Source organism: Pungitius pungitius, chromosome 4, assembly GCF_949316345.1.
Source record: "Pungitius pungitius chromosome 4, fPunPun2.1, whole genome shotgun sequence".
In the NCBI taxonomy this organism is placed as follows: Eukaryota; Metazoa; Chordata; class Actinopteri; order Perciformes; family Gasterosteidae; genus Pungitius; species Pungitius pungitius.
This window is the reverse complement of record NC_084903.1, coordinates 1070565-1338318: the sequence shown is the minus strand read 5'-3', so window position 1 is coordinate 1338318 and position 267754 is coordinate 1070565. Positions and strand designations below refer to the sequence as shown.

The following is a 267754-nucleotide window of genomic DNA, read 5'->3' as shown; positions in this document are numbered from 1 at the left end:
CTGCGCTCATGCAGGCGACCGGCTGCATTAAGCCAGGACCGGGGGCTGGAAGGATGGGAGCCATTCACCTCCACCCCAGTCTCCAGTTTTGTGGTGAAAAAGGACATTTTTTACCAAACGATGGCCCTCTCAGATCATTGCGTGCAGCATCTGGCGAGTCGGGTTGGGGAATTCTTCAGTTCACCCCGGAGCGCATTATTCGACTGCAGGCCTCACCGAATTTGGTTCGTTGCCATGGGCTTGAGATCATTTAACGTTGTGCAATAAGAGACTCCATGTACGGCTTCAGTTCAGTTCTGTGTCATTGTGTTGAACGGTAGGGAGGTGAGTCTGTGCTCGGCTGTGTTGGGATATCAGGTCTATGGGGTGTTATTTCGGCAAATCTGGAGAGGCTGTTGGAAGTGAAGTCCAGACGGGCGTGTACCTTGAAGTCGTCTGGGAGCAGCAGCTTGCTGGTCCTGAGGAAGCTGAGGATGTAGCGGAATATCTCTCCGTCCCGGTCTATGAAGTAGTGCTGCTTCAAGCTGTCCAGCACGATGGGCTCGGTGCCGTTGAACAGGCGACTGATTCTGAAAATTGAAAAAACACACGCACACGGAAACAGAGTGAGAGCCGGCTCGCTTCAAATGCATGAAACAATTACCCTCCATTTATTTTTCAATTTTATTAGCACTAAGCTTGAAATGCATTAGCATCCCAGGTTGAAACAAGAGGCTTCAGGCACCGTTTCCTCCATCCCAGACTTGTTTGAAGTGTCCCTTCTGCGGAGAGATTACAACAACACACACGCTCACCGCTTGTACTTACAGAAATTAATAGCATGAATGTGGCATTACAGCTCTATTATTCCATCTGTCACAGAGGGAGGGGGGGAGGGAGGGGGGAGGAGGAGGGGAAACGGAGGTAAAAAATGGTAGAGGTCCGCATGCTTCTGTGAGGAGGAATAATTAATAAAATTAAGGAGGAATAATTGCTAAAAACTTTTAAAAACAAACACATGTTGCGACCTGTGGCGTCCCACGCTTAACCCCTTCCACTCAGGGCTTGGTGGAAGTCGGCCATGGGGGGGGGGGGGGCGGCTCATCAAGGCAGAGAATGGGAGCGGCTGTTATCTTTAAACTTTTATCGCGCCCTGGAGACAGATATTCATTTCCCCCTTCGTCTTTGTGTGGTTTCCTTCCCGCTTACCTGCAGGTCTCTCTGTCTCTCTCTCCGGCTCATTCGCATATGCTAAACCCCCCCCCCCCCCCCCATGCCCCCCCCCCCCCCCCCGACTCAATCATTGAGGGCGCTGTGAGGCCTTTGTTGGTGCTGTGATCACCGAGCCTTCTTCCTTCGACCCGGTGACAGCTTCGGTGTCCCAAAGTTGTGTGACAATGAAATCCAAACAAAGAAATTCAAACGTACGCCCAGACTCGGGAGGACGGGGGGGGTTGGGGGGGGGTCTTCTCTCCGGATTTACAAGAACATGCCCCCACTTTGTCACTGCGCCGGCCAGTCTCTTTCTCTTTGACTTGTGTGAGGAAGCTGAGCAAAGATGGTTCTCTCTCACCCCCCCCCCCCCTTCATCCTTTTCTCCCTTTCTTTCCCTCCTTCCGTCTCCATCCTTCTCCCTTACTCGCTTTTCTCTCTGGAAATCGATGCAAAATGCTTTATAAAAAACCAATACTCATCTCCCTGTTTGGCCCGCGGTGTTCCTTTCTCATATGGTCTTGCAATTCTTCCAGCTAGAATTTCACCATACCCCTGCAGGCTACTCTGTTTTTCATCTCCACTTTTTTAAAAAGCAATTAAAATGCTGCCTGTTTTTCTTTTTCATTCCCTCTCTTCAACCCCCCCTCCCACGCCCCCCCCCCCCCTGTCTTTCTCTCTCTCTTACTCTTTCTCTGTTGGTCTCAGTTTTTTCCCTCTTTCAGTTAAATCCCTGAATTGGAGTGGTGGGACAGGGGTCGGAGGGGGGGGGGGGGTTAACAGGTAGGAGAGAGAAAGGGGCTTGAGTAAATTAAAAGAGGAGACTCACAAACGGACCAGCCGGACAAAGACAAAAACACGGAGGGCAAGAAAGGAGAAGAAAGAGGGGCAGAAAGAGACAAAGCACGAGAGAGGAGGAGACGAGGAGACGAGGAGAGGAGGAGAGGAGGAGAGGAGCAGATTGACCGACCTCCCTAGAAACACACAGCGAAGGGAGTCACGCAGAGGGCGGGAGGATGGTGGGTGTGGGAGGTTATCAAGGACAGCAGCCGCTCAGATCTCCCACCCTAGCGGTGCCAAGTGAGGCAGCGAGGGCAGCATAGGTGGGCAATATCTGGCAGCATCCTTCGCTCGGGGCTGCCGGAGACGTGTTTGCAGGAGGGGGGGGGGCGCACAGAGCAGGTTTCGCTCCCTACGCAGGAGCTGATGCGATCTGGATTCACACTCATCAACGGCCGATGGGTTGCGAGACGCCCCGGCAGCTTCCTGCGCAGCGAAGGCAACCAACGCAGCTGAAGGACCTCGGGTCATCATCACGGGTCGACCGTTCGGAGGGATCCGGGGCGTGGCCAAAGTCCTCTCTTTTTTTCCTAATTTTTTGGGATAATATGACTGATATCCGGTTCTATGAACCTCTGAATAGCTTCCCAAATCTCTGCAAAACAGCAGCAAGTGGTCCTCCGGGGAATCGGCGGCATCGCGTAGGCCCAATATTTGCCTGCGAGGGTCCACGATGCGCATCGACTGGCTCTGACTCTTCAGCTCGCCGCAGCTCGGGAAAACGTTTCTTTCTGCTGTTTTTGGAGCTTCATAACTTTTACTCTTCCTGCGCTACAGCAACAATGAAGTCTCATTATTATTTCATGTGCAGTGATTAGAACTAAAAGTCTTATCAAACAACTAATTGTTTTACTTCAGATCACGGCGCGACGTGTTCGTCTGTTCGGGTGCTCTCAAAAAAGCACCCGAAAAGAGAAAAAAAAACACTCCAGGCCTTACAACAAAATGGAATAGAAATGAAAGCAAATATAGCAAGTGCCAACTGAAAACTACCAGTTTTATTTACCAATAAAACCAAAGGACCTAAAAGCCCGTTTGGATGTGTCGTCCTCAAACGAGGAAAAATAGTCCAGAAGTCTTTTTCAAAATAGATTCCTCGTCTCCGGAACATTCCCCCTTAATCTCCTCAGCTTGTGTTGAAGTGAGTCCTCTGTGAGAGCTGCACAGGGCGTGCATCAATGTTTCATGACCCCTTGTCCCTGAATACGGCCCGCGCAGAGGGAGATGAATAGCCACACATTACTTACTAGACTAACTTTCTCTTGGCACGCTGCATTATTCAGGGGACAATCTATTAAAAGTGATCATCAACTTTAAACTCTTGAACCCCGGCTCTGTCGGACGCCACGTTTCCCAATGTTTTATTTTTTTAGCCCCTCCGGAGATGGGACGTGGCCGAAACCCTGACCTTTATCTCAACACCAGTGTAATTGTTTTTGCTTTCTGCTGTCAGCCATTATCCTAATTCCCCACCCCCCCAACCCTTTCACTGGCTCCAGTGGAAAGTGGAGCCCTGAGGCCAACTGTACACTGAGGAGGCTGAGAGAGAGAGAGAGAGAGAGAGAGAGAGGGGAGGGGGCGGAGGGGGAGAGTGAGGGGGGGGGGTGGCACTCCAACCAGCACTCACACTGGTTTCTGGTCTTTACTCCCACTGTAAAAACATTGTTTGGGGCTCTGACATGACTCTGTGCTCCATTCGCAGGTGCCCTGTGTGTCCCGCCCCCCCTCTAATAACCCTTAGTAACGTGTACCAGAGCACAATGAAAAGTAGAAAGGGGAAATGGAAAAAAAAATAGGGCACAACTACAACTTGAGAAATATATGCATCCATAATATATGGTATAAAAGACCCCTGAATAGCTTGACCAATGCACACAGGCAATATGTGTGTGAGTTTATTCTCATTCGAATGACAGAATGAAATTGGTCGCGGCCATTTGCATTCGCAGCCTTGTTTGTTTGCTTGCCCCCCCCCCCCCTCTTCACGTAAAGACCCGCCTAAATCTGCACTTCCTGCCTTCTTTGCAAGTTATTTACTGATGAACAAAGTTGTCGTGCAGCCAGAGATGTGGCTGGAAATTCTACAGTGCCAGCATTTATATTATTACAATATATTGATAATGGAGGAATTGATTATAGGATTAATTTTTAAATACATTGCTCTGCATGTTACCTACATGGATCAAAAAAAATATGGAGATTCTATTTTTGCCGTGGTGTCATAATTATACCTGCTATTAATACTGATTAACAAAATAACGTTCTGAATGGCACTTTGTCTCAAAAAGGCTTTAAACCAAATGAAACACTCGAGATCACAGCTCTTGCTCCAACAGCTTTAGAACCTTATGGATCCGAATAACCGTCCTGCCTTTGGAGCGCAAACAATCAAAGGCCCCCATCTGGTATGATCTTCATTCTCCATGTCGTCAGTCAGGTACGAAGGGAGACTTCTCTGGGATGATCAAGACTCTATCTCTCCGGGGGGGGGGGGGGGTGGGGGGGGGGGGGATTACGGGGGGATTTGTTTCCCGTGGCCAATTTCGGCAGCTCTCTCCCAACAAGCCGGCGAGTGTTTACCTTGGCCCACATGGGGCTCCGTCAGCTGACGCAGGCTCGCAGGCTGAACGGAGGCTGACGGAGTGCGCAACGCGCCAACGAGGACAGTGGGAAAAAGTACAAAGAAATGCGAGGAGAGAACAGAGATACTTTATCAGCTACTTGTTTGCGCGATGGAGCTAAAAGCGTGAACAAAGTGGGAGGGTGGATTACCGACCACTCTCACGCAATCTGAATCATCGCGAATAAATCCTACAATGGCATCAGAAAAAGAAATAAAAGCCCCGTTTGCCGTGCGAGAGAGAGAGCAGGAGTCCTTTTGTGTTACCGTCCACACAAACACTGCGCTTTTAGCTGTCGACGTCTCACTGCAGTATAAACCATGCTCTGGGTTATTGGAGGAGAAAAATACATTGACTACGTTGTCCCAAGAAACCGAAGGAAAGCATCTGCACATGACAAAATACAACTGCTGTGTGAAAGTAGATTAAAGCCTCAGAGGTATTTATCAAACAATGACAATAATAAAACAGACGTGTTCATTGTGCGGAGAGTTTCGAAATAATGACAGTGTCCCCATGTGGTTTGAAGAGATAACAAACTGTAGCTTCTGACACTGAATGCTATAGAAGTTGTCTCAAAGCCTGTCAGACACACGACTTGTTAACAGCATCCATCCTAACGAGGACGAAATTAAAACCAAATCATAATCAAGTCACTTACTAACAAAGCAAAATAAAGCTGTGACATACAGATAGAAACAAATGATGGAAATGGATGAGAATATTATGAGAGATAATGTTTTTTTCTTTTTTTTCCCCCTCACTGCTTCACACGTCCGATGAAAAGAAGACAAAACAAATCCCAATCCACAGACTCCATCACCACTGACAGCCAAAGGGGAACCCGTCTTACCTGGAGTCCGGGTACTTGGTGAGGGTCGCCAGGCTGCTGGTGTACATGTGTCCCCCGACGTCGATGTGCACCGGGGCGTTGGACTTGGTCAGCTGAGCCGGCAGGGGGATCCCCTGGGAGGCCAGAGGAGAGACCGGGGACCGGGTCAGAGACAGCCGTGACATGCTTCTTCCCTCCTGAAAGCAAGTGTAGAGAAAGCCATGGGAGACGTGGAGGGGGCTGGTGGGTTGGTAGGTTGGTGGTTGAGTTGCGGGGGGAAGAGGAGGGAGTTGGAGGGGGGGCGGGGGGGAGGCAGCAGAGCCAAATCGACAAGCAGCAGCGGCAGCGGCACAGTGATCCCCTTCACGCCGGGGAACTAGATGGGATCCTCTCGCAGCGGCATCAGATCGCTTCCACGTCTGTCTGGTCGCATATTTAGCCGGGAAATTATTGCCAGCGCTCTAATTAAGTATGTTTGCGTCTATTTCATGCGGCACCGGAGGCGAGGATGGGAGGATGCTTATTAGAGAACCGGGGGAGGGAGGGAGAGAGAGAGAGACAGAGCCAGAGAGATTGACAGATAGAGAGGGAGGGAGGGAGGAAGAGGAGGGGAGGAATGCTAGGTGTCAGCCTCCAGGGGAATAAAACAAACTGCTGCAGCAATATTCTAATTAAAGGTCGCCTTATGTGTTAGACGCGATGCGCCCAGACCCACCGACCACCAATCCGAGAGTGAGGAAAGACACAAGGGGGGTGGTTACGAGGGTGGGGTGGGGGGGGGGGGGGGGTTCTCTCCACGGGCACACAACCAAACACCAAAGGATTAAGGTGATGGCTGGTTGTGTGTAGTGGTAACTTCACAACCCAACTTCACACACACCCCCCACCACACACACACTAATGAGCAGGCCGAACCATGAAGTATCAGGTGCAGTGGCTGTCCCCGTGCTCATGATGATAAGATCACGTGTTCGGTACGATTCGGTCAGCAGCTCTGAGTTGGACCGGTCGCTGCAGTGTTGGATTAGACGCCTCGTGTCGTCCCCCCCGCCTCGCGCATACGTTTATTGTAAACCACGTGACTTTAACTTGTAAAGTCTGTCGTTCAGTCATAGAGTAAATCGAGTTAACTTTCATACAGCCCGATGGTTCGAAGCCCACTCGGACGACGTGTTTTCGCGGGCTAAATCAATGGAGCCGCCAGTTGTTTCCACCATCACGCAGGTGCAGTGAGGGCCGCCGGCCCTTGGTTGGGAGCTTTTCTCTCTGTCATGGTGTAGTCAGGATTACAGCAGTGTCATATTCGTTCACTACTGTTACATTTCGAAACCCCACGAAAAGGATAGTAGAGAAAAAAATGACTTGGAAAATACTTGAGAAGTTGTGGTCTCTCTCTCTTCCCCCCTATGTCTCTCCCTCTGTTCCTCCACCAACCAACCAACCAATGCAATTACGAGGTACCGGCTACGCGAGCGTAGAGCCATCAATACAAACATTTTTTAAAAATCGATGGCAATTTCGATAATATCATTCCGTCTCTACTAACCCCCACCTCTCCACACACCACCACAAACACTAATGATAAATTCCTCCACACAAAATAAATCACCAGCCGCTGAAAGTCAACTTTGCGCTCGCGACCCCATCCGAGCGTCGCAGCCACTTTGGTCACCCTTCGTCCTCACTAAATAATCCGCGATACGTGTCCGAGTAACCACGGGACGGAGACGTCGCGATACACACAACCATCTGACACCACATAGCCCACTCCACGCGAAAAGCCTGCTCGCTGCCCTTTAGACATCAACATGGCGTCTTATTCCCTGGCGCTGAAGAAACGAAACGCGTATCACCCCAACACGTGTAATCCTTCACCCGCTTCATCCTCACAGAATAAATACCCACTCGCGTTTAAGTGTCTCGAAGGGGGATGTGTGCACGCTGCCCTTTGGCGCCAGGTCAACGTGCTACTACCCGCAAACTGCGCTGTGCGTAACACACACACACACACACACACACACACACAAACAACCGTTTGGATTCTGTGATCATTTCAAAATGTTCTCAGCCTACCGTTTCAAACATCGTAGGGGGTCCAGAAGGAGATCCGTGCCGGTGGGATCGAACCCTGCACCTGCTGTCCGCGTGCGCAAACGGGACGGTTCAAATATTCGGTTCTCCAGAGAAATCGCGCCCGAGTTTCGTTGGCACAACTACAGCGGCGACATCCGGCTCCGGCACCGACCTATAGATACTGGCCCGCCCGGGAAGAGACGAGTCTCTTGTTGTGTATCTGCACCCCCACCACCCCCACCCTCTCTCACCCCCCCCCCCCCCCCCCACGCCTCCCTCCCCCCTCAAAACAACACACCAAACTGCCCTTTAAAAAGACACTACGGGCTGTGGTCGGGACGGACCGGCTCACCGAGAGTCTCTGTGGCTTTAAAAAAAAAAGAAAAAGAAGAAGAAGAAGGAGACGAAGGGGGGGGGGACTGGTCTCCGACCTGTCCTTTCGCACCGAAGCGCGCGCTGAAGCGTCCTTACCTTGTACATGGATGAGCTGGTCTCCTTCCTCTGCGCCGCTCTTATTTGGATACGCGTGAGATAGGGGAGAGAGGAGGAGGGGGGGGGAGAAAAGAAGAAGATGTGCGCTCTTGTTTGGAATCCTGCTTCGTATTTCAGCGTATTCTCTTCTTCTTCTTTTTTCTTTTTTTTTTGCCTAAACGCAACTGCCCCTGTGGTTTGTTATGAGAAGAATAAAGCCAATAATCCGTCTCTAAATAACAGAGCGAAGCTCGAAAAGAGAAAAATCCTGCTCCGGGGTGCCCGAGCGCCTCTGGGCCATGGGATTAGGCTACAATTAGCTCAACTCCACTCTCTCTTTCTCTCTCTCTCTCTCTCTCTCTCTCTCTCACTCACTCCCTCCTTCTCTCTCGCCCAGGCAATTTTCTCAAGAAAAAAAAAGAAAAGAGAAAAAACGTGATTTATCCACACACCCCCAACCCTTACCACCACTACCCCCTTTGCCCCAAAATTATGACTCCATAGCTATAATAACTTATCTATTTGGTCCCGTCTTCTTCCTCCTCCCTTGCTGAAGTGTACCCGTTCCCCTTAGTGGTGTGAAGTTGTGATTTTCTTTTTCAGGAGGGGGGGGGGGGTGGATCGGAAACAGGCAAACTGTCGCTCAATGGGTTCCGAGCGGCTGAAAGCGGTTTTGCATCATTGTCGTTGCGTGTGATGTAACAGTAACAGATGCCCCGGCGGGTCCAGCTACCGGGCCAACGTCCCCGTCTGCATCCCGAATGGAAAGTTTACCGCCAGGCCGCGCAATAAAAGCACGGTGTAACTTGTTGATAAGGTCCCATTACAAAAAAAAAAACCCTCTACATGTATGTAGATATCAATCTATACATATATGTGGTGAAAATGAAGAGATATCCTCAAACCCATATCTTATTTTATTTCCCCCCTTCTCTTTTCTCCCCCCCCCCCCCCCCCCCCCTCTGGTTCTTTCTCCCTCTGTCTCCCTCTCTTCCCTCAATGTCTGGAGTGGTAACGCCAAATTTCCTGCAGGCCATTAAAAATCAAATGACGTCTGCGGACATGCATGCGCGCCGCTGCGGAGAGAGCGCCCTCACAGCCCGCCTGCAGCCAAATGCGCCATTTCAATTATAGCGCGGGGGCTTAGATGGAGATATCTGCCCCCCCCCCCTCTCTCTTCACTCTGCAATGAAAGCAGGCAGCCTGCAGACTTTTATTTTTATTTGTTGGTGTGTGCCTGTGTGTATGGAGGCGGGAAATGCGACTTTATATGATTATTGCTATTTTCCAAAAACACTAAAAGTCCTGCGCGTGCACCGAGCAAATTTTGTCACCGGTGGGAGGGGTGGGGCGGGGGGGGGGGAGGGGTAGTCAAGCAGGTGCATACGCCAAGGAGACCATTATTTATTTATTTGCATGTTTGTTTATTAGCGGGTAAATAACGGTGAATAATTGATGCAACATCGAGGCCCGGTAATTACTCTGTACCGGCATCCACGCGGAGTGCAGCACTCCTTTTTCTTGATATTTGGCGCCAACCAGTGTAGGAACTTGTTATTGGTCCACAGGAAAAAAGACAATCTCAAACCCTTTTTTTTTCTTTGGTGAATTGTTTGTCAGATGGGAAGCGATTTGTTGTTGATGTGTCTCTGTGGGGGCCACAGCTCAACATGACAGGTATCTGATCAATAACGTAGTCCTGCTGCTGATATGACAGCAGGTCGTGGGCTGGGCTGTCTCTCCTCTTCTTACCTCGCAGCGGGCCAAGTCTTCGTAATTAGACAGCCCTTAGAGCGACACCCCCCCCCCCCCCCCCCCCCCCACCCCCCCTCCCTCTGGCACAGATTTGTTGTTTCCAGAGGTACAAACCGGAGGGGGATTTTGTATTTTTTTGCCTCTCATTAAAGGAAACAAGCCCGGAGTTAGTTCAATTACATGAAGTATGCAGGGATGTTGTAAATTTAAAGATTTAAATAGCTTACAAAGTGGCCCCGGGGCCCCCATTGGTTAATTTCCTTAATTTATGGATTTTAGCGGAGTGTCTATGTCGAAAGGGGAAGAAGTAGGTCATCTTGAAGGATTTGCACAGGGCTCTCTGGGTTACATTGCAGATCCACATATCCCCCCACCGCCCCCCCAGCAGGTAAAGGGCCCCTCCAAATGTAAACGTTACTTTTGTTTTTTTCAGGGTACAAAATCTGACCTTTTGACCTCAGCATTGAGATTATTAAATGTACCCCCCCACACTTCTATCCCACACGCACCAACACGCAGACACTGAAATCAATATAGGTTTGACTTAATTTTAAGTCAAGACGTTTAAGCTACAACGAAACGGATGAAACTGCCAGGAACAAGTGATAATTATTCCTCCTCAGACATCACGTGTTACCGGAGTGTATGAATGAATGCATGACCCATAAGAATATTAACTCTGCCTTGTAGGTCCAAGAGCAGGTGCTCATAGCCGCGTTGCCTCACTGCGCTCGAGGCCATTTTGGAAAGCATTTCTAACATATTTGCTCTTGTGTGTGGCTAAACTCTCCTTCGCATTTCACGGTGCCGTATTATAACTGTAACAATAGCAGTTCATTACACTCACCTAAACCTAAAAGCAGCAACTTGTTGAAGTGAATCAAAGTGTTTCGGAAAACAACTTTTGTTTCGTTTCACTGTGACGAATCCCAGCCTTTCTGCTTTTTGTGTGAGTCGCTGGATCAGGAGGAGATGGGACATAGTACCATCTGCTGGTTAGCACCTACATAAACCATCACACAGAATGGATTCATTGGTTAAAGGTTTAGCTTCCACCTGGGAAATGATGTTCATTAAAACATTTGTTGTAACATATTTAATATTTTAATTATTTCCATAGCGTGCAGTTTTCCTCTTATCTCTCATAAAATAAATGATCAATTATGAGATTCTGGGCTAATTTGACGTCCAACATCTCCAAGAATCACCACACTAAACATTTAGGATTATATAAATGCCTTATTTGTATATTTACACATAACATAAAACAAAGCAAGAGGTCTGCTGAAGTTTCATGTGAAATATATCAGTCACATTTTAATCCCACCATGTGGGTCATTTAGCTAATTTCCTTATGCCTCATATTGAACCTCCAAAGGTTTGCTGGATGTGCAACACTCATCCAGCAAACCTTTCAGTGTCATTCCTCTCTTTGCTTTGAAGGATTCAACCCAAGAGCTTTTTCAGTCATAGCCAGATCTAAACATCCTCTTATTCCTGAAGATCTTCTTAATTCATGGAGGGACACAGAGAGAGATCCAAAATCTACACATCAAAAAACCTCTGACTCTGATATGTAAACAGAATCTGGAAACATAATGATTTAAGTAATACCTTCGGGGGTCATCAGCATCCACCTGTAGCATCTCCCCCTTCGGCCCTCTGGTGATCACACAGGTCACCTGTAACACCGCGCCCTCCCTGAGCGAGTTCCCCCCTCACATCCACCACACTCCCTGCTCTCCCCCCTGCGGCACGGGGGGGGGGGGTTCGAAAAGAACATCGAGAACTCTCTGTCAGTAATGTCGCGGTGCCTCTTGGAGGCCCGGCTGCTGTCAATCGCTCCGCTCTCCCCGCCATCTGACATGCCGCCTGATGTCTGAGCGGCAGCGGGCGACACTTATTGTTCATCATCTCTGAGAGGGAGAGAGAGAGAGAGAGAGAGAGAGAGAGAGAGGTAAGAGGGTGTCAGTTTATTAATAGGCTGCGTTGCACATAAACACCTAACAAGCACACGGCGCAGAATTCCCTCGAGTGCTTCGTGCCGCCAATTAAGTTTTCCCGGGAAAAAGCGAGCGCGCGCTCTCTCTCGCTCTGTGTACTTCTGAGATTTGCAGTTATGAGTCAATTCTCGCACTTCACCTGCGGGTTCGACGGCGGTGACCTCCGGTGCCGTCAAGTTATCAATCTGATTATTCAGGGTTAGCACACATTGAACCCTGACACAGTCAACTGTCTGCTGTAGAGCTTTGCATGCTGCCATGTAGCACAGCTCTGTATGTGGGTATTGTTTGGAGCTTCCATTTGATCCCGACTCATACGTCGACCACGCTACTTGAGTGTAAGGGACATCCGTAGTTATTTTGCAATTCAAACGTAATATGATGCAATATCAGATTGTCTAGCGGCGGGTGAAATAGTTACAATGAGCTCCCCAACTGCACTGGTAAATTCATAAACTAGTACAATCCAGTATTATGACATGTAGTAGAGTCCTGCACAAGATAGTTGTATCCAAAGGAAAAACTGGAGGTGAATGGTTTAAAATGACTAACAGACAACGTACCGTGCTGATTACCTTCATGAAGGTGTCACGGTTTGGGTCCATGTCCTGTTTTATTTTGTAGTGTCATGTCTCTCGTGTCCCTGGGGTAACTTCACTTCCTGCCTTGTCCTGTCTTCCCCTGTGATGGTCTGTAGTGTCCATGATTGTTTCCACCTGTGTCCAATCACCTGCACCCCCCCTGTGTACTTTAGCCCTGTCAGTCTCCTGTCCCTTGTCGCCTCATTGCTTGTTTGCATGTCGTCAGAGAGTCATCGTGGCCTCGGTTTTTTCCCTTGGTGGTTTTTGATTTTTGTATTCTGGATTTTTGTTTTTTTGACTTCTTTTTGTTAGAACTCTGCGTCTGAGTCCTGCCTCCGCCTACCACAGCCCTGACAAAAGGCAATTCTTTTTTGTTTTCTGGAATCTTATGTTGAAATATGCAAATGGTTCCTTATCTAATGACAACCTTTGTTAAATGTAGGAGAAAAATACATCTTTTGTATATGATTGAGCAGAGTTGAGCATAAAAAACAATGTTTTGGCCTGGTCTCCTCTTAACTGCTGATATTTATACATTTTACTGAAGTAAAACCTTCAACGTTTGACTTGTAATTTGAGGGAAAGATATATCTGAAATAATGTGAGAGAAACACCTTTAACCTCATGGGCAGATTCTCAAACCAGAGGTTGGGAACCAGTGGCCTAAGATCTGTAAACAATCAAAGTTTGGCTGAGAGACTTTCTCTACTACGGACTGAAGTGAAACAGATCTACATCATTTCTCTCCTCAAACGCTACGGAGCGACCACAATAGAGAAGATACATCTTGACAACCACATATCTGGTCCTACAGAAAATCAACATCTGGAACAGATTGATTTGGAATTTATTTTGCTGCCATCATGTGGTCCGAACTGCTTATCACAGAATATTTAAAAGCTCTAAGTAATAGTGGCGAATATTGTAGAATAATCGTGCAAATTAGGATACAAGCATGTATAACACAGTTTTATGAAGAAAACGCATTTTTGGAGACCCAATTGGTGGCCATCTTCAAAAGTAGCTGCCATTTAGGGTTTTTGAATGGCCCATCGGGAAGATTTGACCTGATACCTCGAGAGATCAACTCCAACAAATCATAATTTGCTCAATTCTTATTAAAAAATGCTTTCATCTGCCCGATTACAACCGCTTTGTTACTGTGAAGAAAGGCCTTCAGGGCGTAGAGGCCTCTGTGTCATTTTTGGAGGCCACCGCCACCAAATGTCCGTTTCCAGGCAAAGCGTTACACTGAGGAACATTTCGTACTTGTATTTTATTTCTGTCTGAGTGTACCTCTGAACACCTTACTCCATGGGCTGAGGGTTTTGATCCCTTCCCAGTATTTATAGAAGTTGGACCCGTTTTATTTTCAAAATGGGACCTCAAAGCAGTGTCTCTGTTTGCTCGGGGAGGAAGGAGCGATACCCTGTCCATTGTCGTATCTCCCACCAAACTCTCCTAACCCGCCACTTCTGCTAAGTGCAATACTCTCTGAAACTGTCAAAAAAAAGTGTTATTGTGCTTCTGGCTCAAACCAGTCTTACACACATCCAGCATCATGCTTTGAATGTGTGAACAGAGGCAAAAAACAGAAAAATGGTCTCTTGCTTTTTGTTGCCGCTACTATTTGGTTAGCAGTAACAACGAGAGCAGTGTGATGTCTCCAATCACATCTGGTATGCATCACATACCATTCCTCCCGCTCAACGGGCCTTTAGGGGGATGGGGGGGCAGGGGGGGGGCGCCTGGCAGCACGGTCCTCATTAGGGTGCATGTGTCACTGTGGCATCAACCCGCAGCCTCGACTTATGCTTCGTATTCACAATCATCCGTCACAGCGCTGTCTTCGGCACAAAGGAGCGCGAGGCTGGTCTCGGGCGGTGCGAGTCGATCCGGTGGTCGTAGCCCCTGTGAGGCGCTCCGCCGCGTCTCCAGGGGCCCGTTTCTGTCCGTGGTCGTACTGTTGAGCCTCGTAATGGCCCGCGACTGAAACAGGAGTCTCCGTCCTTTTGTTATGCACTGAGCTCACTTACAGCGCAGAGGAGGGAGGGTAGGCGGGAGGGGGGGGGGGGGAGAGGGTTTTTTTTTTCTTTTCTGATGTGTCTTCTGAAGGCCTGCTGCTTTGTCAACACCGAGGCCTCCGCACTGACACTATGGAAGCTGAGCGCCTCGGGGGGGAGAGACGGGGAGGGGAGGGTCACTGCACCCTGGTACGAGAGAGAGAGAGAGAGAGGGAGAGGGAAGGAGGCGAGTGGGAGAGAACGACGGGGAGGGAGTGGGACTGTGGCCAGCGCTGAGGGCTACAGGAGAGTGCTCTCTGCAGCAGACTGCCTGATAGCGACCGAGGCTGCTGGCTGATGACATTTTATGGTCACAACATGCAATCCCACCCCAAAAATCCAGTCTACGTGCCCTTTTTTGTTGTTGTTACAGGCACACAGAGAGTGACGCAGTGTGTGCGTGTCATCATGTCCTCTCAGTTTGACTTCTATTCACAGCAAACAGAACAATGAGTGATTAAATATTCCCTTAACTCACAATAGCTGCCGAATACATCTATACGCTATAGTTTCCTTCAGTGTTTCTTTTTTTAAAAGAGCAGTGGGAAGGATTTAGTGACTACTGGCCGATTGCAACTAACTCATTTCCCTCTGGTCACTATCACCTTCCCAAGCAAGCACTATGGTGGCCTTTATGCAAGCATAAAAACAGCAGAGGTGGTTTTGAGGGTTTGGTTTGTCCTTGATTCCACAAGTATTTAAGTCCATTTTCTGTCCTCCTGAGGGTAAGGCAGGGCCAAGGCCGGGGCTCGCCACTGGCTCCGCGCTCTCCCAGGGTCCAGGGTCCAGGGTCCAGGGTCCAGGGTCCGCCCGACGCCGGCTGAGAAGCCACAGCCCCACGGACATCGCTCTCTTTCACCAACACTTTGTGTTAAGTGGCCATAAGTAAGGCAGGGTTTCCATTGTGCGTGCAACCAAAGAGTTTATTCTCTCACACGTCATTACGGTTCAATTGCGCCTCTGTGTGTGGGTTTGTGTGTGTGTGTGTGTGTGTGTGTGTGTGTGTGCGTTTGTCTCAGTGTTGTTTTCCCCTCTGTTTCAGCTCTGACCTCATCCTGTCAGTTCATACCTCGGATATAAAGCATTACTCCACTCCTGTGAAGCCACTGTGCAGACAAGTGGCAAAGCGCCGTCAGCCACGTCCTTGGTTTGTCTGGGAGTATAAATCCAAGCCTCAAAGGTTTCTTCTGGTTGCCGTCCCCTTTAAACAGATAGAAACACTTCTGAGGTTTACTTGATTTAGCATCCTAAATTAGGAGGAAGTCAGACAACCATTAATTCCTGCAAGATTAAGGTTGATCTCCAAAGCCCAAGGCTAAAAGTCTTGCTCACAGAATCGTATTGCATGTTTGGTGTTGAGATGATATATATTTATAAAAACTTTTTAAATGAAACAATTACAAGTTACGAGAGGAAGTGTCGCCCTTATGGAATGCCGTTTTATTCACAATTAAATAAATTAATAAATACATAAATACATGAAATATGCATTTGAAATACATCGTGAAATAAATAAATGAGGCAATAAATACATAAATATTAAATAAATGTAATTATTTCATGGTACTTTTAGTTCATAAGTCCATATTTATTTATTTCAAGAGACTTTTATTTCATAATGCCACTAGTACCATGAAATAATGAATAAAAATGTGGGAATAAAATATGTTTCTCCAAAACATATGTGCGAAACATATTGGCACTCCTACAAAATCGCACGGTTATAGTCATTTAACTATAGTATAATTCCCGTCATCTTAAATTATCCTGTTTGATTAACATTAGCAACTCTTGAGTGGTCAACCATGACTTTCTGTTTCACTGGGGTGTAAATATGAGGTCCCAATCCCAATCTGCACCCTTGGCACTGTAAACCCCCCAAATATGTTTACCAATGAATTCTGAAAAGCAGAATCCGGGGTTCAGACTCTAAACACTGATTACAAAATGAGTGTCCCAATGAGGCTTCAATATTGTTTGTGTGAGATATGTCAATGTGACAAATGCAAATATTGATCTGCTATCATTGTAAAGAGTACATTCGTCCATTCATCTATTTTTGTGAAGAAATTAATTAATCATTTGTCTGTAATCCTTTATCTGGCAAGTAGCCTGATCAGCTACACTGGGATCGATTGCTTTGGTCTTCATGGTCTGGGAATTCGCGGGTTGTCCTCATTCCAGTAAATACTGAGGAAACACCACTAAGTCACTCCTGTGATTATTTCTCCCGTATTTCTGGTATGTTGATGTTGTTGCACAGTTGTGAAACAATAGGAATGATTGCTTAATGAGTCCATGGTGACAAGAGAATGTATATGTTGTTTTTTTGAATGTGTTGACCTTAATATGGTTTAGCCGCATGTGTGGCGTTAGCTAGTTAGCTAGCTAGCTAGCTAGGTTCAACCTGTGACGTCAATAAGTGACGCAGCGATGTTAGTTATTCACATGTCAATAACGCAGGACGGTGACTGTTCTGTTAAGGTCTGCTGTAAATGTATGTTATAGATTCTAGTAAATACGTTTACTGAGGAAACACCACAAAATCACCCTTGTGATTATCAACACTTCGCACTTAGGTAGACAAATACTTTGCGGTATGCGCCCGTATAACTTGATACCTTCTTTTGACAGATCTGCACAGAGTCCACAACTATTGATGATGGTCTTCAATTTACCATCTAGCACCTCCAGCTGTGGAGGTGGAGCACATGCAGACCAGCTGTACCAGAAGGGCTCTTAAATCATTGAATAGAAGAGAAAAACTGCAACGTCTAACAAGGACTTCAATGACGTCTTGTGCTGGACTTGATGAACAAAACGGTAAGTGGCTCCTTTTTTAAAAATACAATAAAATGAACATACAATTAAATGAAAATACAATAAAATGAACATTCAAACAAACATGCATGCAAACATACCTTAGTACACACACACACACACACACACATATACTGTATATCGTATGGTAAATAAGCTGCTTTCCACTGATGGTCTGCCACCAAGCTTTCCCTTTCCTTTGGATGCTGGTGTGCCGTCATCAGACATTCAGTGTGATGTGCGTGCGCCTTTTGCATATTTTGTTGTGTTGAGTAGGTAAGTACTTTTCTACTGTCGTTGCAACACCAACACTTCTCTTTCCATCTTCTTTATCCTGGTGCGTCATCGCAGACACAGGTGGGAAAAACATCTCAGTTTTCTGTCTTGTTTGGATCTTTTCTGCATTTTGTAGTTGTGAGTGAGTTAATAAGCCATTTTAATGTGTTGCATTTCTGCCTACCTAATGTAGTTAATATATTCTATGCATGTGTAATGCAGACATACCCATACATAGGGTTGGGTACCAAAAACCGTTACCAATATAGCACCGGTTCCTATACGACCGGTGCCTACCGTACCAAAACGCAGATTTCGGTGCTTGATTTCGGTTCCTGGGCCTAGCGCTTGTGTAGCTACAGCGGCTAGCTAGCCATCTACCTTCTATTTCTATTTATTGAAATCAGTGTTTCCCTCTGTTATTAGTTATTAGTCTGCAGTTCTTTCACAGCGCGCTGCACTATCGCCGCGACGGACGCAGGGAGACTATTACGCACACGTACACAGGAGAGCACGCGCCCACCGCTTGTCCCCCCCCCCCCCCCCCCAAAGTATTAAACCGAGGGTGTTGGCGGCGTTCCTTTGGTGTTGTTCGTCATTAAGGCGCATTGAGCTGCAGACACGTGACTCTATTTCCTCACGTGAATGACGGCAAATCGTTTGATAATTGATGAATGATTCTTTTCGTCTTTATTTTTAACTAAATATAGAAATAATAATAAATTATATCGCACGGTAGATAAACAATATTCTGTGTTTCACCGGCTGGATTCATGACGTTGATACATCAGGACACACAAGGAGAGTCCATCCAACATTAATGCTTTTCAAAATGTTACATATCTTTAGTTCTTGCACAATGAGCATGAATCTAAAGTTAAATGATTAATATGCCCCAAATTCCAATGAAATAATGTATACACTTTTAGCTCTTATAGAGGGGAAACACCAAGTCACTAAACAGTAAACCGTTAATATATTGTCCATAGTTTGAAGTTAAAAAGTTCAAAGCCGCAGTGTTTATTTATTTATTTATTTATATTTACAGTACTGTTTAAACAGTTAATCTATTGTTCGATTTGAAGAAAACATTTTGCCTTGGTATTTCAATTTATTGTTTTGTCCTTTTAAAAAAAAAAAAATGCTTAGGTTTAGGCACCGGTATCATTTTACAAGCGGAAAAACAACAACAATACCCATTCTTACACATACACCTCATTCACAAGTCTCTGCCTACCCTAAAAAAGATTTTACTGAAGGCTATTACTGACTTCAGGGATGGATCCCCCACCAAGACAACACTATTAGAGTTGGCACTGGGGGCTTGTGAGTTATGTGGTGTTTCTTTCTTTTTTTCATTGAGTTTGCATCAAGAAATGTTTTAGGAATGCTGCCTAACGCAGTCATCAAGTGAGTAAGGTGTCTGTTATGATTTGCAGTTTGATCATGGTTTAGCATCTCTTTGGCACAATCGTAATACCGCTGCATAATAAGCAGTGTGGATGTATTTTTTTTCTCTCAAGAATATACTTTTTTTTTTCCTTTTATGAAACCATGTTTAAAGTCTTTACCCACTGTGACATTTAAATGACTAATGTAGGGGTGTGAATCACCAGAGGTCCCACAATAAAATACAATCATTATAGTTAAGTCTCCATACAGTATCATTGTGATGCATCACCTCTTTTCAAATGCAAATTATGCAATATATCAACATCTGATGTACTTAATAAGATAAAGTTTTCACTCTGGTCCTCTCATCGCTCTAAAATAGTTATCATTAACTATTTCCCTTATTTTAAGGAATTTGCACCAAAACACATAATTCAAATGATTAGGAAATAAAATAAAAATCCTAGCATTATTCATTTTAATGTATGATACGTTGCTGTGAGCTAGTGATACGAAGTTAAACATAATAATTCTCTCACTAATATCATTACTGTGAAAGATCTCCTTGTGCATTTATTCAAGATTCTTAACAAAACTACATTAATAAGCCAATGAAATTCTTGACTACATGGAGATGAAGAAAAGCGCTGTTGTTAGCTCTCCATTTGCTGATCTCCACACAGATTTGTCTACACATCACTCACTATGAGACTAGTGACTCGGGGCTTTCATGCCGACCTCCAGATCCCATGTTTCTTACAGACAATATGACTTTTGACGCTGTGACGGTTAATCTGTGTGATTTAATCCAGATTTCACGCTGATTGAAGGCACTTTCCCCCTGCATACATACGGACATTAATAATTGCAATGCTAATAGTTTGTATACCAAAGTATTTATACTCTTTGTGTTCTGACTTGTACATTTATTTTGCCATTAAAGCTGAGTTCAGACAGTAAATCCTGGGAAACTGTCTCCTTGGAGACTTATCCGCCAGCAGAGTCCACTGACCTCCACCTCCACCTCCGCTGCGTCCTGCTCCGGAGCAAGTCGGCGTGTGGTGCGCCTGCCTTTTACACCGGGGCGGCCATGGAGCCGCGCCCCCGCCGGCCTACAGGCACTCCTAGATAACTCCTGTCTGATTAGCTCCTTAGGAGGACATTGTTCCAAAAGCAATTCACCCCACTCCCAGTATTAATTTAGTCCCGAGAGAGAGGCCCATCCATCGTGGGTGGGACGGTGGGACGCCCCCCTCCCCCCGTCGCGCTCAGGGCCTCTCCCGCAGCCTGCTAATAGCACGGCACCTCCTGGCCTGTCACTATAAGTGATGGTCCCTGCAAGTTTGTTGCTTCGTTGCGCCTTTTTAACTCCCATCAGGCACTGCGCCTCGCTCCATCCTCGTGCTTTTTTTTCTCGGTTCAGGGCAGGTGTTTCCTCCGTCACTTCCATCGCTCACGCTGCTTGACGAAGGGAAGACGCAGCTCAGCAGGACACGGTGGGAGCAAAAGGGGGGGGGGGGTGATTTATTGAAAAGGAGCTTTGGGGAGAGAGTGGCTGTCTTTTTATTTTCTTCGAGGGCGGGACGTTTGAGTGCTGCCAGCAAATAGGCGAATGATGAAAACGACCCGTTTAATATCGATGACGCTCTGAGAGTCGCGTCAAAGGGAACAGAACTTGAGGGGTGGAAGCGCTCGCTGAGGTGCGCCGAAACCTTTTTCCATTGATGGAGACGCCGAGCCACTGCAAAGCAGGAGGGGGGTCCAAGCACACACGAGTGCTTTGCTGTTCCTGTCCGGGCGGGGGAATAGGTGGAGGAGACTGGCACTGCGTTATTAAAATGAGGAAGACGCTGTAGCCAAATAAATAAAATGTTTGTCACCAGTCGTGGCCACAAAGAGACTCTGAAGCAAACAGCAACACATTCTTATCTTTTTAACATTTTTCACACCTTTTAGTGGGGAGTTTCAAGATCTCCGCTGTGCAAGCTGTAATAATAGCATCAATCATGACTTTCAAAGATCTCAGCGCTTTGACACAGGAAACGTGCCCAGTTTATATTCCCGCTTTTTCCAAATGACGGATGACCTTCAGATGCTTCCGGCATGCCTGTCAATAACAAAACGTATTTAGTTAGCACAATTTCTTAATGCTTCACTGAATCTTGAAGGTTTGTCCTTCTATTGCCTCGTCTGCTCTCAACATCTTTCTCTGTGCGTGTCTTTCCATCGTCCATCAGCATCACCACCCAGATGTTCGCCTCGTGTGTTTTTACATTAAAAACACATCCTCAATATGCTGCCATTAGAGTTCTGGGGGGTTGGAAGTGTAAACAACGGGATGGCGGGAGGGGTGTACGTTTGGATAAAGCAGTTTGTGTCGTCCAGATAGCGATAGAATCCCGAGGCCAAAGCACCGATCTGCCCCCAGCAGCCCATCGGAGCGGCTTCGGTTTTGAGTTCATCAGAGCTGCCCCATAGTTCCTGTTAATATCAACAGGCTTTCACGCGTCCTTTTGGTGTGAAAACACAAGTATGCCAGGCAACGGCACATCGAGGGGAACCATACATACATACATGCGAACTCTTGTGCCCAAAAATAAACCAGTGTCATGTTACACGCGGCACTGCCATCATGTGGTGATGTGCGGTATGTCCGCTGTGTGAGGCCACACGCAGCAGGGCTTTTCCAGCCTCTATGACGCCAACGGTCACTTTTAAAAGTCCCGATGGTCAGCGTGACTTCTGCTGTGGGAGCCTGCACCGCTGGTGGGTCGAGTGTGCGATACGCATGCAAAGCCTGCTCTTCATCCAAGTGAATGCAGAGCTTTACTTTTTCTGTCCTGTCATGGCCTTTTCTCGTCTTAAGCTCTTGTCACTCTGTCGCTGTTTTTCATGGACGTATGGTTTGTTGATGTCACCCTTTATCTATTGTTCTTTGACCTCATTTCATATTTGACTCATGTGATTTGTTTTTGAAAATCCATTCTCTCGGCCAGTACATTTCATTGTGTCGTTGATCCTCTCAGTGTTTCCCATACCATGGATCAAGGAGGGCCCAAAGGTGGAGGATACATGATTTTTACAAGTTGATTGGGATCAAAATGGACTAAAGTGGATTGTGGTGAATATCCATTATCGTGACAATCGTGAATGTTTTCATCTAATCTCATCTCATCTTTTACCGCTTATCCGGGGTCGGGTCGCGGGGGCAACAGCTCCAATGTTGTCATGATTGACATTAAAAAGCCTTCCCCCGCAATGGTGGTGGTCATAGTAGGGAGGTGAAAAATAATCCTGATCTAAAAGATAGAGGAATTACCACGTGGGAAAGAAGAGACTCTGTTTATGCTATTTTATTTTTAGCCTATGAAGACGGGCCGTATGATTTTTTTATTATTGTACTTAAGGTTGTTTGTTTTTCATAAAAAATGAGGTTCTCTAAAAGTAAGTATCCTATCTGATCAAAGACCGACAAATGTACAGGAAAAAGTCATTGATTTTTTAATATTGGGATTGCAATGGTGTGACATACATTTTTCTTAATGTCCCATGCCTGCATGAAGCTTTAGTTACTCATAATATTTTGTTCTTCAAATGCCACAAGTTCCGTTTTAATTCAATTAAATAATGATTGAAACTAGAAAATGCATTTCCTGCTGAAATTGCGTTGGAATGCAGAAAGCTGAAATTAATTTCAGAAAGTTGCTTAAAGTACAGAAATTATTCTAAACATTGCTGAAAGAATAGAAATAGAAGAAGCTGAAATACATTTAAAAATTGCTGAAAATACTGAAATGAAGCTGAAATGAACTTGAAAGAATTGCAAAATAAAATTAAAATGGGAGAAGCTTCTACGAATTTGAAAAAATACAGAATAAAAGCTTAAATTACTTCTAAACATTGCTGAAAGAATAGAAATAGGAAAAGCTGAAATTAATTTTAAAGAATTGCAAAAAATATAGAAATGGTAGAAACTGGTATAAATTTGAAATAATAAAAGCTGAGAATTTAATGTATTTTCGTAGTAATATAAGTAGTAGTACTAGTTATAGTTGTAATTGTTGTGGTAGTAGCAGTAGAAGACATAAATACTAGTATTTGAAAGAGCAGTTTGTATTTTAACAAAACCGCTTCAGTCTGTGCTTTATGGTTGAGGTACAGACAATCATTGAGGCTTTTATTTTGAAATAATGGAATTGGGTGTTTGGGAGACAGAATGTTTGTTATTCAAACTAAATGGACTTAGTAAAATGGATGTGTAAAGCGCTTTTCTAGTCTTCTGACCACTCAAAGCGCTTTAACACTACATGACATCACTCACCCATTCATACACTGATGACAGGACCCATACACAGTGGCACCTGCCCATCAGTAACTAACATTCACACACTGTAGTCACAGCTGGCACCATGCAGGCTTCACCCCAGCTTAGGAATCTGCCCTTGTTTTAAACCAAAGGCCTGGGAGGGACTCGGGGTGGGACAACTACTGACTCTGATCCACATGCAGAAACTGTTCTCTTCATTTTCCAGTACTGCACATTAAACCCAATCACCCATTTATACGCATATGTGGAAATCCTCTTTGATGTATTGTGGGATGTAGGATTGTGATGTGGGATGGTGAGAGCTTCGTGGTGGTCCCATCTGTCCCCATCAAAATCGCCCTCATCACTTTTACAATCGTTCACTCCTCAGTGCGCAGTTTTGCCCACCAGCGATTCTCCCCCCCCCCCCCCTAACCCCGGCCCGTCATTCGGTCCGCCCGATCAGTAATTGTTGGAATGTATAAACCAGAGGATTTCAGTAAGCAACATCCACCATTTGACAATTGCGCCAGTCAGAGAGGTGGGGTGTGAGAGCCTTTTTTGTTCTTAACACAACCCTGTTGTCAGGGAATCAGCGCGGCCACGTTAACGCCGGCTGGAATTGAGGAAACTATAATAGCCGTACTTGAGATATAGAAGAAGTCTCTGTCTTCTTGTTCTTTTGTTTTTTTACGATCCAAGGCGAGGTTGTTTAGCATCCTCTAAGATGTTTGCCTGCCTGCTTTGAACGCCCTTAAGCTGATTGAGCTACACCAGCACGTTCCCTTCAAAGCATGTCAAGATTCTCCACGCACACTAATGAGGTAAATGGATGGCTTTTGTTTCCTTCAGTTTTACCCCCCCCCCCCCCCCCCCCCACACACACACAAATTCTCATGATTTATACAAGAGCTGTTGTGGAGCCCTGAGCGTTCCATCAAATCTGCAACTCTACAGAGTGATCAATTTGCACTGCAATATTCATCTGCTGCACGAGTGTACGCACGTTCACATGCAGCGTTCTCTGTTGTGAAAAAGAAAAAAAACAGCAATTACAAACGCACGCGGGCGCGCACATTAAAAATGTGAGGTGGAAATAATGGTCAAAGTCATTGTGCAGTTTATTAGTGAACTGTGGTTCAGGTCAGTTGCTTTCAATGAGTTCGGACTGTTTTTCAAGTCTGTTACTGGTCCAATCAAAATGCAAAGAATGTGGAAAAAAAAAGGTATACGGAGTAAAAGTTGGGCCTCTACATGCTTTTGCACACCTTTACTCACCCACTCGCACAGCAGATACGCCCACAAGGCCAATCTGCCCGTGCTACCGCCATGGCTATTCGATTAAAAGTTGCTCAGGTGGTCCCCAACTCCAATATACCTGAAGGATTGCCGCTCGTTGTCCCCTGAAGATGTCTCCAGACGTCACCAGCTAATGTGCATTCATACTCCGGATCCAGCATCTCCGCGTCTGGAGCGTCTCGCACTTTGCTGCCTTCATGGTTTATTTCATCCAGTGAGGCTCGCTTTCCTAAGCATGATATTTTACTTTTTAAATGTGAATAAACCTGTGTGTTCATTGGTAATTGGCTGTGAATGAATCTGTGTGTTTCCGACCAGCAGGCATCACCGAGCTGCTGCTGCAGCAGCTGCTGATTTTATTGTCGCACGGTCAGTGGACAAAATAAACAAAAGTATTGACGTTTTGAAATGAGTGATCACAGAGGAGGTTTGAGCCGAAGAAAGCAGGTGGACACTGTGGACAGTGTTTGGTGCATTGACCAATGTCAGCCTTCGGAGGAATGTCAGATCTTTTATGATGCCCTGACTTTTACTTCAGCCCCATCATCAGGTTCAAATTTCATTTTGTCCAATACCGCGGTCTTCTCTATCTACGTGATGAAAGCGCTGAGGCCCCGATGCCTCGCTTTTGTACAACGCCGTTGTTTTTTTTGTTTTTTTGGCATGCCGACTTGGCTCATAACTTAGAGCCTCGCCAGGCCTGTAGACACTTGGTCTTGTTTTTTTTAAATTTATCAAATGAATAACAAATGAAGGCAAAAACATAACAACGTCCAAGCAAAGCCTCGTACGACCTGCTGTTCTACTGGAGCTGGTTAACGCTCTGTTCAACGATCAGAGACCACGCCGGACCAGAGCCAGTCCAACGGCAAGGAAAGACGGTCAAAAATGAGAGCAAACATTTAAAATGCTAAAGACAATTTATTAGTAGACGCTCATCAGTCAGAAACAATAACTTCCTGAAGAATGTCTTCCTGAAATACACCATTTGATTGGCAGTGTAAAATAAGGCAAAGGGCTTAAGATCATATTTTATACACTTTTGCACCAACAATAAACAGTTATACATTCACTTGTTACTGTACTTACGCTTTTGAAAAATCTGTCCGAACACCCACGTACCAAGAAAACTGTATTATTAGCTGGGGTCAGGAGGGGGTAGGGTGTGAGGGGGCAGTAATACTCATCATATTGCGGTAGCCTTTGGCCAGGTGTCGTCTTTACGGACAATCTGACCGCGAGATTAGATTTTGGAATTGCAAAAGCCAACACAGTATACTGACAACAGTTCATACGATCACCATCACCGCGCAAAGGGCACTACCACCAAAAGTGTTAACGCTCTTTAAAAGCTGATTATAGCGTGCATGTGTGGGGCTAGATGATACAAATACCCCTCACTTATCACTGTTAAAGCTTTTTTGTCACAATAACGTTCCCAGGGAGCTGCAAAGCGTGTAGCTGAGTAGTGACTGCTGCTGTAGAGGAGACCAGTAGCCATAGATCGCTTCCTCTCTGCAACCTGCACTCATGATAAAATGAATTCTGCTAGCCACTTTGGTCATGGCCAACAACCGTTACTTTTACTCTGTATTCTGTTTATTCTAGCTATTTCTGCGTCAATGTACTTTACATTCATCATTTTGGTGTTCTAGTCATCAAATGTGGTCACACTACATCACACTCACTGTACAGGAGCCAACCACGAAGATTTCAACTCAACTTCAACATGGAGAAAACCTACGTGAGGTTACACTTCACTCAATAGAATGTTGGGATTTACAGTATATAATCATCAGATAAATGTCGGTTTTATACCAACATATATAATTATTTGTATTTCATCTTGAAAAGGTTGTAACTGAGCCTCATGGGAGTCTTCTTTCTTTTTCTCCTTTTGGATAGTTTCCACTCGTGAACATTTCCATGTGACTTGTGTGCCGGCCCGGCTGGTGTGTTGGAAATAAAGCGTTCTGTTAATGTTACACGGAGACAACTGTACCTTTTTCTATGTTTCTATTACAAGTGTCTTTAGATGTTTCAGAAAGTAGCAAGAGAAAAATCTCTTTCTCTCTCTCACACACACACACAGTGGGGTTGCTAAGGGTAAGAATGTCTTCAGCCGGGATGGGTAACACGGTGGAATGCAGCTCATCTGTACATCGTGGTCTATTCTCATGTTAGGACCAAACAGTTTGGGTGTAATGTCGTTAACAAAATCGTTTCCAAAAATGAATATCCATTTTCCGAAAAATCACAAAAACCTCCTCCGAAGCACAGAGTGGAATGGATTCAGCAGACCGAGATATCTCCTGGCAGCACAAATGTTTGTAGTTGTTTAGTTTCTTGAAAGTTAGTCTTGTACATTTCAGTTGGTGGATATTTATTATATTTTGGAGAGAAATCTTTTGTTACGTGACAACTCCACACTGTTATTTCTAAAGGAACAACAAATGACATCATAAAGGAAAAGAACATACCTTCACCATAAGCACTGGATATATATATATATATATTTTAGAAATACATAGAAAAATATAGTCATCTGAATGGCCATTATACAATTGTACACAGTAGAGTCAGGGGAAATGGCCTATATGGTGGTGTAGAATAGATGTGATGCGTACAGAATGTGCAGTTCCGTATACAGGCCGAGTGGGATAGGTGGATACCTTTTGGACGCTCTCTTTTCTTAAACAAAATAAAAAGGTCCAACTCATACATTTGTACACAAAAAACAAAATCCGAACATCAATTTTTGTCCTTGGCCTAATTTCTGCAGCTTTTGAGCCTAGAAAGCTGACTCGTGTGTGCGGCTGTGACACCAATGGGCATTAAAAGGTGCTGTACCTGGATGTGGTGCATTCAACAGCCAAGTGGGTGAAGTATCTCCTCAGTGATGGGGGGGTTCTACCATAGGTGTGTGTGTGTGTGTGTGTGTGTGTGTGTGTATGTATATACATATATAAGGCTAGGTGTCTCGTCGGGGTTGCCGGCCAACGCAGTTGAACATCCGCTCGCTCAACCATAACATTGTGTGTGTAACATAGTGGTACTTTATAAATAACCATAACTTGCTCAAATTTCAACGGTTTGGTTTGTTATAAAACAAGAGATCAGAGTTGTAGTTATGACACTGCATACATACAATGAATAATTATGTTATGTTCTAAAATAGGAACAATATTTCTCTTTACAAATATACAATGCGGCAAGTTGAAATCCCCACCCTGTACAGAGATGTATTTATGACACTGCATACTTAGGAATAGGGTTTTCATACGAAAATAATATTAAACAGAATATTATCAATAAGTATACAGTGTCATAACTACATCTCTGACGTTTATAACCAAACCGTTTAAAAATCGGTTGAAAATTTTGCAAGTTATTATTATTTTAAATACATGTACCACTAACAACACAATCTTATGGTTGAGCGAGCTGACCGTACCAAGATGGCCGCCACATGCAGACTTTCTGTACTCTGGCGTAAGACATCTAGCCTTTATGTGTATATCTACGGCCTGTGTCTCAGACCAAATCACGAAGCTATCCGACAAAAGTACAAAAGTCTGCTACAATAGATGCACAAGGCTTCTGAAGGGCAGCGCTTGACACATTTGAAAGTTGTGTGCTATTTATAGTGTTTACATGGTGTTACGGTTTGTGTTCAATAAAACCATTTACATTGAATGTCTGTATTAGTGTGCGTTAATACGTAGAGGTATGCCAGTACTGGCTGTGAGTCAAATGGCTGATGCAAATATTTCAAACAAGTCACACATATGTTTTAATTGATACCTTTTGAAATGAAGTCATTGCAGCCCACCGCGGTGATCGTTACTCACATGTTAGTCTGAGTCTTTGTCTGAACCAAAGCAGCTATATTCACGATTTTTTGCTTACCAACATTCCAGAGGGCAAGTCATGGTTGCTCCTAAATCAATTGCGACTTTAGGAATACAAATATAATATATATATATAACATATATTAAATTGCACCTTGTGTTGAATAGATCCATTAAACAAAAATTGCAAATGCTAGTTGACTCACAGTAAGGCCTAATCTAAAGCCTGTTGAACAACAAAACATTTTTTTCTATTTTTTAGAAGCATAACATTTATAATTTTACTCAACATGTGCTTGTAGTGACTAAATAGCATTAATTTAAGGACAATTTAAAACGGTTAATACATGTTCATCACACAGTTTGAAAATGATAAGATATTCTGGTAGAAACGTATGCATATAAAAGCAGCTTTCGTGGACTCTAGAAGGATGTTTTCCTCCGTGCTTAGAGCCAACTATCCGTGTGAGCATGGGACTATAGCCTCTTTCTGTCAAAATGACTGTCATGGTGGTGGCGTGGAATGTGACTTGGGGGTTCAAGTTGATCGGAGTTGTTTAGTATAAATCCTTGAAAGGCTTGGTGTAGTTGAACATCAGGTAGTCCGTGTAGTAGAAATCATACATCCGCTGTCTCTCCAGCGCGCTCACCTGCGAAAAGTACTTTTGTGTGATGTCCGTGGAGGTCCTCTTGTCTGCCGGGTTCCTGTCCTTAAAACTAGGCAGCGTGACGTTGGGCGGCGCTCCGGCCAACCGCAGTAGGAAGTTGGACTCCTCCGCCATGTTCTCAAACTTTCCGATGAAATTGTAGTCTATGAGACAGGGATTGCACAGCTGGTTGGTCTGGTCCCAGTGGATGTCCATTCCCACGGGCCGGTGGACGTCCAGCAGGTACTGGACAAACTCCTTGAACGTGACGCCGTTGCCTGTATTGAGGGCCTCCGGGGACGGGTTGGCTCTGTACTTGGAGATGATGGGCTTCCCGAACAGGTTGTGGTAGTAGTCGTTGGGATTCTCCAACTTGTCCCTGTAGGCCGACACCATTCTCTCCAAGGGCTCGCGGACAAACATGAATTTGGTGTAGGTCTCCAGGCGGTGCATGATCCCCTTCCGGTCGAAGGTGTTTAGCTCCCTGAGGTAGCGCCCCCCGTGGGCCGTGTCGTGTTTAATGCTCTGAGCGTTGGGGGCCAGGCCTGCCAGCACTATCAGGGTCCTCTTCCAGTTGGAGCAACCCGCCTTGGGCACCTGGCAGTACAGCAGCTTGTACTTGTCCTCCACGAAGAGGTTTCTTACGTGATGAGCCGTGATGGTCCTGGAGATGCTGCTTTTGTACTTGGCGCACATCTCCTTCATCAGTTGCCGCCGTGCTATCTGGACTTCAGCAAGCTTTTTCCACTTGTCGGGGGTGAAGAAGCCAGAGGCCAGACTGAAGGAAGTCGAGGAGGAGTTGGTGGATGAAGACAAAGAGGAATTTCCGTTGGTCGCGTGGTGGATCCGAGGACTTGTTTTGAGCAGTTTGCGTTGTCTTTTGGAGACCTGGACAACGGTCATGTCCTGCTCCCTGGAGACGGGGGAGGACGTTCGCCTGCTCTGTTCCCGGGACCCAGGGGTCGCCATCCGTTTGCTCGCCTCAAAGTGCGGGAACTGCATCGGAGGGATCAGACTGGACAAGACGCCCTCGGTTTGGCCCTGATAACCGTCCAACCTGCCCCTCTCTCTCTCCTGCGTAGAAAGAGTCTGTGTGACAGGGAACAAGAAGCATAAGATTACAAACGTGGTGGTGAGTCGGGCTACATCACACCCATCATGCTGTCAGCATTCCAACACGCCACTTGGTGGTGCTGTTTCACCACACCCCAGACATAAGACGACCTTTGTTCCAGGCAAATGTCACACGCACACTTCTCTGGACTGTCTTCCATGACCTATCAATAAACTGGTCTGTAATACCGAATGAATGTCTTCTAAACACCTTGCAGGGAATGTCAATTAGAATCATCTACTGCCTGATTACTGTCAGATGATGCCCACGGCCATTATGCATTTTGACATTTTATTTCAATTAAATGCTATAATGGCGTCATAAAGCCAAGGCACGGGATGTATCATTTTAATTTTACAACAGACAAGGAGATGAGACTATCATGAATCTCAGCCCATCTACTCCCCCCTTCCCCACCCCTCCTTACTTAAATGGGCATATTCTGCAGGGACATCTGGAAGGGAAGGTGGGGTAGAGGAAATTAAAAAAGGAGGGAGAGGCTCCTCCCAGTCTGTTTTTAATGTGCAAGGACGAGCACGAAGCAGCAACCCGGCGCGCCCGACGTCACGAATTGGTGACTCTTATTGGTGCCGCCAGTCTCACACCAGAGATGAGAGCAAGCACGGGGGGGGGGGGGCGCGGTCAGCCAAAAGCAGATTACAATACTGCAAGCGCCATAATAAAAATCCTGTTCATGGGTTGTCTCTGAGTACAACATGATAACGCTCATTCTCCTCTCATCTCGTCCATCTCAACCTCAAAGCTATCCGTGACTTTTAAATGCTAATTAGTGGCAATTGAGGAGACATTTCACCCCTGCTTAATAGACTTTTGCTCTAGCACACAAGAACAACTCTCTCCAAGTGCCAAATCCTGGTCCAAAAACACAGGGCTGGCTTCTAAATACATGTCCAAAGAGGGATTGAGATTCACAGGCAGGGATGTTTTTAAACCCCAATTGGAAAAAATAAGCCTCCTATAAAGCAGAGTGAGTTTTAAATGCTGGTTTGTTATTCTTTTAGAATAGATGGAAACCAACCAAAAAGATGCAGGTTTTTTTTTCTGCTGTGGACCAGGTGTGATCACAGAGGGCTGAACTGAGGCCCAACGCGACTGCGATTGTTTGCACGGTGCAGTCTGCACAGTGTGAGGTCAGCCTCTCTATAAAGACACTTTAAGACACGCTGAGAAGAACAAGGCCGACAATCCCCCTTTTTTTCTTTAGCAACAGATAACTGGATCTGTATTTTTGGAGGAACGGAGTAAACTCGTACCTCTCTGGACTGCCGTGGACTGCTTCTGAGCTTCATGCCTGGGAAGAGGGAGAGAAAAGAGAAATCTTTTTATTTTCTACATATCATTTTTTATTTCTTTCTGTCCTTGTATATGTGAGTTCCATGCATCAAAGCACCCAATAATTGAACGCCTCCTATCACTTAGCGAAGATCTACTTTTGATCCCCGGGAAACCCACCGCTGCTCTGCGAGTCAAAGACAGGTAGCGCTCTCCCTGTAATGAGCTGCCACAGGCATGAAAAGTTGCCAAATGAGTTGCGCTGCGGGTAGCAAGCAGTGAGCAGGGTGATGGAGACATCCGGATTGCGCATGGGGGACAGGTGCCACGCGCACTGGCAGATGTGCGTCAGCCGGACAGACAACGTGTTTAGCGGTGCGTCTCCAGCTGGACATCTCCTTTCCTGAGCCCCCCCCCCCCCCGCACATACACACACACACCCTCCACTCAATCCTCCTGATACATAATCAGGCTGACAGCTCTGAGTGGGGCTGCATGGCTGCTGATGGAGTGGGGGGAGGGGAGATGGAGAAGACACCTCTGCTTGAGTGGCCTGTCACTTCCAATTTGAGGGTGGAAGTGATGGCAACCTGCACAGGGGGGGCCCTGTAGATGTCGGCCATAACCTTACCTAAGTGATGAGATCTGCTAACCCCCGTCACACACTTAAGCACGCCTTGGTTGCGGGGGGACGGAACGTGTTGCCCACAGTGTTGTTTTAGAGCAGCATCCTCTCGGGCCGAGGAGGCGGAGCTTGGCATTTTTGTCATCTGGTCCCCACGCCGCTGTGCTTATTTGATCTTGCGACCTCCTAATGATTGCTCGTGTAGGAAAATGCGTCTTTTGAAATCAGTTTACAGCGTTTAAGGAAAACTAAATGAATATTCATCCAAACACAGAGGGGTGCTATTGCCAGGGAAACACCCCCCCCTCTCTTGCCATGACATGACCGCATCATCAAGCTAGACGCTATTGATCTGGAGAGGCTCATTGAGGCGGTAATTGAAATCTCCAATGGTTTAATTGGTTCCTTCTCAGAGGTGTTTATTCTGGCGGTTGTTACACGTCCTGGTGGTATTTCACACCTCCCAGTCGCACCTCCAGGCGGCATTTGAAACCCGTTATTGTGCAACTGAACAAAAGCGTGTACTTCTTTGGATATCTGACATCCTATTTTGTGCGTTCATTCTGCAGAGGCATTGAGAAACGCGGAAAGAAAAAAAGGCACAAGGACAAAGGGGCATTGAATGGGACACCCAGCTGTCCCGTTCAGCAACTTGCTTAAGACTATGTTACACGTATCGGTTGGACCCCATAAATCTCGCCTTACAAACTGTGGGTGAATCCTGGCTCTCAAAACGCATGGCTCATTCTCAAGTCAGGATCCTAAATGACATTTCAGGAGAGGTATATTTTCCGCTCGATAAGAGCACAACTCAAACGCGTATTCCAACAATGTGAAGGGAGTTTCAGGGGGAATTTGTAAACATAATTTATCTCCGTAGTATCTAGTTGGGCGAGGGTAGTAGTGGCCGTTTGATTGCAATTTCACACTCGGTCAATTCCACTCAGTACAACCATAACGCCATTGATTTTTACTGCTTGACGGAAGCTTCCTCCTGTGAGATGCAGAATATTCATCGTGCTGGTTCCACTTAGAGATGTAGCCACTGCAGAAGAAGCCCGTGACTCTCGGAAAACTCGTTTTTGTAAATAAACTAACGGTGCGTAACAATTTTTCTTGCGAGGTGTAATTTGGTTCTAGAGGCTTCTGGTAAACTCGTATACAAATAAAGCTCACGCTGCACATCGCAGGCCGTCTGATCCGCTTCGCTGTGATTCTCTGGTGTCTCTCGGCCATTCCACTCACAACTGAGGCAGATTTTTCTTCTTCAGAAGCGCCCTCGGTTTGCCCTCTGAAGCAACCCCCGGTTGCCACCTCTCCCTCCGAGACAGAGCCCGTGAATATTCATGGTGACGACCCAGCGTCCCCGCTAAGGTCCATGTAAGCAAGGGCCACCTCATTAGCAGAGCCATTATCATTGTTCCCTGTCAAAGAGCCTCTCTGACAGAGGAACACATCAAACGCCTTCCTCCCCGCCGCCGAGGCGGAGGAGCAAAGGGCCGACACAATGTGAGATAATGAGCTTATTAAGTGAAGGATTGTGGCCTCATGAAATGCCCCGGTTCCAGCGGTAGGGGGCCAGGCGGGGGGGAGACGGAAGCTGGACGAGGCGCGTGCCCCCTCCCAGCCCAGGACGAGTGCTGCACCACCATAAAGCCCCCCATCAGTGATTCAGCACCGCACCACCACCCCCACCTATCAGAGGAGAGGACAGAGGTATTAGTTTTTAAGCTCTGCCTCCATTGATGTTCTAAGTTGTTGTGGAGATAAAACAGCGGTCCAGTCGGTGTTGGAGTCCTCCAGGACTGGGTCAAAGAGGGGAGGCGCTGGGGGAGGAGGAGGAGGAGGAGGGAGGAATTGAGATTGAAGGCGTGCTTGCAGAGGGCTCTCTAAACACCACACATGGACAATCTGAAACTGTGTGTGTGTGTGTGTGTGAGGCTTGTGCTTGAAGCTGTAAGGATTTTCATAATTGTCCACAGGCTCAAAGTTTGGCCCCGAGAATGAATCAGCGGCACATCTTTAGTCCAACCTCCTCTCATGTCCTCTGACTGGAACAGCCAACCAGGCTGCCAAAAGGCGCCTTGCTTCCCACTGTTTCTGCAATAGGAACCGTGGCGCCTTGCCAGAATCAATCAGCGGGATTTAGTATTAGAAGAGATTAATGCCTCTGGGCTTTAGCTCTAATTTGATTAATTCAGGTTTTACATCCTACGTGTGAAACGCTGAATACGACTGCTGTCCAAGCAAGAGTCCCAGGAGGCGGTTCCACGGGGTCGTCACCTCAGAGGAAGTGAGTCCATATTGGACATTGCTCGCGTCACTACAGCCAATGCCCAGTGGACGAAGGTAGCTACGGACAAGGGCTTACATGATTAAGTACTGTACAGAGCCTCTCAGTGAATAAGATGGGTAGTGACATAAACGGTCCAACATTGGGGTTCATGGTTGGCATGTCATACCCTCTGCTACAGGTGTACCCCACAATTTTTAGGTACTTATTCCTCTTACTTATTCCTCCTACGAGGGTCTCCTCAGGCCACATGACAGAGGTGATTCATTGTCGCCGTGTTGTGCGTGGCGATACTTCGCAAATGCATCTGACATTTCTCTTTCCGGCTCTGTGCGCTGTTGATCTCTAATTACTTTGACTGTTTCAGGCACAGGGCCGAAAATGACTGACTTAATGCTTGGGAGGGCAGATTAGGTTTGATTCTTTTTGACTTGTGGCCTGTAAGTGGCTCGTGCTCATCAATAGAGGTCAAAGAGGATTGTGCTCCTTAAAAGCTGTGTTGTAGTTAATGAAGCCACCCGTGAGGATGTGGTACCGTGACTTATCGCACAATGACACGGCAAAAGAGGACACAAGACCTTGACCACAACTCTGTGAGGACCTTATGTTTTATGCTGTGAAGCAGGGAACTAAAAAAAAGAATGGTAGTTTTAATGATAAACCAAATGACCAGAGGTGTGCATCAGCCTGCCTCTATCATGGCCCCCACTCTTAAACCCCATCGTGACATTCTCCTGACCACCCTCGCACGATTTCTTTTTACTGCTCCCACCCGAGGGTGCACACCATAATAGAGCTATTATGGAAATCCATGAATTGCATGACAGTCCACAATGCTGTGTGAGGCTCCCTCCGTCCACTTCCGACCCCCACTTGAGGTCAAGGGCCGGGAAGACTGGTAAGTTGCAGGGATCATGAGTTTGAATTCAAATAATAATAATTACAAAGCACCGCTTCAGCTGGCCGGCCACATCAAATCTATGCGCCATAAATAAATCCTGTCTTTGGCTCGTAATTGACTGTGTCAGAGGTCAGGCATACAAAGACTGGCAGACACTTTTGTACTATTTACAGCTCCTACGCAAGAGGTTGTGAAATGGTTAAGGATGTTACATTGGAAATGTATGTGTGTATACTGTGTGTATGTGTGTGTAAAAATATATATATATATATGCAAGGATAGAATTTAAAAGTATTCTTAAAGATGCTTTGCAGAAAAGACCAATGTTTTTTTCTCCATCTTTGAAAATGGACATGTAGTAATAAAAAGGCTCCAGAGAGAACCCCAAAAGAATAAAAATGGGAAACTGAATTTAATGATGTAGAGGAACCATTTCCGTGGTGCAATAAAATAGGTTGCTGTAATAATCCGCCTCATGTTTTAATTTGCTTCAATCTTGGGCTTCCTTTATTTTTCTTTTTGTGCAATCTTCAAATTCTTTTCCTCACGCTGGGAACAGCGGGCGCTGGACCCAGCGGGGGGTGAAATAATGAACCAAGTCTGGCTGAAACGGGGGGGGTATCAAATGCGCCACTGATTACCGTCATGACAATTCATTTTGACCAGAATATGTTCTCACAGCCGACGCTACCCGGGTCCGTTCGAGGTTAAGAGATGCACAGACTTGCCAGCGCAAATTTCCATGGAAACAGTGAGCCGGAGACGGAGAGAGGGCGGGGGGCAGGCGGCTTGTTTTGATACGACGTCGAGGACGGGGCCTCGGTGGCTCGCATGAGCGGCGTGTAAACAAATGCTACCTGTCAGCTGCGAGCCGGGGGGAGTTAAGGGAATTATCGCCGACGAGGCGCATGAGCCCTTTTAATTGGCTCACGTCTCATTCAGCTGCTCTTGGTGTGTTTGTGTGTGAGAAAAATGCACCCCCGCCCTCTTTGCCGATGACGAGGAGTAAGGCCGACGGGATCAGGGGCGGTGAGCGGCGGGTTTAGTCAAGACACGAGGCCGAAGTTTATAAAGGCGTTCACAGAGCGAAGTGGAGCCCGCTGGCAAGGCAGTGACATCAGAGAGGGGGGGGGGGGCAGGGTCACATTTAGAGAGGAACAGCCTAGCCGGTTGATCAGAGCTATAACAATATAAAAAGGCTTTGAGGTCACAGTTTTGACTTTATACTTAAATTGATTTAACGTCAGCAAGCTCAGTGATTGTATGTTATGTGTTGAAATGCACCATGGGAGATGTAGTTCACCCCTATAACTTAACCTATGGCTTTTGTTTATGTAAGCAAGCTTGCACCTTTTTAAAAAACTTTTTTGTCAACTGTATATCCTCTCCGACAATTATTTACTACTGATGATTTCATCTTGGGAGTTGCATGCCGACTCATTGATCGTTGTACATAATATTCATGCGGCAGTTTAGGGTCACAGGGGATTGAAAAAGTCTCGAGGCAAATTTGCGCCATTGGCCTGTGTAATTACAATTGACTCACAGTGCAATCACTACTGTAAGTCCAAGACAGTGGCAGTAACCACGCAAGACTGCTCTCCATCGATTTCAGCTCCACGCTCCAAGTCAATTATTGAAGGTTTAAGCAACGGACCAGTCAGGCTCAACAACACCCCCCCACCCTCCCTTCCTCCCGCCGCGGGTCTGTGCACACCTGCTGGTGCTGAAATGAGGGGCTGCATTTAGAGGACTGTTGCTGCCCCCCCCCTCGTACTGGAATATGCTAAAGGGACAATATTGTCGTCATCCACCAAATGTCTCTGATTTAAGTTTGACGTCTGGGCTTCTTCTCAAACAAGTGCAAATAATGGCAATAATCTAAAGGCTTTAGGAAGGATTTAATGTAGCAGTTTGATGAACCTCCCTCCTTTTAAAACCAACCCTTCATTTCTGACCGGTCTGTTCACCCCCCCTCTCGAGGCGCCGCTATGACTTCCTTAAGCTCCCCGCGCTCCCCCGGTCACCTCCGTTAGCCGTGAGATGGGGGGTGGGGGGAGCTGGAAATGGGCCTGTCACTGTTTACCCCGTTAGCCTCTCATTTCAGTTAGAGCCCCTCGTTTTCCCCCCGTCGGGGCGCCCGGCGTTCACAGCACCGACTGATGAGTCCACACGTGTGAGCAAAGCACAGGGACCTCGCCTGAATACCAACGCCTCTCCACCGCCCCCCCTGCCCCTGTAATTAATGAATTCCTCCAACCTACCTGTGACTGGTGGGGAGAAGAGAGTTTGCGGTATGTAATGAAACAGAGATTATGGTGCTAAGTCAAGCAGGAAGCCGATTCACACCAATTAAAGCGACGAAGAATCTCTGTCCAATATTGGCTCTTTGTTAACTGTTTATTAAAGCTGGATTACTGTCATTGTGCGTTTTAATGAAGAGAAGTACAGAATTCCAACAGTCGCACAATCGTACCCATCAAATTTTTTGTCTGAATTAGTGAGTTTATTTAAAATGAGCTGTCTGACGACGCAAAGGGCCTGTTTGCACAGTTTTGATGACATTGTGATACTTTTTTTGGCAGTGAGCAGACAGTTTAACAAACAGCACAACCGTCATCTCTGTGACAAAGAGAAGTCTCCTCTGTAGTTTACCAATGACTATTTTTGTTTTTTGTGGCTGCTCTTGTTTAGAGTGAAACCACAAGGCTCCTTAATCCTGTATGAACAATCCTCTCAGATGACACACAAACAAACAGGGCTTCTGAAAATGACATGCAACCCTCAGAGCAGCTCCGAGAAACCGATGATCGCTGAGATTGATGAGCTATCATAAGCAAAAACGCATATCCGCCTATTTCCCAGTTTGTACTTCCTCCTGTCCTTGCTTCCTTTCCTCACGCCTTTGTCACAACCATATTTAATATAATCCATAACTTTTCTTAAAAAATATACATTTGTAGTAAGGCACAACAAGAGTGATGTATTACAAATAGGATTGACTGTTTATTATTAATATTACAGACCATCTGTCTCTGAAAAGTCTTCTTTCTCTTCGAATGACATTTGCCGACTACTTAATTGGCAATTGAGTACTATGTGACAACATGAAATACAGCAGATTAGTGCTGATTGCTAGAGAAGGTTGTCATTTATATAGTCCTTTGATATTTGTGTCTTTTGCCGCTTGGATGCAGCCTCCAATCCAGATAAAGACGTAAGGGATATCAAGGCTAGCAATGCGTTTAGAGCGCTTCATTCGATCATCTTAAGTAACTGCTCCCGCAACACTAATGAGATCCTTCCAGGTGCGTGTCACGCCACTCTCATCCTTCACGGATGCCCATTAGACGCCGTGTCCTCGCTTGAAGCTCTTTCGGGCCAAGCGTCCTCGCTTTTCAAGGTGCTTTTTAAATCCTTCGAGACACAGCCCGGAGATCCTAAGCAGGAGAAGCCCAAGAAGTGCAAAACAGCAAGAAGGAGAAGAGCCCCGTGAGTCGGTAGGACGCGGCGTCATTGGTCCGTCAGCGAATGGCCCCTGACGCCATGCGTCCTCAACACGCCTGCCAGCTCACCTCTGGGCTCCCAGCCGCCCTTCACAGGAGCTCCTCATCACTCCCCTGTTTCCCCCCAGGACTCCCCTGCATTATCATTCCAGAGGTCGGTTCTTTTTTTCCCCCCACCCTCCCCTAAGTGTCTTATCTCATCTCTGTCCCCTCCTCGCTGGTCCTACCCTCTCCAGACCATCACCTCTGGTTTCCAGTTCCTAAACTACCATTCCCGCTTGCCTAATGGGCGCATCGCTCCGCTCCGGGTAACCAGCCAAACAATAACAAAGCAGCTCGCTTACAAAAAAAAACAAATCTTCTGATTACAACGGGTGTCTTCAGCTACAAAAAAAACCCCCAAAAGTTTTCTGTCTCAGCCACACTTTTCTTTCTTTGACTTTACAAAAGCTTCTCATCCCACAGTGCTGTCGGGCTCTGACAGGCAGCAAACACACAGCAGCACTTAGTCAACCGCTCCACAGCTGTGTGCTAATGAGAGAGGCGTGCGTGTGCGCATGCACGTTTGTTTTCTACAAAGGGCTGTCTCACGCTCCCTTATGCCTGAAATAACTTGTACTTATGTCAGGTGGCGGTTGCCCCAAGGTCCCCCGAGCTGAGGTGTCATTTTAGAAACACAGTTTTGTCAACCCAATCAAATTGCACCTTGAATAAGTGCAAAGACACTCACTGTAAATATGTCCCCACACACACACACACACACACACACAGAGGATGTTTGCCTGTCAATGGAACCATCTTTAGCTGCCACATGCTTTGTTTTAAAAAGCAATAAAAAAAACCTAATTTCATTTCCTCCCCCCCACGAGAAACACCTGGTCAGGTATCCGTAAACTAAAGCCTCGCTCGGGAAAATCACGTGTAAGGCTAAAAAGTCCTGGATCCCACAGCGCTCTCCCGGTCTCACCGACTCTGTGTGATTACCTGGCTGCAGCATTTAAAGTGCTCATTGAGCTCCGGGCCCTCCCTCGCTCTGCTATCTGGGGCTCCTTTCTTCTCCCTGTCAGGGGAAATGCCAGAGAGGAGCGGCGAGAGCCGTGCTCCGATCCCAGCGCTGGCAATCTGACAGCAGGCAGGGAAGGTGCAGAATAATTGGAGTAGCATTTACGTGTCAATGTGACACCGACGTGGAGAACATTTAACGCGTCCAATTGGAATGAGGAAGGAGGGGGTAAAAATAGAAATAAAAAATAATGTAAGTCACAGATCGAAGTTGTCTAGCTAGTGAGGAGGAGGATTCATCAGACAAACTAGACACCTGGCCTTTTTACTTTGTGTGTGCCGGAGATGTTTGTGTCTGAGGCTGCGGGAAGAACAGACCGGTTCAGCCAAACCGACCAACCAATGCCGGCCAGAGGCGGGAGCTCGCCACCGACAAATGGGAGAGAACACGGGAGCTTTCACACGGATCGCTTCATTCCGGGCAATGGGGTTTTAGTGCACGTATAGTAAAGTATAGTTATAGTAATGTCACATGACTGGCGACTTCCTTTAACGGAGCCGGCTAGCAGCCTCTAATGCACTGCCCCGTAGCTCTGTGCCACATCGTGCACAGTTCACCTGCACGACTGTGCTGATGAGATGCAGAGACGTATTCGTAGAGGAGCCTGAGTGGCGGTAACCGCTGTTCCCAAGATGACCTGTGGGTATGTACACAGCAGTGGGGGTTTTTTCTACCGCCATGACTTGTATACAATCATTCATTTTGAAACCAGAGGCTATCAGACAGAAGACTAGATTAACGCACCTTCACTGTCTCTTGTCATAACCAAAGTTGCCACCTGGTTTTTGGTCAAATCGAGGTCCCAGTGACAAAATAGTAATGAACCTGGTTTTGGGGGAGCAAGTGAGGGAGACTTTTTGTCCCCAGGTTGTCGATAAGAGAGACGGCTTTACTGATGGAGACTGGCTGCAGTGGTCTGCTATCAAAGGCGCAGGATATTCAGGCGGCCCTGGCCTTCTTTTATTCATCAGCCGCGTGCGCCCACAGTGACTCGGCTCACTCTCCCCGCTGTCGGACCCCGTCATTATCCATCAGCGCGTCTCCTGCCCCGCCGCGGCCCGCCCACCGCTGCGTGCGTGCGTTTCACAGGGGGCGAGAGGTAGGTGGGGGGGCGGGGGGCAGGTGCGCGTGTATGTTTGTGCGTGCTCACGGTTGGAGCACACACTTGTGTTTAGTGTTTGCCCTGCAGGCCTCTGATAACGGGCAGATTTTGTACCGTGATTGTAGCAGCGGTAATGCCTTGTTAAGCACCGAGTTTGATAAGCAGTAACAAGGCCTCCATTAAGACCATTCAAGCTGATAGAAAAACACATCGCTCGCAGGGCATTACATGTCCGGGTGTTCTTCCAGTACCTGGCGGTGAGTGAATGTCATCGCAATTCTGCATAAATGATTTCCTAGTTCAACTTCTGAAACCCAAACAGTATTGCATTTGTATTTCTTGGATGGGGAAATTTGCATTTAAATGCCAGTAAATATTCATTCTGTTTCAATAGTATTCAAGACTTAATCAACCACATCTAATAAAGTGCAAATTGCCCATTTATGCCCCTTTTTGGAGGCCTCTCCAAACAAAGCCAAGTTCCTTGCTGAGAGCAGTCGTAGCATCTCCCAACGCCTTGCTAAACCTGTATGCAGTATAATACTGCATCCTTCTTACAAAAATTAGCAGTGAGGTGCACCTTAAACCTTTTCATGACCCTTTGCTTGGCAACCAGTGAAATCACTGAATTTGCCAAGCAGCACTTCTGTCACAAAATAAAAAAACAAACGCTTTTACAAGCTAGCTATTCACCTTGACATTTCTGCAAGGCCAGTGTGTTGAAATGGCTCCGCTACACTGCAATCAAAAGCTCACATAGTAGAAAAAAATTGCAATTTCAGATACTGAGAAAACTGCGATTCATCGAGAAACACCCCCCTGAGAATTGCAATTTAGTCAAGTTGCAAGAACCCTAGTGCTCATTTATTACTCCATACATTTTGTGTGTGTGTGTGTGTGTGTGTGTACTAAGGCTAAGGAGTCTGGGCTTTAGGCGGCGCTCCTCTTCTCTCTCCGTTCAGCTGGGCTCCCTCGGGCGCAACATGCATCGGGCCAGAAGTGCCGAGCTGGTGGAGAGCCAGATAAGGCGGACAGACAGGGAGAAGGGGATGTGTGCATTGGGGCGTGCGCGTGTCTTTGTGAGAGAATGAGGGTGTAAGGGCAAACGTATGTCTTGTCAGAGACGGAATATAACAATATACGAGTGAAATCAGATGAGGGAAAGAAATAAATAAAGTAAAACTCTCTGAAAAATAGACTAAGGGAGAGAAGAGAGCCAGATGTGCTTTGTGCAGCTGAGAGGAAAGTCTGTGGAGATGTGATCACTTTGTTCAGTAGTGTAACCTCCTACAATGTTCACCAGGCAATTAAACCATCGCTAAAAGTGCCGCCTTTGAACAAAGACTGGCCAATGGTAGTGTAGCTACTTTCTGATGAATCTGCGGCCCACTCGATGATCTTTAACAATAAACATGTGGTAATAGCCATTTTCCTCGCTGACTTCTGCAGGTCAAATAGTGGCATCGGTGTATAATCCTGACCGGTCAAATGTAATTTGACACCAAAATGAAAGCACAAAAGGGGTTTGGGCTTTAGCAAATACGAAGCAGCTCAATTTGAAACTTGTTTCATTTTTTGCGGAGTGAAATTAAAGTCTCAAATTGGCGGGAACAAAATGGAAAAAGAATCCAAATGGCGAATGATTGTAGCGCTTTTCATGCAATTATTTCAAGTGGGAGAGAGAGAGAGAGAGATTGTGTCTGCGCTCAGTTGGCACGTTATAAGAATGCAGCAGTTTTTGGCATCATGCTTTGTTCAAGCCTGAGCCATTCATTGGCTTTTAGTGTAATCTGCGTTAGGGTCAGGTTCCTTAGCCTTATATAAGATCTAACTACAAAACCAGCCTCTTGAATAGCTCGCAAAGTGGAAAGAAGAGGTGGAGGAGTTATGTTCAGAGGAACAATTAGCTCTTAACTTCAGCAGGAGTGGTGACTGTGTGGAACACGTGTAGCTGATGTATGTTTTGCTGTAACTTGACAGCTCAAATGACCCCCCTCTAAAGTATTTAGGATGTTAAACTGATTCAGCGGTTTATGAAGATGATTATTGGTGCTGACGCCTACAGAGTGAAAGTGAACCGCCACATCACCTGGTGATGAAGACAGAAGACCATGAAGAACTCCTGTATAAAGGATCTGTGTGTGTACATAGCTGGTCAAGTGTACTGTCAGTGGCTAGCGTCGCATAGGTTTGCGCTAATTCATTTTTCGCTACCGCACCAATGTGATCATGTTTTTTACGATTTATGTACTTCTCCTTCCAAACTTCAAGGCCCCGAGTGTCACTATCGCGTAACGTTTAATTCATCTTTTAAACAGTAGCAGACTCTGGTCGGAGCTGGCCATGGCGACGTTATGATCAACCAGCCTGCTTTAGAGGGGCAGGACTTAGCAAAGGATCAGACGCACAGGGAGAGAAGTCAGTGCGGTGCCGGTTTGTTTATCAGTGTTGAGGCAGAGCGAGGTTAAGCACAGAGAGACCAATGGCAGCTCTAAATTGCAGCAGTGGACTGTTGTGAGGTCAGGGGTTCCCTTCACTCCTCTCTCTGAGACCCAGCAGTGGACTGTTGTGAGGTCAGGGGTTCCCTTCACTCCTCTCTCTGAGACCCAGCAGTGGACTGTTGTGAGGTCAGGGGTTCCCTTCACTCCTCTCCCTGAGACCCAGCAGTGGACTGTTGTGAGGTCAGGGGTTCCCTTCACTCCTCTCCCTGAGACCCAGCAGTGGACTGTTGTGAGGTCAGGGGTTCCCTTCACTCCTCTCTCTGAGACCCAGCAGTGGACTGTTGTGAGGTCAGGGGTTCCCTTCACTCTTCTCCCTGAGACCCAGCAGTGGACTGTTGTGAGGTCAGGGGTTCCCTTTACTCCTCTCTCTGAGACCCAGCAGTGGACTGTTGTGAGGTCAGGGGTTCCCTTCACTCCTCTCCCTGAGACCCAGCAGTGGACTGTTGTGAGGTCAGGGGTTCCCTTCACTCCTCTCCCTGAGACCCAGCAGTGGACTGTTGTGAGGTCAGGGGTTCCCTTCACTCCTCTCCCTGAGACCCAGCAGTGGACTGTTGTGAGGTCAGGGGTTCCCTTCACTCCTCTCTCTGAGACCCAGCAGTGGACTGTTGTGAGGTCAGGGGTTCCCTTCACTCCTCTCCCTGAGACCCAGCAGTGGACTGTTGTGAGGTCAGGGGTTCCCTTCACTCCTCTCCCTGAGACCCAGCAGTGGACTGTTGTGAGGTCAGGGGTTCCCTTCACTCCTCTCCCTGAGACCCAGCAGTGGACTGTTGTGAGGTCAGGGGTTCCCTTCACTCCTCTCCCTGAGACCCAGCAGTGGACTGTTGTGAGGTCAGGGGTTCCCTTCACTCCTCTCCCTGAGACCCAGCAGTGGACTGTTGTGAGGTCAGGGGTTCCCTTCACTCCTCTCCCTGAGACCCAGCAGTGGACTGTTGTGAGGTCAGGGGTTCCCTTCACTCCTCTCCCTGAGACCCAGCAGTGGACTGTTGTGAGGTCAGGGGTTCCCTTCACTCCTCTCCCTGAGACCCAGCAGTGGACTGTTGTGAGGTCAGGGGTTCCCTTCACTCCTCTCCCTGAGACCCAGCAGTGGACTGTTGTGAGGTCAGGGGTTCCCTTCACTCCTCTGAGAAGCTTATTTGCCGGTGTGCAGGACTGCAGCTCCGCCGGCAGCCGCGCTTCACTTTGCATCACTGTGCTCTGCGTCCTGATAGTGTACACTTCAGCTCCACGCCCAGTCATCTTCGGTTAAAACTGTGTACCCCCCCCCCCCCCCCCCCCTTACCAGCGCCGCTATTGTGCCTGCTGGCTGTTTGATGTTGCTGACCTAAAACTTTAAGCTCATTCTATCATTGCGGCGCACAGCATCAGTGAAATGCCTGCACTTAAAAAAGTGAAAGTAGCTCTTCTTTGCCTCTGCTGTGGCTGCCTGCGTTTCATAAAGTCTACTTGTCTTCGTTTTTTTTAGTATCGTATTGCGGTACACCTCCGATTGACCGACGGCTCTGATGAGGGAGGGCTCCGGCCGCGCGGGAGAAGCTCCGCGGGAGAAGCGGCGTTTTTTTGAAGCGGGCGCCTTGCTCGCTGGGCTAACAACGTGCTTCTGACAAGTGTACCAGTCCTTCAGTTTGTGGGATACGTCAACAGCCGAGAACAGGCCGCCTCGGTGGGCGTCAGGCGTAAAAACCAAAAGAAGAACAACAACAACAAGGATATGGACAGCAGAGCGAGATGGGGGGGTGAAAAGTGACGCCGTGGGACAGACGTACAATAAGAAAAGGGCGGAAGAGAGAAACAAGAAGCACAAGAAACAAACAGAATGCCAGTGGAGCGCAACAGAGCAGTACGTGACCCAAATACTATGCAATGCAACACGAAACCCAAAGAGTCCTGCACAGACCCTAATTTGTTATGGTCTGTTCGTCGAGGTGTGGGATGCCTTCGAGCACCTGCTGATCTGGTATCAGCAGCACCTGTTCCACGACCGGCGGTATAAAATACATCAGCTTTATCGTATTCATCAGAAAATACAGCTGTGACTTTGGAACCGTGTCTTCTAGAAATGCAATTTGCAAACTGACAATTTGCGGGCCGTCCCTTACCACATGGACTTGGGCACCCCCTACCCTGTACCTTTTTATAGACAGAACTGCAATGGATGGACTATTGGTGCAGCAGTCCCGCTCGGCTGTGAGAAAGAACCCAACCAGAATGCACTCCATGCCTGTGCGTGGCGACGGATCTTCTTGCCCTGCTTCCGCCATTAATCCGTCCCGGTCCACAGCCTTTAACAGCGAGGCGTGACCGAGCCATGAGGAAGATAAGCTGTCAGTCAGGTGATCGACAGACTCTCGGGGGGCTTCTAGGCGCTGAAATGGTAACCCCCAATTGTTCCCCCAGTTTACGAGAGCGGAGCGGGAGTAAAGCGCCGAGCCGCCCGCCCGTCCTCGCGACGGCTGCCATCAAACCCACACAGCGGGACAAATTAGCCCCGCGTCATGTCAGCGCGGCGTTGTTAATGCCAGACACTTAAAATCGTATTACCTCCTCGGCCCGGCGGCCCCGGGGGCTCGACCCGGTGGGGACGGGCCGGGGTAATGAAGAGATGACATGTACAACCGTTCCACCAAAATAATATTGAGCTACATTAATGCCAAAAGGGAAGGTTTATAACGGGGAAAGAGCTTCACAGTCCACAGTCTTTGTAATCCCAGGATCCAGATTCCACAGGAAGGACAATGGCTGCCGTTCCAATAATGGGCGGCAGACAGCAGCAATAATGTCATAAAGAAATTACTCACGGCCCTCTTTTATCATTAGAGGAACTGAAATAGCCAAAGTATGACACCGATACAATATCCGTCATTAATCTCCACAATGGTTCCACGAAAACTTATTTTGTCAGCTGTCCAAAGACAGTTTAACAAAGCTCGAGGTGCCGTTTACACGCTGCACCACGAGACCGTATTTTGCATTAAAACAGGACGTAATTAGTATTTGTAAATGACAATCCCACAGTGAGTGCTTACGTTTTTGGACTAATCAAAGATCCTTGTGTCATATCTTGTACAAGAGCCTTTTATATAAAGCACACTAGAGCTTTACAAATCAACCTGATTCATGATCTTTTTTAACCCAACACAGCCTTCTTTCATCCAAATCCCAACCAGTTAACGCCAGACAGGAAATCCAAAGTGCGCTGCCTGAACAGCACGGGACGAGTGGCTTCCCTTTGAGGGTTCCCATCATTTTTCACATCTCGGCACTTTGATGCCACACGCGCTGCCTCGTTTGAATATCTAACGCCACATCCTGCCCTTTCAGGCGGAGAGCGCATGCATTCTTAAACGCTTCCAATGAAAACATGAGCGGGATATAGGGACAATTGGGCTTTGTGAAAGTGTTCAAAGCTGACCTGTAATCAGAAGTGAACGGCTTTTATGCTCGGCAGCAAAGCCCAACCTCTCCCAGTCATGGATTAGAGTGGAGTTATAGATGAGAGGCTTCTCCATATGTGGAAACGCTCCCGTATGTATTTACTTGTCAAGGAAATGCAAATGATCAAAACCGAAGAGGGCACACCCGTTCACAAGCTGATGTCTGCGCCGCACAACCAGACGGCAGCCGTCACACTGCATTCGAGCCCGTCAACATTCCCGTGACTGTCACACACAACACCGACAGCGCACAGAGCGCCCACAGGACCGTGTTGTGACAAATTACAAAGAGCTCGTTGTCGTACTTCTATTTCAGGGCGCCGTCTCTCCGCCCGTGTACGGATGATGGAGATGCCGCAGCATCTCTGATGAGGCGTCGACATAAAAAAAAGAAAAAAGACATGCAGTACCCGAGACGGGAATAGAAGGGTGCGGCAGATATGCTTATTTGGTTTAAAAAAAAAAAAGATTTTACAAGATACCATCCAGAAAAGGTGGTTATCGTGAGATGTTCCCACTGCAGTTCATCCAGAGGGCGTTGGTACCAACCGTGTCACGCAGCGAATGTCGAATAATCATAATCATGCAACTTTTATTGCATGCTGTATATATTTAAAAATAGCTGCAGGTCAGAATTGCATAAATTGAGTTTGAATGCAAAGTTGAGGCTTTTTTTCTATGAGCCCAAACGTGATGTCACTGTATAAAATGATCTGTTATGACCTCGCGGGCCCATGGCAGTCGCACAAAAGCTTCACTCCAGGCAAAAGACACAACAGGCAAACGGCTCCCATGGAAAAATCCACCCGGGGGGAGGGACAGGCCGTCAGACCGAGCCCAGAAGAAGCAGATGGCGATTCCGCGGGGGGGAAACCGCATGGCGGAGAAGACCAAACCGCCCCGGTCGTCAACGTGAACCCAGCCGGCGGGTAAACGTGGGAAAGTCAGGCATAAATACGGAGAAGGACCCTGGAACGGGTGAGCGAGTGACTGGGCGAGTGGGTGCAGCAGAGGGGGCAGGTGAGGGTGATTGAGCTGATGAGGAGGGCGGGGCTGACAGGTGTGAGGTGGGGGAGGCAGAGTGACGGGGAGCGTAGGGGAGCAGAACTGTGACAGCGTGGGTATCCTGAGCCATTTCCAGAACAGACGCTGAACTGATACCAATCGTTGCATGAATTCACCTTCCTCAACGTCTCGGTGTGTAAATGTGGTGTTTTGCAGGAAATCAACCAGAGAAAACCACTCTAGTGAGTGTGGGAATGGCCGTCGTATACTTTCACCATATTGGTGTAACTATTGATCTACAGGTTTCTAGCTTTCAGACGATCTGCTTAACCTCTATGTGGCATCTACTGTTACTTACCTGCCGTTTCCCCCTGAAAGATCCGCCCCCTGAAAACATCGCCCCACAAGAGGGCTTCCATATGGTTCCCTCCAGGCTTAATGGCTGGACAGGACATGCGGGAATATAAGCGGAACCGTGGCGACTGGGCTGTAATAGGACCGTGTAACACTCCCGCCCTGGTCCTCACACTCTGAGTGTTTGACAGTGTGTCAGTGGCGAAGGCACATTGTACATCCTCCCACAGCGAGAGCTGCAGCGGCGTCATCTTAACGAGCCTCAGTGTCTCCCATGGGTGCTTAATGGGAGCCAGAGCCAGGGGCCGAATGACGTGAACCGGTCGGCCTCCCTCTCGGGACCAAACGTAAGCTAATCACCGGCACCGCCTCTCGTCCACCCTCTGTGTGTGTTCCTTGAGTGCCGCTCCGCCGGGTGCCATCCCGTCATACTGGGGGCCCAAAAGAAATCCACAGCAAGCAATTATTAGAATTTACTGTGTGTCTGCTAATTAAGCTGAAGAGCAAATTAAACCTGGGAGGAATCATTTATTACGGCACACACGCAGACGCTGGAGCTGGGTTCCGACGTTCCTGCCTGGGACACGGCGCAGTGGAGAGACGCTCTCCTCGTTTGTCAGCCATCCAGTTCCGATTTTTCATTCGCTCCTAAAAACGTAGCAATCTGGGAGAAAAGTGGCGCGATTGGGTCTCGAGCGGCGGCGTGTCTCCGGCTCTGAGGGATACGGTTGTAATGTGAAGGGAACGAGAGGAGCTAGAACTCCCTCAGCCACTAAAGTGAAGGATTCCAAAGTTGAGATAAAATGGTGAAGGTGTGAGGAATAGGATCATCCGCAGAATCGGGAACGACAACCTCACCTTGACTAAGGACTCGCTGCCGCTTTCTTACTCTACTTTTCTCCGCTTTCTGAGTGACTTCCCCCACAAATCCTGAAGAAGCCAAGTCGCTATCCATCTCCAGTACGTTTGGACTTCTTATCGAGTGCTAATCCCCTGGGGGAGGAGGGTTGGACAGGCTCGATCAAAACACGACATCAGCTTCGTCCTTTTCTCTCTCATCGCTCCGCTGAGCATCGGCGCGACAGATAAGGATATTAACACCGGCGAGCCCGCTCCGATTTGACGGACGGGGTTTTATTATCTGTGGTTTTGAATAAAATGAATCCCTATCTTTCTTTCACTTGGAAGGGTGTGAGGGGGGAACTGCAGCAGCCCATCCGGATGTCTCCAGTGTCACAGTTTCATTACAGTCATTTGTGCTAACGCGCAGCCAATCTCGGCGTGTGCTGCGAGGAAAATCAGCTCCGGCTCCTAAATTGCCAGAATCACGATGGCTGCGTTGGCCAGAAGGAACAGAGTGGGAGGAGTGACACGGAGAGAGAGGAATGATGGGGCTGCAGCTTTTATTTCTCTCTATTGCTTCCTTTTTTCTTCAATCGTGGTTGAAATGGTGGTGAGTGAAAACCTGAAAGCGTTTTGGTGACTGGATGATTATGCGAGAGAATTCTAGACTCTGACATTTCGCCACAGAAAGAGATCCATGCGGTTAAGGAGAAGAGCATAATGTGCTGCAGCAGGATAAATGCCACCCACAAAGGCCACTGTTTCCCTTCCCAAGCCAAGTTGAAAAGGGCCTTAAAATATTCATAAACATGCCCATCGATAAAGGGAAGCTGAATTCATCACCACGCCGAGGGGGCTCTAATGGCCGTGAGGCTGAAAGACCCAAAAATGAAAATGCTGGGCGGCCTGGTGGTGCAGCGCATGAGGCCGCTGCCTCCCCCCTAAATATTCAGCAGCACAGGGCTCCTTCAATTAGCACCGCCAAGGTCCGTTCTCGGATGCAGCGCGTGTACAGGCTTTGGCCAAATGCATCGCACCCCACCTCGGGGGGGGGGGTCGGGGAGGTCTATGCCAGCATCGCTGGGCGAAGGAAATGGGATCAAAAGATTAAAGGCGGCGGTCCGGGCTCAGAGCAGCGCCCCTCGATCGATGGGTCCCATAAGTCGACAGAAGGGAGCCGCTTGTCTTCGGCTGCACAACAATATGTCGCTATGGTGATGTTAAAATGTCATTTTTAGGTCTACCTCTGTGTAGTTATTCTAGAAATGCACGCAGCCAGGAAAGGCAGATTTTTCTTAATATTCTGTTGCAAACTTCCACAACTTTTAAAGTACAGACTCCTAAGCTGGGAAACAACATCTAAAGCAACCCTGTGGGTGAAATCTAATTTTCCAACCACTTTCTTGCCCCCCTCCACATTAAGCGCATCATTACAACCTTAATGCGGACTACAGGCATACAGTTTTAATTACTCATTAGCTAATTGAAGTCATAAATGTTTTCATTTTGAGGCAAAAATGGAATTTCCAAATGAACCCGGTCATGGTGCAGAGAACGAGACATTAATACCAGGATATATTAGGGTGGAATTGAATTTCACATTCAAAGAAAATGCAACGTGTCGCGCTCCTGTTCTCCCTGAGTAGTGCCTGTCAGGCCTTGATGAAAGGCCACAAAGTTGAAAGAGAATCTGGCTTTTGGAGAAATGAACTCGGCGGATCCTCTTTGCGCAGGGACACCACTGAGAGCAGACATTAGCATTAGACTGACGGAGGGAGACGGAGCAGGTCGGTTCTCTCTGACCCGTAACCCGTGACCAAGAGCCCCTCATTTGAAACCTCCTCGACTGATTTAGAGATCGCCGACTCTTGAGCGCCGGCGCTCCCCCTGTAGCGCTAATATGTTTCCAATACCGCGGCTAATCTCAATGCTCCATCTCCTTCTAGTGCGTTATCTCTTATTGGGTCTTGGTGTGTGTCCAGTGAGCGCCACAAAAAACTCGCTACATCGTGTACATGCAAAAAGTCTTTACACAAAAAGAGTGGAGAGTGTGTGTGTGTGTGTGTGTGTGTGTGTGTGTGTGTGTGTGTGGGGCATGTTAGTGATGAATATGCACCCAAATATAGAAACACACATGCATGCAGTGTTAATTAAAAGTAAAAGGCATGGAAATTAGAAATCTAATTGTGGTTAGATTTGTGATTTGATTAATTAAAAGTTAATGTGATTAAAATGTCGTTTTTTTTTTCTCACCGTCCCACGTTCTTAATAATGCTAAACACACATCGCTGTAGGCCAGCACAGGAAGGGGTTGGGGAATCCAAAATTAGGAGATAAATTCGGGGGCGGTGAAAATGCATTTGTATTAAAAAAGGTGGGGTGAAACTTCACACAAACCGAGAGACATTGATGAAGTGTTGGGCTCCCTGATTAATTCAACATCTATCTGATTAAATACTGAAACCACTAATATCGTCCATAAAATAATCTCTAACTCTGCGCAGCTGCTTTGTTTATCATGATTACTTTTTTTGTCTTGTAATACTTCATCACAAATTGAATAGTTTGGATTATTATGAACGTTTTATTTTTTTTTCTCATTTAGTACTAGAATGAACGTAGAATCTGGGCCCTACAGTGCAGGTGAACTATACGCTAAGCAACACGCACTACGCATCGGCTTTAAGTTGTTCATCACAAAACAATCCATTGTGTGGCTCTTCACTCCTCAAAGGCCTGCTCAGCCTCATGGACGAGGCTCCATCAAGACTGTAGAAGCTTCTATCAAGGTTTTTATTGATGAAACGTGAAATGTCCGTCTTCATAATTCATGATGGCATGAGCTTTTATATTAATGCGGGTCCCCTTGGTGTGTAAAAGAGCAAACTGTTTTTGATAAAAGCCATCAAAGAAGTGACATATTTCCAGAGATAAGAACGCTTTACAAATTTAGACTGTTGAGTTGTTGTGTTAAAAATGTTTAAACAGGATGTGTCTCAAAGTTATTAATTATGAGCATTAAAATGTCAAGAAGGGAAACGTTGACTATTTGTTAAACCCTAGTTGTGTTTACGATTTGGTTTTGGGACATTGACAACGAGATAATAATGCTGCTGACGTGGTTGCACCAAGGACAGGTACACAGGCCGTAAAAAGGATGTGTCACTGCAATTCTATTTTCGGTAAACTCCACGAAGGTTGTTCCACTCTGTGTCTGTGCAGCACATCTAGGCTGAGATTGATGTGTTGGCACATCCAAATCTTGTTTCTGTGCTGCCTCATCCTTTGTGATGAAGAGGATGGAGATAAAGGGTTGGATCACCAAATGAAAACCAGTCTGATATTACACAAACATGTGTGTGTGTGTGTGTCTAGTGTGTCCCCACGTTAAAGCAATATGTGGGAGAGTGCTCCTTCGTTATTGTGTGTGTGTGTGTGTGTGTGTGCACATGCACTCCTCCTGCAGGCGTGTGAGGGCGCTGTCTGGGAGGTAAAGCCTGTGTTATTGGGCAGCAGCCCTCCAGCACTCGGGTGTGTGTGTGTGTGTGTGTGTGTGTATATGTACAGTCAGACGGAGCAGTGGGGCTGATGGAGATTGCCACCACCTGCGGCTCAGCTGGGAGCTGCTGCAGGATGAGAGCTCAGGGAAAAGGAACAAAAAAAATCACATGGGGGGGGGGTGGAGAAGCGTTATTGAAGAGGAGGTGAAAGAGGAGTACATAATTACAGAGCAGAAGCTCTTCTCTGGGTTGTCTGAGGACCCCATTCTTCTCTGCAGGACACACACACACACACACACACACACACACACACACACACACCACCTCCTTTATGTCTTCGTTTGTTGTTTGGGGGAATCCAATCCATCAGAAAAAGGTCATTGTACCCTCACCTTCACCCCACCACACACACACACACACACACACACACACACACACACACACGTAGCTGCAACAATGTAAGGAGCAGGAGACACACACGATAACACTTGAAAATGAAAAGCTGATTGTGGCATATTTTTACCAATGTATACTTTACTATAGGCTTTGTTTGGGGGAAAAAGAGGATTAAATAGACTGACACATGCTATTTTTACCACCACTATTACTTAACACACAGCAGGGATATATCACCACTGAGGCTTCTGCATCAGTACACAGGCTTCAGTACCCAAACGCATAGGCTGAATTACCCAGCAGGCAGCTGTGAGCCAAGAGCAGTGGAGCTCATTCTATTAAAACTACTTTGGCACAGACCCGCCTGACCGACCTGTCGGGGCGAAGCCGGATTCGAGTGGACTGAGTGTCTCACGCAGCCGACCAATCGATGGGGGCCGTCCTCCTCGGCAGATAAAAACAAGATCCGACTCGCTTCTCAGTCATAGAAAAAGAAATTGATCCCATTTGTGTGTGATTTCCCGAAGCCGCGAGGCTGCTGTTTATCAAGACATCAGCAGGGCTTTAAGGAGGGAAACCAAACAAAGTTCGAGGGAAACCTTCAAAGCTGCCATGGCAACCGCGTGTCCATGTGGGTCACATGTATTCAGGGACCAGATGAATAGCTGGCAGCTAATGCGGCAGGGGTAGACCTGGATTTTATCAAAACAATGCAGTAACGTTCTATTGCCTGGAGTATATTAGAAAATACAATGCATGTGTATTAGTACCATTAATTATTACTCTTTACACCCCAAAAAAACGCACACAGAGCCAGGTCTGCTCAACAATTCCCAAACTAACATAACAAAGTACCAGACAACACTTCAAATGATACGACTGCATAGTATCATAATTACTGCCCATAGAGGGGGACTGAAGAGTCTCAGGTCGTCTGTTCATTGACAGTCATATATATATATATATATGTACACTACATACAGCATGTGATGTGCAGGTGTTATATAACTATATCCATACGTTGAGGCTCAATTCTAAGTTCTTAAATGACAGACCTTGTGGGCCAAGGGAGCGGCAAATTCCTGTTGGTTCACGCTGCATCCAAAATGCACGGACATTTCTCCAGCGCTTGTTTGGCCATTGTTCTTGACAAATTAATTACGGTGACCTCTTCTGTGTCGTGGTTGTAATGTCCCAGAGGGGTGCCCCGTACTAGTGAGAAACACGGCGCTCGCACAGATTAATATTGGCAAGCTCTCTGGAGCTGGGGAGACGGCCATTCTTCATATGTAAATTGGACGGTTGGATATAGAAGACAAGCTCGGCTTCCAAATGGCAATTCATTGAGCCGCGGTTCGCCCGAAACCAATAAATAATTCTGAAAATGAAAGAAAGTGGAGCCAAAAGATCGTTGCCGTTTTTATTATGAATTTCCACAGCATTAGTTTATTGTTATTAAAATCACCCGGTTCATAGACGCTACCTCATATCCCACAGAAGAGCCGTTTTAATATACTTATAATTTAATATCCTCAGCAGGATGTGTTTTTATCTCTCTGTCTGACACTGCTTCCTGCAACTCACTTTCAGGGAGGCCAACGTAGATGTAGTGCATTAAGTGACACCGCTGAATAATAATTCCATGGAACCAATTTGAGGACATTTCTTGTTCTCCTTTTTTTTCCCTCCATCATCCAAAGGGTGCGTAAGGGCTCATATTTGCATTTGAAACTCTCGTGAACATTACAGGGGGAATAGAAGTGGTTTTGCTTAATAGCTTTGAGAGTTCAACCGCTTGAATGATTCTCCCCACAAGATGGAAGGTCGACAACAACATGTGACCTAATGGGATTTTAATTCCCCATCAACACCATTTGTATTTACATTCCGCTCGGTTTCTCTGGTTGCTACATGCAACCTGTAAAAGCTGTGAGCAGAGTTACGTGGGAAGAAGCGTCTCTGCGTGCTTCGATTTCTAGGTCAGAAGCAAGAAGGATACTTTAGTGGATACCTCCGCCCTCACTATGGATTTCTGAGCCTGGTGGGAGACAGAAAACATCTCGCCACGCTCCTTTCCTGCCGCCACACTGCGTATTGCCGCGGGGTGCCTTATTAAGAGATGTTTTGGAGATGCTTTTCAATAATTGACGGGCTAGCAGCACTAGCTCGGATATAAAGAGCAGGGCTGACAGGGAGCAGTCCTCTGTTCAATGCATTCTTTAGAAACTAAATCCTCACATTGGGTGGCTTACTGGCATATTTATATTAGTTTCATGGAGACAGTGCAGTGTATAAAGTGTTTCTTCCATTGAATCCATTTGTATCTCCGCTAAGCGTTGTGCTGAGGTCCATCCATGCAGGAGACCCATATGTAGGATAAGGTTTGAGGAGAGAAGCTGATGTGGATGACATGCGGCGGTAAAGCATTTTTCCGTTGATTATGCCTTGAATACACAGACGTGGAGGTATCTATCGCATTGAACTCGCCGAGCGTAAGTGGATCAGAGGAGATCCCTTCTCTATTTCATCCCAATTACCGGGCAGCCTCAGTGGTACCGTGCACGGAGCGGGTGGAAGCGTAATGAACTGTTCCATTGTCTGTCACGCCTTTTCTTCTTACATTTGGCAGGCCGTTGCGACGCTACATTGATTGATCCTTTGTCTATTAGTTCGACTGCAAACTATTTTGAGGAATGGGGTTCATTCCAAAATATTTTTAAAGGCAAATTCTCTCATGCCAGCATCTTAAATTGGAATATTTTCACTTCGTAGGGCTTCATGTATAGTTTTGGGTAGTGAAAGCCTACCAGTACCTAGCGGACCGAGAGGCGAAGCAGACTCCGGTGCTTCCTTTCGCTGCCTGAGTCGGGTTGACTGTTTGTAGCTGCAGTAGCCAGCCATCTACCTTAAGTCAGTGTTTCCCATCCGTTATTAAAGTCTTTGCAGCACTGCGCCGGTGGTTCCTCCCCAACGTGTCTGCCTGCGCATGTCTGTGCATGTCAGACAGAGAGCTCCTGTCAGGGCCTCACTTATTGATTTTCTGTTTTATTAATGAAGCCGTCTACTGATAATTCAAAACATTTGTTTTGCAGAAATTGAATATGAAAACTAGTTAGTGATATACTAAATGCTGATTATTGGCGTTTCTAGGATCTACGGCCCCAGGCAACTCTTTTCTTTTTCTTTCTCGTCCCAGAAAAAAAGAGTCTTAGTGAAAAAGTCAGTGTTGTGGTCAGAATTCCATATAGGTTTTGGTTATCTGCATACCAAATTTTAACTGAATTAAATATTTGCTTTGCTTAAGAATCCCCTGGGCATAGCGTTTGTAATTGTGCATTATAAGCTGCTTAGAGGGGACGCTTGGAAGCTAAACACATCATCAACAGTTTGCCAAACAGAACCTTGATGTTTCGCTGACGGAGTCGGTCTAATCTACGCTAACGGGTCCCGGAGAACCAGCCCGCGTCGTCCAGTTGGCCGGTGGCGCTCGTCCCTCTCCTGCCGCGCTCCTCTCGGCGCCAGGAGCAGCTCCGTGACCTCACGCGGCGACCGCCAGGCGGGAGATCTCATTAGATCACACAACACAGCAATAAACGGCCTCCGCGCTGACGGGGGCCAATAAGGTGCTCGGCAGAGCGGCGCCGCCCCCGACTCGCATCCCAGATGCTGCCCAGCGCCGTCGGCCCCGGCAACGGGAGAGACGGCGTGCCGTGAATTAGGAGGGGTAATGGCGAGTGACTACCTCCGGAGAGGTGGCGGAAGACTGCTGACAAAGCTGAATTCAGACGGGAGCGTTACACACAGAGAATTTATCATCCGGACTATGTGCTTTGTGTGTACCCCCCCACATCTCCTTCCTCCTTTCCATGTGAAAATGTACATTCTCTTCCTCGAAACGCGGTTGAAGGGATTAGAGAGAGAGATGGTGATTCATTTCCTGTCTTTTGGCACAGCCACTGTGGATTCTCCGGGGGACTCGGGGTGGGAGGGAGCTGCAAAGCCTGTATTATACTGGGGATGCTCACAGAACCCAGCTGCTAATGAAATGAGAGCTCCTCTGAGCGTGTGCTCACTCCGGATTTCAGGAGCCGGTTTGCAGGCAGAAAGAGGACCAGAGGACCTTCACATCATGCAACTTGACGGGAGCAATTCTCTCCTGGTGATGATCGGATCTTTTGAACATGCACTGGAATCCTTGAGTTGGTGAATTGGTAACAGATATCAATGTTTTCACACAGGTTTAACCAGTAAACACTAATTGTAATGCTTTGTTCAGCATTGGATCGTACTGAGCTCCACCCTCTTGCGTCGCCTCTGGTTGCACATAATCAACGGCTTTTTCTCACGAAAGCCAATCAGCGGTGAGATGCTCCGCTCGTCATCCCCGCCGTCCTGCTGCCACACGCCGCTCACCGGAGACGCAGCTGAGACTGAACGCCTGTACGTTAGTTGGTGTCAAACCGGCTGACGGTCGGCCTGAAGCCGCGCTGGAAACGGCCGTCATCCGGGCGCACCTCCTGGAGGAGTCGGTGAAATTCAAGCTGTGCGACGTCATGAACCCGAACACAAATAGTGGTTATTTATTTACACGCTGGATAGCGGAAATACTAACCGTCTCAACGGAAAAAAGCCCGGGGATAAGCCACGCCCCCTTTCAGGCGAAATAACTACAACTAGTCACGCGGGGAAACTCGCCATCGCTCGCAAAAATGAGCTTCGCTCCTGGTGCGAACGCAGCGCGAGGAGAACGCAGAGCGCCGGCGTGCTGCTGGGCCACACCTCGAGTACAGGGAGGTGTGAGGAAGATGAGCTGTCGAGTCCACCCGCCGTTGTACCTGTTTGTACCCGGCAGCCTTCTCAGTTCCTCCTCGAGCCACCTTGGAACATAGCGGAGTAGAGATGGCGCCTCTGCTCCCGACTTGGTTCAGGCCTCAAGGATCCTCCGGCTCCTGCTTTCAGGAGCTTTTACTCAAAGTGTTGCGGGTTCATAGGACAACAAGGCGCATGCATTTTGTGTCGGTGAGTTCCTCCTCACGTGGGTCTGGAAGGACATAAAGGAGAGGGCCGTCTGGTTTTAACCAGCTCTGAGACGTCACAATAGATCTCGAAATTGCATTAAGTGAATCTGAGCTCAAGAGTATAATTCAATAGAAAAGTGGCAGCAGTGGAACGTTGGGATAAAAGAGAGCTTTCTTTTCAACTCAAACCACAAAGTCAGCTCCACATTTAGAAGCAAAGTCAGATCTGGGGAGAGAGGAAGAGATATTTAAACCCGGGTAACCATTGCCATGGTAAAAGAAAGATGGTTAGTATCAAGATTTAATTAAACTATAACCAACCTTAATCCACACTTTTTCGTCTAACCACGGAAGGTTGAGGATAATTGTAACAAATGTAGGATGTTGAAAAATGGCCATGGGGCTTATGCAAACAATCCCCTTATTTCATCAAATATGAAATGTGTTGTTTTTCCCATTCTAATTTGAGCCCTCACACCGATGCTGCATCAATAAGTATTGTTATTACCCCAAGTGAGACTCCCTGAAATATAAGCTCACGGATTTACGTCCTCCTGTTCCCCTAATCCCTCACACTGTGTGTTTACCCTTTCACAGGCATTGGGATGGGAACAGAATACTGCCGTGTCCTCAGTACTTGTGATACACGTATTATCCAACAAATGTGTTATTTTCAAAAGCAGCCACTCCCAGTGAAACAGGACCCTCGTCTAATGGCGATCATCTACTTTGGGAAACGGCCCAACCCAAAGCCCGCGTGCGCCCGTTTCCTTCTAACGGACCTGTCACGTCATGGCAGACCCGGCAATGACGCGTCCTCCCGCTGTGCAGAGGAGCTACACCCCCATGTGCTCAGTGAGCCTCCATTAGTTCTGATTACCAGCTCCATTATCACGTCTCGGCCCACTTGTCCGCAGTCATATCTTTGCCCAGTTAACATCGAGCGTCTCCATTATGCAATCAGTGTTTCCCCACGATACCCTATGTATAGTATATGGTCCAGCCGTGGGGAAGTCATTCATTATATCCATTATCCAAGCAAAACCAAACCCCCACCTGGTGGGCCGGGGACCTCGGGGCTCTGCAATGGGAAAACTAGGCAGCAGATCTATGAATCGACGTGTTGGCTTTCTCTCCCTGGTCAGTTAAAAACAACTCTGGAGAAGGTTGGGGGACAAATGCAGGGACAGTGCTATTAAAACTGATCCGGTTAACAGAGCAGACGGATCACAGCAGACCCGAGGCCCAGCGTCACTTCGGGCCGTGCTGGTTTGAGCACAAACAGACCAACGTGGACATCATCTGCGTAAAGATTAAACGGAGGACATGCTGTACGGCGCCGAGGCTCGGCCCGTCATTAAGGACACGTACCAACGGGGAGGCAGGACCTCTACTGCACCACGTTACCCCTATTTTCATGATCATTTTTAATTGAGATTTGTAAGGGCAGACACATCCGTATCAAAACTGTTGATTCAAAGGTAAACATGATGGGATGATTTTGGACTTCTCTCCTATCCGCGGGGATTTGGGTCAGTGCCAGTGGTACAGAAGGAAAACCGTGGAAAATTTCACATAATATTTGAGTTTTTCTTTCCGGAGCTGTGCCCCGGGTCTTGGATACCACACCACAGGTTGTGTTTGCTCCGATGCCGAGTTGTCCTCCTCTCTCCGAAGGCCCCCCCCCCCCCTCCCTAGTCCTGCCTTCTGTTCACTGGTGCTGTTTGCTTCCCACCCCAGGCTCCCAAGATGAGCTGCCAACTGCTCGTCTTCCCTCCGTCCCCGTCCCTGCGTCTCCTGCACTGGCTTCCTGTGTTGGACGAGGGCCCGGTGATTCCGAGCCGAAGTAATGTGCATTTTCTCTCTCGAATCTCCGCTTCAGAAAAGTGGAGCAGACTCTTCACCTGGAGACAAAAGAGTCCTTTCAGTCTCCGTGCGGGCCAACGCCAGCGCTGTCTGCTGTTTTATTCACTATCCGCCCGTGAATTATTCAGGACAATTTAACCGTGCTTCAGCCAGTCGGAGAATAAAAATGACAAGTTGTATCAGAAGCTGGTATGCCCTCAAAAACCTGATGAATAATACACTCTAAGAGGAAATAATCCCCCCCAAATAAACACTGGTGTGATTCATTTGGAGCGTCTCACGCCGCAGCAATCAGGTCTCCCAGAAGGAGGCGGGTCCAGAGGAGACGCAGCGATTGGTCCTTGAGGAAGCTAATATCCGTGTGTTAGACAGCGGGCTGAGCTGAAAGCGCTTTTTCTTTCTTTTTTTTTATCGCCCGTATTAAATTCTTTGTGTGGCTCCGATGCCTTTTATTAATATGGCGGTAAAAAGTGTGCTTTCTCATAGATGGGGCTCATTGTCTGTGATTCACAGGCTTTATTTTGCAATCTTGATTCCCGATTTAGTTAAAATATGCACACGTTGGGATTAGATGCATAATTCAACCTTCACCGTTTTATTATTTCAGGTAAAAGATGAATTCTTTATCGCATGCCTTCCAGCGCTGAAACGCAGGTCTCCTCCACCAGATAGCTTAAAATGTACTGCATGTTCCCACTTCCTCAAAAAAAAAAACCACGGCCTCCCAGGGAAGCTGTTAAAGAGGAAGCACTCTCCGTGTGTCACTCAGCGAGCGCAGAGCAGGGGAAACAAATTAAAAAAAAAACTAGAAAAATCCTCTGTGGTGATTGTGCCTGGATAAATATGTCATCAGCTGTCCGTCCCCCCCCTCGCCTCCCATCCAATTTCTTCCTTCTCTTTGCTTGTAATTGATTACTTGCTCTCCTGCACCGTGTGAGTTTCATATTACAGTTTTTTTTTTTTTTTTTGCAGAGCACTCTCGTTCACTTTGCATTATCTCACAGCCGTGACTCACAAACAAACTCTGGCCCATGACCTCATTTCCCCTCACTTTGCCAAGTTTTTTTTTTTTACACCTCGGCCCCCGCCGCCCGCGAGCACTTCACTGACGGGGGGGGGGTCGCGTGGTGGGACGCCATCTCATAAGCCAGTACCACCTGTTCCTCTGACGAGCACGCCCACGGGCTGCTATGAATAGAACTCGGGTCGACCCCCCCCCCCCCCTTGAGCTCCACGGGTCGCTGCCCCTTATCGATCGTCCGAAATTGCAGACGTCGCCTCGTGTCAAAGCCTCGGCGATGAAGTTGACCTTAAACTAATGCCACATGGATGGAGGGGCGGGCAAAAATGGGACAACAGTCGTCCCTCCCGATTTGAAGTCCTGCTCTCGGATTGATTTATTCTGCACTAAAAGCATGTTCTCCCCACGGGCCGCCCACCACCACCCGCCTCCCAGATCTCCTCTGGAGTGGGACTCGATGGTCTGACGGAGGCCAGTCGTGATCAAATTCAAACCATCCAATCAAATGGCACAAGAGGAGGGCCACCTGCGACCCGACCTTGACGACATTGCAAATAACCATAATTTTCCTCAAAGGTGTGGAGCACTGGGCTGGTCAGAAGCACAGAACACTCAGGGGTCCTTTGTGGCGGCGGGTAATTGGATCGGCCGCACTGCACACTGTGTGTCCAAGTAATCTGAGACCAGAATGAAATGTGATTGAGGCAATCTTGCTTGGATCCTTCTGCGGGTGGAGGGAAAAGCTCTTGGCGCCGTGGAGGTGAGCGGAGCTGTTGGTGACTTGGTCTCTTACATTCAGTCCATCGACATGGCAAACTTCCCACCCAGAGTTGCATGTCACAGAATTCCAGAGTTGTTTCTTCTCAGTCCTGCGGTGACACGCGTCATGTACCTTTCATTGCCGTCACTTCAATGTATTGTACTTATTCAGTTTATTTCAAGCTTATGCAGTCGCAATCAACACCGGGGCCTATTGCCATAAACTTAGCAGAATGTTTGTCTGGAACCACAATGTCTCCAAAACAAGCCCAGTGGTTGAAGTAATTGAAGTAATAACTAGAAGAGTGCACTCCGGAGAGCTAAGAGCTCCACTTGCTGTGTCTGCAACATCCACTACTGAGGCATTGTGGGATTGAATGAACAAAGCCCACAATCGGCATAACCCCCCTGAACCCCCCCCCCTCCCCCCTCCCTGGTCTACATGTAAGGTGTCGTAACCCAATAAAAACACTGCAGGCATTTGTTTCAAAATCATAAGATCTGAAATTACCCTCCGTGTGTGTGTGTGTGTGTGTGTGTGTGTGTGTGTGTGTGTGTGTGTGTGTGTGTGTGTGTGTGTGTGTGTGTGTGTGTGTGTGTGTGTGTGTGTGTGTGTGTGTGAGAGTGTGTGTGTGTGTGAAAGACACACACACACACACACACACACACACACACACACACACACACACACACACACACACACACACACACACACACACACACACGCAAACATGCGACGCACGAGTCTCCTGGCGCCGGGGCTGAAGTATTGAGGGGGTGTTAGAGCCATGTGACCGCCCCTCGTCCTTCTTTGTTCTTCCCCATTTCACAAGGTGCAGATGTATGCAACACTGTAAGAGACCATCTGCTTCCAAAAGCAACTCCTTTCTCTCCCTCCCCTCTCAGCAGGTGTCCTTTATCCCTTTTCAGTGAATTAATGCAGCTCTGGGTGCACGCGGTGCTCAGCCGTCAACATCTGCTGGTGGGAGGCTGCCTGGCTAACTGGGTCGAGGAGGAGTGGAGGAAAGGCGAGAGCAAAAAAACATACAAACTTTTATGTAAACTTTGAGGATATTGATGTTTTCGGTTCCAAAGTGTTTACCTGGAAAGTGCCAACAAACACCATATGTTTTGAAAAGCTTTGTTTCCCGAGCTCTGACGAAGCTTTAATAATTGTAAACGAGAAAAACAACGGCGCTAAAGTCAAAGGTCTGCTCCACGGCTGTGTGCGCAATCTAAATCTCTCCCCCTTCCTGCCACAAGCCGTGGTGGAGCTGGACGCCGCTTGTCTGCTGCGTTCTAACACGATGTCACTATTAGCATCACCCAAAGGTCACAGGCCGATCAACGGGAGCTCTGCAGCGGGGTGAAAAGCCCTCGAGTCTGGGATGAAGATGGAAGACGGTGCCGCTGCAGATGAAAGAATCAGGGAAGAAGAAAGCCCCCCCCCCCCCCCCCCCCAATGGCTCATTTTTCACCGAATATAGATGAGAGTTCATCGCTCTACGTTTTGCATCACTTGATGAATTAATAACGCCATACAAGGCATCTGCATGCGTTTGAGCAGAGCGGATCACTAAATATATTTAAAGAATGTAAATAGTTTATAACTCAATTTAGTTTTTGTTTGTGTACAGGCCCAAGGGGGGGGGGGGGGAAGGGCTTGACTCTGTCTGTGTCTCTTTAGAGGCGTGGAACGAAACCCGCCACTTAACTGCAACAAGTGTGCGATGCTTGACTTTTCACTCGATGGGAGCCGTTGAAAAAACAATAATTATGAAGCGGCGCCACTCAATTCCATTTAATGCTCTCGTATAGACATCACATCGGAGCAATTACACCGACGGGCCGGCGAGCGGAGGCGGTTTGTTCTGAGGAGAGCAGAAGATGCGCCCTCCTTCGGCTGAAAGGGGCAAAGAGAGGTGTGTGTGAGTGTGTGTATAGTTGGTTTCTGTTCATAAAAAGCAGCTGTCTTATACAATAACGTTTAAGTGTTCAGAATCCGTGTGGAAGGCCTCTTGCAGTTCTTTCCATATCCCCTGTAAGTGGGTTCAGGTTGTTTCTGCCTGGTGCTGCAGCAGTCAGCTTGTCTTCTTTGTGTGAAGTACGATGACCTCACTATTCCTCGAGTGGGACGCCTTGTTTGTCTGTCTTCCAGACTTGAAACCCCCCCCCCACAAATGGGTGTTAAATATTTTAGCGCATATCTGTCAGAGTGTAAAGGGAAGTTGGAAGCAATGACTGCAGATTAAACCTTGTTTTCGTAATAAGTGCAAGCCAAGCACACGGCGCATAGCAGCGGCTGGGCGGGATGCAGATGAGCTCCTCGGTCCATGGGATCCGATTCGTAACATGGGAACGAACGCTGCCCTCTTTTATTGATGGAAATACCCCAATGGCCTGCAAGCTGAGGCAGAATGCTGAAACGCATCCTTTCTAGTCCCTCATGTGAGCAGTAACTCATCGGGCCGTTTCTACGACTCCCCCGGAAGGGGTTGGGAACTAATAAGAGATAATGTTGTCTGTATTTTTTTTACAGGCAGCCTCTTCGCCTTGAAGTTGATGGCTAACGCAGGCAGCTGCAAAAAAAAAAACTAAAAAACAGAGGAACGTTGCCAGTATTTTCAGAGCGTAGCAGGAAAAGTGATGTCTGCCCCCATGTTTTCATCTCTGAGCTGTGGAAGAAGGGAACAGCCGCTTATTGCATCATGCTCAACGCCGCACGCTCCTCGGAGAATGAGCAAACGGTTGCCCCGGATTGCCCAGGAGTCTGGGGGGGGGGGGGGTCCGATTGTGTAGCGGGGGGGATGAAGTGCTTGAATGTTGCTGTTAAATGCAGTACACTTACTGTTGTACACTTAGAACAAGTCAAGTATTTTGAAATATCCATGATAATCACATCCATCCACTAATTCTCATTTATGAATTGCTCACTATAAATGTTATTAGTGTTATCAGTGACCTATAAACGTTAAAAATAGTCAAAATGATCGGTAACTTAAGCATGTTAGCTCCTGTGTTAGCAGCACTGCAGCAACAAATGGACAAAGTCAGTTTTCCACTTTTAAAATGAATTCAAATAGTTAATAACCAAGATATAATGTATGTGAACGTGCAATACCTCGATTACCCTGTCCTGATGCATGCTGGGTACAGGGTTCCAGTGCCATAATGAACAGAGATAATGGGGGGTTAGGACCTGCAGGTTCCTCTGATTTTTGTGTTTTTCCTCCTTATGTAATTTGTTAATGTCTCATCAGGCCAGAAGCTGCACATTACGTGTTATTTCTTTCTTCTTCTTTATTTGCGCAGCAGCAACCCGTGATCCACCGCTGAGTCACGCGCCCCCCCCCCCCCCCCCGTCTTTCCCAACCGCTCCTCGACGTGTTATATTTTCTCCTCATTAGCACGCGGCGTGATGGCAGGCGGGTGATCAGCAGGCCCGGCCTGAGGGGGTCCGTTGAGGGACCGGGGGGGGGGCGTTGGCACCTGACTATGGTGCTGGGGAAATGGTTGTTTACCTCCCCCCCCCCCCCCCCTAGTTAGATGCTTAGAGACGAGAAATAGAAATAACTCCAATTTATCGGAGGCGGTGTGATGGCCCAGGTGCAGACGTGTCCGTCCTGCTCCCACTGGCCAAATATTGACTGAGGCCGATCGGAGCAGATGGGCTGAGCGGTGGATGCAGCGACATCTGCTCCCTCCCGGCGCCCACTGGACCTGGTTGCTACATCAAGCCGCCTCATTAGGACTAGCTGGGGCTTTAGGAGCATTCTGCCACTCAAGCCACTGTTCTGCTGCAGCAGCGCCCACCCCCACCCCCCCGCCCCCCCCCTCCTCCTCTGCTGCAGCAAATCCCTCATTTGCCGCTGTGCCAAGGTTGAAGGAACGGCACGCCGCAATGTGTTGTCGGCAAGGATTTTGCACAATGCCGCCGCAATTTTTTCAGAGCTCTGCTGGCAGGTGATGGGAGGAGAGGGGAGGGGGGTCAGGGGGGGGGTCACCGTCGTCCTATTCACACTTGAGGACCCTCTAACTTTGAGCCAGGAGACGAACACGATGTGGGCACATTCCAGGATTCCTCCCTGCTCGGTAATGCTCCCGGGCCGGGGGGGGCTGTGCCTGGCACGACCCAAATGACATTGAAAGTAAGAACCCACCCCCCCCCGCCTCCACAGTTAATGGGGTGTTTACCGACGTCCTCCAGTCGGCCCTTCAATGCATCCACAGGGGCCACGGTCACATTAATTACACGGTAACCAATCCTGTGAGACATTTCCAAAACTAGGTATTCCTTGCATTTACAGATAAACAGATCAACACGTGACCCACTGCATTGTCGTAGTGCAGAAGGAGCCGCATTGAGTCAAAGTCTCTGGTGAACGGCCCCCGATCGCAAAGGGCCCCAATTCACTGATTTCCACTTGCAGTAAAGAGTCGTTCATTCCCCTGATGTCTGTGAAGAGCACTCATCCACCCGGGGCTCCGGTTCAGCGGCTCAACCTGCCTCTCCCGCGTGAGGGGGGAGCGGGGGGGGGCGGCGCGGCGCAATCATCTGCAGCAACCATCTCCTCATCACGGAGGGCTGTTTGGAGTACACATTCAATGTCGAGCTGCCACATGATGAATATCGTAATCCACTGCACAAGTAGCGGCCCACACTGCGTGTCTCCTCACAGAGCAATCCCTCGCTCATTTTACCCCCCCCCCCACCTCGGAAAAAAAACTCTCCCTCCATCCCAGCATGCAGTGCAAATTGTCCCGAGGAATATGGGGAAAGAGTAGTGCGAAGCCAAAGGGTGTAGATTGTGTGTCAGTCTTTGCCTCTTTGAAGCTCTGCTGGGTTTCTCTGCATAGTGGCCACAATCCTCCTGGAACCAATCACCAATAACCAGTACATCTCACTGGCCGCGTGCTTCCCATTCATCTGCAGATGGGGGCAGACCGGCCGGAGCGAGGGGGGAGAGGTGCGGCGCTCCTCTTGTGTTTCTCATCTCAGTGCGCAAAGTCCTGGCCTCAATGAGAGTCCCTTCAGGCAATGGAGGGGAGGATGAGATGGGGGGGGGGCACTCAATGCAACACCTGTGCAATACAAGTCGACACAATGGGCCCCAAAATGAATCCCTTTTGTGAGGTTTTTCCAGGCGTGTGAAGGAGAGCTGTTGATTCCGCAGCAGAACGCCAACGACGACTTTTACTGCACTGCTTCTATTGGATTGTCCTATGATTTATTATTTATTTATGTGGCATACAATTGTTTATTTGTAGGATTGATTACTTGGAGCCTGCACGATTATGGATGAATCCGGAAGCTGACATTAAAGATGAAGTGTGGCATTTAGTGTGAGAAGACGTTTATCTTGCAAATCTTCTTTTAGCCAAAGAACAGTTTTTTATTTTCATTTCTTAAAAACAGACCAACTCCCGCAATGTCCCTTTGCTTTAAAAAAAATATTCAACAAGCTCCTTGAAAGCAAAGTGCACTCACGTCTCTGACTCAAATCCAGGTGCTGAATTAAAGGACCTCATTTAGTCATCGTACATGTTTATTTATCTTGTCAATGCTATGAATATTTGTCTTATACATAGAACTATTTTCCAAGACATGCGACATCAGCCATCATTTTACAGTGATGCGTGCGGGGTTGAGTCAATGCTAAGCTAGCTGCAAATGACATGCCCAGTGGCCTCCCATTTAATCCTTGTCCCTGGGGTCAGCTGCTGCCTCAACGCAACCATCTACTGGCGCTGGCGCGCTGCACTAACCGGGGGCACAGAGGCTCCTGCCTGATGGAATATTGATAAAATGTTTTTTTTTTTGCCGCACATTGCTCTGAGAGTTGACGGCTCGCTGCACTAAATCATAAAGCCCGCCAGGGCGTGCCGCGCAGTCAATAACCAGTTCTCTTACTATTCCGGGAACGCACTTTGTCTCGCGTGAGGTCGTCCAATGAAGCATCACTGGTGTTGGGAGACTCACAATAATCCCCCCCCCCCCCCACCCACATTAACCCCCCTCCCTCTCGCTCATAAGCTCCGTGGTGCACTTTGTGCTTTGTTTTCGGAGTCTTCAGGATGCTACGTGCCTGGCCTCAGACATGTCTCCTGCACCACCACCATCAGCACCATCAGCACCATCAGCAGCAGCATTGAGGCTGAGAGCAGGAGGACAGCTGCTGTATTATTACAAAGCCTCTCTTTCACCCAGAAATTATACATTGCATCTCAAAAATCTGTTCTCAAGGCTTTTTTCTTCTTTTTTTTTTTTTACATGTCACCTGAGCGGTTTCACAACGTAAAATGTTTGTGTGGTGTAGTGAAGCTGAAACTGATTCGACCCCCCCCCCCCCCCCCCTCCTAAGGGATTTGTGGCATTGTTTATGACGGCGTTCACTTGGGAAACGCTTTGTTTGGCGGGTGATAAGCACTCGTTAGCCGCACACATTGCATGTTGCAGCGATTGCATCCAGTTTGCGATCTGTGAGCCAGCACGTTTTTTGGGCTATTTTGACCCGTAATATCTGGCCGTGCAGATTTATGAGGAGGAGGGGCACAGATCAAGGTGCCATATCATGACGAAGTAGTGTGTCCCATTGAATGCATTCTGCATGCAAAAGTAGGTACTAAAAGAACAAAGAAAAGGTTTAGCATGGAGGTGAATGTGCCCCAAACCTTTGACTGGTACTGTACCTTTAACGTTAATGCCTCAATAGAAGCTTTACTATTTCATTCAGTGGATCGATGTGGAGTGTTGGCTGAGAGCTGATCGCCCGCCTGTAGCAGAGGAGTCGTCTCATGTAGAGCCGGCCGAGCATGGGGGGGGGGCCAATGAGCCGTAATTGGTAAAATTGCTGTGATGATTGATCCGCCATCGAGTTGGGTGTCGCCTGTCTGGACTCTGCAGCGAGGGATGTCTTCAAATAGCGGGGACGACAGTGAAGAGGAAAGAGGAGACCAACACCCCCCCTCCCCCTGGAGTGCATGATCTCATTAACAGCCCTCGAGAGTTCAACCCACTGTAAGCAATTAGACACATCAAGGTTACGGCCCAGTCTGGCTGTCACCAAGTCTCAATTAAGGGGCCGTACATTTCAATTTTATGTCTTTCTTTTTTTTTTATCACCTTTGTTTTTCATCCATTACTTCATCCAATACTTGATGTCGTAAGGAGACAAAGCAGCAGATGCAGAAACGGTATGAAGTAGAATATAGAAATCAAAATGAAACAAAATGAACCTCACATATATGTTTTACACTCATATAATGGTAGGAGAAACACTGCCTCATGTCTGTTGGTCAAAAACAATCTAATCTACTCTGGACGTGTTCCACCTAACCGGGTTACTCGTCTCCGTGGCTGAGAGCGGCGCCTACACGACGTGGCGGGCCCAAATAAATCACAGTTTTATGCATAACAGTACGGCGCCTGATGCAGAGGACCAGCTCGGGGGCCTATCTGTTTCTCCTGGCTTGGGGTTTGAAATTCAATTACCCGCTGCCCTGGGTAGCCGCTCGCTGAAAGCGAATCGCGGATCTGAGGTGAGGTTTAATGGATTTTAAATATAATTTAGCCGTGGCTTCGGCTCCTTTGAGACAGGTCACCATTACCTGTAACTGCATTAGGGGTAATCAAAGATTCTCCTGAATTTGTTACCTCGGCTTCCAGCGAGCACCCCGAGTGCTTTTTTGTCTGGGCTGCATTTAAAAGGGCGCGCTTTCGACCGACATAAATCATCATTTTGATGTCGATTTATTGTGAGAGACGTGCCACTGGCTTCTTTTTTCTGGCAAGATGAAACACGGTGTCGGCATCCCATGGCCGTATCCATTAAAAGCAAGCCCCTAGTTCTTCTTGGATTTCCTACAATTCTGCCCGTCTCCAACGAGCCGGGCGCGTTTCCCGCCTCGGGTGGGGCTGATGAGACGCGGCACTCCGGCCAACACGACCCGCTGCTCTGCCGCTGTAATTGCAGATTGAGGCTTATTGCTTGGCCTTTCTTCCCCGGGAAACCTTTTGCTTCTTTCTTTTTACTCCAACAGACCGAGCCTCCCCTTCCTCAGACACCTGTTATTAATTCTCTCCTGTTTAATCAGAGGCTTGGGAGGTAGCGGGGGCTCCTCAGGCTGCAGGAATGACAAATGAATTGCCTGGTTGGAAAAATGGACTCGGATTCATCCTCTCTTTAGAATTTGTGTTCGCATCTGTGCATTGTTCCTTTCTCCGCGGGTAATGGATGGCGTTTGGAGGGCTGGGGGGGATTTTTAAAGGTGCAACATAGAATTCCAATCAATAGTTAATGTTGCCACAACCTCTTACTGCCGTCTGGCGCTTTATTAGAAAATGTGCTGTGGTTAATGCGAGTGATCGACTCAGATAAACCAATCCAGAGAAACGCTAATGAAAGTAAGAAATCCAGAGTTTACAGGCAAAATCTCTGACTCCTTTGCATACAAATCAGGCCAATTTGATTTATTGTGGCCTCGCTGTCTTCCCTCCGCCGGTGAAGCCACCTGGAAATGTCACCCTTGCTGTCTTCCCTACAAATAACATCCCTCCGCTTTGGAAGCCCATGGAATCAATGGCGGGACCTTGGATGTCCACAGAACGGGGTAAAAAGTGTCATTGATCGTCACTGAGATCTTGTCACCATCAATGTTTAATTCCATTACTGTGGAAAACCTGTCAGAATTTGTAAATCCTTTATCTGTATCTTCATTCCTCAGAGGTCATTAATATTTCTGATTGCTATAAATCAGGCGTAAGTGACAATGCTTTAAGACCAAAGGTGCAATAGCAGGCTAAATAAGGGCTCCCATGGAAAGAAGGGGCTGCAAAGGTTACTCCCCCCCCCCCACCCTTAGGCCCGTTCGCAACACCTTCAAGACCATTCTGCAAAATATTGTCTTACAGGGTTGTGAGGAAAAACGGTTGGGCACCTCCTTAACTACATGATTTTTGTATAACAAAAAGAAGAAAAGGACTTTTCAGCTTCTCAGACTAAATTAACAGTAATTGACCTACAAAAAAATAATAAGAGCGCTTTTAAGAACTGCCCGATGGCTTGGCACCATGCGCCGCCATGCACAAGGCAGTGAACACATTGTTAGATGAAAACAAGAACAGTGTGTTCTGAATCCTACAAGCATCGCGCCGCCTTAACATCAAAAACAAGCCGCACCCCCCCACCCCGCCCCTGTATCAAGGGAGCCACTCTATCCCGTTTCATCTCCCAGCTTACTTACTGACAACAGAGTCTGATAATGGAACGCAGCCGAGGCACCGCGGTCCCGACACTCCTGTTGCACTCCAGCATTCAAAGTCCTCACTTGTGCAAGTCGTCGCATTGACGCTTCCAGAACAGACTGCCGTCCAGGACTTGTGCACGCGCTGCACAATGTATTAGTGATCATAAAACAGGTGACAGATACATGGAAGCATTTCAGCAACACAAACAAAGACAAAAGGTCACCTTCGTGCAGCGGCCGTACTGCAGCTATGTCTTTTAAAAGGAGAAGAGAACAAAATGCCAAGCGGCCCGACGGTCTGTCGCCTGCTGCTCTTCTGCCACAGTGCTCCTGAGCAATTGGATTGGTCTCAGCCTTTGATGTGACACGGTGACCGTGAGGGCCAGTCACCAGGCGTAAAAACGCCGCTCTCAGACACTGCAAATCAAGAAGGTCTCTGCCGTCTCCTCTTGGCTGGTCCCTCTGTACTTTTACCACGGCAGCCTGCTCAAGGCGTATACCCTTAATACCCTTATCTGTGTAGCCAAAGCTGGGTGAACCCCCCCCTTCCCCCCAAGAAGGTGCTAACTAATTATTCTTTTTTCTTTCTTTTTAATGAGCTCACTTTTAAGCGTCTGACTGAAACATGATAACAGTCCGCAATTGAAAGAATCTCAACGTCCCCCTTTTAATGAGACTAAAGGTCTGGGAGCCACATTTAATGAGCCATATCCCAAAACTCACATATTTGATGGGAGGGAGGATGTGGAAAAAGAAGCGAAGAGCATTGAGTAGGATGATAACGCGTGGGACTGTCAGCAACTTCAAAGCCAACGACTCCATCAGAGCCGTCGCAATTGTGCGTCGGTAACCAGGGCGATGACCACGGGCCGGCGCTGTCGTCTGTCCCACTTGTTCGCTGTAGGAGGACGATGCCGAGGTAGAGCAGGAGAGATGAACCAATGCCGCGGGGCCGCAAAGGAACAATTCCACAGACGTAGAACCTTCTGAGCTTCTCAGATTCGCCGACGGGCGCAAAGAACAACTCTTCAAGAGTTGGGGTCACTAGTTTGCTTGTCGAGTACGAGGTAGAAGTAATTGTCAAAGTCCACATGATCGCTAATACGTCGTTCTAACTGAAAAATTGATTTCTCGTTGTGAACTTGCATGTTTGTTTGGATTTTAATGTTCAATGTGGAGTGATGTCCATCTGAGCAGAGAAGCGTGTTCTCTTCATAGTGTTACGGATTCAAGCGGTAGAGCACACCTAGTGGTCGAAATTGTAATACATGTACAAATGTTTAGTGAAAGACTTGTATATTAGTTTAATAGTTGCTACATTTGCATGTTAGATTAAATAATTCTAAAATGAATCAAACACAATTTATAGTCATTTAAGTCATATCATTTATGTACACATTAACATCCTGTCACGGTGTAATGTTAAGACCTGGAGACGGATGCTAATTGCCGTTTCTCCTAATTTAATCCCCAAAGAGGTTTTTTTTCCTGTCAGGTAGTGAATAAGAAAAGGATGTGCGACAGCCCTGCGAGCCCTGATTTTGGACCATATCAATGGTTAGGATGTGAGGAAATGTGATGTTGTTATGCATGCTATGTTATGTTTACATGATGAAGCTTTAAGCCAAAGGTGTGATGATTGAATGTCCTGCAGTGTTAGGTGAATAGGGATTGGTCAGGTCAGTGAGGGGTTTCAGATTGGCCATCAGATGGAGCCAGGAGGGAGTCATGGGATGCCTTGTAGAAGAAAGGAACTCACGAGGGAGGGGCTGGGCTTGAATGTGAAGCCAATCACAATCGCCTGCAGCACAAGTGACAACCCCCCCCCCCCCCTCCACCCCCCACCTCCCCCCTTCCTGGCAGATTGAAGGAGCTGAGCTGAGAAGGAGCAGGCAGAAGCCTCCTGTGAACTAATATACTCCTATGAGAGGGGGAATACAGGCCGCGAAATAATATTACACTAGTCATACTTGTAACTGTATTTCTTATTACTTCTGTTATTAAATTCGTCATAATTTTTAAACGTACTTTTTACGACCTCTCGTATCAGAACGGCCGAGGGTAACAGTATTGATTCTTGATCAGAAGCTTCAGACATCCAACAATAGCCGGGCCGCCCTTTGTTTCTAGTGCATGTTAGTGCACGTGAGCGTGCCCCACCGGCTGTCACAGGGCCGCACTGCCTTCACATGACCATGGTGAACATGAGCGCTGTGGGCAAACCATAGTGACACACACACACACACACACACACACACACACATATATATTGGACACACTTTGTTATGTATGTGAAGCAGGAAATGTGTCCAACCTTTCGACTTGTATTGTGTGTGTGTGTGTGTGTAATATACACTCACCGGCCACTTTATTAGGTACCCCATGCTAGTAACGGGTTGGACCCCCTTTTGCCTTCAGAACTGCCTCAATTCTTCGTGGCATAGATTCAACAAGGTGCTGGAAGCATTCCTCAGGGAGTTTGGTCCATATTGACATGATGGCATCACACAGTTGCCGCAGATTTGTCGGCTGCACATCCATGATGCGAATCTCCCGTTCCACCACATCCCAAAGATGCTCTATTGGATTGAGATCTGGTGATTGTGGAGGCCATTTGAGTACAGCGAACTCATTGTCATGTTCAAGAAACCAGTCTGAGATGATTCCAGCTTTATGACATGGCGCTTTATCCTGCTGAAAGTAGCCATCAGAAGTTGGGTACATTGTGGTCATAAAGGGATGGACATGGTCAGCAACAATACTCAGGTAGGCTGTGGCGTTGCAACGATGCTCAATTGGTACCAAGGGGCCCAAAGAGTGCCAAGAAAATATTCCCCACACCATGACACCACCACCACCAGCCTGAACCGTTGATACAAGGCAGGATGGATCCATGCTTTCATGTTGTAGACGCCAAATTCTGACCCTACCATCCGAATGTCGCAGCAGAAATCGAGACTCATCAGACCAGGCAACGTTTTTCCAATCTTCTATTGTCCAATTTCGATGAGCTTGTGCAAATTGTAGCCTCAGTTTCCTGTTCTTAGCTGAAAGGAGTGGCACCCGGTGTGGTCTTCTGCTGCTGTAGCCCATCTGCCTCAAAGTTCGACGTACTGTGCGTTCAGAGCTGCTCTTATGCCCACCTTGGTTGTAACGGGTGGTTATTTGAGTCACTGTTGCCCTTCTATCAGCTCGAACCAGTCTGGCCATTCTCCTCTGACCTCTGGCATCAACAAGGCATTTCCGCCCACAGAACTGCCGCTCACTGGATGTTTTTTCTTTTTCGGACCATTCTCTGTAAACCCTAGAGATGGTTGTGCGTGAAAATCCCAGTAGATTAGCAGTTTCTGAAATACTCAGACCAGCCCTTCTGGCACCAACAATCATGCCACGTTCAAAGTCACTCAAATCACCTTTCTTCCCCATACTGATGCTCGGTTTGAACTGCAGGAGATTGTCTTGACAATGTCTACATGCCTAAATGCACCGAGTTGCCGCCATGTGATTGGCTGCTTAGAAATTAAGTGTTAACGAGCAGTTGGACAGGTGTACCTAATAAAGTGGCCGGTGAGTGTATATATATATATATGGCCAGGGGCTGACTCATCTGACAGTAAATCCTGCACTATATTCGGCAGAGAAACAGAACAAAGGAAAGAGGGCTCCTCTGTGGTGCCGTCTAACCGTGGGAACAGACCCGAGGCCAAGCGGCTCTGAGTGACACATTTCAAACACGTAGTTTATAATCCACTGAGCTGTCAGTAGAACACGGCCTTACAGAACTACTTTCCTCCAAATCGCCGTCCTTCTCTGAAGGCGAGCGGAGGCCTGAGATCCAGAAACCTTCCATCCAGTTGGAAAAAAGGCTGGTGCGTAGAAGCAATTTCTCCCAGAGATGTACTGCTTCATGAGGTCACGGCGAGGCCGCGGCTTTTGCTCCACGTCGATGGGGTTTCTGAGACATCACAGCAGCGAGCAGCAAGACCAACATGCAGCTCTGGCCCTTCCCACACATCAACGCAAAATGGTTAAACCTTATTTTATGCATATCATATCAGTTAATAAAATGTGTTTTATTTTGACTTTAGTTATGTTTGCTGCTAGTATAAAAGTGTCTAGAGTCTAACCACTGCACAATTTAAAATAAATGCCAACAAAGATGGCAAAATGGTTTAGAAATTAAACTACGCCCAGCTTCAAATATAGCGGAATGGAATGATATGGGCAATGAATTCAAGGAATTTACTAGTAGCCAGTGGCTAAATGAGTAAAACAACAAAACGCTTCACCTTCACACTCCTGGAAAGTGCTTTGCTTTTGCCATCTAATCACATATAAACACTGATGGAGCGGAGTTTGTCACATCCCGCCTGCGTTTTAATGGCTGTTCTTAAACCAGAAGGTTCTCTGAACGTTTCCCCCGTTTTGCCTGCGACATGCTTTGTTACTTCCTGCAAACTCCCCCACAAGAGAAATAGAACAACACTGTAGCCCATTAAAGTTTAATGCTATATCTTATTGTCTGTCCTCATCAAATCCTTCCATCAGCACGCCGTCTGACGGCATGAAAATCAATTCAAAATATTATCTTTCATTAAAGACCTTATGAAGACACAAGTCTGTCACCAGCGATCGATCCCTCATCACAAAGAGCGTCTGGACTTCCAGTCAGTACTCTAACCCACACATGCCCACAACAAATTGATGCCCCCCCCCCCCCCCCCCCCCCACACACACACACACACACACACACACACACAGTGGCATGAGTTAAGGCTGGCGCATGTTTCTGCGTCTTGTGTCGACGGACTCGTTTCAATTCATGGTTCAAAAAGGCTTGCGTGTGTTGCAAAGCATTTCGCCTGTCTGTGTGTGGATGTCTGGTTTGTTTTTTTATCTATCAGAGACTTTTTTGCCACCGCTGCTTTTCAACGCCTTTTTTTCGCGGACATATTTGTCCCGTATTTTCCTCCACAACTTTATACACCCCTCGACCGGCAAACCGCCGTTTTGATCTCCTTCCATGAATTGACGGGTTTTATCCGTGGTCATATTTACGGATTTCTTCCAACAAAAGCTCTTCAAACTGGTTCATTCTCTCATAAAAAATCCTTGTTTTATTAATGGCCGACTTATGCTATGAAACCGGAAATGTGAGACTCCTGAAAGGATGTAGTTAGCAGACCAATCACAGCCTTGCGGGATGCGTGAGAAAAATTGGTCGACGCACGCAAGAGGGGGTGAAAAGGCGCGCAGGGGGGCTTTTGCGTGTGCGTGTCCTTCCAGAAGCAGGAAGCAGGCTATAGGCCCTGCGTGAGCTTGGTTCATCAACGAGGCGTGGCTGGTATTCAGAGCCGTGGGAGGCCGACCCTGATGGATCTCCACGGACGGCGAGGCGGCGCGGCTGCATCGGCGAAGCGACAAGCTCGCGGTACGCGGGTTCAATTAATACGGGCCGACTGCTCCGGTCGCCCGCCCCCCCGCCCTGTCTTGGCGGTGCGCGGGCAGCCAACGAGCCATCCCGACAATACGCTGGCAGCTGATGTGTCACGGCGATGCCCTGCGAAAAAAATCAAGAGACGCCGCTGCAAATGCAGTAAACAAGCTGTCGGGGGGGGGGGGGGCGAGAGCCTGGAGAAGGGGGTTGAATGGGGGGGGGCAGAGGGGGGTCAGGAGGACAGATGTAGAGGGCCCGTCCCTGCGTAGCATAGGACATATTTCGTCTGAAGGTGTTTTTAGTCGGAGTGAACAGGGTCAACATGTGTAGCACAGCCCCCGAGTGACAATGTACAAATCGGACTTTCACAGCTGGGTGCGCTTTCTCTCCCAAACATTTAAATATCAATACGCTGTAGTTCAGTTCCCTGTCACATCACGCAAATTAATCGCGTCAAGAATCCTCAGCTGTCATAGTTTGTCGACGCGACCGCCGGCGAGAAATGATGGGGTGTAATGAGCTGGGGGAGCGGCGCAGTCCAGGGCTTATTAGAGCGGCCGAGGGTGGGTGGGGGTGTGTGTGTGTGTGTGTGTGTGTGTGTCGCGCTGCTCCAGCACGCAGCCCTCCGGAATGCTGCGGCGTGCATCGCGAGTCCAAGCGAGCGGTACACTGCTCGAATATTTACATCCACGCTCACCCAAAGGGGCGCAGCCATCGCCTATTATCTCTGGTACCGAGCCAACAACGCGCCATTTAAAGCCCCCCCCGCCTTGGGCTGCGGCTTAAAAAAACCCACAATATGTCCCTTCAAACATGGGCTGTAAACGCCAGGGAGCCCGCACTGAGCAAACCGTATTTCCACAGCGGAGATGTGGGACCTCAACGCGGCGGTCAGGAAGTCTTGGCTCAAACCTGCCCTCCAAGGTGGTCAATATTTGGCCTCCTCTGAAGATTGGCTTTGAGAAGTGGCCGCCACCGATAACATCAGGGATTCCAGATGTTATTATTTGGCCTCCTCTGAAGATTGGCTTTGAGAAGTGGCCGCCACCGATAACATCAGGGATTCCAGGTTAGTGAGTGCCGGCGAGCAAAGTGGGTCCGATTACTCTCGGCTAATCCCGATCAATGTGGTCAATAGAAGCGATAAATAACAGGAGACCCTGGTGGTGTCAGATCGGAGGAACAACGATCTACTTCACACAAAGACGCCCTGAGCATTCTTTTAAGTCCCATCGACAATATTCTCCCTCGAAAGGTTCCTTTTATGTAGCTGTTTTAGAACAGATTCATTACACGTCTTGTGCAAGCGCCTCAAAATAGAAGAAAACAATTCATAAGAAATGTCCTCCTGCAGCCAGCCAAATTCCTCCAGGGGCAAAACAAAAGCCTTGATATCTTCAAACAAATGCAAGTATGCAAGCTCTGCTGAAATGTTTTCTGCCATGCTGCACTGTGCATAGGGATGTACTTTGCATATCTATTATGCTCTCTCCCTGTGAACAAGCAACCTTGTGGAACTCATCCGAAATCGGCTTCATTTTTCTTTTGAAATCAGTTTTTCAAAATTTATGGCTGTTTCCAAGTCTGCCAACAACAACCGCCTGCGGGCCCCCGAATCGTAAGGCTCCACTGCGAGGAAGAGCTTCACTAATACTCGCATCACTTAACTTTTTCGTAGAAACAATGAGGGACTCCTCTCGGGCCAACTCGGTTTTACAGGGATACCAAGCGGCGGATGCTTGACTGTGTGGAGGAAGATCTCCAAAGCGCTCGTGTCCTACCAGTAATGCTGATTCAATCACGGCGATGTTTAGTCAAAAGTCAGAGTAAGGATGGCGCTTACCTGGCAGGCGTAAACAGACCATTGGTGGAAGCATGAGAGGAAAGAGAGGGGCAAAAGGTTAGTTACACATAACACATGCCAGTCAAATCACTATTGGTTAGTTTTGCAGGCGATGGTTGCAGAATGGTTTTGGTTGCTGTACGTCTCTGCAAATCCCGAAATACGCTGAATGCTCCTGAGCCACAAAGACGTTGGTGACAAGCCACGGATTCCGCTGTCAGAAGGGCAAGCGCGATGGCGTGGGTTTGGGTAACAAAACGACTTGGCTACGGTTGGAAAAGGGAAAAGTTGCGTAATTTGACAGCCGTTGTATTGTGACTATCATAAATACACAACCACTCTGAAATAACGGGAAGCAACTCATTGAACGGCGGCCTGGTTGGAGAGCAAAATCTTTTTGAAATGGCTCCTGGGTGACGGTTCGGTGTTTGTTTGACCTCCACCAGGCCCACCTGCCCTTTGTGGCCCCTCTGTCTGTTAAACTTGTGTTGGCCACTGAACCCCCCCCCTCCCCTCGCCACGAAACGGAGAAACCTCCTGGGCCCTTTCACGAACAATCTCAAGAGCGTCCCTGCAGACTCTTCCTCTTCCCCTAGAAGTGCTAATTAATGCACGACCCGAGCCCCGTGGCCTCTTTGCTCTGCTCCTGCACACAGTGGGGAGGGGGGCTGGGGCGGGGGGGTGTTTTGCCTCGCCCACACAGTTTCCTCCCAGCACGACCACACGGCTCAGCTGGGAGGCCTCGCTTTGCATTAATGTGTGTGAGAGGGTCCACATGGACGCAGAAGAACCATCGGCTCAGCGATGAAGGGATGAATTCGGGCCTTTGTTTCAGCACAGCTTTCAAGTCATTATCGTGTTCTGTCTCGACAGCCTGTGTTGCTGCGTCATAATGCACTTAATTAATCATACAGCTGTATTAAAGGAAAACATTAAGGAAATTACATTTGATCAAATTAGGTGTTTACCTTGACAATGAATCCACATTTAATATGGCCTGGCTTGTTCAATTCACCAGCGGTGGCTGCGCATTTAGCCTCTTACACATACATATCCTGCCCTGAAACCTTATGCAGATTACAGCAGTCGTCTCTATAATTAGCGTGTGTGAAATAGACTTATCGTGCTGGATGGTGAAGGCCCCGCCCAAGGGTAGCTGCTATATTCAGAATGTTTCAGGCAGTATTGTCTAAAGCTATTAAGGTGATAATGTGGACCCTGTTGCTTATTAGAGTTTCCTTTTAATAACTGATGGCTTAATGGCTGATGAACATCACGTTCCCACAAAGAACAAATAGTTTGTCACTATCATTGCGTTTGTTCAGTTTGGTTCGCTGTCTTGAAGCATTCAGGGTTCCCTCTGAACTTTAAACTCAGCCGGTGGGATTGAAAAGCATATTTTCTTTTAAACCCTCGCCAAAAATATGTTTTTTGTAGCCGCAGGTTCTAGCCATAATTGTACCATTTCCATATTACTTCAATATTGCTGTGAAAATTGAAGACACGAGCAAAAGCGAAGCTCAAAAAGGCTCCGATTTCTGAAGGCTAGTACCTGTGAATTCATGAAAATGCACCTCAACGACGTTGCGTTTGAATTTGTACATTTTGAAATATCGTCATGATAAAAGCAGCTGACTCTCGCTCCCACTGTAAGTCACGGTACGGCTGAAAACGTGATTGTCTCTTGAATTGGTCAACGAAACAAAAGCCGTCCATTCGTCTCTTAATTACCCGGAAGACAGAGGTGGATTTGTGTTAAACATTTAATCTCATAGATATGAGCGCTGCCGTAATGGCCGCCCCGGCTTGTGCAAACTGATAAGATCCGACTCAAATACCACTTGCAGATACTCATTAGTGTTTGCTTTGAACTGCTGGCAGCGGCGCAGGTGGGACTGCTCATCCCGATGGTGTCGGATAGGCTGTCGATCACAGAGCGCTGGACCAAATTGAAAGGCAATCCCGTACTGCGGAGCGGTACTGTGTGTCTGCGAGGCATTCAGATTAAAGCTGTCCATCAAATTGCAAATATTATGCTACACATCAAATTCCCAGCGGGGGGGTGGGAATTAGCATAATAGCTTATAGGGATGTGTTCAGGTTTAATAGAAGGAATGTGCTCTATAATTAAATGATTACCTAACTTCACAGGCTTAAAGGTTTCTGGTTTTATTCATTTTAAATACATCAGGGTGAGTTGTAATCACATTTAACAAGGTAAATGTTCTAAGCCTGAGGTACCATTGATCCTCCAGCTCTCTCACACCATTATCCTTTTGCCAAATACGAACATGTCTTGGGCTGAGGTTCACTGACCATCCCGATTTCCATTATTCATATTGTTCACACACCTTCTACAACCACTGATTCTAACCCACCAATAACGTTTCCACTCATTTGGATATTTTTCCAAGGCAGTGTAGAAGGTATAAATTAGAGCATTCGACTAGCAGTTTATGCTCAACACAACACAAGTTTTTCTCTTTTCCTTTTGAACTGTGCAAAATGAACACAATAATTTCATGTGAAATATATATATATATATATAGTATAAATAAGAACACGTTAGTCTGAATCTATGGCATGTAATGGACACATAACATGCGTGATAATCATGTCATGGCTCATCACAACCTAAGTTCGACCCATTCAACATAAGGTTTTGAAGACTTTCTGGGAAAATTCTTGAGGCGCCGGCTGGAAAAAATGAAGCCGTAACCTGACAATTGACCAGTGTTCAGGTTGAATGGGACATTTTGACAGGTCACAGCAGGAAGGGCACATTTAAACTGGCAAGAACGACATGGCTTCATTTTAGTCCACAGTGGTTTCCACTTAAGTGTTCACGTCCTAAAACCTGAACTGTGAAACAAAATGCACTCTTCCTCCTTCAACGTGTCTATATGTCTGCTTCTATTTGAGAAGTTCCTACAGTCACTCCATGTAGTCAATAATAAAAATAATCATGATATTTGATTCATTATTCCAATTGACTGAATGCTTTGAAGGCAGTTATACTATGTGTAATAATGTAATGCTGCTCCTACATTCATTGCTTTGCTGCTGGTTTTCTCACAGGGTGGATGTCATTTACAGCAGACACCCAAGGAGGAAACTTGCATCATATTTAATGCGGGTCGGTTCTGACCATCTGATCCTCTTAACGCCTCCTGACTGGCAGATATTACCTTTGATAAGTATAATGTAACTTCCTGACGCTGGGTCTTTTGTCCCAATTACATTTTATGTATAATTTTTCGCTCACTATTCTTTACTTCTACTGAAGTAAAATGATGAATGCAGCACTTTTACTTTGTACTGAGTTCTTTTTTATAGTGCGGCATTGGTACTTTTGCTCAAAGCTCACAAAACCTCATCTACCGCTGAATGAGCTGTCCTTTGTACAGTTACCTTTATACGTTTCATAATCCCTAATAATAAAGCTGTGAAAACAGGTCAAATGTGTCCAACCATTTAAAGGCCTTTTGGAGTTTAAGAGCACTGAAAAAAGTCTAGTTTCAATGAATTGAAGGAAAATGGTAGGAGGTAGTTATACACCACTGGGCCACACCGCTTTCATTCAGGCTCCAAGTTCTTGTGTGCAGACGCCTCACCATCCAACCAAAGGGAGGAGGGCAGGAGTTCAGCTCATTACGTGAGTGTTGCCAGCCTCCGGATCAGTCAGCAAAGATAATTATGTGCTATAATGTGAGTGTCGTATCTTGAGCGTGACCGGAGCCGTTCAGTTGGGGATCGATGGCGGTTCACTTTATTCAGGGAAAAAGTAATAAATGCAATTCTGCCTGTTTGTGGTGCATTTCGAATCAAAGTCACACAGTGTGACTGAGCGGGCCCTGTGTGCACGCCGAAGCAGAACGCCTTGCCAATTACCACAGATCACGGTCAGCTGTTTTCCCACTACCTTTAATAGGACTCCAAACTTCCCCGCCTGCCGCTGCTTAGCACCAATGAGCACGGCCCATTCAACACTTCCATCTAATGTCATGCTCATTAAAATGTAAATTGGCTGGTGATTAGTACCTGCGACTCTGCAACCGGACTGACTGATAACCATTTGGCCAGAGGGGGGGGGGGATTAAAGGAGGGGGTGGTTGGTCATTGGCATGTATCATTACAGGGATGCTGTCAGCGCTAGTACAACTATACTTTAATAACACCTCAGATCCTTCTCAATTCATCGTTGACGTACCACGAGCACTAAGAAGAATGAAGAAACACAGTCCAACTCCATCCAGATGTTTGTTTTCAGTCTGCTGTTTCAGTCAATAGAGCCGAGGCATGAGCCTCCAGTTATACAAGGGAGGCCCATGGGGACGTGCCTTAAACCTGCATTTATTTTAATGGCCAACAGGGGGCGACTCTGGCTGCTTGAATAAGTCAGTTTGTATAGAGGTCTATGAAAAAATCACTACTCACTTCATTGACCTCACAAAAATGTGTAAACATGGGTTTATAGTCTCAATCTCTAGTTTCCAGCCATCTTCCATTGAAAATGATGTTTAGTAAAATAAAGCAGATTATCCTTGGGGGCGGGGCTACCTTGTGATTGCCAGGTCGATACAGCTACCAAACATGTATACAGTCTCTAGGCCACGCTCCCGCAGTCAAACTATGGTCACTCCTGTTCACTGGCTGCTAAAATACAAGATGGCGATGGCCAAAACTTTAACCTGGAGGCCACAAAACTGGCAGATTACAAAACTAATGATTACATTGTAAAATGACGCGCAGACTTTGCAGACATGCCAACATTATGGCTTTATTTTGGCTGAGCGACAGAGTTAGGAGACTTTGATTTAAAGTTATGTTTTCACCCCCCCCTCAAAAAATAGAAACAAAAGTTTCGACAGGGAATTCATGCGTTTGTCAGCCCTGGTGCAATAGACCCAATAAAGCTGCCACAAAGGTACATATAAAACCCAGGATTATCCGTCAGTGTCATACCAACAAGTTTATGTCAGATGTGGCAGGATGCTGATCCAAATATACTCTCATCAAGTGTGACAACAGTCAGTGAGGTAGCCACAGAGAATGTCCCTGAGAGGGAGAGGGGGAGAGGGAGAGAGGGGGAGAGGGGGAGAGGGGGAGAGGGGGCTACGTTCCCAATGTCAAACATGTGAACACGCAGCTCCGGATCAGAGCCTTCAGACCCGCTCCCATGAAGGCAGGAACCACCATCCTTGTCACAAGGATCTCGTTATGTAAAAGCATGATTGATTGCAAAAGCCTGCCACACCCCGGAGCTTGACATTTAAATTGAATACAAAATAAGGAAATAAAGAAAAGTAGGACTTTAATTAATTCACATACTCGCTCGGCTTAATAATACACTCTTCAGCACATTGAATTTAATCGTGAATGACTCATTTTAAATGCGAAATGGATGTTTGGTTCATATAAGCGTATTCATTGACAACAATAAATCTGTACTTTAATACAACTGCCAGGCTTCTAATGTTTTGTTTGTGTCGTTGTGCTACACAATAAATCGGTGCAATTATAGAAACACGCAAAGCTCGGCAATGAACAAACACAAAATAGATTCAGAACAATGGCGCTGCAAAAGGTGTTGACCATAATCTAATCCCATGACCAAAAGCAACACTGCAATCAGAATACAGTGGTTTTATGTACTCATGTACAGGTCTGAAATTAAAGCCACTACGACAAACCTTCGTTTTGAGTGGATTTGGAAGGTCCCTGTGGACTAAAGCAGCAGTGGTTCCTGGCACCAGATTCCCTTCATGAAACCGCTAATTCTTTTACAGCAGGTGCCTGACAGTCTGCCGCCTGCAATCCTGGTTCTGGAACTGCTGTCCCATTCCCATCTGGTGTCACTGATATTTCAAATTATGGATAACCATAAAGAAATAAGCAATCTTCTCGCTGATGGTCTCCTTTACTCCTATAAAGGGATCGTCGGCTCCCTGAAGTTTGCATCGCACTGATTCCCTTTATAAAAAGCCAACTGGATTCATCCAATGGATGTTGAAAATAAGCTTTGTGGTACACACAAGTTATTCTCTGATGGATTCTAAATTGTAGAACAAAATGTACTTCAACACGCAATAACCACAAACATTATTTTAGACATTTCACCATAATTCTTTCTAAAAAAATGAATTGAGTGATATTTGCTTTTTTAAATTCATTCCTGCAGAACAGTATGTTTCATAACCAGTTAAAAGTTCCTCATTGTAGTTTTATGTAGGGGAAAATCTACTATAAACAGCAGAGAACTGAATCAAGCTCACATTCTTTTAGCGTGTGCATGTGACTCTTCTCTGGGTTAATAAGGAGACCACATTGATGATCACATAAAATGAAAATAAAAGAGGGATTGGGACTTTGCGAGTTGAAGGTTGGTGCTCGGCTTAAAGAGGAAGCCCACAACTCTTCCGCCGTGGCAGACGCGACACAAAGGGAAACCTTGAGGCTGCCGCCCGCCCAGGCGTTAAATCAAGTTTGTTGCTACGCGAGGAAATAAGACACCTGCACATCTCTGTCCAGTTCATCCTGTCTCTTCATCAAGCCTCTATTACATTTTGGAAGGACAGATACCGCCGCGATGTGTCCGGAGTACAGGGGTTAGGAAATGATGCAAATGTCTCTCAGGAGACACCGTATGAATGTTCAGAAGCATCATCAAAGTAGCTTTGACAGTGTTTTTTCTTTTTACAGCATTAGAAAAAAGCAAAGAAAAAATAGGAGCAACTACAAGAGATGGGACAAATGGGGACGAATTAAAATAATATTGCCTCTCTTATAATCAATTTTGGTGCAGCACGGTACGACAGCTTTCTGTGTTGACATCCAGCGGAACCGACTGGCAGGTGGCACATCAAAAGAAGCCGGGCAGGAAAAATAATGAAACATCAAGAAAAAAAAAAGCAGCAAATAAAGACTTGATACCCACCAGTTGGCTGTAATACACAAGGCTTAAACAGATGTGTATAACTTTTAGTGTTGAAAACACGAAATATTTACCCGCTCCACATGAAAAAACACACAACTACTGACAATCGGAGTAAAAGTAATTAGTGTCTCTCCCTGTTAGCGTTTATTAATACACACCCATGCTCATTTAAAATAGCAGCTCAACTCTTTTTTCCAAAGCATATGGCACACATGCCTTCATGGTGGACGTGCGAGTGGCCAGCGGTGCAGCAACGCTCCAGAGGACCACCAGGAAGTTCACTTGAATTAAATGGGTTGCATCAAATGAGCAACACCCCCCCCCCCCCCCCCCCCCCCCCCGCGCACTGTGCAAACAGCCGCAGTAGACGAGCAAGACAGCGTTTCCCAGCCATGTGGTGGAATTAAAGGATACCGCTGGTTGCGCTTTCTTCTTCTTTCTTTTTTTTTTCATTTGAAATGCCTGTCATAAAATCAACACAGCATCCTGGCTGGGCTTAGTGAAACCTTCCCCCGCTTTGATGGTGGACCCTTTTTGACAGAAAGGCCCAATCAAAGCGGCAATGGGTCAATGTGGAGACGTTGTAGGGGTTGTGAGTTATGGCCGTGTGCAGTGTGTTGTTTTAATGGGCGGCTGTAACGTCTTTTGGCAGCTTGTGGGCCGCTCGTGTTTCAATCTGCGAGGGGTTGCAGACCTTTTATATAAGCTCTGGGGCGTGGAGGGGCTATCGGTGTGACATAGTGTCCCGGAACAGGGGACTTTTTAACGCTAGGAGCTGGATAATGACTTCAAGGGGAGGCAAGCGGTGGGCAGAGCCTTTTCTGTGGCAGCATCAGAGTGGAACTTTACCGAGTCCACCCACGCCGTCATTTCGAAAAGTGCAACGGAAAGGTGCGCAATGCGCCCCAGATAAAACCACACCAGCCACCGTATGAGGAAAGACTCAACTATGACGGCTATATTAGCATAGAACAGATCAATAGCGAAAGGGCCCCTGCATTTCATGAATTCATTGTTTTTACACGACAAATGAGACAAGAAATACACTCCGCAGAGTCCCTCCGCCTCATTTCCCCGTCGCTGGGATAGTGCTTCGCAGGGAGGGCGGCCTTCTGCTTGTTGGGAGCATGACATTAGTATCTAAACGTGGTGGAATGAGCAGCTATGCTAGCGGTTTGAAGCACTGACCCAACCAAACCCACTTCTCTCTCATTTTCTGTAACCAGTTAAAGGCTTGCTGCTAAATTACCTAAATTCTCCCCTCGTATTCCTTAACCAGTTTAGCGTTAGCATGAAAACATGTAACTCTATTGTTAGCTTGCTAAATAGCTAGCTGCTAAATTATTCAAATGGCAAATCGCAGCTCAAAGTTTCTCTCATTTTCTGTAACCAATATGAACACATGGGGGAATTGTAAAAGGGAACTTTAGTTAGCTAACTAGCTGCTAACTAGCTGCTAAATGACAACTGGTTGTTTCATCTACACGCTCTAGCGTGGGTAAGCAAATTGCGCTTCACGATACAGTACCAGTCAAAAGTTGGACACACTTTCTCATTGAATTGTATGAGAAAATGTGTGTGTATGTTGTAATGTGCTGTAGCTTCATTTTCCCAATTCTGTATGAAATGTCGACATCGACAGCTGCAGCTGCATGTTTCATCACAGGACCCAATTTAGTTTAGAGTTTGCATCAAGTCTGCAGTTAGTTTTTAAAGGATTACTGCAAGAAAACATAATACATTTATGATTTTCTGATTTCCAAATCTGAAACTTCTGCGTTGATCTCTTACAGTGAATTTGATCTCATTTTCAACACAAAAAATGACCCAAACTACCGTGAAGCAAGGCTCAAACCACAAATGCTGTGCTGCTTTGTCTGTGATGTAAAAAAGGCACATTGTTTGGAGTTTGATGAGTCAACTCCCTTTCCCAGCGCTCCTCTCCCACCCACCACACACTATAAATTATACCTGACGAGTCTCCCCACATCACTTCTCTCCAGATGGCACTCTGCCCAACATTTTGGAAAAAAACAAATGAGAAAAAGAAGCAAATAAAACGTGCACATATTCTTTTTTAAATTCTTGAGCAGAATTGGAGTTTTGATAATTGTTTTTCCCTGACCCCCCTGAAAAAACAGCTATTATCCTCCCAAAAGTTTCCACCCATGCTGACTCCCCTCGATTTGCAACTTAATCACCAGCTAATGCTTAAAACCCTCCGCTTAAAAAAAAAATGAAGCACTCAGTATTCACGGACAGTCGACCCAACATCTTCACGGTGAGATAATGTGCTTCATGTTTATTCCGCCCGCGCTAAGCCCTGTTTGATGATAAATTCATCACCATCGTGTTCTCGCACTGCTTCTTCCAGAGGCCTCATTTCATCATCCCAAAAGCCGGAGCAAATCGCTCTGCTGGTGTAACGCAGGCGGCGTCTCCCTGACCACACACACGCGGCCCTCTGTACATGCACCGGCTTTCTATGCCCCCAAACATTGACTTTGAAGAAAAAGGGAGAAATAGAAATGTGTCTCCAACAATGGCCACATTTAGTCTCTTATCCACAGATGCTTTAAATTGGTAGGTTTTCTTTATTTGCACCTCGTGTTCTTAAATGTCTTCCTTACAGTACAGAAGGGGTCTTTTTACTGCACACTGAGAGTGTGTCAGTAGACGTCACCACATAGAATAGGAGGTGTCGATCCACTCAATGGCTGCCGAGGGATGGGGCAGACGCTCCTTCATTTGACATGTAAATTAAATACGAAGCAATAGCTGCCGACACTAAATTCACCGGCGATCCCCATCTGCAATTCCACGATGGTAATAGAACCAATATTGAACATATACTCGTAATAGTCTGTGGACAAAACAGTAATTTGATTTAATTTCCCGTGTGGGTCTCCCACTTCTCGTTGAAGAATTTAAATGGGGATTCACTGATAAGGTCATGTATGGGGCGGAACGTCTCCCTGATGGCGTCTGTTTCAGCTGCACATGTAGGCCAATCTGTATTATCAACAGTTACAGAATGATGTTGTTAAATAAATCATATATAAACAAATGAATCATCTATCCATAGCCTCATTGATCACTCTATCATAGACATGAAATACTATGAGGTCTCTCCCTAATGATGTAGAGACACAGATGAGGTTCAGGTACATTTTAATGTAATTTAGTATGAGTATCCTCCTCTTGATGTTTGCGTAATAAGAAGTCAAACGGTAGGTGGAACGTAGCCCTATCCATTCAAATATGAACTGTTTAGTTACTATATTAATACTCCTCTGTACTTTATGTTATAAAAGCATATAATTGCTAATGCAGTGTGATTAAATACAAAAGCCATGATGGCCCTGAACAGCCCTCAGTAACATTTGATGTGTTCATTCCATCCAATAATAAATAAATATTAGATACACCTGTCAGTTGAATCCAGTAAAGTCCAACAGCGCCACAAACTACAGCTGCTCCTCTTCATCTCCTTTAGAAAGATTACTAACTGTAGCATTTCTGATCTGATCCATTGACATATTTTAGTTATTTTTTTTAATGTCTGATATGTCATTTTGCTGACCTTCATTTGTTCATTTACCGTACGAAAATACAAGATATACTATGCAATGAGTTTACTTCGGTGCTTCATAAAATATACAATTCTTTTATATTAATCACACAGAATAAAGACCAGGATTGCCATATGGTTTGACAGTAAAAACAGAAATGTATTTTATGAATTAGCAACACCAGCTGACGTGATGACGTTCGTGGCGTTGTAGATATTGAGAAACGTTGACGGCAAAATGGCGGCAGACAGCACGCCGCGGCGGCGGGACAAACCAGTGAGTCCAGGTAACGGCGTCGTCACTGCAGGATTTCGGATGTTTGGGATCCGTGGCGCCTCCACCCTGCAACACACTAGTGTGCATCTAAAGCTCCTTACCGAAATGTCCAGTGTCGGTTTCACAAAAGTGTCTCGTCTTTACACCTCCGATCCGCGAGCACAGAAAGCGCTCCACATTGGAACATAAAAGAGTCCCGGGTAACCATGGAAACTCTCCCACTGCTGGCAGAGGAGACAAGGAGAGAGCGGAGAAGGCCACGGGCCGATTCGCACAGCATATTAGAAATCAATGATTCATGGACAAATAAATCGCACATTTCTTATTCATAAAGCATGCGTTTATTACAATGCGGGATACTTGTCTTTTGCTCCATGCAGCACAAATAATCCGAATGTGGCATGACTGTCCCGGACACGCCGTGACCTTCGCTCGCCCTCGTGGTTTCAATATGTTTGGAGGCCGGGTCCTACTTACTCCCTCATCCCACGTTGGCAGCTAATGGGACATGAAATTGTGGCGAATAGAGTCACTTAGTCAAACCTGTCCAAAAAACCCCATTTCTCTTTACGTCCAAATGTCTTCTTAACGTATTCATACCCACCACATAACGCACATGGTGGCTGCAATAATCCCCATGTAGTGTGTGGGGGGGGGATCTAAAAACCATGACAATGTGAAAGCCTTTGTGGCACTGCTTGTTTCCACCTGGCATGTGGACATTGATATACCTATAAAAATGATGGGTAATATTATTTATTTCCTTTAAAAGGGCCTGAATGGGATTAAGTCAAATCATGTGGCCTGACTGGCTCCTCTCTGCTCAGACCCTCCCTCAGGCCTCACAGGGGGGCTCTCCCTCTGACGACGCCCTGCATGCCGTCAAGATAAAGTTGGAGACATGAGGATAAAAGAAACACGCTATTTAGGGCCGATATATCGCAGTGTCACTGACGCCTCGGTTTCACCAGATGACGTGACGGTACCCAAAGCAGGGCCAGGTGCTGCAGGGTAAGGTGTCACTTCTGTTCGTGGGGTATTTATGCAAAGTCCTCAGCTGACCAGGTGGAGTAAAAATACAGGTCGTAGGATTAAGTGAGCGCGGCGGCATTGAATCCACAAAGCAATTATTAAATGTGACACTCCTTATAAGTTACCAATCTGAATGTCCAAAGCTAAATCATTTGTGCAGTGTTTAGAAAAGACACTAAACGCACATGTTATAATCTGTCAAAAAAATGCATTCGAAAAAGGGAGCTCAGCCGTAACGGCCCAACTACTGAGGCTACTTTTTATTATTTATTGAATGCACACAGCACGTGTTCCATAAGTATCTTTATACAAGTGTCTGGCAAATGAATGCAGCCGGATCAAAAGCTGCTATGTGTGAAGCCCCCCGGTGGTGGTCACTGCATATGTAAACAGCTGTGGTGCATGTTGACCTGGAGGGGTCATTTACCTGTCTCACACACTGCAGCGCTCTGAAACTTATCTGTATGTGTTGAACTGATATTTATTAGCATACTAACAAGCACCGTTGCTGGGCTGGAGGACAGTCACAAATCGTGAGGCAGGACAAGCTCGTCTTTTACTTCTTTTTTTTCCCCCCGAATCCCGGAGACGATGTTAATGAATTGCGTTCCGCATATGGCACATTGATAAACTCACTTCATGCCATTAATCAGCTGCGGCGAGTCTTGGGACTGCGCTGTGATTGACAGGCCAATTTGGAGCGAGGAGGATCGTTGCCCTGCTCCATGAGCGCAGCTCTGTCTCCGAGCGGCTCATCGGCCCTGCTGCTGGGGGGCGGGGGGGGGGGGGGGGCAGCCCAACATTTATTGCGCCTTCTTCCGGTGGACAAAGGGGCGACAGGAAGAGCCCACGTCCAAAGACGCAGGACGAGCAGGAACAGGTCTTTGCGTAGAGGAGGGACTATTGCGGCCGTGATTGCCGACATGAGAGATTGATGGGGCCATGTGACCATCTCGCTCTCGAGTCCCGCCCTCCTCTCACAGCGGCTGAGCGGAGATGACATTGGACCTTGACCTCGGACTCAAAATATCTTGTGTGCGTAGCCTCCCCTTTGAAATTCTTCCGAGGACAATTCTCCTATTCTATGAGCATCTCATCTGGCCGCACTCATTGGATTGTCTCCCTTCACATTTGGGTGCCAGGCGGCGCTTCCGCTTGAATAGCAGAATAATCCAATCAGCGGGGAGCGCCTCAGACCCGAGACATCTGACCTCTGCTGAGGGATAACAATTATCCCGCTGTGTTTGTAGAGCCCCGGTTGCTGCTGTGTGCTACAAGACAATTTGTTTTTTCATTAGCGATGTGTGACACCGGGAAATGTTCAAGGAATATTCATTGAAAGAGGGGTATTCAAACATGGAGAGGGGGGAGAAGGCACGGGCAACGTCTCTTTGCACACGCCTGTGGTTGCCGTCATGGACTTCCTTCTCTTTGTGATCAGGGTACTAGAGTTTGAGCAGCACTGCCACTGTACGCCCAGTGGGGGGGATACACTATTGTACTGTCTGCCGTCATGCACCAACCGCTAAGTCAAATTCCATATATGTCTGAAATATTATGGCAATAAACGATTCCTGATTCCTGATCCTGATAGCTATCCTGCTCCGATCAATAGAGATAGATAGCATTTGGAGCGATTTGAGGTTAAGTATTGTGTGATGCTGTTAGTTGATAACCAGAGAGGTGGGGATGAACATTTCACTTCTTCGTAAGAACGTGTTGCGCTAACATTCGTAGAGTGTGTTAGCACGGTGTGAACACATTTACCCCATAGTCATTTTTCCAAAAATGTGATATTTACTTTGGGAGTGCTGTTCGTGGCTGTGTGGGCTCTGTGATTGAGTTAGATAGAGAAACCCGTTACGAATACAGTAGATTTAACAAAACTAACCTTTTAAAATGATGCTGTATCTGTATTTAGCTCAATTCTTTACAGATACGTATTTATTTGGGCTCCAGCTAGCATAAATATGTACTTAGTGGAGGCCCTTTACACAAAAAGTTGCAATGAAATTAGGAGATTATCTTATTGCAATTTCCACAAAAGATGACACACCTTCAGAAAACGTTTCTCTACAATCACCTCACCTGTCCACAAGGGGGAGACAAGGGGCTGAATGCACAGCCTGCGTCTACTTTAAAGGTGCCACAGAGTGTTTGCAACCTAGAAAGCTTCAGCAACTTTTGATTGTTAAAATCCCATCACGCTCGTGAATGGTTATCCGTGCAGGGGGGGGGGGACTGTTCATTAGCAAAAACAAACGAACAAATGGAAGATCGGCCCAAGTAATGGCGGATTAGTGATGAGGTGTCATTTTCTTGGACTGCATTAGGGGAACATGATAAGCTGCGGTTTGATGGGGTTTTCCTCCCCAACAGCACTCGCGGTGTAAATCTTATTTACCAACTTTCTCCAGATGCGTGCACATCTTTGGCTTTAAACCCACGGCGTACTTGACATGCCCACAGTGTGCTCAGCCCGCCCCGTCCCATCTGTTTCATGGCGCCGGCCGTTTCGCTGTGTCAATCCGGTATCCCGCCGCCGCCTCGCGATGCGTCTGCAACAAGCGCTTTTCACGTTTTTCTAATGAAAACAATTCAGGTCCCGCCAGGGGAGACAATGTCAAAGAGGTACGACAGAAAGGGGGGGTGGGGGGGATGCTCATGGGGCGCTGCATCACTCCCCCCCGTACGTGGGGATCGTCTGCCATGGCAACATAATCCTCACCGAAGGCCGTCGGGTTTTTGTGAAAGAACACGAAGCCTGAATCTTTCATTAAGCGACGGCTTATTTCATTATTTAGACGGTGTTATTTTCTGCCTCAGTTCACAGGCTGAACGCCAACTAGCAACTCCGAGGCCCATGTAAATGAATCAGATCCTGGTCCCATCTGCCCCGCTGGTTCCGTCACTCACCCCACTAGCGAGTGGGCGGCCAAACTGGTTAAAGGCAGTCGGGTCCGCCGCGTCACCTGCCCTCCCCTGCCCTCCCCTCCCCGCCACGCGTCCCACTCACCTGGGTCACAGCCGTGGTCCCCCCAACGTGCCAACCATCCAGAGTTTAAAATGAAATGGTATTTTGTATATGGGGAAGTGGCTCGATGTGAATAATGAACGAGGGTTTCAGTCAGTCATCTGTTACTAGCAGGTCGGTGTGAAAGGGGCCTGAAATATCACACCTATGAGTAACTTTTCACATTTTTAGGTGGGGATATCTCCGCTCTGAGGAACCTCAAAAGCAAGGAGGCATATCGGTACACCTGCGGGTCGGAATGGTTTACTGTGTTTTTGTAACTATACAAGTATTTAAAACTCGTAGCATATACATCTATAAATATAGCTGCTGGGGTGACATGTTTCCCTGCTGCTTTTCACAGTGTGACACACTGTGATCTGGTTAAAGGTACTAAATGGACTTCCATAAGGAATTCATACAGTTTGGAGATTTTGCCTCTGAATGACAGTTTTAATACACATTTTTCACGAGCCATGCAGCGTCCTGTCCGGGTGCCACGAGAGGCGAGTACAATAATAATAATGATGATCACGTCATACTTGTGTGTACTTGTTTCATAGACTGTCGAATGGAGAGCATCATTACACGCGGCTCCGACTGCCGAGGGATCATTTGAATAATGCTGTTTGTTACATTATTATCTATCCCATTCATTATTGGCTACTGGAGTGGCTCTGTTTCTATTACAGAGGGATAACACCCAACTGTACAGAACTTTTCATTTGCAAAGCCGTGTGTTGTCCTCGAAGTGGAAACCATTATCTGCAGAAAATCCTCTCTCCATAGAAAGTCTTTAGCTTCATAACGAAGAAAAAAAATGCCCTTTTTTCAACTTAATTTACCAAATGACTTTGGTAAATAAATGCCTACTGAGGAACAAATTAGCTTCTGTTTCTAGTTATTCGGTGGGCAGGGGGATGGGGGGGGGATTTGTGTGGCTTTGAGCGCTAAACAGGAAACGAAGCCAAGGGAAATAAAAGCGCAGCCAGTGACATAACATCTGTTGACTTCGGCCCGTCGACTGAAATACGGCATCAGCTTCAATAAAAAATAAATAAAGAAGCAATTTTATAATTTTTTTGTGGTCCAATCTGCTAATTGAAGCAGCCATTTTCATGGCATGATGGGAATCTCTGAATTTAATTAGAAGACTTGGCACCCAGCGGCCTTGTTTCCTCAGCGAGCATCGAGTTCTCTTTTTACGGCAATGCATAAAATAATTCCCCACTTTGCCAGATGTGCTGTTGTCTGGAGGCGCAGGTTTATTGCCCCTCGAGAACATCAGGGGACAGGCCGACAGGAGGATCCTCCGTCATCGCCCCTCCCCGCCGATGACATGTCTGATATTGGAGGAATGTCAAAACGCATGTGTGGAAGTGAAAGATACCTCAGATAAAAAAACATAGGTGAAACCTCATCGATCGCCCCGGCTGCACACGAGTAGCGGGGGGGGGGGGGGTCCGCCACGGGACCAGGGCCCCTGGAGTTGGTATTGTCTTCACTTAATCCCGCTCAAGGTCGGTACTGTATGATATCCTTGCACCACGTGGTCCCCCCCCCCCCCCCCCCCCCCCCTTTATAAATGGTAGTTTTACACAAGGAGCTGTTGGCGGTGAAGTGCGCTTGAAGATTGGTGTCAATATTGTCCTCAATTACGTCCACACACAGCTCCGCAGTGAGGGTCGGAATGGTAAATAAAGTCAGGCGCGGGGGGGGGGGGGGGGGGGTGTAGGGTAATGGAATAAATAAAAGATGTCATGTTGTGTATGCTATCAAAATAAAAGAGAAAAAACCATGGCGACCATCATGCATTATTCATGAGCTGGTGTGTATCATGAAAGGATGGTAACTTTGTTGCAGAGGCCGTGACTTTTAACTTCCTGCAGTTGTCGCTTACCCAAATTCTGGGGCTCCTGTCATTCAGACCGGACTAAGCCCGAGCAGATCAATTGTGACGCCTCACTCAGCACTTTTTCAGAGAGAAATGATTATACGAAAATGAATTACATAATTGAATATGTGGCCTAAACGAAGCAATTTGACACACCATTAACTTCAACACCAACTGTTTGGTTACGAAAGGCAATCAAACATACCGCTAATGTTTTCCCAGACGTGAATTCTTTTAATGTTTGGTTTCAAATGGATTAGAGCGCCAAAAACCGTATAAATCTGTAATTTACTGAGTTGGTATTTTCGGGTTTAAATGTGCATTTGGTCCGTGTCAGCCACTGGGGTTTATGCAACCAGGCTTTACCTCGGCTTTTACTTTCGCAGCTATGCTTAAATCCAGTGTACGTATTAGTTTGTTGCTGGCTTCTTTTTCTCTAGGAGTAATCAGAAGTAACGCCCCAAAGAGAAAAAAATCAGCAGTTTAATTAGAGTAATTAAGAAGGCAGTGTTTTTGGATGCCATGAACCACTAAGCGCAGTCCCCGGGTGGTAATTAGATGTATACACAACCAGGCTGAGCTTTGTTCAAGGTTCTGCTACACTGGCGGCCTTGGATCGCGTGTGACTGCTGTGTGTGTGTGTGTGTGTGTGTGTGTGTGTGTGTGTGTGTGTGTGTGTGCGTGTGCGTGCAGGGAAGACGTAATTGGCTGTAGAAACGAAAACATGATCTCTAACTGAGATAGTTTTGTAATTCAGCGTGTTAGGAAATGAACAGGTATGTAGTGCTCGTGTTCAAGAACCACGCCGACCGCAGCGTGCCTACAACAGAGATCGGGCTTCGATGGTGGAACGGTGTAAAAAGTGGGTCATTTATAAGATCATAATTGTTTGCAAGAAAAAACAACAACTATGGTTTTTGCTTTACTTTGCAAGGTTGAATGCAACGGGTGCCGCCGTTACCGCGGTAACGCAAGCCGCCATTCAGCCGCCCACCCCTTGGTGCAGTCGCCCATCCGTCCATCTGAGCTAAGCAGACCACTCCACAGGTCTCTTTGGGACATAATTCACCAGAATCTGTGGTTCAACACAAGCCGTCATGTCATGAGCTCTTTTATTTTCCCTCACACCGACACAGTGACAGGTGGACGCAGTTTGCCTTTCTGGCACTATGGTAACGCTGAGTGGTCCAAGTAAGGGCGGTTTTTTGGGTAAGAAATTCAGTGAAAGACACAAGAGGTTTTGTATTTTTAGTCTTGCATATTTTTCTTATGAATTATACACTTTAATCTCAGAGAATGGAGCCCCTCTCTTTGCTCCATGTATTATTACTTTTCCTCCTCTAACGGCCCTGATATATTGTTTTGGACCTGGTGTCATTTGTTTTCCAGCATATAACCCCCCCCGACCGACCAACCAGGCACAGCCCCGTCACACAGATCATGTCCAAGGGCGACCTGGATATCATTCTAACGTCATGCGAGTGCTGCCCCCCCCCCTGTCAATTACCCGTGACACTGAAGAGTTTCACAGAGTAAACGCCTGTTATGGTCAAGGTTATACATCAGGGAGGAGGGTGAAAAAGTCCCTTGTTGCTTCTCAATACAATCAGCTGCTGCCTTTTGATTATTTTAATGGATAAAAACCACACTAAATGATGTCGAGTACATTATTCTTTACTGCAACTTTTCACAAACAAAGAGGGAAACGTGTTGCACTTTTATTTCACATTGAAATGACCTGTCTGTCGATGCCAATAATAACTTGTATAATATAGCTTTGATCATTTTATGACTGCAGACCTGGACTCTTGCCTGCACGGGAAACGTTTCATTTTAAGGCTGCACTAATTTCCAAATGGATGTAATTAAATGGTATATTAAAAGCCAAGGCTGGCTAATATGCATCATGCTCATGGCTCACTCATTTTAGGCCCGCCGTCATGTCACGTTTGCTTCACTTTTTTTTTTTTTTAAGAGGAGGAGGAGAAAGAACTGGAGTTACCAAGAGACAATTTTGTGATGAGTATGTAACGCATTCTCTAGCTTGTCCTTGATCAAGGTCAAGTTAATTTGCGCATAACTCAAGGGGTGCTAATCCTTTAATGTTGTTGTGCAAAACAAAACTAATTAGTAGATGTTGCCATGTTACATATAACAAGGATTTTCTATGAAGAAAAAGTGAGGAAACAATGAAAATGTGTCTCCTTTGAGGCTAACGGGCCCCTGTGGCTCTGCAGAACGCTCGAAACCGGACTCTCTTCTCAAATATTACCTTGAGAAATCTCATTAATTCTCACTTAATTATCATCACATTCCGTTCGGAGCCGGACTCTGGGAGGGGGGGGGGGGGGGGGGGCTGTGATACGTGAGACGCTATCCTGCTGCACTTGCGTTGCGTCCGCCCCCCCCGTTTGCTCAACACGGGGCCGGCCCCGATGCATCGCAGAGACACTGTAATTAATCATTTACATACTCCGAGTGGCACCTGATAGGTCAGCCTGCCGTGCTTCTCCAGAGCTCCTCTCATTAAAATGCTAATCCAAACTTCTGACCCAACCCGGCTGCCGAGGGAGCCAATCCACATAATGACTCTCCGCTTCCTGCAACCCCCCCCCCCCCCCCCTAAGAACTCCGATGCCGGCAAACTTTTCCATATTCATTTATTCCTTTGCACGCTCACCGGTGCTGCCGGAAAAAAAGAACACTCATTAACCAAATGTGTGTTTTTTTAAATAGCCTTTTTTTTCCCCCCTCCCTCACCTAGTTTGTATATACGGTTGGTGAATGGTATTAATTGAGAAGGTGAAAGCTAAGTGCTGCAGACTCAATAACAAGCTGCCTGAGGGAGACTCTCCATGACGAAGCCTAACAATCGATCCCCCGTACTGTCTGCCATGTTGTGCTGGCACCGGAACCGTGAATTATATATGATCGCTTCCAAATGACATCTGACTTCCTTGTTTTTGTTTCACCCGCTCGACATGAACGGAACTAAAGGGTTCAGAGCCTCTCAGGACTGGAAGTCCCACCCACAGCGGATGGATGTGAAAGTGCATCGAGATAACGCAGCGCTTGTTGTGACTAAGCGCTGCCAGTGAACAGGGGCACGTGTGAGCGCACATGGGCGAGCGGCACGCCATGCACGGCGCCACCACCAGCCGGAGGCTGCATGGAAACATGCACGTGGGCTCGCGCATGAACTGCGAGCGAATGAAACGGCGTCATGTTGCTGGGATGTGTTTCCTTTCCAAACCTACTCTCATATTCGTCCATTAGTTACAAGGCAGGGTTTCCCCCCAGCGTTGCGTTAGGTCAGGTTAGTTTGGTTGAATTTTATTCTCTTTTTAGTGCCAGATCCCAGCAGAATTACAATTTTCCTTTGCTCTCTGCGTCGCGCACACAGACACTTAAACACGTGTGCGTGAACACAGGTAAGCTCACGCACCCCCCCGATACCCCCCCCCCCCCCCACAGGCTGGAGGCCTAGGGGAAACACTGCAAGCCTACAGTCAACAGATGTTTAGCTTAGCATAAGGTCTCTAAATCTCACCAATCGACACGTCAGCTCTTGTTTGAGTTATTGATCCGCACACCGACATGTGAAACACCTGCTTGCTTTTCCAGTTCCTGGAGCTCCTTCCGGTTGCCTGGCAACTGGTCACTTAACCTTCCTCCCCTATTAAACTGCACTTTTAAGATGAGATATGATGCTTTAATCAGTGTATATGTGAGACACAAAAGGTACTGATTGTAGTCATAAAGTGTACCGTCATGAAGATACCGTCCTGCTATTGGTTTTGTGGGATATAAATGGCCAAATGAGGATAGTGATATCATAGTAACCAATGACTGATGGCCATGATGATGTGCGACGATGAGTGACAGGGTGACGGCTGCCACTGATGACACAGGCTGAAGGGAACTGTTAAATGGTCTGCTAACATCATGTCAGGTTGAATCACGTGTCCGGCCTTTTGTAAACACATCTGGATTTGTGTGCGCTCTAATTGTAGCACCTTAAATATTATAACTGAGAAAAAGGGGTGTGTACATGTGATTATTGCCTTTTCAAGTAGCTGCAATCAGAATTCATTATATTGCAGTGTGTCCCCTATGTTTACAAGTCTGTGGGGGGGGGGGGGGGGGGTATATATAATGGTTGGTTAAACACGGTGTTGGTTTGAATCAGATAATATCGTAGAATTTTCTTTTAGTTATTTGTATAATACTATGCAGCATATGAGCATTTATCAAACATGCTTCACTATTCTCTCTTGCCGCTATTATTATTGACGGTAGGTGTATAAATATTGTATAAAAAACAGAGAAAAACAATCCGTGTATATGGCTCTATAATTACCATATTAACACTATTTATAAATTGTTTCTCTGCAACACAACTGCTGAAGAGAGCGCCGACAGCCCACGAGTCATCGATGCATTTCTTTGTGTTTCCGCCTCATGAAGCCTGTGAAGACTCACCGCCGCGTCGTGGCAGTTGAATAAAACACGTAATTATTCTCCCAGTCATGACTGTGCATGGATGGTTAATGCAGATTACTGTAACAACACACCCGGATGGACACACTGTATCATCACAGATGCAGGGCATAAACGGAAAGTCTCCCCACCGCGCCGAGTCATCAAATGATCAAGCACAAGTTTTTCTCTTATTTCAACCACAAAGCTCAAGCTTTTGGATTTTGCTCACAGAAACGAGAGCTCTGCTTTTGTCCAGGGTTTAAAAATAGACTTTTATCAATACTGTCCGTGGTAATATTATTCACTGTAAACCTACGGCGGCGCCGAGGAGGGAAGCCGCGTGTCGTGTTCCGAAAACACAAGCGTATTCCACTGCAGCGCCTCTGTGATGGAGCCGCTCTCAGGCAAACAAATGGCTGCAATAACTCCAGGCCTCAAACACAACAGCTTCTTTCAGAGGGAGAGGAATCTAATAAATGGGACAAACCGGCTGGAAGTGATATGTCACTACATTAGAAGCCTCTGTGGCAACATTACATGCTCCTCGGCCCACCATGGCCCCCGGGTCAGACAGGTTCTGGGTCACACTGCCATGCGGCTTCGCAGATGCAGCCGCACCAAAAAGGGGAGGGGCATCATCTCAGGCATCATCTCAGGCATCATCTCAGGCATCATCTCAGGCATCATCTCCGGCATCATCTCAGGCATCATCTCAGGTATCATCTCAGGCATCATCTCAGGTATCATCTCAGGCATCATCTCAGGCATCATCTCAGGTATCATCTCAGGCATCATCTCAGGCATCATCTCAGGTATCATCTCAGGCATCATCTCAGGTATCATCTCAGGCATCATCTCAGGCATCATCTCAGGCATCATCTCAGGCATCATCTCAGGTATCATCTCAGGCATCATCTCAGGCATCATCTCAGGTATCATCTCAGGCATCATCTCAGGTATCATCTCAGGCATCATCTCAGGCATCATCTCAGGCGTCCATCAGGCGGCAATAACAAGGAGAAGGGATCCAATTAGAAAACCCGGCCCAAGAGAAAGGATCGATACCGGCCTCTGTGGAGAGGGACGAGTACAGTCATTGCCCTCTGCGGCCCCCTGCATATCGCGCACCTAACTTTAGCAGGACCGGTGGTGCAGCCATGATTTATCACTGGTCAGCAGAGGCTACTGATCCCTAAAAGAGGGTTGTCTTCATGCATTATTCAAAACTTCTTTTTGTGTTTAATCTGCTACTACTACGATTATGAATGTGTGTGTGTGTGTGTGTTTGTCCCCTCAGTGTGACTCTGCGTACGAGTCAAAGCAGCCACGGAGGAGACTCCGGTCAAAACGTGTGTTATCTTCACCGAGCTAAGGGAAGTGTTTGTTTGTAGCATCACATCGGACTCATAATTCACCGCGCAGACGCATCTAACTTAAAGCCGATTCGGGGACTCGGGTCTGGATGTATCCCGAGCTCGCGACCCCCCCCCGCCCCCCCTCCGACTGTCCTCCCCTGATTGCTCCAGAGGTGTTAACATCTGTAACACGAGCGAGGCCAATCGATCAGGACGTGTTATGAGAGGTGTCGGCCGGGTCGCCATCGAGTGATAGGAGCCATGTGTTAATAAAGTGAGTAATTACAGTAGGGAGAGGGGGGGGTTCTGGCCCTGGGCTTCAGGGGGGGGGTGGCGGTCCATGAGGCCGAGTTACGCTGAGACGACCCATTAGATGAGCCCATTCTTCACGCTCCTGGCTGGGATTTGATCCCTTTCCCCCGGACGGCGCTGTGTGTGTTCGGGGGCCAAGACGGAGGCGCCAGGCGGGGCTTATGTAAGCCGGGTCAGCGTGCCCGGCTGGGTCAAAGCAAAGGACGGTGACTAACCGTGGAGGAAGTGAATCACGGAATGGTTCTGTTCCATCGGGTCTGTTTTGGAGAGCCAACGCCGGAATAGAATGTTTGTTCGCATCGCTGCTGCTGTCAACGCGATTGACCCCTGTGACAGCGCCGTGATTCACTAAGAGAGGAGCGGCGCCCGTCACGCGGGTCGCGCCGGGCCCGGTACCCGCGCAGTTGTTTGTTGGCAAAGGTTTTACTAAGCTTAGAGAGGGATGAGCAGCCCCTTTGCATCTCATCAAGCGGCCAGAGGTCCATGATCTGACCTACGATGGAGTTGGAAATAGTCCGTGATGACGTGGCGGGCAGCGGTTCCTTTGTGCACCTGTGAATAAATATGTCACGTGTGTTGTTTTGAAGCGGCGACAGCCAGAAGGGCGGTAATTGTCGTATGAACGGATTCCTTTGGAGGTCACCAGCTAGAGGCTTTCTATACAGACGTGTTTAGTGTTTCTCTGCAGTCCCTCCGGTTGAGAGCAGCGCTGCGCGGTAACTCGTCTGATCACCCAAAGCAGTGAGTCGTCTCCACCCAAGTGTTATCAGGGCCGCTGTGTTCCACAGGCACCGGCTCCTCATATCTGGGACACGATTTTAAACGTGAGCCAACAAAAGCCCTTTTTCCAGGTGTTCAGATTTTGCCGTCAGGCGGAAACAAGAGAAGCGGGAGAACCAAGGGATCAATCCTCCTTTGCAGATAGCTTCGTCTTCCCCATGGACAGTGACAAATAGGCGGAGGGAGGGCTCAATAATATAAAGCGCTTTATTGTCCAGGTGGCACCCGAGCGAGGTGATGAAATACATTTTATATGGTTCGTATTGATTCATTCTTAGCAACGTATTCATCAAGTTACCTTTGAAACACACGAGGAGTTTCTCGTTTGTGTTTTATTTTACTTATTTAAGATGGACTTTTGCCTTATTTGATATGTACTTTGTGGTAAAAACCTTGTTAAATGCCAATGGAATACAGAGCTGGGGATTTTTAAAAGACGCCCTAATGGAGGCCTCTTTGCATATCTCAACCCGTGGCGCTCACCTGTGTTATAGGACGTCCTCTCCGCTTAGAGAGCGAGTAAACAGGAGAGCCTCCCACTCAGCTGCTCAAATTTGAACTTGGTAATCATCTCTGTGATGTGGTGATTGGCTGAAAAGCAGCCAGAAAACACCTATTTGAACCCATTTGCTAAGTCATTGCCATCCAGGAAAAGCTCCTGGCTCTATTGACGGATCCTCTTCAAATATTAGATAGCATCAATTTGGGAATATATAATGGCGACTGCCAGCTCCTCATTTTCTGCAGGTCTTGAATGCGCTGAGCCGTACGATCTGAGTAATCATAAAATGTGTGTGTTTTCGTATTGTGTAGAGTGTGTGCGCCTTAAATCTCTCTCCCAATGTAGTAATGAAGAACGCCTTCAGCCCGTGCTAAAGAAAATTAAATTACCGCAGAGGAAATCTATGAATAACAAAATGTCACATCCTCTCCCATATGTATGGCTCCATAAAAATGCATTAACACCTCTGCTGACACCACAAGCAGTGCAATGCAGTGCAGATTCCACTCCCACCATCACCCACTATTTCTGTTAAAGGTGTAGAACCCACACAATGGACACACAGCTAATTAGAACCAAAAACATGGAGTAAGAACATGTTGTTCCTTGCCCTTGAACTGGCCAATGGTGTTGACCGGGCCGGGATACGCCCGAGCGCTGCTCTACACACTCGTATTCTTCACCTTTACGCTGGATGACGATTTGATGGTATCTCGCTTAACTCTACAAACAAGCTCATCTGACCCTGTGACTACTGAGGTAACCCCAAATACACCATCTACATCTATCCCTCACTCATTGACACACCTGTTACAGTATACCTGTATCTGCAAGTAAAACATCATTGGTGCTGACATTTTTCTTTTCTTTTTTTTAAAAGAAACATACAGTATGTCGATCTTTGAGTATCAATACGTTTTATTTTTGCCAAATGTTCAAGCTACCTACTCAATATGTGTTTTCTGTGAATAAAAAAGGGGACATTTTTCATCGACACTGAACATAACTATTTGTTTAATTCTATTGTATGAAGAAGCTGTCCTTGTATGGATTCAAATCCAAGTCAAAATTGTTGGTAATGATGCCACGTCACCTACACCTCAGGGTCAAAAGCCTGATTTGAAAATATAAAAACCGCAAAAAATATATATAAGTGAAGACTTATTTTTCAAGACCAAAACTTTTCTTTTCAAATGAACAACTTTTGACCTGGATTTGGTTCCGTATCCCTTTATCTGTGAACATAATTGCAATTCTGGGTTATTTCAAAGAAATACCGTGAAGAAACCAACCTAAGAGCTTTTATGAAAGTAGGCGGTTGAAGGTAGATGCCAATTAAATACAAAGGTTTAATGCAATTAAAGTGCAATGCATCAACGCAGCTATATCAGGAATTCAGTTTTGTGTCTAAACCCTTCCCCACACCCGCTCATCACCTGTGACCCACAGGCGTCACATGGAGCTGCACAGAGGGAGCGGACGATGTCTCTGAGCTTCACAGAGTCAACGCATTCCCCTCCGAGTTCCAGCTCTGCACAGTGGCTCTCCATCAGCTCCTGCCTGCCGTCACCAGGGCCTTTCTTTAGAGATGAGAGGGACCGACGGCTCGGGGCGGGGTCCCTCTCCTCAAACACGGCACGCTCGTCTCCGAGCGCCCACGGCCCCCCCGGACTGCCTCATAAATCTCTGCGGCGGCTCGAGAGTCGGCCCGCCCAGGCTAGGTGGCGTGCTCTCCGAAAAACGGAGCACGTGGCGGTGGACACAAGACGGGGGGGGGACAGATGAAAGGCAAACAGGGCATGTATTTGAATAAAACCTGCGTGAGGGCGTTTAGAGAATGAACTGCTTAAGCAGCTCTGGAGCCCCTGTTTACATGGTGACTCTTGCATACCGCAGTGCAGCTTGGGCCCTGCTGTCAGCACGGAGGCGACGCACGCCGCCCGTGGTCGGCTGGACGTTACCTGCACGCCATTTTCGTTGTCTCGCTCCGAAAGATGTTAAACACACACAGGAGGAAGAGGAAACGGAGCAGGTACGATGCCCCAATTCTGTCAAAGCGCTCCCTCGCCGAGTCCTTTCTCTGCAGCGCTTTTGTTGTGCGGATCAATCGGCGCGTTGCGCCCGGGTTGCGATGGCGGCCTCCACTCGCCTCGGTGTGTTATTGTGGCATCGTGATTTAACAAATTCCATCAGAGAAGTGGCGATAATTAGCTCTATAATAATGAATCAAAATGGAATAATTAAGTTCTCAAGCATGGTTTTCACAAATGGAAATGCTCAAATGTCAAAATAGTAATAATTACATAATAGTGCAATTAATGACATGTCGGGCCAACTTTGTCTCTGGTTGAAAATATGAGGCTTAATAAGCTGAATACAAAATAACTATAGCCACATGCCAGCTCAGTTCAGTTTCTCACGTTTTTGATTCAATTTCCCTTTTGCCTTTAAATCAGGGAAAATCTTTCTTGCAATGTGTCTAAAATAAAAGAAGAGCAAAGCAGAGTAGGTTTCTTCCACACGTGTGAGCAGAATTCTAATTCGTAGTCAGGGGGGTCAAGAGCTCTGACCCGGCTGCAGACTTAGTGGCAGATCCAAATGTCTCCAGGAGCCAAATGACAAAGATTAACTGTCCCTCGGAGCTTGAAGGCTCATAATTAATGCTGCCTCACTTCCCTCTGTGCCTCCGCTGCGAGGGAGGATTGACACCCAATTGATAGAGTTGCCATTTAAGGGTCAGCCGTGGCATGATGGGACAGGCGGCGGCGTGCACGTATTTGTCAGCGTTGAGCAGACATCGATCCGTTAGCAGAATCCTTAATTTTCCACGGTGGCACGTGAAGAAAAGGGAGATAAAGACTGGAAAGAGGTATTTTCGCCCCCCCTTGCGTGAATTGCATTTGCTGTTTAAAATGAATGACCAAATAATCTTATGAGTAGAAGGACGGGGGCTTGTGTTGTTTTTTTGTTCACATTAGCACGGAGGAGTAACAAAGGGCACGGCTCGCCTTTGACCGCTAGCCGGGGGCTGAGTGGGACCGGCCGCTGCGTGGAGTACAGTGCGGTGAACTCTCGGAAAAAAGGGGCGGCTTTGGGAGGCCGCCTCCTACCTCCAAGTGGGCTCTGCAAATCCCTCTATTGAAGTGGGCTTATTTCTTAACAGCGCTCCTGCCATTTTTGTACGGATCCTCCGGAATCCTCTTTGCACATAAACACCCACAATGAAGCTGGCAACAAAGAGGAGATGTTCCGTCATGAAACGTGGTCTGATTCATAATCAATAGACGGAGGCGTGAGAGGTGGGGTCCTATTTGCTGTGTCTGGAGATACAGGCCAGTGAGACACGCTAATTTTAGTGGAAACTCCCCCCTATTGTGGTAGAATAGCATTTACAGTTATATGTATATATATAGTCTTTTGGCCTGTGCCTCACCTAAGCCAGTACTCATAAAGTGCCCTTGTGATTCATGGTGGAGGAAGACCAAGTGTCTCAAAGGCTCACGGAGATATTGTGACATAAATATGAGGGTATTTGTGTCCAATCCTCTTCCCAGCCAACTTCTTAGAAAATTGGAAATGGGGAGTGAATAGCTCAATTTGTCTTGAAGTAATTTAATGGCCTGCACCTGTTATAGACTCAATCTAATGCAATAAAATACAATGAGCAAAAAAAGGCCTCTGACTCGAGGAAACAGGCTGCCAAAAACCGCCTGGCAGCTGCCTGAAAGCTTTTCAATTTTCTGTGAAAGGTGTCTTAAAAGGCGCCTGTACAGCAAAAAACAAAAAACAAAAAGAGAAGCAAAAACCCCAGACAAATGTCTCTTCACCTCAAAGACACATCAGACGTGCTTTGACCACGATGACCATTGGAACGGGGGTTCATTCATGTGTCGAGGTCAAACCCAGGAATGCTAAACGGAAACATAAAGCCTCGCCCATGTGGTCATCGTCTGCAGACTGACCAGCCGGGCCTGAGGTGGACGGCCTTCTGATGGGGGTTCGCTGAAGGCCGTGAGCTCACAAACCAGACAAAGGGGATCTGAAGTGAAGGGCCCCACTGGGTGCCCGATGTGTCTATTTCGGAAGCGAATCACACAGTATTGTACTTGATTGCAAAGTCGCACCTGAGTAGCTCGATGGGAGACGCTAATGTCTGCGGCGTGCTCGTCACAGGGGAACGACCAGGAAACATGTGTCCTGATTACAAAGTGATGCAAGTTTAGATCCGTTGAGCTCTTTGGCCCAGTGTTTGTTGAAGGGCCCCCTCATTGTGTCCTATTCAGTAGCTCGGCAAAGAAAAAGCTATTTTAAGTGTGAAATTCCAAACGTCAGTCTTTATTGCGACAAAACACTGTGGCTGCACGCGATTACAGTACAATGATGCGACACATACTTATGAAGTCCGATGCAGTGCATCGGTTGATTCAAGTAAATCACTTTATCATCAATGATTCGTTCCCAGAAGAGACTTGAGAGTTGTCCCCCTCTCAATGAGCCTGAGCAGGGGAGCCGCATAGTGCTGAGTGAAGGCCTCCTTGTCAGTCTACCATCAGGATGCATGTAATCGAACAAGACAAATTACAGGTTCTTGGGTCCACCTCATTTCCTGTGTTAGTCCCTCTGGTTGTACTTACACCAGTCGCTGGCACAGACAAAGTCATTACCAGACTAGTAACCCGGCCACAAGGCAGGAAATGGACTTTTTTTTTGTTTTCACGGCCAAGCTCGCTGATATTTTCCAACCGCTGTCAAAGGAATGTGGAGTACACCTCAAAGGGAGGAGCTCCCCCCGAATCCCTCACACTCCTCCACTAGTTTCCCAATGGATTCAAATGTACTCAATGCAAGGCGAAGGTTCATTACATTCAATACAGTCACGTATCAATTTCAGTTTTGATATTACTCAAATTAGAATTATTTTGCAATAAATTTCTTGATAAAGAGAAAATACTTTTATTTGTCAATTGTCCGCTGTGAGTACGTCTTCAATTATAAAACATATTAATATTCGATGGACTGCGATGAAATTTGACAGTCCCCAGAAGTAAAATGATTTTTGGGTTTTTAGTTAAAGATCTAGAAAACCACTGAATGGACTGCCAACACATTTGGTACAGACACTCCTAAAAACCTTTCGTCTGGCGCTACTAAAAGTTCAACATTCCCATCTGTCCAACGTTTTGTGACCAAATAGCTGCACGATTTGTGAGCTTCTCCTGTAATTTGCATTTAGTTATGATTCGCTGACACAAAGTTAGCTAAAGTTACCATGGCGATCACCTGCTTAGCCTTGTTGTCGGCGTAGTCCTCGTCAGCATGCAAGCGTACACTGTTTCTTTGTGAAAAACACTAAATAATGCATCAAGTGAAACAACTTGTAATTCACACTTCCTGTACAGCCATTTCCTGTTCATTCATTTTGGGAATTTTCCTTGACCGTTATCAATGAGTACTTTGGGCACAGAGGGACTCTGGGATTTCCAAAATAGCAGCTGGTCAAAGTCATTTCTCCCTCACTTGGCTGTACGGACTATAGCTTAGAGTATCTATTTCATGTCCTATGACTGGTGTTTCAGGATCAATGGCCTCCAGTTCACAAGGGAGAAGCCTCTGGCTATGGTCTGAAATCAAATTGTAAACAGCCTGAAATAGCTCCTGTGTGACTTATTCCTTTTCTCTGCCATAACTACTGAAACTGAGAGTGGCTTTTTGTATGGACCAGAAAATTGGATTCTTTACCCCATTAGAGACACCACCTCCACGCTCGTCTTGTCAGTATCAATAGCTAATATGATCAGAAAACGGCTCTGCGTGCTTTAAAGGCCGTCTGGCAGCTCCGCTGGGTGATTTGAAAACAATTTTAGGGTTGTAACATCTGGGAGAAACAAACAGGGTGGGGGGGGGGAGGGCAAAAAAGGACGTAGAGCTACAGGGGGGCGCAGGGGGAATTAGCTATATGGCAATCCCCTTGTTAATGGCCCGGTTGGATTGATTCCTGTAGTTTGGCGACAGCTCCCATACAGCGCCCCCCCCCCCCCCCCCCCGCGCATTAGGAGTCGGCGTGGGCTCCAATGCGGCTTCTTTTTCCTCTCCTCGTGTAGCAACGCGAGCCCGGGACAGCGCGGACGGGCTCGGGGGGGGGGGGGGGGGAGACAGGTTCGACAGAGGGGAAGCCTCCCATCACCTGTCAGCGTTGTCGGGGGCGACGCCTCATTATCTCCAGTCTGTTTGGCTTCCATTCACGTTGTTTATCGCTGCCATCACCTTCTCTTTGTGGGCCGCATCAGAGCGCTCTCTCTCTCTCTCTCTCTCTCTCTCTCTCTCTCTCTCTCTCTCTCTCTCTCTCTATATATATATAGACGTGTATAAATATATCCCAGGATTGGCGCGCGGTATGGATCCCTCTGCTCGCGCCGACCTCTTTGTGTGTCGGCAGGCTGAGGTGGCTTTTGTGTGTCTGCCAGCGGGGCCGCCACTCTCCCCGCCAGCGGCACGCCATTCAGGAGATAAGCATCAGCCCGGGCTGGGCCCCCCCACTCCACTGACACCACCACTTCCTCCCGGAGTCAGCAGATTACATTCTCGAAGTTGACAGCTTGTTATCACTCTGGAGAGCAGGAGGGCTTAATCTTTTGTTCTTTTCTGGTCGGGGTGGGGCCACTGAATTCCATCGACTTCCCTCGGCGTGCCCTCTGCGGTGACACGCACGCCGCCAATAGGCCACTCGCTCCCTCCTGCCCTTTTCATCTCCCTCTAAGAGTGGCCGCACTTTGTAGAGGGATTACAGTGACGGAAGCCTCAGCGGTGCACAATGATATCCACTCAACACGTCTCCCTCTTGCAAAGGGAGGACGGGTTCAGGTCTGATTTGATAATGGCCACGCCGGCTTCTGTCTGGAGAGGCAGCCTGCAGCTCGTAGGGCCCAGGCTCGCCCTCTCTGGAAACAATGACGCAGAATCCCTTTCACAATTATACCCGCGGCAATGTACCGTGCCACCGTGAAAGGATGAGAATCGATGGGTTACCAGAGGCAGGGCTTACGCAAAGGAAACGCATTTCATTTTCTGTGGCATTTCCACCTCGACGCCTTTGGTCCGAGCCGTACTGTGGCAGCCCGTCCACGGCACGGTACTCAGAAAAAAAGAGTTAAAGTGACTTTGTGAGATTCAACTTGAACTCCAAGCTGGTGTTTATATCGCTCCAATCTTGTCAGTGTTAAATCAACACTCAACGAAGTGTTAACAATTTAGCTGGGAATAAGCGTCAAAAATAAATCTCAGTGTTAAATGCATTACATGTCATTTAGCTGACACTTTCATCAAAAGCAGCTTGCATTGCATTTTTTAACCCATGATTTTTACATTTTAGCCCGGAGAGCAATTAGGTTGGGTTTTTTGCTCAGGGACACTTTGACATGGAGCAGCCAGGGTTTGAACTGCCAACCTCTCCAAGCACACAGCACGTAGATTTACACACAACACCAAGTGTGACCTAGATTATAGGTTTGAAATGTAACTGTACAAAGTGTTGCAAATGAATCTGATCTCGACTCTGGATAATGACTCCAACTCTTTTGTACAATTGAGTCTGTAAGGGTTGAATAAACTTTCTGTGTGATTTCAACTCTGCACTTTTGCCTATGACTGGAAAATGAATTTTTCTGTGTACACGGCTTCTTCTTGGCGGTTAAACTCTTTTGCTGCAGAAACCCGAGAGCTGTTAGTCTATGAACAGATAATTCAATAAAGGGGAGCATTCAAAGGGGCAGATAAAACTCATCAGTATTCACAGTGAGGGATTCACAAGACTGTCGAGGCAGGTTATATCTTTTGATGATAGATTCGAGCCTCGGGTGTCTATCAGAGACACTTAATACTCACCTGTATTGAAATAAGCAGTTTTTTGGTGTGGTCACATGAACCCATCTTGCGTAATCTTCCAATCATTGGAGGACGACAGCCTTGGACATGGTCCTTTATTAGCGCTGCTTTCTGCTGTTGAAGCCACAAGATGTCTCCTTGGTGAGAACTGTGGTTATATAACCTCGCTCTGTCGTCCCACTCGCTCTTCAAATGTCTCGTCCTGTCTGTGGCGCCTACTGCAAAAGGCCACAAAGCTCACACTTACTTTTTACTTAGTTGGGGATACTTAGAGTTTACTGACGTGTTTGGGGTGGTGGTGAAGACCATCTTTCTGTTTGATACCAACAGACTCACGCGGAGGCGGCAAAGGATCACAAAGCTTATGTAACATATCAGAACTGCCTGGTGTGATGAGTTCTACACACAAAGTTGTGTCTGGCTGCACACTCTGACCAACTTTCAAGAAAGCTTGTATTGAACCAACCAAAACAATTGAAACAGAGGACAGGTAGAGGGTGTCCTATACCATCGATCTGTCTTCTCCGTCTTCCTACTTGACATAGGGAAGTGTAGGACATCATGTCTTTAGTCATGAGATTAAACTAAACTTAGATTAATTGAATGCACTTTAATTTAGGCTTGGGTGCCTCCAATTTTCAACAGCAAATTAATTCAGCAAATTCATATTTGAAAGTGAAGATTGTAGAAGACTCTAGCCCACAACAAGTATTCCCAAACAATAAAGGAAAACCACCAAATGTATTCCATTTTTAAGACTTCATCCAGCAACAGCCCCAGTACATCAGGCTCCGTTGGGCCTTTTTCCCTCCGAATCATAAAAGAAATGAATCAATCACAACGTTTAGTTTAAGACAAAGGATTTGAACATGAACTCTTTGTTGGACGCAGCAGAGCTGTCAGCTTTTGGCTCCACGTGAGACAAGTCGTGTTGCTGTTCTTAATCAGGGTTTGATAACCGGATTAATTGGTGCCCCCGTGGGGCCCGGGCCCGTCTCGCTGCCTGAGGAATCAGTGTCGCGCTGATAGCGGAGCGACCGGGGACCCTGAAGGACGTCGTCACAGCGAGCAGGAAGTGCAGAATTTAATCAGCACCTGCGGACCGACTGGTGTGTGATAACCAGAGAGGGGCAAAGCAGTCTGAACCCAAACCCGCAACTCATATTCAATTTAAGTTTGAAAGGCACAGAAGCAGAGGTGACATCTTTACAGACGCCTTTTGTGGAGTAGAGGAAGCGGGGGGGAGAGGGATCCCTCCCCAGATCGTTACGGTCAGTCATCCCAAAGCGATCAGATATGGGCAGAGAGTTGGAATCCAGCTCATGAGCTGTGTGAACCCTGCCTTTGTGGTTCTATCTATGATTTGCCAACTGTCTATGTTTATCTCAAGCTGTCATCCTACAGATGACCCCCCCCTTTTGTGCTCACAGCCACACACAGCAGCATCGAGCAATGGCTGTGATTGCAGTCTTCAAAGGCCTTTTTCCCCCCAAAATCTGCCTGGCTGTTGGATCCACCTGCCGCTCTGGCCTTCTTCTGTTTTATTTCCTTTGGAGGTTTTTTTTTGGTTACGATGTTACCCATCGTGGCTTTGTGGATGAAGGCAACTTCAACCCCCACTCCCCCCTCTGCCTTCCCCAGCGGGGCGGCCAGGCTGTGCTCCTCCTGTCGGCGCCTCACGGGAGGCATCGCCGTCTCTGCACAGTTGACAGATACATCAGAGCGATTTTTCTTCTATCTCTTTTTGGGTGGGCGCGTAGAGGGGTTTCAATCAACCTCTCTTCCACTCAGCCTTCCTCTTGTACTGGGTGGTGGCTTTTGGATATGGGTTTCAAATGAGATGGTTTTCTCGGTAGCACGAGAACAGCCGTTTTGAAGTTGGGTTTTTTGAGGAGGTGTGGGGGGGGGGGGGGGGCAGCTGGGGGCAGCTGGGCGCAGCGCTCTGCAGTAATGTGATTTGTGGCTGAACAGCCATTCCAAATTGGACTCTGGTCTCCGACAATATCGAAAAGAAACTGAAAAACAAACCTACCAGTGTGATGTGTTTTTTTTTTTTTTCCACCAACAACTGGTGTAAAAATAACTCTTTTTCCATTTATTTTCCTCGCGGTTCATATATTATTTCACATTGACCTCCGCCGGAGCAGGAACGGCAGAGAATAAAGTCTATTTGTATAGATTAGCACACTGGAGCCACTGGAAAGCGAGGATCAGCTGGCAGGGAAAACAGATCATGTGACACAACCCCGGGCATTCATGCTAATGGGAAACCACATGACCTTGCATCTGCCTCGGAGCGGCTGCGTTTTGAGTCCAATCGACATGGCCCAAGTCTGGAAGATGCCGGAGGGACTCTGATGCAGGCACCCGGTACCCCCCCCCCCCCCCGATACCCCACGCACGGCAGGACGGGCTTCTTTTTGTATTTTGTACCCCCTCAGGGGATCCCACAGGCCACGTGGTGACGTTCCCTCCGTTCCCATATACGAGCACAGGAGAGCGCAGCGGCCACTTTAATACTTGCTGTGATGCCCGTCGCCCCCAAGCCAGATGTCATGTGATCCCCACCACTGAGCAGAATGGCGACGCAAAGCTCGCACTGCTTCAACACGACCGCTCAGGTGTGTTTTGTCGCTGAGAGCGTAAAACCTCTTGTTTCCAGGGAGCAAATTGGACTTAAGGTTGGTTGAAAAGGAAAAAAAAATCACTGTGATGAAGTCGGCTTTGCCAGGAATTGCTTTCCAATGATCATCCTGCTCTGGGAGCAACAGAGACAACCCCAAACCGGCTTTGTTAAAGGAGCTTTGGGCACACAAACAAAAGAATGGAAACGGCAGCCCCCCCCCTCCCTCGCCTCAAAAAAAAAAAAAATCCAGAGGGGGATTTGCATTTGAGACTCTGGTGTAGCTGCAGCGCTCCGAGGGTCATCAGCACAATTTAATTACATTAAGAGACGGCGAAATTGGACTTTGCAAACAGACGAGGCTTAAGGGATTACTGGACCTCTGACGGGGGGGGGGCACATTTTTACCTTTGAGCTTGAAACAATATGCTGGCTTCCTGGGGACAGAGGCGGAAGGGGGGGGGCAGCTGCCTGACACTAGACAGCGTCATGATCCATTTATATAGGACAGACTTGGCTTGATCACAGCCCCCCCCCCAGAGAATTCATTTTAGAAAATCCTGTGGCAATCTATAGATTGCTGTTTATCTCCAGAGCTTTTCTTCCCCACAATCTCACTACAGCTAACCTCTCCGCCATGTGCCATGTTGTGTCTGCATCATTTCTTCTTCGGGGATTTATGGAACGCCGCGCTTCCTCAGCTCATCGTATGGCGCGCTGCCTGAATGTTGCACCACTCAATTTTTCACTCCCCTCCTTCTGTGTCCTAGCAGTGGTGCGTTGATCGGAGCGCATGAAGGGATTGGATGTGACCTGGCATTCGGGAGGGAGGGGTAAGGGTGGTGTACTTCAGTCGGTCAATTACGCCTGAATAGAGATAAAAGGAAATCAAAAGTATTGATCATGCTCTCTCTGCTTTTACCAGAGGCGAAGCACAGAACGTCAAGGAGCTTTGAGTCACGTGATACTTAATGACAGTCATTTGTAGTCACTTGTTTTATGTTGGTTTGGTGAATGGGAGTTTTCTTTAGGAGGGCTGGATCAAATATACATCATACATTAAAGAATAAGGTATGAAATAAGTATTATTGGTTTTAAAAGTAGCTAGAAGATGAGAAAATAAGTAGCACAATATTTTTCATAAAATATCTCAATTTTTGGATTGCGATAATATTTAATGGTTCACCTTTGGTGATTTTACCAAATATCCACAAACTAAAATGTTTCATGCATAACCATCAATAATGCGGATTTAATGACCAAGTTCATTTCTTAAACTTGTGTTTATCGTAATGTAGTCTTTAAAACTAAAACATCAGTGCCTGGATAATGATATCATGTCTATATCTATATCTCCCAATCACGAGGAAACATTGGTCACTTCTAAGAGAACATTTTCTCATCCAACCACATCGAATCTCGCACTGCGAGCTTCAGCTGGATTTAAAAGCTTACTGGGACTCGCAATGACAGAAATTGATTAATGGTTCATTTAAGATTATGAGTAAAAAATAACTAGCAAACAAATTCCATTAATCTTTCATATTTCATCTCCCCTGAGGTCCGTCTCCGAGTCAGAGCGTGTTTAACAGTTTTAACAGTTTCCTATGCTCAAACAACATAGCTCAAGGTTCCTGGAAGATCTCTCTCAGAAGAAAGAGGAAACCTCAACAAAATTGTATTTTCGCTAATTTCAATAAAAAAGTAGATAATTATGTATTTCCTTCTTAGAGCGCGTCTTGTAGTGTGAGCCTGCTTCTAACCACAAGGCCACAGCCAGCGCTGCTACACAGTGTGCACTTAGGATAACGTAGGCTACTTTCGTCTAAGGCACTTAACAAACAGCGCATCATGAGATCTAGACACAACCCAGCCCCCCCCCCCCCCCTTCCTCTGTAGCAAACAGGCAACGAGGACACAACTTTTAACAGCGTTTGAGAGGTGAGACGCGAGGCCGACCTCCCGCTCCCCTTCGCAGTGACGCCTCACCGCCGTCTCTGGTGCAGACAATTTCTCCAAACTGCTTGCTCTTTAACCCGCTGCTCGTCCATTTGTCCTTAAACAATGCCCTCGGGAAGATGTGGGGCGAAGGGGGTAGTGCAGGCCATTTAAACAGAGGGATACAAAGCTCCCGAGCGCACTGCGAGCAGAATAAAGAGCTGCAGAGGGAGGGGGAGGCAGATAAAAGCTGACACCCAATGTATTATAACTCGGCTCAGTTAGATATGAGCTTCGGCTGGGGCGAAGCGCCGTAGCTTAAGGCAAAGTTACTGCTTGCTCATCGCGCTTTAGCGATGGTGGTGGTGGGGGGGGGGGGGCTACTGTATGGCCACTGTGTTCTGTACACAGCATACAGTCTCATGCATGAGCTAGAAAATTAGAATTCTTTCAAGTAGCGATGTGGCAGACAAGATAAAAAGAAAAAGGGGATGTGCTTAGGCTGCAAAAGTTATTCTAAGACACGCTGTGCACAACAGGCTTGAAAAATAGCAAGTGGCCAAAGGAGCGAGAAATCACCAATGGACCATCTGGATCTATTATATTGTCATCAATGTATGTATGTTTATTTATGTAAATATATTTATATACAGACCCAGTCAAAAGTTTAGTCATATTTCCTTATCCAATTCAATGACAAAGTGTGTCCAAAATTTAAATTATTGATATGATTTATAATTGAAGGTATCAGTGACACAAAATAGATAGAAATACAACATGAGTGTGGAAAAGTAGGATTATGAATCCAATGGTGACTTGTTCCAAATGTCACTGGCCCTTGTTTAACAAGTTTAACATATGACTTTAACTTTGTTAGGAGCAAACACCTGCTTTTTTCTAAGTGAAAGCATTCCAGACTGTATGATGGAGGATGATTTAAAAATGTTCTTCTCCTTAGCCACTGAACTTGGGCTGCCCCTCGACTCACTAGAGACCACCAAACAAAAGAGAACGGCTTAAAAACAATCCTTTGTTTTGAAGGCCATCCACCACACGGTGTTTTTAACGAACACAAGTTCATTCAGTGAGCGACTCAAGCGCTGCAGTGAAGTCCTTTCGGGCACAAGTACAGATTTCCTTGAGGATCAAATCAACTCAATCAGGGGTTTGAATGAGTGATGCAGTAAAACGAACCCGACAAGTACTATTTACCGCAATGAAAGCAATAGAGTTGATGTGATGGAGGGACTATTTTGTGACTACCCTCCTCGCTGGGTCAAACTACCACAAGATGTCGCGTGGGGGGGGGGGGGGGCGAATCCAAAGTGTGCGTGTTTGAATGTCAAAGCACTCCTTTCCAATTACTCACTGAGTAAATGATTCCACGTGGTCACTAATGTGCAAACGAGAGGGAGAAAAGTGCCCGCCGTGGCGTTGTGTACGTTTTGTTTCCACACATGATGTCACCTGTCTGGCACACGGCCGAGAGAAAGTCTACTGGCGCCTCGAGTAGAGGGAGCAAAGTCCCCCCCTCTCATTTTCAATAGGTGAGAACGTCTTCCCCATTGCGTTTTATCGTGAGTAATATCGGCGCCCGTCCGTCAGCGTGCGACTAATCCCGGCCCCGGCTCAGGAGGGGCGCCGCAGGTTGAGCCCAAAGAGGCTGGTGAGCGAGCGGCTCATCCCGTGTTCCCGAGACGTGAAGCGGCTTAGTTCTACGCGCTCGGGACCCTCGCGGCTGCTTAAGCCCTGATCTCCTTAATGCCGAGCAGAGGCACGTCACACCCCCCCCCCCCCCCCCCTCATTAGGCCTCCCCTCTTTAACCCTTAGGTAGCGACGGGCCACAGGCCCAGTCACACCTCCGTCAGCCACATCATCTCAACTGGCTCCACCATCACTCACCTCGGATGCAGCAATGAAACACCACCAGAGCCGATGCAGAACAACACAACACGGGAAGTAATGAGGTGGAAATATCACTGATTTTAACAATGAGGATTTAGTGGAGACCGACCTGGGCCTTGCTGCAGGACCATCTCTGACAGGTCCTGCTGGTGGATGAAGAGAACCAGACCTCCAGCAGCGAACAGCAGGAGGAACCAGAGGGAGCAGGGCAGCCTCCTCCTCCGTCCACGCAGGGAGTCCACCACCATCTTCCACTTCATCCCCGGCATGCTGCGGCACCGTCAGCTGCTAATGTAATGAGCCCTAAAGCAAAATCAAAGGAAGGAGGGGAAATGGGAAGAGGGGGGGGGGGGTGGAGTGAGCAAATCAGTGTGATGCAGGTAGCATGTTGGTAGAAATGAACGGTGAATCATTCATTCCACCCATTTCTGTGGGTTTACTTGTTTTTCATCTGCAGCTATTCTTTCAAAATTCCTACTTTTAAGATAATGGCAGCGGAATGAAACTAAAGTCCTTTACTTCAGTACCAACCTAAAAGTAATTCTATTTTATGTTGGACATACTTAAGATGAGACAAGCCAAAGTATATTAAGTAGTTCTACTTTGCTACACCCAAATGTTAACCTCAGCTCATTTGACTTAACTCTACCCAGCAGCCATGTTTGTTTGTCCTGTCGGTGCCTTTTGGAGGTTCTTTCATGCAAATATCAGACAAACAAAGAGGCTTGATGAGTACGATGGGAACTCTTCCTGCATTAATGCTAAAGGTTTGTAAATGGCTGCCCCTCTCTGGTTTCTGTAAATTGCGTCCTTTTGTCCACTTGTATTGATAATGACCGTCCAAAGTCAGTGGTCTCAGACTAGAGCAGAAAAAAACAATGAAGTGAGTCCTATCATTATGGACATGATTATAGTATTTACTTCAGTATTGCCAGCACAAAGTGGCTCAATTTAGGTCTTAGACACACTGGAGGACACGATAAAACACCTCTGTCTGTATAAATCCACGACGTCCGACCAACTAAAGCTGCTGGGAAACGAGTCGGAGAGGAGATGAGCTAACGGCTAATTGTTGGACTGGCATTAGCGCAGGTCGACTCGCCGTCGTGTGCAAACGGCAGAGTGGCATCTGTCTTCAGGTTAACGTGCGAACGTTATCAGGAGACTGGGTCGTCACTGCAGCAAATCAGACAATCAGACGGCGTGTGTCGAGAACTTGACCTTCACATTCAGCCCTCTGCTAAAACCAGCAGCTATAAATAGGCGGCAGACGAGCGTCAAATAGTCGTGTTTCACACCGTGATGCTTTGAATATACAGGGATTTCTGTCAGGGTTTTTACTGTGAACTTGTTCATGCGGATGATCAAATACGGGGACGAGGAAATGCGGCATGAAGAACGGACGGCCACGTGAAACAGAAATCCAGGGGGACTTTTAACAGCAAGCCTTTTCAAAGTAAGACGTCAAAAGGTCAACAGGAAGGAGAGCAGAATGCAGAAATGAGTGTTGATGAACGTTTTTTTTTGTCTTCGAGGTGAAAAAGACAGTCGCAGACACATCAATAGGCCAAAGTTCAACTGGGTTTGCTGATGCATCACAGTCACAAGCAGGTAACCCTAGCCGGTTAACACAGATGCAAACAGTCAACACCGAGCTTCTTTGCATTGACAACATTTCAATTCCAATCCGAGTGTTTTTTTCTTATCACTCTGGAGGGAAACCATCCAGGCTGTTGCATTAATGAGGGTCTTTTCACCTCTGTACTCAATGGAGTTAATAACAAGTGTCGTTTCTTTCATACAGGTTGACAAGCTATTTCACATCTTTTGCTCTTTCTCTCTAATCATCACATCCCGCTACAGCAGAGACGGGGAAAGGTTGATGCAGAGAAACTCAAAAAAGAGGGAGAGAGGAATGCCTATTATGCAAAGCCCATCATTATTTGTTATAGTTATAAGAAACGGCTCCATGGGGATGAATGCATATCATTTCATCTATGTTGATCTAGAGTCTATTGTTCTGCTCGGTGTGTAGATGGTATGTTGCCATGCCAACCTAGGGGGTAACAAGGGGGCTCTGGCCGATATTAAACAACAATGTCTCAGTCGCTACTGCTACAGTTTTACACTCTGTTCTAAGAGATAATTGCCGTTCATATAAAGTTTATGGTTACAAAAAGAAAACATATTTTCACAATTGAAACATCAATCCGACTGAAGACAGATGATATTTCCGTCCAGTTCACTGGCTCCGACAACATCTTTCATGCAAGATGGAAGGCTGAAACCTTTTAAGGCTGTCCTTTCATTCCCTTTTCATATCAGGTTTTGACCTTTTGCATCCTACTATCATTCATTTGAGCCGTGCGATGCCAGGAAATGTAACCTTACTCAAAGAAATGACTCCATGTTTTCACTTCCATTTTCCTTCATATTTTTCAGGTTTCAGCCTCAGTTTTTAACAAGATATTGTTTGTCTTTATGTTGGACGTTTTAATTCCGCCCTTAATGCCAATCAAGTGGATTTCAAATCATGGTTAAGGAAAAATTCAATTAAGGTGTAATCTCATAGATAAGCATGTAAAGTAATAGGTAAAGTGTTCACTGCAGAATTTAAAGACACTGTTTTAACCAATAGGACACAATGTGAAAGTTACAACAACATTCATGAATTATTTTTCTATTCATGAACTTTCGGAGGCCATTGCAGTTTCCCACACCGTACTCAACGTTTTTTGTTACCTAGACATAGCTGTCACTGTCTCACGGTAAGCAGGTACTGACAAGTGACCCACAAAAATCCATATCACAACACAAACCCAATGAAGCAGACCTAGGCCCATAACTGAGATGTGTGAAGCTCAAAAGAAGAGCTGAAATATCCTGCTAGTTACACGCTGATCAGGTTGAGAAGGAAGTGTCGCATTTTGTGAGACGAGCAGATTGGTTAATCTTGCTACTGTTGTTTTAGTTAAGCAAGAATAAAAGTGGTCCTAGTATAGATCCTTGGGGCACTCCGTACTCTACCAGAAGGGTCAGAGACAATCACCATCCAACAACTTTTTTTTATCAAACACTTTTGTAAGCTGCTGTGAAGGTGGAATGTAGTAGCAGCTCTGGAAAAATTGTTTATCTGTTTCTCTGACTACTGTTTCTCAGTAGTAGGGTACTGTCTAAAACCTGACATTTCACATTGGATTTCTGTCAAAAGATTGCAGCAACGCTGGTCTTCCACAGTCAGGCGGCGGGGTTTGTGTACAACCACAGTATTCTCAGTATAAAGCAGGACATGGTCAAAATAGAAGCAGTCTCAGGTTTAATAATGATCGAAAATAGTAAAAGATAAAAGATAGAAACAAAACATGCAACCGTCACAACTTGACACTAACATGTATACGCTGAGAGATGACACAACATGTTGTGTTTTATGCAGGAAGAGAACCCTGCTTTGGACGTTTGTGTATAAAACACATCCAAAAAGAAATGTGGCAAAAAGGAAATGAAAACAATGTTTACAGTACAGGTCTCCACCAACCACCAAAGAAAGGGTTTAACTAAATATTTCCTAAACTTTGCCAAGTAAGAAACACACGTACAAGTATGTTTGAAATTATGCTCAATTAGTACTATTGTTGATCATGTATTACTTACACACACTTATTGGTTATAATAGGGAACTTTCCTTGCTTAAACAATTACCAAATTCCTTTCTGTGAAGTCTTTGATTTTCCATGTCAGTTCATGCACTGACTGATCTGTTTTGTGATATTTTAGATTTCTTATTGTAGCAGGGTTTCAAAAGCCTAACTACTAAGAAAGATGTCCGTTCAACGGGACGTCTGTCCAAGAGGGGATCGTATTGACTTGATCCGGAGGTCAAACGTGGTAAAAACGTCTGTGTGTGTGTGTGTGTGTGTGTGTGTGTGACACTGATTCCTCAGCGTCCAATCGCTCCCCAACGCCCCTCTCTTCACCCTCCTACTGGAGGGTGAAGAGAGGCTTTTGACAGCCTCGTCTCTGTCAGTCACCATACATCGTAACTTGCAACCAGCATGCAGTACAGTAATACAACTATGCATATAATCAGTTATTTCTTTGTGAGCGTCAATGTTCCTATAGCAATCAAAGGGGGGCTCGACAGAAAAATGATTATTTTCAATGTCGATCAATCTGTCAAGTCCACAACTCCAATACCTTCATTCAGCTGGGATAGAGGAGCAGAGACAACAGAAAACATTCACAATTTACAGGCTGGAATCTGAAAATCAAATCTAACAGATTCACCAATTATCTAAATTGTTGCCGATTAATTTAATTGTTGACCACTAAAAGCTTCATTGATTCATTGATGCAGCTCTAGAATAGAAATGAATTCATCCTATGCGAGTCTGTGATGAGGCAGGATGACAAATGCCAGTCTGTAGTGTGAGCTACAACGAATTCAACGGCCCCGACCAAAATGAACCAAACTACAGATGAGGGTTCCAGGCTCCACCTCCACGTACTACAACTACGGTGTAGTGACCACTAGTGACACGTGGTTCAGAACCTTCATTCATCCTTGTTTCCCTCTCTCTGCTTTTCACAGTCCTGTTTCAGATATCAGACCAAAGCAACAGAGAAGCAGCATGTGGGCCGATTGCACAAAGAAAGCAAACTAAGTCCGTGTTTTAATCATCTCACATTTCATTTCCTGCTTCCTACCAAAAGTTTGAGAGCATTTCAGATGTCCTAGAAAATACTTTAAAGAAAAAAAAAAAGAGATTTCATTAATGTCTAATTCCCTCTCGCGTGTCAGTGAAAGTGTTGGCTAGTGAACAAAAGAAAATGGGAGTCGCTGCCAGTTAGGTTCATAAATTAATGATTAAGGGAATGTGAATGGGAGCTGGAAGAGGATATCACGCTCAAAGAGTGCTAATTGTCTTTATTTCCGGATGCCGGTAATCTCTAGGATAATTTAATGGGTTCGCCGCGCTGGCGGGGTGAGCTTCATCCAATCAGCCATCAGCTGCTGAAAGAACAGTAATGCAGGAATCTGAGAAACCAGGTGCTCGCGCACAGGGGAGCGTGCACGCTCACAATACTCATGGCCGCCTTCTCTTTACGGATCTGGTGCCAGGACGCTTAAACGAGTCAAGACGCCACAACTCAAACGCTTTTTTACTACAACCAACTTCCATCCCATGCTGAGTGGAGAACAGTTTCTTTTGTTGGGGGAAAGACAGCTGCTGCTGTAAAGAAAAGTTGTTCATGCTCTAAAAACGTGAACAGCTAAATGATGAAGGGCCGGTACTCCCACTGCTACCAGGAGCGCGGCGACGCCCACCAAAGCCCCTCCTGCCGCGCCAAGAGCGTCGCGCGGCCTCACTGATGCGACCGGGCGTGACGGTGACCCGGCACGCCGGCCTCGGGGTACCCAGCAGCTCAGGCCGAGCAGGCGATGACAGCTCCGACCCCATCGGACACGCTCAAATACAAATACAGCGTCCTGGCCATATCATGTCAGCGCCACACCTGCCACGGGGCACCGCTGCGCTCCGCAACACACCTTTCAGATGAGGCTCGGGATTAGTTTCTATTTTTAAAGCCTCACTGAGCAGCTCCCTGATCGGTGGGAAGAGACGAGGTCCGGTACACGCGAGCCGGTTGGGTAGAACACGGCCCTCAAAGTCAGACAGATAGTGAGTGTGGGGGTGGGGTGGGGGCCACTCGCTGAATAAAAAATCCTACAATGACAATATATCAGTTTGAGGGGCCGCGTCCCAAACCCTCTGCCAGCAACAAGCCTGACCCTGATGCATCATGCACTCATTTAAGCTGCATTGTCTAGTCTAATGCTTTCATTTCCATTTTAAAACATTTATAATTACACTCAATGGGCTCTTCTTAGTAATGGTGCACTGCCTCTCACTAACACCTCAACGCTAATTAAAAGAGCAGAATCTCCCGTGAATGGAATAATCAGCCGATATCCACTGCGACGCGTTGCTTTGTATCTGCAAATGTTGAGTTCACCTCAGTGGTGGAAGAAAGCTTGAAGGGAGGAGACATGGCGGGGAAGCCTTTCAGCGACGCACCGGGAGAACCGTGGTGCAATGTTGGTGCAACACCTGCGGTTCGTTGACGGCCCTTCGCCTTTTTTCGTTGTGAAGCCAGCGGGTCTCGGACTGGAATACAAACAGTTGTGGTTGTCGGGTGCGTGAGGCAACATTCACCACTTAACAGCAGTGGTCCCTTTCTAGATTGAAAGCAAGTTACCCTCAGAGTCCAGAGCCACTGTCAAACATCTGAACAGCAGCCAGCCTTTTATCAGGAGCAGCACCAACATCGCTGTTCAGTAGCAAATGTCCCTGACGTGAAGTGAAATGGTCCAGCAACAAAGACACAGCTTGGATTTTTACTCAGTGAAGTTGTTGTTTGTACTGGATTTGCTTTGCAGAATCTCACACAGAATCCGTGATGCAGGTTACAAATAGATTCTGCAAACTCTCAATCAATCAAGCCATCTGGAAAATATTTGACATTAAGATGTCAATGTAAGAGTGTCTTTTTTTGTTTTTTGGTGTGTGACGCACACAGTACAGCGCTGTTCTTTTATGTACATAACGTGACACGAAACCAGTGACGTCGGCATGTCATTTGCATCAGGAGGATACAGACAGACTTGTTTTTACAGAGGCCGGAGAGGGAGGTGGACCTATTTCATGCAACTGATGTGATACAAGAAGCAGATCTGAAATACACAGTTTAGAAACAGAAGCTCACACCGTAAAAATAAATAAAATAATTCAACAATTACTGGACATGCCCATGAAAATATTCATGAATCTATCTCTATCGAGATGTGCCGTAATACCTGCCAACTGGTCTTAGTGAGAAGCAGACAAGTAATAAATACATGCAATAAATGGGACGCTGTGTTGCATTATGGATAACACAATTATGCAATATTATGGCCTTAATTCAATGCCTGAAAGAGACTAATCACATGAATCTGGGGATTTACATTGGATTATCTGCATTAGAAAGCCTGTAATGTAAATGTAAGCACAGAACAGCTGATAAAACCCATGACAATCTGCAACTGAGAGAGGTGTGTGTGTGTGTGTGTGTGAGTATTTGTGTGAGTGTGTATCACTTTTAGTAACAGCACAATGTTAAAAACTGGATTTAAAAAATGTTACAGTGGGCAACAAATGGTGTCCTTTGTCAGACAGTTGTGCGAGCGTTCCTTTAGAAACGGAGTATTCATGTCAAACGACAGTTTGGATAACGTTCACTAAGCGCACGGTCACCAGAACCAAGAGCACTGACTCAGCGCCTCGGCCTGACACCTGCACCGTCCCTCATTGGGTCGACCGTCCCCATCATGTTGATGCGTTAGCTCGCTCAGAAGCACTGCAGACTTCCCTACACGCCTGATGCCACCGGTCCTAATGATAATAACCAGTGACGGGCCGGTCTTGCGTCTTCATGGCGGAATGTTTCATTGGACCGGAGTGACTGATCCGACGTCGTCCGAAGGCCACGGCCCGCCCAGCCGCTTTCCATCACAATCAAAAGCATCACTGCCTCCCCCCGGGTTACCGGCAGCCTCCAGAAACGCTCAGGATTTACTGCCTGGAGCTCGTGGTGCCGACCGGCTCCTCCGACATATTGTAGACTGCCGGGGGGGGGGGGGGGGGGGGATGGGAGGTCAGGTCATAACTGAGCCTTCATCTCTCAGATGGCCGCGTGCCTTATTAATCCTTCAAAAGTAATATTCCTAGTCTTTGATTCCAGTGCAGTACGAAGGAAAAGCAGATTAAAGCAGTGGCATCCTAACACCTCTGTGATTGGTGTCCACCGAGGAACAGAAAACAAGAAGTAGCCAGTCTGTGAAATAACACATTTCCATTACAATAACCTCCCACTTGTATCCTTGACCATTAATGACATGCAGGTGTGTTTAGGAGGATCCAATGTAAAAGTGACAGCACCTTTCAAAAGCCGCATTTTGTATTAAATGAGAAACCTCGCTGTCAAGGCGGATGAGGTCAACGGATTCATCCTCTCCACGTGTGTCCTTGAATGACGAATCCTCTCAGTGAAATGATTGTACCGCCGTGTACCATATTGCTAATTAGACGGTTGTGAAATGGATAGCTGGTTTTCTCTGACAGATGTTATTGATCAATCGCCATGGGATCAACATGACCGAAACGTGGAGGATCACAGAAAAACTCCACCGTCTGTATTAGTCTCCGGTTTGTAGTCTGAGAACAATGGAACCTTGGAAGTTGTAAGATAAAAGGCATCTAATTATTGATAAAATCCTGAGAAAGAACCACCACAGTCCTGAGATAGTCCTGTTTATTTTGGGGGGTTTTAGTTTGATGTTGTTGCAGATTTGGTCGGTTTATTGGTTGTTAAAGACCAAGTTATTTAAGCGTAATTTGGATTTTACTCAAAAATATAAAGCTGTTAAAAATGTATTCCAACTTTCTGACTCAAACACTTCTCATACCGACACACCTGGCTTTTGACTAAATACAATGTAAAACCATTAAGTCCCAGAAAAGCTGACTGAAAGAGCTCAGACCATTTGTAGTTTGTAGTTGCTCAGGAGAAATCCAATCATACAGAGCCATAGTAAATAAAATTCTTTAATGTATAAACCATACAAGCACCACCCCACCCTATGATTTTAATGGTCTAGCCCAGGATCTGTTATTTTATGTAGTCTTCAATTTGAGACTAGTTTGCACAGAACCACTTGGATAAAGCAAGTTCCAACCTACGTCTTACTCAGTGTCTTATAACTTGCATTCTCTCTACCGACCAGCAAGGGGGGGGGGGGGGGAAATCCCCCGTCTACAAAAAATAAGAACGACTGTATATAACTCTGACAACTGCGATTTTTAAGAAAGCAACGGCAAAATTGCCGAACTCGAGGCCTCAAACCAATGGGCGAAGCCACCGTCACCTACTCCACATCTTATCTACAGTTCATGCGTGCGCCTCCTTGTGGACCGGTCGCCCTTTTATCAAGTCGAGTCTTTTACGTAAACGTGTGTACAACAAGTTTCTGCAGTTCACTTGTGGACGCAATAAACCTCACAGAAACAACCAATCATCCACGGACCCCAGATGCCCACAGCGCTGGGAGCAGTGCGTCGCCTCCTGCTGTGAAGTCACTGCAATGTGCGTGATTGCCCGTTTTTTTTTTTTCTTTTCTTTTTTTTTCCAAGCGGCTTTGCGGTGATGGGAGCTGGCAGCTCCAATGGATCACAATCAAGTCCAATGCAGCGGAATATCCAGTACACGACTTACCAAGGGCTGCGTGGCGACCAGCGTGGGGTTTAGCTCCAAGTCGATAAGCATTAATGAGACGGACAGAGGGCCCGAGGTCCCCCCTCCTCCTTTAAAGGTGCATTAAGGGTGCTTTTAAAATCCCTCCCACCAATAATTCACGAGGCCGGCGACTGCTCGCTTTTCCTGTTTCGTCTCTGATGTAAATGACAAAGTGTAAAGTGTTGTTTTAACAACAGTGATTTTACATCGTTTCCAGTGAACGTCTATCCCCATGTGGCTGAAATATTATAGAGCCCCCAGGGGCTTATATGTGCTCAGCACCGACAGCCAAACAGCCATCCAAAAGATGTGAGGAGTGTTTTCCATGTGAACAAACACCCCCCCCCCCGACTATACGTCACCGGTGAGGGTATCAAACATGTCGTGGGCAAAGATGGACGAGACTGTAGTTTAAAAATAAAAACTTTACCCAAACGCGCCTTTAATCTTGCGCATGATGTTGTTTACTCAAATAAAACAGTTGCCTGAAGCCCACATTTTTGCTCAACTCGGCCGCTTTGTTGCCTCAACCGAAGCCAGTTTTTAGTTTGAAGTTGCAGCGTCAGAAGAGCGTGCTCCTCGGTGCCGAGGACGGAGGCTCGGGTTCAGTTTGATGCCGCCGCTGGTGACGTGTGTTGGAGCCCAGATTCACTGCCAGCGTGACCAAAAAATACTGCCCTCAAATTGCAAATGCCCTTCTGCACAATGCCAAACTGGGGTGTTGACAATGTCTGTCAATATCACTCCAGTTTGCACAGCGCGTCGCGCAGGCCGACGTCCCCCCGGGGGGGCGTCCGGGCTTACGGAGCCCGCTGCAAGACAAGCGCAGCGCGGCCACAGTGATCCTCAAGCCGCCATGATGTTCCACAGATGCAAAGGGAGGAAAAACAGAAAAGTACTTGTGAAGCACAAACCTTGCTCTGTGCTCATGAATTCATAGACAAGCAGCCATTCAGAGATTTCAAGGTCAAAATATATCGCTGCATACGGTGTCAGTTGGGAACCTGCAACGCCGACTTCGCCAACTTAGACGAACGTGGTGTGACCTCAAGAAGTCTTACAGCAGGAGAAGATGTGCATGAGAGATTACCCAACGCCTCATTGTAATGAAAAGAGACAAAATAAATTAATACAATGAATTGTTATCATTATGAATTATTTCCCAAAAAGCTCAGCCCTCTGTAATGGGTGCAAAGCTCTGGACGTCCCACGCTGGAGAGTCAAACCGCCAAAACAGCCGTGCAGTCAAAAACACAGCAGAAAAAACAATCCTTGTCAAAAGGAATATGTGAATCTGAACGATTCCTCCGCAGAGGCTTCGGCAGCCAGCCGTCAGATGGTGGAGGCCTCGGATCCCAAGGTGCCTCAACACAGAGCGGCCCGCTTCCCACTCAGCCAAACGGGAGGAAGTGCGTAGAAACACCCGGTACACTTCCGGCGCTTTGCTATCAACGATGGACGAGCAGAGAGGAAAAGGTGAGTTTCGGTGTCTGAAGGGTTCAGCGGCACCAGAGAGGGAAACAAGCCTGTTGATCTGGAGTAACGGTTCTGTGGTTGAGTATGAAGACATGCCAGTCTCAGTGACTAACCCATATGAGTGCCCTGAGTGGGAAGTAATGTGACGCACATCACCTCGACTTGTGTCCTCACGCAGAAAACGATCCGACGTACGCGTAAAGGAACGTCCCAGCTTTCCAACCTTATGGCTGAATAGAGGAAACAGGACCTTTCTCCACATGTGGAGGCCAGTGGGACACGTGGTTTACGACAGCATTACCCCTGCAGACAAACTGTCTGCATTAGCACACAAACAATTAGATATGGTTTATGGAACGATCCGATTTAGCGTCTGCTTTCGTTCCCTCATTTCTTGGCTGCTTTTGTGGTTCTGTCCCAGCGGTTCGTCTCAGGGTGTGAACACAGGACATGAAAGTGACACGATTAAAGAACGCTGCCACATCCATCTCTCTTATGCAGAGATAGAAAACCAACACTCGTCAGTCGTGTTACAAGTTGAGATGGAGCTCTTCATTTTTCTTTTTGTTGGGACCTTGATGACAATGCTGAATTGAAAATGTAGCGCTAATGCTCACGAAACAGTTTGGGATCCTGACAAGATAGAGGTCATGAGAGAAAGTGTTGCTAAGATACGGCCAGCACGAACACAGATTCCTCCACTGTGCTCCGATGCCAAGGTAACACCAAGGAGCATCGCGATGAGCCACAGCAGCCACATGCACCAAGCCGTAAGGACGCTTTCACCCTCGTGTTGGTAGTAACATGTTGATATGGATATAGTGGTACATTTTGGATACTGTAATATGACACGAGTTTGGTCTTCCTTGGGTTTCACAGGCGGAAATGATGGCAACTTTCCCGTTCATTAGAACTGTTGGTCACATTTCTTTTTCTCCACATCCTGCAGCCTTATGCTGTGATATTACCACTATTACCAATCTGTGTCTTGAGTTGTTTTCTTATTCAACGCCTGCACATAAATGTACTGAAAGAAGTTGTAAACCGGTTGAGAGTAAAATTTAGAACCTTGGTTGCAAACTGATTCATAAGTTATAAGTTGTTCAGTTTCATGCTGCATTTATTATATGAACCATATGAATCTGTGAGAAATTGAATTGTATTACATTTGAAACGTTTTAAAGTCTATATGTTCGACCCGGGAAAAATAACAGATGTTAAAAATGCAGATTCGAAACATTCTTCACCCTGGGAAGCGTCGAGACCCGAAATGCACTTTAAAGAAATATTCTTTTCTGGTATTTCTGTTTTTTAGGCAGTGAGATAACGGACGGAGAGAAAAATGTGGCTTTTGAGTGGGCTTGAAGTATTTGTCCTTCATCAACTAGCCACGACTTCTTCATCGGGTATCAAATCTCAACTGCAGCATTATTTTTTGTATTTTATTGTATTGAAGTAGACAATGGGAGTTAATCACTGCAGACATTTTGAAAAAAATGCTTATTCTGGAAAGGAGGAGCCAGATAACATGAAATATTTGCATGCATAGAGACATTGTCACTTGCCCTGAACGCTTAGATGAAGAAACACGCTTTTCCCACCTTCCTCTCCGGCTCAGCAGCCATAAAAAATGGAAAACAATGGCCACCAATCCTGAAAAATCACATTTTGTAGCATATATTCATTATAATTCCCCTTGCACAAATATCATTCATCTAAAATGCACATTTTATCATCTCTGTTTAATAAAAGGGGGAAAAGCCCGAGGTTAACAAAGCTGAGAGAAGAATTCACGGACCAGCGGGTTCCTGTTACTCTGACTTCCTCCCCTCGGTGCCAGTTGGGCGACTGGGCCTCAGTGGAGAGCAGGGTCGCCCTTCAAGCCGCCGCTCTGCTAGTCCAAGTCGCGGTGTCCTTGTGCAAGATCCTTAACCCTAAAACTGCTGCCGTTGCCGTGACTACGGTATGTAAATGGAGGTTGGATGTTAGTTGGACTTGTGATCGGCAGGTGGGGCCACGTATGGTGTCCTCTCTGTGCATGGATGTGTGAAAGATGACACGCAGTGTTGAAGCGCCATCAGTGGACTGAATACTAGAAAGGTGCGATACAAGTGCAGTCCATTTCCCCCCCCCCCACCCACTGCAGCACAGCAACTACATGGAATAAAAGCAAGCAAAAAGAGGTTTTTAGTATCAATTGTTTGTGCAATTTGGCCCAGTCATCTCCACTCGAATGTGAAGGCTTTCGCGACGTGAACGCATTCTCTTTTTATTGCCTTTTTCTTTCCATTTCACCCGATATTGTAGAGTCCACGGAGCAGGTGGTCGGCATTTTGTGAAAGGTGCGGTTTGACATTACGCGCTGGGATCGATGGGATCTGTCTGTCTGCTGCCGTGCAGATTTCAGGTCAGCATCTTTGGACGAAGACGCGTGCGACCTTTGGATTACATCACAGACGTGGCGTTGAAATGACAACCGACAAGATTGAAGCATCAAAATGTGCCGAAGCACAAAAAAAAAAAAAAAAACCTGCCACGGCTGTGACTGCGGTCCTTTTCTTTTCTTTTCTTTTTGTTTGTTCCTTGTGTCTCCTCCCCTGCTCTGTGTGTGTGTGTGTGTGTGTGTGTGTGTGTGTTCCATCACCTGACACCTGGGCTCGTCTGCACACCTGCCTGCAATCAGACCATCAAGCTCAAGCAGTTGTTGAAGCAGCGGTTAACATTTAGCCTCCGTGCCTCGGTCTCAGCCCGCCCGCCGCCCCTCGGCCCTCGGCCCTCGTGCGGCCTCTCCCCCAGACGTCATGTGACTCCTTGCACCCATTAGAACTCATTCCTTCAACCACTCTACTGCTCCTCGGTCCGGTTCACAACCAAAGCAGGTAATAAAGATGGCATTGACCGTTAAGAGAATCTACTGTAACGTCAAACATTCACAATGTAACAGCTGCTTTATTGATGTCTGATCGCTGGCGGGGAGTTTGAAGACATGCCGGATAAATCACTGCAGAAAAATCAATGCAATTATTTTTATTTCACCGGGTTGCACCTGGTCAGTGTTTTTCATGTAGCTCAGAGGAGCCCAGAGAGAGAGACAAGCGTATTCCAACTATCACAGACTTGTCCTGACCTGCCTCCTTAAGTGGACTCGGGTGCTACGCAGTTCTGCTTCAGCTGGCTTTGCTACTTGGTTTCTGTGGTAGCTCCAGAAAGAAGAAACCCCCCCCCCCCCCCCTCTCCCCCTTCCGCTCTGGTCACCTCAAAGTCGCACTCGTCCCTGCTTTGGCTCACACAAGCCAACATGGCGGGGGTTATGTTGTTCGAAGCAGTAGAGTACAACTTTTCTTTTGTCACGAATTTACACCAAACTGTCGCACAACATCCATCTCAACGTTTGCTGACCAATCGACACGCTACAACCAGAGCAAAGCTCAAGGAACGCAGCCACTGAGGAACCCGATGCAGGACGTGTGTGTGTAGCTGCATTAGTAGTTTAAACCATCGGTTCCAGAAAGTGTTGATCATGAATGAGAGCTGAACGCGATCAATGCAAGACAAGCCAAAAACATCTTTGGGTTACTAGGGGCAGCCTGTTTTCTGGCTGAATTCAGCAAATTCAAAAATGATGCTACAGGCCTGACGGAAAAATAACTTTCCAGTTTCTTCTCTTTGTTTCTAGTATTGAATTAATCGGGTAAATGTATTATTGTCACAGTTGAAGGTGGAAATCTAAACCATCTCATCTTGACACCTCTTTAACTGACTGCAGTCAACGTTGAAAAGGAAGCTGGGTGGAGGCCTCTTAAATGGAGCCATAACGAGACGGCTGCACTCGGCCAACCGGTCGAGACATTTTCCTCAAAGCACTTTGACCTCCTGGTGGCACCTGAGGAGCCGTCCGAGATCCCTCAACGGCTCCTCAGGTGCCACCAGGAGGTCAAAGTAGAACGGCTACTTCATGTAGGCCGGTGAAAGAAGGCATCAGAGAAAGACGTCACCAAACCGTTTTAGCCAATTAGCCGTGTTGTGGGTTTGAGGTCGGCTCTTAACGGCTTCTTATGAATGACTCCATTCATTTGCTCTGAACATGACTCAGCAAAAAGAAAAGGAAGAAGTAAGGCTTAGAAAACCTCCAAGGCACAGTCGACTTTGCTGCAAAAACCTTTTAAAACTGAAGCAGAAAGGGGACATTTAAACTTTCTTATGAAGATTGATTAAATGGAGTTTGTTTGGACACCCAGCATCGCGCGAGGTCAACCTCGTATCCAAAAAACCTTCAGCCAGACATAATAAAATGCTCAAGGTTTGCCTGTTAACTTGAAGGAATACCAGATACTTTCAAAAAGACAATCATTATGTCTAGCAACGCAAGAGCAATGCCCAATTATCTACTAAAATGAATATTAACAATAAAAACATTATTAACAATACTGAATTTGTCTTTAACCAATCTTCATTAAGCCATGAGTAATAAAAACTCATCTGCATATATGATGGGATTTGTCTGTTTTATGTTATAATAATAAAGATTTACATAGTATGATTTTTTTTTAAGTGGCCTCATAATATTCAGAAATAAGCAAACATGTTCCTCCGTCTCCACACCGAGTGGTGAATGCTCAGCTGGACGCATCACAGGAAGACCTTTCCTAACTAGGAGTGCATCCTACTGACCTCTGATGTGTTCTATGACACTAATACACTAATCTCTCTATCTTCTTGTTTAATGAGAGTTTTAACACCGTTTTCACTCAATTTCAGTAAAACAGAGAAAAGGAGACAGCCCCTACATCAGAGTGCAAAACATCGGCCGGGACGTTTGTAGCTCAGGACGACCGGATTCACGGTTTTCTGCTACGTTGTGAAAAGGAAATTTAAAAAAAGTAAAATCACTTTTTGATAGAAAGTAAAAGCAACTACACCAAAGCTTAAGGGCGCCCAGTATGTGTACCTATCATCTGACTATAAAGGACGTGGTTTCACTCTCTGGGTTCTGTTTTATCTTGGCTTCTCCCAAAACAAGTTCCTGTTAACTTGTCTGACGTGTGTGTAGAGCATCAAACGCTGAAGTCCACAGCAGAGCTCCAGCTGACGAGTCGTCACCAGCTCACCGGCGCTCAGAGGTTCAAACGTGAGCGAGGATCACAGAGCATAAAACAGCGGGCAGGTGACAAAAGCACCTTTGTGATCAAGAAGGTGTCGGTTAGATTTCCAGAAGCGGCTGGGAGAGTTTAGCCAGGGAAAGGGAACGAGTAAGTAACTGTTCTCAAGCCGGCAGCTTCAGTGGCACCGGCTGTACAGTACGGCTGAATGAATGAGGAGGCAAGCATGTGCTTAAAGTGAGCCTCCTCTCTCTGCAGGACAACCCCTGTCTCTAAGGAGGGGACATCGCCACCTGCCCCAAACATACTCAAAAAAAATAAATATATATATATATATATATATATATTTATATATATATATATATTGGCTCATCAAACGGTACAAAGAAGCTTTTTCTAATCAAGCTTTACAAGTTAATTCATCTGTGTCTTCATAAACCTATGAAGATGATCTAGCATTGATCTTATGATCTGACAATGCTATGGATAAGAAAATGGGTGTTTCCTTGAGTGGATAAGGCCCGAAGAAATTAGTTTGACTCTATTTCAGTAAAAGTAAGATGAAGAGTTATTTTAAGTGATGATAATTACGTTTCGCCCAAGTGTTACAGAGAAATAAGCATTGCACTGCAGTTCCTCAAATGGCCACTAGAGATAGCACTAAAAAACGAGTCAATCCCTGTAGATTATTGGATCATTTTTTCTATCAAAGAGTTTACAGTTTACTTATCTCAATTATTTTAAAAACATCAACACTGAACTTGGAGTTGGACACTTACACTGGAATCCTTCATCTTGAACATCGCCTTCATTAACATTTTAAGCAAAGGCACTTAGTCGAGTGAGTAGTATTTCACTGGTTAATGCGTTGAGCAGCAGATGTGTATCATAACGACGCGCAATGAATTCATTCCGCTGGCTAAATTCGTTAAGAAACTGCATGGCTGAAAACTAACGGGTCAAACTTCTATTCAGTTTTTTTCCCATTTGCAAGACAAAGTTTTTCAACCTGGCAGCAATCCACTTAGAAAAAACAAATTTGGCCCCAGATACTGTAACAAAATCTGCCAACAGTGGATCCATACTGCCCACTGTTGTGAAAGTCAACGCGAGGTCATTACACAACTGAAGGCAGACTCACTTATTTTTAGCTATGTTGTATGTGGTGGATTCCTTCAGACTTTAATTTTAAAACTTTAAGACGTTTCCATGTGCAGTAGGTTCCTCCACATGACCGCTTTGTGGTCATTGTTTGCGTGCCATTGGTAAGAAGGAGCAATACTTGCAGTTTTGTTTCTGTTTAGCACAACGTTAAGAATAAGAAGTCACGAGGGGGGGGGGGGGGGGGGGCGACTGGCAGATCATTTATTATTCAAATACAGTGTAATGAGCCTAAGTAGACCCACTGCATCCTGTCTATAAATGCAAAGAAAACAGAAGGCAAGGGTTGAGAGATCAAACCATGGTCACCTCCGTAAGAAGAAAGCCTCAATGTGGCGTTGACACATATGAAAGGCTTTATTTTTTTAATCAGAGCACAAGTGAGACTAGAATTACACCCTGCTGTCCCTCCTCCCTCCCAAAAGCTGCCCCCTTACTGTTTGACAGCAGCAGAGACGGATGAATCTACTCTAGTGAGCGAGCCCCGACCTCTAGTGCCTCCTTCCTCCACAGCGGCCAAATGCTCTCCTCCCGCCTGGTCCTCTTGTTTTCTTCGGCCGGTGCAATGTGTGAAATAAAGAATATGATGAAAATAGCAAGATAATATCGGCTAGCTAACTAGCCATCCGCCAAATGAATGAAAATGAACAACTTAGTGCCCCATCTATCAACACTTAATTTCCCTGCTTATGACATCACGTTGCTAACTAGATCAGAATCCGCTGGATTCTCCAGGTATCCTGATGCTTATGCACAGAGGGAAATAGACACTGGTTACATGTTCATTTCCAGTTCACACAATGGAGAGAAGAGGTTTGCGTAGGGCCATGATTCCCTGACAACGTGGTTACTGGAAAACTAAGCAAAAACCAGCTGAGGAAGGTTTAAAGAAACAACACATTTAAGTGTGCATTTACTCTTAAAGTACTCAAAGTTCAGCAGGACAATTATTTTCTGGCTGCCAACAGAGACTCATCTCTTACACGGCATGCGTGCTGCTCCAAAGTACAGACTACAGCTACTCCTCAGAGTGTGTTGCACTTAGAGCTGAATAACAGGTTTTAAAGAAGAACCACTCAAGTGTAATTCAACTCCTGACACCGTGCTGCAGCCTCATGTGACACTGCAAAGTCCCCGATAACGCACGTTCTATTGGAGCATTTCTGTATTGTGATGGTGGATCTCAAGCAAAAACATGGCGTTCTGACATCACGCATCGTGAAGCTTTACAGTGCATCGACTCCACAGACTGCACAGCACGAATCTCTAATCAGAATATTCAAATGATCTTGTCATTTCTCTTCAGCACGGCAGCTTGGGTATGAGAACAAGCTCAATGAAGCAAAATTGAGATTTCTCTGACAACCGTCTGCAAGCTAACCAGAAGCAAGAAAACATGGTGGTAAAATTCATGGCCTTTGCAGTGTTAATTCCACCGTTGGGTTAAAGCGATGCATGCATCAACTTCAGAGAGAACGATAGAGTTGACGGAAAAGGTGGGAGACCTGTTCTGGATGATTTATCAGGTAAAAAGCGTGCGGTAAACTAAAGCCCTGGTAGCCCAGAGCGCTTTTTGGAGCCAACGCCGTGCACGTGCTGTAGGAAGAACTGCGACAACGTGCGGCAACGTGGGCTTTTAGAAGAGCAGCGCGTCTGGGTGGAGTGAACAGCTGGACGCTTCTAAAACCCGTTCCCTGGTACCCCCCCCCCAAAAAAACAGAAAAATCCTCTAATCTTCAGGCCCCACATACATGCTGCCTTCACGTGAGCAGACGATTGGAAATAGATACTGATGTGATTTCCCAGGCAAGGAACTCAGGTAAGTGCACTCATTAGTCAAATGAGGCTCCCTGCAGGGTCAGAGGGGGCAGAGATTGTGGCTAATTAAATGTTGAATACGAAACGCTAATTGAATGAGCGACCCACTGCCTCTGGTTCTGGTTTAATCATATGGTGAAGCAGATTACCAAAAATAGAGAAAAAGAGGGATTCATTTTCTTTCATGAAGGGGGTGGGGGGGCGGGGGGGGGTGTAATTATGGTGATGCGAAAAATTGATCACTTAACAACGAACATTAAATAACAATCACGGTAGATGTGTTTGTGTTAACTGTGCTAAAGAGGAAAAGTCAGACATTGTAGGATTAACGCTTAACGGTAGATTACAGCAGACCTAACATGACAAAGGGCGTCTGTAGCTTCTCTGCTTGTGTTTGTGTGAAACCTCACACAACCATGGAAGTCATGACATTATTGGCTGTAATTGGTTTTGTAACCAGCTCACAGGAGAACACGTCATACTTTCGTTAACGGGAGAAAAGATGATTGGATTTTGATGTATTAAATTTGAAAAGAAAATCATTATAGAACTATGTACATGATTTGACATTTCATATAAAAGGGTTTAAAGGAGGTTTCATATAATCTCGACTTGAATCATTTACCCACATTAATTAAATGGGATTTAACACATACATCACACACAAGACAAGGATTATGACCTAAATCTGTTTTAAGAGACCAAAATGAAATGTCAATTAGAAGAGACTAAATTGAAGAGATGATAAATATAAAATAAATACATCAAATATGCTAAAAAAGTATTGACATCAGTTGAAAAACAAAGAGTTGTTGGCTATTAGACCCCATGGTGGCGTCTGATTTAAAGGGATTGTTGATGCCATCAAATGTACAGGAATGAATAAAAATCCAATTACATCATATCTAAATTTTTCCTTCAATACGTCTCAATTATTGCCATTGTTGCACAGTGAAGAGCGTTGATGAACGAATAGAATACATTTAATCACCACGTGATTAAATGTATTAAGTATTCCTCCTGCATACCAACCACCAGCTCTTTGGATCAGCAGCTCATTGTGTGTGTAAAATATACTTATACATTTTCACTGGGACATTGCAATCTATACTATCAAAGAATTGTACTTTCTGCCAATATATAAAACTACAAACTTTACTTTTAACAAACTTCACTTCCTGCCTTGTCCTGTGATTGCCTGATTGTTTCCACCTGTGTCCAATCACCTGCACCTCCCTGGTGGATTTAAGCCCCGTGAGCCTGTTGTCCCTTGTCGTGTCGTTGCTGGAGCGCGTCTTGGTTTTGTGTCAGAATAAAGAGCATCCGTTTGAGTCCTCCCTGCAACCCGCACCAGCAGCCTCCTGACACTGTCACCTCTATGACATGTTTAATAGCCCTCCCCTGCAGCACGGATGTGCCTTTTTTTGGGCAGCCGAAACCTCTAAACATTATTTAGAAAATCCTTACGCCAGAGCTACTTGGGACTTATCTTAAATAATTGCCTTGTGCCGTCCGTTGCATTTGACGCTGTTGTCCCTGCTTTTGTTGAGAAGCCACCTCAGAAACCTCTTTACTATGCGTGTTGCCGCTCATGTTCCATTGAAAAAAACGTAAGCGAAGTCCCATTAAATGATTCAAATGGAAATGTGGATGTTGCCCACAGCGGGCCCCAGTTGCGCACCCTTTCAGCCAAATGAACAGTGACATAAACGTTATCAGCATTCTTTATTTCACTCTAGTTTCTCAAAGTTAAACACAAACGTAAGCAGAGCTTGTTCTGCCACATCTACACAGCTCACTTCGATGGCATCCTGAAGAAAATAATTCCATTCAAAACAGACAAAGCATAGTACAACTTAATTGACCTCTGCTTCCAGAATGTCCTGTCCTTCAGAGATCTTGGCTCCCTTGTGACCTCCACAGGGGGGGTCGATGGCCAGCGATTCCTCCTCTGTGTCACTGGCTTTCAAGCTGCCGCCCTTCATCGTGCCGTTTGCTGTCACAAGACATGTGAGACACTCGGGAACAAATCCTGTGATCAAATGTCAAATTCAATCAAAAGGGATGGCCTTTCACACCCATTACTCGATTATAAGGTGTGGCCCGGCATAGCTTTGCCTCGGTCCGTACCGCCAGAGTGAAGACTCCCGTATTTTCCATTGGACTGTTTTAGTTTTTTCTCAGGAGGGGCCAGGACTCTGACCCCGAGGAGCAGAGGAGTGAACTTGGCCTGTTTGGGCATGTTTTCAGAATCCCTCTATTTAATTCCAATCTGTTGCAGTTCTTTGATCTGTGACACAACAGCAGTCGAAAAAGGGATCACATTTGGCTTACTGTTGCCAGACCATACCCATGGTATACATGTATCGCCATGGCGATCTCTTGGAGACAGCTCTATAATTTGACACTGAATTGGCTTGAATGTCAGCAGTGATGAAAACTGGAATTGCATCACAATTCCACATGATTGGTATGTCATCAGCCCCCTCTAGTTTGCACATAGTTTTTTTTTTTTTTTTTTTTAACTCTGCCCCGCCCTAATTGTCATTTTTGCTGATTGCTCCATTAGTAAACCATCAACCCACCCACTGTTATAATGAAGACCTTAACCGCTGCATCCATAGAGACCTGAATGCGTTGTGGCCTGAAAGCCTTCACTGACGAGCGTGGGCTCAAATAAATGAAGGTTATTAAAGTGGGCAGCTACGCTCTGGCTTAACCAATCAACTGCGGTGGAGTGAGCGGCAGGCAGCAGGCGCGTTTTTGCGACCTTGGTTCTGAGTTTCCCGGGCATCAAGCTGTCTTTGGACTCACAGAGCACCTGACCCTGAGCCATTCACCTTGTCAGCCTGAAAGCAAAGGGCTGCTACTCCCTCCCCCCCCCCCCCCCCCGCCTGACTCCTGGCCAATCCTCATTTCTTTGTCTTTTTACAGACACGCCGATGAAAAAATATATTTCACTAAATCACTGCTCTGCAAATCGGTCCAAATAAATTCCGGCATCGCAAGTCGAGCCCCTGAGCATCGGCATCGTCACCTTTTCATCCACCCGATTCATCCACCCGATTCATCACCCTCAACTGGACTGAAACCAAGGTGCCAGAAAACAAAGCCAGCTGCTAATGGGAAACTGGCAATATATTTCTTTAACCTGCACTCGATGATTATGATTTATAGTCGTGGTGGTGTCCTCCAAATTGTAACTGTTTTTTAGATGGTCTTCACTTGAATGCTACAGCAACAACAATACAATACAATACTGGCTGCTGCTACGCACATCGAAGACTTGAGTCAAAGTGCCGATGGCCCTTTTTCGTTAAGCCAGGCGGGGCTGTGATACGTTTTCTCTGGTCCCTCTTCTATGACGGTCTAGTGACCCAAAACTGTGAGCCGTTACCCGAGTGTGAAACAAATCGACAACCTAAATTTGAGTAAAGGACTCCTTACATAGTAGTACCTGAATAGTATTTAAAGATCGCAACACTATTTTGAAGTAAGTGTAAGATAATAATTGACCCTTCACCACCCTGCCTAACTGCCTTTGTTACTAACTGCACAACCTGAGTAAATATCATCCAATTTCAACGGGGGAGTCTAATATGTGTCTGCAGGATGTATCCAGGATGTCAAACTCATTCAACGGCTAAACCTGTTAGAAAACATATGGATGGATGTGTAAACATGTAAATGGTGTTCCACAGGTCTTAATTAAGACAGAACATTTTAGAAACATGTATTTCCTTACAAACTTCTCCAGGTAACAAACATCCCCGTTAAGCGACGTTTAACCATGACAGAGCAGACGGCTGTGAGGGGGGGGGCTACAGGAAGACCAGGGTCCTCCCCTTGATTGCTTCTGCAATGACAAACATGCTTTCTTTCTTGATTTCTGCTGATGGGACGCAGACTGTATCCGTGTGTATGCAGCGTCTGTCGTTGCTCATAGATGGCAGAGGGTGCACTAGATGGGTATTTTCTCCCCCCCCCCCCCCCCCGACTCCCTTACACACTTTCTCTGTCTCGTCTTTCCTTCCTGACTCTCGAATAACAAGATTAACATTTCCACTTTCTCTCCTCACTCAGATTTCTGCCTTCTAATCCTTGCTGGGAAGTGACTCACATTACAGCATTCTTCAGTTTAATAGTATTAATATCTGCTTTTGCCTCTTTGGCTGCTGTGAACACCTCCTTTTTTACACCATAACAAAACAGCTTACGTGCCACTGTCATCGCAAGTGCACAAAAACAGAAAAAACCCTCCAGTGAAAAGCTGATTAACCCATTAAAAAGGAGGGATCTGGCACTGTAAACAGACACGGGGGGGGGGGGTCAGAGGAGGAGGAGGCCCTTCCTACACTGTGAACCCAAATGTATTTGAAATTAAACTTTTGAGTGGTTATTACTGATATTGTCATGTCTCGTAAAGCATTGGTGTCATTTCTAAACCTTTGCAGTGGTTCGCAGCATCCAGCTGAAATATGGAACGCACCGATTGTGTTCCTGTACGACCGGGTTAAAGGTCACTGGAGCGATCATCGGTGCGTTGAGCAGCACGCCAAGCGACCAAAGGAGGCCTGACGCAGCTACCTGTAACGTTAGATATTTCACTGTCAACATTTATCGGAACAAGTTAGCTAGATGCTAAAGTCAAGTTATTGTTAACCAGCTAACAATTTAGCTAGCTTCTCAGGGTCTACAGTTTGCCTGTCAAGAAATGACACCGATGTTTTACAGAACATGAAAGTACTCAAAGGTTTGGGTTTATCGTGCAGCAAACTAACCACTCATTTTGGCATGGGAGTGAGGCGTCTCTCTCTGCGTGGAGGGGGGCCTGCAGATAGCGGAGGAACACGAGCCCCCGCCACCTTCTGTGCCACCCATGATGCCGCTGCTGTGACGGCCAAGGTCAGCCAGGAAATGCCAGAGGGCTCCGGCATGGAGATAAGACTCCCACAAACACCTGAACCGCCGCGCCGCCCCCTTGTTTCTTCTCCGAGGAAAGTGAATCCTGAACCCTGAATTATTCAGCAGGTATCCCCCCACCCTGCATAACAGCCGGCAAGCATTGTTTGACATCCAGGATGAATAATTAAGGGCTGACCTTTTGTTCCCATTAGAGGTGATGGGTTGATAGCGCCACACTTTGTGGGCGAGGCTGTGTGGGACGCTGTGTAAAAGCTTGCTGAGCAGAATGGAGCTGGGAATCTTTGTCGTTTCAAAGCGGCCGGACTCGCACAAAGCACAAAGCACAAAGCAGCCACGTTCAGAAAAGGCACCGGCCGGACCCCCGTGAGATGCATTAATATACAAAGATGTTTCTAAAGCACGGCCCGGAGCCACTCTTTGTCACCGCGTCCGTGTTCTCCTCAGAATCGTAACGTGCGTTCGTTTGTGACACATCACAGGCGCTTTTGATTGTCAGGAGTTTGTGGTCAGCTGTGTGAATCAGAGAGGATGCATTAACACAAAGTCGATCCCAGCTCTGATGGCCATGACTTTGATGCTGTTCCAGTGAATTAAGGGTTAGCTCCCCAGTTTTGTATTTTAATACGGTAACGAGTCATAGAACCCTAAAATGTAAAATATTTTATATACAGCAAGAAAAATGCATTATAACCCTATATATTTCCTTTGCTCTCATCTTCTCATCCCATCCATCCTTCAGCACGCACATACCTCACCCTACTACACCCTAAATACTCACAAGCACATTACATGTGTATTAATCCAGAAAAAGAGTGGTTTCAACACTTCTTCCATTGGTAAATAAAAATAGATATATTTGCTGCTGCAAAGATAATGCATGTTTACCAAAAAATAATAATAATAATGTAGACAACCTGTGGCTAATTTTGCATGAATAGTGTCAATGTTACAATTCACAACTTAAATTTATAATTTATACGAACTCAAATCCTGTTCCATGGTCAACATAACACAATTATGTTTGGAATCATTGAGCATCAACTGCTGCTGTTGCTGTTGCTTCTTCCTCCAGAAGCCAGTTATTTACAGTGATGTTTGTCAAAGCGTGGGACGGCCTGGGGGTTGACACATCATCTCACTCCTTCACTCCTCATTAAAACAACCAGGGGCCCACGAAACGGTCTAAATCCACACCTCCAGCATGGTTGGTCATAGCCTCCAACACATGCACTATTCATTTGTGTTTGAGTCATGTTTGCCAAACGCTTAAGTAATCCATTTGTTTAAAAAAAATAAAATGAAGCTAAAAGTGTTCACTCAGCTGTGTGAAGAGTCGTGAGTGAGAACTCAATGGTGGAATAAAACAGGCTATTAAATCTTTTTTTTGGAGAAAGTGTGAGTCGCAGCGTTCACGAGAAGCATGAACACACAACCATGTGATTATTATGAGCCACGGACACACACTCACATGCATGTCTCATATGAATAATACACACACATTTTAAACATTGTATTTGTTTGGAATCTGCAGGTTTTTGAAAACAACATTTTTCAGAAATTAAAACAAATTATATTTACATAAATAATTGTCATGAGAATATATGTAAGTAAACTCTACACAGTTGGAGACTACCTGGTGAACAGGTAGGAGCATTTAGCAGCTTTTTCCTCTCAGGAGTGGGTAAACAGAGGTAAACATTCGGCCAGGTCACATGACTGAAAATGTTGCTCCACGACTTCTGGAAATATAAAGTCGGTCCTTTATTTTTCTACTCACGCCATGAAACTAGACCAAGGATTTGGAAATTGTACTAGAGTAGTATACACAAGTCAAACTACTGTTCCTATGAGCAGTGCATTTCTGGCACTCTGCAGCCAGTGCATCCAAATGATTATAATCAGACAAACAAATCCCACCACGGACCCCACGGCGGGTGGGACAGGCACCGCTACTGCAACGTTGAGTAAGTAACGCGCCACTTCTCAGCGCAGAATGGCCAACACTGACATCATGGAGATGCATTCACAAAATCTCCGGCAGCTGCAGCCAGCAAGTACTCGCATTGTTGTCGTCGTATTCATCTGTCCAGATGATTGTTGCGCACTATGAAGCCCCCCCGCACTCTGCATGCATAATACGACCAGGACACTTCTCCACAATGGCCTCCAAGGACCACTTCTGCATTAGCTGGATCGAACGTTGTCGCCAACCCCCGAAGTGCTGTGCTGTCGTGATGCTTTAACATTTGGATGTTGCAGAGTTCCCCCCTGCGGGACACTTCGACACAACCAATTACTTTTCAGCCATTTGGGAAAAGGTTTAAAATCAAGTTTTTTTTTTTTCACCGCACAGGTCACACATTACACAATGAGTGATAAATGCCACTGGACTCCGGAAACGGATTCATTACAGTGCCATGTTGATCAATACATTATCAACGAAGGCCGTGGATATGTACTGAATCTCCTCTTTTATGGGATTTGTTGTAAATGGTTGAAACTCATTCAAGTCAACAAATCTCTTTTAGTGTTTCTTATTTGGGGGCATTTTTTGCACGCAATAGTTGCTGTAGTATATTTGACAATGTCGTCTTCAGAGGACCTCTTCTACCTCTCAGGCAGGACTCGTGCCGCCTTCACAGAGTGACGAAGCCAACCAGAGGCACGACTGCACCCGCCGTGACGCTCTGAGAATGCAGCTCAGAGCCGAGCACAGATTCCTGCTCTAAGTAGAGCGAGAGGGGAAGAGAGAGATTGGGCGCTGAGGACAGACCGTATTTATAGCCGGGGGTAGCAATAATTTATTGTGATCAAAGTGCAGATCATGCTCCATTCCATCGGAGAGCAGACGTGGCGGAATGAAAAGAGCCCGCTTCGCTATCTGCGGCATCTCTCTGGCGGCCTCCCCTCCGAACGGGAGCATCCGGGCGTCAGTCATCTGCTGGGATGCAGATCGGTTTTCAGGTGGCTTCACTTATTTCGGAGGGGGTGGGGGGGTGGCGTCGTACCCGAGCCCGCGGCGGGAGGCCGTGCGCCCCAAAAGCCATTCGCCATCAAGGCGCGTAGACACACACCGCGGCTCCTGTGCGCCACGTGAGTGCATCAGACCCAGCATTACATTTTAGTTTACACCCCGTCTGACTAGTTTTCTTGTTGCTTGTTCCCTGTACAGCTTTCATTTGCACCATAATGTTATTATTAGGGAATAGTCAGCAATAACACCCCCCGTGTGTGCAACCCGCCCTCTGCGCAAACACACGTGGGCAAGCTTCCCTCATATCACTTCCTTTCATTTCATTTGGTCTCCCATCCATGCCCTTTCCCGGGGAAACACACACACACTGCCTTTTCTCACCCAGTACTGCTTTATCTGCAATCATACATACACACACACACACACACACACACACACACACATGCGCGCGTGTGCAGGTTTCTTCCAGCTTCATTTTCTCTCCCACCCGCCTACCCACACACGGACACACACACAAGTTGTTTGCCTGTTTCTTTCTCTCTTTCATTTTACCGCTTCTCCGAACCCTGTCACTCCTTCAAATGCACACACACACAGACACACACGATGGCACACACACACAGACACACACGATGGCACACACACACAGACACACACGATGGCACACACACACACAGACACACACGATGGCACACACACAGAGGCACCAGCACACAGACTCCTTCATCTTCTCTTTTTATTTCTTCTCCCTCCCACACTTTCCTTTTCACTCCTTCCCTGCACACACACACACACACACATGCACATGAACACACACACACACACACACACACACACACACACGCACACGAACACACACACACACACACAGAGGGGTGCCTGTTTCCTTTGCTCTCATCTTCTCATCCCATCCATCCTTCAGTACGCACATACCTCTTTTCTCTCCTGTTTTCTCCCAACCGCCTCCCTCCCACAATCACGTACACACACACACACACGCACACACACACACACACACACACACACACACACGGCAGTCCAGCTTCCTTCACTCCCAGCTGGGCTTGGCCGGCTCTCTTCCTCTGGCCTCCCAGGGCCATCTGGAGTGCAATGTCCCCCGCGCTCTGCTGGTTCCCCCCCCGCCGGCTCCTTGAGCCTCCTCGGGATGCTGCGCGGCATCTTCGAGGACAATATGTACGCGTCAAAGCTCCGCTGTGTGCACGGCGACCCAGCTGAGGAAGCCCCCCCCCCCCCCCCCGCCCTACCAGCTTACTCCCCCACACCCGTTCTACTTTGATGACACCTGCGTCTCCCACCGCCTCCCTTTTTGGACGGTGGAAGAAGGCTCAGTAAATTGATTAAAAGCGAGTTACTCCTCTTAGCAGCCGAAGCTCTGATCTCATGTAAGGTTTGTTGTTTGCCTGTGGGGGGGGGGGGGGGGAGTGGACGGGGGCGGGTGGGGGGGGGGTTGATAATCTGGCACACGGGTCAAGTACCTCTAACAAGCTTTTGAGGCCAAAAATAAATAAATAAATAAAAATCACACCATTCTGCGTGACTTACAATTTCTGTCTTGGTTAAAGGGAGAAGGTCTTCTCCTCTAGTGCAGGGATGCAAGACTCCTGTGAAATGATGCAATGGACACTGGTAGGATTGTCTCGTATGTCCTTGGGAAGTGTTACAGATTTACACATTTGAACAAAAGAGTGCCCAAAGTTAGATCCCAGACTCTTTATATATATTTATATTATTCAATCCCTTAATATAAGCCGTCTAAGACGTGGATGGATTTGAACCACCAATGTGCAAAGTGCAGGCTCCTCGGGCTCCCACAGAGCTTTGTGCCCTCAAATTCATTCACTGAACTACCACAGTGGTTTCAATACAAAAGATACTCGTGCCTTTTAAAATCAACTCACAGCTACAGCCTTTCAGGCACAAGTGGCCCTTGTTCTGCTGCTTTGATGACACCCACGCGTCCTCTCAGCCCGACGTGTCATTGGAATCGAAGCAATCACACTGTCTCAGATCTGTCTCAGAAGTGGGGTATGTTGCGTTTTCGGCCGCGTCGTAGTCCAGACCAGAGCTCATAGAGACCGCGACAAGGTCGGAAACCTTGAGGTGTGATGCACAGAAAGATGTAGTGACTCACAGTAGTGCTCCAAACCTTCTTAACAGATCCTCATTTAGCTGCACTTTGTTGGATTTGGGCCCGTAGCAGCTTATATTCACATTACTTCAGACAACACTAAAAAAAAAAAAATCCAGTTTTTTCAAGTCACTGCAAAGCTTCAAATATTCAGAAATATAATGTAATTATAAGGTATTAAACACATCGGGGTGGATTGCTGAGATTTGTCTTTAAAGTTTTTAAAACAAAATGTGATTTATATTTTCCCGAGTCACCACAGCGGAGTCACTGTGCCATACGGGACTTATGAGGTACCAGCAGGCGACAAAGTGAGAGACAGAAGCGGCTGGCTCCCTCCGTAGTCACTGCTGGGAGTTCTCGACAGTGCAAAACACAAACAGGCACGCACACGCTCAACGATGGAAACCGGCGATGGTGAAAAACAGTATATCTTGACGTGTGTGTGTGTGTGTGCACGCGCGTGCGTGCGTGCGAAACAGATTTAACAAACCGCAATAACAGTGTACACAGGCAATAACATGCCTCATTGTGTGGCGGCGGCCATGGTCTGATGTTTGAATTCAGGGTAGATGTGATGCTCAGCATGAATGAGTAAAAGACCCACAAGACAAGCAGTGCAGGTATTCCCAAACTGAAATGTGAAAAAGTTTAAAAGCTGGAAGTTAAAAACCAAAATGGTCACCGAAACACAATTTTGCAAAGTCAAATACTTAATAGGGAGAAAGAAATCAACAGGCAGTCTGTAACATCTGTAGTTACTTTATCAATACTTTTTAGATTTATTTTACTTTATTCTAACAGACTGTAGCAATAGTCAATCCATAGGTTCATACTTTCAAAATAAAACACACGCAGGCACACAAAGAAACCCGATCAGAAATTAGAAGGCTGCAAAACTACATCCCAGAGAGACATGGCTGAGATAACGAAGCATCGCGTCGGACTCACCTCGCCGAAGCCGCCGGATAAAACGCAGAAAGCTGCGTGAAGCAGGTGAGCGGAGTGGGAGCGTCTTCCTCTCCCGCACTAGTTGATCAGCTAGTTTCAGCACCGCGGACAGCGCCTCCGCCTCTTTCTCCTCACCTCGTTCCTTTTTTTAGCAGAGGGCGCGGGCGGTGCGAGTCAAAGGTCGGCGCGCCGGTGTGAACGCCTCGCCTCTGTGCCGCCCCGGTGAATAAAACCAAACCACGTACGTCTCCTCCAACTTTGATTCCGTCGCGTCGATGCACCGGCCGGATCAGACTTGCCTCGCCGCGCCAGATCTTCTGCGAGATCGGTCACAATGCCGCTCGCCTTCTTTTTTGTCCCCCCCCCCCCCCCCCCCTCTCCTCTCCTCTCACTCCGTGCGCATCCCCGCGCGGTCTCCCACAGGACCGGACGGTGTCTGTCCGCCTCGGGGGCGTGCGGGCGGGAAACGGGGAGCGGAAACAGCGACTTTAAGACGGGCTTCTGCTGCTATCGGTGCACATCTCCGTGCGCGGCGCGGTCGTCTGTGTCTCAGAGCTGATGAAGAAGATGCGTGCGGGATGTTTCTCCTCTCCCGCGCATCCACTCGGTGCGGGAGCTACGGCGCAGCACCGGGAGCAGGAGGAGTGTCTTCCGAGTTCATTAAAGACTCTTCTATGGATGAGCACTCGCGACCCATCCTTATTATAACCCGACGTCTATCTTCGTTGCGTTTTTTTTTTAGCGGTGCAAAACGTGTCACGTGCAGTGCTGTAATGCATGTGAGCTGGGTATCTGCCTTTTGGGAGAGACATGAGAGGGAGGCACCGCGGATCCATTAAGGTCCAGTGTCATTAATTCATTATGAATTGTTATCAAAGTGTTGGCTTTGATTAAAAAAACTGTGCTAGTGTGCGTTTGACAATGTCTTTGTCCGAGGAAGGACTTCAAGACTTTTGAACACACGTGATTGGCCAAAAGCGTCTCCATTGAGGGTGTCCCATCGGTTTGAGCCGCTCCAGCATTAAAGTAGCATTACTGCTTTCATCAGTAATTTGGGATTAGGCCTTAGACACTCAGTCTTAGTCCCCAATTATGTGTGCATAGACTTATTTTGACAATTGGGTAGTTTTAAATTATTAAAACAAATCCCACAAGTGAATTTGCCAGACCGGCTCAGATCTGAGACGAAGACAGTTGATCTTAGGCAACACATACACTCACCGGCCACTTTATTAGGTACACCTGACCAACTGCTCGTTAACACTTAATTTCTAAGCAGCCAATCACATGGCGGCAACTCAGTGCATTTAGGCATGTAGACATTGTCAAGACAATCTCCTGCAGTTCAAACCGAGCATCAGTATGGGGAAGAAAGGTGATTTGAGTGACTTTGAACGTGGCATGATTGTTGGTGCCAGAAGGGCTGGTCTGAGTATTTCAGAAACTGCTAATCTACTGGGATTATCACGCACAACCATCTCTAGGGTTTACAGAGAATGGTCCGAAAAAGAAAAAACATCCAGTGAGCGGCAGTTCTGTGGGCGGAAATGCCTTGTTGATGCCAGAGGTCAGAGGAGAATGGCCAGACTGGTTCGAGCTGATAGAAGGGCAACAGTGACTCAAATAACCACCCGTTACAACCAAGGTGGGCATAAGAGCATCTCTGAACGCACAGTACGTCGATCTTTGAGGCAGATGGGCTACAGCAGCAGAAGACCACACCGGGTGCCACTCCTTTCAGCTAAGAACAGGAAACTGAGGCTACAATTTGCACAAGCTCATCGAAATTGGACAATAGAAGATTGGAAAAACGTTGCCTGGTCTGATGGGTCTCGATTTCTGCTGCGACATTCGGATGGTAGGGTCAGAATTTGGCGTCTACAACATGAAAGCATGGATCCATCCTGCCTTGTATCAACGGTTCAGGCTGGTGGTGGTGGTGTCATGGTGTGGGGAATATTTTCTTGGCACTCTTTGGGCCCCTTGGTACCAATTGAGCATCGTTGCAACGCCACAGCCTACCTGAGTATTGTTGCTGACCATGTCCATCCCTTTATGACCACAATGTACCCAACTTCTGATGGCTACTTTCAGCAGGATAATGCGCCATGTCATAAAGCTGGAATCATCTCAGACTGTTTTCTTGAACATGACAATGAGTTCGCTGTACTCAAATGGCCTCCACAATCACCAGATCTCAATCCAATAGAGCATCTTTGGGATGTGGTGGAACGGGAGATTCGCATCATGGATGTGCAGCCGACAAATCTGAGGCAACTGTGTGATGCCATCATGTCAATATGGACCAAACTCCCTGAGGAATGCTTCCAGCACCTTGTTGAATCTATGCCACGAAGAATTGAGGCAGTTCTGAAGGCAAAAGGGGGTCCAACCCGTTACTAGCATGGGGTACCTAATAAAGTGGCCGGTGAGTGTAGGTGCATTTGTACTCCCAACTTGTCGAACACTGAAGCCTGGCCCGCGTGACTTCACAGGGAGTTTGTCCCAAATTAAATGTCAACGGACACCAGACACAAACAAGGTTCTCCTGAATGAAGGACCTGTGTTTGTTTTGACAGGCCCGTATGGACTACCTGGCTCTTGATAGTCTGTCAGTATATGACACAGGTGGATTTACTCTAGAGTATGTGATTGCATTGTATTCAAGGTCCCGTCTGCCTTTCTTTAATTGTGATAATATCAAAAGTGGCACTTTAAAACGTTGGCCTAACAAATTAGACTGATGTTTATCCCCGCAGGCTAGTGGACGGCCACCAGCCTCAAAAAATAAAAGCACACACACAATAAGCTGCTTAATCTTGCTCTGATTTGAACTGAGGGATTTTGCCCTGTCATTTTCTCTATAAATACGAACCATAGCTGGAAAAAATAGAAGGTTTAATGAAAAGAGAAAAGGCCCTGTGGGATAGATATCAAAAGCCAGTGGATGTGCATAATTCATCGCAGACTATTTCATAAAGCCCTGCAGAAGGGCTTTCTTAAACCTGTTTTAAGGGAAAGGACTCATTTCAGCCCCGAGCTGCTAGCACCCATATCTCTGTCATCTGGCATGAGGTTTTTAAAACTTATCAGAGCTAATGTCACTCAGTTATCCTTATTATAAACCGCCACACAATGTGACTATTGAGAGGACAGGTATGTGTGTGTTTCTCTGGACTGTAATCAACATCAAAATGTCTTTTGTGCTTTTGTTGGTAAGCAGCCTCTTTCCAGGGTGTGGCTGCTGTGAAGAAAACTCCAGCTGACACACTCTCAGGCTCCTCCTGACTGGAGCACACCTCCCTCTGCTGGCTGTTAGTCGGCAAAAGAAGAAGAAGAAGAAGAAGAAAACCCTCCCGTGTGCTTCTCATGGCTTCGGGGTACGAGTCCAAGAACACAAACTCACACCCAGAGGAAAGGCTTTGCTTCCCACTGCAGCACGGGTTCTCATTGTGGAGCCTTTTGAGATTCACAAAGCTGCTGCGTGTAAAGTGGGGCAAAACATCGCCCAAGTCCTGAAGATCTAAAGAGGATCCAGTAGAGCAGCGGCTCTGACTGCGGGGACCGCTCGCCGTGTGCGGCATCGCCCGACGCACTCAGCAAATCTTGAAGTAATTATTTTTTTGTCACGAAAAAAAAAACATGTGTCATCTGCATGATGTTCATTAAGTAAACTAATTCCACGAGGCCCAGTTCTCAACGTGAAAGCCATTGAGAAGTGTTTAATGACTGCATCGAGTCAACTCTGATTTGAAAGCGCTCGCAGGTGGGATGTGCTTTAACGAAACACCTAGTCCGTTCGGATTGCAAGCCGCTGATGGATTTTGGAGGTTTCGCGAGTCTTGACACCATTCCCAGGCCAAAAGACGAACAACCCCCTCATGGCACACTCATCAGTCCCATCCTCGCGCCCCTCATCGCTCATCCAACTCTGGCATCTGGTGTTACTTGTAATCAATAGTGTAGGGATCCAAAGTCTGCCCAGAGCAAGCGGTTGGCAATTATAAAGCACCCACAGAACCTTGTTTCGATCACGGATAAAAAAAGCATCTCTGTTTTTTTTTTCTGTGTTCAAACTGAAGGGCTTGAATGCGTGTGTGCAAAGAAGATGGCATGTGACCGAAATGTTAAGTGGCTCGAAAAGCATCTTTTTCTGTTTCTTACCAGTAGCTCAAAAATAAACCCTCCATATGTTCTCCACATCTGGCGCTGGATGCTTTGCTACCTCAGAATATGCTCGCGCCAAATTGATTTTCGGCATTCACCTTTCTACTCCCTGCGTAAACCTCTGAATGAGCTTTGTGAGATAAAGGTCTCTGCCGACACAACTTTACCCCGAGGTCCGATCTTGTCTTCCATAATCTTCCTCAAACATATAACCGACTCAGCAGTGGCGTAACTCCACCGTGCTCTAAATAGCTCTTTTGGCCCTGCTGCCTTTTGGTTGATTATGATAAATGGGCATGGGCAACAGTTTAATACATTACACCGGCCAAAATAAATCCGAGCTTCTCTATCTGCCGGGGCTATTTAATTCTTTGGTATTGAACCGGTCACAGCGTGCAAACATCTCCAATCTCAACACAGGCCAGAAACTTAAAGGTCCATTGTGTTCTCATCGTGGTCAGTGAGACTTACAGAAGAAGTTTTATCAAAGAGACCCAGTGGAAAAGAGAGAATCAACTAGCAGGATGTGAACTTTCATAATGGCAATGGGCTCAAATAAAGGGCTGAACATGATGGGCACATCTTACATCTCACTACGAAACATCAGGAAAGAGGAGAAGCAATGCATCTCCATCGTGGACACATCACCTCCCCGAGTCTCTGCTACAGAAAGAACTCCCGGACATTATTCCCGCGCTCCTCTGATGAAGATGAATGCGTGTGTGCTGCGCCTCATTTGGGGTTTCCAGCGAAGGCCCACTAAGCCGGAGTCGGGCCCCTGATCAATTGAGGGACAAGGCACCACGTGGGCAGCCGAACCCCTCTGGCTGAGCAATCCAATATCAGGGCGGCGATGAAAAAAGCTTGGAGGACGCATAGGATGGATGAACTGTCGACACCGTCTTCCACAGACAGAAGGCTGGTGATTGTTTTCTGAGTGCAGACTTCGTCGATGCAAAGTCAACCGGCTCTGCTGTGGGTGACTGTGCTTTTGCCTGTGAGGTAATGCTTTCATGCCGTTTAAAACTATATATATATTTCCTTTGTTGTTTTTGTACAGCCTGGTTTCATTTTGCACACAGATATTTTTATCTGGCCTCTTTAGGGAAGGAGAGTGAAAGAACTACCTCTGTGGATCGAAGCGTCGGTATCCGTTTCAGAGCACCAGTCAGGGCGATGGCTTCATTCCAGTTAGAAGGATTCATGTTTGTGACCTGGGAAACGGGATAAGTTGTGACTGCTCTTGTCTGACGGTCACATATTTGATTGCGGTAGTTGCCACGTTCTGCCTGGCACCTGGATACCAATTGACTTTTGCTCAGAAGGGAACAGAGTGAATGTGATATGGATTTCCAGCATAATCGGGCAGAAACTTTGGAATATTTTGTTTTTCGAACTAAACCACAAACCCTGCTAAAAAGCAATGTTCTAAATAATAACTTACTTGAGTGAGGGCAGCACTATGGCTGCGCAGTATACCGGTTCAAACAGTATACCGGTATAAGATCTCCTTACGGTGTACATTTTTCACCTATCGTTCATACCGGTGTTTCACCATGACCACTGACATTGTTCTTCAGTGGGCGGCAGAATTTATATTCACATGTCATCGAGGAGCACCCAGTCTGAGCTAGTTGTTATTACCTTGACATTGAGTCATGGTAATAACTTCATAATAACAGTGAATAACCCACAACAAACACTCCTTAAGAGGGTAAAACACAACAGCTTGTGTCACAAACAATGTTTAACATTTAAACTGCATGCTGAGTACAGTTTACAACAAGAAGTAACTCTGCTACAAGAAAACACGAAAAAGTGTGATACAGGAGGAACAACGAGAGACCAGAGATGCACCAACACAACTTGTGCCCAAGACAGGAGCTGTGTCTGGATTTGGGGTTTAGAAAAATCCGATGTAAGTTAACGTTAGATCAGAAAACGTTGCAAAGTTTGTTGAGCTGCTGGTATTTTCTCTGGTGGTAACACTAGCAGCCAAACACTGATAGTTCTGCAGCACATATGTCAAACTCGCGGCCCGCGGGCCAGATTCGGCCCACCGGGGCCCTTGGTGCGGCCCGCTGGTGCCGCTCGCCGGTCGGATCGTCAGCGCCATCCCTCTATGACTTTAATGGTCTGGCCCGCATTTGGTTGAAGTGGGCAGTATCTAGCCCGGACCTGAAATGAATTTGACACCCCCAGCTCTGCAGGTACATTAGCACTCAAATTTCCCGTCTGAGGCATAGGCCATGTTGAGAGCTGTTTTTGGCCTCTGGCGCCGTGGCGCCGGCGCAGAGCGTCTCTGTCTGCCGGGCCGAGGCCTACCAGGGCCCCGGCCCTGTAATGGAGCAACATAGGAAGCTCTCCCGTAGCCATGCCTCCCCGGGTTGATCTGAGTGACTCTCCTGAGGACACAGACATGAGATAATCATGTGCCCGTTGTGACGGACACATTCATTTCAGACAGATAACTAAACTGCACCCTACTATGATATTTGACAATGACCGTTCATTTATTAGTGCTTATTTTCAAACACATAGTGGCAAGAATATGATTCTTTTTAACAAAACGTACGTTTTTGTCATGTTTGCCTTTAATATTGACAAATGCTTGAAGATGTGCAGCTTATTTAAAGAATATTTTTGTATTATTGTTGTTTTGAGGATCAGGATGACAGCGTCACGGCAGGTAAATAGATCTGAAATATGAGCTAAAAACTGGATCTCCGCTAACCCCAAACCGCACCTTCGTTCAAGGTTGGATCACAGGCCTCATTGTTGTGCAGTTTTTTGTGTTCTTATTTAGTTGTTGAGCTGTTTAGAAGAAAGACTGGGTGGGTTTTAATGCCTCCAATTTTGTGCAAAAATTAAGAAAAGTTTATTGCTATGTGTAATTTATTTGCAGTCTTTGATTTGGAAGTCTTACTTCAGTGCGCTGTTCTTTCCACTGTGTGATGAGATATTGAAGGGGATGGTTTGTTAAAGGCGTTCATCCTCTGTTGCTCTAAAATAAAATCCTAAACGAGTGATTACTGCATTGAATTGAAAGGATGGTGCACTTCACCTCTTCCATCTCCATTAACAATAATAATTGATCCAGATGCACAATTCCCTCTGTGTGTTGGACAGACCAATGTGTGAGCGTGTGCACGTTATTGCACTGACACATCAGATATTGGTTTGCAAAGCTTTTATTAAATGCTGCCGCTTTATTGTCTCTAAAAAAAAGAAGGGAGGGAAAATATAACAATCGAAGATATAACATCTGAGCTTTTTTTATTGGTCTTCAATAATCTCATTGCTGTCCTTGATGCTAAAAATTTGCATACGCCTTCATGAAGACAGAGTTACAAAGTAAAGGTTAAATTAGTAACTCTTAGGAAGGAAAATATAGTGTATTAAGATGTATTTATTTCCCCACTACTTTCACGTTGGGAAAGCTTTTCTTACACTGAAGCTCTGGCGGTGAATGCTCACATGCACTCACTCACTGCCTAGTTTCAAAAATAGATTCAGAGAATCTCCTCATATTTCCGCCCGGATATTGAACAGAGCATTAGTATCTGAGGCAGCATCGTTCTGTATGTTGCCAGCGGACTTAAGTCTATCTCGGGTGAATTCTAAGTTGGAAGCAGCTATGGAGCAACACGTGCTCAGTGCCGTGGGGGAGCACTTTCATACCGCACTGCAGCACCCGTCTGCCAGACTAGGACGGCGCCACTGCATATCATCACCTTAAATCACATTAGAACGCGCTGGGGCTCCAAGGCGAGAAAAATCCAAATAAGTTTTATTCCTGTAGAAAATCTGCCATTAAAAAACTCTTTGTGTGACTATGACTAGTTGGATGTAAAACTTTTAAAATGCAGGATATTAAGTGTTTTTTGTGCAACACATTTTCCTATTCTTTAAACCCTGACTCCCCCCCCCCCCCTTCACCCAAGCACATGTTGTGGCTGCCTTTTCACTTAATGGCTTACAGAGGAAGGGTCCTTCAGGGTCTCCTCCTGGCATTACCTGCAGCTCGTTTCTATTTTTTTCTTTTGCGGTCAAGGGCATTTTCCTCATGTCACAGCGGGTTTTGGAGAGACATCTGACACAAACCCCCACACTGCTTAATGAGCACAAAGGATCCACGGGGCATGTTAAAAGCACTACAGGGCAGACACAGCACTCAAAGCAGCTCCTTGCCCTGTCTAAGAGCGTTACTTCAGCTCCTCTCTAATGTACTCAGGGGCTCAAGCTGCACAACTGACCTGGTCCAAATAAAACTGTTCAACCCTTTCAACTCTCCCCACGGAACCCACATCAACAAACTCCTGCCCGCACACGTCACTGCTCTGAGCCCATGAGATTTTTGGGGCTCAAGTACTTATCCTCTCCGCTGTAATAATAGTTTGGTTTGTTTGTCACCCTTTCTCAAGGTCCATTGTCAAAATGATTAAAATAAATGATTAAAATAAAAAAAAGATCTTTATTCTATAACCAAACATAAACCAAACCCAGTGCCGTCACAAAGTGAATCACAAACAAAAATATTCTATTGATTGGTAAAATTCACAGTTTAGCATTCTGCATTTCAGCTGCCCAATTTCACAGAGCCTCCTGAAACCTAAACGTTTATATTATGATTTAATTAATACGTCATCAATACATTCAGCTTTTGGATTAGCGTAACCACACCCACTACCTCACACCCTGCGTTCGGCCCATCACTTCTTCCTTCACTATTACGCAACGCATGTAATGCTGGCGTCAATGCCTTGTGAATCAGCTGACAATGCATTGCAATGTCAACACGACCAACTGCTCCCTTTGGCAAAGGGCTGCATGCTGCCAGTGGAAGGGAGCCGTGCTGTCCTCGTAGCCCGACCACACCCACTGAAAGGGCCTGCTGCTCTCATCTCAACGGCCAAGATGTCAAGGGAGTGTGGGTGCAGGTTAGACTAATCAAAGCGCTCACTGCATCACGCATGAGGTTCACAAAGTAACTGGCACCTTTGCAGCAAATGGATTCAGTGTTGATGAGAGCTAAGCGTAGGTAGACAACTGCAGCGGATGCATTTGGCAAATGTTCAGTCCTCCATTGAAAAAAGCGTTACTCATATACCCGGCACTGGCACAGGGGAATGTCGTGCAGATTCACAAATGTCCAAATATTCCTATGGGTGAAACCAGACAAATGCGATATGGCTCCCTAATATACGTGCTGCGTTGCCATGGGTTGACCTGCTCCCCACCATCACGGGCCCCCTGTGGGATCGTGCAGCACCGATGTTCTAATGGACACACATCTGCCAGCCTTTTCCTCAGTCACCACCTTGAGACACCGTCTCTCTGGAACATCCCATTATCGTGGTCACAGGTTGTCATTCCTTCCGATGAGTGGTTGCCAAACGTCAAGAAGACACTTCTGAACCAATATGAGCCTGACAGAGGGCAGATGCTGAAGATAGTGGAGGAAATAGAGAGGGTGACACGCTGCTGATAGCGAGAGAGACTGGTTGAGACTGTCACAAACAATGAATGACAACCCTCATGCCTGAAGGCATTTGCTATACTTACTTCATCTGTCTGCGTCTACACATCTACCTCAATCAAGTGAAATCAACTTAAACATTACAGGGCCACGGACTTGGGAGAACAAGGAAGGGGTTGTAAACATAGGGGAAACACTGGGAGGGGCTTGCCTGTTGTTGCCGTTGGCAACCAGAGCCATTCAGTATTATGTGCCTGTTAGTAGCTTACAGCAGTAAGGCTTGTGGCAAATATCCCTGTGAGACCCGGGAACAAATTATTTCACCTGCATTATCTGTGTGTGAAGACTTCTCTAGCAGATGCTGTCCTTATGTCCCCAGTTGATGTTCCCAATCTATACACAGCTAAAAAGTTTCTCTATATCTACAGTTTTTGGTTTTGGACACAAATAGTCCAATGCCTATTAAAGCAGTAATCCACAGTGTTAACATTAAACCAACATCCCGACTTATAGAAATCTTAATTTTAGGAAAAGGCCTTATCAGGTGAGCAGAACCAGAGATATTGTCTTTTTTTTATTCCGTGTATTCCTCTTTGGACTCAAATGGGTCACTATCAATGCAACAGTTGGGTCAGGGGCATGCCGGCGGTAGCTGATGTAGCCCCGAGCCGCTAGCCTCAAGCACGGAGAAGTAGCAGCCCACCGAGGTGTGGTCAGCTTGTTTCTCCTTCTCCCCCCTCCTTGATTTCATACTTTCTTTTTTAACTTTTACTTTAGCTCCAACTGCCACAGCCTCAAATGACGGCTTGAGGCAATTATTCAGACTTCATGCAGCTCCCTGCATAGCCACACTCTTTCTTACACCATTCCGCTCATATGCAGTAGTCCTCCAGAAGACCTGTAAACAGCCTTTGATGTAAAATCAGTGCCGTTCCCTACGTCGTGATACCATCTAAAATGAGCTATTTACACGAGCCAAGTTAAGCACCAGGTTAAACGGTTCTAATAAAAACCATGACATGCATGTAAAGTATTCTCCTTCTGATTCGTTTCACGTTAATAACTGCCCTAAGCCACGACAAGTCGATCCCACTTGGGCCCAATCAGGGGGCTATTCCGGCGCCGTGGCCGGGGTGTGCTTCTCCCAGTTACTTTGGAGATAAAGGATATCTTTAAAACATCTGGATAGAGTTAAATTAACCTGATTTTTATCACCATACAGTATTTTCTGTGTCTCCAAGCACACAAGGGTCCTTGTTCACCTCACCACCACAGAATGTACACGTAGCCCATGGGCTGCAGCATAGCAACGCCTCCTCCAAGAGCACAGCATCAGTAGAACTACTCTGAGTATGTGGTGGCTGTGGGAGTCCATTTGGGAGTACGACCCAGGCTTAAGAAGCAGCCATTAGTGCACAGAGATCAACTTCCAGTGACCCCTGCCCTGATCGCTGCTGTTCACCGCATTGGCAACGTCCCAGCATCCCCAGCATCCGCTCTCCCTCACAAGGACGTGAACAAGTCAGAAAAGATGATGCCTCCCTGGCTCCAGCAAATCCTACTCCCCAGGTCTCACCTCTGTCACCGGCCCCCTCTCTGTTGACCCGTGACCTTGTTCCTGTTCAGCCAGCAGGCGTCCCCTTACGTTCCACATGGGGATCCATTGGAATGGTAGCTGTTGACATGATTGGCTGTCAATCCCGTCCTTTTCTAGCGCTTTGATTAGTTATTTTCCCCAAGGGATGCTTGTTATGCTCGTTGAACTTATCTTCGAAGGGGCACTTTTCTTTGGAGGCTGGAGAACGTTGTTTCATGAAAGTGCATCTTTATCTTGGTCAGGTGGCAGTACAAAGAAAACCTCTCAGTGGTGATGCCATCAATCATACCGCTTACTGTGCCAGGTGTACCAACATTGCAGTGGGCCTGGAAATCTCTTTTTGAACTACTGTCCCGACTTTTCATTATGAAATCAAGAATTACCATCCGAAGCCAAGCACAAGAGGACGTTTGCTCTCGATGCTCAGAGTGTTTCGCTGCACATTTATCTCAGAGCAGGTGACGAGCATTAAATATGCATGCTTTGGAAATTGTCTTGGAAATGGGAAGCCAACTGCAAATGCTCCGATTTTTTATCGTTACAGCCTGTAATGAGTTTTTATGGCCGACCATAGGAGAGTCTTTTAAAAAATCATCACCGTCTCTCTCATCAGCTAATCTCTTTGTGATACTGACAGAGTGACGAGTAGCCAAACAACACCCTCAGGTCGGAGGGTTTCTCAATAAGAGATCAAATCTTTGTACTCGAGGGCGTAACCAGCCAATCATGCATCCCCACATCCGGATGCGGGTGCGATGAGTGAGGCTGAGTTCACCGCGCATTTAGTCCGTGAACAACAGGTCCGACTAAAACCGAATTATAATGGCCTCGCTTTAAATTTTTAATGCATTACGTTTTGGCTCTGTTTGCGTTCGGCACGCCTTGAAATGCTCGGTGCAGATTTTTAATGTTTTATTTATGGGCACTAATTTGCACACCGGGTGTTGTGAGTTTATCTCTATCAATGGCTTTCTGTGTAGCAGAGACAGTGGTGCGGAAAAATCTAACCTGATACCAGTGTGGATGTACGTGTGTGTGTGTGTGTGTGTGTGTGTGTGTGTGTGTGTGTGTGTGTGTGTGTGTGTGTGTGTGTGTAGTTGTGGGGTTTGGGTGGGGGGTGTATGCGTTTCTCCAGCTTTTGAAGTGCATGCTGGTGAACTGAACAGATTTAGAGCCTCTAGCCCTTCCTAAAGGCTGTATATAAAATTCACTAACTACTCATTTCTTAAGTCTTTGAATACATTTAAGGTTGTAAAAATATTTACATTATATATATTGAATTAATTCCTGTTAATGCCACATAAAGTGGTCACCTGCGGACCGTACTCTTGTACTGGGTGTGTGAGGCCATGGTCCACATTCATCAAACACTATCATCCTTCACAGAGACTAAAGACTCCAGCACTCTAAAACACGGCACCTTTGATTGTTTTTCTATAAAAAAAAGCTCTCAGACAGGATCAAATACTTTTTTCTTTAACTAGGTTTTTTGTGTCCATGTTGTGTGCTGTACACACATCATGTTTCTCCAAGTCAACGTTGGTTGTTTGGCACAAAGAGTCCTACAGAGGCCGACTCCATTCTTCCTACTATTCAAAGAGCACCTGAACAGATATGCTGAATTTATATCTGGAATATTAATTTAATAATAATATATAATATTAATAATTAATAATATATTGGTAAATAAAACTCAACAAAACTATGATGGTTAGGTGTTGCCACTATGACAATCACATACTCTGTTTGTGTTGAAAATAAATCCTTTATTCAGTTAGACGTGAAAAGAAACAGCTGATATGCTTTCTCATTCATTTTAAAGGAGACTCCACTCAACGCATCCTTGAAAACTCTCTGAATGATGCACTCGGACCTGGTGGAATTTGAAGGATGCCCCACACTGGGACGGCCCGGGGTTCGATAATGTGCCTGCGTTGAGATACGGCCGTTGAAGGATCCTTCCTTGACTCTGAGACACTACGCATTCTGATACTTATCAATAAATCTCTTTCAGCTGATCCAGTGTATTCAAGCGAGCTAACACTATCGTTGGAAATCAGACACCTTTATTGCTCAGAAAAACGGTGATTGCAATACTGTTGGCTGCTTCACTACAAAATGCTGAATATACAGCCGAAATATATATATATATATATATATATAAAGTATATATATATATCATGTGAGTTGCACTATTGTGATTTAAATATATGCATGAGAGCTCCTGACATTGGAAGGTGACTTTAGGTCCAAGACGAAAAGACACGCTGTGTGACTTGAGAAACACGCAGGTGGAGGAGGAGGGGGGGGGGGGGGGGGGGGGGGGGGCTTTTATGAGGGTTTTTCTGCTGGAGCTTTCAGAGTGATGGAGAGCAGCAGCCTGCTCCAGACTGCCAAACAGCATCCAGCAACCAGAGATCATTTGCAAAAGGCGCCATCACGCCACAACGGGAGTGGACCGTGTTCTTGAATGAAAGCATTTTGCGGTTTGAACATGGAATCTTGTTTTTGTTTGTGTAGCCTCGTCTTTAAAAAAAAAAAAAAATCTTTCTTGCCCGAGATCAAGTGTCAGGAGGAGCGCTGCCTGATACGACTTTAATCAGCCAAACTGAATAGGTGTATCCGGCTTATCGGAAAGGCTCTCGTGCACCGCTGAGCTCCGGTAGTGGAGCGCTTTGGCTCAGGGCAGATCACAATGAAAGGAATTAACTTCTCCCTATTGTAGATTTATGACTATTTATTCAGCTCCTGGCTCTGCTGCGGCCCTTGAAGGTTGCCTCTGACGGACTAATTAAAGCTGCGCTGGCTTATCTATTGTGGTGGCGGTGGAAGTTTGCCCCGGCGGGACGCGCCACTTCTCACGCAGCACGCATCTTAGACATCGCCTCTGATACGACTGCAGCAGTAAAGTATTAGCTGTTACATTGGTAATTGCCTGCAAACAGCTAGTGAGGCATCTCGCCCAGCAGCCTGCTGTGACTAAAAGAGCGCGTCGCAGCCGCCGCCCTTCCCATACCACCACATTTGTCTTTTTTTTTTTTTATTTCCCTTTTTTTGGAGGCTGGGAGTGCAGCTGCTACTTTTTTTTCGGTGCTTTCAACTGTTTACCTGTGGCGCATTTATCTTTATTTTGCTTCTTTGGCATCCAAGCTTACCTTTTGGAGGAAGCCACGACATGTACTCATTTAGTTTTTCACTGTTTTGTTTCTCTTGTGTTGCCGTTGACCTAATTGTCAGCACGCAAACGCAAATGTCTCCAATCACACTGTTTGAGTTGTCTGATTCCTAGAAAGGAAAGAAGATGAAAAACATGCAATAAAATATGCCCTGGGTTTTGTCCTTTTATTACAGCATGGTGGAAGGTAGACAGTCATAAATGTTGGATTAGTTCCCTCGCTGTGAGAGAACAAAGCCCCCAGGATGATTGTCCCGAGGACACAGTCTGCGTCCCTCTGTATGCTAATTAGCTTGAAGCTGGCCGTCCTCTCTCCAGCATATGGCGCTTTAGGATGAAATATGCACGCGCCGCTCTGACACTTACCCGGCGCCTTTTAAGACGCAACACCTGCTCATGGAGGGGAGAGCGAGGGTCACTGGACACACTGATGGACGGATGAGTCACGTTAAACCTTGAGCCGACCTAATTGTTTTTATATTGCTTCTTGACATTCAATTGTTTTCAACATCAAACAATTTCATTTGGCTTGATCAACAGATACATATTGGATTTTTTTTTTTTACCCTCTTACCAGCGCCAAAGGGGTTATTTTCAACAGCCTTGAATTAATGCTCCACCCCGGTGCAGGGAGATGTCCTGCTGTGAGCCGCCCCCTGGCTGTGTCCTTGAACGCATCATGGGGTGACACTCGGCACACTGCTGTCTTCCTGAATGAGCCGCCGTGTGGGGTGTGCAATGAGGGGAGTCTTTTTTTAGTGGCCCTAAAGTAAAAACTGGAGCAGAGCTTTTCATGATGATGGAGTTGGAATGAACTCTGGAAAGATTAACCAGCGCACATATTTTACTGTAGGTTTTCACTTTTAAGGAAACAACAAGAAATTGTGGGTCCAATTATAACAATGTCTAAAATAGTCCATTTTCTGTTAACAAACTTTCCTGCCGATGACGTTGGATATAACCTGTTGCTCGGCCTGAATCTCCTAAAGACATTCAGCTTTCTGTCGCTTGGCAACAATAACAACTGTGTGTGGTGGTTTTTGATTGGCACGCAGCCTTCTTTTTTTACATTTCATTCGCATAGGGTACCCAGCTGTGTGGACAATATTTTTATTGCTGCGTGTCCGGTCCAATACTGGTTGCACTCGAGGGGGGCTCCTTAAATTTGCTGCACGTGCAAAGTCAAGTCTGTATTTTGATATGAAAAAGTGTGTTTTTTTATTTTAGTTTATCTAGTTTTTATTTTCATTTTTTGGCTCGAGACCCCCTCGTCTGAATAATCTGAATTGGCCTGTCAATAATTCAGCAGCATGGTGGCAGGGCATTGGGACTCGCTGCAGGAGGCGGCTGGAAACAACTTAAAGCAGAGGCTCCGTGCGGCGTTCTGTTTGGGTTTGTTAAGGAGAAAGGGGGCGGGCCAGTGGCTGCAGAATGACACAAACGCTCTGCTGGCGTCTCTGAGAGAGAAGAAGACAGACGAGGGCCCGTCACGTTCCTCGCCGGCTTTGTTCCTCACAGTGGGCCCTGCTCCGGTGATGAAAGCAGAGGTGTTGTCTGCTCCGCCCCCGCGGCGAGCACACTGATCCAGGCGGCGTTTGATAACGCCTCTTATCGGCTTTTTGATGTGCGCCGTGTAAGCAGTGGAATATGAGAAGAGAAAGCCCGCCAGTGAATATGAAAAACACACAGAGAGCCAGTGTAGGTTTCACAGCTGCAGAATATGGAGATTTTCCAGTTTGGTAATTAGAATATAATGGGTGCCGTGTTTGCTGCTTTGTACTCGGCACTTATCATGAAACACTACGCTGTGTATATGCCGCAGAACTTGTTTGGCCTTAATCTGCCAGATCGCGTATTGTTCTCATGCAATTTCCACATGCTCTTGTTACAGCGGCGCACAAGAAATTCGTAAACAATCTATTTCATGGGGGATTTCTTGAAGGACCAAAATGCTTACACCTCCATAAACATTCAGGATCAATGATAAATGCTACTTAGGTATTAGACGCTGTCCTCTTTGGTTGTGTTTGGCACGTCCATGAGAATCCTTTGCAGTGAATTATGAATGACAGCAATGCAGAGAGCTGTTAGAAACGTGAACAACGCCACAGGAGTTCATTGATTGCATAACAAATAAAGGCTTAAATGTATGATGTATGACGATACAATGTGAAATATTTTTGCATTACAAGTACACCACAAAACAGGTGAAAAAATACAGCATCAACCCAGATTTGACATCCAATAACGATGGAGTACAGGTGGGTGACAGCTGCCAGCTAAAAATAACTTCTAGACGTTCAGACATCTGAACGTCATAAAACCGGGCCCTCTGGCTACAAATTGTGCACAGAGTCTGGTTAAGACTATTTTTTATAAAATTTAGCTGAAGATCACGTCTTTGTGCCAGCATCAAACGCACACACATCCCTCAGCCATAATAATCAAACGCACACACATCCCTCAGCCATAATGTATTCAAATAAATCATCTGGAAACAAAATCGGGAGAAAAACTATGAAAATGTACCAGAAAAATACAGTCAATCCTCTGGTTGTCTGATAGTACAGAATTCTAAACTTTTTTCACACGGTTTCTCACTTTAAATGAAACATTTTAGTTGCCTGAAAATGTATTTTTCAACTTTCAGTCGTGGCACCGCTGGTTCCAAACAAGATGGCGTCACTCATACCAAACCAAGATGGCCGACTCGAGTCGAGGCTTCGCGGTCCACGACCTCGGCGAGTGACGACTCAGCGTTTGCGACTCGACGTCTACGACTCGACATCTACGACTCTATGGCTCGTGCATCAAGCGTTGAGGTTGTCCTTTTAAATCAATGCGTAATTTGGTCGATCAAGTGCAATTGACCTGTGCGATGCCTGTTAGCAACAACTGCTACTAAACAGCACTAGTTGCATGCTGTATTAAAAGTGTTTACATCAATACAATCAAAACTCCAACGGCTGATTTTCTACACGTTGCATGAGGGGAAAGTGGAGGGGAAGCCTCACCTCGCTGGAATCCTCCTCTTCCATAGCATGTAATCTCTCCAGAAAAGCCCCAGTGACCAGGGCTGTAATTACAGCTGCTTAACTTATCCGCAATATGCAAACAAGCCCATCTTGATTGCCTGTAATGATCATCATTTTCCACTTAACTGGTAATCGGCTTTTCAGATGTTTTCCATCCGGAAAAGAAAAAAGAAAAAAAAGGAGGGATGTTTTAGCGCTCGACTGAAAACCCGCCTGCACTCAACGGGGAGTAAACAGCAAAGACTCGCCGCACGCGTCAGGTCCCAGGCCCAAACAAGGCTGGAAGCTGCCTCTTTGGTAAATCAAATAATACACGGGATTGGATGGATGGGTAAAAAAAAGAGTGGAGCAAAGGGAGAGACTTCCGCCCCACTCAAAGTAATGCCTTTTTGGACTTAAATTAAAGTGGTCATTACAAGATGATGGCTTATACGCTTGGATCCCTTGTGGGTCATTTAAGCAGAATTAAATGACCATCGCTCCCCTCCAACATTGGCTTAATAGTGGGGATTTTTGGTGCACTTAACCCGTCCCTTGGAGTTTTCAGAATGTTTTAAAATAAGAGCTTGATGATGCCTCCGACATAGAGGGGGGCTCTCGTTGTTACATTACTGGATGCCGAGTGCGACTACTGAAGGTACTTCTCTTACTTGCTGCTTCTCGTCATCGCTGCACAAGAGCCTCTCTACGCAGAATGTTGCCAAGCGGTTACCAGGCGCGTGAAGGGTCTCTAGTTGAATAGTTGCGATCACAAATCAGATTCTCCTTCAATTCAATTCTAGGCTGTTTTCATTTGTTTCATATTTTTTGTCCCTCTTGCATGATGTCAGCTTTCAAAGACTAGTGCTTGAAAATGAAAGATAACGTCACACAACCATAACCTCCAAAACCAAAAGAGTAGACACATAGAAGCCCCTATTGAAAAATAAATCCTTTTTTTTACAACTCTATTGTTGGGTGTAGGTCCACAAGTGGCTTATTTATGTCACAGGGAAGACAAGAGCAGTTTTGTTTACATGGTTACAATATGATTACACAATTGTGAATTAGAAAACTATTTGAAGATGAAACTAGAGCTTACTCTGTAATGTGTCTTCACTTTGGTATGAAGCTCCAGAGATGTGGAGGATAATCGGATCATTGCGATCAACTGCAGCGACCAATCAAGGTGTGGGCAAACATGCCTACATGAAAATACCCTGTTCCAAGTGATCACATGACGCTGAAAGAGCACATCATGACCTTCAAAGTTTGAACTGAAAGTTGCGTTGGTGACAACATTTATTCATCACATATTTTTCATGTGTAGCAACTCATAATTGAAGAACTGCATGTAAAACGTAATACTTGAGCATACAAAATAACCATGAGCACAAAACGTACATTTTTGTGCATATTGTTTATAAACTAAACACAATAAATTCAGCGCTTAGCGTAAGAATAAAGTTCATTAAAAAAAGCAAAACTACATTGTCACATTAAAACCAGGATCGTAAACGGGATGTGCAATGAACATTAACCATTCTCGCGAAAGAGTATTTCTGCTCCATGAGCACAATAATTCATGTATGAAGAGAAATATTAAGTCATAGATTTGGAAGAAAAAGTAAATCTCTGTCATTCTCAGCCTTCACAAAGCAAGAAAAAAAAAAAACGCTGATCTTGAAGCTTTTACGGCCTAACATTTTAAATACGGGCTTTAAAAATGTTCCTACAGAAAAGTTAATTCACCTAAGAAAAAATTAACTTTGATTGACAGACAATGTACGTCAACGGGAAGTAATTATGTGCCTAAAAGCATCACAGTACTATCAGGTTGTAATTGCACTGTTTGGCCACTATGGAAACTCGCCTTCAAGGTCCTGCCAGGACCGCTCATTTATTAAAGTAATTATGGAACAACTATTTCAAATAAGGAGAAGAATCTGCATATTAAAGCTGCATCCAGTACAAATCGTCCAGTTACTTTAAATGGATGACTCCACTTGTGTCAAGTAATGTAATATCTTTTATTAAGATTACACTATACACTGCATTTATGAAATGATTCCTTTTTTTACAGTATAATTTCTAACCCTAACCCCATAATTATATTATTTTTCACAAAAATGTTTGGTTTCATCTGCGTCGATTAGTACACTATAAACATGCATTATGATTGGGTTATGATGTTATAACTTTATACACACTTATAAAGTTCGGAGTTGATTCTAGCTGCATCGACACCTTCAGAAAGAGACCTCCCTGCCTGTTACACAAACTGCACCAACGCTTTACTCAACAAAGTCAGTTCCGACTGATTGTAAACTATCTGGGCCTGAATGCGGGGTTGAACATTTCCAGCGACAGGTTGAATCTTTTTTATTGGAATTCATAGGATTCAATGGGAATCAAGTGCAAAACATGAATAGGGGATGTTTGCTGATGCCGTATTTCTTATAACAATTAACTTTTAACACATGACAAGTGCACATAATACATTAATGTGTCTAATACACGTTTGCATTTGCCAAATACAATATAAGAAATGCCATCTGGTGAGTTAGCTAGCCAGCTAGCAGGCAAGTTAACTAAGGGGGAGAGGTCATGTCAGCCTATATTGTGAGCTGTGTGAAAGCAAATTAAAGAATGGAGATGTATCGAGAACAAGTTTAATACTAAATCAAGCTACATCCCGTTTGGTCACAGCTAGATAGTAACTGCTAAAATGTGAACAAGTTTTTATTTAATGCATTGCTGGCCAATAATCTGTACCTGTGTACCCCTATTCAATATGTGCGTGTGGTGCTGAATGATTTCCCATAAAAAAGTTAGACTAAATGAACCTAAAAGGTGCCGACCATTTGCAACCCTAACCCTGGAAGGGGTCATATGGGCAAATGTGAAAGAAGAAATGACACGGAATGACTTTCTGAGAATGATTCTCCTATCACATATATTAAAATCTATCACCTGCTCTTCCTCGCTGTAACCATTACAATAACATCACACTTGTAATCACATACATCGCAGGTATGGCATTGGACCAGTAACTGTGCTGCAATTATTGTGTTGTAACTGATTAAAATAATTAGCAGCTAGCAGATACATTTCTACTCTGACACACGGGCCGCATGGAAATCACTTAAATCCCATCAATTTAGCTCCGCTGCAGAATGCACATGGATTGTTTCAGGAAGCGATGGTGCAGTAATGGTTCAGCCCTCAGTTTGAATAAAAGCTTTGCATTGTTTGGTGATGTACCACCTATGTGCTCTTCTCTGGGCTAATTGCTGTCATTTCTCAGTGTGCCTGTGAACATTGCACACTCAGGAATGTGCTGCCTGACACTTAAGCTGTTTGCAGACGGGTAATAAAGTGTGCTAAGCTCGTTTGAGCCGTGCCTTTTAAATGTTCCGCTCTGTGCCAGGGGAGCTATAAAACCGCATCGCTGCTCATGTGAGACGTGTTCTTGTGTGGAGCCAGAAATCACTGCTTAGTCTTCACATCAGATCAGGTTATCCCTGCACGCCTGTAAGATACATCAGAGCATGTACTACAGATGGATGGATGAATTCACATTGTAAATTCAATTAATTACTTTGAAATATAAATGTTAAGCTATAGCAGCTTTAGCTAATTAAGATTAGGTTCAATTTTCCACCTGTGCTGACCAATAGTAACATTCCCGGTACAGTGAGACTGCAAATGGCTCATTGAATCCGTCATGTTTCCAATGAAAGAGTTTTTTGAAGGTAGTCACTCTTCCTGCTGATATTATCCATTAAGAGAATCCTTGGAAAGTGATGAGGGAAACCGATCTGTGCACCAATACTTTCCAAAGCTCATGTGAAGTTAACATTGGGCTTGAGCAGTGTGAGGGAGATTAATCAAGGTTGAATTTTGACTTTGCAATATAACGACTTCCTCTGTCTAATTCAGACTGTGAAAGCCTCACATCAGCTGACCTTGGAATATATTTTTGCTTAGAACAAGGACTTAATTATTCTCAATAAACATCGCCTTCATATAAGTGGACGTAGTCGCCGTGATGTCACCCTTTGGTCTGTGGACTACGGTTTTGAAGCTTTAGTCCAGTTTAGCACTTTCTTGCCATCTTGGTTATCGGGCGTCGCATCTTTTTTTCTCCACAACCAGAAGTGACAAGTGAAGGTGGAGAGAAATACAACTGAGCACAGATTAAGGCTTTTGTAGGCAACTACAATTTACTTCAATAAACTGAGAGAAAAAGGAAAAAAATGAAATTACACACAACTGGTAGCGACCTGTCAATCACACAGCAAGCAGACCCTGCTTCGTTCCCTATTTTCCTCTCAATTGGATCCTTTACAAAAATGAACACCATGCTGTATCAAAGAAACTAGCAATTGAGACCATTGACTCATGTTTACATCGTTTACAGAGGTAATGCATCAGCTGTGAAAGAGGGTCATTTGCTCATAGAATTCTATACAATCTGATTTATTTTAGCAACCAGAGGAGTCATCCCTTGATGGCCTGTAAAAGAAATGCAATTTCAAGGCACCACATTGGCTTTACTTATTCGATTTCGAGGTTGCTCGCCATAAGATGGGCACTGGACAGCCTGGTTGGACCTATTGAACAGATCCCTCAAAAGAGGAAGAACCTGTTTTGTCCTTTCACCTTTTTTTTAACCCGTACCCTTTTTTGGTGCAGCCAGTCGTGCATCCGAGTGCTATCGTTTCACCCCCACCCTTTAGGTTGCCACAATATATATAGACAATATTTTAAGAGAGACTTAAACAAATATCAGCTTATCCTAGAGAGAACTGTACAGTAGATAAACTTGGTGGATGGTGTAAGACATCCCACAGAGAGCATCATGGTCAAAACTCAGCAAACCTTCAGTCTTCAGCTTTTAATGCCCTTCAGTGTAATTTTTCAAGATGCATTTTAGTCCAAGGCTTAAGCAACAAAACTACTGGGCCAGCTTAAGGAAAATATCCTGGTTTGGATTCGAATTCGTTTGTTATTTTAGTAAATCCGTTCATCCATCCACCCCAAAACCTCCCTGACTCCTCCTTTCTCCCGCCTTTGTTGCCACGGCGACCAGGGGCCTCCCTGCACATGCAAAAATGACCTCAGAGGGGTTACGTAAAGCGTCATGCGTTTGGCTTCCTTAATTGAAAAGTTGGAAGTGAGAGCTTCCTGAAAACCCACTCCTGCTCCTTTATTGCTTTAATCACACACTCAGAGCAGACTATCAGAGTCATTAAGAGAGGCAATAATATCATCATGTCATCCCAAAGGAGCTCACAGTAGTTTGTTTGGACCAGTTCTCTACTGAGCTCACAGGATGACTCAGACAAAAGAGACTTTATTACAAAAAGCTAGAGGACCACAGTAAATCCGCTGCGAAAGAGTTTGTTACTTTCATCAGAATTGGATTCATTAAAGAGGAAGCAGTGGTAGGAAGGAATGAGCCAAAGAGACCGTTTGGTCATTGTAAAGCCAGCGCAAACCTCACCTGGGACCAGCATGGAGACGCTCTCACGCCTTCGGGTTGCCAACCCACAGAGAAGTTGCATCCAGGTCGGCCTGATTAGCTCGTCCCTCTTTTCCTCCGCGTTTGTTTCTTTAAGCCGTGAGCTTTTATTTGGGGGGGGAGTCGACACTGCATGTGAACTCATGGCCAGTGTCGGACGCAATCTGCAAACCCTTCAGTGCATAATAACATTGTGCCGTATCAGGTTCGGTGTCTCAGTGTCAACACGTCTTACTATCATTTGGCCACGTTCACTTGTTAATAGCCACATCCCGCTCTCACAAGTAGGTCACGGCAGCATCAGTTCTCTCACAGGGCAAAAACAAATTACAATGATTGGATTTGTTAAATCTGTTGGCTCTGGATATTTGAATGAGCCTCTGATGACTCATAGAGAGTGTTTAACTCAAGACAGTGAATTTGCATAATTAGTTTAATGCAGTGCGAGGCTGAGTCAGCAGCTACTGCATGACGTTGTGTGTATGAAGGCAGCAGGCACATCGCTGCACACAGTAGTGCAGGTCGCAGCAGGTTGCTGTGCACAGTCCTCGGGGTGATCATTACTGTGAGTGGACAGAGATCAGAAATGAGTCTCGGTTACTTGTGAATGCTCCGCATGAATATGTGAAACAGGAGGGTTGGGCGAGATTTTGGATTAATCACTGAATTGAATTTTCTTTGCATGCTATACTGCTTTTGCTGTGGGATTCAAATACACTTTAATATTGCTTGAAGTTTATTTTTCCTCCGAGGCGTCTTATTACCTTCGGATAAGCGTTGAGAAGTGTTTTGCACACAGTGAGCCCTGTGGGTTCTGTCTGCAGTCCTTTGGAAGCATTCTAAAGGTACATTTGAATGGCCAATATGAACAGAAGGAATGATTGTGGCAAGCCTTCACGTAAGCAACCTGCCACATCTGTAGCGTCATGCTTCTAAACACAGGGTCTAAGATAATGACCAGTGCCGTTGCTTTGAGCGCTAAACGAGATGTTACCGTCCCAATGCCATGTGACAGAGTGTATGTGTATAAATAGTGTACTGGATGCATTTAAATGGAATCCAGACATGCACAGTGACGAGATCTTCCGATCCACACACAGTCATGCGCTGATGATGATCTTCAGGATCTAATGCTGATCTTTCCACAATCATGGAGGAATGATATGGTCTTTGGTAGTGGTCATGAGAATGACTGTTGGACTGATTGATATGACATTTGTTAGATTTGGTCACCAACAGACAAACACCGGTTCTGTGTACATGCAACATACAGGAAGTGCAGCCGCAGCGTCTTTTTAGATTTGGGAGTTGTCTGGGTTTTTGTCTTTTTTCACCGTTTTCAGTTCAAGGAGCATTTTTGTTGTTAAAGTTAAAGTTCGCTCCACTCTCTCTCTCTTGCCACTGCTGAGGGGAAAAAAACAAGACCACGACTGCAAAGAAATGTCGAGCTCTAGGCTTATAAATCCCTCTTGTATAGTCTCTGGGATTCATTTAAATCATTTTTCAACATCTCTCCAAATCCTCATGCCCCCCCCCCCCCCCCCATCAATATGATATTCTGATTGCCAATTGACTTTGTGTGTGGACAAACCCGTTAAAGTCATCCAAGGATCCCATCCATCCCAGGTTTGCTATGTTGATACATGACAGCATTATAACTGGAGCTGCTAAACAAACAACGGCAGGCTAGCGTTGTCATTTTGAGGATGCTGACTTTAGTTTTGCTGCACAGTACCAGAGTACAACAACACTGGAAGAGTCATTTGTTTTAAAAACCAACCGCAAAGCAGGACACAATACGGTTAGTATTTGCGTCTTAACAAAGAACGCCTGAAGTACCAGTTGCAAGAATTGCGATCCAAAATAATGGCATCATATGCTTTGGTACACGCTATGTGATTACATAAACCCACCTGTTTAATGTGTTTTCTTTCTTGATACATATTAAGAAATACATTTCTAAATCAAAAATAGTTGTCTAAATGCTTGCCATGTTTTTGTCTAACTAATCATGCTTCCTCACTTTGGTCCCCTGAGAGCTACCAGTGCTGCTTGGACTAATTCCATTTAAAATGCACAGATGAGTCATGATCTCTTGTGTTGCTCTCTTGTGATGGTCGCCCACATTGAACCTTGGGCTAAATATAACATCTCTCCCTTATATCCTGCTCACTGCATCCCCAAGACTGAGTCTAAACCATGAAAAAATGATAAATCAGCTGATGGCGTTGGCATGGTAACAGATGGATGAGAGATGATATTTGGAGGACAGCCTAATTTTACGGCAACTTTGATGTTGATGTGACTGCTGGAAGGAATTTTCGCATTCTGAAGCCAGTAATTTAATTACGCTGAATCAAAGAGCACCGTTGCACAGCATGCTATTGACAGAGGAAACCAGTCTTTCTCTCCTGTCTTCCAACACAAAGAAGTGCTCCTACGAAGATGAGGAGTTGTTTGATAAAAGATGACACTTACGTTGCTATTCACAACGAGAACAGGATGTGAGCTCCTTTTAAAGCCCCTCTGGTGTCTGTGAAGGGGGGAGATTCTCTTAGTCCCCAACATTGAAAACTAAATCTTATGATGAAGCAGTAGTGCATATAGTCTTTTTTTGGCTAGTAAAGACAAAGACAACTCCCCACTGGCGAGCAATAAAACGCGGCAGAAGACAGATGTATAAAAGCACTTGGAGAACGAGATGGAAAGCTAAATACATGCTGAGCTGAATACAAACGTGCAGATTCACATTGGGTCATCAATCGCACTGCTTTGAACTCAGTTTGGGGAATGAGAAACTACCAGCTGTCCCCCGCTCCGCTATCCATAACCACTCCGTAGTAAAGCACGCGGGTTGTGTGTGCTGAGAGGTGTTCGTAGTGTGTGGAATGAAGAGTGTCAGCATGACACGTGAATGGAAGGACTCAAAACTCTCCCCCAGCGGCTGTGAGGAGGCAACGAGAGGGTGTGTCTACGGATGTTTTAAAGTCCGCAGCTTCTGTCATAAATAGCGTGTTTTTCATAGTTGTGATAGTTAGAGGTTTAGAGGTTCTGAGAAGAATAGTGCTACCACTAAAATCCACACCATGCCATGTTATTTCAGGCTTCCACTTGTATTTTCGTCTCGTCTTCCTGGGAAGCTGCAGACTGGCTCCCCAGCGGCGTGAGACACGCTGCAGAATCTGTGTTCGTGAACCGTCAAAAGTAGAATCAAATGCTGAGCTGGTGGAGCTTTAAAAAAAAAACAAATCGATATCTGCAATTTGCCTCCTCAAGTATCATTTCAAACGACTGCGCCCGCTTCTCACTTTAGAGCAAATTATTGTGCCAGAAGATCTCAGTTCGACTCTTGCATCCATTTCTCCTCAAACGGCCCCCAAATTGGTTCACGTAAGTTCCAGAAATGGAGAACTTGTCGTGCATTTTGTGGTCTGCGATTCGTCGGCTTGGAACGTGCGTGTGGTGCCCTGAGGACTTATTTCCCCCCCGGTCCCCAATCCCCCAATACCACGTATTTAGATCACAGCGTTGGACCCAAACATCCCTCCAGTTGTGACCTTCTTGCGGCGCTCTTACTCAACTCTGCCAAGCCCAACCTCAGAGAAGCAGGAGCCGGTGCTTCCGGCGTGAGAGCGCGCTGTCCCTTCGCGTTCGGTCCGTCCCGCTCCGCCTCTCGCCTCCGTCCTGCTGTCCTGGAGAAAGGCTCTGGGGGAATGTGCACTCGTTGCCTGTTCTTTTGGAAAACAAAAATAACATTGCCAACATGTTTTCACCTTTGGCACCAGAAGGAAATATCGGCTGCAGTCTTGCGAGATAATTGCGTCTGCGGTTGGAATGCTGGCAGGCGTGTGGGGGTGTGTGTGTGTGTGTGTGGGGGGGGGGGGGGGGGGGGCTCTGAGCTGTTTTTGGCCTCCCAGACGCAGCTGTAAGCCAGCCCGATCAGCTGTAATGGCCTTTGTGCTTGCCTGGCTGCCCTTGGCATTAGATGAGACCTTTATTACACCGCAGAAAGCCGGTTCATTACGGCCTCGCTTCGCTGCTATGAAAACTTTTCTCTTCTCCCCGGCGCTTATTACCCAAGATTACCAAACGGGAGTTCAAGAGCTCAGCCACGGGGACCATGCAACATTTCTCAAATGAGCCGGAGACGGCAGTCAGGCACGTCTCCCACCGGAGAGGTAAAACATATTGACTCATATTTCCAGGGTTGGGTGGCTGCAAATGAATTGAAGATGTGTATATATATATATATATTTTTTTTAATGAAAATGACTTCAGTGTCGATTCATCCTGACACACGGGTTGTCGCATTGGATTAATCGGAACTCGGGAGTAAAGTGTGGAAGAGATCAATGGTGCCGGGCGACGTCATCGATGTAACCATGGGTTACCGCTGCTGCTGGTGCTGCTGTTATTTCTGTCTAACTATTTTTGTAAAAACATTAATAATATCTGGTGTGTGTTGCTCAGTGAGTCATCGCAGGCGGTGTGTCACTGTTGAAGAATCACCCGGCGAGGATCATCAGAGAGTGACTAAAGATAGACCATTAGGAGCATCTCGCTAACAAGATAACAACTGCTTTCCCTGACATTTTGAAGGCATTAAAGGCCGCCTGGCAAAGTGAGAACTGCAGCACAATGAGGAGTCTCTGCTGTGATCACACACACACACACACACACACACACCTACCCACTTTGTAACATAAAACTTTGCAAAATGATTCCAGCTATGAAATCCCAACGGTGTTCTACATAGTCTAATAAACTCAGTACCATATTCAGTAGCAGATACTTTTACAAGAATCAAACAAAAAATATCATACTATACTTTTTTCATTCATTCTGCGGCTTCTACTCTGCCTCGAAGGGCAATGCGATGCTATTTGTACCAGTGAAGAATGTGTTTAAAAGGTCAATTAAGTGTAATGTAACCCAAAGCAGCTGCGATGCTCCTGGGCTCGATCCACGCGGGGCACGACAGACATCTGATGAGCGTCCAGCGGGGTCCGAGGCTGATGTTGTGATCGGAGGGAGCGGATCTCACACTTTGTCCCGTCCTCCGATTAAGACGGATAAGCAGCAACCCACGGAGCAACCCACGCTAACGGGATTTCTAGTCAGGGTCGCTATATTGAAAAAAAAAAAAAAAAAAGCTTTGCGAGGCTGACCCGCCACAGGGGATAAACAGCTCCTCGCTCGAGCTCATCACGTCCTTCAGAATCCCACCATCTGAGCATTTGTGCAGACGGGAGGCCGGCTTGGCTTGGGGGCGCTGTGTGCGGGCTGTTAACCCCAGAAAGGGGAAGACGAGCCTGCGGCGGAGCAAACAGAGTCGACATCTATGAAATGTCTTGAACTGTGTGTGAAACCGTGTGGTTAAGTTGTGCACATAATGTCATGTGATACGTCGGACGCCTTTTTTACTAATACGTCCACTTGATTACATTTAAAGTCAATCAAGTAACTCTGGTGGCCACCGCAGGTTGTGCAAAGAGTTGGATTTGTGGAAACCTGGGAAACGTGGAGCTGTAATTACAGATGTGTTACTTCTTTTTTTTTAAATGAAATTGACGCAATTGTAAATGTATATATCTCCTTTCAACCTCTCCTGCTTGGGAGCAGCACTGTTTGATTCCCCACAGCCAGCAGTTTAAACGAGTTTTTGATTTCACGAAACAGCGTTCAGTTCCTTTTAGTCTGAATCGTAACTCAAACGTGTCCACATTGTTCTAGTGAGGACATTCCAGCCAACACGTTTTGTACATATACGATTGTTTGTCTTCTTCTGGGAAAAAGAAATGATCAAAGTGCAGACTTCATTCTTCCAAGCTAAAAGTCCCCGTTCTGTCTGTAGTAGTAGTGGTACTCTGTATGGTATCCGATTGTTGTCACTCATAGGTGATGGTTATTCCTAGCTTAGCTTTCTGTTATGCCACAATGTTGTCCTTTATGTTTGATGTATTTAATATCATCTGAGAAAATATGAACCATTGTTAATTATCCCTGGTGTCTTTGAAGCAATATCTTTGCAAATAACACAATACGTGTGTCATAGAAAAACAGCTCCTGCCTCCGAGTGGTTCAGTGAATAAATCATGTCAGTACATTTGGAGGGGATTAGATTAATATTAAAGGACTGAACCTAACAATATGATAATATTTTGCATTCCCCCCTATCACAACGTACAAATATAAGTTATTGAGCTGTAGTCTAGACTGATCCATTGCGTAAGTGAAAGCATAGAGGTCCAGGGAGGGGGAGAGATGATCTACGATTCTGTTCCTCATCCGACAATCAGATTTAAATTGTTTTCTTTCATTATTCCGTCTCATTTAATTTAAATGTTTTCTTTTATTTCAACCCGTTTTTAAAAATGCAATGCTTTTAAATGATCCATTTCATATTTGCGGATACAAATGTTTGGAAATGAAGGCAAATGCAGAGTAACACAATAAGCTGAAAGTTTAACCCATGGCTCGATAAAAAATAAAGAAATGTTTCAGTGTGTATTCAGCAGACAAAACTACTACTACAAATCTACTAATCGTGTTAACTTCAGCTGCGTAAATGTACTCTGTAACCAAAATCCCCCCGATGACTCATCTGGCCTGCTACTATTACACCACAAATATAGTTTGAGTAACGCTGTGTCTTTAGTGCTGGTGGATGATTGCCAGATCCACTCTAAAAAACAACTAACCTGGACGTTAATCTGTTAATATACAAGCGTGTGCAAAGCCCACAATCACAATGTGAATTAAGAGGGTAACATAATTAGGGTGGGGACGATAATTAAATCACAATATGGCCTCATTGGTTACGAATGCAGCCATCCACTGTTGCCGTGGTGATTTCAGCGGATGAAATCAAACACTCAATTATCTATCAAAACTTACGCCGCCGTTATCTCCAGGCAAAATGATGCCTTTATTATTTTCCAGCGATTAAAATACATTCCAACATGGAGAGTATGTCACTGTGACAATACAATAACTACCACGTATTCATTATGCTCCTCTCACTCAACTCAGCTCCAACTTCAGTCAACAGTGCTGATGTGGAATCAGATGTGAGGGGAATCCGGAAAACTGTAAGTTTCCAAAAGTTCCCTCGTGCAACTTTGACAATTGTCATGCGGAAGAGGTCAAGTGGAATGTGTACTTTCAAAAAGTGAGCGTGGGCTAATTGGGGAGTCCAGATTGATGGCGTGCACTTTAACCATGAGAAATAATTGCTTGTCGCTTCTAAATTGATTAATGAAAGGCCTCAGAGAAAATATAAATGTTTTTTTCTATCTTCCTTTCTTTACTGATTAGAACATGATGGCGTTATTTAATTGGACTTTGAAAGAAGAAGTGCATAATGTTAAATGCCAAAACAATTAATGATTGATGAACAGTTCATTGGTATTTAGTATTTAATTAAGCGGAGATCTTCTTTCGCAAGATTTCCAGAGGCAGATAAAAAGGGAAATGAAGTTGTTTTTTTTCATAGATTGTTGCTTTTTGGATCAGAATGACGCATTTCCACTTCCCTGGTAGGTGGCCTCGCGGTTTCGCCCGGCCTCGAGCTGCCTGAGGCACCACCTCGTGCCGTCTGTGACCCCTTTTCAGCGATGGAGCTGGTGATGTGTATTAAACGACATAGGTCTTCATGAGTGTCATTGTCTCATTGGTCTCATGAAGACTTATATCTGCCCTCCCTTCACCAGCTGCGCCTTACCCCTCATGTCGATGAAGGGATACTGTGAGACGCACAGGGCTCTGTAGAGGAAAGCGATGGATTTCCACGTGTGGATTTATCTGTCTTTGAAAGTGTGTAGGGGGTCAAGGCAAGTGCATGTGGGCACACCTGTACATATTCATCTGAATAGAGCGTTATTGGTGGGGAAGGCCCCTCAGGGAAATAAAAATGGCATCCAGTAGAGGGCTGAGGGGATTTAATAGAGGATTTCTTATTTGATTCATGACAGTGGCGTGAATAAAAATGAGGTCATCAACATCTTACTGTGTCTTTTTCTTTTAATCCCATCTACAGAGAGGTAAAGCTTGTTTTTTTAATCCTGAGACAATGGCAAGATAACCCCATTTAAAAAAATAATCCAAGTGAAAAAAGCAGCCTAGTGTTGCCATCTCTTCATTACCACAACTATCATTACAAACTTCATTTCATAATAAACATCAACAATGAACATGGCTGAGGCAAAGAATGATGGTTATTATTACAGCCACAGTATTTTATTAATAACCCAAACGGCATGATAAAGTCTATTTGTAATGAATGGACGTCTGCCTTGAGGAGCAGCAGGATGAATACCCCGTGGAGTCCGGACCTGGTGGTGTGGTTGGCTGATGATGCGGATAGAATGAGGAGCTGATGAAGCTGATGAATCTGATGAAGAATGGGCGTAGATGGGGAGGTGGAGGGATGCGAAACAGCACTGAGGGTAGAGTCCACCATATTTCAAAGGCACGATTTAATTGTTTTGTTGTGCATATTGGATAGAAAAGACATGATCGACACAGCTGATGTCCTGATTGACAACTCCAAGCAATCACAGCGAGAAAATATTGAGTGAGCATGCTGAGAAGTGAAGGAGTTAATGTTGTACTGGGAAACAACATTCACATTCACAGTGTGCTGCTGCATACGTCTCTGTACATTTCATCAGGAAACTTTCCTGTGGCGGATGCGTGCGCTTCGACACACTACTGAAGCGTGCGCACTAATTGTTAGGATCACAGTCCTCGCACGCTGTCCTCAACACACAATGGATTTCTGGAAGAAGCTTCAGGGAGCTTTTCCAGTGGAACGCAGCGGAGGCCGGCCCGAGGGTCGCGTACCCGGGAGGAAGGTGGGTTAGTTTAGAGAAAATCACATGCAGATCATTTCTCTGTGACATCACAGATAACTGAATCGCTTCTGTAACAGGAGTTTATAAATAGAAGTGGAGGATCTGCTAATGAGCAGACGATTTGACTGCCCCAAAGCTCAGAGCCGTGTCCCTGGTTGAATGAGAGGGTGAATGAGGGGCATGATACACAGCCACGTCCCTATAAGGCGGGGCTTATGGGGGACACTATTGGTCAGTAGAAGGACGGTTGGCGGGATGATCTACCCCAGATAAATGCAAGATGGCTATGTCAAAAATTGTGCGATCTGTTGGATTGTTTGTCTCGTTTGCAACTAGAAGAATATCCCTGAGGAGATATTAAAGTCCACCTTAAGACTCAGGTTGGTCCACATCAATACAAAACATGCACTGATTTAAAATGGAGTGTGCTAAATTCACCCAGCAGAGCGACTGTCAAAGGGTGCTGCATTTAAAAATACTAGACTGCAGCACTTAGCATCAACAGATTGACACCATTGACACCGCTGATGTTAATTGACACCGTGAAGCAAGCAGCATCCTCAAGGCCAGTGAGGACGGTGAAGCTTAAGTCCCAGAGACTCTCGTATGTTTTACTAAAGACGCACTGCGCACCGGTTTGACCCTTTGGACGTGCTTAATGAGAATTAAGCACACATCATGTGTTAGCTTGATGGTGTGTTATAAGACAAACCCAGCGTGAGGTTGTCTCACTCGCGCTCACAATAAGTCGACGTGGATGGAGGCAGCGAGACTCCGTGACGATTGGGCTGTTCTGTCCTTCTCCGTTGCTTTCAAGCTGAACGCACCATCTGCCACAGGGTGGAGACAAGCTTGGACAGATAAGATGACAGAAATGTGCTTTACTTTTACTCCACCTCAGTACAGTGGGGAGAGCGGAGGAGATATCCACTTTGTTTCATCACAGCTTTTCGACACAGTTGACACCAAACCCCCAAAAATGACTCCCACCGCTAAACAGTTTCTCTAATACTTTAATGTCAGATCATTTGGCTTATTGAAATGTCAGCGTGGGAGGAGGGACAGTCCTATTTACACGTCCTGTGGCCTGGCAAAGGCTTTGACTTGGTAGGGTCAGCCTGCTTTGACTTTGTCTTCTCTTGGGACATCATTAAATTTCTGCTTCCAGCACCTGAACCTCTTTTAGGCATCTGATCACGTTCCTCTCCATCTCCCCGAGCTATAATATGTCCTCATCCCATGGCCTGCCTCCATTTTTTAAATATAAAGGCTCTTTCCGAGACTGGTCTTTTTATTTAAAGTGGTCTATGGAGATGAGGCTGTGTTGGATTGTTGCAGTCTTTGGCCCAGATTGTGCCACTTAAGAACAGCTGCATTAAAAATCCAAAAAGCGACTAAAAACTTAAATTTGTCTCTATGGCAAATATTACTTTCTCCATACAGTGAAGGCCTAAACCTCCTTACTTTGCCTCTGATCTGCTGTACTCTGCCTCTACCCATACCCAAACCAACACATCCATTAGGTACCAGCCAATAGAGGCAGAGTGAGGGGGGGGGCGGGGGGGGGGGAGGGATTGACTTTTGCCGCCGTTGGTTGAAGAAAAGAGTGTATGAGGGTGGTATTCAGCCAATCAAGCAGTTTTTTAAATATGCGCTTGTATAAATGTCTGAATGACACCAATCGCCTCTTTACAACAACACTAATAAGAGTATTCCCCAACAAGTGAAAATATTCCTCTAAACTGGAGGGATTTAGTGCATTGGGACCTGCACAGTAAAAGAAAAGTTGTCATTTGGACATGCATCCTCATATCGACTTTTGACCAGTAAACCAGATGTTGACAATAAACTGGACATTAGTGTACACAAACCAATCAATAGAGGAAATCGATGGAATGCGATGAGTCAACACTTCTTTTGTGTTGTCCTTCTTTCGGCTACAGTGCTGTCAGACATGTTGACTTTGTAAAGGACAATAGTGTCATGGTTTTGGGCTCCTCCTGTCCCTTTCCCCCCCCTACTGGTCTTTAGTTATTCATACATCGTGTCCACAACTCACCAGCTGAGTCCCATTTTCCATCCCCCTCCTCTCACACCAATTGTTACACACCTGTTCCCCATGACGTTAATTATTCCTGCTATTTCTAGCTCCCCTTTCCCTTTGTTCCCTGTCAGATTATTTTGCCACCCACACAGGAGACACACTCCTCAGTCTTTACGCCGAGTTTTGTCCTACCGTGTCTTGTGTTCATAGTCTAGATCCAGCGTCCGGTCCCGCCGAACAGGAGGAGTCCCAGCTGAACTACGGCCAGCCGGCTTTGTCGGGAACGACGGGCAGAGCGCTCCTCTCCCCAGCCCTCGACCTCTAATGCCCCGTTTCACCGGGAGATCTTCTGTTCCCCTTTTTCTCTGAAGACCTCAGTTGCTGTTTTTGTGCCTGCCTTCGCGGCGTCCTCTAAGTTTGCACCTTCCTATTAAAAGCATTATTTTTCCTGCATCCCGCTTTTGGGTCCTCTCTCTCTCCACATCACAGAATAATCTGACCAACAATGGACCCAGCGGATGAACACCCGATTCGTGCAGCTGTCGAAGCGCAAGGAGCCATGCTCGGGAGACACGACTCGGAGCTAGCCGCTGCTCGCCATGCGGTGGATTCCCTGGCCGCCCAACTTTCGGACTTGTCCGCCCAGGTCCACCACCTCAGGAGAGCCTCTCCTGCTGCTTCCAGGGACTTGGAACCCCCAGAGCCCAGGGTCAATAATCCCCCCTGTTACTCCGGTGAGCCCACACAGTGTCGAGCCTTCCTCACTCAGTGTGAACTGGTGTTCTCACTTCAGCCTGTCACCTACGCTAGAGAGCGAGCGCGAGTCGCCTACGTCATCTCGCTCCTAACCGGACGCGCTCGTGAGTGGGGCACCGCTGCATGGGAGGCTGGGGTTGACTACATCACCCAATTTGACTTGTTTAAGGAGGAGATGATACGGGTGTTCGATCGATCGGCTCATGGCGAAGAGGCTTCTCGCATCCTGTCCACCCTCCGTCAAGAAGGACGCTCAGTTGCGGATTATTCTATCGAGTTCCGCACCCTATCCACCACCTGCGGCTGGAACGAGCCGGCGCTCGTTGCGCGCTTCCTGGAGGGCCTCCGGGCCAGCATCAAGGACGAGGTGATCGCCCGTGAGCTGCCTACTCGCCTCGACCCTCTTATTGAACTGGCAATAAGAATCGAGAAGAGATTTGACCTTCGTCATCGCTCCAGGGTGGTGGACATTCCTCAACCGGCCGCCTCCCCCACCCACTCCCACCCTAACCCCCGGGCTGAACCGGAGCCCATGCAGCTGGGTGGACTGCGCCTTACCGCTAAGGAGAAGGAGCGTCGCATCACAAACCGTCTCTGCATGTACTGTGGCGCGGCCACCCACTTCGTGTCAACCTGTCCAGTAAAAGCCAGCGCTCGACAGTAGAGGAGGGATTACTGGCGAGCGCTACTTCCATCTCTCCGTCAAAATCGTGCACCCTGATTCCAGTAGCCCTGCGGTGGGCGGGGTCATCGGTCTCATGTAACGCCTTAATAGACTCTGGGGCAGAAGGGAATTTTCTCGATGAGACATGGGCCCGAAAGCAAGGTATCCCGTTGAAGGAACGCGGGGGGGTCACCCCCCTTTTTGCCCTAGATGGTAGCTCCCTACCTAGGGTCCACCTCCAGTCCACTCCCTTATCGCTCACTGTTTCCGGCAATCACCATGAGACTCTTTCCTTTTTAGTGTTTCGCTCCCCCTTTGCCCCGTTAGTGCTGGGGCACCCCTGGTTAGCCAAACATAACCCTCATATTAACTGGTCCACTGGTTCCATCCTCTCTTGGAACCTGTCTTGTCATGTCGAATGTTTGTTGTCTGCTAACCCCCCCGTCTCTCCTGTCGCTGTGTTACAGGAGGAGCCGGGTGACTTGGCCGGGGTACCGGAGGAGTATCATGACCTGAGAGCGGTCTTCAGCCGTTCACGGGCTACTTCTCTCCCTCCCCATCGTCCATATGATGGCGCTATCGACCTGCGTCCCGGGACCACGCCCCCGCGCGGTAGATTGTTCGCCCTGTCCGCCCCAGAACGCGAAGCACTAGAGAAGTATCTGTCAGAATCCCTTAGCGCCGGAACTATCGTGCCTTCCGCCTCACCTGCTGGTGCCGGTTTTTTCTTCGTTAAGAAGAAGGACGGCACTCTGCGTCCGTGTATCGACTACCGGGGGCTTAACGACATAACCATTAAGAATCGCTATCCCTTGCCGCTCATGTCGTCTGCATTTGACTTGTTACAGGGAGCCAAGGTTTTTACCAAGCTGGACCTTCGTAACGCGTACCATCTCATCCGCATTAAGGAGGGAGATGAATGGAAGACCGCGTTTAATACACCGTTAGGGCACTTTGAGTATCGGGTACTCCCGTTCGGCCTCGTCAACGCTCCGGCCGTCTTCCAGGCCTTAATTAACGACGTTCTAAGAGACATGCTGAATATCTTCGTCTTTGTTTATCTGGACGATATATTAATCTTCTCCCCGTCCCTCCAGGTCCACGTACAACAGGTGCGCCGTGTTCTGCAACGCCTCCTCGAGAACCGCCTATTCGTTAAGGCAGAGAAATGCACCTTTCACGCGTCTTCCGTCTCCTTCCTCGGTTCCGTTATCTCAGCCGAGGGGGTGAGTATGGACGTCTCTAAGGTAAAGGCGGTTACGGAGTGGCCCACCCCTGACTCCCGTGTCGCGCTCCAGCGTTTCCTGGGCTTTGCTAATTTTTATCGACGTTTTATACGCAACTTCAGTCAAGTCGCAGCGCCCCTTACCGCTTTAACATCAGTAAGGTCAGGTTTCAAGTGGACAGAATCCGCGCAGAGAGCGTTTGATCGTCTCAAATCCCTTTTCACCACGGCGCCTATTCTCGTCACCCCTGACAGCTCCAAGCAGTTTATTGTCGAGGTCGACGCGTCGGAGGTGGGTGTTGGGGCCGTCCTTTCCCAACGCTCCTCTTCTGATAATAAGGTGCATCCGTGCGCTTTTTTTTCTCACCGCCTTTCGCCCGCAGAGCGCAACTACGACGTTGGTAACCGCGAGTTGTTGGCCATTCGCATGGCTCTGGAGGAGTGGCGTCAGTGGCTGGAGGGCTCTACCGTGCCGTTTGTCGTTTGGACGGATCACCGCAACCTAGAGTACATCCGATCTGCGAAGAGACTTAATGCTCGACAGGCTCGTTGGTCCTTATTCTTTACCCGTTTCGACTTCTCCATTTCGTTTCGTCCGGGCTCTAAGAACGTGAAGCCCGACGCACTCTCACGCCTCTTCGATTCCCCAGACACCTCCTCCGCGCCTAAGGAGGTCATCCCCCCCTCACGAGTTATCGGGTCTGTTGTCTGGGGAATAGAAAGAATTGTTAAACGCGCCTTGTCTCACTCTGTCGCTCCGCGTAAGGTACCTAGGAACCTCCTTTTCGTTCCCGTAGTGGTTCGGTCAGCTGTTCTCCGGTGGGCTCATACCTCTAAACTGACTGCCCATCCTGGCGTCAGGGGAACACTGTTCACAATTCGCCAGCGCTTCTGGTGGCCCACTCTCGACCGTGATGTACGACGTTTCGTCGCCGCCTGCACCATTTGCGCGCAGACTAAGTCTAGCAGCGCCCCGCCAGCGGGATTTCTAAGACCGTTACCCACACCGTCCCGTCCGTGGTCTCACATTGCCCTTGATTTTATTACTGGTCTACCCCCGTCAGCTGGCAACACAGTTATTCTCACGGTCGTGGATCGATTTTCTAAGGCTGCGCATTTCATCCCCCTCGCTAAACTCCCCTCAGCCAAGGAGATGGCCCAAGTCCTTGCTACGCATGTCTTCAAGCTACACGGTCTCCCCACTGACGTCGTCTCGGACCGGGGCCCTCAATTCGTGTCCCTATTCTGGAAGGAATTCTGCCGTCTTATGGGTGCAGCCGTCAGCCTGTCCTCTGGGTTCCACCCCCAGACCAATGGTCAGGCCGAACGCACTAATCAGATCGTGGGTCGTCTTCTGCGTAGTCTGGCATTTAGTAACCCTTCCTCTTGGGCAGATCAGCTGCCATGGGCAGAATATGCCCATAATTCGTTGCCGACGTCTGCCACCGGCCTGTCCCCGTTCTACGGCTGCCTGGGTTACCAGCCTCCCTTGTTTGCCTCACAGGAGGCTGACTCTAATGTCCCGTCGGTAAACGCTTTCATTCGCCGTTGTAAGCGCACCTGGAGGAGAGTTAGGTCCGCGCTCTGCCGTGCCAAGACCCGCACTCGCAAGTATGCCGACAGACGTCGGGTTAAGAGCCCTAGGTATCTTTGCGGTCAGAAAGTGTGGCTTTCCACTCGTAACTTACCCCTCCAAACCACGTCTCGCAAATTGGCCCGCCGCTTTATCGGACCTTATCGGATTTCCAAGGTCATTAATCCTGTCGTGGTCAAGCTCAAACTTCCCCCCGGTCTTCGTCGCGTCCACCCTGTCTTCCATGTCTCGTGCATCAAACCGGTCGTACGCACTCCCCCCCGCGCCCCCCGCGCGCCCCCGCCCCCTCCGGTGCGCGCTGAGGATGAGTCTATTTACACCGTGCGTAAACTCCTGGATATGCGCCGGCGGGGTCGTGGTCACCAGTTTTTAGTTGACTGGGAGGGCTTTGGTCCTGAGGCGAGGAGTTGGGTCCCCTCACGGGACATCCTGGACCGCTCTCTGGTTGATGATTTCCTCCGCACCCGCCAGGTTCCCCCCTTGGGAGCGCCAAGCGGCGCTCCTTGAGATGGGGGCACTGTCATGGTTTTGGGCTCCTCCTGTCCCTTTCCCCCCCCTACTGGTCTTTAGTTATTCATACATCGTGTCCACAACTCACCAGCTGAGTCCCATTTTCCATCCCCCTCCTCTCACACCAATTGTTACACACCTGTTCCCCATGACGTTAATTATTCCTGCTATTTCTAGCTCCCCTTTCCCTTTGTTCCCTGTCAGATTATTTTGCCACCCACACAGGAGACACACTCCTCAGTCTTTACGCCGAGTTTTGTCCTACCGTGTCTTGTGTTCATAGTCTAGATCCAGCGTCCGGTCCCGCCGAACAGGAGGAGTCCCAGCTGAACTACGGCCAGCCGGCTTTGTCGGGAACGACGGGCAGAGCGCTCCTCTCCCCAGCCCTCGACCTCTAATGCCCCGTTTCACCGGGAGATCTTCTGTTCCCCTTTTTCTCTGAAGACCTCAGTTGCTGTTTTTGTGCCTGCCTTCGCGGCGTCCTCTAAGTTTGCACCTTCCTATTAAAAGCATTATTTTTCCTGCATCCCGCTTTTGGGTCCTCTCTCTCTCCACATCACAAATAGAGCAGATCGAACCTATTGATTGAACTCTGTCATTTGTGGCAACTTGTTTCTCTTCATTTTTACCGTCAAATACAACTCAGTCCTCCTGACTTACAGTCAACCTCACAGGCCTGCAGCTGGTGTGTGTGGTGGAAGTGTGGGGGGGAGAAACCTTTTTCATTTTATTACAATCTCTGCATTCAGGCAAACTATATTTTCTGAACCAATTGAAGAGCAGAGGAGCTTCCAGCTGCCAGCCACCTCTGCAGCCCTTGCCCCGTGGGCTCAGGGTGCAGTTCAAGAGCAGATGAAGTGTATTGTGTTCTTCTTCTTCAAATTCCAATAGTACATCATCAAGAGCCCAAACCTATTCACGTGTTCAAAGAGTTTGTTCTCAAGTTCATCTTCGAGAATGAGCCTCTTGTCTCTCTTTTAACATTTTCTATCAGGGCTAGAGGGTTTTTCTCCTTTGGTCCCACATTGGAGTCGTAATCAGGAAACAATGTCCCAGTTCTAAAAAAAAAGAAACAAGTTTTCAAAGTGCCATTCTTCTGTTGGAGTGTTTGTCTCGGTTTGCAACCAGAATAATATCCCTGAGGAAATATTAAAGTCCACCTCACAAGACTCAGGTGTGCCCAGGTCTTAATGAGAGGGTGTTGTGTGGCGTTGAGGTCTGGGGAATAGACACATCATGTGTTAGCTTGATGGTGTGTTATAAGACAAACCCAGCGTGAGGTTGTCTCACTCGCGCTCACAATAAGTCGACGTGGATGGAGGCAGCGAGACTCCGTGACGATTGGGCTGTTCTGTCCTTCTCCGTTGCTTTCAAGCTGAACGCACCATCTGCCACAGGGTGGAGACAAGCTTGGACAGATAAGATGACAGAAATGTGCTTTACTTTTACTCCACCTCAGTACAGTGGGGAGAGCGGAGGAGATATCCACTTTGTTTCATCACAGCTTTTCGACACAGTTGACACCAAACCCCCAAAAATGACTCCCACCGCTAAACAGTTTCTCTAATACTTTAATGTCAGATCATTTGGCTTATTGAAATGTCAGCGTGGGAGGAGGGACAGTCCTATTTACACGTCCTGTGGCCTGGCAAAGGCTTTGACTTGGTAGGGTCAGCCTGCTTTGACTTTGTCTTCTCTTGGGACATCATTAAATTTCTGCTTCCAGCACCTGAACCTCTTTTAGGCATCTGATCACGTTCCTCTCCATCTCCCCGAGCTATAATATGTCCTCATCCCATGGCCTGCCTCCATTTTTTAAATATAAAGGCTCTTTCCGAGACTGGTCTTTTTATTTAAAGTGGTCTATGGAGATGAGGCTGTGTTGGATTGTTGCAGTCTTTGGCCCAGATTGTGCCACTTAAGAACAGCTGCATTAAAAATCCAAAAAGCGACTAAAAACTTAAATTTGTCTCTATGGCAAATATTACTTTCTCCATACAGTGAAGGCCTAAACCTCCTTACTTTGCCTCTGATCTGCTGTACTCTGCCTCTACCCATACCCAAACCAACACATCCATTAGGTACCAGCCAATAGAGGCAGAGTGAGGGGGGGGGCGGGGGGGGGGGGAGGGATTGACTTTTGCCGCCGTTGGTTGAAGAAAAGAGTGTATGAGGGTGGTATTCAGCCAATCAAGCAGTTTTTTAAATATGCGCTTGTATAAATGTCTGAATGACACCAATCGCCTCTTTACAACAACACTAATAAGAGTATTCCCCAACAAGTGAAAATATTCCTCTAAACTGGAGGGATTTAGTGCATTGGGACCTGCACAGTAAAAGAAAAGTTGTCATTTGGACATGCATCCTCATATCGACTTTTGACCAGTAAACCAGATGTTGACAATAAACTGGACATTAGTGTACACAAACCAATCAATAGAGGAAATCGATGGAATGCGATGAGTCAACACTTCTTTTGTGTTGTCCTTCTTTCGGCTACAGTGCTGTCAGACATGTTGACTTTGTAAAGGACAATAGAGCAGATCGAACCTATTGATTGAACTCTGTCATTTGTGGCAACTTGTTTCTCTTCATTTTTACCGTCAAATACAACTCAGTCCTCCTGACTTACAGTCAACCTCACAGGCCTGCAGCTGGTGTGTGTGGTGGAAGTGTGGGGGGGAGAAACCTTTTTCATTTTATTACAATCTCTGCATTCAGGCAAACTATATTTTCTGAACCAATTGAAGAGCAGAGGAGCTTCCAGCTGCCAGCCACCTCTGCAGCCCTTGCCCCGTGGGCTCAGGGTGCAGTTCAAGAGCAGATGAAGTGTATTGTGTTCTTCTTCTTCAAATTCCAATAGTACATCATCAAGAGCCCAAACCTATTCACGTGTTCAAAGAGTTTGTTCTCAAGTTCATCTTCGAGAATGAGCCTCTTGTCTCTCTTTTAACATTTTCTATCAGGGCTAGAGGGTTTTTCTCCTTTGGTCCCACATTGGAGTCGTAATCAGGAAACAATGTCCCAGTTCTAAAAAAAAAGAAACAAGTTTTCAAAGTGCCATTCTTCTGTTGGAGTGTTTGTCTCGGTTTGCAACCAGAATAATATCCCTGAGGAAATATTAAAGTCCACCTCACAAGACTCAGGTGTGCCCAGGTCTTAATGAGAGGGTGTTGTGTGGCGTTGAGGTCTGGGGAATAGACACATCATGTGTTAGCTTGATGGTGTGTTATAAGACAAACCCAGCGTGAGGTTGTCTCACTCGCGCTCACAATAAGTCGACGTGGATGGAGGCAGCGAGACTCCGTGACGATTGGGCTGTTCTGTCCTTCTCCGTTGCTTTCAAGCTGAACGCACCATCTGCCACAGGGTGGAGACAAGCTTGGACAGATAAGATGACAGAAATGTGCTTTACTTTTACTCCACCTCAGTACAGTGGGGAGAGCGGAGGAGATATCCACTTTGTTTCATCACAGCTTTTCGACACAGTTGACACCAAACCCCCAAAAATGACTCCCACCACTAAACAGTTTCTCTAATACTTTAATGTCAGATCATTTGGCTTATTGAAATGTCAGCGTGGGAGGAGGGACAGTCCTATTTACACGTCCTGTGGCCTGGCAAAGGCTTTGACTTGGTAGGGTCAGCCTGCTTCGACTTTGTCTTCTCTTGGGACATCATTAAATGTCTGCTTCCAGAACCTGAACCTCTTTTAGGCATCTGATCACGTTCCTCTCCATCTCCCCGAGCTATAATATGTCCTCATCCCATGCACCGGACACTTTGGTCCCCCATTGGAGTCATGATTGGGTAGCAACGCTCCGGGTTCTGAAAAGAGAAGCCATGTGGCGACTCCTCTGGTTATGAAAAGAAGTCAGATTGTAGAAGTCTTTGGGAAAATGAACCTACTTTTGACTTGATTTATTCCCTCGGTAAGCATTGCAAACATGTGTTTATGGTCTCGATCGCCACGTCACCTGTTAAGCATGATGTTCATTTAGTAAATGTTGGGACATTTGACTGAAATACACCATAAAGCAGGGTTCGCTTTAGAGTGGAGATTTAACTTGTTATGGTTTTGTATCCTTATAATCTGGACCACCCTTTCTAACATGAAGGAACATACCGCCAGCCTCTGTTCTGTAGTATACCTACCCTCAAATATTGTAGATACGGAGATACAGCTACTCGGAAAGACCGAACACAGGTAAGATTCAGTGCTGGATAAGACAGCACTGACACAGCGCTGGACATAGATAAGACTCAGTGCTGGATTTTGCCTCCATTGGATGGATGATTCCAAGCCAAATGCTACAGGGATCCTTGGGTAACGGTTTCAGCCGACCTGAAGCAACGTCGTATCCACAGCTATCTTCAATGCTGAAACCACGGTCCTCTACGTCTCATCTCATCATCACACTGATTAGTCTGTGATATCATTCTCAGACTCTGCAGTATGTGCTTAGCTTGGTCCTGTTTGTGTAATTGAGCATGATAAAATAGGTTTGTACCTGTCGTATTTATCCTCTCCTCATGCTGCGCTGCTTGCTCCCGCTTACCTTTGACCCGAAGGCAGACAATTATAGAAGGAAAAATGGCTTACTGCTGGTGGGTTTCTTCTTCTTAATCCCTCCATTCGGGGCACTGAGTTATTGCACCGTGCCCATGAGACGGTCTGGTGACTGTCTGCTAATTAGAATGCAGACAGGATGCGGCTGAGCGGGTGCAGGTGAGGGAGAAGTACTGTGGACACGGAGGTGACTGGAGGGCTCTGGGAAAAGGTCACGCCAGGCAGCTGTGTGCCCACTGTGAAGGATAGTATATGACACGAGGAGGGAGCCAGTGACCCATTGGTCTCAGAGCGTCCTGGCACGCACCGCTCTGCCCGGCGTACCTCTAATGCAGCACAACCTGCGTCCTGACCTGCTTTCATCTCAGGAAAAACAGCCCACACCAATGACCGACTCATTTGAAGAAGAAAAAAAGATAGTTATCATTTCTAGAAGCTGCAAGAAATGTTATTTTTCCCTTCCCTCCCCCCGCCTAGCGTGGCCAATTTTCCCTTGATTACAGTGGGAAGCAACTTTTTGATATTCTTAAACTTGATAGCCCAGCATAGTGTGATCAAAGCAGCCTGCTCATGCAGCACAGACGATGCAAATAGAGTGACACCACAGGCTCTCGGCCGGTGGGAAAGGGACGCACCCCAATTTCTTTCCTTTTGATTTAGGGTGATAGATCTGGAGTACATTTTGCATGCTCACAACAGCCTAAAATATAAGCTAATAAAAAACAGCCATTGCGTGGCGTAAAAATGACATTCCCTTTTTAAGAAAGCCACTTTGCCCACAGTTCAGTTGTTTCTTGCATTTCAAGCCATGAAGGGCTCAGTGGTAATTAAACCAATACGTCTGGAAGTGCACCTACCGCGCTGTACAAGATGCAGTTTGATTCTGTTGTGCAAACGGGGAAAGGACAGGGATAGGATGCCTGATAGCCATGGGGATTCAATCTGTCAAGATTAGAGAGCGTTTGGTGATTTCATTAATGACTTGTGTTGCATTGACTGATCACAGTCGGAGGGGTTTCCACGGACAACAATGGTGGAAAATGTAATTACACTGAAAGTAATTTGCTTTGCTCGAAGGATGACTTTGAAAACATGGCGGTCGGTGCCCTGAGTTTGGACAGGAGTGTCAGCTGGTACAGGTTCGTATTAACCAACAGGTATTCTTGAGTTACCACAGCTTTGGCACTAAGTTTGGTAAGTAAGCATGTCATTCGGATCAGGCAAAATGAAGTAGTTAAAATTAAATCTCTCCGCGCTTTTTGTGAAAGAAAGTATAACCTGACATGACACCCCAGCGATGTATATAATTAGAACATTTCAAAAACAGGATAAAACTGTTTTTGGACATATTTGTGGAAACAGCATCTTAGCTTCAGTGCTGTGGGAGAGTGTTATACAAGCTAGTAATTATGATGCTGCTCCACTGCCTCCACATACATATTGGACCCACCAAATTACAGCATTGTCAATATCATTTGGAACCAAGAAAATACTGTTGAGCCCATGTTACATGTGTTGCTCTCATAGCAAAAGACAATTGTACACATAGAGCGGGTGAAATAAGTATGCAACTATTAGGTTGTGAAGGTCTTGAGACAGCGCCTTGCTTTTACCCATCATGGGATGTGTCTTGTGTGACACCTCGACAATGAGACCTTCTTGTAGGCCATGAGTTGGGACTGAACCAGCTGATGTTAATTTGCACTCACAAGGGTCTGGATTGCTTTTTAATTACTGATGTTTTCGGCTGTTTTCTTGGCTTTCCACACCTTTGTGCGCCTCCCTTTGTTCATGTGTTCAATACTTTTTCCCTGTGTCATTTGAACACAGCGGTGAACATTCTGAACTTCTTTGTTGTGGTTTCTTTGTATGTATGTATTACTTGAGTTGTTACCAACATCTGGTGAAAATGTCATGTCAATAGCTCCTTTGGAAATATATTTACTGAGAAAAATGGTGACGTGTGTCTTATTTCACCCGCTGTATTCAGCCTTATTGTTAATGCTGGTGGAATGTTTCAGTTGCCATTAGATTTTATAACTCGTCAGCTCTGCCAAGTTTTTCTTCCTTCTAACATCATACTACGTGTTGTGTTGCTTAGGCCTCTGCAGACTAAAGCCTAATTCTCGGTCACCATTTGGTCATGTGACTCGTTCGTCACTCGTTAGTCACTCGTGACTGAGTCGTTACCAACCGCGCTCTTTTCCCTGAAACAAACAAAGTGGTCTTGCGTCTAATGTCCTGTGAGAATTGCAAGCGCATGTATTGACACCCCCGACACGTCCAAAACTAGCATCCAGACGCTCAGAAGCATCGACCGCGCTGCAGTGTTTGACAAACCGGACTGAGAACGCTGCGCTGATGATAAACTTTAGCCACATCCTCGGGGGGGGGGGGGTTCATCAAGGATGGGTGCTTGGTTTATGTGGGTTCATTTGTAGTTTCTGGACTTAGCCAATACTTTGCTGTCAGAATGAATTAAAAGTTGCTGTGGAGCTGAACTAGTTCCTTTTCCTCGATTGTATAACCGACATTGGTCGAATTGAATTTAGCACTAGAACGCATGTCTAATTCTGGATAATAATGTACAAAGTACAAAGGTAACATTTCTAAGGACTTTGCTGTGCCTTGGTGTTCGGTTGTGTTTCATTGTTTGCTGTGTAGCCACCTTTAGTTCAGGCACTCAGCTGACACCCTGCACCCCTCCTCACACCTGTCTCTGCTTCCCACATCACCCGCCCGGTGCTGCATGTCGACCTGCCAGTGATCATGTCATCTCTATTTCCAGACCCATCTTCTGAACGTTGCCTTCGTGGGTTCACACAACTTGGTGCAAAATGTTAAAGCGAGCACCAGCACAGTGTGCAGTGCATTGTGCACCTGAATGAAGCTTCACGGGGGTTATGACCCTGTCGGAAATGTATGAAGTCCTACTCGTTACATTTGTCTCAGGCTTTTCCCGTGCGGCATATTGAGTGAGGAAAAACATTTGTGCTAAGCTGCATTGTGGTGTGGTATCAAACAATGATTCATTTAATGTGGCTAAAGGTGAACCTTCTCCAACTGGAAATGTACAAGATGATTTCAGTAACAAAAAGTAAGTCCAAACTCTACTTCTGTTTTGCCAAATGTCTCCCAAATTAATTCGGACACAAAAGCATAATCTACCCCACAGCAGAGAGAACTTCATTGAGACTGTGCACCAATAGCCATTTGTACCATTTTCTATCGCTCTCTCTTTCTTAATAGGACTTAATTGAAGTGTATTGAGCAGAAATTGAATTATGGAAATCATTTAGTTGTTTAAAGAGATAGCAGTTCAATGGACACCTCGCACAAAGTAACATTTTAAATATTAGAATTGCTCTATTAAGCATTAAAAATACAAAAGCGGACTTTTGCTGCTCTTCGATGGGCTGTAAATAGAGTGAAACGGTGCATACTGAGTGACCTTTAAAGACCAAAACTGAGAGCAACCACAGTTAACTTAGAATGAACGGACGAGGATGTGCACATTAACAAAAACTCTGAGGAGATTTTTTGTCACTACAAAATAATAATATACGTTTCTAATTGCCATGCAACAGACACACAGCCTCATCACGGTAACGTCACGCTTAGCTGGGACAGTGACATTGTGGGTCCTCTAAAAACAGACTCGCACCATGTCATCCATTCACATTCTCATTTTATAAAAGTTGCCATTAAAACAAACCGATTCAATTCAATCCAATTATATTTAATCCAAACATTAGGCCTCAGCATTCAAACCAAATGCTTTGTAGGCACTCTGCATATCGAGTGACTTGGGACTCAGTAGACTGACATCAGGCTGTCGTGGACGTTTGTTTATGTTAATTTGGATATCTCCATTAATTGTGCATGCGTGGCGTTTTTCATGCCCCCTTCGTCTCTGACGATATCGCTTCCGACCACTCTTGACTTGTTACCGCTCTCTCTGCCGGTGGGTCTGTGTTGGAAGTGCCTTCTCCAGCAAGGATGATCATTGAGATTTGGTGCCCTGCAGCTTTGAAGGGAGCCTTCAGATTCTTGTCCGGAGACATGATGTCGCTTGCATCCAACCCGGCATTAGAGAAAAACGTCATTATTATTAATGCGTGTTAGGGTTGGCTGGCCAAAGAAGCCAAGACCTACCAGATGTCATCCCAAGCAGCAGCGCCCTTCTTTGGGTGCAGGTGAAATGCAGGTGGGTTGGGGGGTGGGAGTGACAGGTAACTGTCCTTTATGCGCTGCTGTGGATTTTTTAGGATTTCTTGTGTCCTCATTGAATGTCATCAGCCAGAACCGACCCCCCCTTTTTCTTGCTTTGTGAAGCAAACAAATGAATAGCTTTGGGTCCACCATGGAGTCCGTACCTACCCTTTGTGCAGACTCTTAGAATAAGGTGGAACATGCCTCAATTTACCAATATAATATCGCCACAACAGAGGTGTCTTACCAGGGTTTCTAATAGACTGGATGTCAGCTTCTCCCACAAAGTTCTTGACACGCACAAAATTACGGGAAGAATAGTGTAAAAAAATATGCAGAATTCCAACTGCATCTGATGGGTTTGTTTGGCCTGAAGCGCCAGAAAGTTTCAGAGGCTGGTTGAGAAAAACACACATCTATTGTGAAACCAAAAAATAAGCTCCACTCCCAACTATATGACATACTTCATTAAAGTAGACACACATATCGTGGTTTACACAGGCTTACCATGTGTTACACAGAGGGATGTTTCAGCTTTGCACTAAATGTTTTTTTTTGGAGGCTTACGTACAGTACTTTTGGCTCTCAGGGAAAATAAATCACATTTGCTGATTTTCAGCATGCCCACACTCAGTAATCCTGTTTGTGTAGCCTCCCGTGCTTATTGCTGTAGTGATTCTAAGGGCACAGCAACGAAATAAAAAGGGAAAGGGGAGATTCTTGGGAAAGCTGCTCCATTCTCAGCTAATACAATTCAAAGCAGAGATGATTTACCTGCAGAAGCACACGGAGCTCTGAGGTGGAAGGAGAAATCCGATGCCTCAGCGACACGCACTGTGTCCACAAAAGGCCTCATTGGAATCCAAATGACTCCTTCTGTAAAAGCTCATTAGCCCCGGGAACATTTCACATCAGCCGCCTTAGTATTACTCTGCGAATGTAATCGCTGGAGTTTTCAACACGTCCTCCCTGAAGGTTTTATGAAAATCAATGGAGTCGAACGAGAAGAGTGGAGACGTCTGCACTCAACTCATGTTCTCCTTTTTCCTTATCTGCATCGCTTTGGGGACACTAAACAAAAATACAACATTGATGATGTGACATGAGTATGCAGAAGGTCTAGTCAGGGTCAGGGGCTATGCAGAGATCATTTTTTTGATTGGAAAGAAACGGTTTGTGAGAGAAACATTATGGGTTGGGTTGATCTTGATCAGCATGGTAACAATAAAAATAATTTGAATAACTGTATGTGGGAAGCCAGTTGTTCCAACGCGTTGTGGACCCTCCCTCTTGTGAGGGATCAGAACTGAGATAAAGGTATGCTGCAGACGTGAGATGTTGCATCATCTCAAAAAAGAAACCGGTTGAATTGAGCTCAGGATGATATTTCCAACGTCTTGTTCATTTTGTGTGACAGATTGGGATTTTATCTGTTCAACCTTGAACTGGCATTGAAATGGATTGAGTCCATTTTATTTTTCTACTCTACAGACCTCTCTGTTCCCTAATTTGAGAACTAGAAAATGTTATACATCTCCTCCTCATAATCTTTTAAGGCGCTCCAAATTACATTACAAACAAGGTCAGAGCGCATTGAGAAATAATTAAGATTATCATAACAATTTTTAATCCCCCCAGCTGTTTTGACAAATTGCGTTGCTAATTTATTTTATTCATCGGTGCTGTGTGCAAATAAAACAGTTCAGGGTTTGACTCACAAAATGGATTAAACACCCCCCCCCCCCCCCTCCGTTGGTCGTGAATCCGTCTCTCTGCAACGTTGCAGAGAGTATCTCACCCTTAACCCCCACAATGCACTTTGGTCAGGTTCATTTAGGTGTGACCACGGGATTGGTCCCTCCGGGAGCAATTAGTTCTCGCTAAAGGATCCGGGAGGGAGGGGGGGGCAGCGAGATGTCAAACAATGGCTTCGCCCCTCGTCAGCCTGTTGCCCTCCTGAGAGGGTAAACTGCCATTGTGCTGTGTTCCTGCGTGACGACTCCCCAGCTGCATACAGCGCATTTCAAACTCACCCGCTTCTCTGTCTGATGCCATGATGGCAGGAGGCGTGTGTGTGTGTGTGTGTGGGGGGGGGGGGGGGGGGGTGGCACGTGAATGCATTGCTTGAGTTAAAAAGCGGTGAAACCATTGGGTGGTTTTTCAAAATGCAGTCGTCCATAAAGCACACGGTGCCTCTTTGTTAATCAAACTCCCAAACATGCATCCGACTTGTCGTCCTTTCTTCCCGCTCCCTTCCAAACCTTGACGGCGGGGGAGACGTCTCACATCTGAGCTGGAAAACTATCAGCCAGCTCCCAAAGACTGATGCAAAGCACACGAAACTTTTGAGAAAACAATGATGCCGGTGCTCCTTCTTCAAAGTCTCATTCATCTCTGCCAGCCACCCTTCAGCGCTGTCAATTAATTCACTGCACAAGAACAAAGCGCCCTGGATTTGTTCCTGGGATTGCAATGATTTCACCGGGGCGCGTCCTTTTTTAAGATTACAATGTAAATCCCTGTTAATAGCTAATATTAGCTCTATAGTTATTGGCGTTAGCATGTTGTGAGAGTAACGTCGCCTTCGACAGCGCTGATAAAAGTTCCGGGCCGTTCTTCTTTATCTTTATCTGAAGCACAAAGACACCTAGTGACAGGAAAAGGCTGGTTGTTATGGTTACAAGTTATAAATAGAGCTGCAAGGAGTGTAGGTGACAAGGGAGCAGGAGAGTTTCCAGGATGAAAGACGCAGATGAAATCCAGCCCACAATCCCTTGCTGCGGATCTGCTAACCCACAGCAGGAAACGTCAAGCGAAGACGCGCCGCATCAACCGCGCGCGCCTGAACACCTGAAAAACTCAAATCGTCTGCCTTTATTTCCCGCCGCCGTCTGGTTTCTTTTGCAAATGGCGTGCGGTTCATTGGTGAGAGGCCACAGTTTGAAGGTGTCTTGTTTCAAAACGAGGCAGCAGTGCGATACGGACGCCTTCTCTCGTCTGCCGAGGCCTCTCCTGCGATTTCTGCCACTTTGTGCCATGCACATTGTTCCTTGCCCCAGTGATCCAGCCTCCTGGAGGAGGGGGGGAGGGGGGCTTCTGATACGGTGCGAAATTAGAAGCAGCTCGAGGATTTAATGAAGAGGCGCTCGCTTGATGGCAGCACGCGCTTGAGACATTGCCAGTGGCCCCCACTTCAAAGCCGTCGATACGAGCTGCGACGAGATAAACGCGTCCCGGCTTTTTTCTCTGGTTCCGCTACACAGGTTTGCAGCCACGAGGGGCATGTAAGCGGTTGATCAGTGTGAGGTCGCGCTACTGGCCTTCAGCAACAGAGTCCCCCGGTTAATGATGCGAGTGGAAGGCAAGATAAGATGACTACCCCCCCCCCGCCAATTCCCAGCCGGTAACTACCGGGATGGCTCCCTATCGTCTACTTCAGGGTGCGCTGCCCTCCAGAAACCTGCTCTGAAGGTGCTCAGTGATCAACACCAAAAGGCTTAGAGGAGGACGACGCGTTTCAAAGTAATGTTTAACTCTCCTTGACTGCTGCGAACTCCCCCCCCACCCCCCCCCCCCAAAAAAAAAATTGGGGCGACAAAATGCCGGTCCTGAGGAAAAGTCAGATGACATTTGCAATGTGTGATTGGACGGGAGGGAGCGAAGTATTAGTTGAGTGCTCTGTTAGTCGCACACTGTGCTGGTCTGTGGAGATTAATGAAGGAGATAATGTCCTCAGCGGCATCGCTGACGCGTTCGTTTCCGTTTTCTCTACCGAACGTCCCTCCAAATTCAAGCCGCTGTCTTGGAGGAGCCCCTCCCTCCCAGTTGCTTTCAGACGGTTCGTGGCCTCGGATTCTAACTGCCACATAAGTAAATACTGTACTATATTTCCCCGAATGATAATAAACTGTACACTTGAACACACACTGACTTTTTGGGAGAAGGAATTGAAGAGATAATCTGTGATTGGATGCTAAATCAAAAGAAATCCGGACCACAACAAGCCAAGCAGAAGATTCCTGCTCCATTCCACGTTGTTAAAACAGAATTAGTTAAACGGTCATTTCCTTTCCCGTTGGTCGTCCGGATCATCCCAGCCGCACCAATAAAGGTCACTTGGTTGTGTTTTTTCAGCTTGGAAGGGAAAGGTTGGTTTTAATAAAGGGTAAAATCCTTCTCAGAATATGAGATCGTTCCTCATCCAGCATGATTAAGTTCAAAGATTAAAAGTTTGGTTGGACTTAATTAGTTTTTCTTCTATTAGTTTAAACCAGGTCTTATGATTTTTTTTTTTTTTTTCAAGTTGAACACCCTGCTGAAGATCATGCACAGTACGTTTTAATTCTCAGACGTTGTTTTGTCTGGTAACATCGAAGAAGCAATACTTCCTCACACAGAAAGAAGATGCATTCATGAGCATCTCTTCCCCTTTGTGTTGGATCTTTATTGACCGGTTTGAGTGCTCTATTGTCTTGAAGCACTGGCAGCTGCTAGATGTGGCCCCAGAAAGGGAGGTTTGGGGTCCACTGCTGGAACTGTCGCAAATGTGTATTGAGGGAATAAATCAGGTGAGAAGAAGAGTCGTTTTCTTACTTCTATACAATCAGACTAATTGTTTGCCAAATAAGAGTAAATGAGAAGTCAGACAGTTTTGCAGTTTAAAAGTGCACTGTTAAAAAAACCAGTGTCAAGTATGGTTTGTTTTAAATCATAAGTAGAGCTGTATCTTCAATTGCTCGATAGATGTGTCACTCTGTGTGACTAACCCTGTGTGACATTAAAGAAAAGCCTTGAGAACTCAGCATCCTGCTGGTTTACACTTTAAGCAGTGCACATGTTGGCAATACATAAATCCAACCCATTCCTATTGAGGCATTCAACCGACTGACAAGTCATAACGAATTTATTTAAAGTTCAAACCAACTGGGGTTTGACTGCAGCTCGTGTAGCTAAAAATATCTTTCCTTGGACACTTTGTCACGATAAAAAAACACAAAAAAACATTTGCATTTATTATCTTGATAAATGATATTAATATTTTAATCTCATTTTATCTCTGGTAGCAGGGGCAATTATTTTGTGCTGATGGAGTGTCACAGCTAAATGAATAACTAGTTGTCACAGCCCGCCGCTGAGGACGGGGGGGGCACCGCAAAGTCTGAGACTATATCCCCAATTAACTTCTGCACTCAATTCCCCTCTGGTGCGTAAATAACATTCGTGTTCCACAGTTTCTGTCTATTGAGCATGTTCTGCAGGGTTAGGTGCATTATCAACTCGTTGCACTGGCACGCACAGCGACTCCTTTATTCTCATTAATCTGCCAGTCTCCCCCAACTCTCACTATCTTCACCTAATGAGTATTTATGACCCAGGACTATCCGCTGCGAGCCTGCAAATACATTACACTTCATATTTTTAGGCACTTTCCCTTGTGCGGCTGTTTAGAAAAAAACAGAAGTAAAGTGTTTGAGTGGCAAAACAGCAAATTTAACGTCATTGTGACGGATTAATACAATTTAAACCATTAGCTGTCTGTTAAAGTGCAAAACACGGCGGGGGTTTCTCATGGCGTTGTAACTCAACATACAGCGGTGACTCAAAATGATGATGTATCAACCTTTCGCTGTTCATTTGTAGCGTTTCCCCAATTCTGTGTTAGAATTACAATGCACCTAATGAACAAGGCAGCCAGCAGTCTTTCCCTTAGCTTTTTTCAATTTCCATTTCAGTTTTGACACTCTTTGTTCCCCACGCAGCGTTAATCGACCTGAATTGGCATATTTTTCTCTGCAGTGTATCACATTAAATAAAACATTCTCATACATCAACATATCAACTCAAACATCGCATGAGCAGAGATTAACAACACTTCCTCTGTTATTGCCATATTTATTTTGGTCAATGGAAACACAACTGACCTTCAAACGCTCACACATTTGCATGTGGAATACGCAGAGCAAGGAACAGTGAAGATTACAGTCTTGGACAGCATCCAGTCAGGGAAAAGGAGAAGGAAGGAGGAGTGAGCGATAAAGACTGGGTGTGGGCGTGCATGTGTTTGCTTCTCAAGGACTCCTGTAGTTTGTTCAGACAGAACACCTGGCCTTTCCAGCCTGATGAAACCAACGCGAATCAGCTGCAGCTGATCTGCCGTTTCTCATCTCAACATTTTTTTTCTGTCAAATCATACCAGAACATAAAGTACAACATGCGCGGAATTGTCCAAAGAGAGACAGCTTAAGGTGTGGCCTGTCTGTGACCAAATAACCAATCAAACAGTAAGAATGTCCACCACCAAAGGACACAAAGCTTTCTAAAGCTGTTTCCATGTGGAAACATGGAATTGCACAGCTCCTATGTCTGTGAGATTTTTCATTTCATGAGCAAACTACCAGGGCTTTTTAAGTGCTGAACTACAAATTCAGAGAAAATCGGTTGACTCTACACAGCTCTCAACATGGTGACAACGGCCAAATATTAGATACAATTCAATCTATTCTGGCGGCAGTAACTGACATTAACTCTTTGCTATTGATCAGTCTAACAGCACGGTGCTTTAGCTGTGACTATAACTATTATTTCATCACATCGTCCCGTTCTTTCCCATGTTTCTCCTTCTTAACTCGTGCTTTGAAAGAGCTTCGCTCTGCCGTCCTTTGGCGTGCGGCTGTGGACGGATGGCGCCTCCGGCACAACGAGGATGACAGTGAGCGGGAAAGCGGATGCCAGCTGTACGCCCGCCTGTTGTAAACATTGGTCACTTTAGGCATTTGAACAAATGAACAATGCTGCTGCTAGGTAAAACAAATGCAGTTATACAATATACAAACCCTTAATTTGATCAAATCTAAATGAACATTTATACATTCTGTTATGGGTGTGTAAGGGGATGAGTTGAAGGTCTGAAAAATGTTACATAGTTTACACCCACTTCAGGTCAACTGCACTTGCTTTTATGGAAAATGAAAAAGAATATTCCAATACATCTCTAAATGCAATTTCCATGTCATATCATTGCACATTTCAATTTTTTTTCTCAATATCACCATTCCACAATGTGTGTATCGCCTCTTTTATTTATTTAGAATATATCCACACTTGTGGTTCAAGTATCCTCCATATATCAGCGTGCCGCGATGTGATTGGGTGATAACATCACGGCACAACCTCTCCCCCTGGTTATTCCCTCTGAGCCTAATGAAATGTCTCTCACACAAAAGTGCGACAGCTGATGACAATGAAAGAGTTTTTCCACAGTATATTTTCCACAGTAAGTCCTTAAACTTTGATTGATTGTCATTAAGAGAAGCATGTGTCAAATTGTCTCTACTCTTTCTACTCCCTAAAGCTGAGAGACATTTTGAGGGTAATAATGACTGATCTCGGGTCTGCCAAATGCCCAGAACACTAACACAGACGGTTGACCTCCACTGGAAAGAAGTTGCGTAATAATTGAAATGATTTAGCGGCTAAAGTGAGCGGCTTTAGAGCAATCCAGTTTGAGAACATGGAAAGGATGAATCGTGATGAAATGTGTGTGCCGTCCCTAATCCTCTTCAATCATAAACAGCTGTCCTGGGTTATGGATGTGACTGTTGCTTAACCTGGTGAGAGAACAGCCTTTGATCTGGATTTGGCTCGGCCCACACTAACCTGATCCCTTTTCCCCACCATCTGCCATACTTTTATTACTCCTGGGTCTTTTTTTCGCAAAGCTAAACAGCTTCAAAAAGAAGTTTAAATTCCTTTATGAGAATAATTTTTTGTGTTTTTTGTTTTTTTTTTAATCTTGGAGCGCACACACACACACAAACACACACACACACACACACACACATTTGTGTACTGGTTGTCGCCTTTCTCGACCGCAGTCATCACCTTCCTGAAAGGCAGTTATAGAGACATACGGTGGTTCTTGCAGCCTGCAGCGAATTGGTGTTTGAGTCAATTATTTTAGTATGAGACGGTGTTATTGTTTACATGTGTGAAGGTCAAGGCTGGAATTAATTCGTGTGAATTTATATGCAGTTGAAATAAAGAATAATAGCATTATCTGAATTTATTTATCATCTCTCATTCTGCAATGCATACTGTTTTCCAGTTTTCACTACTTAACATTCAGCTCACATAACTCTACTATTACACTAAAAGCTTCTCACTGGAACTATGCAATTTCCTTAAAGGACCACCTTGTGTGTTCCCACATTGTCACTTGTGCCTTTTTGACAGTGCTCATTAATGAAAGATGTATTATTTGGGTATAGTTTCCTTTTCCAGATTTATTAACAGTAGCCAACGGATCCAAGAGCATGCAGGAGAGGTTGTGTGTTTGCTTCTAAACGAGCACACTGAAGTAAGGACTTATTCCTGGGACCAGGTCACCTACATGCATCATTTTTAAATACTTGAATAATCAGTCACATGGTTTCTTATTGGTTAACGTGGTTAACGCTGATACTTGTTGTGGCCGGAGTCTGATGTAGACCTGTGAGCTTTCACAAGTGTGAAGAAATAATGAAATTAATTGACATCAAACTGTTTTTACATGGGGAAAGCGTTTTTTATGTCAATGAAAACCACATTTGTAGCACATCTAGATGTATGATTACTGTCATCTTACCGCATCCCAAACTCTCAGACCAGTTTGATTAAATGTCTGTGAGCCAATCGCAGTGTTCCACTTCATCTCGAGGAGATCACCACATAGTCGACAGTGATAAAAGAGAAAGCACAAGGAACAATTAAATCCATCGATCATATTGTTATCGCGCGGTATTTATTTTTAAACTGTGTTGAATGCAAATATGAACAATTTATAGCTTTTATCCTGGAATTCGACAAAAACATCCGTCCAGGATCCTGATGTCGTCAGAAGGGAAATTAATAAAAAAGACAGTTCTGATTTGTTTTTCTGATGATAAAAAAACGCTAATGATGCATCCCATTCAGTGTGTAAGCAGAATGTTAATATCAGGAGGCTTTGTTCGTGCATTATGCTGTGAAACATATTGTTGTTTATTTATGTGAGTAAAAGATAAATTGATAGATTTTATTGTCCCGAAGGCAATTTGTCTTACAGTGTCAGCAGAAATCCAAACAATAACTTAGAGGATACATACAGTACAATAAAAGACTATCGCAGGCCAACAGATACATTTCACACGTCGTAAAAAACATCTGGAGTCTCTGGCTAGCTTGCCCTTTAGGGCTTTAATGGACAAAGGAGTTGTTGAAGCGGGGGAGTCTGAAGCGTACTCAAGGTGGTACTCAACATGGGTGCGGTCTGAAATAACCTTCTGTCTGATGATGGTTTCATCAAAGACGCGTTGAGGGATGCTGTCTGACCCCCATGTTTTGCTGGTGATGCGGGCTTTCGGCTGTACACAGGCTGAGATGCAGGATGCTTTCAACTCACCCACCGCTCCTACAGGCTTAAAAAGACCAACAAGGACAGTAGGCAACCTAATCTAAAACTGACATGGAGTCTGACAGCTGCATCAGAGAGATTATGATAAAGAATAGAGAATATCAAATTCCATGAACAGCCTGTACCACGGCACAGGGACCTAATCGGGAACGATCAGTCCAATTTGGCAACACAAGGCTTTGGCAGCTCTCAGGTGGGACACCTGTCTCCCAACGCGATGTTTTCAAACACGTTACATTCTGGAGCCTATAGATAAACCGGTTGTATTTATCAAAAAACATTGAATCATTGAACAAAGCACAGATCTGACATTTTTCGCTCATTATCTTGATTCAATAAAAGTTGGTGGGAGGTCACCAATTGCAGCCTCTTCTCCTAAAAATGACCGTCCCCTGCCACAGAACTGCATCGTCCATTAGACAGACTATTTGGAAGAAATCAAACGTAGCAATTGACCGCCTGTTCTACTCACCAAGCTTTTTGCTCTGGTTGCTGGAGAGAAGACTGATCATGCAGCAGTTCTCTTTAGCCGATGGATTCGTAAGGCAGGTGTGCGAGGAAGGGATTGGCTTATATTGAAAACATCTTCTTGTCTTCATAGTTCCATCTCTGCAAAAGAGAACAACCTGTACTTTTCGAAGGGTTATTCATGCAGCTCTGAAGGTCTCCACTACCTCCTACAGCAGTGTTTATCTTGTTCAGCCCTTTTGAGATCAGCTTCCACTGACTACAGCGGACGTCTCACCGGCATATTAACAAGATGGAAACGAGCAAAGCCGCCTCTATTGGACCATTCATCTCTCGCTGTGGCATCTCGGCAGATGGAGAGGAATTGGCACGTCACATTCGTGCCACCAGCACCGCACCCCTTGGGGATGCAAACGTAGTGGCTGTCAGAACTTTGAAGGATAGAAGTCTTACAGTGAAGCTCAGATGACCGCGCACTGTTTTTGCAAAATACACGACTTTTTAAGTATTGTTATTTACATTTCAGTGCGTGAGGGACTGTCGGTGTGCTGATGGCTTGGTCTGCGTGCATGTATTCCAGCTGCCAACTCCTAAGGTCACCTCCTCAGTTATAAACGTGTCTAAAGAAAATGTCTGTTATGTGTTGGGTGAACAAATGTGTCCCATAGGCTTATTATGTAAACACCATATATCATGATGGACATCTATGAGATGATGTGCAGCCTGCAGCCTGCTGTGCATATGAGTATACACTGACCTTGAAAGGGTGCACATGTGACCTCAATAGTTCAATGCCACCTGCCAAAGCATGATTCATTTAGGCTGTCACACATGTGGTCCGAAATACTGTTTCCCATCCTACAGACACCATGCAACCCTCTAGGAAGAGCAACCTTAAAGGTGCAGTGTGGAGGATTTGGTGTAGAACCTGTGAGGCAGCAGATTGCTACCTACTGAAACTTCTCCCCGTGAACTGCACTGGCCAACCCAAAACATGTAAAGCAATATCTAGAGCCAGTGATTGGTTTGTCCGGTTGCTGTAGAAACCACGAGGAATGAAAAAGGAGGTGAAAAGGAGCCACACCACTGGCAGGTATACTGTATGCAGCTCGTTCTAAGGTAACAAAGGTGACAAAAACCCATCGATTGTTATGTTCAGATGATGTGCAATCATGAAAACATTCTTGTTAACGTTCTACTCCATGTCTGACAAATACTGTATATTGGGGAAAAAATGATCAATATAAACAAACCAAACAATCCCACCTATCTAATTAGGCAATACGGTACCCGAGGCAGAATGTATTGTCAATGGTGTCACAGTTCAAGGGGTTCGTTAGGGCCAACGAGTAGCGTAGTATCCAGCGGCGTTATGAATGGTACGTGAATAGTGAGCTGCCTTTCAGCACAAAGGAGGTGAAGCCACATAAGGTGCATCTCAGTAGCCCGTATGTGTGGCTGTTGCTAAGCGAAAGACAAACAGAAAATGGAAACATCACGTTTGATGGTTGTGTTTGTTGATGATAGCTCGGAGATAAAAAACTGTCAGGGAGATGGTAGATCTTTACTTCTATCAGTGGAACGCAGCACAACTACGCCACGTGTACAGTTCACGAGACAGTTGTGTATCTGCACACGAGTCGTTCCCTGCGCTGTTTTCTTATCTACGAGTTCGTCAAAGAGTCGAGGGACTACTGGAGTAGAGGGACTTGTTGTAATGAGTCCAGTGATCATCTTCTTAGGAGCAAACAATCACTAGGACTCCAACCTCAAACAGCTTTAGCTATCATTTCGCTTCTTCTGTTAGCCTCCCTCTGTGAAGTTGTGTACAAAGTGGTCAGTGTTTCTGTGCAGGTTGAATTCTGTGCATTGTACAGCACGATGTGCAAAGTGCAAAGTGCAAATTCTCTGTCTGTAACCAGCGAACAATGAAACAGTTGTAGCCGTTTCGGAATAATTCATCAGAATAATTAGCTTTGCCCCACAACCTGCAGTGCCTCGCATGGTAAACCAACGTGCATATCTTCCCTTGCTTTGCCATCCTGCAGTTTTGTGGATTATCATTATTATTATTATTGGGGAAGGACATCTGGTGAAAGAGTTCCATGGTCCTATTATCACACAGAGCCAAACATGCAATGCAAAAGGTCAGTAAACATCCCTTATTCAAGACATACTGGCACTCATTTAGTGATTATAACAGAACACACTTTGACACTTTGCAACACAATCCAACTGCAGACGGATGAAGAGGAAGAAAGTGCTTTAGATGATGAAGATATTTTAGACCTGAGGTAATTAGCATTTACTGTGATCTTTGGACTACTGTCACCATGAACCTAATGTAAAATGTAGTTCTTAACATAGACCCCGTTTCATATAAGCTCACATAATACATCTTCTGTCCACAGAGTTCCCCTTCTATAGGCTGACAGAAATCTTGCATCGAGGTAGCTTTTTCTCAAGCTACTTTGAATTTGAAGTATTGAAGGTTTGTTTGTGTATTTGTACCTTTTTCTAGCACCTCTCCTCCCTGACATTCACATTCTGGCTCCGTTCTCCGGTTTAAGTACAGCTTTACACTGTCATACAGCAACTTGTAGAAAAGTGCTTTCTGCATCGCATTTATGTGCCCAATTGGGTGGTGGTAACACAATAACAAATGGAGACCATGACTACATTTATGAATGAATAAATTGAACTTGCTCAGGGCATATGGGATACAGAAAAATCTTAAGAAAGAGCTTTGTTACCAACCATTGCCACCCATACACTAATTGGCATAATAATATAATGGTGTCAGTAACATGACAACAATTTGCTAATAATTGGGATCATTATGTTTGAATATTGTTCCAGAAGCAGTCTGGTCCATTCTCAGAAGGCCTTTGGTGAATTTCTTCCGATATGGCACAAGCCTCCACTTGGACTTGAGAACAAAGTGAAATGATTAGGGTGGTCAAAGGCCACCGTGACATCCGTCTGACCCGTTGTTGAGCAAGAGGTATCCCGTCAATGCTTTGAGTGAAAGGTCGCACTGATAAGAAGTGATCAAGAGTCACAAGACACCTTTTTGGCCTTTACACATGAACTCTTATGCTAATTGTGACGCTCTCTCACACAAATATCTGAAAGGGTAAAATGATGAAGCGATGACATTTTGGACCGACGTGCACGTGCACTGCTGCCGTGTCCGGTTGGCAAAGGCATACAGCTGCAAAGCTTGGTTCTTGTTGCTTTTATGGTGGCTAGATGCGTTTTTGGCCGAAGTTCGTACTGTCGGACGCCAAATGTCTCACTCACCAGCAGGTATTACAGTGAGGAGCCACTCAGCAGAATCCATCTGCCCGCAGGCAGCTTCTTACGTTTTAATTAAATCCTCTCCTTGTCATTTGAAGAGAGTAAATAATCTGCATCAAGGGTGCTTCTGCCACACTCCGCCATCTGCCTAATTGACCGGAGCAGTTTTGTAGGGGGAGCCATTGGGTTCGTTTCTGGATGAATTCTAAAGCCATCTCATTCATCCTTTGAGTCTGGCTTGGAGGTAAAAGGTCTGCAGCTTATTGGTTCAGGATTCTTATCATGTATCGCATTAGTGAGAAGGCTTTGGAACGGATCAAAAGTATCACCGTGTTCAGCGAACCTTCTCAAATCTATGCGGAATCACGCATTTGTTTGGCTGTTCCATGCATAGCTGATGGTAATATTTAGCAAAAATGAAGCTAAAAGCATCGCTTTTGTCTATCTCCTAATAAGCGTACAACAAGAGCAGCATTATAAATAATCTGCTGCTGTGGTAAAAGGAATTTATAATAAAACTAATTAAATAAGATTATTTTTGAGGCTTCATTTAATTAGACATGTCTGAACTGTTCTTTAGAAATAGTTAAAGGCAAGAATGAATGAACAAATGTCACGTAAGCGGTTAAGCCTTGTGCATCGTTTGAGCAGAGAGCAACTTTATAGTCACAAGCCTTTTTCTTCTGAATATCCTTCACTAAGAGATTTAAGCATGCTTTAACCTGGCCTGCATCTTCTATTCACTTCAGGCCATTTTCTCATCCTGACAGTTGTGTTGTCCTCGATGACGCTCCTCCCTCCATTGCCGACGTCCAACGCCCACAGGGAGGAAAGCAGGGAGTTCAAAGCCGAGCTGAACAACTGCAACTTGCAGCTGGCTCTAGAGATAAAATGTAGGATGCAGGCGAATTGGCCGGTGACATTGGTGGCTTGACGCCTGGTGTCCCAGAGTCTTCCTTTGTGCGACCAGCAGGAACACGGTCTCTCTGCCAGGGGGCCATCAGCGGGGAACCACCAAGTTGTGGGTGCGTAACGTTAGTGTGTATTCTCGCGGCGTGAATCAAGCCATCGGTTGGTCTGTGAATTCATTTGACATTCCTGCAAGTTTGTGGTGTTTTGCAAGAAAAAGCAAGGATGACTATTTTTGGATTGTACTTTGGTCTTTTCAAAAGTGGCCAATGAGGACATGAATTCACTGAGATAAAACTGCTTTTAGTTCAAATCTGGCAATATGTGCAGAGGGCAATGGCCTCATTTAACTGGGACCACATTGGCAGAAAAGGTGATGGAAAGGTTAAGAGTCTAATTTAAAAACATCCTGAAATCTAAATAAGTCTTCAGTGTTCATTTTAATGACTCCAAATAACGAGCACACACGTTCAACAAGTTTAAATAGGTAAGCATTACGTGTGTAAATACTTTATAACATGATTTCATATCTTTCCCTCCAGAACAGTTTAAGGCACATTTCATATCAACCTCTAATACGGTTCAAATAAACATTTAAAATAACCTAGATTCTAATTACCACATGCATTTACCTGCATCACAGATGTGTAGTCCTTCACAAAAATGTATTATTTAATAAAATCTGTTGTTGCTGTGCTACAAAAGAGAGTTGCATCTCCCCCTACTGTTTTTACTGTAAAAAAAAAACCAGGTCCAATCGGATCAAAAGGAGACAGTACTGTTTTTACTTTGATGTGTGACGCTGTAGGTTTCACTTTGTTTTTTAGAATATTAACCTATTAGCAGGATCTACCCACTGAGTTTATGTATAACAGTCTGGAATGGAATTATGTAAATCTATATGTAATTTGTAGTTTCAGGGGTTCATGGAAGGGCCAGAAAATACACAAACCATTCAGTGCTCTCAATTACTGTTGTCTTATTTTTCATAGCCGAATTGAAGGCTTCCCTATGTGTTTAGTATATTTCCTAACCTTTTGGCACTTGATAAGCAAAAATGTGTCCATTAGTTTGATAGCAAGTCCTCTTTTTTTAATCTGACTCCCTATTGTATTATATAATATTTAGCTGTATTGAATATTGTAAGGGCCTAAATAGATCATTGATTAATAACATCTGGCGCCTATGCATATGAACATAAACAGATAGTTTTCCCTGTAGATTATATGTTCTAATTCTATTTGCGTGAGCTCATATATATTCATGAACTTAGATCATTTTACTACCTCAGCACATGACAAAAAAAGAAAGAAAATAAAGCAGCTTTCCTGGGTGACTGTACACGGTCCTGTAACTTGCTTATTTCCGTTTTGAATTGGAAAAAAAAATATTGTGGTCTATAGTTGCAGATGATAAGGAAATAGACAGGGAGCTAAACCTGGTTAAAATCTGACTTATGTGTACTTGCTGCTCCCTGTTGCATTGTAATATATTGTGCTGTATTCAATATTATAAGGAGCTAAAAATACCCCCTTTTGTCTACGTATATTTTTGGCCACTGCAGTGCTTGAAATGGTGTGGCATTTATGAACACAAGCATTTTAGCTTTGATTAGTAGCACTTGTCTCTGCATTGTGTCGACTTGTCTATTCTTTCCAGCTTTTCTTTTTAACGTATTTTCATTTAGCTGGTGTTGCTTTCTCGTATCGACGGAAGCAGAATGAAAAAAAAAAAAGACGAAAATAACGTCTCGACGTAACCTGCTTCTAGATGTTGTTGTTTTTCCGAAAGACTTGAACGCAGCACAATCTATGTCAGCTGACTCAAGCCTCATGTGACTACTGCGAGCACGTGACCTTCCGTACCAGCACATCGACATGGCTGCTGCACCACAGTAAGTTGAGTTTTCTGCTCTCTGGAAGCGTTATAACGGAACAGAACGTGTGTATATGTTGGTTCGTGTGATAAGAGCAGTCTTGGTAGACTATTTTTAGTTTTAGTCCACGCCGACATTAAAAGGTCACTGAGCTAACGTTAAACAATTAAAAAAAGAAACAAGCTCGTGAGCCAGGCTGACAACGAAGCCGTTGCCATGCAGAGGTGTGACGTTGCTAACGTTACTGTGTCTCCTTCAAACTCCATAACGACGTGTTTAATTTTGTTCTTTCGACTTTCTACACAACTTCCATTGGAGCAGAGTTGTTAATTCATTACGCAGTCTCTGTAAAAAGAAGACGTTTTCTCAACAGGCTGACAAAGACTTTAACCTATAAAAAACCTAGAGATAGCACAGTTTTACCACTTTTAATCTGTTCATTCATTAAGCGTACTTCTAAATTCTGAATGTTGAAACTAAACTAAGCATACGTAAGTTAGCTAGATTTAAAACCCCCATTTATTTCCTGCTGTGAATTCTTTCAAGCGTTTTGTCCTGGGACGGGAAGTACCCAACATCCATCGTGAATTAACGTTATACCTGTTTCTGTTTGTGCATCACAATGTGAGGAAGTCGATTTGTGTTTAAAAATAAATGTGTCAATGAGATAGTCGAGGATGTCATCATTTTTCTTTACAGTATTATAAGTAAAGCATAATGTAGCTTTTCACATGCATAGTGTCTCTGCCAAACCTGTGTTACGTGCGTGATTTAATGCTCGTCAGCAGTATAATTGTGTTTCAGGAACATAAAATAACTGCTGATGAATCAAGTTGCGATCATGGAACAATAACTAGCCGTGCAGACTTGGTGTGATCATTTGATGACGGGGGCCAGCTATCTGCTGGGGTGGTCATAAAGTTATCAGCACAAGGTGATCTCTGCCAGAGGTCGGAACAAACATCTCATGACATTATGTGACACTAAAAAAAAAAACAGTACACTATACATTTTAAACGTGTGTGTGTGTGTGTATATATATTGTATAGTTGATAAATATTTATATTTACACCTGTTTTTTGTGTTGTTTTGTCTTGTTCTTGTTGTGGAGAGCAAAGGATAAAACAGAGTCAAATTCCATGTATGCAAAGGCATCAATGGCCAATAGATCTGATTGTGGTTCCTGAGCTATTCCCCTGCAGGGTGATTGGCTGGCAGTGTGGTGCGTGATTATGTGTACTTCCTTCATTAAAATCCTAATTTACCACCTCACTTTGGTAAGGTGTGGCAGTTACACCTGGAAACTCTGCTATCCAGCTTTATATGATCCAGAAATCAGTGAAGCACAAAATGCTATTAGGTTATGGATTAACCTTTGGTATGATCCGGGCTGAATCAAACATGTTTTGTTATCTTATCTGCAAACCCGTGGGCCAAAGACCGTCATTTATAACAAGGGCGTATCGCTTACAAGGTTGTGTCTCCCTGTCCATACAACTGTTTACGAAGACTGGTTGAGTCGCAGTTCATGCACTTAGAGAACATAAAGCATTATGGGTCCCCTCCCCTGGCTTCCAACATCTAAACATACCTTTCCTGAATTTGCAACTGAAGCTTTGGATGTCATTATCATGTATAGCAAGCGCTCGGATCATTGAATGATTGAGATTCAGTTAATGCCAGAATTATTTGAGGCCTCGTGCAATGTGTGACCAGTCAACTCTGATCTTGACCCAGAATCCTTCAGTTGTCCTTCCAACCTTTCGTAATCCGTCTGTCCTCCCGTCCCGTCTCCCTGTCCTTCCAGAGCCCTCTACTGGCTGGGTAAGGACACCCTGAGGGTGTCTGCCGCTCTGTTCGCCGAGAACCGCCGCCGACTGTGCAGAGCGCTGTCAGGCAAAGACGGAGTGGTGCCGCAGTCCCTGGTGTTGCTGCAGGGAGGGGAGCAGAAGCAGAGGTACTGCACGGACACGGACCTCCTTTTCAGACAGGTAACGGATCTCGGCTCGTTTTTGGGTCTGTGTCTATGTGTTATCTGTCCATCCATCTACAATCCCAGAGGAAGCAGCAAGTTGATGTCCCTCCAGCACGCCCCGTGTCAGTCACTTGTGTGGCTGCTGCTGCTGCCAAATCCCCTCCTTCCCCAAGTGAAGTCCAGTTCTTAGCTTCTACGGCGGTGTGTTAATCTCTTCACTCTGTCAAAAATATGTGGGCCAGCCACTCTGCAGAGAAATCACTTGTGTTCGTGATCTCATTTTCTTCTTTCCCCGCTCTGTAATTGGCTTTGAACCGAAAGCAAAGGGGGCACGTAATGAGTTTTGTTCGAGCTCTGCATTCACCTGTGTGAACCGGTTCTCTGAGGACAGCATCTCGTTCCTACTTTTGTCATCATCTGACCAGAGGTACCTTTTTTTTTTTTTTTTTGATAATCCCCCTCACTAATGGTCTGTCTGATTCTCCCAATTCTGCAGGAGTCTTTCTTCCACTGGGCTTTTGGAACAACCGAGCCCGACTGCTTTGGAGCCATTGATGTGGACTCTGGCAAATCCATCCTTTTTGTTCCCAAACTGCCTGAAAGCTACGCCACTTGGATGGGAGAGTGAGTCGCACTAATCTTCAAAGAGCGGCGCACTCGGCCAACAATCTCCACGGCCGCGAGCCGTAGCTTGTGAAGGAGGGCCGACAAAGTCGTGGGCACCCAAATAAACGCATTATATCGGTGTTTGTATCCTTATTGGTGATGCCTACAAGTTCAGTTCTGCATGCATCTGTTTCTAGAGATTGACTCTTAAAATACTGAATGAGTCTTTGTGTTTGTCGACTTTACCGTTTTGTTTTTTTAATGTCTTTTGGATCTGTTGACAGGATCTTTCCCAAAGAACACTTCAAAGACAAGTATGCTGTGGATGAAGTGCAATACACCTGTGATGTAAGTGTGTCTTTTTTCCCTATTCAGTAACTGATGTTCATTCACCTTCTAAGGAAGTTAATACGACTCCGTACAACTTTTTTTCAATATATAAAGGTACAATTTAATTATTTGATATTTAGATTTTTTTTTTTACCCACAGATCCAATCTCTAAAACAAAAATGATACATTCCTGCTCAGACCGTCTATAATTGCCTATTTTGAGAGTTTAGGAAAAGGGTTCAGTCTATCGGTGTTGACAGCAGAATCCCAGGGGAGCTAAATGGGCTTTTGACATCTCCAGAGCACTTCTGGGGGTGTGCGTGTTAACAAATCAAAAATAATTTAATCTGACTTCCATATAACAGCCTGCCTGTGTCTCTGTTTGAAAATGATCACATAACGTTCTACATTCATTTCTATTATTACACTGCGACCTTTCCGTGACTCATCCTGGCGACGAGGTGTTTTCACATCGTCACAGCTGCCAGAAGATTCCTTAATTATTCACTGGTTAAGATGTGCTAATTATCTCTTCAATCACCAGCTGATTCTTCAGCAACAACAGTTCAACACTTGCGGGTGTTATGAATAAAAACAACATTAATGCCTCTTCAATTTAGTGAAAATCAGTTGCGTTCAGAATTCAGTGAAGAAGTCCCTGAAATCGGAGCCAGTTCATACATTTTTTTTTTTTACACACCCGTTTAGTCGATTCGATTTGTATTAATTATAATTGCAATGTTGAAATAACACAAGCGTCTCTGAGTGCTGATTCCGGGATCTGATCCGACGTTCAGAGACCTTTGACCTGCAGACTGGGAGCAGGAGGAAGCTGACGCTGCTTGTCTCTGCTTCTAATGAATGCCGTCGGCTTCCTTGCAGATTGCTGATGTCCTGTCCAACCGGAGACCAGCAGTGCTCCTGACACTGGTGAGCCCATGTGGTTTCCCTGTATTTTCGCGTGATTGGACAGCTGGTGGTTCATGGTTTTACTTCGTGTCAGATGAGCGATTTACTGGACCAATTTTCCAGGGTTTCACTGAACCGAGTCGAGGATGCTAGTCTTTAACCCTGTGAACTTGGTCTTCTTTCTCCAAAATTCCACTGCTGTTGAGACAGTCATTGGCGCAACAGTTTTCATATTTTTCCCACGGCCCATGAACACATCATGTGACAAACACTTCAGCCAGAACAAGTAAACAATGGTAGAAATTAAGTCAAACATTTCAAATCTCTTCTCAAATATCCTGCAGTCCTCCCAATAAGTAAAGCCAATCAACACATGAGCTCAAGTAGTTAACAGCCACAAAACATCTGCCTGAATCCTTAACAATTTTTACAATGTTAAAAGACCTACATTTTTATATTTTATGTAAAGCACAGTCTGAGGATAAATGCTCACCATCTACCCAGCTACACAGAGGTTCTGAGTCATCAGCTGTTTCACTTCCCTTTGTGTGTTCTTCTCCATGCAGCGAGGTCAGAACACCGACAGCGGGAGCATCTGCCGCGAAGCCTCCTTTGAAGGAATAAGTCGGTACGTTTAATTGGCGCCACTTTGCATTGAAGTAGTTCCACTTTGTAGAGGAAGGCTATAACCGAGGACACAATAGATTCTCATGCATTGCACTGGAGGTTTCTGATTAACCCAAATCTAAAAATAATTGAACCAAGCAAACAATCTCACTTCAGCTTGTTATTGTCAATTATTTGCAACGTTACTATTGTTCTCTTCGCTTCTTTATTCTGTTCTGACCTTAACTGCTTTGAAAATAAGTAGTGTGCTGTTCTTTGAACCTACATCTGAACAAAATTGCATTTGATTTGTAAGAACATAGAAATGTTTACTGAGGTTACGTAGATTTGGAGAGATATGTCAGGTATGAGGACGTTGCAAGTGGGAATTTATTTTTTTGACAACCTGTGAAAGGGGATAAAAGCAGAACATAGCCATAAGATTCACTCCATTTTTCATGTTCCTTTTTATTCTTTCTTCCAGTTTCAAAGTGAACAACACTCTTCTACACCCAGTCATTGTGGAATGGTAAGTACCTAAAGTGCTTCAGAATATTATACACAAGACTGTCCTGTCCTCTCTCCCTTCATTACCTCAACATGTCCTCAGATGGACTTTACCTCGTTTCAAATCATAGATTTTGGCAAACAACAGCTGCCCAGTGAGGTAATTGTGTGTCTGCAATCAGAAAGGGGAGCTTTCCTTCAGCTGGTTTTATTTTCCCCCCGGCCTGCACAGGCGTAATGAACTTCGTGCTCGCCTGGTTGTCCTTGGCATTAGAGCTTGCGCTCTCCAGATAAATTGACATTCTCTGAAATAAGGAGGAATGCTTCTGGGGCACATCTCCTGGGGAGGGAGAGTTGATTGAACCCCTCTGCCGCCTCGCCTGCACGGAGCTCACAAGGCTCTCCTAATAACGGGCTGTGTTTTTTGGCCCTTCATTAGTGTAACTATTGGTTACCACTGCCTTCTGTTATTTATTTGTTTCCGTTATTGTAGAAATTCTTACATTATTGTATCAAGGACCAGCTGATGCTTTCCTGGCGAAAGTGAGAAATGGTGATATCACCGGGCAAAAAACGTTGTCTCTCGGCTTAGATTTAAATCAACCTCTGGTTACTTTAGAAACCGTTTCCGTAGCCTTGCAGCAGTTGATTGAAAGAGGTTCCCGGCAGATCTCATTTATACACAATATTCCTGGGAAATATGGATACTTGAAATGTATCCTCTATGTATAAGGTGCCTATATTAGAAAGGTGAATTAAAGTAAAGGTCCCCATTTCCTCCTTTTAGCTCAGTGGGAATGGAATAAATGAATCGTGTGCGTTCTGGGGCTGTGCATGTGACAAAGTGGCATGGAGCATGGTGCATGGAGCAGAAATGGCAGCGCAGATCCCTCACTTGTGGCTCTCTCTGTGTGCAGCCGTCTGACTAAGACTGATATGGAGCTGGAGGTCCTGCGCTACACCAACAGGATTTCCAGTGAAGCCCATAAAATGGTGAGATCCTTTATCGGGATCAGAAGGAGCATGTGAGAGTGTGTTTGAATGGGCAATGCCTTCAGTTTATTATAGTTTAAGAATAAAAGAAAGGAGCAGAAAGAATATCCAATTAAATGGACAAACGACACTCAAAGTACGGAAGTATCAGGCAGCTTAGTTTAAAACTCGCCCAAAGGGTTCGTGGACCTCGGAGGCTGTAAACTGTTTAGATGCTTATTGATTTCAACTTCATCCAGTTACTGGGGGGGGGGGGTTGGTAACAGAGATAGCCTTTGACCAATAAGCTTTAACATTAAAGCAATATTTTACCTCTGCAGAGAGGGCTGCAGGAAAAACAGAAAACGCCCTCCAAAATCAGAAAGAGCTCGAGGTCACTGTCTCTTTATGTTGATGTGTTGTGAATCCTGTGTAGACTATGCTTGAGTAAAAAATACACACTTCATTATAAAGCATTTTATGAAGAAATTGGGGAAGAAACAAGACTTGTCAAGTCCTAAAGTAGCTCAGAGAGAAGGTTCTTGTTGCTACTTTGAAGGAGCGATCGCTGACACTGCATTAAAAACCATAACAGTTTAATCTAACTGACATATTAACCCCCCTGTAGATCATGAAGAATGTGAAACCTGGACAGAAGGAGTATGAAATGGAGAGGTAAGTGGGCGGGGGGAGGGGGGGGGGGGGGTCCTGTGTCCTAATCCTGGGACACCAACGTAGAGAATTTTGCCGAGTTGGGCTGCCGACTACAGCGCATGTTGAGGGTTGAGTGCTTTGCAGGGGGAGGGGGGGGCCAAGGCCATGTGAGGGACTCCCGCTTGGTCTGATGAGGTCAACAAGCCACGGAACTTCCAAACAGGCCGATTTTAATTAATTCACTTTTCGAGCAGCTGTGATAACGGGGATGTCCTTTTGCTGTGTCAGAGGCACCAGATCCATAGACATGTTTGCTGTGCTGGGACATGTGATGATTTAAGAAGAAGGGCCTAATGTATTTTTAAATAGCATGCAGTCAGATAGAGGGCAGCGAAACTCCTTCAACTGATCTCTGCTGTGCTACAGACTGCTTTTCTTTTTTTTTTGTAATCTTCTCTGCAGCCTCTTCCAGCACTACTGCTACACCAAGGGAGGGATGCGCCACACTTCATACACCTGTATCTGTGGAACGTAAGGCAGTGCCAGATTTCTTTTCGTCAATCTTCTCTAACTGAAGTTGGAATGAGATTCCTCCAGAGATGCAGAGCATGAGTTGCACCAGTGCTGCTCTCTCTCTACTCATCTGGACTATGGACAAGCAATTCAGAGACCCTGTCGTTAATGACGCATTGGCCTTGTGTGTTAAAGGCCAATTAGTACTACATGGGATTAGTGGTTAATGGCTTCAAATCAACACTTTCAAAGGTTCGATTGATTGGAGTTATAGCTGATGTATTTTTCAATTCACACACTGTGTTTTATCTGTTATCCAGGGGAAATAATTCCTCCGTTCTGCACTACGGCCATGCCGGTGCTCCGAATGAAAAAACCATCATGGAAGGGGACATGTGGTGAGTAGCTGTCAACACTTTCATCTGTGATTGCCCCTCCTGATTGTGTTGAGGAGGCCACTCTGAAGCCCTACAAGTTCTCCTAAAGGCCGTTGAAGAGACGTAGATTCTGTGGCTGAATCCGTTTTGAAATCTTGTCCCCCTCAGTCTGTTCGACATGGGAGGAGAGTACTACTGCTACTCCTCAGACATCACGTGCTCCTTCCCGGCCAACGGGAAGTTCACCGCGGACCAGAGGGCCGTCTATGAGGCCGTCCTCAAATCCTCCCGAACTGTCATGGCGGCCATCAAACCAGGTTGTCATCTTTTATTCAGTTTAGCTATTGAGTACACACCACCGGCATAAAGTGTTCGGCCTCATATTAACTTGACCAGGAGAGAGAGAGAGAGAACTTTTTCCTTTGATGTTTTTTAGTGTGAAGACCTGAAATAATGCCTAATCTTCAGAGACGTGATAATATGAAAATGCATGACATGACTTGTTGTTGATGATGAAAGAGTCCCTCTTGTTTTACTGCTTTAGCTTCTTTTGAGCTGAATGACTTTCTGATGAACCCACACGATTCCATGTGTACATTCTGACCCGGTTTAATGGATGACGAGCATTAACAACAACTTCATATAAATGGACCATCCTCGTTGGTTTCACATACTCACAGTAACCCTAAAATGAAAGTCCGGGCGACAGAAACTCGTGTCCCTCCTTGACGAAGCGGCTTGTGTTGAAGGTGTGAGGTGGACCGACATGCACCGCCTGGCTGACCGCATCCACCTGGAGGAGCTTGTGAAAATCGGCATCCTGAGGGGCAGCGTGGAGGACATGTTGAAGGTTCACATGGGCTCCGTCTTCATGCCCCACGGCTTGGGACACCTGCTGGGCATCGACGTCCACGACGTGGGAGGATACCCTGAGGTGGGCATGGAGGGCGGGACTTGTGAGATCGCATTCAGCCGTTGGTTAGTGTATAAAGAGAAAACACATCCTTGTTTCTCCAGCATAGACGGCTCATCAATAATTGAGAGAGCGCTCGGTGCACAAGCGAGAGGCCAAGCTACAGGTTCAGGATGAGGGCAGCAGAGCCGAGGGGCAGGTGCTGTTTAAACTCTGAACACCCAGGTCGTGGTGGAGGATTTTCTACAGTTATGCACTTTGCACAGCTGAATACAGAAGACCGTTAATCCACAGAAGGTAGAGGTAGCACGAGGAACCTCCGGGTATTCAACGGCAGGCGGTGGCGCCGTGGGAAGTACGCGGCGAAGAGGGAAAGAGTCGGCTCGGTTCAGTGAGACAGTCAGACCGAAACGATCCGTCACCATTGATCTCTATTCACAGTGTGACTCCGAAGGCTTAGCGCCTCGCGTCAAGTCTACACTGTCATTCATCCAAAGGAGGAAACCACAAACCATCACAAGGGTCACTTTGTACGTGTGTTGCCGGGGTTTCAATAAACTGCGCTGTTCGTTCCCAAGGGGGTCGAGCGCATCGACGAGCCCGGACTGAAGAGTCTTCGGATGGGCCGTCCGGTGCAGGAGAGGATGGTCCTCACCGTGGAGCCGGGCATTTACTTCATCAACCACCTGCTGGACCAGGCCCTGGCCAACCCGGCCCAGAACTGCTTCCTCGACAGCCAAGTGCTGGCTCGCTTCCGAGGCTTCGGAGGGGTCAGTGTGCTCACGGCTTCTTTTGCTTGTGTTTGTTGGATTGGATTCACAAGAAAGGGTTAAAGAAAGTTTTTTTGTTTTGTTTTGTCCTCTAAAGATTAGAAGCCTAGAGATGGAGAATTGTCCATTTAAAGTTTAAAGTTATGCAAAGAAACTTCTACAATATATTACAGCAGGGAAATGGTTTGGCAATTTGTTGAATGGTGCCTGTAGAGCGTAGTTTCTTTTTAAACGTTGTTTTGGTGGTCACACAAATTGGTCATTTTGGAACCTGAAAGTTCCTGAAACTGAGAAGTGTTCTAACGGTCACGCCAAAAAGATGAATATTATTTCATTAATATTAATATTAATAACTGAATGCCACAGATCTGACCTCTGTGTCACCACCTTCGGCAGGTTCGCATCGAAGATGACATCGCGGTGACAGCTGATGGCATCGAGCTGCTTACCTGCGTGCCTCGCACTGTGGAAGACATCGAGGCTTTCATGGCCAGTCCTGAAAAAGCCTTCAGCCCCGTCGTCACCGGTGACAAGTTGTGAGTGACGTCTCACTCTGAAGAACTGTGACGTCATTGCTTTCTGCAGATCAATCAGACACAAATCAGTATTTGTAGTAATCACGTCTCCTGGAAAAATACATTTCGTTGAAAAACGTAACTCTTTTCTTATGTCGCACTATATAAAAATAAACTTTTTAATTTTCAACTGTGTGCAAAAGTGTTTGTTTTTAGTGATAACGAGCCCTTAGTTTATAGCAAAAGAACAAAGCCACAGTAAAGTGTCAAAAAAGTTGCAGGGTGCAGTATGTTGTAAAAAGTAGGATAGAGTCTGCTTGGCAAAAAAATATATTTTGTTGGAAAAAGTGGAAACACATGTCACAGCATAGTATGTTGAGTGAGTTAGAAACAATCATAGTAAGGTCTCATGATGGAAAGAGGTGCATCCTGTCAATCATTCTAGTTACCTTTAGGGGCGGGGGCACATGTGAGGGCACCTGTGATTTGACCTTTGAAAGATTATTCGCTGCACAAAAAATAAAAATCTGTTTTTTTATTTTCTTGTTATTTTTTGGCCTCAAGGAGAGCCTCTGGGGCCGGGGCTTTGCCTCTGTGACCCAGCGGCATGTACCCATGGCAGGAGTGGTCCCCCGCTGGGTTTAGCGGTGCATCTTGTTGGAAAAGGAGTGGTATGCCGCTGTTCAAATGGCATGTACCGTTTCCTGAAGGCAGGTGCCACTTGAGGGCTGAGGTCCATTGCCGCTTTCTGATCCACACGTAGATGTCACGCACGTTGGCATACACCACTTATTCAACTGTGTATTGTGTACTTCTCAGATGAATACATTAATATCATTAATTTCCCTCTGTGATCTGTTTTCGGAGTATGAAGTTAAACCTGCCAGGTGGGGGTGCTAATTGACCAAATATATTGAACCTCTGCTCACACACAGAGTAGTATAGTTTAGATCATATTTAATATTAAATGCACATACATCCAGTTGTATGCTGTATATAGATAAATAGATCTAGACGTTGCCATGGATTCAATATCCTGCAACGTTTATTAAATGTGTGGTCGTTTTATTATGGCCCTGATTTTAATTTCTAAATCCTTGCATATTCCAACAAGAAAAATTAAAATAGGTACTTTCCTCTATCTGGATGGTGTGTTTTCCTACTTTTAAAAAGCACTCGATATCGATAGAAAAAAAGAATACATTTCCGGCATCGCATATTGTGAAGAAGACTAGTTAGCGGGACAGGAAACGGTGCGGCATGTACCTTTGACATGTATAACGGTACATGCCGATGGGAAATACCACCGCTGGCATCGGTACGTTGGGTTTAACGCGTTTAACTCTTTGACACAATGTATTAACTCTGCAATAGACCACACGCATCAAACTGTGGACAGGGAGACAGCTCCATGGTAATCTAAATAAAAAGGTTGAAATCGTTTTTAAACCTTTTATGTTGAGCTCATGGGGCTGATTGACAGTTGATTGACGCGCCACCTGTCTGGTATCTGCTTAGTTGCAGCTCAGTAGTCAGCGGTGTTATAAAATAGAGTAAAGCAGCTATTTTCATTAAGTCTATGTCGTCTTGCTGCTGAGGCTTTCCAGTTTCTGTTGTGTGTTTATTATTCATATTCTGCCTGCTGCCAAATACACGATCTGTTCCTTTTATTTCCCACAACATAAGAAAGCCCTTGTAAGAAGTTAGCATGAGCTGGTGTATGTAGAGAAGGAGGAGGAGGAAGAGGAGGTGACACTATCTGGAAGAGCAACGTGACGTGACCAATGATCTCTCTAAAGATAAGTTCCTCAACCAGGGCTGTGATAGTAACACCAATGCTCATGGAGGATACACAACAAATGACCTTCTGGGGCCTTCTTGTGGCTCTTTATGGTACAACGTTAATGGGCGTCGTCCTTTGGCCACGAGGAGCTGGCAGCAACATGTGAGCGAATGTAGAAATCAGCACAGCGCTTACATACACTCAAAGAGATAAGAAGTGGGTCACCTGGCCCGCCGAGATTCACTGTGCATCACTCGCTAATGTGGAAAGCGGCCTCCTGCAACACTGCCGCAGTCAGCAGTCAGCAGCTATCTTTAAACTACCAGCGTTGACAAGGACTCATCATCAGCACACTTCAGGGTGCAGGGGGCATTGTGACTTGTGTTGGCAGCTATTGGGTTGTATTTTGGAAAAGTGAGCCTATAGTAAAGAGTAGTAAGTCCTACAAAAAGCCATTTCCTGGAATAGTATACAATGTATTGATATAATGTTGGTTCTCTAAAGGTCAGGGTATGGTGAACAAAAGAAAACAGGAAATTTACCACCTGAAAAATAAATGTCTTAAATGTCAGCATAGTTCCTAAAAAAAAAAAGTCACAGTACATCATAAAGTAAATATATAAAAGTTACAGACAGACAGAGCAAGATATAAAGATATAGTCTGTTTTTTTACAATGTCTCTTTTTTGTATACAATAGTATAAAGCATGCATACACAAACACACAGTAACTATTACTCTACAATCAGTTTGGGGGTTTTTTAGTAGCAGATTCTCTCAAACTGAACTAAATAAACAAAGTTCAATATTAATCTGGACACTACTTGTCATTCCACTGTCTAAATATATTAAAACATTTTGACATTTTAGATGCATCAAGTCATCATGTCTTTTGGATAAACAAACATTGGACCTTTGGAATACTATGGCTGCTATTTATAAATAATAATAAAGGTAATACGATTAATAATAATTGTCACGGTTTGGGTTCTTGTCTTGTTTTATTTTGTAGTTTCATGTCTCTTGTGTTCCTGGGAACCTTCACTTCCTGCCTTGTCCTGTCTTCCCCTGTGATTGTCTGCCTGATCGTTTCCACCTGTGTCCAATCACCTGCACCCCCCCCGCCCCCCCTGTGTATTTAAGCCCTGTGAGTCTCTTGTCTTGTGTGGCGTCATTGCATGTCGATGTCAGAGGGCCTGGTACGTGTCCCGTCAAGTCCCCCATGCCATGTAAGTCTTTTGTTGTTTTCAAGTCCTTGTGTTTTTCTTTATTGTTTTCTTGCCCTTTTTTTGGTTTGGGGAGATTTTGAGTTTTGCCTTTGACTATTAGAGTCCTTTTCTTTTTAAAAACTCTGCGTCTGAGTCCTCCCTCCTTCCCCACGACCCGCCCGTATTGACTATAATAATGATTGAAATAATGATAATATGTATTTATAGTTATTTCTACCAATTTTAATTATATACTAAAATTGTTCAAATATTAAATTCTTTACAAAGGTTACAAGCTTGAAAATATTGAACTGATTGTTCTGGCAAAATACACCTTTTAAAATCTCTCCCTGTATTGATAAAAAATGGGCTTTCTTAAAAACAATGAAAGGTATTAATAGTAAAAAATGTATACAATTTTATTTCGAAGTAGTACACCTCCTTTTAAATCTTTGGACCACTGAAAGCGCCACAACACTAAACATCATCATTCACCCATTCATACAGGGATGGCAGGGGCCACCATGTAAGGCCCCCTAACCAACCCCTCCCACCCCGCTGAGATGAATGAAACACTCAAACACAGAGTGTGTGTGATGATTAAAGAATGAGTCCTGGATACATTCTTAAAAAGCTTGGAGTTAGGGGGCAGTTAATATTCTTCATCTAATTAGTGTTGAAGCCCTTTTTTTTCCCTCCTGCAGTCTGTTGCAGCTCTTCTTCCATCCGTCGTGCTCCGTTTTACAGAATCACACAACCGTCACATGGCGGCATCATTTAGCGACGTTGGTGCAAATCGTGCTTTGACCTTTCGTATTAAAGGCCGTGTGCGATGAGATCTGCCCGAGGCTCAGTGATCAATGGAGGCGAGAGACTTTCATGTTCACATTAAGGGATGGAAAATTACCACCTGGTCCTCGCAGGTACCTGGGTTTCTCATAAAAGTGATGAAATACTTTACAAAGGGATGATTGAAACCAATTTAATTTAATTGAATTATCTATTTCTGTTCAACGCTTGGTTGTTGGTGTAATAAATCATTTATCAGTTTTACATATTTCTTAACAGTTGATGTGTTCTTGCTAATATTTTCTCTATAAACTAAACTTCTAAACCTGATACAAGTTTTTGAAAGAATTTCAGCTGGAAGCTATTAATTATTGGACAAAATGAAGAAATACACAAATTGTTGAGAGAATTTTTCTTTTAACAAATAGATCACTATTCTGTCAAGATCCATCTTTATTGGCTTTATAGACCAATCTTTACAATTGGTGTCCAAGGGGGCGTCCTGTTTGACTGGTTTGTGACGAGCGGCGTCCTGTTTGGCAGCGCTGAAGACATGTTGAAGGGACACCTGGTCTTCATCTTCACGGCCCGGGACGCCTGCTGTGCACACCGTTTTGAAAACGTAGTTTCAAAATCTTTAAAAGAATACAAAAAAATGGATACCATTCATAAAATGACTGCGAAGCGGATCTGTGTCATCATTTTGTGACTTGAAAATGAAATATGAGGTGCAACTACTTCTGTAGATCTAATTGTAATGTCGCCTTCGTCCTCTAGATGGATGACTTCAATCAGAAACATCTCTGTCTGAGACATTTACCTCAATCATCTCACAAATCTAACGGGACAAATAGGCTGCAAGTTTGTAAAAAAACATCTCAAGAATGTTCCTCATTGGAACCAATGGTTGAACCCTCAGAAGGTAAAATAAGGCCAATACAGCGGTTTATTGGTGGCACACATGTGGAATACTGAATAATTCTGGTAATTCATTTAAACACTTCTTTATTGATGTGGGGAAAATAATGAATCATGGTCCCATGCTGGCCCAACAAACCCAAGGGACCGAATAACCGTGAGTCACCTCCAACTGAAACATTGATTCATTTACACATGAGTCAGAGGTGAGTTTATAGTGCATGGGGCAAAAGATAACATATGAAAAACAGTCCAACACTCGAGAGGTACTGTGTGCAGGTTGTGTACGAAGCTGAAAAAAGGGCAGTATGGTTTATAAATAATTGATTTACTATTAGTGTTAACATCATACTAGATCAATAGTTATTATATATTTCATACACACATTTTGTCTTCCTCTTGGGGTCCATCTGCTCCTACCATCCAGCAGGCAGTGGGACGTCTACATCCAGCTCAGAGGCTCTGATTGGTGGAGAAGCAGCTTTTATCCCCCACAGGCCCCCGGTGGCCCATGAACCAGCAACCTCACTGGGGGGGGCACTGAAATAAATAAAGGGGGCTTTTTCTCTTCAGTTGTCTGAGAACCCATTAAAAAATATATTTGTACCATTCATTCTGTCATACGTACATATAAACATCCATATTACAACAGCTACACGACTACTGACTGCAGGGATGAAAACAAATGGTTTAAACTTTAGAAAAAACTCATCTGTGCCACAAAGAACACTAATCCTTGTGTATCCATGCTGCATGAAGAAGAACAAGCACCTACACCATGGAGGGCTTTTGTGTTTGATCCTTAAGAAAAAGTGTTAATTAGTCAGTGTCTTCAGTTCGATGAGGTCACGTATAACCTTAAGTGCAAAGAACCGTATTAGAACATATGCTTTCTATATATAGTCCACCTGACCTCTTTATATCACGTGGTGCACAGCAGCCGTCACAGCTGCATGAATGAAACGTTCATCAGATGGATTCTATTTAAAGTCTGTGGTTAAAATCCATAGCTTCATTTCTGTCAGACTCCTCGGTTGGCTGCCGATCTCCCTCACCCCCCCTGAAAGGGTCTGAATATCTGCCCAGTGGAGCCGTTCTCCCAACAGCTGCCTACCAACCAACCAACGCCAACGTTCCTTCCTCTCTTCCACCCATTCGGGCCACGGCCCAGCTGGTCCTCTCCCCAGGCCGACCCGCGGGGTCGAGTCCGGCCCGACGCCGAGCCGGCGGGTGCTATCTGCGCCCATGATGATGTCTGTGAGCCCCCCGAGAGCACGACGAGCAGCACGCCGTCTGGTAGTAGTCGTACACGCACAGGCGGGCCTGGACCACCACGTTGCAGTTGAAGTATTTGTCTCGGCAGTTCTCGTCTGAAATGAAAACGAAGGGGGGGGGGTTGATGTCATGTCGCCGACTCGCAGCAAATACCACGCGAGGCCGTGTTTCGGGGCGCAGCTGACCAACGCTGGGTAGGCAGGGCTCCGGGTTGCAGTCCTCCCTCCCCGCCGGCCTCAGCCGCTCGTCGCAGCCCTCGCTGGGCAGCGCGTCTTGGGACAGGCAGCGCACCTCCCGCACACGGAAGCCCCGCTCGCATGTCTTGGAGCACTGGAAGGACGGGGCAACATCGGGTTGATAAAACCGCAGATACATTCTTCTCGAGGAGGCCGTGGAAATGGACGCATTGACTCGCGTTCTCCTTTTTCAAATAGGTTTTTGAACTGAGTAAAAGCCCGAGTGAGGCCGTCATTACTCACAGCGCTCCAGTCGGTGTGGAACCACTTTGCTCCGCAGGCCTTCAGGCTGCAGCTCTGCTGGCCGAGGGGCCGATCCAGGGAGGAGCACTCGTACGGCGGCATGACGGCGAATCCTTCATCCGACTGCATCAGACACACCAATGACCTCTGCTGGCTGCCCGCGCCGCACTCTGCGGAGCACTGGGTCACATCATGTGGATTTAATGACACAGTGCCATATATTGAGTGTATTCCACCCTGGTTTGGCTTGGGTCCCTCATACCTGGCTCCAGGGGCCCGTGAACCACTCCATGCGATTCTCACAGAGGCCGTTGTTGCAGACCTGAGCGTCGGGGGGGCGCTCGCCGCCGCACCCCTCCAGAGGGAGGCCGCTGACCTGGTGGGTCAGGCAGAGGACTCCTCGCGTCCGGGCCCCCATCCCACAGTCAGCCGAGCACTGTGGAGGAAACGCTCGATTTACAATTCGGGAGGACGGGTCTCAACAATGCCCCCCCCCCCCTCTCTCCCCCCCCCTGTTAACACACATGAACGAGAGGCGCTCTGAACTCGTACCCTGCTGCTCCACTCGGTGTAGAACCAGCTCTTGGCACAGGTTCCCATGTCACAGTTCTCCACATCGACGGGCCGCAAATTCATGTTGCACTCGTCGTCAGGAACAAAGTCGCCCAGGTTGCTGACACAGCGGACCTCTCGTGACCTCTGACCCAGCCCACACGGCACTGAACACTGTGGAGACACAGGGCCCGTCACCACTGTGGCTCTGTGGAGGCAAGTGACTTTATATAATGTTTTAAAACTGTGTCATTAAAGATAATGCTGCAAGTGCAATTCAAGCTTCAACTTTCAAGTGCAACATCTTCCAGATCTCCAGCTCCCTCCAAAATGTATCAAGTGGAAAAATTGGAATATAAGAAACAAAATAGTGCAGAAGTTCAATGAATATAATGTAACAGGGAAAATGTAAACGGTGATGCAATACTTGCAACAAATAAATCTTCATAGAGACAGGTGGTGAGGTAATCCAAAGCAGTCACGTGGCGACTGAACGCGGCCACTCACCGCGGTCCACTCGGAGCGTGTCTGCCACTCGCTGCAGATCTTCATCTGGCAGGTGCTGCTGATTTCGGGTCGCTCCAGGTGTCGACAGTGGCTCGCGTGGACGTTGAGCGTGCGGTTAGCGTAAATCTGCCGACACAGGACCTGTCGGTGCTGCGTGCCCAGGCCGCAGGTCTTACTGCATTCTGACCACTCTCCAATATCCCAGCTGCCGAGGTCAGTGAAAAGTACTGTGTATTACACACACATACGGGCTCCCAGTACATAAGTGCTGTTGTTTGATGGAGATTTGTTTATAGAAAGAACTGCTTTGGCCACCTATGAGACCTACATTGTCAATTCTTTTCAATCCCGATGTTATCAGGGTGCATGTTTTTTAAACAAAATAACATTGTAAAAGATTGACATTGCAAATGAATGAAGGCAAATTGATTTTTCAAATGCAGTTTGAGTGGTAAGAAGCCATTCAGAGCCATTAGCAGTATTCAGCAGTGTGAGCATATGGAAGCGTGGTCTCTCACAAGGCTGGGCAGGGTTCCAGGTTGCAGGCCTCTTCCTGGGGAGTCGGCCTGCTGCTTCTGTCACACAAAGCATCTGACACCTGTCCCTGGTCCGGCCGGGAGACACAGTGGAAGATGGAGTGTCGGAATCCTAAGAATGCACACAAAGAAGATCTTTAACTCAAGCACTGAAATCAAATGGCATGTGTTCTATGAAATGTTACCCCAAGTCAAAGAAGTCAGACTGACCTTTACCACAGGAGGCGCTACACTCTGTGCTGCCGCCCAGTCTCCAGCTGTACTCCCTCTCCCGTCTGGGGGGCTGCGCCGCGGAAACCTGGTTGTCAGGGAGACGAGGAGGTTCCTGCCCGCCACCTGCCGGATCCAAGTGTTCTTGATGAGTGCCGCTGTGATGGTCGGAACCAGCCTGTCCATTCACAGCGTTCCCTTGAACATAAGTTGTGAGATACTTAGAAACATGGCAATATATTAGATTAGAGTGACTGTGGTGAACAATGAGATGTAGGCTTGGCTGGTTATATGTATCTAATGCATTGAGCAAATGTGACAAAGCAATGGTAGGAACACAGGGTGTGACCTACCTTGTGGTCCGTGGTTTGGCTGCTGAGGGTCGACTGGCTGCTCAGACGGGAGAATGTACTCGTAGTGAACACCAGGGTTCGGCTGCTGGAAGATCATCTAGAGGAGATTCAGTAGCAACGACACACAGGTGCTCTGGGAGATGAACAGGCATGGCCAGCCATAGCTTGTGAGTTTAAAGGTGGGGATGAGTGGAGGAGGACGAGGCTCCATTCGTTACTTACATAAACGTCCAGGATCTCATTGGTAGGCCCTTCACCGAGGAAGGACTCCCCAGCAGTGCTTCTGATTTCATTGGGCCGGCGGTAGGTGAACATGGTCCCGCCTCCCTCGTACTTCCCTGGTCTGTCAATGGCCCAGTTTCCATTAATGATGGATCGACCCGATCGGCTTCGGAGAGCTGGTGGAAGGGGGAGGCAACAACCGCACGTGAGCTCAAACCGACAAGAAAACACCATTCAAGCATAATGAGAACTGTAATAAAATAAAACACAGACTTTGTCCACCCAAAACAACGTAATTACAGCCAGCGGAATAAATGCTGTCACATGAACTTTCTTTATTGTCACTTCATAAACGGGACAATCTGTTTGTGCTGGCACGTCTTTGGTGCAAATGCCGAAACAAAATCCCCCCAAACGGTCCACACAGATTTCGTGGATTAAGTACAAGAGGCCGTTGGAGACGGTTCAGAGGAGTAACATTAGACAGCGTGGTGAATAACTGAAAGCACATTGGAGATGCATAGTGTAGAACAGAGACCTATTGAGGGAGACTTGTGGCCTCTGTTTGGGACCCAGGATTTGGTGGGGGGGCTTCAGCTCGATTCCTGCCCTTGTTTGCGTCTCAGAACGTATGTATTCATTTCTGGAGATGAAAAATGCAGCTGGCTGGACATTTTTTAGAGTGTATTATGATGCTTTCAGTTTAAGATTCTTACATTTTAAATATGAAAGGAGGGGTACGGGAATACAGTACGCACCGTGTGCATGTGGCAGAAGAAGGTGTTTATACATATGTGCATGAAAGTTTGCATGTCTAACGGAATGAAAGAGAGCAGGAAGTAGATGGCATCCAAGAAGCTGGGAATCAACCGTCTGAGTGTTTCCCCTCCTTCTTTTTATTTTTTACAGAGTGGTGGAATTCCTCTGCTTAATTAAAAAGGATGGGGAGGCTTGACGGTTGAGATCCTCTAATGAAAGCGTGTTTATGCACTTTCCTCGATCGAAAGCCGTGGAGGAGGGAGGAGACCGGGGGGGGGCATGGCTCTCGTTAAACTAAGTCTGACATTCCAGCAGTGGCTTCTGAAAATAACCCACCAATGTGTCTCGACGTCGCCCCCCCTACAAAGAAGCCAATTATGTGCGCCGTGCTGCGTGCTGGTGGTGTCGTGGACAGACGCATGTTTCACTGATGATGCTGCTGCCCACACAGCTGCATCGGCTCAAATGAACTAATGGCAGAAAATATTTATACCCAATGGTGTCATACTTTACATCTGACATGCACTACTCCAAGTGGTGGGGGAAGATGCCCATGCACTCAACTCGTGTTTTTGAATTTAATATGACATATAAGAGAAGCCCAGATTTAAGCAGTTCCTCGTGGACCATTTCAAAGCATTTGGACCATTTAACAACACGAGACTAAAAAAAAACAGGTATCTTATATAATGTTAGGGGTTTTTTCCCCAAATGAAGTTCACTCTGCCCACTCTCGTGGAATGGATCACCGCTTGAATGTCAAATAAGCACAGCTTTGATATTTGGCTTGCAGGCTGTGACCTCATCGCTCACAAGGAGATGAAACACCGAGCTCGGCACGGCACGGGAGTTTTGAAATGCCACAAGGGCAAGTGGCTGCGTAGTGTTCAGTTGAGCGGTGATGCAGCGGTGATGCAGCGATGATGCGGCGGGCATGCGGCGGGCATGCGGCGGGCATGGCGGCGGCCGACCTATTGGTGATGGAATGCAATAACGCCGGAGGAAGAAGACAGAGGAACTCGGCTGTAACTGGCTCCGGGTTCTTGTGAAACTTCAAACGTGTGTCTACAAACTCCGGGAGGAGGGTTCATTCTGCCCACCTAGGTAGTTCCTGCTCTTCACCATTTCCGTGACGTTGATCTTGGTGGCTCCCTGCGGGATCTCCACGATCTTGTGGTAGCCAACCTTGGTCAAGCTGTGCTTGAACACTCCAGAGATGAGCCTACAGGTGGTGTTGTAGCCCCCGCACACGCCGCACTCGTCCATCACCTTTCCCGACCCCAGATAGTCGTCGCAGCCCGGACTCTGTGAGACGAGGAGGAAACGGAGTTTAAGTGTCGGAGGACAGTGAACAGCCGGCGTAGCCGACTTAAGCACTAAAAGCTATTTAAGCTGAACGGAATGTGTGCACAATACATAAGCTATTCTTGGTCATAAGATAATTAGGCATTAAATCTTTCATTTACAAAGATAAGGCAAGTTGAACCTGCAGAATTAACAGATATAAAACCACATTAACTACAGTAAAACAAAAAGGAATTGGCAGAGAGAAACGGACGCCTGAGTTAACTTCATAAAGTTACTGGTTATTATTACTGGTTATTGCACTGGTGTTAATATATTACAGGAAACCTGGGGCACGGTAAAAACAGCAGTAAAAGCTGCTCACTGTACGGAGCACCGAGCTGCGGTCCCCAAAAAGATCAGTCGGCAATAAGAAAGCCAAAGTGTGTGGGGGGACGCGACCATACGAAGGTTTCCTGGGCCTCCGCTCACACGTTGCTCCCACGTGCGTTCCCTGGTCAGTAGCTCCTCCCTCCTGCTCTGTCATGTGATGCGAGCCTGTTTCCCCCAGAGTCCCAACACAGATGCTACAGTGGTAACAATCTGTGGTCCCCTTTGTTTCAGGCAATGACAAGGTCCCATGCCTCTCTCTAAGGATGAATGACAGGTACCACATCGGATAGAGGGGGAGTTGGGGTAGAAAGGGGGGGGGGGGGGAGGGGTTGTACTTAGGAGGCGAGTCTGGCACTTCCCTTACCCGTGGCAGCTCGGCGTTCTCAGCAGAAAACCCACCTGGGCCAAAACAAACACGAAGCGGCTCCTTCCACACAGAAAAATTAGTGATGATAGAAAGAACTGCAGACTGAGAGAGCTGGAGGGGAGAGGAAAGGGACTCAAAACTGCCAAATGCTTCCGTGGTCAGTGTGGAGTTATGGTTCAGTTACAGTAAAGGCGAAATATATAAATAAACATAACACGACAACACTCAGAGAGACACTGCTGCGTTTCACCATCTCACTTTACAGGATAGTTGATATAAAGTGACTCAGGGTATTAAAAGAATACCAAGTCATGATGGAAAACTAAACAAATACAAAACCCATCGAGAGATGATGACGCAGTCAATGGGGTTTGTTAGTGACACGGCCACGGATGACTTTCTCCCCCTTTCTCCTATTTCACCATAAATCCCCAAAACAACACAATAATAAAAGAAATAGTAAACGTGTTCCGCTCACAAAACAGATGGCGACACGGTGAGAGGTCATCTGTGGCCCTTGGGATGGGATCATGTGTGAATGGAAACGAGTCGAATGAAGCCGACACAGTGTCACGTCTGACAAACGTGGGCCCGTCAGAACCAGGCAGGACGAAGGGAAGCCTGCAGACAGCTCTCCCCCAGGAGGAAGCAAGGATAAATCTACGGGAACCAGGAGGCGGCTTCGGAGCCACAGGACCACCGCCGCCACTCTTTCCTTGGAAGCCATCTGGTGAGATGAATGGCCGCGTGTTTGGTGGAGTTACGACAAGAGTTTTGAAAAACTTTCCCGAAAGACCACTTTCGTCTGGAAGATTCTCTGTCAACCTCTGAACACTGAAAACAATGTCGTCCTGGTGGTTTTGTTCCACCAGATGCAGCAGGGTCCAACGCATCATGTTGCAAAGTTCTTTGTTGCAAACTGAGCTCACAGCCAAAGACACGTGTTTCCTCTGCCAGCAAACACAAGACATTTGAATCAGACGCAGCAGTCGGCACCGGCCTTCTCTTGTGGGACCAGTTTTCCCATCACATGTCTACAGATCCATGGCACAGACGCTTACTGGCATCAAACTGAGGAGGAGAACGGGAACGTTTAGGTAACGCTCATTAGTCCAAACTCATTTCAGGGGTCCTGTGAGCTCGGGGACCGGGGGCTTTTACTCCTTTCACGCTTAACCTCTTAAACCTACGGATTTCTTGCACTTCCTGTATTTTAAGGCTTATGCCACAGCCACTGCATGCCTCTAAAATAAAATAAAAAGTACTTTAAAGCCAGATTAAATTAGTTTGGGTTACATGGAAACAGCAATTTGACATTTGCAAACAATTGATTTCACATTGAGCACCATTAGAATTCCAGTGGTCCTGTTTAATTCTGTTCCTTTGGTCTGCTTTCCGCTCCGAATGACCCCAGAGGGAAAGATTAGTCTCTTTAGCCACTAAACGCTCCTCTTTGTCAACAAGTTACTTGCTATCTTAACAAGTCGACCATTCTGCTCATTTGGTTCATCAAAACCCTTTTGTTGAAAAGGCAGCTTCTGCAAATGAGGCCGATTAGTGAGAGAATAGTGAAGCAAAACAGTGAAGCTGCAGTCTGTTAAAACCAAATGGAAGAGCGGACTGAAATAAAACATCTTTAAAGGGGGTAAACTGACAGGCACATTAAAAACATTAGTAATGTTTACAGACAATACTGAACAAAAGCATTTTAAAACACACACATACTGCTAGCACTTCTAACAACGCCAAGCAATCACCTTCTTAAATAGGCCACATACATAAAACTGAGGGTGGTGTTGTATTGGAAAAAAGTGATAATGTGCCGAGGTCCTCTACAAATTGTTGAAATGATTCCCTGTTGGCTGGATGAAGGGGTGAAGCTTCTCTTTGCTGAAACAAAGATTCTGATTAACTGTCTGAGTTCCTCATGCATTCATTCATTCATTCATTAAAACTGGACACGCACAAAGGCAACATTTACAGTTGCAGGGAAACTAAATGGTTCCCGACAGCTCTGGAACAACGTTACTGTTACATTGCAATAATTGGGCATTTATCCAAGCAGGAGGTTCTTTGCTCAAAGTAGGGATGCAAATCGGAACAGATGGCTTATGTTTTTAATGTTTTGGTGCTTGACTTTGTACCTTGACCTTGACTGACTTCTATTCAAGGTGTCACCTAGACAACCATATCATTTAAAACATAAGCAGCGGTAAAGGTAACACGCAGCAGCCTCACGATTGACATGTGGAGTGCATTTTGTGATCTGGTAGTTCAGCACTTGAAATGTGTTTTGACGTATTTCTCAGAAGCCGGTTGCCCACAAATCTTAATTCCTGCAAAAAGCCCAAATCTGATGATATAATCTCATTGTCTTTTTTGTAGCGGAAACCAGTGCAATTCCAACAAGGAAGGTTCCTGCCTGGTAAAGCCGGTGGGATCCTGGCTCAGCTCCTTGTGGTGAACCTCTGGGAACAACGGGAGGCTGTCTGTCCTCCTACTGTAAAAACACATCCCACGGTGGAGCCAGTGCAGTATTTTAAACTATATTTATGAGCCTGGAGTTAAAGTGGGACGTGGGGGATTTCTACAGCTCGTCACACGTGAGAAAGGTTGTAATTTTCTTTGGCAGCAGGCCGAGGAAATTATCGTAACTTATTCATCTGTGACACACCAGCTCATCTGGAAATGTAATAGAGGCCAAAACTTGGCTTCCGAGGTTGAGAATTGGGAGGCAAACATCATCCTGACGACAAGGAACTTCTAGTGGGAGTGACCTCAAGCCACGATGCTGAGCCTGTACATTTCATTACTGAGTCATTAAAGATCAGGATTCAATACGGAGTTTAGAATGGTATGAAATAAGAGCATGGTATGAGAATACAGTCCTTGTCTTTAATATCAAGAGCACATTTTGGTGGGAGCGGCCACTGACATCTGCCTCCCACATGGCGGGATGCCGTGCATCTTCCACTGCTTTTAATGAGCTTTGACTTCAGTCAGCACTTCAAACGCTCTGAAGAGACCACACTGTCCTCAAGGTCAGATGGGACATTCTCCCTAACGAACTGACTTAACTACTGTCTACTTCTGATTCACTGTTACGTCCTGTGAAATATACACAGAGTACAAAATAGGACAGAAACTGAATGACAATGAGAGCACATTAATTATTGGTACTGATTTAGTGAATAAATGTTCTTCTTTGGGTTAGAATGCAAAAATCGTCAGAAGGCGATTTGATCGTTTTGGTTCCTGCTTTGTATTATGACTTTGACAAGGCCAGATGACACCGTCCCGACCATGTGACATCTTTCACTGCGGTTGCAGATTGCCACCAGCTGAAGACCCAGCTCCCTTCCCCAGACTGAAGTTACAAGACTGCTTACGACGCGGTACCTTTCAAGACCTTTGGCTCGACTACATCAGGAGCAATAAGAATTTAAAAGGCGACCGGCGTTGCCACGGTTTCATGAGCTTGAGGTAACATTAAAAAAAAACGTGGAGGAAAAAACTCTCTAAGTGCCAGTGTTTGACGATGGCGCAACATGGCAGACACTCACCTTGTAGATAAACACGACTCCATTTAGAGATTTTAAAAAAACAACACAATTCCTATTTTCAGGTGATGCTACACCATTTAAAATATTGAATTCATTTTATGCCAACAGACGTACCTAAATACAGTGTTAACGAGCTGCTACCACAGCGCTGTACGGTACTATTGTACTGTACTATTTTCACTCCCCTATACACAGCCTTTGAAGGAAAGAAGCCATTACTGCAGCAGGGCTGTGCATGAACTGTATGGAAAAAAATTCACAGATTTATTCAATTTGTCCCTTTCCCTCAGATGTCACTTCTGGCTCTGGTATGATGGGAACACTAACCACTCTCACTGTGGTTTGCAACCACAGATAGAAACACAAGCTGTGGAGTTTTTGGATAGTAATCACTCTGCTTTTTGCTGTCCACATCATCGAGTGTCATGAAACCAACAGCCACATGTGTGCTGGGAGCACAGACTGGAGGATTCACTGTCACGGATGAGATGGTGACAGATGAACGGGGCGCCGTGAACACTCAGAAAACCGCCCGCACGGCGCGGTGCGACGGGCAACGGGTCTTCGTTTAAGGCTCTTGTAAAACACTCTGAAATAGCATGGCAGCATCTACCGCTGAAATAGCATGTAGGTTTTCTCCTGAGTCCTGGTTTAGCAATTAGCTACACTTACTTTGACTGAACTTCGGTGTTCTTTAAGCAGTTCAGCTGTTCTATTCTGTCTGATTGGTGCACATTAGTTACTTTATGAATTTGACCAATGAAATAGTCTTGTTTAGTGCCCCATGCAGGCAACTTAATAAATAGGGACTATTTAATAGGGTAAGGGGTAGTTATAAATCTTTTTTTTTGTAGAATTTATTTAATCATCTAAACTGATTGTGGCTGTACTTTTCTCGCTATGCAATTTTAAAGAGATCATTTTTTGAACAAGGTGAAGGACTTTGATCAAATTCTATCAAACATTCATGCGGACTTTAGTTAACTTCTATTCTCCAAACCCACCACCAATTAAAACAAATTATTATTTTCTCCATTGACAGATATGAGCTGGCACAGACATCACCATCAACAGCAACTTGGCTCCGAAGGTCTGCACTAAGGACATCAGGCCCCTCACCTGCCTCATCAATCATCAGCAAACACCAGGTGAGCCAAAGCGGGCTGAGCCGCAGGCAGCGACTGCAGGCCAGTTCATTTCCTAACAAGAGTCCCAAGTACGTCTTTATAGTCCAAGGACAGGCCCGGCTCACCGAGTTTTGTGAGTCACTGGGAGGGAAATCTAATCCCACATGTAGGCTACGAATGCCGTGCGGTGGAAAAATAAAGCGCTCAGAGAGCAGGCAGTGAAAACAGCCCCATTGTAAATGGTTCCACTCCGCAGAGGGAGCACAGGATCATTCAGAGTTATCGAGTCCAGTGCTGCTCATCAACACCCCGGCCGTAGGTTTAGAAGTCCTAACCGAGATCTAATTTAACCACCAAGTCTGCAGCAGCACCTCCCACCAACCCCGGCATGGCTGCACAGAGTAAACCCACGCTGGGCGACGCGTCACCGGGGATCCCCACTCTCCCCCAGGTCCCTCCAGCACCCGGCAGAGGAGGGGGGAGCAGGTCCTACCTGAGGCCGCGGCTTGCCCTGCACACGCGCGTGGAGGCAGACGAGCATCAGGAGGGCCGGTCCTGACAGCATTCTCTCACGCTCCGAACGGCTCACTCGGGCTTTTTTCGATTAACGAATCCAGCGGCTGCTTCCCTTCAGCCTCTTCCTTGCCTCTCAGAACGCCAAATCCAAAAAAAACAAAAAGCCCTCTCTTCACTACGGAGCTGATCTCTACGAGCTCCCCCTTGTAAACTGACCTGGGGGGAGGCGCAGCTGGAGGGAGGTGCGGGAGAGGGGACAGGGGCTTTTTTTTGGAGGAGGGAGAGTGAGGTTGAAAATGAACAGGAGAGAGAGAGAGAGTGGCAGCTACTGGCAGCAAACTGGGACCATAGGAAGCCTCTGTGTGTTTCAATGTGACAGAAAACCTAAGAGAGGAAGGAAATGTGGTTGGATTGGATGTGCAGCACCGTTATTGTTCAAAACGTGTGGATACGATTTGGAAGGTGGGAACGCCATCTTCTGGCGATAACAACACGATCCCTTTGGCGTCTTTGAACCCCCCCCCCCCCCCTCCACCCTCGCACCCCCAACCAAATACATCTTTTCCAGCCACGTAGCAATTTTAAAGCACAACTGCATGCAGCCAGTCTCACCATGTGGTTTTCCTATTGCTCCACCATTGTTTCCACAACATTAAACCCAAATTGACCAAGATACACTGTACCGAGGTGAGTAGCACAGTCCAAACCTTCTGTTTGATGCCTCTTCCTTTTTTCAATGAATAACATAGGCAGGCCAAGCTCATCTGGGACCCAACGAGACATCTAAAAACACTGCCGGATGAGATGAGATAATTGAAAACTGTCCTGTAGCCGGAGACCACAACAGGTTGCTGCCCCGATCACATGGTGGGGGTGTAGGAGAGGTGGCATCAAATGGACTGACAAGACCTTCAAATGTGCAGAAAAAACATCCAATCTCAGGTGTTTGAAGGTATTTGGTGTAATCATTTGTCTGCAGATCGCATGAGAGAACGACAACTAATGTGTGGAATTATTATCAGTGGAATGCATTTCATATCAAGTGGGTGTGTAAATTTGATGTAAAGAGACAGTATGTAACGGATGATTTGCACCATGATGATTTGCACCAAATTTGAGGTCTGAATACATTGAAAATGAATTGATGGGAAAAAAAGAGGCGCACTACCACATCTCTGCAGCCTGGACTGAGGACAGACAAGAAAAGAAACAAAACTCCACACATGCAACTCGGACAAATCAGAGTTAATGTGTCGTTCTGAAAACAAAACTGTGCACAGTGAGCCGTCAAAACGTATGAAAGAGTTCTCCCGATGAACCTGATCTGGACGACTTCATTTCGGATGTATCGCACCCAGGGCCCGATCCAGCGCACCCCTCCGGGTCTCCATTTGAATCACACACGTCAGGGTCGTGCGGCAGGTGGGCTCAGCGTCACTTTGCTGTCAGGCCTCGGTACAATAGCTGCTTTCACCTGTTATTTTCTGTCACGCTTCCCGTCTCTCTCTCTTTGAGCAGCGGCGTGGTGGAGGACGTTTGAATCCGAAGCTGGTTTGCAGAACCGTGACGGCACGCGGTTCGTGCGGGTTTGTGCTCGCTGGGACACGCTTCCCCTGAGAGACGCAATGCCGCCTTTTACCATCAATCTGGCTTTCGTTTCTTTGTGCATGTGGGAAACGTATTATTCACAGAGTCGGGCCTGCAGGTCCCCTGATTACGTCCTGTGAGCGATGTATTTGATTGGAAAGGGCAGGAGCAGAGTGGAGGGAACGGTCAGGATGAATAAAGCAGGTCCAGAGGAGATTCGGACCAAGGTGTGGCTGAGGGAACCCGCTCCAATAAACACAAAAAAACAGCTGATGGTGGAGGACACAGTCGGCAGGAGAGACATCAAATAGTTGCTGTATTTCTAAAGCCCAGAGCTGGGAAACTGCTGAGGAGATAAAATGATGCGCTCATCAATTATGAACTGGCAAGGTTCCATTATGAATCAAAGACGGCGTGAGGTGAATTAATGAAATGCTCTTTGACCAAACGTATTAATTATCTACAGCATGTATCTGGGACAAAGTCTCCCTCGGTAGCTGTACAGGAATTTGTTGGACCTTCGGTGAGTTGCTGGTCACATGGCTCTTAGATTGGAGAGGCTATATGAGGCTTTCTCTGCGGGAAGCGTCTGTGAAACACAAACCGACCGGTGAGGCGATGACCAAACAGACCCAACGAGCTGCTGCTAAATCATTCGGCATTGTGTTAAATGATCCTGTGCACCTGCTGGAGGCCTTTTGTTAATAAAGCTGTTAGACGCCATTAGATGAGCGTCTCATATTCGACCCTGAGCAGCAGCACAGAGCAGCTCGCTTACACACAGTGACGGATAAACACACCCTTACACGCGCTGAGCCAGAAAGGCACATTTACAAATAGGGGTTTATAATGATTCAAAACAGATATAGTCTCACACACTCACACCGGAACCAAAGAAAGAGGCCGACAGCGGGCTCCACCGTCTCTGACCGCCACCCAGAAGTCAAGCATCGGCCGTCTGAGGGAGAGTAAATACGCAGCCCTGCACCCTTGAAGTGTGCCCCCGTGAATCCGTCTCCCAGGCCGGACTGTGGGGACGACCCCGGTGTCCGACCTTTGAACCCACTGAAGAGCGCATCCTGCTGTGCCCGGCCCCGCCGCTCGCTGTGCAGAGGCCCTGACCCGAGGCATCGTCAGCGCCATGAGCCTGGCGAGGAAGAGCCGACCGTCCCACTGAACGGACAAAGCACCACAGGGAGGCTTTGTTCATGTCTGGACAGAACAAACTAGTAATAATAACAAGTATTGAGGCAGCGATGAAGTAATGAAGGTATTTTGAAAGTCATTTAAAGAGGGGGGGAAAACCATTATAGATCTGATTGTGCAGCTACTTTTCTGCTGACACAACGTTCTAAGGTGCTGGCCCAGCTGTCGTTGTGCTGAATTGTCAGAATACGAGCAGGAAAAGGGAATTCAGCACAGAGCTGAACCCCGGCCGTCTTTTTCTCTTCCTGCCGTCCCGTGAGGTCCCATGGAAATATAAACCAGAAGGCCTCAATCGTACAACGGCCCCCGCAGCATTGATTTTTATGTATTTGTTTATTACAGTAGCAAACAAGATTCAAAGTCAATCACAAAAAGGCAGAAATGAAAAATCCAAAGAAAAAAAGACGGGGTACCGAGGAGCTCGAAGTGTCTTGTAAACACCACAAATGGAGAGCTCATAAAATGCTGAAGGAGACTCCTCTCGCAAAGTTAACCGCCTCCCGAAGAAAGACTTTACGAGCGGTGTCAGAACCCAACAAAGGTGTGTCTGGTCACACAGAGCCAGTCAGGGGGGAGGGGGGGGGGGGGGGGCAATGTGAGCCAGCGGGGCCGAGCGAGATCCAGGGCGACATCAATCTGTCACTCAACCGGATTCACCACACAGCCTCCTTCCAGCGGCAAGCCGACACAGGAGGCTGTATCTACCTCTACTTGCTCCATGGCTGACCCTTGACCTTTGACTCCGCGTGGGGAAACTAGAGGAAACAGCATCTCTAATGGACGGCTATATCTATATCCCCGTTCAAAGTGTTGGGCTGAAGGGACCGACCAACGCCGCCACGCCGATGATGTCACAAGCGCTCATTTGGTTGACGGTCGGGTGGGACAAAGTGTCTCTACTGCGGTCTACCCCCCCCCACCCCCCACCAGCAGAGAAAGTGGGTGGTCACTGATCGGCCTTCAAAAACACACACACACCCTTCTCAGATGGCCTTCCTAGGTGCAGCTCAATGGAATTCACACCATAAAGGGATCTTTCTTTTACTATTTGTCTGAAATGAGGAGCCACATTCACAGGGGGGGGGGGGGGTTCAGTGCCTGAGAGCTGGCTGTTTATATAAAACGTTTTCACTTGTAAAACTAAAGAAACTAATGAAAAATATTTCGGACTATTAAATACACCCAACAACTCCTATTCATTAAATTATAAATGAAAGTGACATTTCTCCTCAGTTTATATGCAACACCTGATTAAATGAAATACAAAATGTTTTTTTACTAGAAAATGAAATACGTCAGATACTCCGCTCATGAATAAATTTTCTTTGAAAAAAAAACTATTCTAAAAATGTCATTGCTTTTTTTTTGTCAAGTGAACTGGAACTTCTGGGTTTGGACTACAAAAATATGCCCTCCCTTTATAACTCTATACAGAAAGCAATCTATTACATGCAACAATCCAGGCAATGCGATAAGGATCAGTACTGGAAAAAAAGCCGCAAAGTAGACGCGTCACAGTCCCAAAATATGCACCCTAAAAGACCCTGTTTTGCCTCAGAGAGACGCGAGTCCCTCCAACAGACCAATTGGAGGGTGTGACTGAGTGATGGACACCTGCGGTGGCACCAGGAGCCAAAGGTCAAACAGACAGAGCCGGGTTGTTATTCATGCCGCTTGAGGGGTGTGAAGGAGAAGTATTGAGGACCACACAAACTGTGGGTAAAGGTCTCCTTCCATATTCAGCAGCAACCAGCGTACAACCAGCAATGGTTTCCATGCCAACAGCGCAACTGAGCCAGGGTTCCCTCAAAAACAACAGCATGGTCAAAATATTTATTCAATTGATATTTAATTGTCATCATTTAGAATCTCAAACTGCAGACCAGGGCAATAATCTATGCTTATATCTTACCTGGTGTATATTAACAACAAAATGTAAAATCACACAGCCAGACACACACAGAGGACTCATGCATCCAATGTGCACAGATCCCGGCATGTGGGTTTTCTGCATTGCACAGCGCCCAGAGGGGCTTGGTGCCTTGCTCTAGGGCACCTCTCCACGTTGCATATCTGGTACGTGTAACTTTGTGTGTTTTCAACCACACACTTTTTTTCTTGTTTGTTTTTTTCTTTCGATAACAGATGGATTTGAAAGCAAAGTTATACATTGAAATGACTGCATTCATCGATGTGAATTGGAACTGACCCGATGATCCACTCTGTTTGAACAAGTAGAAAAACATCTTTGGGTGGTTTGATTTGAATCAGAGCCCTTACTCGGACTTTGAGTATAATGCTTCTTGCATCCATTACTCATAGTAAATGTTATAGTTCTGTTAGTTGGGACTGAAATAGAAATCTGGTTAATCAAAACCTTTTTGGGGATGTAACCTTGTCACTGGTAGAGACAAAAGAACATATGTTTTTTGTATGAAATATGAGAGAACTGTGAAAAACTGGAGTGGGGGGGTTATTACTGTCACAACCACATAAACAAGTATCAAACTACATGATTATTTTTCCAGAACAGCTTTCCCACATGAACTAAAATATTTGATCAATCTTGGTCTGTCACTGTGGGTCATCAGGTCACAAATTGATTCAACAGTTTGTTTTCACCAACAATGTGGTTTCGCACAGAGAAACATCTGCAAACAGCTGTCACAAATGTTGTAAAACACAATCTGCTAGATGTACGTGAAGTGACCCGACTTGTAAAAATCACTCACGTAGCTTGACTTTCACCACAGAATTTGTCAAAATGCGATCCCTCAATTCGAGCTGCGCTCCGTCCTCCGTCCACTGAGCTCAGCAGCTGGCTGGCTCCTGGGCACATCTGTACTCCACCGGGGCCAAACCAAAGCCGTGCACTTATTCCTCAGGGACCACGTCTGCTGGAGCAGCTACAGAAACAGCAGCCTCCAAGCTAGCCACTGACACGCTAAGATCCGCTAACAGCTGGACGATGCAACAACATGTCAGAGGGTGAAACAATGCTTTTCCAAATCGATCTAACACTGCAGCAAAGCAGTTTGTACAATACAGACCATTTGGATTTGCCACCTGGTAGTTGTACATTGTAGGGTTCATGCTAATGCTTGTTAATCTGCATTAGCGTTCACAAAGTGCATCCGAGTCGGATGGAAAGGCCATTAGTTTGTGTCAAGTATTCGGTCGTAAACGAAAGAATTCGACCGTTTACGTTTAGACCTGCAAGTGGCACGGAAGGAGAAATGAAGAGAATACCAAAGTTGTAGAATTTAACCTGTTGGGACATTGAATATCCATCTCATGGAGGGAAGATCACTTAAGTAAGTAGGGTTCTATATGGCCTTTCATGTAGTTGTTAGGTGTTGTTACATTTGTACTTAGTAGAGGGTTTCAAACAGTTATACAGTAACAAGGTAAGTTGAGCAGAGTGCATCAGAGTCAGCTGATTCAAACGGGCACCAATGATGACCGAAACTATGTTCACTAAATACGCCACATGTCATAGCACGTGTCTTTTGGGTGCTCTTGCCCCCCCCGATGGGAGAGCATAGCGGTTATGTGTCATTTCACTGATGGCAGCCATTACGATTGAAATGTTTTACATGATCTCTCAGTTCGGGCGATCTCCTGTTCAAGTGACCATTACAGCTGAAGATATCCCAGTGGGGGGGGGCTAATAAGGAAATGCTCTTCCCCCTGACAAACTGCTGGCGAGTTCGAATTAACCAATAATCAGCCAGTGGTCTGAGGAGGCAGAGTAAAGAGCTAATTGATTTACCCGTATAAAAATATTATAATTACCCACAAGGTTAACGGAGCGAGGTCGGAATTACCAAATGGAAATTACATATTTCTTCCAGTTAAATCCTGATCAAAAGAACATAAATGATCAAAAGAAAGTAAATGATCAAAAGAACGTAAAGGCCATGACAGGGCCCACACTTGCCTTGGGTGGAAACCTCCTCCTGAGCTCCACATCACACAGACTCTGCCTCTGATGCCAGGCTGCCATCTGCTGGTCTCACACCTTCATTCATTCTGGTGATACTTGAGTGTAATTATCAAGTTCTTAGACGTTTTAAAATGAAGTGACTTTAACTTGTCATTTAAGTTAGAACAAACAAGTTAGTTTAAAAGTATGTTTGGTTTGGAAAGTGTCTTATCTTATAGATAAATGACTCATTGTTAAGCATGAACCATATACCATGGATGGAATAGGTGTGATAGAACATCCACGTTTGGGCCAAATTATTTGTACCACTTGCTCAACTCCAATGCCAACTTGAGGGAAATAAGTGATCCCTATTGCTTTTGACAAATCAGGTGAAGTAAACCCGATATATTATTGACTGGAAAACTTCCAGGATCCTTTTACATCCTTCATGTCTTCATACTTTGTTTAGCAGGAATGAAAAAAATGTGAGGATCCAAAATCAACATGAAGACACTAAGCTTAAAGAAGAGCATCTTAGCATCAGCACCAATCACATGCCTTACTTTGTATTACAATATATCAACACAAAGCCCAAAGATCGGGTAGAGTCAGAGGACAGAGGAAGCAGAGGAGGAAGCAGCTTGTGACTAACAGGCTGAAATGTTAAAGGAAATAGACGAAGCCTACCAAACACGTCCCCAGCACGCATAGAGAAGTATCATTCTGCCCACATGGCGTCCCGTCCATCACCCTCTCTGACTGCAGCACGTAGAACCTGAACCCAATGGCCCGGCAGTTGAGTCCACAGTGCTGATCCAAAGGAACTGGAGGTAAACATTTAGGAGAATTCTGATGACTTAATAATAATAATAATAATAATAACTGCAATAAAAGACATATGAAGGACAGCTCATAATACAAAATAATCTACATCTAGTATTTCAATTCGATACTTGTATCATGTCTCACAAATTAACATTCAATTCAATACTTTACTGTGTGAGTTTTTGATGTATGGTTAACATCATAGCTGTGTAATCCTGTGGGGTTTGATACGACACAGAAATAAAACAAAACATAAATATGAATAGATATGAATATATATCAAAATTGCAAGAGACAAAGTAGCAAGAGACACTTAAACATTTAAATTCCCAGATAAAAGATGAGTGGAGAATCATATCAAGCAGTTGCCATGTGATACAAACGCAAATATGCCGATACAAAGCGCCAAAACAGCGATTGATTTCGAAGAAAATATACTTATAAATAACTTGCTTTCTTTTTGCCATAACCACTGCTTTAGAGCTACAATGTATGGCAACAGTTTGGAAATAATATGTCTTATTAACAGATTAGTGGGGTTTACAAATTCTGAATGAATCAGAAAATCCCCACATTTTGTTCGTGTGCTTTATTAATTAGGCACAAGCCCAAAATTGAGGTATTCCTTAAAAAGATGTAGTAGGGGACGCTTAAGCAGGACGAGTGTCACAGTAATCCAGACTGGACCTTGTACATTTATGTGAAATTATCTAATCTTTACATCTGCATTACCCGTCAGTCAGAGTCTGTGGAACAAAGAGCGGATCTCATAATACACACGCGTTTGACAGGATATTAATCTGCAGCCTGTAGGCTCTGTGTTCCCAGAGTAATTACAGCTCTGGAGGTGTTTTGACTGTTGCCTGGTTACCTCAGGTGAGTTAGGTCGCAGACGTGTACGGGTGAACAACATGAACAGACACACTGCAGAGCTTTGGCACGGAAGAATGGCATTAGGCCGGTTGGTGGAAACGAGAGGGTTTTAAATATATTGTCAAAATAATATTACCAACTAACATAATTGTATGGTCATGAAAAACAGATTCATTCCTTTGTGTCCACTCACCCATTTTGACTGATTGAATTTGAGAATATTTAATATTTAATTTAATTGTGGAGGGGTATGGGCTCATTGGTTTTAGGCTGAGATCTCATCTGGTGAAACGGTTTGGTACAAACCTCGAGGAATTCACGCTGTAGATCAATCTTGTTGTTTTTTAAGTAGCTACAGAGTTATCATCTGAGCCTCACCGTTTACCATCATTTGGAGGTTTTTTTTATAAATGTTTGTCTTTGTCAAGGTTTTTTTTGAGTAAGAAAATACATAAGAGTAGGTCATGGATATAACTTATTGTAAGAGCAAAGTGGAGTTACATACACACTGCTATGCACACTCTGTACTTACCCTCATTGAAAGGTTCCCACTGGTACAATCGGCCCATGAAAGGTCGCTTGTCGTATGAAGAACACTGAACAGCCCTGATGTGTCTGCTGGATGGAGGACAGGCCTGAGGATGGAGCCGACACACACACACACACACACACACACACATAAGACAAGCTCACATTTCTCATTGTCACAGTCGGTAGCCGCTGATCGACTGCTGGCAACAGCCTTCTCCAACACTTTCTAGTTCAAGTAGTTTGATGAAGGCTCGCCAGTGTAACTGAACCTCCCCGCCATCCCCTAATATCTGGTTCATCACTCACCACAAACCATATGCAGATCCAGACATTGTTTGAATTTATTTTAATGCACAAGAACCCGTCAGATTTTCCCATAGCGGTTAATATTACATTATTTAGTGTAGATGTTAGATGGCCTCACATGTTAGCAGCAGTTTGTTGACGGGTCAGGGACTAAAATAGAGTTGTACGCAACTGAAGCATAAAGGGGAGGCTCCCTGCACAAGGCTAGCCGGCATTGTAAATAAGCCACTTGTAAGGCACAGTAACCATTTACTCCTCCACAATACTTCTAAAAGACCTGATGCCATGGATTTCTCGACAAAATACTGCTCGACTGGGTCAAATCCGTCCTGCATCAGCTAGAAACCCGATTATATCAGGATGAGGCCTTATATAAAATATGTGTATGTATGTTTCATGCTGGTTGGTATGCTTATGTCAGTGTCGCAATGTGGGAAAAGCGTAGCTTGCGGAAAGGCTCCAACTTTGTAAGTCTTCTATCTTCTGGTCTTATATTTTTAAAAAGTGAGCACCAAATCAGAACATTCTGCACAATCTATTAAATTACCACTTCCTGCCAACATGCTGGGGCTAATACTAAGATTTGCATACATTACTGTTGCAGATCCTGTAGTGAGCATGCTCCCCCGTGCAGAAGGAACTAGGCAGCGGGTCGTAGGGTCTCTCGTGGTGCTGCTGGGGCCCAGACGTCTGCCTGCTCGACTGTGGCTCCTGGGGGACCTGAGCCTGGTTGGCCGGACCAGGCTGGTAGAGGGGAGCCCACACTTGGTTATGCTTGGGCAGCTGTGCCCTTGGTCTGCTGCGGGGATGGACGGGGTTGGCGGGCTCCAGGTGGTTTGACCTGTGGCCGACGTGGCCCCTGGCGGCGTGGCGCTGGGCGTCAGCCGGCGCAGAGCGTCTCTGTCTGCCGGGGCGAGGCCTACCAGGGCCCCGGCCCTGTGATGGAGCAACATAAGGAGCTCTCCCGTAGCCATACCTCCCCGGGTTGATTTGAGTGACTCTCCTGAGGACGCAGACATGAGATAATCATGTGCCCGTTGTGATTTTAAGGAAACTGTCATGGTTATTCATCAACAAAACCACAAGTTCTGGGAAGCGTCCAGATCAGGGAGCTTTCGTCGTAACTTGGCTCCTAAGATTTCAACTGAAACAGCCCCCCCCCCCCCATACAGCCCATAACTCAGCTGTCAGTGCTATTTGTTTAAAGGCAAGCACAACAGGAAGGAGGTCACAAAGCTGCCAAGCACAAGCCGAGCCTTTGACTGCATCCATAAAAGACCAGTTTCCCAGTGAAGGGCAGAGAGACGGCCCACAGCGATGGCTCCACAGAGGCACTCTTAGACCAGGGCTGCTCGGCATGCAGCCGCACGGCTCGACCCTTTTCAACCTCCGTGAGACAGTTCTATTTATGTTAAGGCCAAGAATAAAGACAACATCTCAGTTTGTGCGGTATGATACGGTACCTGCGTCCTTCGGGCCGAGTCTCCCTCAGATCGCCATGACTGCTGCTGTTGGAGGACCGGGCCGGGTCGCGGTGCAGAGGAACTGTTGGCCGCAGGGCTGAAATGACGTGGCCTGGTTGCCGGGGGGGAACACCGCCTCTCCTGGAGGGGTACTGGGACGGCGTGTAAACAGGCAGACAGGGCCTGCTCTGCTCCTGCACCCCTCTTCCACAGGTCCGAGAGCAGGTCGTCCAGGGCCCCCAGGTACCCCAGGAGCCCTGAACACCTCCCTGCTCTGCCCTAAACTCCCGTGGGGGCTCTGCCCTCTCAGGAACCTGCATTGAGATGAAACAACCGAGATTAGCGACACCACTGAGAGCCAAGAAGCGGGAAAAGCGCCATGCGAAGTGCGTGCCAAAGATTGATGGAAAGCCTCCATCAACTTAGTCCTAATCACCCCGGATCATGGCGTTGTGCAAAGGCTCGAGTCAGTGACCTCATCTCACCCCCCCACCACTGTCCATGAAACAGACCTCTGTTCACTTTTAGAAAACCCAGATTTGGCTGATTAGAGGCTCTGTCAGTAGGCCTTCCCGTATTGGCTACCTGCGTTTCTCACCGTTGACTCTAACCCTCCGTGTAACTTTGCCAGGGACGTATTAGTGGCGATCGCTGCACTCTGTTTGAGGAAGCAGCCAAGGGGAGGCCCTGTGCCAAGGAGGCTTTATCCGCCCGAGTCGCCTGGAAATCCCACTCAATAAGGGACCACTTTGTGTCCATTCACAGCAACATCGCTGGGCAAACACACGGCTGTGACTTTTAGCAAATGGAGAGAGGAGACAGAAGCATTGGGGACAGTTGGCAGGAAGTTCAGCCTGTGAAGCTATTCAGACCTCTTCCACTCTCCCTCTGCCTTTGTAACTCAACACCACTGTCATCTTCCAGGGTCAGCCATAGGTCACTCAGCTACACCCACCGATGGAAACGCATTGAGCCGACTTGCACCCTCCCCCTTGGAAGAACCCGACTGGACGGTGGATCTGTCAGTCAGCCTCATCCACGCGGCGCATCCACTGGTTTCCTTCGGAGGGGTGGTTGAGTCTCAGGAGGTCAGGAGATGGTTCACTGACAGCTGACACGAGCCCCCTCTGTTTCACCGCAATCCACACGACTTTCCGCTCATGCTTCCATTACAAGTTAACAGATTAGCACCCTGGTCGGGTGGGGGTGGGGGCGGAGGAGCGTTCCACCAGCCTGCGCCAAACCATGCGGTTAGACGGGTCGATAAAACAACAACCAGAAAGACTCTTGGAGATACCCAAGGGAGGTCCTGCAAGAGGGTGTCAAACACCAAATAGAGAACACAGAGTTATTGATTTTTATAAGAAACTGCTGCTCACCTTCATCTGTTGTGTTGAGTGTTGGGAGTCCAGGAGGTCGGACAGTAACAGCCAGAGGACAGAAGCTCTAAAGAGAAAAACACACGGAAATGTTCACTATACTGTATGATACAAGAGAATTATTCAAATAGAATATTGTTAAATTCAGTGATTATTGGCCAATCAAAGCGAGAGACAAATAACACACTCAATTAACTTTATTTAAAAAGCTTTTAAAGAAAATAAATCCATAATTGATACACTTCACATTACCTGGCAATCCAGACGCAGGCTGCCTGCATAGCTTCAAGAGGGATACTTGAAAAAAGTAAGATAAAGAAGTTTACATCAGCCACCGGACATTTTTGGGACAAATGGTCTGAGACCCTGGAGGCCTGTCCACATATAATTCATCTTTGAAGTTTAGCGCCAAAAAATGTATCAAAAGGTAAATTTGACTCTCCCTGTGTGCCATTACTATCCCACGGATCGAGACGGATCGAGACACCGACTCGGGATGATGTGACTTCCACACACTTGACCATGTGAGTGGCCCTTTTCTGACCTCTGACTCCTAATCAGGCAGAACCCCCCCCCCCTCCCCCGCTGAAAGAGCCCATTGGAGAGCAGGTTTGGATGGAGGTCCAGCTAGAGACGGACTTTTCACCTCTCACCCCAGGCCATATTACTCACCCCTGCTTGTCTATATTAAGCTCATTGAGTCAAAAAGTCATGCAAACTGAAGAATGTCGAAAACCACGAGATACATAAATACATACACAGAACACACATGGTCTTAGAGGGTGGGGAGAACTCCCCATATGGTTTCATTTTGAATTAAAGAATGAATTAACAGTTGACGTTGACAGCCCACGTACCTGCAGGTGATGTATGCTGAAGTTCTCCACTCTACTTCCTACCTGCTGTCCTATAACTTCATTGATCCGGGTTGATGTTCGGGCTCTTCCCTCCACAAACTTTGTGTTAAGTCATTTCAATCATTAAGTCCGTCTGCGGAGCAGTGAGTCCGACTCGAGTCCCTCGAAACCGGCTTCCTTTTACGCGCAAAGCCGCAAAATGGCACAAAGGTGGAGAAAATCAACACGACGGAAAAACTACTCTCTCTCTCTCTCTCCCTCGCCCTCTCCCTCTCTCTCTCTCTCCCTGCCTCTCTCTATCTCCTCGTGTGTGAGTGCGTAATGTAAATGTAAATATGCGCGCGCGTCTCCTCCCTCTCTTGCCTCAATGTGTTCGCGTGAGGAGGGAGCAGGCATCACTCATTTATCAAGGGAAGTGAAGCCAATGCAAAAAAAACACACAAAAGAAGGCTGCCCCACGTGCCCTTTTTGATACACACACGGGCTTAGAATAATTACAGTAATCACATCAAACTATTATTAAAATAAAGGAAACCCCCTTAATTAGGATTTAAGGGTCCGTTAAACCATCAAAGGAGAAAACGTTTCATCTATTGGCTGATGAGGGTTGGTTAACAGATTTAAAAAAAACATTTTAAGCTCATTAAAAAGGGGACATGGTTTGCACAAAAACACCTTTATTTGTGTAGCTTTTGCACACTTATGTGACAACGAAATACAGGAGGAGATTATTTTATCTCTCATTTTCATGAACTAAAAAAGAGCCTGGCTGGGGGGGGCTTAGTTTGGCACGTTTAATTGGACATAACCAAACGGAGCTACAAATGGTTCCTTGGTTTACACACCACACTGTGCCGTTGACATGGTTTCATTGTGTAGTCTCAATGTAAATCTGTCAAAGCTGTGAGATGTATCAGTGCATTCTCCAACGGCAAAACCAGGCTCCAATTAAAGCTTCTTTAATGAACTACTGTTCCAGATGACCCACTGCAGGCTTCTCTAATTCTATTAAAAAATCAAAGGAATTGGTTAATAGAATGCATGTGTATGAAAATTATTTTTAAAGTTTCCTGTGCTTATTTATTGCAGTGGCCATCAACAAATGCACTTGGTTCACTCCAGGAGAAACTAATAGTTCTAATATGTCCTGTGAGGTGGAAGGAAATGGCACCTGTATCTACAGACTAACGTCTGTCACAGGGCCCAGCACATCCACGCTGAGGGCTCCAAACCAGCGCTTCGGGCTTATTGTAGATAATATTGCAGGACCTCGGTCCTCCGGCGGCTCCGTATTAGTGTAATCATGCTTCCTCAGCTCCACCCACTCTTTTTGCTGCCACTTTAACTTCCATTTATGTGCACAAAGTGACAACAACATTACTCTATTAAACAAGTACAAACCTACAGCTGAATGAAACAAGTTCAGGCAAGTTCTCTAGGGGGGGGGTTGAAAAATATCTTGGTAATAACTATACTAATATACCAAAGGCAGACTGAGAAAAGTGGGTCAAACTTATGTGCTACACACAGAAAAATCGTTATCTATATCAATATATATGTACACACACTCACATATATATCTATTTAGAAATATAGATACATCTATATCTATATAAATAGATGTGATGTGGGTGTCCTTTAAGAGAGTTTTGTCTTCTACTCGAATCTGTTCTGCATCATTTGTTCGGAGAAACAAGTATATATATATATTAGGGCCGGGACTTTAGCGCGTTAATTACGATTAATTAATTACAAAGCCTCTAATTAATCAGATTAATATTTATATATCGCGGCCCTAATAATATATATATATATATATATATATATAATATAAAATATATATATATATATATATATAATATAAAATATATATATATATATAATATAAAATATATATATAATATATATAATATAAAATATAAAATATATATATATATATAATATAAAATATAAAATATAAATATATATATATATAATATAAAATATATATATATAAAATATTATATATATATATATATATATATATATATATTTTATATTATATATATAATATATATATATATATATATAAATTATATATTATATATATATATATATATTATATATATATATATATTTTATATTATTATGTATATATATATATATTTTATATTATATATATATATATATTTTATATTATATATATATATATATATTATATATATATATATATATATTTTATATTATATATATATTGACCTTACATATATTTTTTATAATAATTTTGTACCTATTATTTAAAAAAAATCTTTTCTTTTTTGACCCTACATATTTTGACTTTTTTCACAATATTTTTTTTCCCATGACATGACTGGAATGATCTAAGATGGAGCAACCTACAGGTCCCTGTCACTAATGCCAAATGCCCCAAATTTCTGTACTTTAAACCTTATCTGGGTTCAACCCTCAAGGGACATGGTGGCTCTTTCTAAATCCTTTTTTAGTTTTGGGTAACTGACATTTATAAAAAATCATAATGGGATATTGCCCCAGAGACGGATTGGTGCATCTTGAAGGATCAACCATGCTATTCATCCTTCCTGCATTGGTAAAGGCACAAGTGAGTTGAATTTGAATGTAACAGAGAATTGGAGGGTGGATGCACTAAAAAGGGTAAACAAATCTACACCCTGTGCCAGACTGTCAGTTTAAGGTTGTCCACAGGATGCCCTGAAGTAGACAAACATGTGATTGTCTTGAAAAATGCCATCAGAGGCTGTAATAAGTTTCATGTCAGTGTGACCACTGAATGAGACACATCTGCTCATCTTTACTGACTCATCCGGCCTTCTCTCCCGTCAAAAAGGTGGAACCCTATGTAGCATGGCTAATAAGTGATAAAAGCTTATTTAGCAATTAACATCAAATTTAGTCAATTCATCATCCAAAAGATTCTTCATCATTCTTGACAATGACATCATAACTCAACTGAACGCGCCTTGTGTTTCTGCATAACCCCCAGGGTTTACTTCTCTGAAACAACCAGTGGGGACAATGCCCCCACAACTACCTCCGCGGTAGTGCGCTCAAGACTTGGCAGGAGCAGGATTTGAACCCACTGGCGGCACTTACAGAGGCTTCCGGCTCCTTCTTGCACCCTACACTACCAGTCCTGGTCACATTTTGCCAACTTTGATTCTTCTATTTAACCTTGAGCATGTGAGTTAAACTTTAAAACTCTTTTAATTGCTATTTCCACATCTGGGCTTGAACCCACAACCTTCAAGTGCAGTGCAGGGGCTTAAGTGAGCAGCTCTTCCACTGTGCTACTTCACACACTAATCAGCCCTTTGTTTGCTGTATTTAACCTTGAGATTGCTACTCAAACCTGAAGTAAAGCCAAAGGCTCAAACCCAAGACTGGGCTTGAACCCACAACCTTCAAATGCAGTGCAGGCTTGTGGCAGTAGCTCTTCCACTGTACTACTTCACCACACACTAACCAATCCTTTGTTTGTTGTATTTAACCTTGAGATTGCTACTCAAACCTGAAGTAAAGCCAAAGGCTCAAACCCAAGACTGGGCTTGAACCCACAACCTACAGGGTAAGGACAGTAGCTCCTCAGCTCTTGTGCTGCACTACCTCACCATGCACAAATTACATTTTTGTTTCTCGTATTTAACCTACTCAAACCTCAAAACTCTTTCAAAGCAGAAGAGATGTCTGCATGACGGGGGCATGAACCCACAACCTCAGACAGCAGGTTGGATTCTACAACCCTTCAGTTGGTCCCTTGTGCTATTCAAGCGCATGCCTCATTGTGTCCATTTCTCATATTAGACCTTGGGATTGTTTACAAAACCTCAAAACTGTTTCAAAGTTTACAGTTTGAAGCCCTGACTGCAACCAAACCCTCCTTCTGAGAGAGCAGGTTTGAACTGAGGATCCTCCACACTTCAGCCTTCCTGCTATCTCCCTGCACTGTTCCACCACACACCTGTTGATGCTTTTGAATCCAACCTCAATTCTCATAGATTCTCAGGCTGGAATCCACAACCATTCCATACCGTTATAATAGAATTGCAGGTCAAGTAAAGTCATATAATGGCATTTCTAATAAAGCCCTAGTTGATTTCACTACTTTATGCTGTGATCCTTATTTCACTTTTTTCGACATGTGTGCTGAGGCCCGGTGTGAATTGAGAGGATCCATACCGACTCCCCTATGGAGCTAAACCAGTCTGAGGGTCCTCCTCAGCTGAGTGGAGAATAAATCCCGGAAGAAATAAACACGTTTGACACACGGCACCTTGAGGAGACAGAATCAAATCCCAAATGTGGATCAGGAAGGTCAGCTTTGATTCCACTAGAGACACCAGAACTCACCATGATTCACAGTGTCACTGTTTGTTTAATTTATATATATATATATACATATACATATATATATACATATACACGTTTGTCAAGCAAGAAATTCCCTCCCTCCAGACTGTGTACCAGCTGTATGACAGATTTATTCAGATAAATAAAAAGAAGAAATCATTCTTTGAGAGCTATTGATAACCTTTGAATAAGTACTAAGCTATGATTGAACTATATTGGATGCCATGGCATTGACGTGCGCCTGCTGCGGGTCGGTGCTTTGCTCCCCTTCAACATGCCTGATTAAAGGAAACGGTTAAAAGAATTCCCCATGGGGGTGTTTAAGTGCTGGGACCAGGAACAGGTGGTGATAAACGCCTTCGGGGACATTCCAGTCCGAGCTCACACTACCCAGAGGCCTCTTCACGGTTACTGGACCTGCTAGAGCTAGCCCACACACACACACACACACACACAGACACACACAGAACCTGTGCCCCGTGGGCGACCCACGGTCTCCTGGTGGTTGATAATGTCCTTCAAGGTGAAGACAAGAGCCGAAGCAGAAAAGATGAACTTGAGCCTGAACATATTTGTTGAGGTGGGCTCAATGAAACCGCTGATTTAAGACTAAGAAAAAGAGAGCAATAGTAAAGAATATTTTAATTCTAAGTACAATACACAAAATCAGTGGTAAACAAAGAAAAAGTCCTTGGTCTTGTTGTTCGTGTCTTTTTATACAGCTGGCGGGAGAAAGAGAGAGGGGGCGATGCATGAAACGTTATTTAAGCCACAGAAAAAGAATCACTCGATGGTCTCGACAAAAGAGACACAGGTCTTTTTCAGCTGATGACACTTAGGGGGAAGGGGGGTCATTCAGAAAGTGCAGCTTTCTTTAGGGGGCCACAATGCACTGTGACTCAAGACTTTCACTTTTCAAGCATCCAAGAATCCAACAGATTGTCTTTTCGTGGAAATTTACATTCTTGGTCATAATTCCTCTAAAACCCTCCTTCTTACGGAGCTACACGCTCTTTTGGGAAATAGACCTTTCTTTTTCAAAGGAATGATACAACTGCTGCTCGGTGATAAGTTACTGAGTGATGAGGAGTTAGATGAATGAGTTGCAAGGTGCCCCCTATGTGTGCGACGCTCCGCTCCTCGTCACTTGGTCTCAGAGAGCTTAGCGAGGCTGGCTTGCCGGAAGGCTGCGCGGTCCCTCATCTCCAACACGCAGTCCCGCACCATCTCTGCAAACATGGAGGGCCAGAGCTTGTGCAGGGCCTCGCCCTTCAGATTGGTGTCGGACGCCCTTTGGACCAACTCCTGGAGGTACTGCTCCACCATGGCGGCGCGATCAGATGACTCCACACTGCCCTCCTGTGAAAACGGGAGAACATGGTGAAAGGGCATAAAGGTGCGGTGGTGAGAAAGTTAATGAGATGCATCAGAATTTAAGCTATCACATTCCCATGTTAAGCACAGCTGCTGTAACAGGATATGGACCCTGTGGACAGTGTTTCAGTGCAGTATGAAAGCACAGTATTATGTTACCAAAATAATATGGTACTATATGATAACAGCATCAAAATATACCATAAACCAGTCAAATACCAAGATCCTGTCCTGAAGACATGTCTTAAAGAGATGTGGAATAACTTTGAACTGCTTTGCTCTTGATGACTTGCGGTGAATAAACTTTAACAGAAAAAAACGTTTTGTGATTGCGTGGCCTTTTAAGCACAACATAACAGCACAGAAAGATAAATGAAATGTGTTAAAATCATCGCACACACCAACTCTACAGGATGGGAGTTTGTGCAGTCTGATGGTGCGCTTGATTCGTGATGACTAGCCCTCCAACATCACCAACATGTGGAAAACAGAAAAAAGCCCATTTTCGAAGTCGATGCAAGCAAAGTATCTCATCATATTTGAGCTGGATGGAAAATCGTACTGCAAAGCAGGAACAACAACACGATAAGTGAGACGAGCCCTGATGGTCAAAGCGTCACAAGCACGGTGACGTAATGACGTGTGAACAGCAGGAGCTGGAACACCGACTGCTACTGCAAAACATCTTAATTACTCAATGAATATGGTGGCAAAAAGAGGCAACCACACTTCCATGTTATGACAACAACTAGTCATGCCTCCAGCCTGGAAACCACTAAAAGTTAGTGTTAAGTCAAGGCGGGGCGTAAATCACTCCACGACTCTACATCGCCGTGTTGGCTTTTGCAGACGAATGGATTCATGTGGGACCCGCTCTTCATCCATGAATTAACTAACGCTGTAGAGCAGAAGGCATCTGACCTCCGGGCTCTCTGCGCTGCTGTCTCTGCTCGGGTAGTTGAACAGCGCTCTGCTCAGGCCTTCTCCCACCAGCTTCCCGTTGTCCCGCAGCTCCTCCGGACTCAGTCCTGCCCGCCGGCCACGCCCCTCCAACAGGAACTGCAGCTGGCGCTTCCTTCGAGGTGAAGAGAGAAGCGTGAGTCACACAGACACCCGGGGAGCAACATCTAATACCATCTTAGGATCAAACCCTCATATTTCAATAGATATTTGCAATTTCTTTTCACTTGTGCTCTTATGAAAACTATAGAGGATTTTAAAGGGAGGTAAGATGCACCAAATGTAGCTGTCTGAATGAACTCTCATGTGGTTCACTACTGCACCGACATGTTCCACGGGCCAGTGCCAGGGTGCTGAAATAGTCCTTTGAGAGAAGGCTGGAGGCAAAAATTCCACATAGGATAAGATCGGTTTGTAAAGTGTGTGTGTGTGTGTGTGTGTGTGTGTGTGTGTGTGTGTGTGTGTGTGTGTGTGTGTGTGTGTGTGTGTGTGTGTGTGTGTGTGCGTGTGTGTGTGTGTGTGTCAAAACCCATGTGTGCGTGTCAGTCAGACATCATGCGGAGGAATAAGATCCGGAGCAAACAGAAGCATTAAGCATTATAGTGTGTACATTCGTCCCTCCTGAAAGCTAGCATTAGTAAAGCAACGCTATCATCCACATAAGTTTTTCCTTTGTTCCTTCATATTATCTTTTTTACAAGGGACCAAAACCCTATACCAATGGATTACACGTTGCATATGTTTATTTGGATTATTTTATTTGCGTTTTATTCGGCTTTGGATTCCACATGGGTTCAGTTTGTGTACTATTTATCCACGTTATCATTAACTATGCATGAATTAGGTCTGCTAGTTTGCTAATAGATATCCAGGAGGAGGAAAAGTCAGGTGATGGGACTGGACTTGTGTTCTGCTCAACAACAAATGGCATTTTCTAGCGGGCCACATGTAATACAGACTTCTAACACAGTCAGATTATTGAATCTGGTAATCTCCCAATCTTTCAGAGGAGCAGTGACACTTGACCTTTGGGCTTCCAGAAGCTGGGACACCATTAAAAAATAAAAGTTCTCGTGCGTGAAGTTTTTCATTAGGAGGGACAGACCTGGAGAGATTTCTGGCTGTGGAGAGGGAAGAATGTTTGTGTCAGAGAGCCAAAAACCCACCCTTTTACCCTGAGACACACAGTCTCCTTCCCATGGCTCCTTGGTGCCAGGCTCCGTCTTTCTGTCTCACACACACACACACACACACACACACACACACACACACACACACACACACATACACACACACACACACACTTCTATACACGCACACACGTTATTAATCCACACATTCCTGCCATGTTCAAATGCATACACAGGACAAGGCGCACACCCATCATTAGATTGTGGTTAACGTTCTGTTGCGGTGAACCGCGCAAGATCAGGTTCTCACCTGGACTCCTCGAGCAGAAGGAGGAGGCGGCAACGCGGCGTTTCGGTGGCCGCTATGTGACCCAGCGTGCCGAACACACGCTCCGCGGCGATCACATCGTTCATGGTCACCTAAGGAACAAACCAGAGGTGTGCATCCATATGTGAAAACACAATGGTAAGAGTTATTTTTTATGAATGAATGGAGCACTCAGAGAGAGTCACATTAGCAGCTGGCCTGGCTGCCTTGCTCCTGCTAAGAGGTGCTGCTTCAGTCCTCTCTCTCAACCCTCAACAGCTCAAAGCATTCCATAGCTGTGTCGGGCCAATGGGCCGATGAGGCTGCGCTCTTTGCAATGATGTGTGTTTCTTGCTGTCTTAATGCTGGTTCGGGTGAACCATTGTGTCAAAAGCTACAGTAAAAACTGTACTCGCAACTCTTTACTGCATCACTATATCTTAAAAGATGATTTAGAGGCTAAGTCTTCAGGTGCCATAAATCATTCCAGGAAAAACAGCCCCATAAAACAAGGTTGGGAAGAGCAAAGGAAAAGATGGGAAACATTTTGAGGAATATACTTATTTGCTTTCCGGCTATGGAGCTATGAAACAAATTTGACTCATTAATATGCTCAGAAGTGCTCAGATACACAAGCTGATTCTCCAATTTGACAATATTTTGCTTCTAAAATAGCATCTCAAAACACATTTTGTCTCATTTCCCATTTGGGGACTCTTCATTCAGAGTAATACCTGTTATTGGTTTCTATATGTGCCTCTGACGAAGTCGGCATACAGCAGAGGGGAGGCCTTATTCACGAGCTCACCTCCTGGCCGTTGATCCTCTGCAGGTTGAGGTGGTTGAGGCGGTACACGGCGAAGGAGCGCCACAGAGACAGGCTGACCACGGGGTTGCCATCCGGGTGGATGGTCAGCTGGTCGAGACGCCTCACCTGAGCCAGGCCCGCCAGCTGGGCCAGGCGGCCGATGTTGGCTTCCAGGAAGATCAGGTGCTGCAGCAGAAGCAACAAAAGCTACTCTCTGTACTGTATTTGTGTCTGTCTGTTTTCATTTCCACACTTAATAATGGTGTCCTAATGTACGGCCACTAAGGAGCGCGGCCCGCGCCCTCACCGACAGGTTGGGGAACTTGACCCTTATTCGCGGCAGTGTTGGTAGTATGGCGTTGAAGTTGATGTAGCGGAAGGCGATTACAGTGACGGCGCCAGCGGTCTGGACTCCCCAGCCCCTCTCCAGGGCCTCCAGGGCTCCGGGTCCAAACAGACGCAGGGTGTCCCCGTCCAGCTCCGCCAGGTGGCTGTCGGAGAGGGACAAGCTCTGAACACTGCAGCTCCCCGCCTCCACCAGCCTGCCGGACAAAAACACACACAAAAAACATTTGTAAACCAGTCTTGATACGCTGAACGCAATACATTATGATTGCATTGCAGCATATCTCCGGGTTAGAAGCATTGTGCTAAAAGGTGTAAGAAGCGTCATCTCTGCGGACGCCTTCTCGTCTCCTGATCGCTTTCTATTCTCCTTAATGGCGGCTGAAGTGCCCCTCCCTGATAAGAGACTCGTGGGAGTGGAGCATCTGACCCAGCCCCAGGGTCACTTAGTCCCCCCCGGCCCGGCTCAGCCCTCTGGGTCGGCAGAAAGGCTTCTGGCCGGGGCATCGGATGGCTTCTAGACGCTGATCACTTCAGCCCTATTCTCAATTCACACCCTCACGACATTTAAAGGCAAGAGACTAATCCTTTGATTCCAGAACTGGAATCCAAGATTCTTGTTCAGACAGATGTTTTTTAGAAACTGTGTGTTTGAGAGGTGTGTGGGAGAGTCATTGACAAAAGAAAAGGAAGAGAGCTCTACTTTCAGTCATAAAAACCACACCGGCAAATTCTCCCGCTGAAATTCATCCATCATTTTCATCTTTTTTTACATACATTTTTTTTGTATTGTGTTCTGTTCCATTAACACTCTAATTCCATTAGGGCTGTTTCACTTAATCCCACCCCAGTTTTTAAAAAGGGGACATCTCTCAACAACTTAATCCCCCTCCAAAGAAGTGGCTTGGGATTCACGCATGGCGCCATTTGCCTGAATACTGTGTGGAAGGGTGACACACGAGAAACATCACTCTTTTCACAGTTAAAAAGAGTGGGAAAGCTTCAAGTAGCAGTTACTGACAAAGGGCGGAATCAGATGTTTGCCTTAACGGGTGCCAAGTACTGCAAACTGTTACACAGTGTGTTTTGTAAAGTGTGTGTGTAGCTTCTCTCACACCATTGTGATGATAATTCATGAATGAACCTTCAGAAGCGCCTGTTCAGAGTCCCAGCTGAACCTTTAAAAGTGCCAAACTAAAGCACAAATGGCAAAAAGGCCAGTGAGTCGCAACCCAATGATGCTAAGAATACAGGCAGCAAAGGTAGCCTTCCTGAAAAAGTAGGTGTTTCTGAAATCTCACAACAAACTGAACACGTTTACCTCAGAGAGGCAGGTTCACATTAGCAGTCTTGCAGTTAACAAAACAGAACCCAATCTCCAGCTTGACAAACACTCATGCACTAAGAGGTTGCCCCTGCCTCACTGCCTGTCACTGAGCACATCCAGATGTGCCACGTCCAGCGCCTGACCTTAACGGGAAACCAAGAATCCCTTGAGATTCTGGAGAAGTAGCAGAGTGGTTGACCTGCAATGCAACGGTGCGCTTTTCCTTTAGGGTGAAAAGAATTAACCCTCCTCGCGCGAGCCCACGTGGACCTGATGCGTGACGACATTGAGGCAAAAGTGTTGACTCACAGGCTTCAAAAATGTCATCCATCACCTGCCCCTGTGTGCTCCACATTGGCATTTTTCCATTCCTGGCGTAGCCTGGAATACAATGTGCCGGACAACTTTTAAAATAAGCTATTCCAGGTTCATATTTCTAGGTTTTTAAAGCATTTATCACATGGCATTTTAGAAACAGATATTGCTTCCCAGTAACTGGTGGTGCCAGTGTGTGTAAAGTCCCTTGTTATTCTGTTGTCCAACACAAGTCCCGTCTGAAAAAATAGTGGCATACTGGTTTGCGTGAGTTGTTGTTTATCCCCATAACCCGTTAAGCCAAATGACTGAAGTCATAAAGAGAACATTTTTAGATCCTGGTTCAGGAAGGAAAATGACGTCTTTGAAACATAAACAGTCCTCCCCCACTTTCATCCCAGTCCCCCCCCCTCATAACTCAGCCAGACCTGGATCACAGTCTGTGCAGGAGAGTATATCAGAGCCCCGCACTCACATTAAACTCTGTGGGGACTGTTGATTTAGAGCACCTCCAGCATCCTGTTGTAGAGAGCAGAAGAAGAAAAGGACCTTTGGGTATCTTGCTCGTGCACGTGCACGTGCACGTGCGTGATTGTACCGGTGAGATCACAGAGCTCAGAAGCAGCCAGACACCCAAAGCAAGGTAAGGGGTCACTTTGATGCTTAAGACTATTTATGAAAGAGCAAGATTGCATGAGGGGAACTTCTATTCTATAGCTCCTTTTCCCAATTTAAACAAACGGATCCTTTATTCAAATTTACAATACATCCAGGTTTTCAATACAATTTTCGTTTAAATTATGCTTATGCTTAAAGCTAGGCATAATTTAGGGTTATGTCGCTTTGAGTGACAGGTGTGGGGTCGTCTGCTCTGTTGTGTCACCCGGACCTGCTTCGGCGCCATCATTAATCCACCTCCTTTCCCATAATATATACATATACATGACGGCCAGAGCCACTTCAGAAGCCAAATGACGGGACAGAGGCTACGTCCACATTTCATCCAGTCTACAGAGTGCACACTCATCCATGTTTGTCTTACTTGGGATCCCGGGGGCTGTTTGGGCGGCTGTTGATGCGGAGTCTGCTCTCCGTTCCCGCCGACGGCCGCTCTGGTCCTGAACCGGGGCTTACCCGTCTGATGAGACAAAACAGAACGAGAACTCAGCAACACAGCAAACTATTCTTTAAAGAACCTGTAAAGCCAAGCTAACAATAGACTTTCTGTTTTAAATCTGCTGAATTCTTATCGACTCTTTATTGATTGTAAATCAAGATGCCCCAAATAAGTGTGTAAGTACGTCGTATGTGGTCATCTACACTGTGTACAGTCTGATGTGGTGCGTACCTTGGTTCATCTGGAGAGGGTTCGAGGCCATTGGTCTGGGCGGGGCTGTGGGCGGGGCTGCTCTCCGGACTGACCTCTTCTTTAGCACCGTTGGTTGGTGGCAGTTCCAGGCAGGCCCTGGTGCCCCCCCACTGCTGCGCTGCATTACGGATCGCCAGACGCCGCTTCTCCTAGATGGGCACCACACATCCACACATCCACACAAACACACACAAACACACACACACACACACACACAATGTCAAGTGACAGTTTTCTTGGGTAAAACACAGAAGGCTTATTCTAAGCTAATGGAGGTCCCTGAGGTATATTGTTAAAAAAAACTGCTTACTGGCCTGACTTGCACATATCGCATATCTGAAATTGTATATGCATGTGTTGGTTATATTTATACTCTCTTGTTACAGCGGCATTTTCGTTTAACTGCAGCAGCAGCAATACAAGTGAGAGACCCTGCAAGAGAGATTAGTTCTGCTGATTTGCGGTCTTTGAATTGTTCTTTGCCGGCCAAGCTGCAGTTTCGATGCACTCGGTTTACGGAATGTGCCACTCCCCGAAGCACGGGTGAGTCAGTATCAATCATGGCGCATCCTTCCCCTTCACGAACCCTTGGCTGCGGCATTCAGTGCAATGTTTCCTCAACACCAGGGATTAACGGGAGTTGGGTTACTGGAAGACAATGCGTTCCCCACAGAGACCGCCTCACAGCTGAAAGACACCACTGCAGGGCAGAGCCAGCAGGAGCACAGACGATGTGTACTTTTGTGCTCACACAAACGTAGCTCACTGCAATACAAATGCCTGAGCAATGCCTCTGCAGCCATTTAAAGAAACATGACCCCTTTACGGACACAGTACCACTGTGGACAGTGCTCCTCCCTGTTGACATTGTTCCCAAATATAACATTCATTGGGAAATACTGATGTTGTTAATACCTTTGAAAGTGTTTATCGACGATCAAAAGACCCATAAGTTAGAAGAGACAAAGTAAAAAGCTAATCCAGAGCATGATGCTGGCCATGAAGGGCTTTCTCATTGAAGATATTTTAATAGTCACATTAAGGGATTGCTATTGTCCAAATACACACTTGAACCTGACCTTTACCTGGACATGCAAATGTCCTGAAGCTGACTCATACTGTATACAAACTACAACTACATCTCTCATCAGAAATACAGTCTGTAGTAGTTCTGGTATTGTACTGTAAATAGCCCCATCCACTAATAGAACCCAACGTGATACAAATGGCACCGTTGGTTGAGAGTACACCTGTAAATCTATTCTAGTAGATGTAGGCCACATGTTCCAGCTCTAAATCCAGCCTGACAACGGCGACAGGAGCTAATCGCATCAGACCGGTACCTTATGAATGGTCTGCTTGTGGCTCTCCCTCTTCTTCTCCTCCTCTTTTCGAGCCTGCACACCAGCCATGCGCCGATCCTCGTCCTGAAAAAAGATCGCTTGTGCCATCAGAGTGCCGCTCCATTCATGAGTTCTGAATTATTCAGAGGAGAGAGGAGGCACAAAAGACGCCGCTAGGAACAGGCCTGTCCTCCACAGCGGGAGGATGGGGGGGGGATGCAGCCAGCTGCATCACAGGATTATCCGTCTGATTTTGTGTCTCGGATCAACCGGGTCCAGCTGTTTGGCCAAAGCTCCCAGAATGCAACGCTGCCAACGGAATCTGAGCGCGCCAGCCGTGAGCTGGGGGATATTTGGCTGTCTGTGTCGAGCAAGCAGAGACGCTTCAGCCGGATCAATGGTGGCAACACAGTAGCCTCACTGGAGTTCAGTCACCAGGGGAGGCACATGAACACGTGAGGCCCCCCTCTCACCACTTCATCATTTGACTATTAAGACCTCAGTCAACTACTGTATTTCTATTCAATTTAAAACATTGAACCTCTATTTTCTATATGTAATGAATGTAGAGGTGCCTGCTTAATCGAGTTGGATTATATGTTCAGTTGATAACTGTAAAACAAGTGGAGTTTTCATATTTCCTCGCTGGAAATGGACACAAACAGCATTTATTATCCTTTCACCAAAGCTCCAGCAATTAGTGCTGTATCTCCTCATTTACAAGCTCTTATTTTATCTCTCAATAATAATCTGATCTGACTGTAGATAGCAGAGTGCAAAACGGTTTGAGGGGAAAATTTTGATCTTCAGTGACTACAACCAGGTCAGCCCCACATCTGTTTTTTTTACATCTACAGGAGTTCAAGGGCCCTGGAGATGGTGAAACTTGCCAAACCGGTCGAGGAGCACACATATTTTTAAATTCAAGTAAAAACAGTGGGATGATCATTTTTTACTTTTACATCTCACCAGCGGGTTCTGAGGGCAAGGTGTGTGGTACTTTTAGATTCCTTTTTTAAGTGCAAGCTGAGACCTGGGTTCTCCCTGCTTGACAGCCTCTAAAAAGCATTGCTGATCACTGTAGCACTTCGCTGGCATGCTTCCTAAATACGCCGACTTTGTGTTTATGCTGGAGGATAATCATTGTTTTGTTTAACGGAAAACGTAGCGTGCGTTGTAAACGCTTGGCTTGAAGTTTGAAGTTTAGTCGTCGATGCAGGATTTGACTCTAAAAGACACCCGAGGAATATTATGAATGAAAACGAATGGCTAATGAGTGTGTTCAGGAGCTTGGAGATTCCCGCATAGAGAGGCAATAGGAGACCGCAGATGAAGGTTTCACCGTGGTGTTGCTTTGAGCAGTAAAATCAAAATAAAGAACTCGGCACGTGCAGCGCGTTCGGGAGCATTTGCTCAGACAGCAGCACAAAAGGGGAGGGCCAGTTGTGAGGCTTTTACAGCTTCAAGTTTTCCTCTCTGTTGTCTAATATGTTTGATAATGTAAAATAAAAGATGCAAAGCAATGTGGGGAATGAAAGACAGAGGTATTCTGAAAAGGAACAATGAACTATATCTACAGCCACAGCCTTGTGGTCAGGGGAACACACACACACACACACACACACATTTCGGCCTTACTGTGATGCGCTTCATGTCCAGCTGTTTGAGATGAAGCACACAGCGTAGGACGGCCTGCTTGTACCATGTCTCCAGGGCTACAGGGTTCCCATCCAGTGTGAGCTCGGAAAGGGAGCGCGACTGTGCAAGGCAGGCGAGCTGATCCAAACTAGACACAAAGGAGAACAAATATGTGTCTTTGAAAGAAAGGGTTGCACAAAAATAGACACTAGCTCCATAATAAAGAGACACAATGACCTTGCTACTTTTGGGAAGGTCTTTACAAATTTCCCCAAACCTACTTTGTGTTTTGATTATTTTATTCTCTCCATCTTTGATCTGCATTGACAGAATGGAGTCGAGCTAAAACCAGACATGAAAAATGTGAAAAATAGCCGGGCACACTGGCAGCTCGGCATTACTCAGGGGGGGGGCAATGAAAAGAAATAAAAACCCGGCACGCTGTATATATTACCCCGTGGCAAATAAAGACGGGGAAAAACCCACAGTGGGGATCAATAAATCTCACTGCTAATTCCCGATAACAACCTTGATGAATCATGTGCCTGGAAACACTTGACTGTGCTACTGGGTTCCATTGCATGCAAAAGAGGGGCAGGCAACGAACCTCTAAGTGCACCTGTTCAATAGTCAGCTAATAACTAATTAATAGTTAACCTACACTAAATTGACAAATGAAATATGTTTTTAATAAATGCAATAATGTTACTAAATTGTGTTATTCCTTTCTTTATATAAAATTTAATTATGCGGAAATGTGTAGATTAGAAGAGTTTAGAGTTTTGTTATGTTAGAGTTTAACATTTGCAATGCAAAAATGTCACAACTCCCATTTGGGGTTGACCTCTCTTCTGCACTGGAACATACTATAGGTGTGAGATGATCTGCCTATTACCCACAGAAAGCTATGCATTAACACCATGCATGTACAATACGTTGTGCTGTTACATAGGAGAACTTATAGCGTTATTACTTATATATTGTTATATTGTGGGGCGTGGTTGAGCGGCACCCGTTTCCTCATTGACTTCTCATGAGTATTTCTGCCTGGTGAACCAGATTTACCAAGTAGCAGCCCGAAGAAAAAGATGAAGTTCCCCGTGAAGTGATAATTGCAAACGACGTTCCCCAGTTACTGCACCAAGGAGCCCATTGTGTTCTGTCCTTCTACCTAGCAAAAGACCATCAGCACAACAATCTCTACACACTGCCTGGTGGGCATCCATTCAAGTAGTTTGGATCAAAACGCCCTCTACCAAAAGGTCATAATGGTGTCATGAAGAAGAAGAAGAAGATTTTGCTGAGCAATCACACATTACAAACAGTTTGACCTATTGTGTGATGAAGAAGAATACAAATATAGACTAGTTTTTCTTTGCCCGCCTATTTCTTCATCATAATCATCATGATGAAGAAATCCCGATGTCAGAATGCTGCAGACACTCGAAGAGACGTCAGGTCAGATCTATCATGGCACAAGGTGACCATGGTCAGGGAGGCTAATGAACACTGTCACCGCCCTGAATAACCACACACACACAGGGCCGCTCCTTAAGGCAGCCGTATTCAGTGGGGACGGAAGTCTGTGACATCTTTACAAAGTGTGTAAATGCTGCTTCTTTTTAGATAACAGCCAATTGCTGACAATAAGAACACATCCATGATATCTATGTCAAATAGAAGTTTCTCCTGCCTGCAGCATGCTGGTCCGGGCCAAGCCGCACCGGCGCTTACCTGCCGATGTTGTTGCAGCTGAGAAAGAGGCGCTGCAAGCGGGGCAAGCGGTCCACCTCGGTCTAGAGGGAGAACGAGAGAGAGGGACAGGGGAGGGTGAGAGACGGAGGGATGCGAGGAGTAGACAGCGCTGTGGAGGAGGACACTGCATCGCCGCTGTCGTCAGGGCTCCGTATCCATCTCCATTCCCTCGGTCACCCTGCAGCTCTGCCTGACTCCAGCACACAGCATCCCCATCCAATCCTGCGCACGCATACACACACACACACACGCGCGCAGCCTTGTCTGCACATGGAGAGGAGGGGCAGAGAGAGAGACAGAGAGAGGGGGGGGGGCATGATGAGGAAAGGGGGATGGGGAGAGAGAGAGAGGGTGCGCTGCGCTAATGCAGACATCGGCTGCTGCAGGAGGACAAACTTGAGATGCCACCAGAACACAGACGCACAAGAACACACACACAGCGCGTCAAGCGAGAACAATATTTTGGGTGCATAGAGCGGAACTGGCTGAGGGTGAGGGGGGATGTTTTCTTATTGGGCAGGCAGAGTAAATCAATGCAGAATTGAGTGGGGGGGGGGGGGGGGGTAAGGAGCAGCAGCTGGCCGGCTGGCAAGATGTAGATGATACTCCAGCTAATCAGATGCTGCATGTGTGTGTGTGTGTGTGTGTGTGTGTGTGTGTGTGTGTGGATGGCCAAGCGATGCTTGAAGACTCCCAGAACCCAGGAGCAGTCCAAATGAGCTGCGTCAGCAACCCTCCACCCCTCCTCCCCCTGCACTGCAGCCACCGCCTCCAGAGCTCCAGAGATGAGCCTGTAGCTCCGCGGGCAGAACACGGTGCAGCACTGCAGCACACAGCCCCGTCCGCCTGTCCCTTACTGTACCACATTCGACCCAACGCTGTGAACGCGCACCTCTATGTGAGCACAGCTGGCAACAATGAGAGAGCGAGATCTGTGATAGTTCTTTGTGTGGAGAGTGCGTGTCATGTGATCATCTGCCCGGTATGGTTTTATCTGGTGAGATCTTAGCATACAATGGCAATATATGGCAGGGAATGTCTGATTTGTGAGCTCTATGCAAACATGGTTTATTTCCATTGACAGAGACCCGAATTATGCTTCAACAGCACAGTCAACGTATTGAACTGTAACATAGTTTGCACTGAGAGCAGGAATGTGTAGGGACTTTTTTGAAATGTTATGTTACATTACGTAATGTTTCACCGTACATCTTTTCTTCCTTAAAGAATACAAACTGCCAGTCATGTTAGCTGAAGCTTCCAGCACACTCACAGTGTCTCAGTGCGTGCGTGGATGTCTGAGACTAAATAGAGCAGCCTCGTCTCAGACACAATGACGTCACCATTGAGCTGATGTGCTGTACATCAATCGTGCG

The 267754-nt window shown here is 45.9% G+C and overlaps 5 protein-coding genes across 10 annotated transcripts in view; 1 reads left to right on the top strand and 4 right to left on the bottom strand.

Annotated features, from left to right (window-relative positions):
- LOC119196290 (BTB/POZ domain-containing protein kctd15) overlaps positions 1–8601 on the bottom strand; it is a 21528-nt gene extending 12927 nt beyond the window's left edge. Inside the window, exons 1-3 of one of the 2 annotated variants that reach the window (XM_037451864.2) lie at positions 8029–8601; positions 5506–5681; positions 425–569 (exon numbers count right to left, since the gene is read on the bottom strand). In XM_037451864.2, the coding sequence (XP_037307761.1) occupies positions 425–569; positions 5506–5681; positions 8029–8037 (330 nt within the window). In that variant the 5' untranslated portion in view covers positions 8038–8601. Of the gene's footprint in view, positions 1–424; positions 570–5505; positions 5682–7557; positions 7799–8028 lie in introns of those variants that run through there. The other variant, XM_037451856.2, reaches the window with a different exon arrangement.
- A 16823-nt stretch (positions 8602–25424) lies between these two features.
- LOC119198262 (carbohydrate sulfotransferase 8-like) lies at positions 25425–147289 on the bottom strand. 2 transcript variants are annotated; one of them, XM_037455222.2, is made up of 4 exons: positions 146529–147289; positions 116751–116944; positions 31410–31447; positions 25425–30110 (listed from the first exon to the last, which is right to left on the bottom strand). In XM_037455222.2, the coding sequence occupies exons 2-4, from the start codon at positions 116908–116910 to the stop codon at positions 28932–28934; spliced, it is 1377 nt and encodes a 458-aa protein (XP_037311119.2). In that variant the 5' UTR covers positions 116911–116944; positions 146529–147289; the 3' UTR covers positions 25425–28931. The 2 variants fall into 2 exon arrangements, with proteins under 2 accessions (XP_037311119.2, XP_062418058.1); XM_062562074.1 differs by lacking the exon at positions 116751–116944 and having other exon boundaries at positions 146529–147287.
- Positions 147290–209786: 62497 nt separating this feature from the next.
- On the top strand, positions 209787–219738 carry pepd (peptidase D). Its single transcript, XM_037451782.2, has 15 exons — positions 209787–209918; positions 211708–211891; positions 212372–212499; positions 212766–212829; positions 213695–213742; positions 214288–214349; positions 214812–214856; positions 215752–215827; positions 216435–216481; positions 216923–216991; positions 217294–217371; positions 217519–217667; positions 218100–218284; positions 218842–219033; positions 219430–219738. Exons 1-15 carry the CDS (start codon positions 209902–209904, stop codon positions 219571–219573), a joined length of 1488 nt encoding a protein of 495 aa, XP_037307679.2. The 5' UTR covers positions 209787–209901; the 3' UTR covers positions 219574–219738.
- A 3958-nt stretch (positions 219739–223696) lies between these two features.
- LOC119197735 (thrombospondin type-1 domain-containing protein 4-like) lies at positions 223697–249591 on the bottom strand. 3 transcript variants are annotated; one of them, XR_005114442.2, is made up of 19 exons: positions 249343–249591; positions 248738–248782; positions 248486–248552; positions 247107–247420; positions 246235–246646; positions 245339–245441; positions 243796–243932; positions 230238–230442; positions 228379–228554; positions 228157–228253; positions 227804–228001; positions 227576–227705; positions 227058–227262; positions 226551–226724; positions 226261–226434; positions 225999–226178; positions 225705–225849; positions 224630–225614; positions 223697–223961 (listed from the first exon to the last, which is right to left on the bottom strand). XR_005114442.2 is itself a non-coding variant. In XM_037454308.2 (18 exons), the coding sequence occupies exons 2-18, from the start codon at positions 248764–248766 to the stop codon at positions 225478–225480; spliced, it is 2883 nt and encodes a 960-aa protein (XP_037310205.2). In that variant the 5' UTR covers positions 248767–248782; positions 249343–249591; the 3' UTR covers positions 223983–225477. The 3 variants fall into 3 exon arrangements, 2 of the variants coding, with proteins under 2 accessions (XP_037310205.2, XP_037310231.2); XM_037454308.2 differs by lacking the exon at positions 223697–223961 and having other exon boundaries at positions 223983–225614; XM_037454334.2 differs by lacking the exons at positions 223697–223961; positions 243796–243932; positions 245339–245441; ... (3 more) ...; positions 248738–248782; positions 249343–249591 and adding an exon at positions 236365–236876 and having other exon boundaries at positions 223983–225614.
- Positions 249592–254332: 4741 nt separating this feature from the next.
- LOC119196856 (leucine-rich repeat-containing protein 49) overlaps positions 254333–267754 on the bottom strand; it is a 20566-nt gene continuing 7144 nt past the window's right edge. For both annotated transcript variants that reach the window (XM_037452723.2, XM_062562073.1), the window contains 10 exons: positions 266358–266419; positions 264624–264771; positions 262986–263069; positions 261622–261791; positions 261316–261411; positions 258594–258828; positions 258287–258472; positions 257482–257591; positions 256003–256156; positions 254333–255066 (listed from right to left, as the gene is read on the bottom strand). In XM_037452723.2, coding sequence (XP_037308620.2) covers positions 254851–255066; positions 256003–256156; positions 257482–257591; positions 258287–258472; positions 258594–258828; positions 261316–261411; positions 261622–261791; positions 262986–263069; positions 264624–264771; positions 266358–266419 — 1461 coding nt within the window. In that variant the 3' untranslated portion in view covers positions 254333–254850. The remainder of the gene's footprint in view (positions 255067–256002; positions 256157–257481; positions 257592–258286; positions 258473–258593; positions 258829–261315; positions 261412–261621; positions 261792–262985; positions 263070–264623; positions 264772–266357; positions 266420–267754) is intronic.

What these genes read in the sequence shown, in the direction of transcription:
- LOC119198262 (XM_037455222.2), bottom strand. Translation starts at nt 116,910, where the DNA reads ATGCCGGGGATGAAGTGGAAGATGGTGGTGGACTCCCTGCGTGGACGG. An exon ending in GGTCCTGCAGCAAGGCCCAG is followed by an intron (nt 31,448 to 116,750) that starts GTCGGTCTCCAC and finishes CCCTCTTCCCAG; the next exon opens with GCATGAAGCTCAGAAGCAGT. An exon ending in GTCCACGGCAGTCCAGAGAG is followed by an intron (nt 30,111 to 31,409) that starts GTACGAGTTTAC and finishes CCTGTCACACAG; the next exon opens with ACTCTTTCTACGCAGGAGAG.
- pepd (XM_037451782.2), top strand. An exon ending in AAGTGCAATACACCTGTGAT is followed by an intron (nt 212,830 to 213,694) that starts GTAAGTGTGTCT and finishes GCTTCCTTGCAG; the next exon opens with ATTGCTGATGTCCTGTCCAA. An exon ending in CACCCAGTCATTGTGGAATG is followed by an intron (nt 214,857 to 215,751) that starts GTAAGTACCTAA and finishes CTCTGTGTGCAG; the next exon opens with CCGTCTGACTAAGACTGATA.
- LOC119197735 (XM_037454308.2), bottom strand. Translation starts at nt 248,766, where the DNA reads ATGCAGGCAGCCTGCGTCTGGATTGCCAG. An exon ending in CTGGAACCCTGCCCAGCCTT is followed by an intron (nt 227,263 to 227,575) that starts GTGAGAGACCAC and finishes TGACCTCGGCAG; the next exon opens with CTGGGATATTGGAGAGTGGT. An exon ending in ACACCGAGTGGAGCAGCAGG is followed by an intron (nt 226,435 to 226,550) that starts GTACGAGTTCAG and finishes TTTCCTCCACAG; the next exon opens with TGCTCGGCTGACTGTGGGAT.